At 46.0% G+C, this 288,358-nt stretch overlaps 1 protein-coding gene across 1 annotated transcript; it reads left to right on the top strand.

The window, feature by feature from the left end:
* The first annotated feature begins 59,451 nt into the window (after positions 1 to 59,451).
* WIPI1 (WD repeat domain, phosphoinositide interacting 1) lies at positions 59,452 to 278,825 on the top strand. Its single transcript, XM_085617301.1, has 13 exons — positions 59,452 to 60,381; positions 125,370 to 125,452; positions 138,126 to 138,295; positions 173,504 to 173,600; positions 176,887 to 176,984; positions 180,367 to 180,459; positions 182,099 to 182,169; positions 183,747 to 183,854; positions 218,641 to 218,805; positions 221,550 to 221,657; positions 250,117 to 250,241; positions 266,782 to 266,882; positions 278,387 to 278,825. The coding sequence occupies exons 1-13, from the start codon at positions 60,296 to 60,298 to the stop codon at positions 278,432 to 278,434; spliced, it is 1,353 nt and encodes a 450-aa protein (XP_085473427.1). The 5' UTR covers positions 59,452 to 60,295; the 3' UTR covers positions 278,435 to 278,825.
* The last annotated feature ends 9,533 nt before the right edge of the window (positions 278,826 to 288,358 follow it).

Raw genomic sequence — 288,358 nt, 5'->3', positions numbered from 1 at the left:
GACGGGGCTCTTCCTCTCAACTACCTTGAAGGGCCCGGTCCACTTGTCCTGCAGGGCGTGATGAATACAAGCCCCAGCTAGGCCCGCAAGAGACAAGGGTTCGCTCTTCTGTAACGAAATCTATAAGGAAGTTGGCACGGAAACTGCAAAGTACAAAAACAACGTTTATTAACCCTTAAGGGTGGTCCTACAATCCACACAACACTCTTCAGTATTGCAAGGAGTAGCACACAGAACTTGCGTACATTGTCCCCTTTTATACACAACAGAGGGGCTCATGAGTGGGTGGATACCACAGAGTTGAAGAACATTACCATTTAGGGTCATTCTCGATACCAAATCAATACATGGGCGGAGCTAACACACTCCTTGGGCCCGCGAAAACACATGGTCAAGCAAAGCTAATTATAACAGATGTGGTCAAGTCTGGGCATGCGCCAGACGGACAAGAGAGAGCTATTTATAACTGTTGCTAGGCAGATTACAAGAGCAACTAACACAGAGGTCGGACTCTCCTCGTGGTGAACACGTGGCAGCATGTCAATACAAAATGGAGTCCGGACTTCGGCCAACATAATGAGAAAAACACGATAAAAGGGAAACACTAATGTTTTCAGTAAATGCTTAATCACATTCTGTCCTTAATTTACAACAGACGACCCTTTCAGCATTTACTGAAGACATCTGGCTTCCAAGAATAATCATCGTATATGTCAATTATCATCATTCCTTTAACCTCTTTAGCTAGACCCTTCTGGCGGGCAACATCGGCAATAGCTTTCTTATCTGGAATGCAGAATGAAATGCATACGGAACAGCACAATGGTCCACATTGAATACACATACAGAAAAGAAACAGAATTACTACAATAATACAGAGACCAGTTAGAACCTTCCAACCCCAGGCAGTAACCAACGCCCAAAACCATCCAGAAAAGGACCAAGTGCCGTTTTCTGTGTGGACTTCAGCTGCTATTTTGTGCAGTTTATTAATGGCATTATAAACGGATGGCGTATGATCAGGGATGAACACGCAGCAGCTACTTCCAATAATTTTACAGGCTCCTCCTCGATCAGCTAGCATCACATCCAATACCATACGATTCTGTAATGCAACAATCCTGGTAATCTGTAATTCTTCCGTAAGATTCCCAAGAGCAGCAGCAGTCTGATTAGTCACAGCTTCTACCACTCTTGTTAATCTTCGGATCTTCCTACTATTCAGAGCGGCTCCAACAAAGAAAAACAGTCCTAAATTAAAATCAATATACTGTTGCAAGCTGGTATCTGTTTGATCCACCTCATCAATAGATAGAGTACGTTTATATCTATTTACAGTCACATTATTCAGCAATTTCAAATCCTTATGATATGACGCAGGTGCTAAGAATACAGGAGGTAATAGGAATGATACATAGCATACCCCAGACCACCCAGCCGGCAAACGGTAATAACCTTTATTTCCACATACAAAATAGGTATTATGGGATGCTAGGAAGGTGCTGTTATTTAACCCATCAATGTTTAACACAGTTATACAATCACTGACACCGACAGGGATAAAACCCACACTCTGGACGCACAGGTCCGCTTGGGCTTGTGCTACTTGGATTACAAATTTATCCTTCCCCACAGTGTCTCTGGTGTTCGTGAAGATATAGGGGATGGATTCATTGTCCGGTCGGTACTCTTCCCATTCCCAAATTGTCCCATTCGCTTGTGGATATCCATTCTTGTCCTGATGGCATTCTTTATTAAGTCTGAAAAGCAATCGTCCCACTGTCGGTTTTCGAGTGGCAAACAACAGAGTGTACCATGCTCTACAAGAGCCATTGTGAGAGAAAGGAAGTGGTATGAATGGCGTGCCTCCTTTCTTCTGATGGGCTGGCATCATCCCACATATCCAACAGTTCGTAGCATTTGTAGCAACGTGGGTGTGATGCAGCATCTGAATGAAAGTGTTATTCAAATAGGATTGTCGATGCTTCAACTCTTGATATGGCAATGTATAAAAGTAGTGCTCCGCAGGCACTGGAGTCGTCAACACAAGTGTCTCTCGGGCTGGAGTTGCCTCCTCCACAAACCATGTGGTTATACCAATGATAGCTACCGTTAGCATGAACCCCAACGCACAAAAAAATTTCTTCTTCTCCATGTCAAAGGAAACAATACCCTGATGTCTTCCTGAAACTAAAAAGTCTGTCAGAACTCTTCCCCTTGGGCAGCGGTTGATTTCTTCACCAGCGGGCCAAGACGGGTGTCGCTACACTAATGCAGGGCTGATCCCCCCCCCTTGCCTCATTGGCTCTCCGTTTCACTAACCCAAGGGCCGTTCTGACAGTATGTCCCGGTACTGGAAACCTCACTTCCTTGGTCGCAGATGATATCGCCTTCCTCCAGAAGTCGTATGGTCCGGAAAGAGCTCCTCAGTGTCGTTTGGCTATGCAGCACGGCCTGTCTCTGCTGCTAGGATGTCTCGTTGATCGGTCAGCACGGCAGACCCCACCAATCCGGGCGGTACCTTTCGACAGTGCAAGGAATGGATCCAATTCTTCCTGTTCGAGACTCGCACTGCCGTCCTCGTTGCAAGAAGGACTTGCTCAGGTCCGACCCATCTCGGCTCCAAACTGTTCGATCTGTCGAAAACCTTTATCATTACATGATCTCCAGGCCGGAGACCATGTCCTTCGCCAGTAGACCGATCAGGGAGCGCCTCTCGGACCTGTTGATGAATAGAAACCAAGTTATCCGTTAACTGTGCCAGATAATCACTCATCATCACACAAGGTACATCATACACAGCCTTAGGCCTTGGTGGACCCCAAATGTTCATTGGGCGTCCAAATACAATCTCATAGGGTGTAAGGCCGGTTCGAGAGTGTGGCACCGACCTAATTGACAATAACGCCAGTGGCAAAGCGTCTGGCCAAGTCAAAGACGTTGAAGCTTGAATTTTGGCGATCTTAAGCTTCAGTGTACCATTATATTTCTCGACTAGTCCTGCAGACTGAGGGTGGAACACGGCGTGGAACTTCTGGGTGATGCCTAGGCCCTTCAAGACATACTTTATAACATCTGCTACAAAGTGAGGGCCATTATCACTCCACAGAAGTCTACAGACGCCGTATCGGGGGAAAAACTCTTTCAGCAATAGCTTCGCTGTAGTCATTGCAGTATTGTCTTTCGCAGGGTACGCCTCGACCCATTTACTGAAGGCGCAAACTACTACTAGAACATACTTCAAATTGTTACAGCGCTCAAGCTGGATGTAATCCATCTGCAGAACCTCAAAGGGTGCAGTGGGTGTCGCAAATCCTCCTGCTGGAGTTCGCGTGCCTTTCCCTGGGTTATACTTCAGACAGATCATACAGGTCTGCACCACCCTCTTTGCCGTGCTAGCAATCTCTGGATGCTCCCAGACTTGGGTAAGCAATTTCACAATTGCGGAAGCTCCAACATGTGCTAGCCCATGTGCCATCTGGACCATAGGTTGTACAAAAGCCGTGGGTAATTTCCATCTATCCATCTGCTTATTTCTCCAGCAACCCTCGTCATCCAGTTCTCCTTCGCTAGCCCATTGTTCCCGTTCTTTGTCAGAAGCGGTCTTCTGTATTTCTCGCACTTCCTCCTTCGCATCATGCCATCTCTCCACCTGTGACTTCACTACATACATGGCAGTAGTACCGGGCTGCATCGCAGTCTCCCGTGCTACTCGATCCGCTAACGCATTCCCTTCTCCAACCTTATCAACTACTTTCCTATGGGCACTACACTTAACAATGGCAATTTTCTTTGGGTATGTCAATGCAGTTAAAAGATTGTGGACTAACTCCCCATGCATTATCTGCACCCCATGTGACGTTAGAAACCCTCTCTCCTTCCAGAGTAGGCCGAAATCGTGCGCTACTCCGAAGGCATAGCGGCTGTCTGTGTAAACATTCACACACAATCCTGTACTGAGCTCACACGCTCGTGTTAACGCTATCAGTTCCGCTGCTTGAGCTGATTTCTGTGGTATGCGTGCTGTCTCCACTATCGTCTGTAACGTGGTAATTGCATATGCTGCTGAAGTCGTACCATCTGGTAGCTTCAGGCATGATCCATCCACCCACAACTCTCCATCTACATCTGAAAAGGGCGTATCCTGGAGATCAATACGACCCTTTGTTTGTTCCTCAGTCACAAGAATACAATCATGCGCTTTCTGTGCCTCAGGCTGGGTCTCGGGGTATGGCAACAATGTGGCCGGGTTTAATGTCACGCACCTTTTTAACGTAATGTGAGGAGCTAAAAGCGTCAACTCATATCCCGTTAAACGGGCACTGGTCAAATGCTGCGTCTTTGTTTGATTAAGCAGGGCATCAACAGCGTGGGGAACTAACACCAACAGTTTATGGGACAATACAATTCCTTCACTCTGCCGTATTGACACAGCTGTCGCCGCAACCGAGCGAAAACACCCCGGCAATGCTCGGGCGACAGGATCAAGTACAGCCGAAAAGTATGCACAAGGGCGCTGCTTATCGCCGTGCATCTGCACTAAGACTGATAATGCACATCCATCTTTCTCATGCACATACAACGAAAAGGGTTTTGCATAATCAGGGGTCCCTAACACTGGTGCTGAACAAAGGGCCTGTCTCAATTGCTGAAAAGCAGCGTCACACTCATCTGACCAGGGGATCGGGATGGGCGTGTCTTTTGTCAAGAGCGCTAGTAATGGCTTAGCTATGTGTGAAAACCCCAATATCCATTGTCTACAAAAAGAAACAAGACCCAAAAATGCACGCACATCCTTCTGCGTGGATGGCCTTGATGTGTCCAAAATTACTTGGATACGATCTGGTGTGAGTGCACGCCCCTCCTTAGACAAAAGGTGACCCAAATAAGTCACCTTTGGTCTACAGAATTGCAATTTCTTCCTAGAGACCTTGTGATTGTGGGATGCTAAAAAGGAAAGTAAGGCTATCGTACTTTTCTCGCACAACTCCAGGGTGTCAGCCGCCAACAGGATGTCATCGACATATTGAATGAGGGCGACCCCCTCAAGTAAAACAAAGGAATCCAACTGTCGCTTCAAAGCCTGACTATAAATACTAGGGCTTTCTGTATAGCCTTGGGGAATTCTACAAAAACGATAAGATCTATTGTTTAATGTAAACCCAAAAAGAAATCGGCTATCAGGGTGAATGGGGATAGAAAAGAAGGCATTTTTCAAATCAATCACTGAGAACATGGTCGCCGTAGGCGGGACCAAGGTAAGCAACGTCGTGATATCGGAAACCACCGGGTACTGAGGTATCACGATCTTGTTTACCTCCCTCAAATCAATTATAAACCGATAGACTTTTGCATCCGTGTCCTTTTTCAAAATTGGGAGAATCGGACTGTTACAGATATTATAGGGAACTTCTTCCACTACTCCCACTGCGATCAGGTCTTGCACAATCTGTATGAGAGCCTCCTCGCCCTCCTGGGAAATACGATACTGCGGGAGGCGTGGTAGTACCGCCCCCTCCTGGACACTAATGTGGACCGGAGGAATCACCATTTGTCCGACATCTGTGTCCGAAGTCGCCCATAAAGCTTGGGGGAGGGTAGCCAACAATGCATCCTCTGAGATTGTACACATCCGCCCAGATCGGGGGTAGTTGTCATTTAAAATCACCCTCACACCCTCAGGGGAACAACGAATTGTAGCCCTAAAGTACTTTAACATATCAAGGCCCATAATGTTATCCGGTGTGTACGGAGCAAGCAGAAACGGACAAGGCGCAGAAAAACAATCAACTTTAAATGCAAGGGGCTGTGAAAGAGGGCTTCGGGAGAGTGTACCGTCAAACCCTACCGATGTAACTATTGAGCCGGATGGGGGAGCCCCCGGAACCAAGTACCTAGACAATGCACTACGTGTCGCTCCTGTATCCACTAGGAACTGATCAGTAGAACCTAAAACCTCAGCCGATACATAAGGACCCGTCTGATCGACCGGCACCTCAACTGATTCGGACCCCCATCCTACGCATTCCTATGCATGCTGAGAATCATGATATCCTGAGCGATCGATGTCCGATACATGATACTGGTGCTGGCGATCAAAAACATTTGAGCTATCTCGGTGCTGTCCAGCGGTATCGAAACGGACATTATCGTTGGAATTCCCTCTAAAGTTCGAGAAGCCCCCTCTACCTCTCGGGCCACCCGGAGTGTGCCCCTGACGCGAAGCACGCAACGCTGGGCAATCCCTGGCCCAATGGCCCAACTGCTTGCAATACGCACACTGATTCCTATTCAAATCCGATCGGCCCGAAGGGGGACCATAAGATCCACCCCTTCCCCTACTATTATTACCCCGGCGGGGCGGGCCATATACTTGTGCTAACATCACTTTGGTTTTAAGATCTTTCGATTTCTTCTCCTCCTGGCCCTTCGCCTCGTGCTCCTGACGCTCATAATACTGAGCAATGGTCAGAAGGGCCGTCGGTGTCGCGGAGGACCAAGAACTCTCACTCGCTTTTAACCGGGCCGCAACTGCCGGCAGCAGATTAGCCACATATTTGTCCGCGAAAAGGTGGCGGCCCGTGTCGTCAGTAAGCGACTGGCCACTAAAATCATGAAACGTCTCCTCAAAGCGCGTAAAGAAGTCCGCGACTGACTCGTCAACTTTCTGTTTACATGCAGCTAACATGTTCCAGTCAATCTTTTTAGGGGGGATAATCGTCTTCAACTTAGCCACAATAGCCGCAGAGAGATCTAAAATATTCTGGGGGGGTTTCTGTGCGGGCTTTCGTTCCCTATCCTCATCCTCAAGGTCAGACCACCGGGCCTTGAAGGCAACCGCATCATCTACCTTCCGGACAGAGCGCCACGTATCCGGCGGTAGGATAAGGCCAAAGAATAGGTCTATATCCGCTAAGGTCATAATGCAAGAATTCAAGGCCCCCTCGACTTCTTCATAGAAGGCCGCTGGATTCTTGCGGGGGTCGGGCAGCGCATTCTTTAATGCCATAACATCGGCCCTATGCCATGGAGTATAAACCCAATTATATACAAAATATCCCCTTGCATCGGCGGAGTTAACATCCGAGCTAGTCCCTGCTCCCTTAGGAGGAACATACAAAGGCGCCGCCTCTCGCATTGGTTTAGCATGCACTATGTCATCCTTATCTGACTGGGAGGCGGATGGGTGGCCCCCTGCTGCAGACGAATCCGACTGCTTCTCCTCCTCCGTTTGTTGACGTGCTTTCTCTCTAAGGGCCAGCACTTCGTCCCGCAAAGCGAACAGCCGCCGAGCCGCCTCAGAAGCCTTAGGGGGAGAAAAAACACCATTACGTAATGCTCCGGCATCCGAAGACACGTCGGCAGGCTCAAGGACACTAGAATATTTTCGGAAAGCAGCAATTACTTCTTCTGAAAAATGAGACAGAAAATACACCCTCTCTCTATCTTGCCACGACCCCCAAGCATGGAACAACTCCTCCATAGACATCTTGCCCTTAAGTGCACGAAGGGAAAGTTTCCGAAGCTCAGCCATATACTCGGCCGATAACATGGACCGTGTGTCGACCTTACCCGGAGCCGGGCCAGAATCTTGCGGCCGTGGAGCAGATGCGCCAACATAAGGGGGCGGAGAGCGATCTAGTAAATAAAAATCGTCATCAGGATTATTAAGGACAGGATAAAGCGGCTGACGAACAACATATTGACCCGAAACTTGTAGCCTACGCTCTTTCTCTTGTCTGTCCGTTTGCTCTTTGTCCTCCCGACGCTTCGCTTCCTGCGCTCGCATATGATCATTCTTTCGTTGCTCCTTATCAAACAGCGCTTTCTCACGTTTCTCTCGCTCACGCACTTCCTTCACCCATAATCGCACACACTCAAACATATCCTGACGAGCACGTCGCTTACACATACACTGTTCCACATACTCAATCTTACGTATATCAAACGATCCATACAAAGGCCATCGCAACTCAGGATCCTTCCTAGTATATTTCCTCCATAACGTGCTGTACATTATGGAAGAAAGACCATGCTTCACGTACATATCCCTATTAGGAGTCCCCTCTGGGGGAGCTGGAGCAGATTCCTCGAGGTTCAACCGGTTCCCAAGACAGCAGCACCACTTACGAAGTGCGCTAAAAGCAGGCATGCTAGGAATAATGCAAAATATGCAGTATTATCAAAAAAAAAATGGCACTTAATCGTTGCGCCGTTCAAAGTTTACACAGCTCCGGAGAAATTTCTCCACATTACCTGCCTATATGTGTTGCAACGCATATATTTTCACAAAGACAAATTCAAAATATGACTAGTCACCATCAATCAAACTCAAATAGCCAGACCAGGCTTCAAAACTCGGAGCAAGTACCGTACAACGGTTCTTACCAATCAAGAGTCCAGGTTCCAACTGCCAAGCTCCACAATCGCCCAAACGGCTCTCACGGCAGGACCGACAGAAGAGGTCTCAGTCGATGACCGGCGCCACCCAGATGGTCAGCTCGGAAGGGAAGGAAGAAAAACCTCGGGATGCCAAGGCTAAGACGCCGCTGGCAGTGATCACGTCCCCGGCCAAACTCCTCACCTTCGTCGCGACCAGTCCTTCGGGCATCCGAGTCGCCGATGAGCCCCACGTGACGGGCGCCAATTGATGAATACAAGCCCCAGCTAGGCCCGCAAGAGACAAGGGTTCGCTCTTCTGTAACGAAATCTATAAGGAAGTTGGCACGGAAACTGCAAAGTACAAAAACAACGTTTATTAACCCTTAAGGGTGGTCCTACAATCCACACAACACTCTTCAGTATTGCAAGGAGTAGCACACAGAACTTGCGTACATTGTCCCCTTTTATACACAACAGAGGGGCTCATGAGTGGGTGGATACCACAGAGTTGAAGAACATTACCATTTAGGGTCATTCTCGATACCAAATCAATACATGGGCGGAGCTAACACACTCCTTGGGCCCGCGAAAACACATGGTCAAGCAAAGCTAATTATAACAGATGTGGTCAAGTCTGGGCATGCGCCAGACGGACAAGAGAGAGCTATTTATAACTGTTGCTAGGCAGATTACAAGAGCAACTAACACAGAGGTCGGACTCTCCTCGTGGTGAACACGTGGCAGCATGTCAATACAAAATGGAGTCCGGACTTCGGCCAACATAATGAGAAAAACACGATAAAAGGGAAACACTAATGTTTTCAGTAAATGCTTAATCACATTCTGTCCTTAATTTACAACAGGCGCAGGGGTCCACGGGTGACATGACCCAGACTTGCTGGCCCGGCTTGAACTCGATGGTTGAGGCATTTTCGTCATACCAGCGTTTCATGTCTTCTTGGCTGGCTTCGAGGTTGGCTTCTGCCAGGGCCCGGAACTTCCGAGTCTGGTTCCGCAGGGTCAGGAGTTACCGGTAGACGTCGGGAGGGGCATCTTGGACTTGCGCCTCCCAGCCCTCCTTGACCAGGCTGAGGGGCCCTCGGACGGGGTGCCCATACAATAGTTCGAAGGGGCTGAAGCCCAGGGATTTCTGTGGTACCTCCTGATAGGCGAACAGGAGGCAGGGCAGCAGGACATCCCATCTCCTCCTCAGGGGCTCTTCCAGGCCCTTGATCATCCCCTTCAGGGTTCTGTTGAACCGCTCGACCAGTCCGTTCCCCTGGGGGTGGTAAGGGGTGGTGAATTTATAGGTGACCCCACATTGTTGCCAGAGGGATCTCATGTACTTTGAAATAAAGTTCGTACCCCTGTCGCTCACCACTTCTCGGGGGAACCCCACCCTGGAGAAGATGCCCATCAGGGCCCGACCCACCACTGGAGCTGTCACGGTGCGGAGTGGGATGGCCTCGGGGTATCGGGTGGCGTGGTCGACCAGTACCAGGATGAAGCGGTGTCCCAGGGCGGTTCGGGGGTCGAGGGGCCCCACGATGTCGATCCCCACTCGTTCGAACGGGGTGTTGACGGTTGGAAATGGTTGTAGGGGGGCTTTCACTCGACCCCCAGTCTTCCCGCTAGCTTGGCAGGTCGGGCAGGACCGGCAGTGATGGTCCACGTCTCTTCTCATTCGGGGCCAATAGAAATGGGTCACTAGGCGGCTGTACGTTTTGTCCCGCCCGAGGTGTCCGGCGAGGGGCACGTCATGTGCCAGGTTCAGGAGGAACTCTCGAAATCGGAGGGGGACCACCAACACCCGGCCGGCCCCTAGTTCGGCGACTTTCTGCTCGCTATACAATAAGTCATTGTCCCAATAGACCCAGTGGGTTCCCGTGGGGTCCCCCGCAGCCTGGGCGGCCGCTTGCTGTCGGGCCCCCTCGAGGGACGGGCAGGCCTTCTGCTCTTGCTGGAATTGTTCGCGGGTGGGGCCCCCATCGTGATGCCACTGGGCCAGCTCGGGGATCTCGCTGAGGGAGGCGGCCTCGTCGGTCGAAAGTTCGGATGGCCCGGCCTCCTCGTCAGGTTCCTCCGTGCCGGAGGAGGGTGATAGTTCGGGGCCCGTCGGCCTGTCGGGGGCCGTGGCAGCGGCTGGTTGGGCGGTCATGGACCGGGTGGTGGCGCAGGCCCACTCGGGCAGTCCTAGCATCCCCAGATGCTCTCGGCGTTCCAGCTGGGCCCAGGGGGAGCTCTCTAGGTCATTCCCCAGGAGGCAGTCCACTGGGGCGTCGTCGCGGACAGTCACTTTTAGGGTGCCGGACACTCCTCCCCACTCGAAGGGGATCCTGGCCATCCGGCACATGCTCTCGGTGTTGTCCGCGGTCCGGACAGGGCATAGGACATGCGGCAGGATTTGTTCGGGGGTCACCAGGAGGCAGCGGACAGCGGTCACACTGGCCCCAGTGTCCCGGAGGGCCTCGGCCCGTCGTCCATTGATGGTGACCCACTGTTGGTACTTCTGGGTGTTGCTTGGGATGGCAGCTCGGAGCACCATTTCTCGGGAGCCCAGGCATACAAGCGACATGGCAGCTGGTTCCCACTCGGCGGACCCGCCGTCGTGGTTTTCCTCCTCGTCTTCTCCCTCCCCCAGGGCTGCGGCGGCTATTTGCCGGGGAGGGGGCCCAGCGGTCCCGTTCCGTCGGTTCACGGGGCAGGCCGGGTCGCTCGCATAGTGGCCGGTCTGCTGGCAGCCGAAGCAGGTCACTGTCGGTCGTGGTCCCGGCCGTGCGATAGGAGTCCCCCTTCGGCCCAGGGTCGGGGACGTGTGGTTGGTGGCTTGGCCTCGTGGCGGGCTTCTGGGCGGCCCGGCCGGGAATTCTCGGCTGCGGTGGGACCCCCCTTCTCCGCCTCGCTGGCGGGGAGGTCCCGTGGTACTCCGTTGGTAGTCCCCCACGGGGTTCCGGGGGACCCGGGTGTTGACCCATCGGTCTGCTTCGGCGGCGAGCTTCCGGGGCTCGGTCAGGTGACTGTCCAGGAGGTGTTGCCTTAGTTCAACAAAGCAGTTGTTGGCGAGGTGCTCCCAGACAATGAGGTCGAACAGTTCATTGTATGAGGTGACCTTGCTTCCTTTTATCCATCCTTCCAATGCTCGGCTGAAGAAGTCCACGTATTCGACCCATGTGGTACCGGGGAGCTTCTTGCAGTCCCGGAAGCGCTGCCGGTACATCTCGGCTGATAGTCCGTAGCGTGTGAGTAGGGCTTCTTTCATGTGGTTGTATGATGTCATCACTGCGTCGGGGAGTTGCAGCAGGGTATCCCGGCCCTCGCTGAGGAACCTCCCCCATAGGCCGGCCCCCCTATCCTTCCGGGGTACCCGATGGGAGGTCATGGCGACTTCGTACGCTCGGAACCATTGCTGGATGTCGTCATTTTTATAGTACTCCTTGACGACATCCTTGGGGATGTGAACCTTTGGCTCGGTCAGTGGCAGAGCGTCCTGGGCTCCGGGGGTGCTGGTCTCCCCTGTTTTAGCTTTTAGTTCAAGTTCCTTGAGGCTCCTCTCGTGCTCGAGGGTTAGCCGTCTCTCCTCTAGTTCCCGATGCCGTTTCTTTTCCTCGATTTCCTCTTGCAGCCTTCGTTGCTCCAAGGCTATTTTCTTCTCCGCCAGTAGGAGCTCACCGTCCAGCCGGAGTCGGGCGAGGTCCATTTCGTGTGTCCGGACCCTCTCCCGTTCTCGCATTTCTTCGTGGAAAGGCTGGTTTCTGGGATGGTTCGCCCCCCATCTGTCGGGGTTGGGGTTGGCAGGTTTCCGTCCCGGGCCGAGGTCCCTTCGGCTCGGGGTGGAGTGGTCTCGGGTTCTGCCCAGGCTTTCAGGGCTTTCTGCATTTCTTCCTTGGTGCCCAATCCTGTGGTTGGGATCCCTTTGTCCTTGCAGAATTGTTTCAGTTCTTTGTGGGTGTATTCTTCCAACCTTTCCGGCTGGAAGGTTGCGGCCACGGTTGCCTCTTGGCCGTCCATGGTTCCCTTTTCTTTCCGTCTGGTTAGGTAGTGGGTGCGTTACTTGCCTGTACGATTGCGTCTGGCTCGGATCCCGTCGCTGGCCACCAAATGTTAGAGGGAGGACCACCGGGGAGTCGGTGAGACTACTCCGGGGCACCTTCCTACCGCAAAGTTATAGCCGAGCGCCGCTGAGAAGCCCCCTCGGGGAGGTCTTTCTCCTATGATCGTACTAGGCCCAGTAATACCACCACACAGGACTCAATATCAGTTGCTTGACTTGGTTCTTTATCAGCAGTAGTACGTTCAATATTTACAGTGGGATCGAGGGATCCAGTAAGAGTCTCAATGTCTTTCAGGGGGATAGGGTAGCGGGACAGTCTTAGTACCAACCAGGTATGGGAGGGCTCTGCGCCAGACCTTGAGTGCTGGTCTCAGAGCGGCTCGGACGGGTCGCTCGCATAGTGGCCGGTCTGCTGGCAGCCGAAGCAGGTCACTGTCGGTCGTGGTCCCGGCCGTGCGATAGGAGTCCCCCTTCGGCCCAGGGTCGGGGACGTGTGGTTGGTGGCTTGGGCTCGTGGCGGGCTTCTGGGCGGCCCGGCCGGGAATTCTCGGCTGCGGTGGGACCCCCCTTCTCTGCCTCGCTGGCGGGGAGGTCCCGTGGTACTCCGTTGGTAGTCCCCCACGGGGTTCCGGGGGACCCGGGTGTTGACCCATCGGTCTGCTTCGGCGGCGAGCTTCCGGGGCTCGGTCAGGTGACTGTCCAGGAGGTGTTGCCTTAGTTCAACAAAGCAGTTGTTGGCGAGGTGCTCCCAGACAATGAGGTTGAACAGTTCATTGTATGAGGTGACCTTGCTTCCTTTTATCCATCCTTCCAATGCTCGGCTGAAGAAGTCCACGTATTCGACCCACGTGGTACCGGGGAGCTTCTTGCAGTCCCGGAAGCGCTGCCGGTACATTTCGGCTGATAGTCCGTAGCGTGTGAGTAGGGCTTCTTTCATGTGGTCGTATGATGTCATCACTGCGTCGGGGAGTTGCAGCAGGGTATCCCGGCCCTCGCTGAGGAACCTCCCCCATAGGCCGGCACCCCAATCCTTCCGGGGTACCCGATGGGAGGTCATGGCGACTTCGTACGCTCGGAACCATTGCTGGATGTCGTCATTTTTATAGTACTCCTTGACGACATCCTTGGGGATGTGAACCTTTGGCTCGGTCAGTGGCAGAGCGTCCTGGGCTCCGGGGGTGCTGGTCTCCCCTGTTTTAGCTTTTAGTTCAAGTTCCTTGAGGCTCCTCTCGTGCTCGAGGGTTAGCCGTCTCTCCTCTAGTTCCCGATGCCATTTCTTTTCCTCGATTTCCTCTTGCAGCCGTAGTTGCTCCAAGGCTATTTTCTTCTCCGCCAGTAGGAGCTCACCGTCCAGCCGGAGTCGGGCGAGGTCCATTTCGTGTGTCCGGACCCTCTCCCGTTCTCGCATTTCTTCGTGGGAAAGGCTGGTTTCTGGGATGGTTCGCCCCCCATCTGTCGGGGTTGGGGTTGGCAGGTTTCCGTCCCGGGCCGAGGTCCCTTCGGCTCGGGGTGGAGTGGTCTCGGGTTCTGCCCAGGCTTTCAGGGCTTTCTGCATTTCTTCCTTGGTGCCCAATCCTGTGGTTGGGATCCCTTTGTCCTTGCAGAATTGTTTCAGTTCTTTGTGGGTGTATTCTTCCAACCTTTCCGGCTGGAAGGTTGCGGCCACGGTTGCCTCTTGGCCGTCCATGGTTCCCTTTTCTTTCCGTCTGGTTAGGTAGTGGGTGCGTTACTTGCCTGTACGATTGCGTCTGGCTCGGATCCCGTCGCTGGCCACCAAATGTTAGAGGGAGGACCACCGGGGAGTCGGTGAGACTACTCAGGGGCACCTTCCTACCGCAAAGTTATAGCCGAGCGCCGCTGAGAAGCCCCCTCGGGGAGGTCTTTCTCCTATGATCGTACTAGGCCCAGTAATACCACCACACAGGACTCAATATCAGTTGCTTGACTTGGTTCTTTATCAGCAGTAGTACGTTCAATATTTACAGTGGGATCGAGGGATCCAGTAAGAGTCTCAATGTCTTTCAGGGGGATAGGGTAGCGGGACAGTCTTAGTACCAACCAGGTATGGGAGGGCTCTGCGCCAGACCTTGAGTGCTGGTCTCAGAGCGGCTCGGACGGGTCGCTCGCATAGTGGCCGGTCTGCTGGCAGCCGAAGCAGGTCACTGTCGGTCGTGGTCCCGGCCGTGCGATAGGAGTCCCCCTTCGGCCCAGGGTCGGGGACGTGTGGTTGGTGGCTTGGGCTCGTGGCGGGCTTCTGGGCGGCCCGGCCGGGAATTCTCGGCTGCGGTGGGACCCCCCTTCTCCGCCTCGCTGGCGGGGAGGTCCCGTGGTACTCCGTTGGTAGTCCCCCACGGGGTTCCGGGGGACCCGGGTGTTGACCCATCGGTCTGCTTCGGCGGCGAGCTTCCGGGGCTCGGTCAGGTGACTGTCCAGGAGGTGTTGCCTTAGTTCAACAAAGCAGTTGTTGGCGAGGTGCTCCCAGACAATGAGGTTGAACAGTTCATTGTATGAGGTGACCTTGCTTCCTTTTATCCATCCTTCCAATGCTCGGCTGAAGAAGTCCACGTATTCGACCCACGTGGTACCGGGGAGCTTCTTGCAGTCCCGGAAGCGCTGCTGGTACATTTCGGCTGATAGTCCGTAGCGTGTGAGTAGGGCTTCTTTCATGTGGTCGTATGATGTCATCACTGCGTCGGGGAGTTGCAGCAGGGTATCCCGGCCCTCGCTGAGGAACCTCCCCCATAGGCCGGCACCCCAATCCTTCCGGGGTACCCGATGGGAGGTCATGGCGACTTCGTACGCTCGGAACCATTGCTGGATGTCGTCATTTTTATAGTACTCCTTGACGACATCCTTGGGGATGTGAACCTTTGGCTCGGTCAGTGGCAGAGCGTCCTGGGCTCCGGGGGTGCTGGTCTCCCCTGTTTTAGCTTTTAGTTCAAGTTCCTTGAGGCTCCTCTCGTGCTCGAGGGTTAGCCGTCTCTCCTCTAGTTCCCGATGCCATTTCTTTTCCTCGATTTCCTCTTGCAGCCGTAGTTGCTCCAAGGCTATTTTCTTCTCCGCCAGTAGGAGCTCACCGTCCAGCCGGAGTCGGGCGAGGTCCATTTCGTGTGTCCGGACCCTCTCCCGTTCTCGCATTTCTTCGTGGGAAAGGCTGGTTTCTGGGATGGTTCGCCCCCCATCTGTCGGGGTTGGGGTTGGCAGGTTTCCGTCCCGGGCCGAGGTCCCTTCGGCTCGGGGTGGAGTGGTCTCGGGTTCTGCCCAGGCTTTCAGGGCTTTCTGCATTTCTTCCTTGGTGCCCAATCCTGTGGTTGGGATCCCTTTGTCCTTGCAGAATTGTTTCAGTTCTTTGTGGGTGTATTCTTCCAACCTTTCCGGCTGGAAGGTTGCGGCCACGGTTGCCTCTTGGCCGTCCATGGTTCCCTTTTCTTTCCGTCTGGTTAGGTAGTGGGTGCGTTACTTGCCTGTACGATTGCGTCTGGCTCGGATCCCGTCGCTGGCCACCAAATGTTAGAGGGAGGACCACCGGGGAGTCGGTGAGACTACTCAGGGGCACCTTCCTACCGCAAAGTTATAGCCGAGCGCCGCTGAGAAGCCCCCTCGGGGAGGTCTTTCTCCTATGATCGTACTAGGCCCAGTAATACCACCACACAGGACTCAATATCAGTTGCTTGACTTGGTTCTTTATCAGCAGTAGTACGTTCAATATTTACAGTGGGATCGAGGGATCCAGTAAGAGTCTCAATGTCTTTCAGGGGGATAGGGTAGCGGGACAGTCTTAGTACCAACCAGGTATGGGAGAGCTCTGCGCCAGACCTTGAGTGCTGGTCTCAGAGCGAAGTTGTACCCCGGGTGTGCAACGTAAACTTTAGGGATCAAGGCCAGGGTCGAGAACTCGGGTAGGGGCCAGAAGAAGAGGGGTGAGGGGGGGGGGGGGGGGGAAGTGGAGATCCGCGTGCAGCAATGCGTGAGGAGATAGGGGCTGTCCAGCAGGGCGTATCCGGCCGCCTGGCGACGCGTCGTCAGTGTGCGCGTCCTCTCGGGTAGCAGCGGTGATAAGTCCCGCGCGTGCGCCAGAGCACAGCGCAAGAAGTATCCGACAGTAGTAGCCTGCCGCGCAGTATGTGAGATGTGTCAGGGGAATAAACAGGTCGAGGGGGCCAGGAGCTAATCCCACCAGGGTCTCAGACATGTTGCCAGCGATCTAGTAGTATATCAGTGCCCACCTGGTGTTTAGGTTATCCCGCGGGCTCGGCAGGCCGTCTGAAAGGTGGCGAGGAGGCCATCCCAAAGGTGAGCGATGGGGTACTGCCTGAGTCCCGCAGTTTCCTCACGGAGGAGCACTGCACTTTCCGCCTGCGCCCAGTTGACGAAGGATGCCCTCCAGTGCCTGATGTGCGGAGGGGCCGTCGCCTTCCAGTGCTTGGTGAGCAAGCGTTTGGCTGTAACAAGCCCCATGTCCCAAAAGCGCGCCTGTACTCTATTCGCTTTTGTGCGCCTGTACAGGCCCAAGATACACGCTTCCCACGTGCGTGGCAGCCGTCCGTCCGCGCCGCGCTCGATCAGTGACAGCACGTCACTCCAATACGTCTGCACGTCAGCACAGTGCCAGAGCATATGCAAAAGGTCCGCTCCTGGTGACGAGCACCGTGGGCAGGCGGCATCCGTCCGCAGGAAATATTTATTGATCTTCTCCGGAGTGAGATACGCTCGCTGTAATATGTAATATTGTATGAGCTTGAAGCGGGGGTTGCGTGGAACGTTAGCCGGGCTGGCCAGTATCATCGCCCATTCTTTATCTGTCCAGTCTCTGCCCCTGTCCGTCGCCCAGCGTTCCCTTAATGTCGAGGTGGTCAGTCGTGAGTGTGCGAGGAGTGCCTGCACCAGCCAGTGTATGACATGTGCGCCATTGCCCATAATATGCAGATATTGGATGAAGGCATGCGTCGGTAGCTCCGTCGTCATGTCGCCCCAAGAGGCCGAGAGCGTCTGCATGAGGGAGGCATGCAGGAGGAACTGTCCTGCCGGGAGCGCCGTGCCGTCAGCCAGGGCGGCAAACGTCAGCAAGTCGCCGTCCTCGTACAGGTCACCTAGCGTATCTACACCTGCCTGCTCCCACCCTGCCAAATGGGCCTCCGTGAGGGGTCCCGTCGGGCTAGGCATGCCCAGTAATGGCAACTCCGGAGCGTACGGTGTGGTCGCGCGCGTGAGGCGAAGGCACCTCTGGAAACACCTGCGCGCCACCGCCAGGTAAACCTGGGAGGGGCAGGGCGCACGGGTCAGCGGATGAAACAGCGCGTGGACTTGCGTCCGCGTCCAAGCAGCCGCGTACGAGGCAGTGTCCTCTAGTTGCTTGCCGCCACCCATTGCATCTGCGCTGCTAGATAATATAGCTCCATATTGGGGACCGCTAGTCCCCCAGAGTCAGCAGGCATGTACAGTTTGGCCAGTGCTACCCGAGGCCTCCCCTTGTTCCAGATGAGGGTGCGCAGCAATACCTCCAGGTCGCGGAATATTCTGACGGGCACATACAAGGGCAGGTTTGCAAAGTAGTACAAGAGGCGGGGCAGCACTATCATTTTGGTCAGTGCTACCCTGCTAGGCACGTTGAGGGGCAGGGTGTTCCAGTAGCTAACCTGCGTACGCACGGATGTGATTGCTCTGAGGAGATTCCCATCTAGGACGTCCGCCGGGGACCTGTAGATCCGTATCCCCAGGTAGCGGAAGGTGGTGGGGTACCACCGCAGCCTGTCTCCTCCCAGGCGGACGTCGCACCCAGGTGTCTCCGAGCCAAAGGGATAGGCTCCCGACTTGGCCCAGTTAACCCTCAGGCCCGACAGTGCTTCGAAGGTGCGGAAAACGTCAGCGAGGGAGGCAGGGATGGCGGTCATGTCTCTGACGTATAGCAGCAAGTCATCTGCATATAGGGACACCGTGTGTAGGCCGTCCGGCAATGGGATTCCCCATTCCAGTCCGTGTGCTCGGAGTGTCGCAGCCAGGGGTTCCATTGCCAGTGCAAATAGCAACGGCGACAACGGGCAACCCTGGCGGGTGCCTCTGCGGACTCGATGGCGGCCGAGAGGATGCGGCCCGTGCGGACCCGGACGGTCGGCTCACTGTAAAGCAGGGCGATCATGGCGTTATAGCCCCCCCCCAGCTGGTATTTCTCCGTTACTGCCCTTAGGTATGGCCACTCGACGGAGTCGAAGGCTTTCTCCAAGTCCAGTATCAGGCATCCCGCCCAGGGCCACTGCCGCGGGGCGTATTCCTGTACCCGGAAGAGCCTGCGGATGTTGTGGGAGGTATGGCGTGTTGGGACGAACCCATTTTGGTCCCGGTGTACAAGAGTGGGTACGTGAGGGGCCAGCCTCCTAGCCAGTGCAGAAGCAAGGATCTTATAGTCTGTGTTTAGTAGAGCCAATGGGCGGTAAGAGCCCACCCGCGTGCCGTCCCTGTCTGGCTTAAGTATAGAGACCAGCGTGGCTTCATTCAATGTTGGGGGCAGGGCAGCTCCCTCCGCCGCCGCCGCGTACATGCGCAGGAGCTCCGGGATTAAGATATCCGAGCCAGCCTTGTAGAATTCAGCCGGTAGCCCGTCTGGGCCCGGAGTTTTCCCGTTGGAGAGCTGAAAGATGGCCTCCCTAAGCTCGTCCGCCTCCAGTGGAGCGCCGAGTTCGTCTTGCTGAGCGATAGTCAATTGCGGCATCGGCAGAGGGGAGAGATAGTCTGTAATAACAGCGTAGGGAACCGCGAGTCGGGAGCGGTACAATGTGGTATAGTGGGCAGTAAAAGTGTCATGGATACCAGCTTGCGTGTACTCCAGTTCCCCACCCTCGCCCAGTATAGCCGTCACTGGCTTGGAGCGGGCATCCCGCGAAATCAGCCACGCTAAAAGCTTGCCTGGTCTATCACCAAGGCGGTGAGTCCTCGCCGAGTGTGCCGCATAGTTGACATGGCGAAGCTCCAGGAGGCGCGCATGTTCCGAGCGGGCGTCTTGCAGCGGGCCCTCGTCTCCCTCCGCCGCCTCCTCCTCCCGCGCAAGTAAACTCGTTTCCAGCCTAGTGAGATCTCCCTCTAGTTGGTGTCTGATCTGCCCCTGGGTGCGCAGACAGTGACCTCGTATCACGGCTTTGAAGGCATCCCACTCCACCCTCGAGTCAGTTGCTGTGCCAGTGTTGTCCTCGAAGTACTGCGCGGTACGCTCGAGTAGGGCAGCGCGAAAAGCCGCATCTAGTAGCAGCGCTGGCTGCAGGCGCCATGTGGGGACAGGGGGGTGTGGGCGGGCCCAGGCTACGGACATGAAGTGTGGATTGTGGTCCGAGTGTGTGCGGCCCATGTATTGCGCGTCCGTCACATGAGGTAGGAGGTCTGTGGATACCATGAAGCGGTCTAGGCGGACATATAAGTCGTGAGCGCCAGAGTAATAGGAGTACGACCGCGTCCCCGGATTGCGCTGTCGCCAGACATCGTGTAAGCCCCATTGCGCAGCCCACTCCAGCAACGCCTTCGTGGCTCCCCTGGTAGGGGCGTTCGCGGGGGGCGGGAAGGAGCGATCCAGCGTGGTGTCTAAGGTGCAATTATAGTCGCCTCCTATAATCCACGAAGTGTCATGCCAGGGCGCCATAGTCGTTGATAGCCGCGCCAGGAAGCCTGCTTGTTCGATGTTTGGGGAGTAGAGGGATATCAGTGTGATGGAATGACCATCTAGCCTGCCTCGCGCGGCCGTGTATCTGCCCTCGCTGTCTATCGCAGTGTCTGTGGCCTCCCACGGGGTCCCCGGGCGGATCCATATCAGTGTTCCGCGAGCGAATGAGGAGTATTCCGTAGCGTAGAGTTGTCCCCGCCATCTACGGTGTAGTGCCCTCACCTCAGCTCCGTTCAGATGCGTCTCCTGGAGCAGCGCTACGTTAATCCTGTGCCGCTTTAGGTACGAATAAATATGGTAGCGCCTAGCCGGTGTGTGCATCCCCCTGACGTTCCAGGTGCATATTTGGGTACTAGCCATTACTGTCCTGTGTGTGGGGGTCTCCCTCCGCCCTCAAGAGCGCATCCCCCATCTCAAGGGCCCCCCAGGGCCAGCAGCCCGCTCCCGCCGCGCAGCTAAAGCTAGTGATGTGCATGCAGTGTCGTGATCTCCAACAGGGTGAGGGGAGAGGGAAGAAAGGGTGCATAGAAAGTCGAAACATAGCAGCTAAGTAAAGAAAGATGAGAACTTGTAGAATACCAAAAGGTCGGCTGCACAACAGGTCGCCGTCCAAACACTCAAGCGAGCTTACAAACTATACAGTCTCGAGGGGTGGGTAAAGTATCTTCGGAACAACAACGGAAGCAATGCAGGTTCGGAAGCGCCTCGCATGCCTCCCAGGCGTTGTGTACATGCTGCTGCCGGCCGGCGGGCGTCTGATGGCCACAGTTCAAGGCCGTGGCAGCTGCGCGCCCGGCCATCAGGTCAGCGGGGGGCTGGAATGCCCACGGAGAGGGGGGGGGGAAGGGGGAGGGCGCGGGCACGTTCCCCCCCACGACTCCCCAGTAGCAACAAGCCGAGCATGCGGCACCAAAAGGCATCTCTGCGTGTCTGTAAATCAGGTGTGTAGGCCGTGCGGCCATAAGTAGAGATTGTACTTACAGTGTCCGGCCCCACGGGCGGGCCCCCCCGCAGCGTCGTCAGCATAGGTGCCTGGGCCCTTCCAGCAGGTTCAGTTCCGTAAGGGGGCTATCCCGCAGGGGTTCGGGAGGTTGGCGATGTACGTCAGGTGGCAGCCCATTTCCGGAGCACCTCAGCCAAAGAGGTCCGCCGTTTGCGGTGTGACCTCCGGGGGTCCTCCAGAGTCCTGTGTGTCCGGGATGCCGTAGATTGCCTCGTCGTCCGTTGAGTGGGCCGTCGGGCTGGCGTCCGGCCGAGCCGACGACGCCGGAGAGTTGCTAATCTCTGCCACCCTGCGCAGGGCGTCCCGCTGCTCCTGTTGAACAAGGTCCACTGGCGGGGAGTGACTCGGCATCCCGCCGGTTGGCGGCGGCGTGGGTGACCCGCGGTGGCGTCGTCGTCTTGGTCCCCTCGGTCCTTCCATCGCGCCTGTTCCCGTCGTCCGTCGTGGCGCGGCTGGCATTCCGCCATCAAGCCAGGCCTCCGCATCTTCGGGACTCGTGAAGAAATGGGTTTTGTCGTGCGCCACCACTCGCAGTTTGGCTGGGAAGAGCAGCGAGTACTGGAGGGCCGCTTCACGTAGCCGTCGTTTGATGGGCAGGAAAGAGTGTCTTTGCCTCTGTACTCGCGCCGTGTAGTCCGGGAAAAACATCACCGTCGCATTGTCAATGGTAATGTCCCCTAGGTTTCTGGCCCCTCGCAGGATGGCATCGCGGTCCCTGTAGTTGAGGACTCGGAGGAGAAACGGCCGAGGGTTAGAGCCCGGAGGTGGTGGTTTCGCGGGGACGCGATGGGCCCTTTCCACCACGAAGTGCGGGGAGAGCGTGTTGTCCAGTAATAGGTCTCGTAGCCAGTCCTCGACCTTGCGGACAGGATTCGCCCCTTCCCATCGCTCCGGGATGCCCACCAGGCGGATGTTGTTCCTTCGTGCCCGGCCTTCCGCATCCTCAGCCCTTCCCTCTAGTAGTTCCACCCGATGTAGAAGGTCGCTTACCCCGGCTTCGGCCCGTTTCGTCGCCGGCTCGACCTCTGCCATGGCGTCTTCCAGCGCGGTGGTGCGCGTTTGCAGCTTTTTATGATCGGCTCTGAGGTGTGTCAGGTCAATTGCCACACTGTCTATGCGGGTCTCCAGGGAGGTGCGCGTCTGCTGCAGCGATTCCTCCATCCTCTCCATGGCCGCCAGGACACTGTCTAGTTTCGCCGTCACATGGTCCGTATCCATCGCGGGCCTCGTTGGCTCGTGGCGCCTTCTCTCCGCCGTCGACCCCGGTCCGGAGCGGGTTCGCGCCCCTCTAGGCATGGAGCCAGCGGCGTGCGGAAGACGTCCCCCCCGTCGACGTGGGGTAGGGGGGTGTTGCTCCGTCGATGCCCTGCTCCAGCGGAATGGGAGCGGCCCACCTCGCCGTGTCTCACCGCCTCAGCCAGCCAGGCCGTGTCGCCTTCGCCGCGTGTTCAGGGGCTCAGCCAGTGGGGGGCTCAGTCGCAGCCGGGTCAGCTCTCAGTGTCCCTCTTCCAGTCCGCAGGGCACCCCTGAGCCCTTCTTCCCGCGTCGGCCCGTACCGCAGCGCGTGGCGCAGGGGTCACGCTGTGTGTGTGTGCCAATGAGGCCCAGGTCGGCGCTCCCACAGCGGTTCCAGGGCTCCGCGGGCGATGGCAGCGTGTGCTGGCGCGTCGTGTCGCTGAAGCGCCAGGGTCACCAAGAGGAGAGCCGCCTCAGTGCGTCTCCTGTCCCGGCAGAGTGTGGCGCGGGGAGGCAGGTCCGTGCGTGTGTCCCCAGATCCGGGGGGCTGCCGCTGCTGCTCCCCTATGGCACCCCCAGTCCTCGTAGGACGCTGCAGCTACCTGTGATGTGTAGGTAGTCGTCGTTGGGGTTCAGGCGCAGGCCCACCCGTCGCCAGTGGTGCGGTCACGCGGTCTCGGGGGGGGTGTCGCTGTCCGTCACCGTCTTTTCCATGGCGCCACAGGGGGGTCCCCAGGCGGGTCCAAGCGCGGCCTCCCCGTCGCCAGGCCGCCCTCGCCTCAGTCGTAGGCCGCCGTTCAGTGTCGCGGCAGCTCCTCCTCAGATTGCAGCCTCGGGCCTAAGGAACAGGGCAGCGCCCCGGTCTTGCGTAGCCGCGAGCCGCGGCCGCGCGTCCTGCAGAGCGGTCGCGGCCTCGTCCGTGGGGCCGGTGCGGTGTTCCACCGCCGATTCGCCGCAAACTCGGCCAGGTGGCGGAGAAGGCTCCGTGGAGGGCCCGCCGACCAAATCAGCAACGTTTAGGATCGTTGCAGCGGAGAAGCGGCCCGGGGCAGGAGGGCTCGATCGGGAGCTCTACCCGGGCACGTCCGCTTCCATCGCGTGCTTAGCCACGCCCCCCCTTGATATCTGGCTCTATAAACATTACATTTAAAGACAATGAACCTGGGCTTGAGAGTGTCTGATAGTGTGCAAGTGGCTTGGCCTTCAGTAGCTTACAATGAGTTTCACTGATCATAAGTAGCTTTCACTACGGAAAAGTTGGAGAACTCTAGCTTATGGTATATTACCTGTGCTATGTTTAAAAATGTTATGATAAGAGGTATTAAGCCAGAATTCATATCAATACCTATATTTAGCTAATCATTATAGTACACAGTGGCGATTGCCACTGAGTAGTTATAGTTAGTTCAGTGTTTCTATCGGAACAGGGGTTTTTGTCTTGCTAATAACTTCGGCTTCCCATTGACAAATCTGGATGGAACTTTACAAAACAAAAAGTATATTCACCTCGACTCCTTCATAGAAAGTTTCGTACCGATCCGTTAAGTGGACGCCAAGAAAAATGAGGTTGGGGGGCAGCAAAACGTTGATTTCCCATCTTAATTCTCATATAGAACTGTTTTCTCCGATACAGAAATAACAGCTGAATAAAATTTCCCAAATTTGGCTAAAAGTTAGAACTTTACTCAGAAAGTGAAATTTTTTATTTGGTGTAAATCCATTCAGCCATTTTCAAGAAATTAATTTTTAAAGGTGTGTTCTGGTTGGGCTTGACCTGGTTAAAAGTTTGGCATATCTGAACTGTTGGCCCCCCTGGAGTCACATAGGAGTCCTTGGTATTCAGAACCAGCTCTCATTGGCTGAGGGAACTTCTTCTCCTCTCTGACATTTCGGTACCCTGGGACCGGTCATGTTGTACTAAGCAATCTCTTTGGCGGGCCTCCATCCAGAAAATTAGAAAATGTTGCAACCACTATTACAGGACTGAGTCACTTGATACCATGTCCTAAAAATGATTTGCAAAAATAGTTGAAGGGGCAGCGTAGGTACACACTTATGGCAGGAACTCAGAGTGACCCCATGGTGATAAAAGTTTTAAAGAAAAGCAAATGTGTAGTGGGTAGTCTAGTACTCCCTTGGGACCAAGTGCTGCCCATCCTTGAGGTACTGCAGTACTCCTGGGAGTGCTGTCACTCGAGCTTCACCCCCATGGTACTGTCGTACCCTGAAAAAGTCCTCAGGGAAGCTCGCATGCTTGCACTGTACCACAGTACCATGGGGGTGAAACTTCAGCAGACGGTACCACAGCACCAAAAAAAAAAAAATGTGGGTTGGGCATCTACTGAAGGAAGGGCATCTGTGGAGGGTTGGGCCAGAGGCCGAGCATGGGGGATGGGTTGAATGGATGCAGCATTGTTGGGCTCAGGGCCTGACTGGAGGCCGACCCTTCTGCTAAACCCTGGCTGCACACAACTGATGTCTGTAGGCAGCATAAATAGCTGAAGGCCTTGTGCAGAGGTAAGTTGGCAGCCCATGGCAAGGTTGAGTTGAGGTCCTGGCCTGGCCAGGCCCTGCCACCCTTCACTGCATATGGCCTTCAGAAGTGCAGAGCAAGGGGTCAGCTGTCCATGGCAAAGTTGGGTGCAGAGCCTTATGGTTAGGTATTGTAATAGGAACTTTCCTTATGTTTTAAAAAAAAACTGTAATTTACTTTAAAAAAGCAAAGGTTAACGTAACGTTATGGTTAGGTATTGTGATATCATCTCACCTTAAGACAAAAAAAACCTAGAACTGTATTGAAAAAAAACAATAGCTAAAGTGACTGTTAGACCTGGCATCATTGGCGTGGGTCTCCCTTCCTCTCTACTCTCCCTACTTTTTATATTGACTGGATTTAGATGTTCTGGGAGCCGTGCCACTGCTACTCAGTGCCACAGCGTGAATGCTCCCTGCATATAAATGAATTGTATGAATAAGAATAACCATAATGCCTACATCTGTGTAGCCTGTTTCAATAGCGAGTTACCCTCCATTTCACTGTCGCTCCCGCGAAACGATCTATTCTCATAGGCCAGGATGGGCCGGTTAAAAGATTACTTTCTATTATCCGATCTGTCCCTAGGAACCTAATAGGAACTTCAAGTGTGGTATGTTTGTGCTCAGCATATTGAGGGGCACCTTTTGGTAAGGACCATTTGTATGTTACATGTTTTAAAAAACCTTTCCTGAAAACGCGGTAGTTTGTGGCCTAAGCTTTACTGTAGGCTGTTGCGAGTATGTGTATTGGCCGTCTGGTTTTGGAGCAGCGGGGCCAGCTGGGTCAGACCTGGCTGGAGAGAGAGATTGGTATTCAGAGCATGAGCAGGGGTGACTCTTTGATCCGAGAAGGGCTGCGCCTGGCAAGGTGAATGATGGCTCCACCTCCCCTTGGGTGTCTGATAGCAGACCCCCTCATTCTGAAAGGACAGGATGTCGCCTATAAACCAAGTGCTCCCCGACCCCACCAAACTGGTTCTGACTGGAGTCAGTGATTTGTGACCTTAGAGAACAAAGACTTTTTAGGTATAAAATGCTGCGCTGAAACTTTGTACAAGTGTGTTCTTCTTGGATGTCAAGACGAAATAATGTCCGAGCGGACCGAGGAAAGGACTTTGAAACTTTCACCAAGCTTGCCGAAGAAACTACCCGAGGGCCTAAATCGAGAGCGCCTCCTACAGAAGTCTCAGGGACATTAGACTTCACCCCGTCAGCCGTCGGAATTCCTGTGCGAGGAATCCTACTTGCAGGAGAGGCCTCCATCGAGTAATCTGGAGCCTCTAGTTCTACTGTGAGGACCGCGGACTGAGCATCTTTGAATCTTTTTCTAAACCCAAAGCGGGCCGCTGCAGCTAAGAGAGAGATGCCACCGCTGAGAGCCCTCCTAAACCTGAACCTTTGAAATCTTCTGCTAAAACCGAAGCAGGCTGCTGCAGCTAAGGAAGAGCTACCGCCGCTGAGAGCCCGCCTAGGTCTGAACCTTTTTGCTAAACCTGTGGGGGCCGCTGCAGCTAAGGGAGAGCTGCCGCCACTGAGAGCCCGCCTAATTCTGCACCTGCAACTCTTCCACTGGATCTGTGTGGGCCGCTGCCGCTGAGAGAGAGCTGCCGCCGCTGACAGCCTGTGGAAATATGGATTTTTCTGATCAGTTATGTCCCCTATCTTGGACCCCAACGGTTCCATGTATGAATCACAAGTACATGTATGTTCCCTCCAGTTCCAGTTATGAAGACGCAAACACATGTGCGTCCACCGTCAACATGTCCTCTTTCAGATCCGCCATGAATAGGCCGGATATTCCATTCCTAAGTACGAAAGGCCACCGGCTTTATATGGTTCACTTATGCCATTTTACAGTCCAGGCAAGTAGGCCCTGATTCTGTCATCAAGCTTTTCTTGCCTTCTGCCTCTGAAAGCTCCAGTCTGAGCCTGCATCTGTGACCATGAACTTTGTCTCATTCCCTGCGCGGCTCACGAAGTCTGACATCAGCCTGTTGCCTGCCAAAAACTGTATTTCACCTTCGAAATAATCTGCTCCGTTCCCTGCCCAATGCATTCCTGTCTAGTAGTTTAAGTAAACATTCTTCCAGCTACCGAGCAAAGGCCCGGCTTCTCTGTCTTTATGCAAGTAATTCATAGCCCTATTATTATGGAAGATTTCCGCCCTCGCATCTAGTGTAGACACTTAGACGCTTGTACACGCACTAACAGTCAGTATAGTCAGTATAGAATAAGATTCTACTCTAAGAGACCTCTCTTTTGGATAACATAGTTCTTTAAACATAGGATGTTAGATATGATTTGGGATTAGGTTGACTTGACCCTCCAGACTTCTGTCGCCACATGTAGAGCTAAATGTCAAGTCCCCTTCACCCCCTAGTTGCACGTCAATCACACGTCATGCTGCTGCGCGCGCATTTCTGCCAAGTATTTCTGCTGACATTGCGAAATTCTTTCATGGAACCACCCTATTATGACATCACATCTGATGACGTTCTTTAAATCACACCCAGTTACGCCTATTTTTGCTACGTATGTATCTCTTATCTACACTATCAATTGTTACGCCTCTTGCATTTGCTTCACTGTAATGCCTATTGTATAAAAGTGATTAATTATCAATAAAGTATGTACTTCACTTCCTGAACCCTCGTGGTGATGGAACTTGGAGCAACCGATTCGAATCGTCCATTGGAATAAAGCCCATTCCGAACCTCTAATACCACGGATTCTGCCTCTTATTTACTGAGCTATTTTTATTATGTTTCTGTATCAAATTAAGTCCCGGTAATTAAATTATTTACCACATGAATGGCGCCCGAACAGGGACACTTACTCATCTCACGCGCCGGCGGTGCGTTGCAGGCCCGGTCTCCTGCCACAGCTGGACGGACAATAACGCGTACCAGCAGGATTTCCTGTATCTCCCTCCGGTCAAGCGGGGGCGACTGAGGCTGCGATCAACACCCAGACGAGGCGGTGAGAAGTGCGAAGTATCCCGACCAGAGCCTAGCTGAGAGAGCAAGATCCGAGGTATACAGAGGCCCACCAGGTGTCCAAAGTGTCCGAAGTTTTCGAGTCGAGTCCAGTCCGGTCCAGTTCAGTTCCGTTCCGAGGCCTTCCGTTCCGAGCTACCCGGTGAGTACCATTACTGGGGAGGCGTTCTGACGTGCACATAGGTTGTGCCGGTCAAGACGGGTTTGGGTACACAAATCCGGTCTGCACTGTTTTAGCAGTGTATCTGTACTGTTTAGCAGTATATCTAGTATATCAAGTATATAAATTCAGAATAATTCAGTTAATGTCGAGTATTATGTTTAATGATTACGTTTTCCTTAGATGGTCATCATCATTGTTGCTCAGTTAAATGTTAAATGTTAAATGTTTTAAATACGTTCCGCATATTGTGGTATGAATGACTGTTCATTATTGTGTTTATTTGTATTAAGTTTGTTCAAGATCAAGTATCAGACCAGTTCTCAATATGCCGCTCTTTTCGAAATTAAGACAGATCACAACAAGAAAAGGGGTACTCGAAGAAGCTGTTCCTATTCCTCCTAGGGACACTCCAGGGTACTTCATGTATCATAAACATGGCTTAGACGCTATATTATTTCTTGATTTATGGGTAGACTACACCAAGGAATTACCAGAAAGTCAGAGGTGGCCCGCAGCTGGGACCTGGGATGCAGAGTGCATCATGAAAGTAGAGGAAGAGTTATGGAAAAGGAAAGTCAGACAGTCACAGAAAGACGCCGTTGAGTTATGGCGTAAAGAATCTCATAGACGTACAGAAAAAGCACTCCGACAGGAAGAGAAAAATAAAGAGAATTCAAATAAAGTCCGAGAAAATCTATTAATTGAAGAAGGTACACGAGTGAAATCAGAACAAATAGATAGACAAAGAAATGCCCTTATGAATGGTATGTATCCCCTCCTGGCCGAGGGATTACCTAAGGCTACTCCGGAAATACCAAAAGACTTGCCAACCCCATTATTCCCAATAAAAATACATCCTAAGGGGCATCCTAGAACAGCAGAAGATGTTTTTCTTTCCTCATATTTAGATGACGCAGCTCCCGAGTATGCTAATCCCGCCCCACATAGACCGCCTGCCAGGGAGGTTCAACGCCAAGATCCAGTAGCTGTATCTCTACAGCAACAAATCCTGACACAAGTTCCGGCAAGCACATCTGTTTCTACATCTGTTCCTACAGCTACTTCTATAGCTGTGTCCACACCTATAGTTGCTGTATCGCGTTCAACGAATCCTTTCACGCCCGATACCCCAGATGGGGCTACGGGAGGTGCTACCAACATTTTTTCTACGCCACCCAGAGTAAATAAACTTACCTTTCAAGAATCAGCACATTCACGTACCCCCAAACTCATAAATGCCCGCACGCTTAAGGAACTTCTTATAGATTGTAGATATGACCCTGTGCCCGGCAAAGAGGACGAAATGATCATGGCATCATTACGTATCAGACGAGCCGCGGTGTATCTAGGGAAGATACCAGGAATGACTGTGCATCTAGATAATATATACCATTTTGTCCAAACAGGGCGAGATTCTGAATGTATTAACAGAGCTATGGAATACCAGAAAGTGGAGATACAGGGGGAACTGTTACGTTTCCTCGTAAATTGTGTGATCAGAAATCAAGACCGACCGGGGGTAGACCCGGAAGCAATGCAAATTCTTACCAGATGGAGCCAGAATATATCAGAAGGGAGACATGATAAGCAAAATTGTATAATAGCCATGTGCCGAAAGATCCGTAAAGAAATAGAACGCCTACACGAAGAGAGATTAGCGGTAGACCAGTTCGAACAAAGCGAGGAGGAAGGATCAGGACTGCCCACAGGACAGTCAGACACCATAGCCTATGTAGGTAGAGGAAGATCTTGTAATAGTACTAGATGTTTTATTGACCCGATACGTCCGATATGTCCAGATAATAACAGGAATTTCCAAACACCTATAATAAATATAAGGTCCCCCGAGCATTCGTTCCAAGCCGCTGACAAATTACTCCGAGAACGAAGGGGTTATCATTTTCTCGATTCTATGGATGAACAAGAATTAGCCAGGTCAGCCGTTCATTGGGTTGACAGTCCCGGAAAGTATGGTGATGATACAGTAGCACACACATTTTTGAATCTCACCCCAGATGAACAGCGTTTAGCTGGGATTTATATGATTCAACAACTCCTTATACTATATCAGAGTCAGCATTCAGATCCCGGTCCCTTACCTGATATATTGACTGAATTACTCACGAATAGATGGAGAGGTTCAGGTACTAAGTTAATTAAAGAAATACTAGAATCAAGAAAGCAGTACATTCTTTTTGTATGCCCAGAACATGTCTCATTGCCCATCAAGGAAAGAACTACGTATTACATGGACAGACAGAATCCTTTACGAGAGGTACACCCAATAAAAGGCGAGGACAATGAGTTTAAACGTGTATTTGTATATACGCCCATATCGAAAATAGAATTGTTACAAATGAAGAAAGTGGTACCCAGTCATGACAAAGACCCAGCGGGTTTCCACCGAGAAATTAAAGACATGTTACTCATGGGAGAGTATACCTATCCCGACATTATGACAATATTAAAGGTATTGATGCCTGCTGGCATTTATGAAAAACTCAAGGAAAAAGAGTGGAAGGTGGGAGACCAAAAGATAGAATGGTCAGCATTAGAAGCAGAAGAAAAGGCCCGAACTGCAGGAGCAGGGCTTGGGGATAAAACTAAAGCACTACCAGGTTTACTAGTACAGGTACTGCCACGTTTATTAACTACGAAAAAGGAAGACTGGGGTACAATTTCAGCCTGTAAACAAAAGCAAGATGAAGACACTAGTGATTTCTATGCCCGATTTGAAAAATGTTTTGGTATAAATAGTGGCATAAAAGCAAGTAGCGAATCATACCCACATCTGTTTGTGACAAAATTAGTTGAAAATTCCTTACCCCAAGTGAAGAATAGAGTATTAAAATTCGAGAGTACCTGGCAAGGTAACACCCCATCACAAATGTTGCAAATGTTACAGTACCATCACAATAGAATTAGAGAGGAACAAGAACACGAACAAAGACGCATGAAAGACACGAAAATGAAAATGCTAGTTTCCCAGACAGTTCCAGCTGACGGTCATAAAAAGGGTACGACACAGTCCAGTGTTTCGGCAGGTCCTGTAAAAGGGACATGCAACTATTGTAAACAGCCAGGTCATTACGTACACGATTGTCCAGTTTTAAAACATAATATCGCCATAGGTAATACAAAAGAAAGACCACGGCCACCTAGACAGGATCAGAATGAACAAGGAGCCCCGCAGCATGCACAGTCCATGCCAGCTCCACCACAGTCTATACAGTTTGTGCCAGCTGCACCAGCGCTGCCTGTTGCTGCCACACAAACCACGACACGACAGCTGTACCAGACCGCACAGTACGACTATCCTGATTATCAACGATACGCATGAACCAGCCTAGAGAGGGAAGTTGACTTACCCCTTATTGAGGTCCCTGTAGACCAAGAAGGACCCTATGTACATAGTGAATTATTAGGCCAAGATAGAAAATTTTTACTTGATACAGGGGCAAGTCGAACAACCATAAAACATAGTGAAGTTCCAGGGGCACCCCTCTCAGGCTCACAGAATATTTCCCTTGGTTTTTCAGGAAAACCTATTGTTAATGAAGTGTCACAGCCTCTTCCACTTACGATAGGACCTTTGACCCGAACTACAGATTTATTGCTTACTAAATCATGTCCAGAAAACTTGTTAGGTATAAAAACACTGAAAGCTCTAGGAGCTATAATATGTTGTTCTCCGGAAGGAGTAAGATTGTTTTTACGTGATTTTAAAGGTCACTATGTGTCTAGAGACATGGATCCCCGACTGCAGACTTTACCTACACATCTATGGGCACAAGGCCCTACTGATGTTGGTTGCATGAATATTACACCATATCGAGTTACACTAAAGGCAGGAGTGGTATTACCACGAATGCGACAATACAAGTTACCACCAGATGCTGTAGTGGCTTTACTGCAAATCATTGACGAGCTCATTGCCCAAGGAGTGGTTGTGGAAACAGACTCCAATGTATGTAATTCCCCGATAATTCCGATTCTTAAACGAACAGATCCGAAGGCCCCGCCAGTATATCGATTGGTTATTGATCTGCGCGAATTAAACAAGTGCATTGTGCCACAATTCCCTGTGGTCCCAGATATCTCGTCATTATTGACAGCTATTGATTCCGAAGCAACATTTTTTACTGTAATTGATCTCAAGAATGCCTTTTTCAGCGTCCCAATAGATCCAGAAAGCCAATACTTGTTCGGATTTAGTTTAAATGGACGTAGCTTTAAATTCACACGCGCACCTCAAGGATTTACAGAAAGCCCCAGCATCTATAGCCAAGCACTGAAACGAGAACTCGACAGTATCCACATGCCAGTTAACACTGCCTTGCTTCAATATGTCGATGATCTGCTGATCACCGCGAGAAGCGAACCCGAATGTGAGAAAGCATCACTGACAGTTTTACAATTTCTAGCCGAAAAGGGGCACAAGGTGTCCCCTTCTAAGCTGCAATTCTGTGTCCAGCGAGTTGTTTATCTTGGACACTCGCTGTCCAAGGAGGGAAGGCAGCTTACACCCGATCGCATTCAGTTAATAGCTAACATGCCAATACCCAAGACACAAAAGGAGGTGCGGGCTTTCATAGGCCTCACTTCATATTGTAGACAGTGGATCCCTCAGTATGCATTTCTAGCAAAGCCACTCATTCAATTGACAACACAGGAGGTAGCCACATCGACTGTTCTCCCTTGGACTCAGGAACATACACAAGCTTTTGAAAGCCTAAAGAAAGCTTTATGCCAAGCACCTGTTTTAGCAACGCCATGTTACAGTAAACAGTTTACACTCTTTGTTACAGAACGCGAAGGTACTGCCTTGTCAGTACTCACACAGGAACAAGCAGGATCACACAAACCATGTGCTTATTTTTCTAGTACATTAGATCCCGTAGCTCAGGCTTTGCCTGCATGCCTAAAATCAGTGGCAGCAACAGCTTTAGCAATTAGACAAAGCGATGCCATAGTGTTAGGACATCCACTGACAGTTCAAGTACCACATGCAGTAGAGGTTCTTGTGAATCGAACGCAAACACAACACTTGACTATAGCGCGACTTACAGGGTATGAATTAACATTGTTTCAACCACATATAGAAATCAGACGTTGTAACACATTGAATCCTGCCACACTTTTACCTGTAATCGGAACAGACCCACTAGCTCATGACTGTATTGAAGTTATTACAATAACGACGAAACCCAGACAAGACTTGACAGATGTCCCATTGTCAGACTCAGACCTGACATTGTATGTAGATGGTTCATGTATGAGAACAAATACAGGAGAGTTAGTGGCCGCTTACGCAGTCACAACAGATACTGAAATCATTGAAACAAATTGTATAAATACCTTGTCAGCTCAAGCCGCAGAGCTCATCGCTCTGACACAAGCCTGTATTCAAGCCACAAATAAAAAAGTCAACATATGCACTGATTCACGTTATGCATTCGGAGTTGTACATGACTTCGGCGTGCTGTGGCGAGAGAGAGGTTATTTAACTTCTCACGGTGCCCACATTCAGCACGGACCCCTCATTCATGCCTTATTAGATGCGATACATCTACCCACTGCAATATCAATTATGAAATGTAAAGCTCATACGAAAGTTACTGATATCATTTCTCAAGGCAATGATCTAGCTGACAGAACAGCTAAACAGACTGCTCAAACTCAAACATCCGACATGACAAAGACAATAGTCCCGACGCCAACACTTTGTATGACGATTAAAGATCCTACTCTTGACGTAATTGACATACAGACACATGCTACACCAGACGAAATAAAGAAATGGACTGAATTAGGAGGGATTCAAACGGATCAAGGATGGATGACGAAGGAAAAATTTGTGTGGTTCCTTCCCGACTCAATGGTTCAAGTCATCATTAACACAATACATAGTCCAGCGCATCTAGGAGAAAAAGCTATGCTAGACAGCATTCAACACATTTGGTTCAATAAACATTTACGAGCAGCAGCTAAACAAAAAGTTCGTACCTGTATGATCTGTTGTCAGTTCAACCCAGGAAAAAGCGTACCTGTAGAACAGGGTGGATTTCAGCCTCCTGATCACCCTTTTGAAGTCCTCCAGATGGATTATATCCAGATGGAACGATGTCGAGGATTCAAATATGTTCTCGTAGTTGTCTGTGCTCTTTCCCGTTGGACAGAGGCATACCCGGTTTCAGATTACACTGCCCCGACTACTGCCAAACAGTTGGTTCGAGAATTCTTCCCACGATACGGTTTACCACGTGTTGTCTACTCAGATAACGGCCAGCCGTTCTCATCCGAATTAATGAAACACGTTTCACTTTTGTTAGGCTATCAGTGGAAATTCCACTGCGTCCGACACCCCGAGGCAGCAGGTCTCGTAGAAAGACATAATCAGATCCTGAAAATCAGATTGTCCAAAATATGCAGAGAGAAAGGTGTCGACTGGGTAGTAGCGTTACCAGTTGCACTCTTTTACATGAGAATGGTAGCACACTCTCGAACAGGGCTATCCCCGTATGAGGTGATCTTTGGTAGACCACCAAATATGTGGGGGACGCCTATACCACGCAAAATAACTGATATTGACTGTAATATGCTGACAGATTACTTGGCTTCCTTGATGTCTGCACTACAATCTTGTCGTTCACAGGTAGCTGCAGCCTTTCCCGACAACACTGAGGTGAAACCCCATGACGTAATTCCGGGGGACCTGGTCCTGGTGAGGAACTTTGATCGAAAGACTCAGCTGGATCCTAGGTGGAGGTCGCCGCAACTGGTCTTGCTCACCACAAGGACAGCCGTGAAGATCGAGGGCAGGAAAGGCTGGGTTCATTCAAGTCATATCAAGAAATTTCATGGACTACCATCGGATGTGAATACCACACCTCGTGTGTCTTCACCCATTGACTCAAAACTTCCTTTGGTTGAAACGAGTGATAACGAACTTTATAAACTAAAACTCAGGTCTAATCAGTCAAGCAATTTGATTGTTTAAGTCCTCTCCAAGGTGAAGCGGTTGAATTGTCTCTGACATGTATCCCTTAGACCTGAATAGAGAACACACCCGAAAAATGTTGAAACGACAGGCGTACTGTAAATCACTGCGTAGTCATTGCACAGTGACGTTATTAATTTTGTTTTTCTTAAGTCTTTTAATAATTACTGCAAGTATATTGTTGCACATATATTATCCTATTTCTAGACATGTTTATAATATTACTGCTGAACATTCTTTTAGTGAATTACCTCCGCTTGAGTTGTCTTATAGATTTGCGCTGCGCAATAACACGTTTATTAGTATGTTACATCATTCCCATCAGGTTAGCAATGCTACAAATTGTTGGATATGTGGCCGACTCCCTCCCTATCAGAATTATAAAGGAATTCTACCTCTCTTTCCATACCCGTTCACACACAACGGCTCCTGTGGAGCATGGTTTAGTTTAATTAATTCCCTAGATTCGAATTCTGCAGTTTATCAAGATAACTGGGTATGGGGAAAATTGAACTTAGTTTTACTTAAAGTCTGCTACCCTAACAAGGAGGGACTTCCCAGGAGAACAGGAACTGATCTAGAAAATGAAGTGTATGGATTAGGTAATTTTACGCTTAATCTTATGATCCTAAATGTCGAATCCGAAGCTACTCCAATTTTGCCCGCTATGTCAATATTTCCAGTAAAAGGTGAATTATGTGTAAGAAAGAATGGTTCCATACATATGGGCCATAGTAGATGCACCACTGTAGTAGAATTTAGTGATCAGGGCAAGTCTACATTTAGAGCTTCCCGCCATTCCTATTTTATATGTGGTCAGACGGCATATGTACGTTTGCCTCTAGATTGGGATGGTACCTGCTACATTGGATTTCTTTTGCCACCTGTTTTTCTAGCTCCTCCTGACTATCACAGAAATACTCATTTAGTACACAATAGAGACAGGAGAGATCTCCCAATAGTCGATTACACTGAAACAGCATGGGAAAAATACACAGATTTCAATAAAGGTCTCTTTCCCTATATAGGTACTGTTACTAATAGTAAGCTGATACGTAGATTAACTAGAACCCTTGAAGCAGTAGTGAACGAAACTATTTCCGCCTTAGGCAATTTAACAGAAGAGCAGTCTGCTATGCGGATTGTTGTGCTTCAAAATCGTCTTGTCCTTGACGTCATCCTGGCCGATAGGGGCGGAGCCTGTAGGGTCATCGGATCAAGCTGTTGCATTTTCATACCAGAAAATTCGCCATCTGTATATAAAGCCATAACTCGCCTTCATAAGATTGTAAGCCAGATACACCAGAACCCAGGCACCTGGACTTGGTCCGGTTGGTTTTGGAGTGTATTATCTACCTTTGGATGGAAGGTCCTATCCTTCCTAGGTATTGGCCTTCTCATACTATTCAGTTGCTGTCTATGCCTACAATGTGGACCAGCGATCTGTGGTCTGTGTGCCACATCGTGTATTCCACCACCAAGATTTCATTCATCCCAGAAGAAGAAAGAAGAACAAATGATGCTATATGAACAGATCAATGGATTGATGAAGATTGATATCTCTTAACGGGCAAGTAGGGGACAAGGAGGGAATGTGGAAATATGGATTTTTCTGATCAGTTATGTCCCCTATCTTGGACCCCAACGGTTCCATGTATGAATCACAAGTACATGTATGTTCCCTCCAGTTCCAGTTATGAAGACGCAAACACATGTGCGTCCACCGTCAACATGTCCTCTTTCAGATCCGCCATGAATAGGCCGGATATTCCATTCCTAAGTACGAAAGGCCACCGGCTTTATATGGTTCACTTATGCCATTTTACAGTCCAGGCAAGTAGGCCCTGATTCTGTCATCAAGCTTTTCTTGCCTTCTGCCTCTGAAAGCTCCAGTCTGAGCCTGCATCTGTGAGCATGAACTTTGTCTCATTCCCTGCGCGGCTCACGAAGTCTGACATCAGCCTGTTGCTTGCCAAAAACTGTATTTCACCTTCGAAATAATCTGCTCCGTTCCCTGCCCAATGCATTCCTGTCTAGTAGTTTAAGTAAACATTCTTCCAGCTACCGAGCAAAGGCCCGGCTTCTCTGTCTTTATGCAAGTAATTCATAGCCCTATTATTATGGAAGATTTCCGCCCTCGCATCTAGTGTAGACACTTAGACGCTTGTACACGCACTAACAGTCAGTATAGTCAGTATAGAATAAGATTCTACTCTAAGAGACCTCTCTTTTGGATAACATAGTTCTTTAAACATAGGATGTTAGATATGATTTGGGATTAGTTGTATGGAAATGCTTAACAGTGGATATGCTATAAGGACCTGCACATCGTAAAGTATGCACTGTAATACGATAGATTATTATTCACAATTGTATTGGGTGCTCGCAAATCACCACATACTCATCCACCTAGAGTAATGGTCATCTCAAAGAATAGAAAATTCCCAAGATGTTACAATTTATGAAACAGGCGTGTGCTGCATCGCCTGTTTCAATGATTTGGGATTAGGTTGACTTGACCCTCCAGACTTCTGTCGCCACATGTAGAGCTAAATGTCAAGTCCCCTTCACCCCCTAGTTGCACGTCAATCACACGTCATGCTGCTGCGCGCGCATTTCTGCCAAGTATTTCTGCTGACATTGCGAAATTCTTTCATGGAACCACCCTATTATGACATCACATCTGATGACGTTCTTTAAATCACACCCAGTTACGCCTATTTTTGCTACGTATGTATCTCTTATCTACACTATCAATTGTTACGCCTCTTGCATTTGCTTCACTGTAATGCCTATTGTATAAAAGTGATTAATTATCAATAAAGTATGTACTTCACTTCCTGAACCCTCGTGGTGATGGAACTTGGAGCAACCGATTCGAATCGTCCATTGGAATAAAGCCCATTCCGAACCTCTAATACCACGGATTCTGCCTCTTATTTACTGAGCTATTTTTATTATGTTTCTGTATCAAATTAAGTCCCGGTAATTAAATTATTTACCACAAGCCCACCGGAACCGGCACCTCCGAGCCCTTCGCTGTACCTGTGGGGACTGCTGCAACTGAGAGAGAGTTGTAGCCGCTGAGCGTCCACCGCGGTGCCAGCAGGGCCGAGACCATGCTCTGTCCCGTGGGCCACTGCAGCCAAAAAGAGAGCTGTAGCCGCTGAGAGCCCGCTCCCTTTGCTACTTGGCATCATCGTGATTTGTCCCGTGGGCCGCTACAGCCAAGAAGAGAGCTGTAGCCGCTGAGTGCCCGCACCCTTTGCTACTTGGCATCATCGTGATTTGTCCCGTGGGCCGCTGCAGCCCCCGACAATGCTTCTTTGAGAACCTGCGCGCTGTGTCCCCTTTTCAACTACAGGTATCTGGTGCGCACCAGGTCACGTAGGCCCCGGCCCTGAACTCAGTCTGTGTCACGCTTTGGGTGAATACGTTATTGTCTTTTTGAGTGCCTATGGGGGGACGTGAATTGTATTTGTTGAAACGCTTTAAGAAGTCTTGAGTTAAACTGTTGGATAAAGATATTATTTTAATATACCTACCTGAGTCGTGTCCCTTTTGTGGTGTCATTACTGCCTTGTTGTACGTGGTCATAAATGCTTTACACACCGCCTCTGAGATAGGCCTAACTGCTCGTGCTACGTTACCACAGGGTTGAGCAGGGGTTGTCAAAAGGGGTAGCCCACTTGCCCTGACTTAGAAAGAAGGGTCCCTATTTGGACAGTGGCGCCAGCCCTGGCCAACTAGAGACCCCAATTTCTAACAGTGACGTTATAGTTAGGTGTTAAAATAAGTTTAAAACTAACAGTTAAAAAACAAAACCACACAAAAATTCATCAGTTACATTTCACTGAGCTAACTAACTATATCTTGCAGCCCTGCCATGCACTGCTTATGAACCCACATATCACATCACTCATGATGTGAAATGACATGATTGATGACATCACTGATGACATCTCAAATTACACCATTGATGACATCACTGAAGATATCATACAGTCACTGTGGCACCATCCTATATGTTTGTGGAATTGAGCAAATTTAACATGTTACATCTATGGACAATTTTGTATTCGCTTAATAGGATTATACATGACTATGCAGCAATAGGTCCCCTTCGAAGGTAGCATAGTTCATGTGAGAGCACACTTGAGCACACAAGGCTATACCTGAGCATATGCTGCCTGTACAGATGAAGATGCTCTAGTCCAGAGGTCTCCACCTTTTCTGTAGTGAAAAGTACTTCTGATCAGTGAAACTCATTGCGAGATACTGAAGGCCAAGCCACTTGCACACTGTTACCAGACGCTTCCACACCAGCTTCATTGACTTGAAATGTAATATCCATAGAGCCAGACACAATGGTTTGAACAAAATACTTTGACTAAGGGCACTATGACAGGGCTGACAGGTGTGTCGGTGACATGTGTGGGCATTAGTGGAATTTATGAGTTGAGGGGAAAGAGAGCCTGTGTCATATGTGCTTGTGACACAGGACAAAATCTTTCCACAAATGTGGCATTGTTATATGTATAATTAAAGGTTGCGACCCCCTCACGGGTGAAGGGGTCGCAACCTCTAATTATTCAGACACGCCAGGGATCAGAAGGCAATATCTTCCTGAACGCCAATAATCGATATATCATCCAGAAAACCATCTATCAACGATTCATAGTGCGAGTGTCCAGCTGCATTTATTTGTTATATGTAAAACACAGAGATGCAACCATTTTTTAAAAATAGGAAACATTTAAAGTACAGAAAACTGTTGTGCAAGATTTTTCACAATATCAATAAACAATTTACACTATAAATGTATCCCACTTTTAAAAATGGCTGTATTGTTTAGTTATTAATATGGCACAGTGTCTATCAGCCCCTGGGAGCAAAATTCCTATTGTGTGTACAGGTGACAATTTGAAATGGGAGGAAATTAAACTGAAGAGTTAACTTTACTTTTATATGGATTCCACAAAACTTATTTAATTGTCTCCCATTTCAAAGTGTTGCATTTACAAACAGCAGGCATCTTGCACCCAATGGCCTGCAGACATTTACCATATTTATAACAGAAAAATACAGCCATTTGTTTAAATGGGAGTAATTTAAAGTGATTTAACTTGCTTCATAAAATATTCAGACATAATTGGCTTAATGCAAAATTGGAGAAAAACAGTGACTCAGAGTTTCATTTAAATATTGTTCTTCACTTACTATTTTTCCCCTCCCCTTTAAAATTGACTGTATTTTTCAGTTATAAATATGACACAGTGTCTACTGGCCACTGGAAGCAAGAGGCCCACCATTTGTAAATGTGACACTTTGAAATGAAAATTAAAAGGAAGAGTTAACTTGATCATTAAGGTAACTTCTTATTTTAATTTTCTCCCATTCTAAAGCATACAGAAACATTATTTTGTTCTCGCCTTCCAATATTTAGTTGACAGGGAGATGTATTGAGGATTTACATACCCCAGTGTCTCCGTTTTTTGCCTCTGTGCTCTGGGTTATAAATGTGACTCCAGCACTGCTCATTATCAGGCCCAGCTATCAGAAGGCTGAAGATACCAATGTACAATAAGCACAGCCTTCCCTTAACTTTAAAAGGAAAATGTGACCTTGTGGTTATGTAAAAAGGAACTCAAGGCCGTGAGCTACTCTGAAGGTGTGAAAGTGCTGCTGGTAGCTCGTCATGACCGGTTGGAGGCAGCTGCTCTAGCCATATGAGTTCATAGCTATTCATATTATGCTGAACCAGTCCTTATGCAGTAGTTTCTGGAGCGTGGAGTCAGCACCTGGTACTAATGCAAAAATTTACCATTTTGAAGAATTCTGAAAGTTTGAAACACAGGTCAAAGGCTACCAAGAACAGGGCTGTGCTTGAACATGCAAGCAACCACTGTCAATGCTGAGTAAAAGTGTATTTGACTACAGATACCAGCATGCATTGGGTAGCAACGGAACAATTTCGCCACTGCAACTCCAGCCCTTGTTATATGAGGGATGTGGCACGACATATCTTGGTTGTTCCTGGACACATAGAGTCAGCATGTTGGCATGTTGGCATTTGAGGCCACTCACCAGGGGTGATAGTACAATGGACTGATGCATCAACTGAAGGGGTCCGTGTGCGCAGCCTGCCAGTCGCGTGTTGGAGACTTGGTGAGTCCTTTCAGCCTCTCTTCCTATGGCAGCTGATTAAATGGGTAAGATTGAGTTGGCTGACTGCAACAACCACTTTTCATAGCATTTTAAGAATGTGGCAAAGCTCTTTCAAGCAGTCGTCATTATTAGTGTCATCGCCATCCTATTCTTTACTCTCTAGCGTCATTATAAGTAGCCTTCTTTACACAACCCATGGTTTAATGGCTTTCCTTCTACGCTCCCCGCAAATAACTTGGCAACGTTTTCCTCTACTTTGTGTTTTGTCTGGGATGTTGCACCACACAGGCTAGCTTGCGCACCTGCTGGCACAGAGGCAATCTGACACGGTCACCCTGCAGCCCTGAGTTGGGCTTGTGCCAAACACGTGAATGCCAGTTGCACAATCAGCTGGGCCTCTATTGACACCTGTGCAGGGCAGGGTGCCAGGGCCTGCGGAACAGCTGCTTAGCAATACAGCGGGCACTCCAACTCGGAACACGTGTTGGCATTGTATTTTATTGCCCAGGTGCCTTTCCTGTCGCATTGAGTTACTGTGACCCAACTGAATGAAGCTCAATTGATCAACTTCAGAGCCCCTGACTGCCGTGTCACACCAGATGTCAACAATGTGCTTTCAACGTGCTGAGTCACCGTCCAAACTATGGTAAGACAACAAACCGCTACCAAAAACACAGCTGAGAGTCAGATAAACATCGCAAAGTGCTAGCAAGCACCTTAGCATCCTTTTGCCTGGAAAATACTTGCAAAATGAGGGAGATTTTGAATTCTGCATGATTGGCCTTCTAGTTTTGGGAGTTTTAAAATACTGCCATGCTTTTAGCAGTGTGTACTTGCAACAAGTACTGAGGAACCCAATCGTTTTGGTCTTTGCATAAATAAATATTCTAGTGGTGCACTAGTTGTGCAATTCGTCAATTTGATTCCAGTGGCATGGCCATTGAGGGCACACGCGCAGAGTTGTGAGCATCCACTGGGAAAGAAGTTATCAGAGTTCTAGGCGAAGTAGAATTTTGCCAACTGGAGCCCTTTTCGTAAATTGAATAAAAAGGCACATTTCTGGAATTTTCCTCATAATCTGGCTATAAGTGAAGTCCTTAGGCTGCTGCCTTTGCTGGCCGTGTCAAAGCCTGGCCCTGCCCCAACTCACAGCGTTCAATAAAGTGCACTGGCCTCGCTGGGGGGACAATTAGCGGCCATTGTTCTGAGGGGAAGAGTGGGTGGAACAAGGGCTGGAGCTAAATGAGGAACACTTGAGAGCTACGAATGACTTGCTTCAAGGAGCTCTCTGGTTCCACCCAGAATCCTCTCCTGCAAAGGCGAAAGCACACGGTGCGCAAGACCGTACCATGGCCCTGAGATAATCATCTAACCCCCACCCTGACTGCTCCTCTAACAAGTAACCAGAAGCACTGGCTGCCCTGCAACTGGTGGGAGATGGAGCCAGACACTGCTGGCAGGTGGGAATAGATAAAGAGAGGGGATGGAAGAGCAGGAAAGAAGAATCGGGGGGAGAAAGGAAAAACAACAGGGAGGAAGAGAGCAGTGGCAATAAGGTTGTAGTTGGCGGCTCGGGCACATCTGTCGTTCGTGTGATGGTGCAGTGGTAAACAACAAACAAATGATGGACGGAATGCTGACAATGCAGACATTCTCCCCCAGTCAAGAGATCTGGGTTAAATCCATCGTTCTTTTGCCCACTACGCCACCCCAGTTTAGACATGGCCATATGCAAATCAGTCTTGACCCTGTGCCTCATGGGAACAGTCCAGCCCGAACTGCCAAGCCATGTCTTCCCTGGACCGGAATCAAGCATCCTAGGACCGGTTTCTGGCTATCAGCCGTCATCAGCCAGGATAGCTTGACTCCAGTGGCGTAGTGAGCACGGGTCCCACGTCTGGGAATGCCCATCCCACTTAGGGCGAAAAGCGTTACAACAAACAAATGATGGACGGAATGCTGACAATGCAGACATTCTCCCCCAGTCAAGAGATCTGGGTTAAATCCATCGTTCTTTTGCCCACTACGCCACCCCAGTTTAGACATGGCCATATGCAAATCAGTCTTGACCCTGTGCCTCATGGGAACAGTCCAGCCCGAACTGCCAAGCCATGTCTTCCCTGGACCGGAATCAAGCATCCTAGGACCGGTTTCTGGCTATCAGCCGTCATCAGCCAGGATAGCTTGACTCCAGTGGCGTAGTGAGCACGGGTCCCACGTCTGGGAATGCCCATCCCACTTAGGGCGAAAAGCGTTACAACAAACAAATGATGGACGGAATGCTGACAATGCAGACATTCTCCCCCAGTCAAGAGATCTGGGTTAAATCCATCGTTCTTTTGCCCACTACGCCACCCCAGTTTAGACATGGCCATATGCAAATCAGTCTTGACCCTGTGCCTCATGGGAACAGTCCAGCCCGAACTGCCAAGCCATGTCTTCCCTGGACCGGAATCAAGCATCCTAGGACCGGTTTCTGGCTATCAGCCGTCATCAGCCAGGATAGCTTGACTCCAGTGGCGTAGTGAGCACGGGTCCCACGTCTGGGAATGCCCATCCCACTTAGGGCGAAAAGCGTTACAACAAACAAATGATGGACGGAATGCTGACAATGCAGACATTCTCCCCCAGTCAAGAGATCTGGGTTAAATCCATCGTTCTTTTGCCCACTACGCCACCCCAGTTTAGACATGGCCATATGCAAATCAGTCTTGACCCTGTGCCTCATGGGAACAGTCCAGCCCGAACTGCCAAGCCATGTCTTCCCTGGACCGGAATCAAGCATCCTAGGACCGGTTTCTGGCTATCAGCCGTCATCAGCCAGGATAGCTTGACTCCAGTGGCGTAGTGAGCACGGGTCCCACGTCTGGGAATGCCCATCCCACTTAGGGCGAAAAGCGTTACAACAAACAAATGATGGACGGAATGCTGACAATGCAGACATTCTCCCCCAGTCAAGAGATCTGGGTTAAATCCATCGTTCTTTTGCCCACTACGCCACCCCAGTTTAGACATGGCCATATGCAAATCAGTCTTGACCCTGTGCCTCATGGGAACAGTCCAGCCCGAACTGCCAAGCCATGTCTTCCCTGGACCGGAATCAAGCATCCTAGGACCGGTTTCTGGCTATCAGCCGTCATCAGCCAGGATAGCTTGACTCCAGTGGCGTAGTGAGCACGGGTCCCACGTCTGGGAATGCCCATCCCACTTAGGGCGAAAAGCGTTACAACAAACAAATGATGGACGGAATGCTGACAATGCAGACATTCTCCCCCAGTCAAGAGATCTGGGTTAAATCCATCGTTCTTTTGCCCACTACGCCACCCCAGTTTAGACATGGCCATATGCAAATCAGTCTTGACCCTGTGCCTCATGGGAACAGTCCAGCCCGAACTGCCAAGCCATGTCTTCCCTGGACCGGAATCAAGCATCCTAGGACCGGTTTCTGGTTATCAGCCGTCATCAGCCAGGATAGCTTGACTCCAGTGGCGTAGTGAGCACGGGTCCCACGTCTGGGAATGCCCATCCCACTTAAGGCGAAAAGCGTTACAACAAACAAATGATGGACGGAATGCTGACAATGCAGACATTCTCCCCCAGTCAAGAGATCTGGGTTAAATCCATCGTTCTTTTGCCCACTACGCCACCCCAGTTTAGACATGGCCATATGCAAATCAGTCTTGACCCTGTGCCTCATGGGAACAGTCCAGCCCGAACTGCCAAGCCATGTCTTCCCTGGACCGGAATCAAGCATCCTAGGACCGGTTTCTGGCTATCAGCCGTCATCAGCCAGGATAGCTTGACTCCAGTGGCGTAGTGAGCACGGGTCCCACGTCTGGGAATGCCCATCCCACTTAGGGCGAAAAGCGTTACAACAAACAAATGATGGACGGAATGCTGACAATGCAGACATTCTCCCCCAGTCAAGAGATCTGGGTTAAATCCATCGTTCTTTTTACCCAGATCTCTTGACTGGGGGAGAATGTATGCATTGTCAGCATTCCGTCCATCATTTGTTTGTTGTAACGCTTTTCGCCCTAAGTGGGATGGGTATTCCCAGACGTGGGACCCGTGCTCACTACGCCACTGGAGTCAAGCTATCCTGGCTGATAACGGCTGATAGCCAGAAACCGGTCCTAGGATGCTTGATTCCGGTCCAGGGAAGACATGGCTTGGCAGTTCGGGCTGGACTGTTCCCATGAGGCACAGGGTCAAGACTGATTTGCATATGGCCATGTCTGAACTGGGGTGGTGTAGTGGGCAAAAGAACGATGGATTTAACCCAGATCTCTTGACTGGGGGAGAATGTATGCATTGTCAGCATTCCGTCCATCATTTGTTTGTTGTAACGCTTTTCGCCCTAAGTGGGATGGGTATTCCCAGACGTGGGACCCGTGCTCACTACGCCACTGGAGTCAAGCTATCCTGGCTGATGACGGCTGATAGCCAGAAACCGGTCCTAGGATGCTTGATTCCGGTCCAGGGAAGACATGGCTTGGCAGTTCGGGCTGGACTGTTCCCATGAGGCACAGGGTCAAGACTGATTTGCATATGGCCATGTCTGAACTGGGGTGGTGTAGTGGGCAAAAGAACGATGGATTTAACCCAGATCTCTTGACTGGGGGAGAATGTATGCATTGTCAGCATTCCGTCCATCATTTGTTTGTTGTAACGCTTTTCGCCCTAAGTGGGATGGGTATTCCCAGACGTGGGACCCGTGCTCACTACGCCACTGGAGTCAAGCTATCCTGGCTGATGACGGCTGATAGCCAGAAACCGGTCCTAGGATGCTTGATTCCGGTCCAGGGAAGACATGGCTTGGCAGTTCGGGCTGGACTGTTCCCATGAGGCACAGGGTCAAGACTGATTTGCATATGGCCATGTCTGAACTGGGGTGGTGTAGTGGGCAAAAGAACGATGGATTTAACCCAGATCTCTTGACTGGGGGAGAACGTATGCATTGTCAGCATTCCGTCCATCATTTGTTTGTTGTAACGCAGTGGTAAACAGCCACGGTTGAAAGGGCCCAGGTGCACCAAATTATCACTATCAAGTTCCAGTACCTGGCGATGCCAGGGCATAGCCATGTCTTATTAAAGAAATCTGCGTCTAGATGGGTGCACCGGGATTACTTGGGTCAGGAAACCTACCAGCATGCCACAGGTGTTGTGATGTAAAGTAAGGTATGTATAAGTAACACAGCTAAATTAGCTGTAGCCTTCAGGCTACTGCAATTTCACGGGGGCCATGTGTGCTTCCCTCCAGCCTACATCATCTATGGTTTCCACACATCCCTCCCATTTCTGCTTCAGTAGACTTCAGACTCAGGCTAATTTAGCTGTGTTACTTACACAGGTACTGGAACTTGATAGCCAGAAACCTTACCGGAGTATAGTTCAACCACCGGCCATTTCATAATGAATTTTGCTGTGTCAACTTCTTATACCATCTCATAAGTCTGAGTGCTGCCTGCCAGCTGAGGAACACAACTCTCGTGCACTCTGGGAGATGAGCTGGGATGGGGGTGCTATATAAGAAGTGCTTCACATTATGTAGGCCCTGTAGGGCCAATTGCACTCAGTAGTCTGAAGAGCTACACCCAGCCAGTCATCAATGACCAAGATTTGTGATTTTCCCATTTTTGGCCCCATTCTCGTGTGGTCGATGTCCTCCAGCACTGGGGTGTCTCATCTAGTGCCAACAGCCATAGTGCTGCTCTACCAAGCACAAGTTGTCCATGTAGTGTCTCAACAGAGTGCTATACTTCTTTACAAAATGCAAGATTTGAATCTCATGCTCTGTGAACTGGCTATACTTAGACTTTTCAGCCTGTGGAAGATGTGATCTAGCCACCCCCCTGATAGTGGCCTTGCTAGCAGCCAACAATGTGCCTGTTGAGGCCGCTGAGTCTGTATTAATCTCAAAGTATGTTTGGAGCTCGTTGTGTAAAGGGTTGGTGAAGTGGTCATCCACCAGATACCAGGCATTCAGGTGCCACATAGGGTTTTTTTCCCGCGCAGGTGACCAAAAGTGAAGGACCACCACGGAGTGATCAGAAAACCCTCTAAGGGACAATTCACAACTGGGGTATGGAGCATGTCAGGTGCTGGCAGAAGCAGGACATCAATGCACGAGAGTGTTTTGGCAGACGCTGAAGGTGTGCATACTGCCGGGCATCTGAGTGCCAGGTCTTTCAGATATCGCAGAGGCCAATAGAGTCCATCCAGGCCTTGAGTTCTTTCAACCGCAGGGTTCATTGGTGTGTGGGAGGGACCGAGGAGCTCACTTAAGGGTTGGGGATCGTGTGGAAATCCTCACCTATAATTGCAATGCCTTGAGGGAGTACCATAACTACTGTTGTGAATTTCTTTTAGAGTTAGAGTAGGAGCTTAGTGAGGGATATAGACTATGAGGATATTGATCTGCCTCCCTTCAATCAAGTCCTGAATTCACACATACCAACCCTGAGGATCCAGGACTATGTTCATTACTGCCATTGGGAAGCATTTATGTAGGAGGATTGACACCCCTTCTAGATCGCCTGGCGTAGCATGTATTAAATGCCCTGTCCATACCCAAATCTGCATAGAAAGGCCAATGTGGTCCCCAAAAGGTGCATTTCCTGCAGTAACAACTCAGCTGGATGGGTCCTTTAGGCATAGAAGAGGATCATGACTCACTTAATATGGTCTAAGAGGCTGTTTATGTTGTAGGTCATGACATAGAGGTCCTTCATTGGAGACTGTAATTAATTGTATGGTTCGTACTACACAGACAAACTAGGGTCAAATGGTGGGGATGTGCTAGCGTCATGTGTGTTTGAGTGTGCTGTCAGACCAGTTTGCACAATTGAACAATTCAAGATCATTTGAACATCTGTACCCACCTAAATCCCTGCACCTCACACTTCCATCTAAGAAGTATCTGTCGCCCCAAGTTCCCAATGTAACATAACCGGTTCTAACCTAGTATAGGGTATTAAAGTTGGACCTTTTCCTATTAAGGATATCTGCATGGGGGTCTTGAGGTGTTCCTCCGGGTCCCAATGGTATCTTGTTCACCATCAGCAACCACCCCCACCAACGCCCTACCTCCTGCCCCCTCAAGTGCGAGGTGGCAAACCATGATTCTCACAATATCCTTTCTTTCTGAGGTGGCCCCTTGACTACCCTTTTGTTCACTGTGTGTCTCTTTAGAAAGGTGACACGCTCCCCTCGGCGGCAACCCCTTTCCTACCTTGACGATTCCGGCTCCTTTATGTGGCATCCACTACCCATTTGGACTTTGGTATTTTGAATGAAGGTTTTGGCTGGGCTTGCTTGGGTATTTGCAGTTGCTGAACTTCGAAACGACTGAGGATCCTGGCAGCAGATCATTTTCCTCTCTGCTACCCAGTCCCAGGCTTTTTCTGGGGATTCAAAGAAGTTAGATCAGGAATTGTAAAACACCTTCAGATTTGCTGGGTACATCAACATATATAGAAGGGAGATTCAAATTAACCGCCTTGAAGGATTTCCTCTGTTTCTGGAACACCCTGGTGTGGTTGGGGAAGATCATGATAAGGGTAGAATGAAACTGTAGGTTACCATTCTTGCTCACCTCTCTTATGCTGTTGTTGCAATCTATAAAAATCAATCTAAAGCAATCATGGGTCTAAGCAGGGCAACAGGCAGTGGTTTTGGGGCCAGGGTTCTATGTGCAGGCTCTACCACACACCTCTGGGATAAAGCGGAAAACAGAGTTTACAACGCTGCCATCACATTGCGTTACAACAACCGCGTTGTTAGAACACGATACCTTTACATCGCAAGTCATTAGATTCACTTGCTGTAGGGGGCGCTCTAACATAAGGAATAGTATAATTTACTATTCCAACACCTTCCCTACTGTTGTGTAGGCTGGAGTTGGAATAGTAAATTATACTATTCCTAAATCCAGCGTGCCCCCTACAGCAAGTCGATCTAATAACTTGCGATGTAGAGGTATCGCGCTCTAACTACGCGGTCATAGTAACGACCGCGTTGTAATAGAACGCGATGTGATGGCATGCAGTGTAACATGCTATATTCGGATAAAGCAGCCTCTGGAATCCAGGATTAAAGGCAGATCACTAAAAATGCTTCTAGTGCAGTGTTTTCAGCCTCTTCTAGGGACCCCACAAAGTGCAAATTGTTCCGCCGGAACCTATTATCAGCAACCTCAGCAGTTTTTTTCTAAAGTGTGTACCGTGGTAGCCTCTCAAGAGACCATTGCCTTAAGCGTTGGTACTTCATCCTCAAGGAGTTAAATTCTGCCTTCGGATTCTGTTACCCTGCTGACCACATTCTGAAGGTCCTGCTGTAGGAGGGCAACATCTACCCACACCTCTCCTATATTCGTTTCCATCACCTCCCGCAAAGTCTGAATTGCTTACAGGATGGTTGTCACCACCACAGAGTCTAATTGTCGTGACTTGGAAGGGTCACTGTGAGGCATAGTCTGATCTGAGGCAGAAGTGGTATATGTGTTGATCCGCAACTGGGTGTGCGCATTAGGGTCCTAATCCTGCCATATCATTTATAGTCCCGAGCAGTCCAAAGTCCCAATGCAAGCAAAATGTGGTCTTGTGCACCACCCTGGTCCTTGACTGTCCCCATGGGTAGGCCTCCGGCCGAGTCTGGCAGTGACAGACTCAGCCACAGGAGTAGTAGACTCCCAAGATCCAGAGGTATTTTCCACTTACCACTAGCCAGTCTCACTGGGCTTGGAAGCCCTCCTGGCCCACTTGCCTGGGCTCTCTTACTGGGGGCAGCATGTACAGCCAGTGCTGATAGTTCTTTAGCCTTCACTCCTTGTAGGTCTGCATCAGGTGACCTCCCCACAGCCACAAATGCAGGCTGCAGCAGCACCACTGGTACAGCCCAAGCAGGAGAGAGAAGGGTGGGGGAAGACATTAAGTAGAGGGACCTCCGGCTGTGGCTCACCTTCGCAGGAGGTGTGATGCTTTCGGCTCCCCTGCTGATTAGGGAGGGCAAGGCAGCTCACCCAAAGAAGGGCAGGTTGTCAGTGTGGCTCGCTCACCTGCCAGGGCCCCGTGCAGCAAATAGAGCCTTCAAGGTCTTGGAGGCGCTTCCACTCCTCTCTGTTGCCTGGTCCGACAAGGATCCCTCATCAGGGGCCACTATGCGGGAATTGTCCCACTGAATACTGGGGCCCCCACCATGCTACAGCATCAGCCTGCAGCTCCTCTGGCAGTAGCTCCGGATCCCAGCAGAGAGGAAGGATTCGAAAGCTGTGCCGGGCCCACTAGCCTCCACTCCACTCGGGAAACAGCACAAGCAGCCGGTCTCAAGTGACTGCAGCCACGTGCACCAGAGAGCTTCACCAATCCTTCATTGGGCCTTCAAACTGATGCCCACAGCCTTTCTTCAAGGGTGCGATTGGCCCCTTCGCGGCTCACTTTTTCCCAGAGACGGCAGCCCAGGTGATTTTGGGGATTCCTCCAGCTGCAGCTGCTCCCTTGGTGGGTCCAAACCACCGCCTCCCAGCACACCCACAGCCACCTCCAGCTCCCGATCACGGGGCCCTGATCTCAGTCAGTGGGACATCGCCATCTTGGATTTGGGCAGCCTCTCCGCATTCCTGCTCATACTCCCCTGCACGCCTTCTCGCCGTCTCTTTTCTCTCCCCTGTCACCTCCCCGTGGTCCTGGGGCCACCACCTGGGGGCTGCAGCTCTGCAAGAGCACTCCAAGCAGCTAGATGTATATGGATGGTGGTGGAGGTATGGAAGCGTTACAAGAGTGCATTTGGCATCTTGACAACACCCTCTTAACACACTTGTTTTATCTTGAATACTAAGGGCCTTACATAGAGTTTGGCACACAGGATACTCCATCGCAAATGTGACAGTTGTCCTATTCACCATATTACTGGTGTATTATTACCTAAGACACTTGTAATGTGATAGACAGAATATGTGCAACCCAGCGCAGGTCACATTAAGAATTGTGTGTGTCCTGGCATGCTGCAACAGCCTGGACAATGACACATGACAGAGGCCTGAAGCCCTTTCACCCTAATAGGTGTTGCACGCCTGCGTGCTGCGCTGCTGGCAGTATCTGCTCGGACTGTGTTGTGCTGTTTCTAGTGTTACTTTACTTTTTTTCCTGTTTTATATAGCGCAAACTCAACCTGAAGGTATTGGAGCGCTTTCCATGACCACTAGTTACGTTACACAAGGACACATTCGGTTTTGCAGGAACAGGTAGATTAAATGATTTGCTCAATATCACATGATTTTGAGAGAACAGCAAGACTTGAGTCTACTTCCCAGTGCTTAATTTGTAAAAAAAACATAAGTGTTGACAATTAAGTGCTGGCTTAGGGCACTGGGAACCACCGGCTCAAATGAAGCACTGCTGGTTCCCAAGCTCCAAAGTCGGCAGCTCAGGTTGTTATGCCACATCCTCTAACCCTGCTCAGTCTGAGTGTGGAAGCCTGCTGTTGAGATTCCCAGAGCTGCTCTGCTCACTTTCTGTAGTAGCATTGTACTTTCAGTATATTTGTATTTGTTTTATTTCTTTATTTTTATTTTAGTGATTTATAGAGGGAGGACATGGCCCACAGGTATCAGAATGCTTTACAAGAGCCCACTTACCTAACAATTGCAGCTGAAGTAAATTAGAGATAGAACCTAGGAAGAAATAAGAGCAAATATTCAAGACTAAGTGGGGGATAAGCTGTACACGAATGCAGCTCCCAAACTAAAAAATTATTTTTAGTTTTGTAATTTTATATAGCAAGGGAGTGGCCCAGTAGCATCAGAATGCTTTACAAGAGCACACTTGCCAAACAATTACAGTTGGAGTACATTAGAGATATAACCTAGGAAGAAATAAGAGCAGATAGTTAAAACTAAGAGAGGGATATGCGATATACAAATACAGTTCCCCAACAATCTAGGGATTTAACCAATGCTTTATTTGAGCTGGTGGTATTAGGTGCTAAGCACCGGCACTTAATTGTCAGCACTGGCGCTTATGACAGACTGCCATATGGTGGCGATGTCGGCCTAATTTACAGATGAGCATAACAACAGTTGTTTATTTAATTCAATATACATAAAACATGGCTAATACCTGCCGCCCAAGCCATTCTTATAGCTTTGGGGGCCTGGAGTAGTCTGAATTGCCACACTTTTAGGAGTGTGCTGATTAGTAGTTGGTCAGTGGTTGAAGTGGGCCGGATCGGAGAGCATGACGGGCCCAAACTTCCCCTTACTTTTTGAGATAAGAGAACCATCCTGGGATGGTTAATTATGAGAGTTGAAATGCACATCAGAATTGTAAGGCAGGAAATCTCCTGTGCTGGGAAACCGAGGGAGGGGCAGACAGCTAGACAAGCCTTCTTGGCAGAGACCCTGCTTGCCTGATAGAAATTTAAATGTGCACAACTGGTTAATCTACAAATGTAAAGGGCTCTTGGAAAACGGTATTTGTTTTAATAGACGTAATCACTTGAAGCTTCCTGATTACAGTTTTATTGCAAGGGAATTACCAGCTTAGCTGCAAAGTGTGTGCTTTTAATGGAGGGTTACAAAACAAATTGCACTATGTACAGACTGGGTATTACTAAAATCTATATTTTGGAAGCACTTTATCTTAAACCTTTTTCCACATTTTGTATCAGCCTATTTTAAACTGTGTTTAGTGCAAGTTTAAAATAATGATTTACATATTCACGGTGCTTTCTGTCAGAGACTGGGACCTCGTAGCACTAAACATACACAAGTCACTATTCTCCACTACACCAACCAGGATTCAGCTCTGAGGCCCACTGGTTACACACAGACCTCTGCAGTGCATTAACTCAGAGGCGCAACTAGAGCCAAATTTCGGGGGGGGGGTAAGAAAAAATTTCGGGGGTGGGCTGAATCTTTAAGCAATAGGCAGAGTGGAGCTGCAGGGGCTCTTAGAAGGGGTGAAACAACAGCGAGGCCTCATTAACATGCAAATGGTCTTTTAAAGATCTGTGAAGTGTGTTGTAGCCTATTAAAATAATAGGATTGTCCAAGCACTTGTTGTAAAAAAACAAGTTTTATTGTAGGTTCAACGAGCCACCGCTTCACACATCCAGTGCCATCAGGATTCCCCAACTGACCATCCCAGAACCCTGTGACATCAGAACATAGTGACTTCATATAGAACATTCACCATACCTAACAAGCATTGCTAGGCATAACATATTACCTCTCTTTGAAATAAACAAAAACAAAAGCACACAGAACACGATAAAACAAACAAACCCAAAAACAAAACAAAATAACTCTACCCCACATCATAGTACCCATTACCGCAACTTCCACGGAAGTTGCTTTACACGTGTGGACCTTCTGGGCCCCATACATAACCCACTGCTACCCCCAGTACTACTACCCCCAGTAGAACTAGAATGCAATGAAGGAGAAACACCAACATCGGAATGAACTTTGACTACTTTGCCCAAGTTCCACCAGTGTCCACCTTCAACCATAACAGCACCACCACACACTCTTTCTACACGAACCGGTTCACCAAAATTCTTTGCACCCTTGCAGACGTACCTCGGACTTTTAATTCGAACCAGATCACCAGGATTAATCCCAATCAGCTTGACAGAATTTTTAATATTATATCTGTCTGCCATTTTCTCCTGAGCAACCTTCACACGTACCTCCAAAGCATTCTGATCAAATTTAGAGGACACCTTGCTGGCCACAGTCCTCAATAACCAAGCAGGATACAAAGTAGAAGTGGGAATTCTCCCCTTCAAGGACACAAAAGGAGCAATTTTGGTAAGTGAATGAGGCGTCGTACGATAGAACCACAACATGGACCTCACCGCACCTTCAATATCAAGACAGTTCTGCTTTGCCCATTTGATACAATCTCCTACGACCCTATTCATTCTCTCCACCAATCCATTGGTCTGTGGATGCCCAACTGAGCTCTTTAAGTGTTTTACTCCTGACTCCTTCAGAAAATCCTCCATGTCCTGGCTTACAAATTGCACACCATTGTCAGACACGATGACCTCCGGGAAACCCTCTCTCATGAAAATTTCTTTGAGAAACAAAATGGCATTATTAGCAGTGGGAGTAGCACAAAACTTCACCTCCGGCCACTTGCTATGGAAATCCATTAATACGAAAGCAAAACGAAGATTATGCGGAAGAAAGTTGAAAGGACCAACTAGATCTATCCCCACTTTCGACCACGGTCTCATGGGAAACTCAATAGGTTGAAGAGGAGGAGTAGCAACCCTCAGCTTCTTTTCCGCACCACAACACACTCCACACCACTTCACGCTCTCTTCAATATCCTTATCCATAGAAGGCCACCAGTAATGCAATCTAAGACGCCTTTTCGTCATGGTAGCCCCCAGATGGCCATCATGCGCACAATCAATGAGCTTGGACCGAATGCCTGAAGGAGGAACACACCTGCCATCCCTCATAATCACACCATCTTCAATAGACAGCTCTTCAGAGACCTTCCAAAAGGGTTGAACTTCCTGACTAACATTTTTTTCTCGTGGCCATCCCTTCACAATAAACTCTTTCACACTATCCAAACACAGATCAGCTTTCACTGCCTCATTCCATTCCAACTCACTACAAGCCTTGTTGTCAACTGCATCTACCACTGCAATAAAACAATCCTCCTTATCCTCTTCCAAATCCAACGGATCAACATCACTCAAAGGCAGCCTAGACAACATATCAGCCCTGACATTCTGTTTTCCAGGAATATGCTTTGTAACAAAATTATACTGCAACAACTTAGTGGTCAAACGCGCAATTCTGGGAGTTGCATACTTTACACGCTCACCTCCTAAAATATAAACCAACGGTTTATGATCAGTGTGAATCTGAAATTTCCTGCCCCAAACATACGTTCTAAATTTCTCACACGCCCAAAAGCATGCTAACAGTTCCTTCTCTATAACAGAATAATTGACTTCAGCATCTCTCAAAAGCCTAGACGCATAACTAATAGTAACCTCCTCATTACCCACAACTTGGGTAAGAACTGCCCCCAAACCATAGTTGCTGGCATCCACCGTAATGACACAAGGTATCATTGGATCGTAAGCCCTTAAAGACTTTGCATTTGTCATTTCAGCCTTGACCAACTCAAAGGTTTCTTGACACAACTCATCCCACACAAACGTGACATTAGATCTCAACATATTGGAAAGCGCCTTCATTTTTCCGGCATACCCTGGGATGAAACGCGAATAGAATTCACATAACCCCAAGAAAGAACGCAGCTCGTCTTTATTCTTGGGACAAGGACACTCCACAACAGCCTTAACCAAACCAGGCCTCGGACTCACACCCACACCGGAGACCAAATGTCCCAAAAACTCTATCTCCTTCTTCCAGAATTCACATTTGCTTTTCTTAACTACAATCCCTTTTTCTTCAAAAGTGGTTAAAACAGCTCTAAGGACTTTGTCATGTTCATCTAAATGTTTACTGAAAATTAATACATCATCCTGAAAGATCACCACCCCTTTCACATCCTGTAACACAGATTGCATAACTCTCTGGAAGACAGACGCTGCCGACGCCAACCCGAAAGGCATTCTACAAAATTGGAATGACCCAAAAGGTGAATTGAAAGCTGTGTAATGTCGAGAGTCCACATCCAACAACACCTGATGGTAAGCCGAAGCTAAATCAATTTTAGAAAACCATTCAGCACCTCTCAGTTCCTCCAATAAATCCCCAATTTTTGGTAAAGGATGTGCATCCACCCAAATTTCCTTGTTGAGACTCCTCAAATCAACACATAAACGGATCTCGCCATTGCGTTTACGTGCGACCACCAATGGACTAAGCCATAAACTAGACTCAATTGGCTCTATTATACCAAATTTTTCTAGCCTGTCCAACTCTGCTTTAAGGTCAGCTCTAAGACTAAAAGGCACAGACCTCACCTTGTGCTTAACCGGGATAGCATTATCTTTGATCTTAATTTTGTGTCTGAAACCTTTAATTTTCCCCAACGAATCAGAAAAAACACCTGGAAAATCACTTTCCAATTTGTCAGAACCCAAACAGTCTTGCACAACCAACACCTGTTCACTCGTACCTGGTCTCAATATCATGCCGAACAAACCTTGGTGAAACCACCCTAGAATGTTGAGACCACGCACAGCCACATAGATTTTACCATGGATCTTGCGCCCCTTAAACTCCAGCACATCTTCAATAAATCCCTCCAGATCTATCTTCCGTCCTTCGTAGGAGACAGGTGCTCTATCTGGTGGAAACAAGGGTCTGTTACCCCAGGACTTCTTAAACAAATCATGGGTGATCATCGTGATACGTGCTCCCGAATCCACCAACAAGTTCAAAGTCACATCACCCACCTTTATTTCTTCATATGGATCCACACAATCTGCAGGATTTCCAGAAACTACACTCTCATCAACAACAGTCACAATCATATCCTGAAACTCTTGCACCAACTCATTCTCATCCAAACTCTCGTCTTTGCCAACACTGTTCACTTTCTCATTTTTCAACAAGTTCGACTGACACACCTTGGCGAGATGTCCCAGTCTGCCACATTTATGACATTTAGCATTTCTCCCGGGACAAAACCTATCCTTCCCATGCGGAGCATACCCACAACGGTAACATATATTAGTTTTCTTGAAGGGGCCCTTGAACTGATTTTTATCTTTTCTAATAGTGTTCCCCACAGCACTAGTGGTTGCAACCGCACTAACAGTATCTTTTGTGACCAACCCACTACCCAACTCCTTTATAGAGTTTTGAGCCAACTCCAAACTTTTTGCCACTTTTATAATTTCCTCCAAACTAGGATTCCCCATTGTGAGTAGTTTTTGTTGTATCTGCTTATCTGCGCAGTGCGCAATAAATTGATCTCTTACCAACTGATCTCTGTAATCACCAAAATCACACTCAGCACACAACTTTCTCAACGCACTTAGATAGGTATCTACATTTTCTCCTTGTACTTGTGCTCTCTTAAAGAACTTGTGTCTTAAAACAACCAAACTTGGCTGAACGTCAAACTTAATTATTAGTTTCTTAACAGCCTCTTGGTATTCATCAAGAACTTCACCTTCAGCTAAGACCAACACAGGAAGATGTTTGTAAACTTCTCTTCCCTCAAAACCTAATGAATTTAATAGTAGAAACTTTTTCCTTTCCGCTCTGTAGCGCGAAGCACCAATGGCCCCCACATAAGTTTCAAAGGCATCAAACCATTGCCTCCACTGTATTGGTGGCGCACCCGGACTTTCCAGGAACGGGGGAGGTGGATTTACAGATTGCATCGTACTCTAAGAGAACCACCAACAAAATGTCACAAAGTACACTGTTCCCAATTCAGCCCAACTGTTAATGGCCAGGAGACCTGTAGATAACACAAATGGAGTCCAAAGATTACCACTAAAAAAACACACTGGATGGATGAAACGCTCACGAAGAATGACCAAAACGGGAGTAAAATCACTTGACCTTCAAAGTCCTCGAAAATGTCCACAGCCTCCCAGACGAGTGATTCACTTTTCACGTCTTTTTGAAAAAGACTCAGTCACCAGCCGATGTCCCTAGACCGCTGATTCGGTCATTACGTGGACGAAGAAAAACGAACTCGGCACCTCACGGAAGCTTTGGTTTCTTTGACGAGAAACTGACGCGTCTGAAGCGTCGCAGCGGAAGCGTCTTCGCTCGTGATAGGCTGCTGCCCACAATGCTTCCACCAATCCGTTGCGTACAATGCTAGTACGTCAACATTACCTCTGATAGGCTGCTGTCAACGAAGCTTCCACCAACACGTCGCGTACCATTCTAGTACGTCATCACTCCTCTTCAGAGCTCCTCGGGGAAACAACCACTGGCACACTAACGGCTCTTTGATGGACCGAACAGCGTCGCCTCTTCACAACGGCTCTCAGACTGTCCGACAGCGACGTCTCCACAACCAGGTATTCCTACCGCTTGAAACAGGCACAGGAGTTGCCACGATGTTAGTTGTCCTTTTTTTTTCCGCTCAGCAGTCCCGCTAAGAGTTAAAAATCACAACTCTTGGAACTGTTTCGCTGAAATGACTTTACAAGAGCGCTGGCACAACACTGGTACGTAAGTCCAAAGGTACCACAACTTTGCTACCACGCGGCGCGTCGTAAACTGTCGGATGTAGGAACACCAGATTAAATCCAGACAAATCCAATCCACCATATGATGTTCCTTGCGATGGCTCGCCCGCTCGTCGCCAAAAATATGTTGTAGCCTATTAAAATAATAGGATTGTCCAAGCACTTGTTGTAAAAAAACAAGTTTTATTGTAGGTTCAACGAGCCACCGCTTCACACATCCAGTGCCATCAGGATTCCCCAACTGACCATCCCAGAACCCTGTGACATCAGAACATAGTGACTTCATATAGAACATTCACCATACCTAACAAGCATTGCTAGGCATAACAAAGTGCTCTGGTGCGGCTGTGTGTGTGCCCGGGAAGCTGTCTCATCCTGGGCTGCCACACACGACGGGGGGAGGAGGGGGGCTGAAGCCATTTGAGTTCAATGGGTGTTGCGCGCCTGCATTAACTAATAGAGGTTTCATAATGTACAATAGTGCCTTTCTCACTGATTAACTTAACTTGAATGTAATGTTCATTTAAACTGTGCGTTATTATATATGTAGTTACCTGAAGGTGAAAGACCGAAAAAAGTTACAGAATATTTTTTTAGTCACGCCTTTGACTCGTCCCTATGCTTACTCACCCGGCCCCCTTCCTCGCTCACAGCATCACAGTTCCCAAACTTTCTCTAATGCCCTGCGACCGCTGGTGTTGGTACTGTAATTGGGAGAGGTAGCAGGGGCAAGGGGTAGTGCAAATTACAGAGGGCTCCTTACGAGGGCCCTGGAAAATATTTTTTTTTTATCAATCAAGCACTGGATTTAACCCAATTGTATTTCGAAGAGAAGAGCTTTGAGATCTTTTAAGAAGGTAGCATGGCATACGGTCAGACCGAAGTTTGTAAACATTCAGTTACACTGTTGCACTCGCCCTCCCTATCTCTGAGCTGCAAACACTAGAAAACTAGGGCGCATTCGAAACATCAATCAAGCGCATGCGTGTTCGAGCTCCTGAGAGCAGTGGAAAAGTAAATCTGCCACAGAAGGGGCGGAGTTGAGACGGCACACCACGAATGCGCAAACCAATAGCAGTGACGTTGCAGTCAGGTGATCCAAGACGACACTGTGTTGTTTCCTGGTGATGGGATCTAGCCGCTACCGTGGCAGGATCTAGTGCTGGCGGACTCAGGGAGATTACACGGCGGAGGGATACTCGGGGCATAGAAGATCTTGGTAAAGCGACGGAGTGATATGTGGATTCGGGTCAACAAGTAACCCTGATAGCGAAAAGTAGAACAGGCGTATGTTTTCCAATTTCCGTGGAGGAAGCATTTTCGGAGCCGATACTGTAACGAGGGGTCCTCAACATTAAATACATCGCCTTTTACAGAAGAAATAAAGGACAGATTTTTTTAAACAATCCTCAACAGACTGCCTTAAACAACTGCAAAGAATTTGAGGTCTACTAAGTCTGGCTGTATTTGTGTATGCATTATAGTTTATGTTTTAACCCGTGAAAGTAGCCTGACCACATAACCCATAAATTCTTGAATTTTGAAGACTATTGCAGGAGTTTTGCTACTTTTTGTCCTGGAAACACTAGAACATTTTAAACACAAATCACCTGTTTGAATACTTGTTATGCAGCGAATTGCTCGGAATTTTTTATGACACCGCAATTTTAAGTGATTTTTTTTTGCGATAAGGATTCTGGTTTTATTGAAAATTAAGAAAATGTGTTTATTGTAGGAAAATATTTGGTATCAACACCTACCGTTGTGATTTTTTTTTTTCTGTGAGAAAACCTTATATTTGACTGGAATCCTTGGACAGGATAAACAATTTTGATTTTGGTCGTTTTCTAAAAACCAAAACAAACTGACACATAGCAGTAGGTTGGTTCCTTGCGTCAGAAAGCACGGAGGCCGCGGTTGAATCCAGCCGTGCCGGCCCTGCCCCCCGGGACTGGCGATGGATCCGGGTCGAGGAGAGGAGAGTTCTGAGGTCACCGGGGCCGCGGAGGGGCTCAAATGTTTTTCCTATAACCAGGACTGCACGTAAGTCACTTCTGTGGACATTTTGGGGTTACTCTGCGTTAAGGGTCTGCCGCTTTCCTTTACGGTGGCTTAATAATGCAGATATCTGTGTGTTTACCTGTAGGTCACGGCTTCGAATCCTAGTCATCCACGCAGCCGGTCATCCCTCCAAAGTGGATGAAGCGTGTACCATGGTTCTGGGTTATCGGTGCTTGGATTTAATTCTGTTTGTAAAGTGCACTTCATAGGTTGGATGTTATTATTAACTTCAGTGTTTTGACGACATGTTAGTAATGCATTATCTTGCTGTTGTAAAATGTGACAGGGAATGCCAGAATCTTATAATAACATGCATGGTGTACAGTGGCCATCGTCAAACAATAATCGGGGGAAAATAGATATTTTGTAGCTTAAAAGAAGTCTAGAAAGTTCTTCTCTTTTCCATGTCCTAAAATAATAGGCAAAAGTATAACTTCATCTGTGACAACACACATTTTGCACTTCAGAAAGTTGTAACATTTATTTCATTCTCCTCCCAGCATAATTTTTGGACAGTTGTTTGACAAAAAGTATAATGTCCTGGGTTTCTAGTGGATTTTTATCGCGTGTTGTATTTAATCAAACATTATAAAACAAACGTCTTCACAAAATTATACTTGGTCAGTCATTGACAACCTGGTTCATGCCCTTAGTGTGTTTTTAAGCATCAATATTACTTGGATCTATTTTTTTCTACTTTTGCTTTTTACATACACTGGAAACTTATTTGTTTATTTAGGCGTTTGCACATTCTTTCTTTGTTCTGTCCTATTTTGGTTCCTTTGACAGGCTGCTCTCTGTTTCCCTCTCCCCCGCCCGAGCTCATTGAGCAGGGCTGTCTCTTTCCTTGTGTAGCATCACGTGAGCACGACTAGGGATGAAGCGATGCAACAGGAAGGACATTACTTCATTCACTTTTGAGTGGCAGAAGTGTGCCTGATGGCAAACCAGATATTTCTTTTCATATACATCAATGTTGTAATACACACGGAACATGTTCGAAATGAAAAGCACATTCCATCTTCGACAGAGATCAAGGCAAACTTTACAGTGCACACAATATGTATATAGCCCAGCATAATATAAGCATAAACAAGCATTGGCATAGCCAATAGGTCTCGCCTTTGGGACCTTATAAGTGTTTAGCCATGCAACAGTTGCATAACTAAATACTTAGAAGGTCCCAAAAGCGAGACCTATTGGCTATGCCGAGCGGCCGCGAAAGTTATCGCGATCAAACTTCAAAGCGGCCATGCGGCCGCGAAAGTGAAAGTAATCACGGTACAGCGCGGCGCGCGCCCTCGCACATGCACTGTAGCTCTAGGCGGGCCTGGTAGCACTTTTTGGAGCCCTCTCAATAAGTCTCGCCAGACCAGCGCATGCGCTGGGTCAGACGAGACCTAAAAACAAGAAGGTCCCGCTGCAACAGCAATTGACTCTCTTATAACCCACTTCACTGAATTTACAAGGAACCACTTATGTTGAGGAATGAGTGTTCAGTTTGTTGTCCCAGGTGATATTTTATGCCCCAAAATAAAGTTTCCCCTCGGTGCTTAAAGAGGCAAATTTGCTCATACATGCACAGCCTCTGACGCTAGTTCACCACATTAGTCCGAAAATGCCCCAGCCACAGACCTTTGGGTGGTATAAGGTGACTTTGCTAACCCTTCTTAATGAATACCATCCTACAGAATTTGGAATGCCCTTCCTCCTGAGATCAGATCCAACCCATCCACTGTTTCATTTAAAAAAATGTCAAATGGCTACTCCTGAATGACCTTCATCAGCAATAGCCCCAATGCCATTCCCTATTTACTTCCACCTCCTGTTTGACAGTCTTTTTATCTGTGTTCAAAATGCTTGGTTGTCCTTTTGATATGCAGCTCTGCTGGAACTTTACAGTGCTTAACTAGTTGGGCCAATACCTGTGGACACCTCTTTTTTATGTCGTCTTCTCAGTACTCCACATGACATTTTTATGTTTCAGGTACTTCTTATGTTCTATATTGTACTGTACTCATGCTGTTACCTCATGCCAACATACGTCTGTTGTACAGCGCTCTGATACCCGTTTGGGTCATGTTCGCTCTTTATAAAACGTTTCAAATAAATAAATACATATATGTGGAGTGAGTGTCTTTAAGGAATGGATGGAATGGCTTAGTGAGTTAAGCACCAGCTGTTAAAATCAGCATATAAAGCCTGCTGGTTGCAGTTTTTGACCGTAAGTGGGGTTCACTCTGCGTTTCTTCCTCCAGAGGTCGATATTTAGAGTACCCTTTTTTTGAGTAATAAAAACTATGGTTTACAGTGCTGAGAATCAGCACATCGGGGTAACAAGTGGTGTACAAAACAAGTTACTGTGGCACTTCCAGTTTTGATTTTGCATTACCAATACAGACAGTATATACAACCATTCAAAGTGAAAACAGGACCAGCTAACTCGCACACTTATGACCTAGGATAGCTTGAGAGCACTGCGTCAGTTAGTGAGGTCATTATTAAGATTAGCATTGTTATTTAATTTTTGTTGATGGTCCCAAGGCAACAGCGTGAGCAAGGAAGTCACGGCAGCTGTGCAGCCCGATGCTGTATGGTGGGCACCGGAAGGCTGAAGCAAGCTGATGCTGTCATACGTGCAGCTTGGAACATTGTCCTGACATGCCCTGCCTGACTCTGGAATGAAGCCCGCTCCTGTCATGCTGTGAAGCTGCCTGGCTCGAAGCCTCGCGCAGAGGCCGCATGGTCGAGGTGAGGCGTCGTTGTCAGGAGCTGCACCACATACCAGTGTGAGTGCGACACAACATTCACTGGCATGGACCCAGCAGGGGAGAGTAAGGCCCCGGGGTGGGGATGTCCAACTCTTGAGGGCAGTTGGGGAGAGAGGAAATGACGCTGCATTCACCACCAGGGATCACCTCCTAAATGTGTGTCACAGGGAATGATGGAGAGTGGACATTTCAGACATTACAAGACCGAAAGACCGTTCAGAAGAGGGCAGACAGCCTTGTAAAGAAATAGAGAGGCCCACTCAGAAATGTGCAGAAAAGGCGGTGTGCAAAGTCGGTGACCTCAGTGGCGAACCAGTGAGTGGAGTTCCAACTCCTGTCTGCTGGACAGGGTCGGGCCGGGGCCGGGCAGAAGGCTGGGGATCAGCTGTCTCGGAATAAGGAAATAACTTGAGGCCATGTTGGCCTCTTCTGGCACATCAACTTAGCATTTATTTGAGTGCATTATCTGCACTGCCGCTCCCAACCTGTCCCCATCCAATGGAAAGCAAGAGGTAAAGCTAGGGCAGTACCACTGAAGTGAAGCCCCAGGAAGTATGAACATAGAAACACCAGACTCCCGCAGGAGCTTGGACATGGAACAGAGAGGCAGGTTCAGAGCTGGAAATAAAAAACAGACTGCCGATTTGACACACTCGCATTACATATGGTGGCTATCAGACAGTATATTGAAAGACATTTCTAGGGTTACAGATGGACCCATGTGAGGATTGCACTGCCCACATGTGAATCACACAGACTGCATTTAATTACAAAATTAGTTCCCGAAAATTCTCCAAAACTGCCTTCTTTTCAGCCATGCAGTAAATAAAACATATCCTCTGTGTTCGTCTCTTGTTTCATTGGAATTAATCGGGGAATAATTGTGAAAGTCAAAATCGTGCTCACCAACCGAAATCGAATCTATGCATACATGGAGTTGGGCTTGTCTGATGAGCTGGCATCTGAGGAAAGCACCCTGGTGGTCTCCTTTGATGGGGAATGCGCTTCTGATGCAATACACTACAGAAGGGGCCCTGTCCGACTCGAAGGGACACCACATGGGCTTGGTAGGAAAAATAGACTCTAAGTCATTTCTGCTTGAACCTCTGCCCCGCGCAGGAAGGTATGTGTTCAGTGTAAGTGTAAGGAAAACATGCAGGAAATTGTATAAACCCATTAATCCATGCCTGGCCGCATAATAAACAAAAGTATGCACAGGTCTACTTTAAGCCACACAGACCCAACATCAGTGGAGAGCGAACAGATAACTCTGCGGCCTCCATATCAAAAACAGGCCGACTGAAGTGCTTGCTTCGATGCACTAAAAATATACTGGCCCTACTGACTCAGGGAGTGAAAAGAATGTGGGTGGAGGAAAGCAAGACAAGGAAGCACTCGGAGGAAAGGGAGAAGAATGTGAAAGGTTTAAATGGCAAGTGTGAGCAGTGGGAAGCTGTGCTTTTGAGATGCTGTGAAGACACAGAACAAGAGATTGAGGCAGAGTATTCTGTGCACAGGCAAGAAGGAAAGAGTCTGTGTCTTATTCCCGTCTGTCGTCAGACTGAGCCAACACACAAAGCGAAAAAGGGCATCGCATCTTTCTTATTCTGCATGAAGTTAGAACTCACAAATGAAAACCCTCGAGACATTGCAAAAGAACTGCACTCTCTGTATAGAAAAAGAATATCCCCCAGGCCTCTGGAGACTTGCACGATGCATCTGCTATTCCTTGACAAACCATACAGTGAAGTGGCAGTTTTTTTTACCAGTGATGTATGTGTGGTGTGCACTCCTGTATGCAAAATAACTAAACTGTAACAAACTTCTCATGTGCCTGCTGCACTGGATCGCATGCTGCCTCGCACATGTAATCCGAACAACAATTAACAGCAAGTACCCCGGTACTTTGGACTTTGTGCGCACAAAGTCCAAGTTACCCGGGGTACTTGGCTGTCAATTTGTGTTTTTTTGTCACCATGCAGAGGGAAAAAACATACACATGGCTACTGGAATTCTGCGACTCTGTAGCCACTGCATTTTCAGCATAATTATGGATTTACCTTTCTTGCAAAATAATATTCACACTGGGGATCTAGTTATTGGCCCAACCAGGTGCGTTCTGCTCCCACTCCATCATGCAACTCACACTGAAGTACGCTGGGTATTGGCACAAAAATCGGGCTAACAGCTAGTTTATAGCCAAAAACTGTTTTGTATGTTGATGAACGTTTGTGTGATGGACCTGCTCAAAAGGGAGAAATCCTTCTTTACGACGGGAACCCTCACTCACCCGAGGGTGACATGCTTCATCATTGGGTCTCCTCCTCACACACGGGGCTGTGAAGTCCATGGTGTGGGCTACAACTCCCCTAGTCGGGAGGAGCAGAGGATTTTGATGAGCGATGGAATGAGGGACAGAGTGCAAGTGAATATACACTGTGGTGATAGTTAAAACTACCTCTACAGGGCCAAAATAACTTTGGGGCATATCAACAACAACCGGCGATAATTATCGCTGAGCGCACTTAGCGCTCGGATAATTATCGCCGGCTAGTGCTGATTTTTATCGCTGAGATAGCGTGCTATTAGCAACGCTTATCTCATCGGCGATAAAAATCCTAGCGCTATCTGGCTAACGTGAGATTATCGCTGGAAACCCAGCGATAATCTCACGTTAGCTAGTTGATAGGGACTCACAAACTTAGCCATGATATCCACCTTCCATAGGATATCATGGCTAAGTCAGTCCTGAAGCAGGTGTTAGGAAAGTAGCGATAACAGGTGTTATCGCTACTTTTCCTGACGCTATGCTTCATAGCGTGGGGCTTGATGATAGGAGAAATGTCGCTAAGCGACATTTCTCCTATCATGTCAGGTCAGGAACGCCCACTTTGCATCTCATTAGAGATGCAAAGCTGGACGTTAGAAATCCCCACGCTAAAGCAAGGTTTCACGCGTTAGCGGGACCTTGCTAATATAGCGATAAAATTATCGCCGCTTTTCGGCTGAAAACTGCCGCTAAAGTGGCGATAATTTGTTATCGCCTCGTTGTAAATATGCCCCCAAATTCTTTAGGTCCACTGGGATAGATCTAAAACCATGTATACCCCTCTCAATTGTCAACATGTTTCTGTCCACGAGCAGCACCACACCTTCGGTTGGGTGCTTCTGGATGTACCCAGTGGCTTGAGGGTGGATATCTCGTTCTCTGTAAATAGAACAACGGTGGACCCTCAGCACACACAAGCAATCATCATTGTGGCCACCTTGATCTCTGGCTGGCCAGTCTATTTTTGATTTATAACATTGCAAACAGAATGACTACTATTTTGGGTCCTGATGAATGCCCTGGAACCCCTTCTGAGGACCACTCACATGCAGAAACATGTTGAGCATTGAGAGGGGTATATATGGTTTACAACCCTGGTCCTCTTTTTAGATCTATCCCAGTGGACCTAAGGAATACATTTATTTTGGCCCTCCAGAGGTAGTTTTAACTATCACCACACTGTATATATATTCACTTGCACTCTGTCCCTCACTGACCTCATTCCATCGCTCATCAAAACACCTCTGCTCTTCCCGACAAGGGGAGTTGTAGCCCACACCATGGACTTCACAGTCCGGGTGTGAGGAGGAGACCCAATGATGAAGCATGTCACCCTCGGGTGAGTGAGGGTTCTCGTCCAAAAGATGGATTTCTCCCTTTTGAGCAGGTCCATCACACACACGTTCATCAACATACAAAACAGTTTTTGGCTATAAACTAGTTGTTAGCCCGATTTCTTTGACAATACCCAGCGTACTTCATTGTGAGTTGCATGCTTTACCTTTCTTGCCACATAATCCACCATCTGTTACATTATTAAAGAGTTCAACCAAAAAAAAGTTGTCCTGGAGGAGACTTGTGGTTGACCTGCTGCTGAATAAGGTTGAGTAGGCCTATACCAGAGCTTGAAATGCAAACTATGAAATAGATACAGTCTTTTCGTTGGTTAGGGCATGTGCACTAGTAGCCTGACCAGGTAAAGAGGGCTAACGGCCAGGAGTTCAAGCTTTAAAGATTCTGGATTTGGTGCAGTAAGAAACTTTAAATGCAAGGTTTTTTCAAAGCATTGTAAACTAGGAATGGTCACGGGGCTTTGGGATAGGAGTCTGAGATGTGTTCACAAGGCATCAAATTAATGTTCTGAGTAATCGCGGATCATTGTCTGTCCATACCACCAGTCTCGCTTTAATTGCCATTTGTTTTACAGAGAAAGGGCCAATGAAGCTGACTAGAATAGGTGGCCCTGGATGGGTTGTAAAGCTACCTGGGGGACTTGTGGCTAGAAGCTGACAAAAATCGGACATTAACAAATCACCCCTGATGATGCTGGTTGCAGACACCATTGGGTGACCAATTGTGATAAGTGAAAATGTTTGTAGAGGATAAAAGAGGTAAGGCGTGCTAGAACTGAGGCGAGGTTGTTGCTGCCATTAGAAAGGAAAGATTAGAATGGGAGTTTGAAAACGCTTTCAGAGTGCACGCATTAGTTACCAAGGCAATGTCTACATTCCAAGCTTTGAACAAAAAAAGGACTCATTTGTCAAAATAAAAGAACCACATAGTTACATTTCAGGACATCAGCAAATGTGCAGACAGCAAGACTTAAAGAGGAGGAGACTTGCCACCTACTGCACCTTCTGCACTCTTTTTATTGTATAAAGGAAAGTAATGTGGGTAGCTATTTTAAAAGCAAATTATTTTTAATTTAGGAAAAGCAATCACCTAGCAAGAAAAGTGGATATAGTGTGATAATGGAATGGCAATAGGGCCCAACTCCCTGTCATATTGATGTACTCCCCACATACCAGATGGCTTCTTTAGGTTTAATTTGGTTTTTATTGACATTCTGCAGCAGTAATACAGCAATTATGACAATACTGTGACCACACCCCAACATGTCCACTCAACTGGGTTTAATCATATCAGGACCTACAATTGAAACCTCAATACCTCTGGAGACAGTCCTGACTTCCTCCATAGCAGAAGTCCGTAAAAGCTCTGTGCGTGTCAACAACATGGTCAATCTTCGATAAGCAGTTATGTCGTCAGATGGCTTCTTTAAACATCTCTTTCCCAGAATTCAAGTTTGAAAGCAGGAGATGCCCTCTTGCCTGGTGATTTTAATTAAGTAAAGAGTGTGTGGGTTGGGAATGTTGTGAGAGTCTTATACCACACATTAGAAGGGTTTCCCCTGAGATTAAGGGCAAACTAAACCAAATGGTTATGGTAGCTGCTGGAAGGTGTTCACACTTGGAATAGAATATTTTGTACATACTTCGACACTGACTATATTGTAAATGAACAAATGAGTCTTTTGAGTGAAAGGGTTGCTTTTGGTAATATCACTTTCAGTTACCATACTAAAGTAAAGATTTTTCACCAACCACATCCAGTGGTAGTGGCTGAAATGATAAATACGTCTGTAAACCTTTGATATGGGATGCCAATAAAGCTACAGGCCAGGGCATGTAATTTTAGTCTCGGGTAGGCTAAATAGAATGAATAAACTGTAATGTGAGAGGTTGAAAAGGTAGCTTTCGGGTGGACGTGGCCGGGCAAGGTGGCCACTTGGATATAGCTCGCTGTAGCTATGCAGAGGCCTCCATGGAATCCATATTTTCTGAGGAGAAAATAGTCCCACATAAATGAAACAAAGCGAGAGATGAAAGGCAAACACAGGAGCACAGTATCTCTGGTGCTACTGGTTGATATTTTGACAGTAAGGTAGAGATTCCTGCTCGCCAGTGCGGTTTTGGGCAACATATATGGTGGAAGAAAGGTGGCAGCACCGGGGCCAGAGATTGGGATTTCAGAGCCCTGGCCTTATGGATCTTACTCACTTGATCCAGCAGTCAGCAAGCAGCCCAAAGGTGGGAGGTTAGCCAAGCATGCCTGAAGAGAGGCGGGTCTCCCAAGCATGGGACACATGGCTCTGACCAGTTGGCAGAGGGGCTGAAAGCAACTACAGTGGAGTAGCTACAAGAAAGGTAGGCCATCACCCTAGTACAGTCTACATCGTCCACAAGTATGATTTGGGTTAAAGCGTTACAATTAGCTCCATGAACCAAGTTACATCAAGTGACTGGTAATTAAAGAGCTGTCGCCAAAATCATCAAGGCCATACCTCCCTATTCATAAGTTCACTGGCAGACTATATGCAGTGAAGCGGCTCCCAGCTGAAATGGCACTAACCCTGCCACAAGTGAATAAATACATTTTTATTGATTTGATTAATTAAAATCATTACAGTAAATACTTGCAATACAAAATAACCATTTCTAAAACAATAAAAAGAAGTTTAAGTAAAAGATTTTTTTATTTAAAAACGCAATAATGCTAATGCTTCATTTGGCTATTAGCGGTCATCTTTTATGTGATTTTAAAACAGAGTGAGGCAATGCTGAGTTCAATTTAGTATTTACAGTAGATATACATTTTCCAAACCATGCAAGTTCTGTGGTACCACAAGTGTTAGAACGGTCCGAGGCGACAAGTTACCATATTTCTGCACTGGCCGCAAATGACAAATAGGAACATATAGAGCCCACCATCAAGTCATGCTGGCATAAGACAGCAGCCAAAGCTGTCCAAGGGCAGGCCCTCAACCAACGTATGTGAACCTGGAAGTGGGAAATGGACCTATATATGTGACTGTATGCTGGATAATTCCTGTTAATAACCATCACAAGAGGGGTCAGATGGAATGGAGGGGGACAGAACCGGCAAAGGCCAAAACCTCAGCCGAAAGGAGCTACCTAACTCGTGATTTAGCTCTACTGATCAAAACAATCCAGTCGCCTCTCCCTTATAGTCCCCATGATGAAAGCACAGAGTCGATGATATGAGAAAAACGATTAAAGTCCAAAAGAACTGAAATCCATTTTTCTTGCCATCTCTGTATTCTTCCACTATCCTGAACCTTGACTTCATTCACTCTGTGCCGTGGACAGCTAATATCTTCAAACCCTTCTCACCCCACAGGGGACAGGAGGTAATGTGGTGGGGTTGGATACAATCTTGACTGGGAAAAGAGAGGGTCCAGTTTACTATTAGGTTTACCGATCTTTTGGATGGAATATACATGTGTGTATATATGTATGTATGTATGTGTATATGTATATATATATATTCTACTCTCACCAAGGCTCCCGCACTCGTGGGCGGATGCTGGGTCGTGCGAGGGTTCACTCGCATTAATATCCAGCTCACAAACAAACTTTGACCAGTACTCTCTGTAAAAGAAATCCTTTTAATGGATTATTCGTGCACTTAACTGCTACACAGACGCGTTTCGTCAAAGTGCCTTTTTTTCGATGATGGCGGCTGCCCTTTTTCCAGTTTTTTGTATACCAATTGATTTAGTCATACTGGGAACAGGGAAAACAAACAAAGAAGTTTCGTTCCAATGTCAACGCCATCATACAACGTACATATGTACACAGGTTTCAATGCATTTTCAAATTCATATTACATTTATGTCGAAACCCTTAAGTTGGAGCTCAGTGTTATTTGACCATAATTATTATATAGAGTTAATTTTCTTATAATTTCATATGTCCCCTTCATATCTATTGTTCCATAATCGGAACATTAGGAGGCTACGCATAATTTGTACCATACCATCCTGAATGGGCTACATTACCTTTGTCTGGCCTATCATTTAAGCTCACCCATAACGAGAACATTGAAGGTTCACCTGCTATTTTACTTTCACGTCCAATATGGGCTAACATATCCTTAGTCAGGCTTATCACTGTGCTCAGTATCTCGCCCTGTATGGGCATTTTCTACTAATTGTTTTGGTAAACTTTATGTAAATTACATATATTTCAATGTTATTTCTTCCGATAGGTGAACCCCCAGTTCTTCACTACTGTTCAGACCCATCTGAGTTTTTGTTTGTAAATCTATTACATAGCGAGATTTCAACCTTCTTAGCTTTAACTCTCTGTTTCCACCGCTCACCTCTTGGGGTACATGATCTAAGCAAAATAAGTTCAATACATTTCTGTTGCTTTGGTGGTATGACTTGAAATGCCTTGCTACTGGATAAGTAACATCCTTATTGCTGATCGCCCTCATGTGTTCTAAGTTCTGCTGTTTAGTTGGATGAATTGGGTTCCCTAAGTATTTTAACCCACATGGACATATCAAGCAGTGGATAATGTAAGTGGTGTGGCAGTTCATAAATGTATTTATCAGTTTTTGGTTCTTTCAGGCCCGGTATTCCATAGGTAAAAATCTTAATACTATGTACACAGGCTTTACATTTGCCGCACTGATAGAAGTATTTCAGATATTCAGATACCCCTTTCTGTTGTTCCTTTGGTAGATGACTTTCTACTATCTTTACAACAAACAAATGATGGACGGAATGCTGACAATGCAGACATTCTCCCCCAGTCAAGAGATCTGGGTTAAATCCATCGTTCTTTTGCCCACTACGCCACCCCAGTTTAGACATGGCCATATGCAAATCAGTCTTGACCCTGTGCCTCATGGGAACAGTCCAGCCCGAACTGCCAAGCCATGTCTTCTCTGGACTGGAATCAAGCATCCTAGGACCGGTTTCTGGCTATCAGCCGTCATCAGCCAGGATAGCTTGACTCCAGTGGCGTAGTGAGCACGGGTCCCACGTCTGGGAATACCCATCCCACTTAGGGCGAAAAGCGTTACAACAAACAAATGATGGACGGAATGCTGACAATGCAGACATTCTCCCCCAGTCAAGAGATCTGGGTTAAATCCATCGTTCTTTTGCCCACTACTCCACCCTAGTTTAGACATGGCCATATGCAAATCAGTCTTGACCCTGTGCCTCATGGGAACAGTCCAGCCCGAACTGCCAAGCCATGTCTTCCCTGGACCGGAATCAAGCATCCTAGGACCGGTTTCTGGCTATCAGCCGTCATCAGCCAGGATAGCTTGACTCCAGTGGCGTAGTGAGCACGGGTCCCACGTCTGGGAATACCCATCCCACTTAGGGCAAAAAGCGTTACAACAAACAAATGATGGACGGAATGCTGACAATGCAGACATTCTCCCCCAGTCAAGAGATCTGGGTTAAATCCATCCTTCTTTTGCCCACTACGCCACCCCAGTTTAGACATGGCCATATGTAAATCAGTCTTGACCCTGTGCCTCATGGGAACAGTCCAGCCCGAACTGCCAAGCCATGTCTTCCGTGTGAGTGTTTGATTGGTTCTGATGCTCCGTCCATCACCACCCCCTTTTGTACCGCTTTGTTCGCCATAAGTTGGCAGGGTATGCTCAGACGTGAGTCCCTTGCTCACTTTGCCACTGGATTCAAGCAAGCCTGGCTGAAGACGGCTGAAATGCCAGAAACCGGTCCTAGGAAGCTTGTTTCCGGTCCAGGGAAGGCATGGCTTGGCAGTTCGGGCTGGACTGTTCCCATGAGGCACAGGGTCAGACTGATTTGCATATGGCCATGTCTGAACTGGGGTGGCAGAGTGGGCTAAAGAACGGTGATGGATCAAGCCCAGATCTTTTGACTGGGTGTGAATGTTTGATTGGTTCTGATGCTCCGTCCATCACCACCCCCTTTTGTACCGCTTTCTACTATCTTGGCACTTATAGACCGAGATTTTCTAAATGTTATCAAAGCTTGTGTGGGTAAGTGTTTCCTAATTATAGTATCTGATTTCAGGATCTTTCAATTTCTCTGCATAATTCTCTTTACATTTCTGGCAACATTTCAGAAATTTGTAATCATCCTGAAATTATTTTGTGTTTTTTCCTATTTTTAATCTCATTCTTCAATGAATCATCTCTTTTTTTTCTCTGTTACTTTTTGCATTGCTTTCACAAGTACTGTCTTACAATAACCTCGTCTCACAAATCTTTTATCACTATCATTTTGAAAGTCAGTTTCTCTCGAGCAGTTGCACTTAATGCGCAGAAGCTCTCCATAGGGGATGCTATTGATCCATCTTGCGGGATGACTACTTCTAGCATGTAATATTGAGTTATCCGCAGTCGGTTTCCTATAGAGTGACGTGCAAATCTTATCACTGACAAATACTTTAGGATAGTTCATCTTTTCAGGACTAATCTCGCTGGTAAATCTCAAATTAATATATTAGTTTAGAAATGAAATGTACTGTTTCGCTGATTCCTCCGTGCCTTTCCAGATGATGAATAAATCCTCTATATATCTTCTCCTACTGATGTAGTAAATATCTACCCAGTTGTCTTGTGCCCATGCCACCCGCTTCTCCCACCAGCCTACGAAAAAATTTGCACAGCTGGCGGCGAAGCAGGTGCCCATGACTGTTCCTCATATTCCATTTCAAATTCTTTATTTCGACATTGTCATAAAAGAATCATACAAATTTACATTTTTTTACAAATATTCGCGTTTGATACGAATATAATAAAATCAGTTATTATCAGAGGAAAAAATGTCAGTACCCATGAGACAACCATAAATAAAAATCCGTGGTTTGCACTTCGATATAAACTGAACTTTCTGTAGCCTACTCTTGGCGATTACAAAACTAATAGCGAAATATAGTTCAGAGCATTTTATCAAATGTCCTTCTTTTCCTCCACATATCTCTCAAAAAGGATGACATAGCAAAAACTATTACAGGATTTAAATCAGTTTTAAGAATTCGGAAAGATTGCATACATTGCGTAAACCCCAGGTTTTGCAGAGGGGAACAATCCAATACCTTCTAGAATTTAAGTAGGCAGGACAAAAAACAGTATATGCAATTCATTTTCAAGATCAAAATCACACGCTGGACAATTTTTTGGTAAAGACGAGGACCATTTACAAGTAAAAGCTCTAATAGGTAAAGTGCCGTATCTCCACTGTAGATACAGTTTTCTTGCTACAAGTGGGCAAATATCATTTAAGTCATACTCAAAGCAGTAAGAATCTTTGATCATTGTAAAAGAGCGTGACAAACTACCAGCATGACAATTCTGAATAGAAGCAGTTAGTCTAAATTCATAATACAGGTTAACCAAATGCTTACGTGAAATATTAGAACATGCTTTCGCTGGCTCTGACCACAACAGCGGGAGGCCAATTCTCCCCAATTCCTCTTTCACATACCTTAGCCATGGGTGATTTCCCGCTTTTGGAAGGCCTATAAATTCCAAGAGTTCTTCCCTATAAACCTGGAGTTCGGGGGTAGTCCAAATCCTCCGCCAGAATGTTAGGGGTTTAAGGCCCAATTCCTCTTTTATTGGTCTTAGGCCCATATCTAGTCTTATTGGCAGTAGCGGAGTGCTTGGGGGGAGAGCCAGGAGCTGCCTTGCACAATCTCTGGACGGCAATTAAAGCCCCAGAGTTCACCTCCATAGGTTACACCCCCCCCTTGCCTGAAGTTTGTATATTTCAAGAGGGGGGCCAATTGGTTTGACACAAGAATTATTAAAGAGTTTTAAAATGCCCCCCGATAATTAAGCTAACTTGAGTTGTGTTCTAATTTGATGAGGGACCCAAGACATAGTTTCATTTAAAGTAAGACCCAAGTACTCGAAGGTCTGAACCCTTTCTAAACTAACGGTCCCTATAGTTGGATTAGGGCGTGTTGTTGGTGGTGGGTTAAAGATCATGTATTTTGTTTTGAGCGTGTTTATTTCTAACCCGCGGTCGAGACAAAATGTCTCAAAACCATCCATCAATCGTTGGATGCCCATTGGTGACTTCGAGAGTAGTAGGGTATCATCTGCAAACATAATCGCAGGAACCCGGGATCCGCCGAGCTTGGGGGCATCACTATTTGAAACCTCATTCAGGTGTGAGAATACTCCATTAACATAAAGGCAAAAGAGGGTTGGCGCCAAAACACATCCCTGTCTGACTCCCCTGTCGACGGGAAATCTGGATGATAAAACACCACCTTTCCCGCACCTAACCTGTGCAAAATTTCCGCTATGGAGTCGGATTATCATATTCAAAAGGGAGACAGGTATACCCAATTGTGATAGGACCAGCCAAAGGAACCAAGTCAAAGGCCGCACGTAGGTCCACAAAAACAGAGTACAGTGACCCACCCTCAACTTGTACAGTTTTCCAAAATAATAAAGCCAAACGGAAAATCTGGTCCGTAGTGGATACATTCTTTCTGAACACTGCCTGATAGGGGCTTAGAATGGAACACTCTTCCATCCAGTCCCTAAGGCGATTCAAAATCAGTCCAGCAAAGATTTTTTGGGGGACATCGATAAGGCTGATCGGCCTATAGTTGACTGAGAGGAGAGGTGAACCCTTCTTAAAGATAGGGACTATCTCAGCTCCCAGCCAAGTATCAGGAACCGCCATACCCCGCTGGATTGCATTGAATAAAGCAGTTAAGTACGGGGACCAGACTTTAGGTTCGTGCTTAAATAGATCACCTGGGAGTTTATCCAGACCAGGCGCCTTACCTGATGGAAGTTTGATTAAAGCAACACGAACCTTTTCTTCCAGAAACTCAATCTCAGGTGCGTCAACAATGGTATTAAACATTAGACCTATCTGTTCCCTCTCGAAATTAAGATCATCCCCCCCATAAAGGGTAGAGAAGTGTTCTTCCCACACATTTGCAGCAATATTTGGCAAAATTGCCGGTGAAGTGTCAGACGACCCCGTGTTGACAATTTGCCAAAACTTCCGGTGGTCTCTTGCTCTTAGTGCCGATGTTAAATTAATCCAATTATCATTATCCCACTCCATTTTGGCATGATGTATCAATTGCTTGTATTCTGAAAGTTTTTCTCTTATTAGCGCCTTATTATTATTTAGCTTCACAGCCTTGAGAAGTTCTGTTTTAAGTTTCCTACATGTAATATTATACCATGTAGGTCTGTTACCTCTCCTTCTCACTTTGGGGGCTATAGGATTAAAAACTTCTGCCAGAATTAAATTCAATTCAAGATTTAGATCCCCAAATTTATAATAAACTTCAGGGGTGGGATACTGCAACGATAAAGCAGCTACTGCTTCCAATACCGGGATTACCTGCGCATAAAGATCTGTCACTAACGCTAAATTTGTAACCAGTTTCTCCCATCTAACCCTGCGCCTATTACTGGTTAGAAGGAGCCTGGCATCTGGGGCTTCAGTTAATTTACATGGGCCTTCAGGGTTTCCTGGGGACAGTAGTTCCAGGATCAGCGGATTGTGATCGCTATCAACCCTGGATTCCACCTTAAAATCGACAACCTTATCCCATGTGGAGATTCCAACAAATATATAATCCAATCGTGACTCATGCTCGATTTTGTTGAAAGTACATTTGGAGGGGATATCAGATTTTACACGACCATTGCAGGCCCTAATTGAATGATTTAATGTTAGGGCCATAATCTGCACAGCCAGTGGCGCCCAAGTCCTAGGTCAAGGGCCCGCTACTGGTGGGACTTTCCAGTATTCGTCCTCCTCCGAAATTGCACTGTCAAACAAGCCCATAAGCGGTTCAAAATGGCAATTGAAATCACCCCCTACCAGGAGGGTGATGCCTTGGGGAAGCGTATTTAAAAATGCCGAAAGCTCTTCAATGGTTCCAGACTCAGCTGAAATATTAACAGGTCTTGAATAAACATTGACCAGGGCAAGCCTGGAATCATTCGGCCATTCTAATATCACGCATTGGAGATCCGCTGACAACGTATTCACTACCTTTGCACTGCATCCAATATGGGAGCGCACCCAAATAATTAAGCCCCCTGAGGGTCTACCTTTTCCACCCCACCTAGCCGGGATTGAAAATGAAGCAAAACCACTCCGATGATAATCCTCCCTTGCCCATGTTTCCTGAAAAAGACATATATCATTTTTATCTATGAACTCCCCCCACTCGGGACATGCTATTTTGTTGGCTATCCCTGCTAAATTCCACGACAGAATTGACATATGACCAGCGGTAGGTGTGGGTTCTGTAATTATTACACCACAACCCTCGCTGGTCATTTTGGTTATAAGCAGGGAGCATTCCAGCTGGGCCCAACACCGAGCGTCCGGTAGGCCAGTGCCCAAAGGGAAAACTGATTGGGCATTATCCGCTCTATCTACTCCCCCAGTCCCGCCCCTGTTCTTACACGTGGCTGAGCAACCTAGCGAGGTATAGTTATTCGTAATAGTAGTATTACTCGCCCTCGGATAGCTCCTCAATATGGGGCTACAGAGTAGTCAGTCCACCTGATCGAGGCAGCTGAAATGGTTGAAATCAAAATAATGGGATGTGGGGTTGGGGAAATGCAAAGTATTCATATTCCTTCTAGGGTTACTTCTAGACCATCCCTCTTCTAAACCCGTAACAGGTTGACTAACAGGGGGTGGATAGAAATAAGCCAGAGGAAAGGTCTGAATTGAGGTCTCCTCCCTGGAGGACGGCATCTTCAGAATGTGGGCAACTGTCTCTGGGTCCCTAAAATTTACCACAATACAATCTCCGCTAATGTTTTTCTTAGTTGGACCCAGCCATGAGACCCTTCTGACCATCAGGATTTCACTAAAATTGTGTGGAGGGAGGGGTCTATGCTTGTTCAGCCAACTCACTACTCTATTTTTAAGTGAAGCGAATGATTCAACTCCTGTGTTAGTGGGTTGAGGGACTCCTGTTAAGACCACTACCAGGGGAGCAGCTTCCGGGGGTAAATTTACTGTCAGTTTCTTCCTCAATCCATTGCCCTCCAGATTGTCTTGCTCAATATGTACAAGAGGCTTTTCCACCGTTGGGCCAGGGCAGGAGTGAAGGGGGGGTCGGTATTCCTATATAAAGTGTCCTGAGCTGGAGATGGAAGATTTACCACAGCTGGGAGAGTTGTTAAAAGGGGAGAATTAACTGAATAAGTACCCCTTTGATCTACCACCCTCCTCCCTTCCATAGTTCCTGGCAAAGACCCTATGGCCCTTTCAATATTTGACAATCTAAGATCAATTTGGTCAAATCTGATAATTAGAGGGTCCAGCAAAGATTTCAGAATACTGCCCAGGTCTAAGGTCTGCTGAACAGGGCGGGCCTGAATATTATCACCATCGATCTGGGTGGAAGACTGTGCTATAGAGGGAGATGGGAACGGTGGATTTGTCGAATCACTAACTACTGAAGGCTTCGCCTTTTCTTTTGCCTGGTCTTTAGAATTAATACGATTTGCGAAGTTGGATAATCTTGCCTTCTTACCACCCCCTATCTGCTTCCCTCTCTTTCTTTTTGGGACCGCCCCCTCCCTATTATGTCTTGACTGAAGAAAATTAGCCTCAGACCCACTATCTCGAGCAATGGGCACATTAGGATGGGGTGGCGAACTATGATCGTAATTAGCCGGCATGGGATCTGATGTAGATCCAGAACAACACCCGGAGTTTGGCGGGGTAGTCACTACCAAAGAAACACTGTTGGAAATAGGGTTGGGTAGTGGCAAGCCCGTCAGGTGTTCTAGCTTTAGCTATATTGCCCAGGGACGATCTTTTTGCAGTCTCTATGCCCCGGGAGAGGCGGCGTTCAAGGATAGTGATCTCATTAGATAACAATGAGTTTGCTCTTATCAGAAAACTGTCCAAAGTACCTGACATCGATGTAGTAGAGATAAGTGCTTTGCTTCTTGTCTCTCTGCCCGCCATAGTTCTATGTCTTCAACAATAGGTTCGCTGTTGAATAACAATGTCAATAACACATAGGTCAATAAAACGGAAAATCCAAGAGGGGTGGCCCGGTCCGGTCTCACACGCTCTATAACTGGCTAAAACGGGCCCGCCCTTGGCCCGGGCTTCGCCCGCGCGCGTCGCGTTGGTGTGGTGGAGTTATATCCGTCCAAACAGGGGGCGGAGCGTGAGGGAAGAGGCTGCAGGTGTGGTGGAGTTGGCTGCTGGTCCTCGCAGTCCTTCACAGTGTCAGAGCCCCAAGAACAAACAAAAGGCTTCCACGAGCGGCTCCCGCGAAGCGGGGGCCGCGAGCCGTTTTCAAGTGTCCAAACAGGGGGCGGAGCGTGAGGGAAGAGGCTGCAGATGTGGTGGAGTTGGCTGCTGGTCCTCGCAGTCCTTCACAGTGTCAGAGCCCCAAGAACAAACAAAAGGCTTCCACGAGCGGCTCCCGCGAAGCGGGGGCCGCGAGCCGTTTTCAAGTGTCCAAACAGGGGGTGGAGCGTGAGGGAAGAGGCTGCAGGTGTGGTGGAGTTGGCTGCTGGTCCTCGCAGTCCTTCACAGTGTCAGAGCCCCAGGAACAAACAAAAGGCTTCCACGAGCGGCTCCCGGGAAGCGGGGGCCGCGAGCCGTTTTCAAGTGTCCAAACAGGGGGCGGAGCGTGAGGGAAGAGGCTGCAGGTGTGGTGGAGTTGGCTGCTGGTCCTCGCAGTCCTTCACTGTGTCAGAGCCCCAAGAACAAACAAAAGGCTTCCATGAGCGGCTCCCGCGAAGCGGGGGCCGTGAGCCGTTTTCAAGTGTCCAAACAGGGGGCGGAGCGTGAGGGAAGAGGCTGCAGGTGTGGTGGAGTTGGCTGCTGGTCCTCGCAGTCCTTCACAGTGTCAGAGCCCTAAGAACAAACAAAAGGCTTCCATGAGCGGCTCCCGCGAAGCGGGGGCCGCGAGCCGTTTTCAAGTGTCCAAACAGGGGGCGGAGCGTGAGGGAAGAGACTGCAGGTGTGGTGGAGTTGGCTGCTGGTCCTCGCAGTCCTTCACAGTGTCAGAGCCCCAAGAACAAACAAAAGGCTTCCACGAGCGGCACCCCTCATATCTGCTTGTACTATTGTTCTTGAAAAATAAAGATGTTGTTATTGAGGCAGAAGTCCACAAATTCTAACAGCATCTCATTATGCTCCGTATATTTCAAAGGACGGCCTCTGAGAAAGTATCTTATAGCTTCCAAAACATCTTTGTGCGCTATGCTGGTATACAGATTTGCAACATCCATTGCGATCATCAAAAAGTCTGGTTCCCAAACACTTCCTTCAGTTTGTTTAATGAAATCATTGTTATCTCTTGTATATGACGTTAGCTGGTTTACCCAGGGAGATAAGAAATCGTCCACATTGGTTGATGTATTTTCGGTCAGACTTCCAATTGAGGAAACTATGGGACATCTGGGAGGATGAATTCTATTCTAATGAATCTTTGGTAAGTGGTAAAATGTTGGTAACCTTGGATGTGGAGTTGCTAGGAATTGATATTCTTCTATTGTTAACATCCCTCTCTGATACCACTTTTGAATTAAAGCATGGGCGTATCTTATGCTGTTGAAATATTCATTATTTGTGATCGTTATATAATTACTCTCGGCACTCAATTGTCTTAGAGCTTCTTTGCGATAATTGTCCTTAGTTTGTAAGACAATGCTCCCTCCTTTATCGGAGGGGGTTTGTAAACAATTGTACGTTTGTTCCGTAAATCAGTTAGGGCTTGTCTTTGTTCTTTTGTGATGTTTGTCTTGATTTTGTCTATGTTCTTTCCCATACGAAGGGCTAAGATGTCTTTGTTTACACTGTTTAAGAAAACATCAATTGCACCTGTGGGCATTTGGGTCAAAAATTTCGATGTTGGTTTAAAGGGGATGGATCCCCCTACTTGTATCATCCCTAGATTCTCCACTCTATCAGTGTTGTCCCGGATGTCCTCAACTTGTGACGTAGCATCAGCTTGTAGTTATTCCCATAGTGCCAGTGTATCCAGATCATATCCTGTTAAGGTTTCCAGTGGTGTCCACTCTTGTTTTTGTGTTAAATAAGGGCTCATTGTTTGAATATAACTTTATTTACCACTTGCTGTATATAGGTTTAACCAATGGGGCATAACTCTATAAATTATTGTGAGCCCATTCTCTGCTTGATTGTTTTTGAGTTATTGTTAATTTAATGTTTTGAAACATTGCTTAGTCAGGAATATAAGTTGGAATCAGTGTTTAATCAATACAATGATATATTATACATAGTACCCCCAGGGGCACCCCACTTACCCCCCTCCCCCAAATTAGGTTACCCAAAGAAGACACAAGAAACAGTTGTAGATGGGTAACAAATGCTGCAGGATTTATTACATAATTCCAGGATATGTAATAGGTGGGTTATCTTACGGGCGATCCAAGGGCAGGCGGCCATCTACTTCACCTGCCCCGCCTGATGAGCCGGGCAGCACGGGAACGACCCGCACGTGCTGCCCCCCAAGTGATTCTTTTTTCGATCACGTGCCGTTGACATTCTACTCACGCCCCCCCTCTCGGGGCGGAGCGTCGCATAGCAAGCCCCCGGTTGTTCAGGCCCACAACCGCCCGCAGGCCTAGCGGGGCGCCGACCGGCTTCCGGGACCTCTCTGGAGGCTCCTCGTTTTGGCTCAGGCACCACGTGGTGCCGCGCAGAGGTACCCTTTGTACCGGCCTGCTTCCAGATCGCCCTGTAACTCCGCCTGCAACGAAAAGAAAATATTAAAACGTTCAGCCAAAAACCCCACCCCACCACACCACGCCGGGTAAGCGGTAGGGAGGGAAAAGGCGAGGTGGGCGACAAAGAGGTCGCCAGTGAGGGTGGGGGAAGGCTAAATAGCCTTCCCCTCACACCTGGGCCCGGAAGTGACGCGCCTTTCGCGTCACTTCCGGCCCCTGACACGGAGGGGGGCACAAACAGGATCCCTGCCCCCGCCCCCCCCCGAAGTAGGGAGTGGGGAGGGGTGACCGGGGCCCCGGGGCCACTAAGGCGCCGACCGCCGAGTGGCCCCCTGCGGGGGCCGCGGTCAGCGGCATAGTACCCCCAGGGGCACCCCACTTACCCCGCTCCCCCAAATTAGGTTACCCAAAGAAGACACAAGAAACAGTTGTAGATGGGTAACAAATGCTGCAGGATTTATTACATAATTCCAGGATATGTAATAGGTGGGTTATCTTACGGGCGATCCAAGGGCAGGCGGCCATCTACTTCACCTGCCCCGCCTGATGAGCCGGGCAGCACGGGAACGACCCGCACGTGCTGCCCCCCAAGTGATTCTTTTTTCAATCACGTGCCGTTGACATTCTACTCACGCCCCCCCTCTCGGGGCGGAGCGTCGCATAGCAAGCCCCCGGTTGTTCAGGCCCACAACCGCCCGCAGGCCTAGCGGGGCGCCGACCGGCTTCCGGGACCTCTCTGGAGGCTCCTCGTTTTGGCTCAGGCACCACGTGGTGCCGCGCAGAGGTACCCTTTGTACCGGCCTGCTTCCAGATCGCCCTGTAACTCCGCCACAGCCCTGGAGGCGGCTAACCGTCGCAACCAGGGCCCCCCACCAACCTAGCTCTTTACCTGCACCCGCTATTGACCAATGCTTCGCTTAAATCCAATAAAAACAGGTCCATGCCTATTTGAGAGAGGTGTACTCCATCCAAGTCGAAGTACCCCTTTACATTCCCCCGAATCATTTCATGGCGAATAAAGCCCAAAACCCCTTTGGGCTGTGAACTTACGCATTGCTCCATTAATGCGCCTCCTGGAGTGCTCTACCGCTTCTAAGGATTTAGCTCCCCGCCAGGACCTGCGGGGGATGATCTCTGACCACACGATCTCACACCCGCCCAGACGTTTGCAGATTTCCCCTAAGTCTCTTTTCATGGCTAATAACAGCAATCGTCTCCCCAGGGTAACAAGGTCGTTACCGCCCAGGTGTATCACCAACAGGTGGGGCAAGGTGGACCCGTGTGCTCTTAGTCTCTGCTCGATCTTATTCCTGAGTTCGAACCATCTCATCCCCGGCACCCCCATCCATTCCACTTTGGTCTGAGGGAAGTGTCGCATCCACTTTCGGTGCAATGCCCATTGGGCCGCCCGGGCGACAAATGAATGCCCGATCACCCACACCACTCGTCCTAATAAAAGAGGAGACATGGTGTACACACAAGTTATTTAATCAGAAAGGGTGATTTCAACGATACACACCATAAATCACAAACACTTTACTAAAAGCTGCCTCACGGGCGAACATATACCTTATAGCAATCAGATTCCCAACGCCCCAGTTTCTTCACCTGAGCAGCCTCTAATCCCGCCAGGTGAGCGGCGGTGGCAGCGCCAATGCGGAAGGAGTGGCTGGAATACCTTCTGTCCGGCCGTGCTAGCCCCGCCCTGGCTAAACTAGCCCTGATTACCTGCTCGAACTGGTATCTAGTTACAGGGGTACCATTTGAATGCAACAGGAGATAACCAGGGCCAGGCGGTCTGTGCTCCAAAAATGCCTTTACCCATTGTACTGGGCAGAACCTGGGGTCACCTAGAGGCTGGAGAACCACCCTGATCCCCCGCCCCGCCTGATCAGTCTTGGACTTGCGTAAAAGAATGGTCAGAGACCCGGAGATAGACACATCTGAAATTCCCAGCGCATCCCCTGAACAGTCGACCTTGGACCTAGCCACCAACTCACTGACTCGGAAAGCCCCGAAGAACGCTAAGCAGAATGTGGCTGAAAACAGCGTGGCTTCGTAATGAGAGTAGGTGACTGACTCGAGAGCCCCTAGCATGCCTTTCAGGATTTCAAAATCAATGGGCGCTCGATTATCAGGGGCCCTGGGCTCCTCCCTAGCCCAACCCTTCAAGGCGGCCCGGATGGGATAGGAGTTAGTAGGATCCGCCCCGCCAGACAACCTAGTGTCGTGGCTTACGGCTGCCAAGTGACTGCCCACCCAAGAACGGCTCTTCCCTTGTCCCCTAGCCCACACCAGAAATGCTCGGACCTGGGACACCATCGCAGCCCCTGAAGTACCCAGTGCTACAGAAGTTGCTCTGAATGTTGCCATGTGGGCGCTGTAACGCCTCCTGGTACCTGGGGCCAGAGCTCTTTCTCCCATCGCTTTCAGGCTCAGTCCCACTGCAGGATCCTCCATAGATGGTCCGGGAATGGGGTCATCTGCGCTCTCGCCCGCGGCCAGGCCTCCCTGAATCGGAGCCACTGAAAACGAGAAAGAGCGTCAGCTGCCACATTTTGAATCCCCTCAATGTGCCTGGCTTTAAACTCCACATTGATGCGCAGGCAAGCCCGGACCAACTCCCTTAATAAGCACAGCACCAGCCGGCACCTGGCGGACTGGTTGTTAATTGCCTGAACGACCGCCATGTTGTCAGACCAGAACACCACCTTTCTGTCTGACAGTGCCGCCGGCCAGAGGTGTAATGCAACAACAATCGGGAAAAGCTCCAACACAGTAATATTTTTGGTGATCCTACGCCTGCGCCAAACATTGGGCCATCCCTGCGCGCACCATTCTTCGCCCAGGATAGCCCCAAAACCTTCCCTGCCTGAGGCATCTGTGAACAGACAAAGTTCCTGACTATCAATCCAGGGCTGCTTCCAAATAACTGTCCCGTTAAAGCAGGCGAGGAATTCGCTCCATACCACCAGATCCTGCTTCAGCCCTGTCCCCAGCTTGACCCAGTGATGTTTCTTTTTTACACCAGCAGTCGCCCTAGCTAGCCTGCGTGCAAAGACCCTCCCCATGGGTATGACCTTTAGCGCAAAATTCAGGGTCCCTAGCAGGCATTGGATTTCACCTAGAGTAGCCTTGTCCCTACCCAGTAGATCGCAGATCTCCTGACGCAGGGCCTGTACCTTATCCGCAGGGAGTCGGGACACGCCGTTTACCGTGTCCAACTCGATGCCCAAGAATACCAAAACCTGCGCCGGACCCTCGGTCTTACCAGGAGCTAAAGGTACGCCCAAGTGTCCTGCCAATTCCTTGAAACATTGCAGCGCCCGTGCACAATCTTGCGAGTCAGCTCCCCCGATGAAAAGGAAATCATCCAGGTAGTGGGTCACTCCCTCAATGCCATACCTGTTTGTTAAGGCCCACTGTAGGAAGGAGCTGAACGCCTCAAAGTACGCACAAGACACCGAGCATCCCATGGGCATACACCTATCATAAAAGACCTGGTCCCCCCACTTGAAGCCCAGAAGGTGTTGGCTGTCCGGGTGTACTGGCAGGAGCCTGAAGGCTGATTCGATATCAGACTTAGCCAACCAGGCCCCCTTCCCTGCCCTCCTGATCATGTCGACTGCCAGGTCTAGGGAGCAGTAAGACACTGAGCATTTACTTTCGTCCAACCAGGAATTCACGGAGTCCCCTTCTGGGTGTGATAAGTTGTGGATAAGTCGGAAAGCCCCCGGCTCCTTTTTTGGTACCACCCCCAGGGGAGAAATCACAAAGTGGGGCATAGGGGGTGAGGAAAATGGGCCCGCCACCCTGCCCAGAGACACCTCCTTTGCTATTTTATCCCGCACTACCTCCGGGTGTTCCCTAGCTGATTTCTGATTTTCCGCATCCCTGCTCACTAAGGGGCCTTGATAAGGAATGCGGAAACCGTCTAAGAAACCCTCGGAAATGAGGGACCCTTCCTTGCTAGTGTAACCGCGGAGTGCGCTGAGGAGGTTCTTTACGCAGATGGGAGAGGGCCCTTTCCCATGATCGTGAGGGGCTAGGTCATGCGCGCTAGCAGCTGTGTATGCAGGGGGCCAAAGCGCAGAAGGGGGGGGGGAAACCCCCGGGCTACTTGCTCGATGAAGGCTTGTCGGGGGTGTCGCGCTTGGAGCATGCGGTAGCGGCATGGGGTGCCCCGCACACGCTGCAGTTGTGGGCGAAACGGCATGATTTGTCCCAGGAGCAGAACCCTGTATTGAAGAGCCTGCAAGTTCCAGAAGACCGTGCCCGAAAGCCAGGCCTGCGACCCCCCCCACGCCCGCCCCGAAAGGACTTCCTGCTCTCCCATTTCTTTTCTTTTTTATCCTCTTTCTCCTTGCTCTTTACACCGCTCTCTGTACCTGACTTCGTCGTAGACCCCTCAGTATGCTTGCCCATGTGTTTTACCCATAAACGGACCTCCAACTGGTCCCATTCAAGATCTGGGCAGATTGCTCGCTGTCTGCGGAAGTCACAATCGTAGTGGTACCATCCCATGCCCCCACCCTTAGCAGCCTCTTCAGTAATCACGCTTGCATAGTGGAAAAGGCCAGGCCCTTCATCTGGGAATTTCTCTACTATCACCGCTGCAAAAATGGCAAAGGCCTGACCCCAAGTCACAATATTTTTGGTGGGATATACATGGTACCGCACCCGCTTGTCCTCTTCCTTGTTGCCCATCCTCCTGGTATCTACCCCCTCCGCCCCATGCATCAGAAGGGTGAAGATATCAATAAATTCCCTGCGCCAAATCCCTTCTTTGGCCACTAGGGGGACCATCCAAGCGAGAGAACAGCGGCCCGAAACTAGCGGGGCCGTGGTAACTAGAGGCTTAGGTGCAACCGCTGGCGTTGGTGCCGGCGTCGGTACCACTGGGGGAACCACTACTGTAGTGTCGACCGCACTCGCCGCGCTCTCGGCCACAGCAGCAGCTGGGGGTGTGGGCCGCGGAGGAGGTTCCAACGCAGCCTGCGGCTGACACCACACCTGCGTGAAGCCCCCCGGCGCCGGGAGGACAGTCGGCGGCGGTGGGGCGGGCGGGCCAACCCCTAGGGGTGACCTGGCTAGCAGCAGACCGGATCTGACCTCAGCCAGGAAGTCTTTTAGAGTGTCTGAAAGCTTACCCAAATCCTCTGCCGAGGCAAATGTCGCCTGGGGCGGGCCAGGCAGTCCGTTGTGCGCCCCCGTCCCCAAGCTAACCGTCGCCTGGGGGGGGGCTGAGGCCCTGTGCGGAGGGGCCGCTCTATTCCGAGCCGGTGGTTGTTCGACCGGAAAGTCTTTGCTCGTGGGGCGGCGGATTCTTTTTGACCGTGACGGGCCCGCAACCTCCCCTACATCCTTATCCGTAGCCGGACCGTCCATCGCTATCCCAGAATCTGGGGGGGTACTGGCTTTCAATAGTTCCGTCGCCCAAGCTAAGCCCTTGGACCTCGTCAGTTCCAAGAAAGCGGCAATCCGAGATTCCTCCGAAGTGTCCGGCACGGACTCCTCAACCTGTGTCCCTGGTGTGAAAAGGGGGGGGGATAATCCTTGGCTGTCCATCACTTAGCAGTTGTTCTCTCTTATCTGCAATTGGGAAAGAGAGAAAGTTAACCGCCTATTCACCCCCTTTGTGTTTAGTTCTTCGCTCCTGAGTGGCACATGCTACTCCGAGAGGTACCCCCATCCCCCAACCGCCCGTACTTACTCCCGTCTGAGCCCCGAATGCGGATGATGTTTGTCTCGCGTCTCTCTGTCGCTGATTAACAAGCCTCCGGTCAGTGAAAGCAGACGAATGTACTGCAAGAGAAACCAGCATAAGCGCAAGAGAAGCATACACGAAAAAGGCGCGGCTGTACCGCCAGAAAAAAGGGGGGGGGGGGGAGAGAGGGGAGGGGGGGGGGACACAGGTGCTCATACACATCACGTTTAACCATGTAAAACCTGTTCGCGTCTGCCCTCATCCCCACCTTGAACCTGGCAAGCATCCCACCCCCATACTACCTTCCTTGGGGCCATTTGCCCCAACATCACAGTCTCGCGTGAACGAACCCAACCAACTCTCCGTTCATTTGGCTTTATTGTAGCGTGCCCGCAAGATTACTGACACCCTTTACATTACATATTCAGGCACGGGGCCACCACGCTGTCCTCACACTAACATTGTACAGTACCCGCGCTGTCCAAAAGCGCCGGCCACCTCCCCGGCCCAGGGTGACCATTACAAATTCCGGGGCACTACACGCAACTCCGCGATCCCCCTTCGCTGCTCAAGGGCACTCTCGGACGCCATGCATTGGCCCCCCCGGATCGGGCCCTTGCTACCAACTACCTGCCCACTCGCGGGCCAAGCGGAGGGAGGGCGGCTACCCGCTCCCTGCTGGGACACCCGAAACGGCCTACTGTGGGACCGGACCTTCGCTATGCTTGCTGGTGCCGTCCCCCCACCGCGGCCCCACCAAACAAATCAAACAGGGCAGAGCCAGGCCACAAAAGAAACACATTGCCCATTTTATGTGGCGCGAATTCGCCCCTTGTATATTCGGTGCTTACATGTGGGCACCGTATTTACATAGCACAATCAGGCACGGGGGGGTAGTCGGTGACACCCTGCACAGTCATGTCCGGGGAGATAAATAATCCAGCCCGATACCCCCGGAGCGGGCGCAACACCTTGTTCGTTCCGGCCCCGCTAAATAATCCTCGTTTAGCCCCAAATTCACCGCGGCCGGCGCGACACCTCGCACATTCAAGCCCCGGGAGATAAGCCGTTGGCCCAGAGTCGCCGGTGCACACGCGACCCAGGGGATCAAAGGTAATGATGTCCTGCCCCTAGACGGCAAACCTGCCTGTACAAAAACCCCCACCTCTCCCCTGACTCACCGCGTTACGACGCCCGCTGATCCGCGATCGGAGCGGCGACGGGCCGGGGGTCATTGACGGCTTCTACTCCTGAAAACCATGGACGGATCTCAGGCCCGGCCCCCCTGCCTAAACCCGGGGAGGAGCGCAAGCCCCTGTGACCCGGTAACACGCTGCAAGGCCGCAGTAAAGGCTTACACATATTAACTGCGGATTTGTCTATCGAAGCTATTAGAGCGCTCTAAATTCGTACCGGTGACATGTGTTCCATATTTATAAGGCGCAAGGAGCGCATAGCACCGCATTTACCTACATACATCGGCCCGGGGAGATTAAGTGATTTACCACGGATGCGCACCGCCTTTACATACCGATAGGCACTGGGGGATTAAGTGCTATACCCCGCGACACAAAAGCGACCGCGGCCCCGAGACTCGCTGACGGACCACCCATGAGACACCAAAACCCCTTTGGGGGGGGAGGACCTGAGCCTCGATCCATATACTTTGCTCCTACGCATAATCCTTTCTCTAGCGCGAGGCTCGCCCCGAAGGTATCAGATTGCATCACACCGTATTCATAAACCTATAAGCACGGGGAGATTCAGTGAACAGGACGGGGCCGGACAGGGGCTCTCACTGACCCCTGCGCCGAAGGAGAAACGCTAAGCCCCACACCCAAGATGGCGGCCAGTATGCCGATGGACGCCGGGTAGCCGGCGCGGTTGCGTCCCCCTCCTGCACTAGCAAACAGTGGCAGCGGATAACGCGCCAAATACAGCATTCCTCAACGATCGCACGCGCATTAAATCGAAATCAACACGAGTTGCGTCCCGCAATCGACTCCTCGCGCCCACCCGCGCTAGCCATCGTGGCCGGGAAACAAACAAAACACAGCTTCCCCAATGATCGCACGCCCCGTTAAGCGTAAATAAACACGAGCCTTGCTCCGAGCACGGTCCCCCCCCGCCCGTGGCACTCCGACCACAGGGCCCCGTCTCCTGGTACTGCCCAGGGACAGGGCCGGGGCGAGGGGGCAATCCGGCAACTCACCGCTAATATTCGGAGTTCCCCAGCAAGGCAACGACGACGACCCCCGCGAAACGACGCTGCGTCCGATTCGTCGTCACAAAAGGCGAGGTGGGCGACAAAGAGGTCGCCAGTGAGGGTGGGGGAAGGCTAAATAGCCTTCCCCTCACACCTGGGCCCGGAAGTGACGCGCCTTTCGCGTCACTTCCGGCCCCTGACACGGAGGGGGGCACAAACAGGATCCCTGCCCCCGCCCCCCCCCCCCCGAAGTAGGGAGTGGGGAGGGGTGACCGGGGCCCCGGGGCCACTAAGGCGCCGACCGCCGAGTGGCCCCCTGCGGGGGCCGCGGTCAGCGGCATATACGTTCCAATATGGCTGCCTTTGCCACTTCAGTGGTTTGTCTGCCCTCCGTGTCGGATTGCCGTGTAAATAGGAAGCTCAAACGTGCGCAGGCGTTGTGAAAAAGGCTTTTATAGCTGAAACGCATCTGATGCTGTAAGAAGTGTTTCTGCTGTGCTTAATAAACAACATCAACTTTGCTCGGAGTGCCGCACTGTACCTAACCTGTTACGGAAGCTGCTTTTTATTTTGACACTCAGTGTCCTACGAGCACCCCTGGCGGTCTGGCTGCACTTCTTCTACATGCAGCAGTGTGTGTATGTATGTATGTATGCATCTGTATGTATGTGTGTGTGTATATATATATATATATATATGGAAAACCAACATTCTTAAATTAGCCTAGGGGCTTTGAGAGTCCCCAAGCTAAATGTCACTACAGTGCGCCATACTGGCTGAAACACGTTTGGTCTACGACAGTGGTTCTACGCATGGAGGTTTGTACCCAAAGCACTGGTCCAAACTGAAGTATCATGTTTTACAAAAGAATTGTATTATTCTTACTGTTATGAACACATTTGTATTTCTGAACACTAAGAGGAAAAGAAAATACTTCACACATTGCTACTCAGCTGTCACTAATCACAAATATAAAATTATCTGAAGAGCCTAGACAGCTCACCACAATATCCCCCTGTTACCACCCAAAACGCCCTCCAAACGCAAACATAAACATTAGGTTGGAAAAGACCAAAGCCAACAGAACCTATTCCCTAAGCAAAAGAACTAAAATATGGCTATATTTCTGGGAAGTGCAATATGACATCATAGCCCTGCAAGAACCACACATAATTAAACAGGAGGAATAGTTTATCAAACATAAATCAGCCTTTTGCATTCCGCACCTCAGCAAAAATAAAACGTAGAAATGTTATTTTTTCCACACACACATTTGGTTCAAACCTACAGGTCATAAAGGAGATGACGAGGTCCGATGCATCATGGTCTCAGGCTTCTTACACTGCAAAAAGCTCACTGTAGGTGTAGTATATGCTCCAAACGCCGGCTAGGATACTTTCTCACTTATGTCTTAACACACTAGGGGACTTTGTCTCTGGTGAGCAATTAGTCACTGGAGATTTTAATTCAGTATGGGATTCAATCCAATGCAGATCATGGAATATAACAAGTTACTCGTGCGTTTAAAAAAACTAAAATTATATTAAAAAATATGTGTCTGAATGACCCCTGTCTGGAACAGCATATGAATATGATAGACTATACTTTTCACAAATGCACAGGCCATATTCTAGCATTAATAACACTTTGGTAAGCAATGCCCTCATGCCTTTAATCCTTAAACCAAAATACGCTGGATAATAAATTGGGAGGGGGGCCCCACATAACTTGCTATATCGTGAGGCATAAGATCAACCCCCAGTGGAAGATAGATTTTTCTTCCCGCACGGCACAGATACAAGTTATTGGAGACAGAACTAAAGGAGCATATTTTTCAATATTTTTTCCAAACGCCCCTTCTTCCTCCAAAAATTACGTGGGGCACTTTTAAGATGGTCCTTGGGGATATTACAATGGAGTGCTACCCAACTTAAACAAGCATTTGAAATACAATAGGTCTCGTATTTGTTCGGAAAGCCGGTCCGGCTTGGAACATGCTGCCTTTTGCCCTTCGGGGCACCCAGGATCCTCTGCTTTTTAAGAAAAAACTAAAAACGCTGCTTTTTTAGCCTCTGATTTGTGTGCATTGTTCTTCCTGGATCAAGCGCCGGGACACTCTCGAGTAGCCGTGCGCTGTATAAATTAAATATAACATAACATTAGTTTGAGTTAGAGACATTGGCATTGTAAATGTCCATGTCTTTTACTTATGAGTAAGTTCTTGGTAATAAAACAGCATTGGTGACCTGATCGTCTATGACCCAGTGGAAGCAAAGGAAATGCTTGACGTTCCCTTGGTATTTAAATGGTCTTCCTCGTCATTTGATCACATGAAGGTTTAAGGGTATACAACACGGGGGCTGTTGCCGCAGCAACAAACAGTGGGGGCCAAGACAAGGGAGGAGGAGAAAAAGAGAGTTCAGATTTTACAGTGAAATTATTATAAGTGGCCAAAACGCACAATGCGGTTTTTGTTCCCACGTAGACACTGTAACTTGGAGTGTGATATTTTATTAGGGGATGGCAGTGTTTATGGTTGGTTTATTGTGACATCTGGAGGCCTATGCAGTACCAATAAATATGTTTAGTACTGCTTCGACCCGCCCCCAACAAGTCTGACTATGCTGCTGGAAATCTCTGCCAACACGATTATAATTTATACTATTTGTAGGAAAGGCTGTGTGACCGCATGGCTGTAATGGGAAGCAAACTAAACAAAACACAAACACTTATTAACACGGCGCCCAAAGTAATTAAACAGGGGGAAAGAGCTGCAATGGAGAGCTCATGCTGCTTTTAATAGAGTATGTATTTTAGATTTGGGGGATGTACTTAAACGCCGTAGCACAGGTGTGGCTCATGGCAAGTAATGTTAGGACGTTTAGCCTAATAATGTATTTTTCTTTGCAAAATGTAAAAGGTGCAAAACAGGGACATGCCTGAAGGAAACACAAATTGAATTTTAATTGCACATGAAAATGTGTTCTGTAAAGTCTGTTGCTTTATGAAGTTGGTGAAGTCCATAGCATTCCTGCCAATACAAAACAAGGGAAGAAAACAAACAGACCTTGTTCTTTGAATGCACAGCAAATGTGGAAAGATAAGAGCAAGGTTCTGTTTACAACAGAGTTCCGTAAACCATGATCACTGGTCTCGAGTGCTGCAGCTTAAAGAAAAAAATAGTGCTCACAAACTGTCTGAGTAACAACACGTGTAACGGGGCAGTCCTTGAAAGTTGGTGGAGTGTAAAGCCATATTCAGAATACAAAATGTCTCATGGAGACAGTGCAAGCACTGCCTAGATGAGACATAAAAAGCTAAATGGCACAGAGTGCACACTACTTCAAAAAGATATCACCCAGGCCAAGAAGAAACATAAATAGAATTCAACTAAATGCTAAAGCATAAGGAAACTGAATGCAAATGTTATCATCTAGTTAAAACCCACCCTCCGTAGACATAAAAACAACCTGAATACAACCTTGCAAATGGGTTTGATTTTAGTTTAAAGCTCCCTATAAGTACCACAAAATTAAAAGAATAAAATGTTAGGAACAGCAACATGAACTTCAAAGCATGTCTCTAATTTGAGCACGGTTGTGAATTTGTGAAGCTCATGTTGTAAAAGGCCCTTGAATTGAGCAAAGCCCAGTACTTAACATCATTGTTGTTAGATTGTTCGGGTTTTGTGTTGTGTGGTGCCTTCTTTAGACAGTGTTTACATTTGATTTGGTATCAGTTATGAAGACTAGTTCTTCAGTCAGCTCTGAGCTCCGACTCCTTGTGATGTTGGAGAAGTTGGTGAAGTGCTCCCCTTGTTCCTCTAAGGATATGCTAACGTGGCAGCAGCACTGCAGGAAGAGTGAGCTGTTCCTTGGCAGCATGTATGCGTGCTTTGGCCTGGTCCGCCGCGTGCACTGCCAGGGATATCTCCTGCATGACTTCCAAGAGGCAGATGCACAGCCAGAGGACCCCAAGCCAGGTGCAGTGGAATCAGGACACATTGACAGGGAGATCCAGACTTTTGTTTTTTAGATATTGTGAATTATGTCTGTTGATGGGTTTGGACCTTTGGCTCCAGGGATTCACATGTTGTTATGCAAAGCATCCATTCAAACTGTTAGCATTAGATCAGTTAACCATGGACACATTCACAACTTATTTAGTTCAGTAAATGTTTGTCTGGTATCTTTACTGACTACAAAAAAACTGTTATACATATATAATGTTAATTAAACATACTTTGGGGTCATCTGCAGCACATGTTTCACAAATCTGTGAAATCTGTAAAATATATCACAAGTCCCTGTTAAATATTGGTTTCATCACCATAATGGTAGATCCATGGTCCAAGGTTCATTGTTTAATCAACATTCAACATTCTATTCGTGAAGGGGGGGGCACATCCTGAATTGTATAATTCCAATCGTGCACATTGCTAGATGACCATGCAGAAAACACTGTCAACAGCTTCTTCCTTTTACAAACAGAATATATTTGACCACACCTGATGGTGTTTTTTCCTAATTGTGCACTCGTTTTTTTCATAATAACATTTTGATTGAAGTATTTGTAAGACATAACAACAGATGCAGTGCAATCACAGAATCACAGTTCATCCAGTATACGTGTCATGGTATATTATGTCCACATAGCATAGCCTCAACCCATAAGTCTATAATATTCCCACCATTTCCTCCAAATTCTGTGCTGCTTGTGAGAGTATCCCCTTGCAGCATATACAGGTTCTTCTTGTTTCGAACACCAGTCCATTGCTCCACGACTTGGAGTGAAAGGAGGAGTTGCAGCTTTCCAGTGTCACGCAATATCTCTCTTGACAATCAGAGTACCAATCCCAACCAGGTTGTGCTCCCTGTGCCTCTCACCCATATCATCCATGTACGTAAAAATACAATGCGGGGTGATAACTGCATCTGCCTCCCGATTATGCGTGATAGGGTGTTAAAGATGTTTGTCCATTATGCCGCTATGAGCAGGTAGCCCCAAACCATGTGAAAGAAATTGCCTCCTATCACCAAGCATCAGAAGCATGTAGGCAAGGTGATCTTGTTCGCCCACCAAAGTTCGGGTAGAGGTGAGGTAAGTGATATGCAAATACTTTTACTAAATGAGCCGAAGTCGGGAGGGCATGACAAGCTGATGCGTGCCCATTGATGCATCTCTCCAGTCGCTGTTCTCTAGATGACCCACCCACTTTTCCTTCAATGCTACAAAGTTATCGGGGAGTGCAATATTAGTGATTTTATATACCGGATAGCCCGCTTTTCCACAAAGGACCATCAGGACTTTACCCTCCAGTGGGCTTAATTCACACACCTCAGATCATGAGGCAGAGTGATGCGAAAGGGAGTGGTGGAGTTGTAAATATATGTAAAACTGGGCTTTGTGGAGCTCAAACTTCAATTAATCACCTTGAAAGGATTTCATGAAGTTAGATTTCCATATATCTACTAGCCTTGAGATCCCAACCAAATCCCATTTACCAAATCACTCAAGCTGTGCACAGTGACCAAATCAGGTTCCACACCACACAGTGGGGTTTCCAGAGTAACGCATCAGTCCCAGCCAATCCATTGCAAGTCTGCCCTCCAAGCCAAGGACACCTCCCTGGTAGCCTCCGGGAGTGAACTTGAGAAGGGGGAGCCGTGCATCAACCCTATTATATTATCCTGACCTATTAAGGCAACCTCTGCTTGAAACACAGTGTCTTGCCACCGCCCATTTAGCCAGACTGGGATGCCCAGTAGTACAGATGTAGGTCTTCCATTGCCATCCCACCTTTGTAGATGGATTGCGAGCATTTCCCAAAGGCTATACTTCTGTCCACAAGAGTCATCAAGTTAAGTTTCCTGGTAATGCCGTGTGACATGAATTCCCAACTAACGGAAGATCAGCCTACGACCAGGAAGATGGGATCCCCACTCAGTGCATCCCCTGTTTGCCACCAGTGGGACCAGGAGGAACTTAGACCAGTTAACTGACAAACCTGATGCGTCTTCTTAGAGACTGATTTGCATATGGCTGAGTCCAAACTGGGGTGACGTTTTGAGAAAAAGAATGATGGATTAAACCCAGATCTTTGAGACTGTGGATGAATGTTTGCATTGTTCAGCGTTCCGTCCATCATTTGATCCTTTTGCTTTTGTCGCCCTAATTGGGAAGGGTATGCCTAGACGTGGGTCCAGTGCTCACTGCACCACTGGATTCAACCTAGCCTGGCTGATGAGGGGTGATGCCCCGAAACCGGTCCCAGGATGATTATTTCCGGTCCAGGGAGGACCTGGCTGGGCAGTTTGGGCTGGAGTGTTCCAATGAGGAACAGGGTCAAGACTCATTTGCATATGGCTGGGTCAAACTGGGGTGGCATGGTGAGCAAAAGAACAATGGATTAAACCCAGATCTTTGTGATTGGGAGTGAATGTTTGGATTGTTCAGCATTCTGTCCATCAGTTATTCCTTTTGACCCAGCATCTGGAAGAGGCATGGACCTGTAATGTGGGGACAGGAAAGGAAAACAACTATGTTGACAGTGTAGAATCTGATTAAATCCTCAAAGCCCGATAGCTGTAAGTCATACCTAGCCCAGGCCATGAGTGGCTCAATGACTACAACAAATAGAAGGGGAGAAAGTGGGCAACCCTGTCTGGGACCTCTGCAGATAGGCAAGGGGAGGAGAAGCATACCATTCACCTTTACCTGTGCTTGAGGCTGACTATATAAGGTACAGGCTTGGGCCATGTAATGAGGCCTAAATACCATGCACTGCAAAACCCAATGGAGGAAACCCCACTCCAGAAAATCGGATATTTTCTCGAAATTAAGGGGCATGAGAGCCCTGGGGCCTCCCTTATGGTGAATCCAAGCCAGAGCAGTGTGCACTCTGTGGATGCAGTGTTGGGTACTTCAATGAGATATGAAACCACATTGGTCTGGGTGGACCAGCTGCGTTATCACCCTGAGGAACCTGTTTGTTAGGACTGGTGTATAGTTTAATCACTGTTTTGATGAGGGAAATGGGACAGTATGATGCACATTGTTCTGCATTTGGAGGACCACAGTCATAGCCAGATTAAAGTCTGAAGAGAAGCAACCCCTGCCAATGGCCTCATCTTACATCTCACATGGAGGAGAAGAAGGGACAGGAATTTGCAGTAGTATTCGATAGGACACCCATCAGGTCCCATATTTTCCACAGGCTTAATCTCTTTTAGGACTCCCTGCTAGGATGATAGGTGGGTCCAATTCCGCTCTCCAGCGCACTCAAAGTGAGCAGGGGTTCCAGTCGCATCCACTTCGTATATAGCTCCCATAGTTGTTGGCAAAGGCTGCTGCTATCTCAGTTGCTTTTGAGACTTGGACACTAGTTGGGCTAATGCTGTTGGGAACCACTCTAGAGGCAATATCCCAAGTCACCAACAAGTATAGAAGCTTATAGACTTATCCCTCTATTCTTATACCCTTCTAGTTGATGTGTTCCTGTATTGGTGTTCTTCATCAAAACAGAGCTGCCTCATCTCAACAAAGCTCTTTTCACCGCTAATTTACATTGTACTAGTTCCCCAGATTTGTCCTTCTCTTCTTGCTCCAGTGTCCGAGTGTTCTTTTCTATGGTGGGTATCTTTTGCTGCTTTTCCCTCTCATGTAAAATCTGGTGACCCATCTCATGGTGGCCTGTGCAGCTGCCCAGCACATTCTGGGAGATTCTGTCATACCGCAGTTCGGATCCAGGAAGGCCTTTAGCTCTTTAATTAAGAATTGCTTGCACTGCCTATCTACCGGGCATCATTCGCTATGTTGCAAAACTGTACAGGGACCGCTTGTGGGTCACAGATCCTGACTAAAACTGGGGAATGGTCAGACATCCCTCAGGATAGGTCCTGGCTGACATCATTCCAAGAGATCATTTGTGGGGAGTAACAGTAAATCAATACAGGACAATGTCTCATGACCCACAGATGTACGAATGTATTCTCTAGTCAGCAGGTGCCAAATGTGCCAGGCATCACATAAGCCCAGTGCGTCCACCAGGCGGCTAAATCTGCATCTCTCTCAAGACTGGCCAATCAGGACACATAGAGTCCACATGTGGGTCCAGCATAGTGTTAAAGTCCCCCCATAGTAGTGTAACACTCAGTGGCGTAGCTAGGGGGGGGCGGTCCGCCCCAGGCGGCACTATTTTGGGGGCGGAAAAAGGCATTCAGATAAGGCTCGGCTTGCTTTCGTGGACGTTCGGCGACGGGCAGAGAAGGAATAGGACTCGGGCAATGTCCTCTTCTTATTTGTGCAGGCAGCTGTCTCCCCCTCTCTTCCTATTATTCCTTCTCTTTCTGTCTTGTTCCTCACTTACTGAAAAACATAACTTGAAGAAACGGTTCACAACCTCTTTCCTTCTTTCATTTAGTTGCTTCCCTGTGAAATGGATCCAAAAAAGAAAAACACTCTTGCGGGAAATGCCATTTTTCTGACATTTTTCTATTCCAAAGTGCAGCGGGATGGAGAGGAATAGAAGGTTTTAAATATGAAAAATAAATACATAACTAAATAAAGCAAGACAGAGTGGTTGCAAAGTGGCCTGATTGGTTTTATTCACATCCAAATACATGAGCCTCACTTTACAGAGTTTGCCAGTGAAGCACTACTTTTGTTTTCTAGTCTTTCTATGAACAGCAGGGTTGTCCCCAGGTGGGGAAGTGCACCATTCCTGGAGGTACTGCAATACCTGGTTTATGGATGGATTGGAAAACGAAATGTGTACCATCGCTCTGTTTATGGATGTGGTCTTTTTAAACCATACTGCTTACGTTTATTAAGGATATAAGCAATGGACATTGAAATGGTTCCCTTCAGGGCCCTGTAGGCAGCATATTACTCTTATCAAGTGCATAATTTGAATTGAGCCACATCCAAGTGTTTATAGTGGGCACAATTAGGTTGTAGCTGAAGGCAGTGCGAGTTTCTCTCAGTGGGGCTGTATGGTGTTCAGTGGGGGAGAGGATGTGGCACTATGGCCAGAGCTGTCGAATTTGGAACTGGGGAACTGGGTTCAGCCTTCATGACCTGTCCACCAGACCACTCTACTGAGGGAGCATATTCCCATGCTAGACCTTACAAGGCCCCACTAGATCTTAGAAGGCTTGATGTCTTAGCACAAGCAGGTGTACCCTAGTGGTGTAAATTGTGAGTTAACTTTGAAGGCCTGTCCACCACAATCCATACTGAAGTTCATCTCCAGTCTTGCGGGCAGGCCTACGAAGCAGCACACCCTAGAGCAACAGTGATCCAGTCACTGTGACTCTGTCACTGAGGTCACATGAACCTTGAGCAGGTTAGGGCGGTGCAAACCATGTGACCGCACTGGTTACCTATTTCGGGTGGGTGCGTAGTGTTTGCAAGTATATTATGGTTTTAAAAAAGCTTGCTGCCTCCTTCCTGGCCTCCAGCAATTTTCAGTAACAATAAAAATGTCATGATAACTTGATTAATGTTCTTCCTACAGAGAGATTCGAGTTTTGTCTAGTGGAAGGGTTGACTCCTGGAAAGGTAGCACAGAAGGTTAATATGCCTGCTGCAAAGAACATGTACCATGCAGATCACAAAGTGCACTGCTTTAATGGGGGGACCATGATGAATGGTCATTTAATGTCAGCTGTAGATGATGGATCCCTGAACAGTGTCATGTATGTGCATGTTTGCATTGTGCTGAGGGGATTACCAGGTAATTGTTCACGCAGCTCTCTGATGGATGTTACATGCGGTTTTTCTGAGTCCCCAGATAGATCATGCAGTCTGTGTGGTCTCTTTTGTGCTGCCAGTGACTGCCAGTCACCGGTGTAGCCTTGGACCGTGTCATGTATGTGCATGTAACTTGCATGATCGAGGTAACTATTAGCGGCGATACTACGTGTCTCTTGGTCCTCTTTCAAGTGCTTGCCGTCCTTTTTTCCCAGCAACCCCACCCCCAGGGGCGGCAATCTGAGGGATAGCACCGGGCGCCACAAGCTCTAGTTACGCCTCTGGTAACACTGCAGCTGTCCCTGCAAGTGGACCCTCTGTGTCTCTAGTGAGGATTTGAACAGCTATGGGGGGAAGTAAGCACTAAGGAAATTGTATCTTTTCTGTTCTAACCAGCCTTTCACTGTGACAAACATCCCGAGTAAATTGTGGGAGGTCTGGACCTGTGTAGAAGTATCGCCACCCTCCCAGAGCCCTTTGTGTGTCCCATATGATGGAGCCTGTTGTAGCCGAATCAAACGAGGAAGGGAATTTGTTGTCCTGGAGATGGGTCCCCTGTAGCATCAGTACAGCTCGTGCTTGACGTTTCACTAACCTCAAAACTGTCCCCCTCTTTATGCGGTCATTCAACCCGTTGACAATCCAGGTCCTGACCATGAAATTATTCATGTCGGGCAGGGGTATGAATCAGTGAAACGAACTCTATGGCTACCACGTAAGTTCAGAGCAGGCCATTAAGGAAATGTAGGGATCCCACATTACGGGCTTCCATCCAAGAGGTTTTCGATAACTATTTTAAGGAAAATTACAATGGCGTGATGGATTGGGACACCATCTGCAATGTGGCTAAAACTGTAATCACGGGGGTGCTAACTTTACATACCACCTGTTTCAGACACACATAAAAGGAAATCAGGGACCATGAACATATACAAAACAAGCATTTGCAATGCAAGAGGTCTCGCATTTACGAGAGTTTGAGCTGACATTGTAAATGACAATGCCTTTTATTTATGTGTTGTTTTTAAAACCGATAAATAAAAGGCATTGTTATTTACAATGCCAATAGCTTAAACCCTTGCAAATGCGAGAGTTATTGAATTGCAAATGCATTCATGCTGTACATTTTTATTAAAAAGCGTTAGGAGAGAGCCCGTCCTGCCTGCAACAGCAGGCAGGACAAAGCTATTTGAGAAAATAGTGCTCGAAGGCTGTAATTAAAGCCTACCAAATAACAACACACATAACAGGGGGTGTCACCATGGGACATGGTGGTACTAAGGAGGGACTTCTTAGCTTATTGGCCAATGAACAGCCACAGTTTACAGTGGACTGTGACACAAACCAATGAAAAATATGCACGGAGAGTGGGTGGAGCTTCAAGTCCCTACCTGAATACAGCGTGCCTCGCAGAGCAGCGCAAGCGCTGCCCAGCCTCGACCTTAAAAGAAGGCTCTTTCTGAGAATATTGTAAACTGAAGAAACCGAAAGGTGAATTAGAGCACCTTTTAATGAAAGATGCAGCTAGAATAATGATTTACACAAACCAATGCTACTATGAAAAAGGTAACAAAGCTGACAAGATTCTAATGTATAAATTACTTAGGCTACAGACGAGAAAATGTATTTCCTTGGTCCCAGATGATGATGATGATATCCTGCGCTCTAACATAGCCTCCATTTTGGATGTCTTTCATTCATACTATGCCACCAGGATCTAGCTGAAGCAGCCCAAGATAATTATTTGGAAAACTTGTAATTCCAGAGAAGGTATGAGCTTGACTTTACTCGTCTAGAAAACCCCATCCCCACTGATGAAGTCCGAACTCCGACTTAGACAACTGAAGAATAATTAGACCCCTAGCCCAGATGGTCTGTCAGTATCTTTTTACAAAGCATATATTAACCTTTTGGCTCAGGCATTAACAACGTTGTTCAATTCATTTTTGGATTCCGGTAAAGCTAGAAAAACAATGATGGAACCCATAATCATTCTAATCCCGAAACCTGACAGGGGTCCTACTAGATTTGGGTCCAACAAACCAATAGCGTTACTGGATTTAGATGTAAGATTTTAACATCAATCCTAGTTTTGCAGTGCTTGGGCCCTGCTCATTTCACCGGAACAATCTGGGTTAGTCAAGAACCAAAACACAAGCAGCAACACTAGATTTGCCTACAATCTGATATATACAGCAGAACGTCGGGGCAGTCAAATGGTTCTTCTCTCACTTGAGGCGAAGAAGTCCTTTGATAAAATAGACTGGAGATTCCTCCCAAAAAATTGTCCCTAACCTCACAAAATACCTTATGGACAACTTTGCCTCCCTGTTGACGCAACTAAGAATTAGAGGGGAGCTTTTCCTTAAAATAACCTTAATGAGGGAGATGAGACAAGGATGACCCTTCTCCCCATTATTGTTTGTCCTCTCAATTGAGTCCTTGATATAAAAATAATAAAAACAGCCCCAACATTAAATGTATTACTATAAATGTATCTTAACCGAGTACGATGTATCCCTTTTTCCAGACAACATTTTCTCTTTTGTCACTGAGCTGGATGTTTCTATCCCTGCTCTGCGGCATTAACTGAATGCTTTTGCCAAAGTTTTCAGATTTAAAGTTAATTATACAAAGTCGGCTGCTATGGACGTTTCAGGGCAAAGGGTAACCAAAGCTGTAATTCAGAGGCTGAGCTTCCAATAGAATGAATCCTCTATCCTATTTTTAGGAATCCGGGTGTCTCGTTCTGTACAACATATGTAGTCACACAATCTTCACACGCTACTTGAAGTACTGTACAAAGATCTCTATAGATGGGATAAGCTAGAGATCGCATGGCTAGTCTGATTAGCATGCGTTAAAATGAGCTTCCTTCCCCAGCTGTTGTATCACTTACAAGCTTTGCCTCCCCAAACCCCTAAGAGCACCATCCTCAGAATACAATCCTAGTCTTCATTGAAGGCATCCGTATGCCTCCTCAACTGAGGCCAGCTTTGGACTGGCAATGTGGCTCCCCTAAACCACTGTAGGTAGAAGTTGAACAATCTTACTCACCTTTTATGACTACCCTGTAAACACGGACCTCAGGAAACCATCCTACTTCATTCTCTTAGAATATTGGAATATTCTAACCTGAAGAAGAAATACTCCACATTCCCATCCCCTCTGAACCCCATTAAGAATAAGCCGAATTTCCGTCCAGGGATTTGGAATTCCATATTTCAATGCTGGAACAACAGGGAGCCATTGCGCTTAGGAGACCGCTTTCATGAAGGTAATGCATTAGCTTGGACGCGACATAGGGAAAAACAATCTAAAGACAATATAGAACTTAGCCCAATAGAACCCTTGTTCTGTAACAAAACATAGGGATCTCTTTACTATAGTCGACCTGTAATCACCTATACACAGAAAAGCCCCGTCCTACATCGTCAAAGGAAATGAAGACTTGGGGATCCCCACTGCAAATGAAACTTGGGGAAAATGTGGTTACGAGCAGCAAAGTCTTTTATTTGTGTCCAACACAAAGAAAACGTTTATAAAGTTTTAACACACTGGTACATCACACCAGCCTGCCCAAAGGTTATACATGGAGGTTCAGAGTTATGCTGAAAGACCTGCGGGGAGACATGATGCACATTATGGTCTTGCGCAAAGATCAAAGAATATTGACAAATGATCATAGCACACTTCCAATGAATCACTAGGATTGGCCTTCTTTTAGACCCAATGGTACTGATCCTAGGGGCTCCTGGAGAAAACTCTATATATCCACTCACAAACTCTTTAGGGAAACTCCTCACGCATTTTGTGTTCGCGACTAGGTGATCTTTAGTACAATTTTGTAAACAAGAAACAACTCTCCCTGTCCATATTTGCTGGTCAAAAATGTGGTCGGTTTATGCAAATGAACAGTTGACTGCGCTGATTCATGGTGATATGGCTAGGTTTGGGAAAATATGAACCCCTTTGTAACTTACATGAAAAAGAGACCTGAGAGGATACTCTTCTACGTTTAGGCATTGATGGAATGTCTTTGGAGTCGTCGCTTGCAGACTAGAGCAGTATACGATTGTGAGGCCACTTAAAAAACGTATTTTTTATTTGTCAACTGTGCTGTTCTTTTACATGTATTTATATAATTGCTATTATTTGACTTCTGTGGAATAAAAATAAAATATTAACAAAGAAAAAGCACACAACTAAAATATATGCATCACAGAAAGAAATTAAAATGTAATGTAATGCATTATCCAACCAGACCGCAAAAGAACTCGAAACAAGCAGTTTCTATATTAAATTATTATGCAAGAACATAGGAATTCATAAGCCTTGAAAAAGCCCAAGGATAAACAGTATTTTATTTACGAGACGTTAGTGATGTGTTTGTGATTAGGCTCCATTTCAAAATCTGTATGCACCCTTTGTGCTTCCGGGTCAACACCACGTTATCTATGAGAGCCAACTCTGGGCTGCTTAGCATGCTGACGTATGGAAAACTCAATAAATAACGTATTAAAAAAAAAAACTCTGGGCTGCTACACCTTAGTATGTGTTACTTCTGATTGTGGTGTCATTAGTACCTTTGGGCCAAGAAACTTCCAACTTTAAAAGTACTAAACAACCCTAGCCCTAAATTGCAAGACAAAGGAGTTTTCCAAAAAACGTTTTATTGTGAAGAATTGGACCTTATTTTAATGTGATAGCATCAATGCACCAGAGTTGCATCCATAATATTGTGCATTTATTAACATTCCAAAAGATCACAATGAGCCAATATTTGTGAAAAGTATAACAGGAATTACCTGTTTTTGAGAGCGGATCACATTATGTTTTTGCGCCTAATAACATTACGAACAGCGCTGCATTTATGACAAGGTATTGTTAGTAAACAGTATATATTGTTTATTGACTCGGTGTTCGGTGTTTCTATTAGGATTTCGTTGCAGATATGTTTTTGCTTCAATGTACTGTGTGATTTCTCTTATGGTATTCTAGTTTCTGCTGTACACATAATACAGGTGTTATGAAAGTGATGTAATAACATTGGCTTGATATTCTATTATTGGAACTGTAATTGTACTGTGTAGCATCTGGTCTCCACTTTCACCCCAGCTACTTCATATTAGGCCATCACTTTTCTATCAAGCCACCCGAGAAAGCCAAAGCAAACGACCTACTGTCCTGGTTTGCAGGGCACACTTTGAACTCTTTGACAGTTCTGAGCTCTGTGTCATACAGGATGAAAGGGAAAATGCATGGCATTGAAAATAAAGTGACTATAATATATGGGATTCTGCAATCCCTGAATAAAAAACCGGTCTCTAATTTGTTCATAATCAGCGACTTGTGATGCACCAAGTCACCTATAATAAGGAAAGGCGTTAGCCACTCAACTGTAATAACTTATTACAGTTGAGTTTTAAGGTCACTGTGCCTGCTGCCAAAACCAGCAGTCAAAGGGAAAGGCAGATCAGATCATGGAGCATAATTAAAGCAGCTATTTAAAGAACAAAAACGAAACGCTGCATTTCTTTTTTGTGGTCTGTTTTTATAGCTGTACTGTGACAACCAGAAAGGAGAAACCTATGTCAACATGTTTATGTTTGAAACTCCTCCGGTAATTATAAAAAAGTTAGGTTTCGCCATCGTCTTTAAAAAAAATAAAAAATACTGATGTGTAATAAACTGATTCTAATAGCTTTTTTGCAACAAATATCTAAACGCTCATTTGATGGGTTTAATTTTGCACTAGATTCTACTTTTATTCTTCATGTTTCCAGATGTGCTCTCTCTTTCATATAAAAGAGTTACACACCAAGATTTAAGTGGTTTGTGGGAAAGGTGATGGTGTGACAATGCAATATAAGAAATAAAGTACCCCCTGCTGAACATGATACGGATATTGCAAGTCACCTCAGAGTTCCATGACCTTTTAATGCAACTGGGCCTCTAGCCTCGTTTCTCTATATGGTCATAGGACTCCTTGGTGACTTGCAATTTCCTTATAACATCTGGCAGGGGTTACCTTATCCCACATATAAAAGTTAGCAAAGCCAAGATAGAATTGGCTGATTCTGTAAAATAAATGCTTTTATCACCAATGGCAAGGATTAAGGTTGATATTTTTGTAAGACTAGTAGAACATTATTTCCAGTTAATTTACATTTTTGTGTGGTCCACTGTCCCAAAAGTACTGAGCGAGAAATGCAGCTGCAGGAAACCGGGGTAGGTGAAGTGAAACAGTGCCACCCTCATGGTAAGTTGTGAAATTTTTAATGTCTTCATGAAATTCTTTGACTTCGTCCAACAACAATTTGCCTAACCCTGTTTTTACAAACTAAACCTTACTCGAAGTTTTAATTTAGTCTTATTACGTTTTTAATATCAGCATTAAAATGACAGTCTTGTGTGGCATGTGTTTAGGAACTGCAGAATTACACCCCAAAGGCTTTGTCTCAGTAATGCCATGTTTAGGGGACAATGGATTTATGCTCCCTTTTCCCAAAAACCTCCACCCCGCAGGAAAGGAAAGAAGGACTCGATGCTCATGGCTGCCTCCTATGCATGCTGACCTCCAAAAGCTGTTTATTGTTGGATATTTAAAAATATTTCAGTCCGCCCAACACCTTCAGTCTGAGGCAACAAAAGTGGGTAGGATGTCTCCTTAATGTGAACTTAACATCTTGTGCTCAATCACGCTGGCCTTGTGTTACCTTTGTAGCATTATTATGCCATGCATAAACTTTCACAGCGTGCATTTCAACTCGCCTACCAGGATGAACTTTATCTAAAAAAAAAAACTAAGGCTTAACTGCTGAAAGATGGACTTGCCCACCAGAGGTTAAAGTTTTTTTTTTAGTTAAGTATGGTAATAAGAGCTAACTTCACTGATAAAAAAGGTTAAAGTGATGTTATACTTAGGCTTTGTAATAATACAAAAACTATAGCTTTAAAACAAAAAAAGTTGTCAAGTTATAGTTTACTGAGCTAACTATAGCCTGCTCCCCTATCAAGTGATATGACCTCACATATTACAACGTCCCTTGTGACATGTTAAATGACATCATTACACATAGTTTTAAAGATTTTTTGTACTGAGTCCCCATGTTTTGTAATAGCGGCCGCAATATTTCTGTTGATGTTGCAGCCAGCCAGTCAGATTGCTCGGTACCATGGGATCGGTACCAGTTCCGTGGTACAGAAGCAACCGATTAGGGGAAGGGAGCTTTCTCAGCCAATCGGAATGCTCTATTTTTTTTAATTTGCTGTACCGCTGGAGTACTGTGGTACTCCGTTGGGACCAAGTGTTGCGATATAACTAATTTTTGGCATTTTGTTAAAAAAAATATAAAAATAAAAGGTTGACCAGATTTACACCAACTCACAAAAAACATGCTTTCTGAGTAAAGATATTGCTTTCTGCCAAATTTGATGCAATGTTGTTCAGCTGTTTTTTCTAAAACATTTCTAAAAATTCCTATGAGAGAGTGCATGAAGAAAATTAATTTTGAGACCCTCATCTTTCTTGGGCCCCCCGATGGATCACCGCGAGACTTCAGAGGAAGGCACTGGGGTGGATGAACCTTTCTGTTTTTTAGAAAGTTTTGTGAAGATTCGTCAAACTGCACTAGGGTTATTAGCAAACAAAAACTCTCCTTCTATAGAAACTCTGATCTAACTATAGCTACACCATGTTGCCCACCACTGTGTAATATATATTACTCTTCATTCATTGGTCTGTTATTGTCATTCATATTTTTCTTCCACCCAGGAAAGCAAACATAATGGGGCAATGTGTTAGTCTACCTGTTTGGCTTACTTCGCTGTGAGTGGTGGCATTCTTCTCTCTCATAACGAGTACCTCTGCAATCAAAGTAGTTCCTCCAGTCTCAGGACCTCCTATAGCAATGTGTTCTTTTTGAAATCCCAAAATATTTTTTCCAGTCAATTTTGAGTTTGTACGTTTGTTTTATTTTTTTATAGTGACAAGTTCACAGCAGCTCTCCCAACAATAAAGTTTTACAAAAGCAATGACAAAACAAAACGTACATCGAAGAAGCCAAAAGGCTGGCAGCTAATGCGAGACCTATTTGATTTGCAACTCTTGTTCTGTCTGGCCTATGGCTTCCCGCGTGGTGCCAATAACACATTCCACATTCAATGCGGTCAGTACAATTGATGTCACATGGGGTCAAAGGTTGTGCCTTACTGCTCAGCCGTTATCTACCTGTCACCCTGCTGAGAAATTTGGACGTTGGCTGTGCATTTTCTCAATAGGGAAAAAGCACATTGTAACTTGCACTGCACTAACACATACAAGTAGTGTGTAGAATCCACCTTGGGCCCTGTTATATATAATCCATTTAAAGCACTGCTCGTCTATTCACTTTCTAGCAGTAGGTTGCTTACATTTTTAGGTCAAGCCTAGCGCAGCCCCCATGCGCTGCTCTAGGAGATGACCTTTTGGAATCGGTCTGCACTTTCCTAACACTCGTGCTTGTGGCAGCATCCACCTTGCGGGAGCGAGCAGCGGCACGCAGGGGCCATCTGTTTCTACTTAGCTTGGCATTAGCGTGGCCGCGTGCGCTTGTTTACATTTCTTTACTCTCTCTCCCCTGCCTGTCACACCCTCGCCCTCCCTCTCAGGTGCCCTGTTTCCAGCTCTGGGCCCCCGCCCTTTGACAGGAAAGCAAAACTTGTTCGTTTTTTTTCTTTCCCTTCCTATGTCTTTCTGTCTCTCTGCCAGCTGTTACGCAATATTCTGTAAACAGAAAGACATAGGAAGGAAAAACGAAAGGAAAAGCAAACACATATAAGCATGACATAACTCTTAGTACCCTGTTTAACTCCCAGATGCAAAGTTTGGCCTCTGATACAGCAAAAAACGTTTTGACTGGATGCACACCAAACTTGGCATGAAAGAGGAACTCCCCTCAGAGCAGTCCCATTACTTGTATTTTTTCAAATCCATCTGTTAGTTTTTGGGTCGTGCCTAGCCTACCCCAAAACAAGGAGCCAGCTCCGCACTGCTCTTTATTTATTTCCGTTTATCGCGCATTCACGTAGCACTAGCTGGGGAGAGGTTGTGGCCTATGGGTTAGCGCTGCCTACTTTGGAGCTGCGGAACCAGGTTTGAACCTTGGCGTCTACTTGGCTCAGCTTTCAGAGATTGTGGGCAAATATTTAAATCTCACCGTACCTAACAACTAATGAATGTGTCCGTGTGTAACGTAACTGGTGCTTATGTAAAGCGCTCCAATACCTCCAGGTTGAGTTTACGCTATATTAATCTGCAAAAATAAAATAAAAACTCGGCACGAAGGGACTGAAGTGCTTTGCAAGAGCACCACTTACATTACACAGGGACACGTAGCAACAGTGCATCTGCAGCCGTCTTTATTAACCCCCCACCCTTTCCGTAGTTGCCAGCTCTGTGACCCCGCCCTTTGACAGAAAAGCGAAACTTGTTAGTTTTTCCTTCCTATGTCTTTCTGTCTGCCTGCCTGCCAGCTGTTATGCAATATTCTGTAAACAGAAAGACATAGGAAGTAAAAATGAACGGCAAAGCAAACAAATATAAGCATGATCTAACTCTTAGTACCCTCTTTTACCAAAAACCATTTGCTGTCTCTTCACTTGCAAACCAGCTTCCTATTATTGGGTAATGTATTTTGTTGGAGGGGGGACTGAGGGGTGCCAATGTCAATACTATGGAGCTGGGGAACCAGGTTTGAGCCTCAGCGTTTACTCGGCTCAGCTTTCTGTGATTGTGGGCAAATTTCGAAATCTAACCGTACCTAACAACTAACGAATGTGTCCTTGTGTAACGTAACTGGTGCTCATGTAAAGCGCTCCAATACCTTCTGGTCTGGTCGAGTTCGCGCTATATTAATCTGCAAAAAGGGACTGAAGTGCTTTGCATGAGCACCACTTACATTACACAGGGACACGTAGCAACAAGTGCCTCTGCAGTCGTCTTTATGAACCCCCTACCCCTTCCGTAGTTGCTGTTTTCAACTAACCAATGCTTTTGACACCACTTCCCTGCACGACGTCCCCCGCATGACCCACCACGTCCTGCTCCCTGCCTCCTTTCCCATTGCTTGGCCATAAAAGGCCAGTTTATGGCCTCGTAGCTATGTGGTGACCACTCTACTTCTCTGAAAGTGGTGCGCCTGCAATAATGTCTGTGCCACTGATACCGTTTAAAAAAATAATAAAGTACACAATACATAATTTAAACGTTGAAATCCAAGAGCACGTAAAAAAATAGTAAAACAATTTGCCAACACACTCTGTTTAAAATATAAATAAACTCTCACAACAAAATACATACGGATGAGTAGGTCAAGAACAGCCACAATCCAATAATGTAATGGAGCACTTCAACACACAATATTTTATTTTGCCGTTGCACCACCAATTTGTACACTAATGTACACCAGTGTCTTATAATTTCTATGTCTTTCTTTATCTGTCTTGTGCCGTGTCCCTCCTCAGCGTCTGTTTGTCTTTCACTGTGTCTATGTTTTAATTGGGAACTGGTTGCCAAGGAATACAAGGTGCTCATATGAGCTATTTTACCATAACTGGCTGAGGGACTCTGTTTAAATGTTAGCATGGAGGTTTGAACAGTGGGTCTAAAATGGAAGCAGTGTTGGGTAGAGTATTTTGTTAAACTTTTCACAAATAAAACTGTTACAGCGCAAACGGAATGGAAACTTTCGTACATCATTCTTATCTCAGTAAACAACTTGCCAGCCTGTTGGTTATACAGCACCCATATGTACAAGTTGATCAAAGCCACATTTACATCTCCTACCTATGATAGCGTTCTTTACAAGGAGGCGACATTTCTCTTTATTGTGCCACTGCAGACTCCCATTCAAACACACCTACTAACTATTGGAATGTTCCACACCACTCCAGACTTGTTGGTGGCTAGAGTTGGTCGTCTTTCAGAAGCAGAGTGTTAATGCATTTCAAACACATTCAACTAGAAGGGTAGCCTAAAAGCAACATTGTCCTTTCAGCCAAGGCGGGGTCCGCAGCCTATGTCTGGAAATCAGTAGTTAAAATAAAAATTTATATTTACATAGCACTTTTTATAATCTGTTCATGCAGATGCCAGCAGTTATGCAATTTTTTCCAACAGCATGGTGAAGCACCTTTATTTATTCTTTAGTTTCTGGTCGGCTCACTCAACGTCTCCAGCTGCCTTTCCTTTCCCCCTCCACCAACACCAACAGAAGCACAACACCTCCTCAGCATCACTCAGACCAAGTGCTGCACGACCTCACACATCACCACCAGCGCAAAACACCTCCGCAACAGTACAATACCTCAACACCACCTCTGCACCACTGCAGCACCACCACACTACCTCAGCATCTGTGCAGCACCATCACCTTAGCATCAGAACAGCACAAGCACAGCGTCGCACAGTGCCACCACAGCATAACTCAGCACCACCTAAACACCAGCACAGTAATACCGTAGCATCACTTAACACCGCCCACTCACAACAACATTACCTCCGCATCAGTGCAGCACCAACTCAGCACCAGCCCAGCCCCACCACAGCATCAGCACAGCATCACCTCAATTGCAAATAACAACACATTACCAGTGCAGCATCGCCTAAATATCAACAAAGCATCTCTCAGCACCACCCAGCATCAGTCAGCACACCCCAGCATCACTAAACACCACCTCAGCATCGCTCAAAAACACCTCAACATCACTAAGCACCACCTCAGCATTACACAGCATCACCTTAATATCGCTATGCACCACATCACTATCACTCAGCACCATCAAGCACCACCTTCCACAAAAACACCACCACCTCAGTATCAAACAGTATTATTTTGTAGCAGCACCACGCATAACACAAGGAAGTAAAGCAGGTTACCAAACCTTAAGTTTAGTTGTTGCTTAAAGTGCATCAATTTGTTTTAGTAGTGAAAAAATATGTTTTTACTAAGCAATTTATTTTGAAAACACATTCTGCTCACATAATATATTCACATATTTATAATAATGTATACAGAAAAACGTAGTTCTTAAACATGTTATAAAGCTGCTGTTACCCTATGTTCATACCATCCCAATACTTGAGTTCAATTCACTGCCAGTTTAATTTCATACCCTATTATTAGTATTGTACATATGTACCCTGCAGTTTAGTTGTACAAAATAACACTTTAAATAAGTACCTCCCCATACAGTTCTATAAAATGCCTAATAAATGTGTTAAAGCTTCTACCCACGATAATGTAAAGCATGACTAAAAATGTATAAGGTCCCAAAAGCTATGCTAATGCTTGTTCACTTTGAGGTTCTATGGTATTTACTTAGCAAACCCCGGCTTTTCGGCAACAATTGTGTGTAAAGCGTTTGGGTGAAATAAAGTTGCTCTCCTGCCGGAGTGTCAGATGGTCTCTGTGCGGACTTTAAGGATTAATGCGGACTTCATTCCTGAGGGCAGAAGGAGTGACAATGAAATGAATACGTATACGTACATCCTGTTATGACTTTGCTTGTGTACAAACAGTGCTTAGCTGTCTCCGGCGTCATTCTATAAATCTCCCTACGTGCTGCTCCCCATTCTTTGTCTTTCCTGTTGCTAAAGATGGCCGCTTGCCAGCGTGTGACGCGCTGAAAGGGCTTGTTTGCCATTCCCTTGGCTTGCAGCCTCCACCGTCATCCTCGTGCCTCAGCCCTTGGCGCGTGTCTTCAGGATAAACAATAGGTGGTAGCCGCATTCTTCTGCGCAATTACCGAGCCTGCGTCCTGTGGTCACCAGTAATTAAAATAATTGTTAATATTAACCAATATTAACCCCCACGGTCACGCACCTGAATAGCACTCCACTCGGAGGACAGGCTGAGGGAGTTGCGCCAGAGTCGTCCGAACGCTTGGCCTTGGGATGTGTGGTGGATGCATTCGTGCGCTAAAGTATCTTTTCAGTTAGTCTGCGGGCTGGCAGATCATAATCCAGCCACCCCGTGTACTGAATCACGGGAGCATGACAGCGTTTAATGCGGCTGGATAGAGATGGACCCGCTGTTTCTTTGCTGCATTTCTATTGCGGTCTTACTCATGGTCGTGAACATAGTTGCACGAAACCTATTGAAGGTATGAAAACAGAAATGACTGATGAGACAAAAAAAACTGTTGAATACTTGCAGTATTGAAAATCCAGCATTAGAAAGTAAGTATGTAATTAGCAGCTCTTAGGTTTTAAAGTTAATGAAAAAACAAGAAAGAGAACGAGTTGGGTTGTAGTGAGAATCAAAAGTGTGAGTGTGGAGGAATTGACAGAATGAGAAATAAAGGATCTCATTTTAATAAGCAGAGGCGAAGTCAATAGGTCTGTCTTTGGCTGCCAGCCTTTTGGCTTTGCCAATGCTTGTTTTGTCTTGTCATGGTTTTTGGAAAACTTTATTGTTGGGGAAATTTACAGACGTGTGTGTATGTGTGTGTGTGTATGAAATCAAAGTTTAAAGTGATGTTTCAGTGTCGAAATAAGATAAAAAGTAATATTTAAAATCCCAAAACATATGAAATTCACTGGTTGTGTTACTGAGCTAACTATAATTTCGCCCCTGCCATGCACCATTTGTGATCTCACATATTACATCACTGATGACATCTCAAATGACATAATTGGTGACATTACTGAATACATCAGTCATTGTGGCACCATCCTATAGATTTGGGGACTTCAAGTAATTCAACACTCTTCACATCTGTTTTCAAATTCCCAGTTGGCCCACAATTTGTAATGAATATTTGATTTAAAATGATAATGCGATCCTCAGTTGATATGTTCCTTCAATTCTTGGACTCCATAGATCATTTATTCGAGATTAGTTCTTCAATTAGTCAAGATAGCCAAAATGTGTTTTGTCGCAAATATCGACTTCATTAGGGCTACAAATAACAGAAAATTGTATTTATTTGCATTTTTGCAGTTTATTTTACAGACCGTATCAAGGCACACATTATTGCCCGCACCAGTGACTTAGTGTATGTACCAAGATCTTTGGCATTTTTGTTCACTCATTGTGGGCAGGCACGTGAGGAAGAAAGACATTTCACATTACATTAATGTCCATTGTTCGTATTACCCTAGAGTTTACGGACTCACTGTGTTTGTATAGAAAGATTCCACACATAATAATCATATTAGATAAAGGTCACAGGATCAGGGTAGTCGCACATTGGAACCCAAATGCAGGTGAAAGGCATGCAGGAGCATGTAGGGTAAGACCACATACATATGGATTGAAATTATACAATTTGATTTAGATTGGGATTTAACGGTTTATTGACAGAAACCCTTTATATATAGATGGACCTGTGATATGTCTCCTAGCTAACAGCATGTCTATGCCGTTGATTAGGCTTGTTTGAGATAACAAGGTAAGGGGTTACATGCTCCGGGGAGAAAACTGCACTCCCATACCGGTAGCGTACCAAGCTCCATCACCACACGAATCCTATCCGCCATATTGCTAAACTCGTAAATAATGACAATGAGTGAACAAAAATGCCAAAGATCTTGGTACACTAAGTCACTGGTGGTGGCAATAACGTGTGCCTTGATACTGTTTGTATAATGAACTGCATAAATGCAAAAAAATCCAATTGTTTTCTGTTATTTGTAGCCCTAATGAAGTAGATATTCTCGCCGAAGCACATGTTGGCTACCTTGACTACTTTGAAGACCTAATCTTGAATAAATGACCTATGGAGTCCAAGAATTAAAGGGACAAAACAATTGAATATTGCATTATTGCTTTATATTGAATATTCATTACAAGTTGTGTTCCAATTGTTTTAAAATATGTACTGGAACCCCTTTGAGCTCCAAATTGTGAATGTAGGGTGAACATTCCTCTCTTGTGTGCACCACCCTTCTTTCTCTCAATCTTGATATATTGTGTTAAAATGCCAGTTGAGCGCTGAGTCAACTCCCTTCCTTCACCCTTCTTTTTAACTCTTCACCTTTAGACAATTTTCTATTCACCTTGATTGGATTACCCTGTTTGAGGCTTCACAAGACCCACAATTGTAAGTCAAAAGGTTGACAAGTATACATTTTCCACTGTAAAGGCACATTCTGTCAGGCCCTATGGACAATGCGCCGCAGTTTAGAAAAATACACTAGACACATTCCTAAGACAGACATTATGGCATATAGCCTTACAGGCATGCTTACAACACCAGTATCAGTTAAATTATCTTTAAGTGGACACCCATACATTCTCTATTATTCAATAGTCTGGAATGCCTTAAAATATTAAGTGAAGTTCTGGAAATAAACATGCACAGTTTGTCTATACCACTTTATTACAACTATTTAACACGGGCATGTGCCTAGATATCCACTGGTGGTCAATGTATTGTCAACAACAGCTTTGGCTTTTCTCACAGCTTTTTTAGAACAGGCTTTGGCGCAACCTACTTTGAAGCATACCTGTGCAGCCCATATAAGGTGCACTCAGCCTTCAGCTTGTTTAACCTAGAGCTATTCTTCCACCCCGAACTTTATTAATTTTTTAACGGTGCACAATTTAACTTTTAAACTGCACAATTGCACTTGTCATCAGGGCTTACGCTATGTACATGCTATCTACCCACATGTGTACACTCAGTAACTCTACGCTGTATTTGACTATGATGTTATCAGTGCTGTCACCAGTGATGTAATTTAGGATATAATTTAACATGTCATGAGAGATGTAATAAGTGAAGTCATAAGCAGTGCATAATGGGGGCGCAAGTTATAGTTATCTCAGTAAATTTTAACTGGTGAATGTCAGAGGTGTTAGGTTTTTAAATGTTATTTTTTTACCATATTTCAACAGCTAACAATAATTTCACTTTAACCTTTGTTTTTTTAAGTGAATCTCAAGTTTTTTTTCTATGTAAGCTAAAATCCTCTTCTCTACACTAACTAAAACATCACTTTAACCTTTGTTTTTTTCAGTGACTATCACTGGTGTTTTGAGTTTATAATGTTAGGTTTTAACCAGGGCACAAGTCAGGGGTATACGCAGGTACACAGTGTCCACCCACTCTTTTCACAGGGTGGACGCTGTCCCCCCTGGCAAGAAGTTGAGTCCCACAAAAATATGTTGAACTTGTCGCAGTGTCATTTTCAGACTCCAGGACACGTTCAGCAGCTCCTGCATGTTTTCTGCTTTCTATTCCTGGCAGCAACGTGCAGGCAGCGAGGGAGCTTTTTATCATCTCCAGCTGGGCTGAAGTTAAGGGGCCAATAGGCCACCTTTTGTTTGAATATCCTGACTGGGGGCGTCATGGAACCTCACTTTTAAATGTAAATGCCAGAGAGGGGAAACAATGGCCCTCAGCTTGATATCTCTTCACGGGTGACATCATGTGCTGTGATGGCACGCGTCATGATTTCACTTGCATACTGCCTGGCCTGGTTAGTCCCACCACTTATGTTTTTAGGACTTGTGCCCTGGTTTTAACTGATCTTTTCATTTTCACCTATCTATTATGTCACTTAACCCTTTGTTTTTTCCAGTGAATTTCTGATTTTTTTTTAAATGTAAAGTAAGATCTTATTAGCATACCTAACTATAAGGTAATTTTAACCTTTGTTTTTTTCAGATAGTTTCATTTTTTTTTTTTTTGGTAAGCTAATATTGTATTAGCATACCTAACTGTAAGGCACTTAAACTTTTGAGTTTTCAGTGAATGTGTATGTGTGTGTGTGTGTGTATATATATATATGTATATTCACTTAAAAAACCATAGGTTTCTACAGACGTTATAGTTTGGGATTAGCATTTAAAAAACCTTTGAAATTCAGTAAATAAACCATAGGTTTCAGGGACGTTCTAATTAGTTGAACATTTGACTCATATAAACTAGAGAAATTCGCCTGTTATAGTTAGTTGAGCTAACTATAACTCGTGCACCCGCAATGCACTGCTGATGATGTCACATATTACATCACTCATGACATGGTCAGTGACATCCCTGATGACATCACTGATGACATCTGAAATGACATCACTCATGACATCATCCAGTGAATGTGTGTTTCTATAAAATGTAAATATGTTTTATATATATATGCCAAGGTGTATTGAAGAATGAATGCATTTACAATTGCCTAAAGGAATTATTTTGTATGTATGTGACTGACTGTATAAGTGAGTGATTGAACATGTCTTACTGAATGTATGGGCTACTGACTAAACTGTGTAAAAGTCTGTATTAGTCTCTCCATTGGTGTGTAAGCAACTGCATGGGTTGCTGAATACCTACATGAGTGTCTATATAGGTTATTGATTTGTTGTCTGAGTATCTGTATGGGTCCCTGAGTGTCTGTGTGGGTGGGTGGGTGTATGAGTCTGTGCATAGATGTCTGAGTGGGTGATTCAGTGGTTGTATGGATTAAAAAGTGCATCTGGAAAGGGCTGTATGGGTGAGTTAGTGTGTCTATGGGTGTGTTGGTGAGTGAATAAATGTCTCAGTGGTATATCTGTGACTAACTACATATGTTTTAAGCCACTATATGTGAGTGTTGGAGTATATAAATGAGTATACGTGAGACTAAGTTATTTCAAGAGTGGGTGTATAAATAAGTGTCTGCTTCTATTAGTGATTGTATAAGACAGTAAATATGTGTTAGTATCTGTATAAATAAGTGATGTGGTATGTCTAAAAATAACGAAGTTGGAGTGTATAACTGTATACATGATTAAATGGGTATGTGATTCATTCTTTGTATTACTGACTAGGCGTGTGAGTAACTCTATGGATGAGTGGTAGCGTGTGACTGCATGTATAGATGTATGAGTGCATATTATAGTCCTCTATTGATGAGTAACTACATGTATAAGTGACTGGATGTGTGTGTAGACCTAGGAAATAGTGAGTGCTATGTAGTATATGGCATTCTTCTGTGTATGGTTTCAAAAATAGTAGTCAGCATTTTAGAATGGATGTATCAAAGTTTATATTAGAGCATCAGTATGTGCATCAGATTGTCACGTGGGTGATGTTATCAGTGATGTCATTTGAGATGTCATCAGTGATGTCATCAGTGATGTCACTGACCATGTCATGAGTGATGTAATATGTGACATCATCAGCAGTGCATTGCGGGCGCACGAGTTATAGTTAGCAACAGGTACATTTCTCTGGTTTTATATGAGTCAAATGTTCAACTAACTATAACGTCCCTGAAACCTATGTTTTTTTACTGAATTTCAAAGGCTTTTTTAAATGCTAATTCCTAACTATAATGTCTGTAAAACCTATGGTTTTTTCAGTGAATTTCGAAGGTTTTTTAAAATGTTAAATTCATATTTTAATGTTTATAAAACCTATATTTTTTCTATTATATTTTTAAATATTTTGGAACTCTATTATACTTCTTGTTTTTAACTTTAAAAATCATGTAATGTTTTATATCTTCCCCCAAAAATATGTTGTTTTTTTGGGGGGGGGAGAAAACTGCACTCCCATACCGGTAGCGTACCAAGCTCCATCACCACACGAATCCTATCCGCCATATTGCTAAACTCGTAAATGATGCGCATTTCGTATCCGACGAGTTTGTGGCACCGCGTCTCGCGTAACATCATATACGCATGAAGTCACCCCAGGTACTACTTTGGAATCCGACGGGTACGCAGTAACAAGCCACGCGTTACGTCATGTACGGATGGGGTCGCGCCTGCTGCGCGTTGCGTATTTGACGAGTACACGCTGCCAGGCCCTGTGCTAAGTCACAGACGTATAGTATCGCGCTGGGTAGGCCATGCCCTTCTTTTTTTTTGTCTCAAAAGTATATCTAAATAACTTTAAACAGTATATAAGAGCACGCGAAAATCTAAATTATTTTAAACATTTATATATTTCTAACTGTAATAAACTTATATTATGATAAATATATTTTGTCAAAATCGCGTCGGGTGCGGCCTCCTTGCGCGCTCGGTGCGCGATTGCCATGTGACCTTAAAAAAAAGCATTTAATTGGTTCATAACATTTCCCATTGTAACAGTTGTACGACCCCACCCATTTTACTCATTCTCTCTACAGCGTTTGATGAGAGACACCTCTTCTGCTTAGAAAGCTTTTTTGAAAAGTGTTTTCCTGTATACACATATCTTATACTACACACAACATACAACGATCATCTTGATCAATATTCATGCTCTGTACATTAACCTTCCACGTGTGATTGCCATGCATCTCAAACGTTCCATCAAAAAACAAATATGTGTTACACGATGCCATTATTGTGCTGCCTTTCGGCCTGGGTATTACTGGCTGAATGGAGCATCATCAGCCACGGGCAGACTGCACATCCTAGATCACGTGCCATCTCATTAACAATAGTTTCCGCCCTCCCGACACATGCTACACTAATCTAAATTGCGCACTCTGCGAGGTCAAAACTACAAAAGAAACACACATAAGTACACTTCCTGGCCAGGCAGGAACTGAACAACGCCCAAGTCCCCTGAATAATTGTTCACACCCCTACGCTGGCCTGGCGTACGCAAGCCCAGCCCACTTTGCGTATGTATAAATAGGATAACCACGACGCCACACGTCCCTCTTCTTCCACACTACCTCAAATGATTTGCCGTATCCACGTTGCATATCACAATGCGCAATAAAAAAAAGAAATGGATCCATGAGGTGTACTCCATTCTGGCAATCAACACGGGCTCTAAATTGTGAGCCCTACTGCCCGTCGTCTACGAAAGGGATCCATGAGGCGTACACTCTCCTGCAATCAACACTCCATCTGAATTGTGAGCACTGCTGCCCATAGTGTTGGCTCACACAACAATGACAGCAGTTAAGCAGAGCGGCCTGGGTGCACAGGGCTTCCAATTGAGCGCGCTGCGGCGAGAGGGGTGGGGTGCTTCAGCCTAGCTGCGCAGGTCCGAACAAACAATATTGCCATGTGTTATGATGTGATCTTTGACCTCATTCAGTCACATCTCTGTCTCATTTGAAAGACCTGCTGTACTGTACTGTAGGCCTGAGCCAGCGGGCAGTGCTGCCCTACAGACACCTCTTCAGCGCGGTGCTGCGGGAGGGATGGGATGCATCAGCCAGACTGCACACATGCGAATAAGCGATATTGCCATGTGTTATGATGTGATCTTTGACCTCATTCAGTCACATCTCTGTCTCATTTTAAAGACCTGCTATACCATAAGGTAGGCCTAAACCTACGGGCAGCGCTGCCCTACAGACACCTGTTGAGGGCGTTTCTGCGGGAAGGTTGGGGTGCATCACCCTGAGTGCGCACGTGCGAAAAAGCGATGTTGCCGTGCGTAATGATGTGATCTCTGACCTCATTCAGTCACATCGGTATAATTTTAAGGACCTGCTGGACCGTACTGTAGGCCTGAGCCAGCGGGCAGCGCTGCCTACAGACACGTGGCGTTGTCTTTTAGGACACTGTAGTGAGCTCCTTACTAAGTGTACATGCACACAGGCTCCCGCCACTGCATTAGACGCGCACATTATGCTTCTAGCATGCTCTCTGTTACTTTGTATGTGAACGTTGGCATAACATATGATCATTTAACCTTGTGTATTCTCGTGCACTCCAACTCCTCTTTGAACCACGATTACCACTAACAGTTGGTAGATCGTACTTCAAAAACGAAGGATGCACTCAACTCCTATTTTCTATCAAGCTTGAAATAAACCTTCATTTACCTCCAGGCGTTTCCACCATTAAATTATTTCTCCCTTTTCAGACATTTCATTGATTGCCACAAGAAGGGCGGAGGGGAGCTGACCCCGCAATGATGCCCTGGCATTCTGACACCTTCCATTGTGGTATCAAGACACCGTCCCCGACCGGAGACATGGTCTATCGGACAAACATACCCCAGACTAGGAGCTTGCACCAACACGTCATGGGACACACCAGTGGTGGCAGGTGAGCAGTGAAGCCTCGGTGTGCTAGACCTACAATTGAGCACAGTGCGGGGGAAGGGGTTGTGGTGCTGCACCCTGGGTGCACAGGTGCATGCAAGCGATTTTTCCGTAGCTAATAATGTAGGACTATATTATCAAAAAACAGCGATAACATTATCACCACTTTAGCGACAGGAAACTGCCGCTAAAGTGACTATAAGGGGTTGATAATATGCCCTTGTAAATTCCCATAGAAGCCCAGGTTCACACCAGAACCTGGGCTTCTAAGGGAATTCACAAGGGCATATTATCAACCCCTTATCGCCGCTTTAGCAGCGGTTTCCTGCCGCTAAAGCAGCGATAATGTTATTGCCCTTCCTTCATAATATGGCCCATAATCTCTGGCCTCATGTATTTAATTTTAAGGACTTGCTGAACCACACTCTTTCGCGCAGACCCCAGCGTCCTAGACAAACGGGTGACGGAGGGTAAACACTAAGGGCTGGGTGCAATAGGCCGACGCTCTGTCTCCTCCTCCCTCTCTTCTTTTGACTCTCCCTCCCCTTCTCCCTTCCACCCACTCCCCCCCCTTCCATTCTCACTATGGTCCTTTCATTCGGACTACCTTTCTTTACCTCTGCCACATAGCACACATACTTATGTTTCATTTTTGTCTTGCAGGTTTCCTACGCTGCTTCCACTGGAGTCCAACCCACGTTTTTTTTTATTATACTGTTCTAATAAAGTTACATTTCTATTTATTTATGTTTTAATAAAGGTTACTTATTTTTTCAAATAAATAACTGAGTGTATAGGTCTTCTTTTTCTGACAACACTTGTCTATTGTTTATTGTGAAAATCATCTGTTTATAGAAAATTTTAAGGACAACATTATTGAATATTAGAGTGCACCTACCAAAACATAATCTATCTGACTATTAGACAAATGAAGCCTGGGTAATTGTACAACTGCAAGAGTTCTATGAGTGTATCACTTTATAACACCATAAGTACTGCCTGTGTGATTACAGAACAAATAAGGCACTGCCTAGGACCACTGAGGCTTCAGGGACTGCCGAGCCCCACCCTGCATATTTAAATAAAGACCCGGAGTGTGGCGATCCCCGGACTTCAGTTGGCCTCGAACCCCCCTGAACAATTAAAGAATTTGCTATTACAGGGTCGAAGCCATGCACCACCCTCTAATAGCAAACACAAATGTCCAGCGAATGCACACCCCGGGCCATTGTATGAGCTGCGCCCTCCCTACTACCATGATGCATTTGTTAGTATAAACGCATACTAACACTACTTACACATGTGTAGTACAGCGACCAGAATGTAGTGAAGAAGCAGAGGAAGCACAAAATCTAAAAATATAAATCCTACCAGTAGTCGGATGACATAGTTCAATGAGCCGACGACCCTGGCATGAGTAGAAACAGCTACACGAACAAAACGGGTCTTCAGCACAACGCAAGCAATTTTGAAATATTGCTGAGTGGTGCCTTCTTTTTGCCTTCTCCCACTCGTCACCAAATTTATGTAGTGAAGAGGCAGACAGCAGTGAATCCAATAAGTAGATTTATTACAAGAAAACAAGACACCTGAAACAACCACCAACAGGAGCAGACAGCAAAGCAACCGTCTAATCCAGCACCGTGTATAAACTCCGCAAGGTTCCCCTCATGTCAGCCCTACATTCTAACATTACATACTGAGGGCCATATTATCAAGGAACGGCGTTAAAATTATCGCCGCTTTAGCGGCAGGAAACTGCCGCTAAAACGGCGATAATGGGCTTGATAATATGCCGTAGAGAATTCCAATAGAAGCCCATGTTCTTGTGTTAACATGGGCTTCTATTTGATTTCTCTACGGCATATTATCAAGCCCATTATCGCCGTTTTGGCGGCAGTTTCCTGAAGCTAAAGCGGCGATAATTTTAACACCGTTCCTTGATAATATGCCCCTTAGATTCTAGTAGAATTACATACTAACATTCTACTATGACTTACAGTGGAATACTACACAGAGCACATGACTTTACAGCAATGAGCTCATAGTTTCATCCACGAGTCTTGACACCGGTAGGGGTAAGACTTTCGCTTCCCACTCCCTATATTGTACTAACTAACACTTCTTCCACAACTATGCTACAGCGCCCAGAGCATATCACTTTACAGCAATGAGCTCACAATTTAGGCTCATGGTTTAATCCCCGAGTCTTCACACCAGTAGGGATGAGTAGTTTGCTTCCCACTCCCTATATACTATAAACGCATACTAACACTACTTACACACTTATACTACAGCGGCTAGTATCCTACACCGCCCAGAGCCCATCACTTTAGAGCAATCAGCTCGGTTCCATCCCCAAATCTTCACACCGGTAGGCGCAACTACTTCGCTTCCCGCTTCCGGTATACTATCAACACACAGTAGCGGTCAGTAGTTTGCTTCCCACTCCCTGTATGGTATAAACGCCTACTAACACTACTTGCACACGTATGCTACAAACACCAGACCACATCACTTTACAGCAATGACCTCACGGTTTAGACTCTCGGTTTCATACCCGAGGGTAGCACCATATCATATCACCACCATGCCACTCTGAGCAACACCACACTTTCAGTCCGTTAACAGTGATAACTACCTACTGTCGATCACCAGTAGGTAATCAAGAACAAATTACAATAGGTCCTTGATTCTTTTAGCTTTAAAAAATTCTCTCTATTACTGTCTTTCTACTTTTCCATATAAATAGTTTTTTAAATATTTAAGTACACATCGAAGTCAGAAATGCAACGTATTCTATCAACTAACTTTCTAGAACATGTGGAGGTTAAAAGTTCATCAATTTTTTTAAACCTAACGATATATTTTTGCAACATTTTCTCAAACATTTAACGGCACGTGCAGGTTAAAAGTTCACGATTGTTTTAAGTTCGAACAGTGCCTTCCAAATGCAAGTAGCAGTTGTGGTTGAGTTGAGCAAATTTTATCCTATAATATGTACGTGCAAACTGCTTTTTCTCAACCAATCACAAACATACTTTTCCACAAAACGAATGTGCACCCTACTTTTAAAAAACAATGCTTTTCATCTCTCAATCTGGTACCGTTTTGTATGCGAAAAGAGACTAGTTCCCCATCTTTAAACATATCTCTTATTCTACGAAGGAACTGCATGAGCTTCCATACCTTCCAGCCATACCTTCAAAATGCTAGTGTGGATCGTAGGACATAGCTATGTTTTCTGGTGCAAGAGGTATGCAGAACAGAGACGTATTGACTTAGGCCTAGGTTTACAAAATGTGGACATTAAATGGTTTGGACAGAGAGGATTGAAGTGGCACCAATTGTTGTCTCTGGTTAAAACCTGTTTGCATCTCCAACACCCTGACCTCATTATTGTGCACTGTGGTGGAAACGACTTAGGCACATTGACTGGGGTAGGTTTGGAAATGCTTATGAAGGACACCTTTGGACAATTGATGTTACTTTTGCCTCAAACTGTCTTTGTATATTCCAATATATGCCAGAGACAGAAGTGGAAATGGTCCTAACTATTTTGTCCTCAGATTGAAAAAATCTCGGGAAAAAGTCAACAAAGCTGTCTCTGCATACCTCCGAGACCAAAAAATGGGGTCCATATACAACAACAACAACATACGTTTTGATATGGCGGATATATACAGAAGTGATGGAGTACACTTCACAGATCAGGGAAACCGAGTTTTCCTGAATAACTTGAAGCTGTGCATCCGCACTTATATGTAGCTCCAACTAATGAACACAATGTATTCTCCACACTGCTGTGGTGCAGCGGCCAGACCATCTCACTTTGCAGCACAGACCTCTCGCTTTGATCCCCAGCTCTACTCACCCATAGGGGTGAGTAGTTTGCGCTCTACAAATACCATATTGATTTATCTTCGCACTCCCTATACAACACCACCTAAGCACCATACACAAGCTATGTTCTAAACAAAAGTTCATCCAAGTACCTATAACTACATGCTGACACTACTTGCACAGATGTGGCACAGCGGTCAGTGCACATGACTTCACAGCATATGACACACAGTTTGGACTCACGCTTTAATCCCCGACTCCGGCAGCAGCTCAGCTTAGCAACATGAGACTCTAGACAGTACCTCACATATATTCCGTACCCCAGGACTTTCATACCAGTACGGGTCAGTAGTTCGTCCTAGTAGTTATAAACACATCCGGACACTACTTCCACAACTGTAGTGCAGCGGCCACGGCACATGACTTCACAGCATAAGACACACAATTTGGGCTCACGCTTTAATCCCGGAGTCCCGCACCAGCTCACCTTACCCGCATCAGACTCTACTTAATACCTCACTTAATTTCCGTAGCCCACCACTTACACACCAGTAGGGGTAAATACTTCGCTTCGCACCCCCTCTATAGCACACCCTAGACACCCCACAGTGGTTACAGTGCTCCTACCCTCCTATTTCCCACTTTTTCTCCCCTTTTTTCACCTTACTCGCTTCAACGGAATCACAAAATGGCGGCCAAGACTTCCTAGTTGCAACCGCTCGCAGCCAATCAGCAACAAGCTCGTGCTCGTAACGCCTCAGCCAATCAGATGGCAGAATTCCCAAATATCGATATCTGTAAATTTCAATATTTCTCAAAAACTACTGAACGAATTTACACCAAATAAACAAAAGCGTGCTTTCTAGACCAAGACCCTTCTCCCTGCCAAATTTGGGGTAATTCCGTTCACCCGGTAGCCTTGTCTAAAGTTTCCTATGGAAATTAACATGGAGAAAACACGTTTTGGGACCCCCTTTTTTCTCGGCCCCCCCTTGACGAATCACCCCCAAACTTTCCACATAGGAGCTGATCTCAACAAAGAATTTGTTTTGAAAATTTCACGAAGATTCATCAATCGGTGCCAAAGTTATTGCAAATAAAATGATGCCATTTTCCTAGAGTAACTAGGTCCTAACTATAACTACCTACTGGCGACTGCCAGTAGGTAATATATATATATATATATATATGTGTGTGTGTGTGTGTGTGTGTGTGACACGCCGCTTTGATCACACAAATATTGGTGAACCCTAAAAATGCAAACAGATGCATTTCTTCAATTAGTAAAAATCTTTTGCAGCATAATGATATACCTCGTTTTATAACAAATGTATGTTTTTGTTTAATAGCTCCTTGGCTGTTGGAACCGCAACTGGTTACAAGCTTTTCTCACTGGGCACTGTTGAACAGCTGGAAGTTGTCCATGAAAGTGGTGAGACTTTTCATTTTTTCAATTTGTTGGCATGAAGATCAGAGTTCACATTACATGGCAGAGGTGTATACAGTAAACGCAGATAAATAATTTGCATTCATATTAATTAAATGAGCCGTGTTGCCTCCTCCCCAATACCGTAATAAGGTTTCATGCTGGACGTTGTTGAATAACAGATGATAGACTCAGAAGCGTGGCTAGGTTACCCCTTGTGCAGAACCAATATTTCGTAATAACAAATTCTATCAAAACATGCTCTTGGGAACAAAAAGGAACGGTCACCCACGTCCCAAAAGATACTCTGTGGCCAAAGGACACAGAGGGTAAACAATAAACAAAATATTGTTCCCGAGCAAAACACCAATAGATATTCACAGGTAAGCCATATCAAATCAATACAATAAAATGTCCATATCCAAGCTGTCCTTGGATATGGACATTTTATTGTATTGATTTAATATGGCTTACCTGTGAATATCTATTGGTGTTTTGCTCGGGAACGATATTTTGTTTATTGTTGAATAACAGTGCTTTGTATTAACCCCTTCGATGCTGCGCAGATTCCGCCGCTGTGCTGACGGAATCTTGCGCGGGTGTGCTCATGACGGAATGGTTCCGTCATGAGCACAGCTCAACCGTGGGTCATGACGGAACCATTCCGTCATGAGCACCGAAGGGGTTAAACTAGCGAGGGGAGCAATAATGTGGATAGTTTATTAGGACGACATCCAGCAAATTTCATAATAGGTCTCGAAACTGAACCAGACATCATCAACCATACTTATGCTTATGGTGTATTGTTTAAAAAGAACTTGATTTCTTTCTGTTCATTGAATGCCCTCTTTTAGTTGTTTTGTAAAACCGAGGTCCTTTTCAGTTTCAGAGTTGTTGACGTATAATGATAAAAAAATAAAAGAGTTTGAGATCATTCTAAGTTTTGTATTGTAGTTGGAGGGCAGGGTCTTCATAAAAGCGTTCAAAGCCATTCAGGAAGGAGGTAACTTCTTTATTTCATGGTTTACAACCACAGCGTGATAGTTCCTGTTACTGCAAACACAAAGCAAATGCAAGGAGATGATGGACTCAGCGCTGAAACTTTTCAGACACTCACCCCCAGTCACAGATCTGGGTCGAATCCATCATCATTTTTTAGCTCACTTCGCCACCCCAGTTCAGACCCAGCCATATGAAAATCACTCTTGACACTGTGCCTCATGGGAACGGTCCAGCTTGAACTGCCAAGCCAGGTCTTCCCTGGACCGGAAACAGGCATCCTGGGACCGGTTTCGGGGTAACATCCCTCAACAGCCAAGCTAGCTTCCCATGAGGAACATGGTCAAAACTGATTTGCATATGGCTGTGTCCAAACTGGGGTGGCATAGTGAGCAAAAGAACAATGGATTAAACCCAAATCTCTTGACTGGGGGTGAGTGGTTGAAAAGTTTCAGCACTCCGTCCATCTTGTGTTTGCTAAGTTCCTGTTACTGCTCCATTCTCCCTCCATCTGTAATCAGCTCCCAGGCCTCCCCTCATCACACAGACACCAACATTCCATGCATTATCACAGTTTCCACACTCAAACCTGTAGAGCATGCCCACTCAGTTATGCATACATATACATATACTCATCACATCAATACATAATCCCTTTTTCTTACATTCTGAATAAATCAGGCATACCGGTGCACTGTATCATGCTCTTTCCCTACACACAGGATTAATGTCACTGCAACAGTGACCCAGAAACAACAAAACAAACTCTCAATGCTCCATCTTCTACAAGCAACACATACATGCATGCTCAGAAGGAGAATGCCCTTCATCACATACTGTTGCCCATACACAAAACTGCAGCCCAGCACTCCACCATGCCCAACACCCAGTCACACGAGCTGGTCAAACTAGCATGACCAGGTGCCAAAAGAAAGAAAGAATACCTACATCTGCACCCAGGACCTCATTCTCTGGAAACTGAACAAGCATTGTATTAAATGTCTCTCACACGTAATGATGACAGCCGCTGGTGCGCTCAGACTGAAACTTCTGAAAACAAAACATTCAAACACCAGTGCAGCCCAGTATTACCACCCCAACACCAGTCCATGACAGTAAAACTGTGATAGGACCAGTTAGGGCTCCAACCTCTGGGCTTGCCTCAACACACAGACACAAACAATCCTGTGCTTAATCACATTCTCACAGCATCCAGACTGTATACTCAGCCTATGCACACAGGAACACAGCATGTCATATCATCCATTTCTGTTACAAAGGAAAAACCCAAACAAATCTTTACTAGGATTCCAGCTTCTGAGCAAAAGAGGGTGAGAGTCTACTGTAAAGCTAAAGTCAAGGCTTTAACATTTCACTACATTTTTATTCCAGTTAATTCGAAGTTATATTTGGTGAGCATAACAATGAGTGAAGAAATGAACATCACCCTTTCAAAAAAAGAACTACTATATATTGTAATAAAAATCATTTCTGATTAGACAGAACACTAATGACTGAATAACAATTTGCTGAAGTCAGAAGAGAGGTTTCTCCTTTGTGTACCTGGTTTCGGAATTCCACAACTGAAGTCCAGTGGATACATAGGAAACCCTCTTAAAAGACCTTGGATAAGACTTAACAAAAGAAATTGCTACAAATGTAAATTCATTGGCCGTGCCTTAAGGAGTATGGCAAACATCAGGCATGTGCCACGTGCATAGACGTTCGGGCTCGCCCAGTAAAATTTACTCAAAGAGCCCATCTGACAGTAGATAAACTTATGTCCCAGTTATCTACATTAAGGTGCTCTATGAATGGCATGCTTAGGTTTACTAGAGTAGGGATGTATAGATAATACAGAACGTTTACAAAATGATAGAATTACCATTATAGGACACCTATTTGGACAAACAGTACTAAACAATCATCCATCTCCTTAGAGCCCTACCAATGACTAATATGTATACGCTTTCCATTCTACACATTCACTTTCATTAGAATATTGCAGGATACCAGTTTCATATTGAAAGTGGCATAAAAAGACATGCTTAGATGTTTCATGACATTCAGTTTGGTGCTAGCTCACTAATTATTCGCTTTTCCGGCACCACACTATTTTCCAGAAACAATTAATGTAAACGGAGAGAAGATAGTACAGCTCTTGAAGGTAAGAGATTCTTTCACTGAAAAAGCAAGCAGTCAGGTGTTGACCTTGACTGAGATAGGTGCCTCTTGATGTTGAATGTAGTTGGTAGCCGCATTTAGTGATGATTATCAGCACTTTATTAAAAATTAGCAGGCCAAGATTCTGATCAATTCTCTCCATCTTCTGCACCACTTTCCTGATGGGAACTGACAGCAAAATTAATGGACTCTGGAAACTACCACAAGTGGCTTAGACTTTGCCAGAGAATCAGTGTCACCGGTCCCATGGCTCCAGAACGTTCTCCAAGACAGGGGCCTTCTTCTGTCTGGTTCTTATCAAATGAAGACATTTTTTAACCTTTACCACTGATGTCTACTAGAGGGGCTGGTGTAAAATGGAAATTTGTAAAGATCTCTTTTTTCAAGAAGGGTGTGGAGAAGGGCATAGCACCCTGTAGTAAACTTGGGGAGAGCCAATGTGAAATGCAGCCACTCCACCATATTTGCTACCATATTAATTGTTCTGACACAAGTGCCTTCTTGACTACTACTTTGGTGTATCTAATTTGTCCGCTTGGCTATTGACCAATGCTGTTTCTCTGCGCCTGGTTCTGCTGTGGTTTTGAAATTTGAAAATCTGTGTGCACATACATACTAAGCTTGAATTTGTGAGCCACCTATTCATGTTATCCTCCTGATTAACAGCATCAGCTATATCAAACTGTAGTACACTCACCTTGGTCTGCTCTGCCAAATAACGTATTTTTAAATCCTCAATAAAAAGAAGCCATTCATAATTTAGGCTTTCCTCAGACCAAAAACAAGCTCAGGGCATGGCAAACTGCTGAATTGTAGCCACCAATGGTTACTCTGTTTTTGTGTATGCTTGGCATGTTGTTACAGTTCTGCAGAAGTGACATGAAGTGTGAAGTTTTTATATAGGTTCTGGTAGCATTGCAATCTTGAAAAAAAATCCTTAGATCTTTGTACTGGCTCCTCAGGCTGAAGTTCCCCACTGGTGTTATGGTCTGAGTTGTTACTGGCCTCTGCTATCTTAGGGTTGTCTTAGATCTTGTGGTAGGTCGTTTCTGTGCTTGTCTTTGTTGTTTTCACTAACTGGTTGGGGGGGGAGGGGGAATCTTTCAGATCAGTGATCATTGCAATCCAAGTCCTGATATCATCTTCTAATTTATCATCTCTTCAGATCTGTTTCATCCTAACTTTCTCCGCTGTTGCCCATTCGCACACGTCCTTCAACCATATTTCACATCTCGGGGGTATAGAGCTCATCCATGTGATCACAATTCACTTTTTCGCCAATATTAACCCCAGGAGTACAAATTTCCTACTAAGTTTCCTATTTTTGGGAGTGGGCAGTAGACCTAATAGTACTGTACGTACCTCCCTGGAGACCTGCCAGCATGTGGCCTCTTGTATTTTCTGTAGGATTTCTGAACAGAAACAGTTTAGAGATGGGCACATCCACACCATATGCAGGAATCCAGCCTCCGATTCCTCACATCGGGGCATTCACTGGAGCAGTCCGGGTATATTTTAACCAGCACTTTGGGGGTGAGATAGGCCATGATGAACAAAAATATACTGTATCAATTTAAAGCGAGCAGTCAAGCTCACCGTTTTGACCCCTTCATGTATCCTCCCCCATTCCTGTTCCGTTATGGGATCTCCCACCACCTCATCCCATCTCGACTGCATAGGGAGTATTCTCCTTGGCAAATCCTTGCGTATCTCACAATATAGGTGGGTAATCAAATGTCGATCTTGAGCCACATAGAGCATTACTTGCAATGTTTTAGCTATGGGAGGCTTCTCAGGGAAGGACGGCCAGAGCTCTCTAGCTACCCAGGCTATATTTATGTATTGTAGAAACTGGCCGCTGCCCAAATCAAATGAGGCTTCCGCATTCTCTCTAGACATAAACAGACCATTATTGTATAAACCCCCCTTCTTTTCATTTTCATACTGACATTGATTCGGCTATCTTAGCAAAACGTTGTACCACCCACAAAGGCCTGTCCGGGGCATATGGTGCATGTCTTACCACTTTTCGTATTGTGTTCTCCCACACTTCGGCTACATGACGGATTATGTAAGGGCAATCTCTGGGGATCCCCCTGCCGAGCATCAACGCTCTGGCAATGATTTTCCCGTGTGCGTCCCTGCCAGCGGTCTTTTTTCCCAATTATCCTGAGCATCCAGCCAGCGAATTGCATGTTGTAATTGAGCAGCCATGTAATATAATTCCAGACATGGGACCTCTACCCCTCCTTTTTGCCACAGTCTCTGTACTGTTGGCAGACAGATACGTTTACGTTTGGAGCCCCACAGCAAGTCAGTTTGTCTGCTATTTTGTATTGTATTTTGTATTTTAAATCAACTACCGGGGATTCTGTATAGTGAATGCTGTAACGCATAAAGGCATCTGGGCAAGATGATCATCTTAGTGATAGCGATCCTGCCCATGATGGATAAGGGCAATTCTCTCCAGAAACGTATGGAGTCCTGAAGCCCTTCCACGACCCTCCCTGTGTTAAGTTCTAGATAGATTTCGGGCTTATGTGCCAGCTTAACCCCTAAATATCTGGGAGCCAAGGTCGTCCAGGGAAGCCCCACTCTAGGGAGCTGGGCACTTGGTTGGTTTGCCAATTTCCCAAGTGGGAGTAGTTTAGATTTCTCCTGGTTTGTTCGGAGACCAGACACAGCACTGAATTCCTGCAGTACTTCTAGGAGGATTGGTATTGACTGAGTAGGTTGCCGGATAAACACGAACGGTTCGTTTTGTTTTGTCCAAAGATAGCCCCCATTCTCAAATCCGATCCCTCACTACGGCCGCCAATGGTTCCATTGCGAATATAAGAGGCGACAGGGGGCATCCCTGCCTGTTTCCCCTTGCCAGCGGAAATGCCTCAGAAACCCTATCCCCTGCCCTGATCCTGCCCGGGGAGCCATGTACAACAATTGCGTCCATTTAGGAAATCCCTGACCCACCTCCATTCGTTGTAATACAGTCCATGCATAAGGCCAGGCCACTGAGTCGAAGGCTTGTTCTAATTCTAATAGGGCGAGGGCTTAGTCCTCCTCCACCAGACAAGGAGCGTGTGCCAAACGCTGTAGATTATAAGCGGTGCTTCGTTGTGGAATAAAACCAGCCTGGTCTGTATGGATCAGATGGGTCATATAAGGAAGAAGTCTAATCGCCAGGGTACAACTTATTAGTTTCACATCCAAATTTAAAAGCGAAATTGGTCTATATGAGTTCGACAGCTGAGGATCCCTGTCTTGCTTTGGGATCATTATTACCAATGCCTCACTCATGGATGCCAGTAAAATCTGCACCTATAAGAGCTTCATTATATACCGTCAGTAACCAGTCAAGTAATATGGGTGCAAAGTGTTGATAAAATTCAGCCGGGAAGCCGTTGCTTCCTGGAGTTTTACCAGTTTTCAAAAGTTTGATAGCCTCCATTATCTCTTCTTTTGTTATCAGAGCCCCCAGCGCTCTCCAGCCGCTTGATCCAAGTGGGGTAACTCCGATGAGGCCAGGAACTTGTTTATGGCGTCCTGTGGAGGTACGGGTCGTTTCCTGTAGCTAAGTGTTTAGCGAGTATGTCAAGAATCACTCCTAGGTTTTGTTTCAGTTTCCCATTGCTATCCTGAATATGTATTATAGGTATCATGGTAGATTCCATTTATAATAGCCTGCCCAGCATGGCCCCAGACCTATCCCCCTCCCGGTGCAAGCGTTGCCGATATGCAGTATAGTTGTACTTTTCTAGACATTTCCATGATTCCAGTAATTCTGAGCGAGCTACGCACCATTCTCCCATTTTATGTGGAGATGTGTGGATCTCTATCTAGAGTTAAGCCAATCTGCCATCCTGGGTGCCTATATCCTGCTTCAATTGTTGCGTCTTCCTGTAGGCCGTGTGCACATGGATCTGCCTAAGGACCACCTTCATGACTTCCCAATCATAGTCCCTACTAGAGACCGTTCCCCAATTTTCCTCAAAGTATCTAACCAAAGTGGTCGAAACTACCGCTGCAAAGGGGGGGTCCGACAATACCTCTGCCCTGAGACGCAACATAGGGATTGCTGACAGAGGTCGTTGACCCTCAAAGCTAAGCAAAACAGGTGAATGGTCAGAGAGATATCTTGACTGATAAGTTATCCCTTTTACTTCCAGGGTCATTTCCTGGGAAGTTAAACAGTAGTCTAGACGGCTATACGTGTTAGTCGCCGGTGTATGACATGAAAATGTCCTCTGTCCAGGGTAGTGCAGTCTCCATATATCCGTGAGTTGCATGCATTGCAGGATATCTTTCAATGTCTCAGTCATGCAAGGTTTTGTGTGCAGTCGGGGAGGCTCACGCTCCAGTGTCTCATCTAGGACACAGTTAACATCCCCCACCAGTATTACTGCAGTACCTTAGTATGGTGTAGCTGCCGCCATGACGGAGGGAAATAAGGTGGGGGAGTCGCCATTGGGCATGTATACATTTATGATGCATATTTCCCTCCCTTCCATCGTACCGTGCAGGATCACATATCACCCCTCAGTCCTCAACATGATGTAAATGTTGAAAGGGAAAGCCAGGTGCTACCCAAATAAGTGTCCCCCTTGCAAAGCCTTAATATGAAGTGGCGTACATCTTGCCCTTCCACCTAAGTCTAGTGCATGGTAGCGAGTCCCCCCACATGTGTGTTTCCTGCAGGCATGCGATCAACATTTTATAGCATTTTAAATAGGCAAATACACGTCTAAGTTTCTGGAATGCTGCCAATCCCCAGACATTCCACGTGAGTATTTTCAAGGGATTAGAAGCCACAACCATGACTCTGCAATTTGTGCTCTCCCCCGCCCCCAGTTACCCACCACCTCTCTTGACCTCCCCCCACCGAGTTGAACTTTAATTCCATATATGACACTCAGACCAGTTGTTTTGGTGAAAAATGCCCACCAGACCCCAACTTGTTGAACAATCTGAACTCCCCAATCCCCCCTCCTCCTGGGCAGCATTGCTGGTCCCGCCTCCCCCCGACCGCGGAGAGTTAAGGCCTGCCAATGTCACCCCATCACCCCACACATTAACAAATTACATGAAATAAATAACCATTGCACCGAAGTCCATTTTTCCCTACCTATATGCTTACTCCAAGTCCAGTGCTTCTTAACTCGATACCCCAATAATATTAACATACAAGCAACCGAGAAAGCGGCAAGTCTCTAGCTCCTAGCTCGTGTCTCGCCCCCTGGAGGGTGGGGGCAGTCCCTTCCGCTAGTGGTGGTACATTACAGATATGACATTCTACCGCAGCATATGCATCATTCATGTGTGAGATACTGTTTAAACTTATCTGTATCTCCCAGGCCAGGCCGGATACATCACTCTCAGCTCGTAGAGTCTTTGACATAGTGGAGTCTAGAATTACATCTTGAGTTCCTTCTTCGGAGTCTGAGACTATCTCTGCCAATTGCAGGGTTCCATCTGGGCGCACCCGAATTCTACCCATGCTTCCACTGTCCTCTTTGTGGGACTTCTGAGTGTCACAGATTCTGGCCCTACTCGGGCCTCTTCCCTGCGAAGAACGGGAGCACCCCGACTGGGACGCCAAGCAGGAGTCCGGTTGGCCAGATTCATCCAGCCAGGCTGTCACTTCCGCTGCTGGAAAAAAAAGAAGAAAGCTTTTCCCTTATGTTCCACCCGCAACTTGGCTGGATAGAGGAGACTGCACTTCATCCCTGCATCTCGGAGCCAGCGTTTCACTGCCAGGAAGGTTTTCCTTTGGTCCTGTACCTTTTGTGTCTAATCAGGATAAATTGCATTTGTGAGACCTTGATATGATTGTGGCCCTTTCGAACGAGTGGCCTGAAGGATGACGTTTCTATCCCTGTAATAGAAGAATCGGATTATTATAGCTCTTGGCAGAGCACCAGGATGAGGCTGCGGAGCAAGCGCTTTATGGGCTTTCTCTATATTGAAAAGTTTTGAGAGGCTCCTGGGGGCCAGATCATTGACAATCCAATTCTCCAGGAAAGGTTCAGCTGATGGGCCTTCGACTTTTTCGGCAAATCCTATAAATCTTAAGTTGTTCATTCTTGTGCTGCCTTCCGCATCCTCGGCGCGATCATTCAGTTGTATCACTCTTTTCTGCGGCAGCGTGACCGTGTCTATCCAACACTTTATGGAGATCGCATCCCAGTAAGTTAACATCAATCGCAACTGTGAACCATGTCTTCTTCGGTGGCCTGAATCGCCACCATAATATCTGCAAGAGAATGGGTCTGGATCTGTGGGGTGTTGCATGTCCTCCCCTTGCTTATCCTGGTTCATGTCTGGACAGTCTGGTCCCTGGGGCCATGGCTGCGCATAATTTGAAATTTTGTTGGTTTGCACTCTATTGTCTTTATCTTTCATAATTTTGGGTATCTTTTTGGACTTTTCCGTCCTGCTAGCTGATCGGTTGGATTTAGTTCTAATGTCCGCAGCCCCCAGAGCCGAGGGACTCTAGGTCAATTACCACTTCTCTATGCTGCACATAGCTCAGATCCCACTATTTGATGACCTTGACAGACAACCGGGAACAATGCACGTTTACAAGCTTTGACAGCAAAGACATGGAGAGCGAAGTCTAGATTCAGTCACTCATGGCCCCCAAAGCACCTCCGCTCCCGGCATGAACACTTCTGGATCGCGTTCCAAGTGACAGTCGAGATGCGTTTGTGGTCGCACTCCGTCTAGGCCCTCCATGTGGGTGTGATCTCGCCGCAGACACTGAGCACCCCCTGGGTATAGGATATGTGGCGACGGGCTATTCGTAATGACTTCCAATTAGGGTGCACGAAACTGTGCATAAGCTCAAGGAGACCGATCCTTCTCACCAAGGGATGAATTACTGAATCTCCTGGTCCCAGGAATCCACTGGGATTCTTATAGGCTAACAACAGTTTCTCTCTCATGACTTTCTGCACCCCCAGACTAAGGATGGAGGTTATACAGAGAAACCTAGAGAAATCTCTACTTCTTCCTGACCATTTAAATTATTTTAGCTAGGTACGGCTCCTTTGTCTAAGCACAATATCTGCATCCTGATGCCACAAGAGGAAATTTCTATAGGGCAAGTAGGCTTCTCTGGCAGGACCATTCCTCTCTAGCTCTATGGGTTAGCGTTAGTCTGTACTACTATCCTGAGGTAAAATACTGGAGCAGACATTCATGATAAAGTTAAAGACAACTGTCTCCAGTACTCCATCAGGCAAGATGTAATCACTGGAGGCATAGACTTTTATCTCCTCTTTATATAATAATACTGAAACTTATAAAGTGCAACAGCTACCTCATTCAGAGGTGTCCCGGCGCTCTAACAGCAGGCATTACGCGCATAGAGGTCCAAGCCCTGCTCCCAAGCCTAGTCAGGCCTGAAGAGTCATGTCTTCAGCGCTTTTCTGAAGCAGGTCTCAGAATCAGCCTGGCGAAGGTTACCAGGCAGAGTGTTCCACATCTTGGCCGTCCTCTGTCACCCAGACGGGCTTTTGCAAAGCCGGGGATACAGAGCAGATTTTGTGAGTTTGATCTCAGGGACCGATTTTGCATATAGCAACATAGCCTATGTTTAAGGTATTCGGGGCACTTTCCCTTTAGCGCCCGATAGGCCAGAGTCAAGGCCTTAAATTTGATTCTTTTGGCTACTGGGAGCCAGTGAAGTTCGAGTAAATGCGGAGAGACATGATGCCGAAAAGGTATGCGTCCAATCAGTCCCGCAGCCGCATTCTGCACCATCTGGAGGCGTTTAATCGAATATTTAGGAAGGCCGAGATATAGACCATTTGCGTAGTCCAGCCTAGATGTCAAAGTGGCAAGGACTACGGATTTACGGCAGTAAAAGTATATGTAGGCATTCTATCCTTTGAGTGGATCAAGTATAGCCTTTTAAAGAGTAAATCAATTGTGATGATGCCTAGTCAAGCCTATTAAAATATCCAGGTTTCCCACTTCCACTTTTACCCAAAGGTAATGCAGTTCCTGTCCTAAGCATATGTTTTCTGGAATAAAAAGTGCATGTACACAAAATCTGACATAGTGGTTCCCTCTCTCAAGTGTGTAGAGCTCAATCCTGCCTCTCTGCTCACCACATGTCCCTTCCAGTTACAACTGCTGAACTACAAAGGAAATGCCTCCACTTTGTCCAGGCCTTCTGTATGCAGAGCCCGGCTCTAGTACATCTGGTGGCTTCCCTTCTATAACGAGGGAAGGTGCTACTGAAATCTATTCAAGTACAAATACCCCTTTGACAGCCCATGTCTTCCCACACTTCCTGGGTATAGCGTGGCTAATACTTTGAAGGAGCAGCAGCTGGTAGGCAGAATCCACAAAGGAATGAATTGGGTTGTGCATGTGTTGTGCAATGCATTTTAGCAAAGCTAAGACAATGACATTTTATACTTTATAATTGTTTTAAACGGAATATATAATAGGGGTCCTTCACGACTAATTCCCAAAGTTGGACTAGTCCTGCATATACACACACTTGTCTCGCCAGAGTGACTGTTATGTTATTCTGTGTTATGGTATGTTATTTTATGCTATATTATGTTATGGTACGTCAGGGCTTTAAGTGGACTGAAAAAACTAGGGGGACTCTCAAAGGGGCGTAGAAAATGCAATCAAGGGTGTGGCTTAAAAATATGCAAGTTAAATATCTGTGGTTTGCATAGCGTCCTCCCGACTGGTATTTTGCTGCGTCTCTGATTGCATACAGAGATATAATACAACAAGTAACATTACACCTACAACAAGCCAGGGCTATTGGCTTTACCAATGGTTGTTAGTTGTGCTAGATAAATAAGAAACAACTATGGCTTTGTTGTATAGAATATTGAAAGTGCTTCAGTTTTGAAATAATGAGGCTGAGGTAATTTCAAAGAGACTCCTTATAGTTCTTTCAAAGGTAGTGATGGGTGGCACTGCTGCAGAGTTGAGATTTTTTTTCCACCCTGAGGGAAAAATGAAGAGCCCGATAGAGACCCCTCTCAGCACTGGTTTTTAGAACTGCCGGTGGTGAGCACTGGCAGGACCTGGCCCAGGTAATGCCCTGTGGTACGTTATGTTACCCGTCATTGAATAGCGTGCAACTGCTACTAGTGTGGCATCGCGGTACTCCAATTAGCTGGAGCAATTACTGAAGGGTCTGGAAATAAAATAATCTATTCTCTAAACCAAGCCCAAGTGGCAGCAGGAATTAAGTAGGCAAAAGCCACTGCAGACTTCAAAACAACAGTTGCCAGAGCAAGAAAATAGGGTGATGGAACACCTCAAAACATGAATTTTCTTAAAGGTATGTTACTTGTTAATATATGGTGTGGACATTTTTAATGTGACTTAGTCATGAGCAGCGAGAGCTTGGAAATATCAAAGGGCCACTATGTGCATTATAATAATTTGCAAGCTATATGGACTGATTGGGTGTGCACGCTTGAGCTGCTGATCTGACCTTCCTTTTCCCGGGTCCTTCCAGAAGAGACGCCAGAGGTGTACATCGTGGAGAGGCTCTTCTCCAGCAGCCTGGTAGTGGTGGTCAGTCGCATCAAGCCCCGGCAGATGAACGTCTACCATTTTAAGAAAGGCACCGAGATCTGCAATTACAGCTATTCCAGCAACATCCTCTCCATACGACTCAACCGTCAGGTAAAGGGAAAGGGGAACAGATCTGGGTGGAGGCAAGTCGGTTTCTAGGGCTCACATAATGTAGCAGTGTGTTTTCCTTTGGTCCACATCTCAGTGGAGTATGGTTTGTAGGTTTATAAATGCATAAAGCAATTCGAATCGTACAAACTACTTTGAAAGTTATTTGCAAGCGCTTAATAATATTGATAACGGTAAAGCGAGGCAGGCAATGTGAGTGGGTGTACGTGTTCGCTTTTAAAAAATAAATAAAACTGCTAATATTTTTGGTTATCCAGTTTTTGAACATACTCAATTTTTACCAGATATTATAATGCAATTGTACCACCAGGATATTAAATGAGATTCTTAGGAAGCCAGAGTGTGCCCAAGTGGAAAGTCAGCTGCTACAGCCAACTGGTTAGTCCCTAAACCAAATCACCATCAATGCTTTATTGAGGCCTGTCTTAACAAGCATTGCTTGCGTTACAGGGTCTGCGTTTTCATGGATTTTAGACTATTCCACATCATCATGTGAAGCTACCAGTGATTCTATGGTTTCGGATCCTAAACAACCTCAATGGTATTATAGTGAGTTCAGAAATAGGTCATTACCAACGGTGTCACCAATGTCTTTGCCTGAAATAAAAAGCACATTCCCCAGAAGGACTACACAAGACACAAACCCTTGTTGTGGTGCTTTATCAAAATATTTCACCCAGAATTAAGGCATCAGTAAAGGGGCATAAAGGTGTGTACTGTAGGAGATGTGTGAGAGATATTTGAAAAAAAGGGGTGGACTTGATTCTATTCAAAGTGAAATGGAGGTTGTTTCTGTAAAAGAAAAAAGTTATTACTCTGACATGCTGGGATTTTTTTCCCAGCACACGGGGCTCATTTCTAAGGTTTCTTGCTTGGGACCACCAGACTTTTAAGAAGTAAAGTATCAGTCTGTAGGATTGCTTTAAAGAGGGCAGATCGTCTAATCTACAGTGGCCATCGGCATTTTAACGGATTGTACGTTTTAAGATGGCAGAGCCAGCTGATGGTCCACTGTGGAAGACCTGGCACATGCCCCTCCCCCTCCTAAAATGAGGAGCACGAACCAAAGAGTTTGCAGGACAAGAACTATGCAGATTACAGCGGGACCCTGTTTCCACACTGTAAATGGTGGCCAAACCATGGGGCATAAAACATCTGAGCTGTCCGTAAGCACGTACGTTGGTGAGAGAATTAGTTCGAGTGGAGCGCCACAAGTCGACATTTGAAGCAGATGTGTGACTGTTGTGATGGAGCAGAGGCGGCACAGAAGCCTCCTCACCACGGCTGCAGGCAGTGGGACACCTACTGGTGGTAGGGCGGGCCTCGCTGGGATGTAAGTATCTGCAGCAGTCCCATGCGGAGGTCTCCAAAGGGATTCACAAGAAAGAACTGTTCTGAGAAAGGTGTAGGAACGTCATTGGTGCTTTATTTCTGGTCTTGCGTGTGTACAAGGTGATATCACTACAGGAAAGGGATGGTGTGCACAGGTTCCTATTTACCGAGAGAGGTTGCGTAAGCCATAGTCCCCCTTTTCCTGCACATCCTGTCTTCTAATATCCGGGTCGAGGCTGTGCACTGACCTGCTAACAGCTGTCTTCATGCGGTGATTGCCAAATAACTGTTGAGGGAAATGTTTTTCCAAAAATAAATGTTCTCCAAATTCAAAGAAAATCAGGACAGAGCGGATGTGGGAAAGAGCTCTCTGGACCAACTGTAGGGAGCCAAAGTTGCACAAGATCCAAGCTTCCCTTCCTAGGCAATGACGAAGATGAGCCTTGACACTGCAAAATTATATGGAAAAAAGGTGCGGTGGAAAAAGAAATTCGACTGAGTAGAAGTGGTCGAGCAGGGAAATGGCATCAGAACCAAATTAGGATGGCACTTGCACGGTGGACTGCTCCACGTAATATGCATTGTTAAATACGTCATTATTTGCAGGACATTTATAGCGTGGGAGTGTGAGACACCACACAACAGACAGCTTTTGTTTACAGCAGCTTTGTTTTTGACACTATGTTTTAGTGTAAAATGCTTCATCTCGTCAGAATTTGACACAGCAATGCATTTTGCGCTAAAATATATTGATAAATGACAGATTTGCGCTTCATGTAATTGTGCATAATTGAGTATCATTATACTGAAATGTCACAAAATTACACAAAAGTAAGGAATGCAAATTTCGCACACACCTGATTGGAACAAAATGGATTTTTATACGGAAATGGAAACTTACGGGGAGAGAACTTACCAGTTATTAACCAGTAACAACTAAAAGGAAAGGTGTACCTGGAGAGAAGATCTGACGTGAGTGGCGTACCTAGGTACCTCAAATCTGATTACAACTGAGACGTGAAATTACATAAAACAGAAACCAGCGTTGCAAGTGATTAAATGAGAGAATTTAGCTTCGCCAATGATTAGAGGTAGGGGTGAAAATGTGTTCCTGCAAAAAGCATTTTATATATATATTGTGAAGTCTGATGATCATTTTTGTCAATAAAATTAGAACTCTAGGAAGACCATCCAGAGAATCGCTTACCTAAATTGGAATCCATGTTAAAGCAAGTACCGATGTAAATGTTGCAAAGGATGGCTAGAACAACATGAACAATGGATGGCACATTGAAGACCTATGTTCAGCATTAGGAAAAGAAAATGAAGTCAAAGAGAAGCAAGCAGAAAAATCTAAAAACACACGTCAGAGTACTATCTGTGAGTGAAAGGGTCCCTGAAATACCCTAAGTGGTCTCACCTCAAAGGTCTATTGTGCCCTGGGTGAAAATCAAATATACTTGGTAATTAACGACTCGTGGATAAAGCTCATAGTTGGAATGGAATGGTCATGGAATTAAATGTCAGTGACTGTAAAGTCACAAAGCGCTGCACAAGCTCTGCGCCTCGAGCTTTCTGTAGTCTGTTTATATGCCAGCGGCATTACCAACATCATAAGATGGGCCTAAAAATGTCATACACGCTGAACAAGGCACCTTAAGATTTTTATTAAAAACTGAGACTTTCGACCTCGGATCACCAAAATATGTTTTTAGTAAAAACGTAATTACAGCATTCAAATTATCGAATTGTACACCCGAACTCCTGAAATCTTGGACTCCTGCGCACTTGAGGCTTTTCCTAAAACACTTAATACCAAGGATAAGTTATGATCTTGACATCCAACATTGCTCTAAACTACATCATTATGAACTTTACGAAGAGACTATATACATAGAATATATACATTTGCAACAGAATATTCGTTTTACCTTAAGGCATGGAGTCCGGCGATGCATTATATTACTTCGGCTTTAGATTCACCATTTTAAAGCTTTTACCTCTTAAGTGGAATTTTAACGAAAACGCCAGTGGCTTATGTGACCTCTGTAACAGAGGTGTGCAAGACTTGAAGCATGTTGTCTGTATGCCCTAATTAGATATTGTTAGATGCTAGAAAGCGGTACCTAAAATTAGATCAAACAAGATGTAATACTACAACAGTACAGAGCTTGATTTCGCTTCTTAAGTCACCACCTAGTGAATCTGTGTGTTATTATCTGTTCAAATTTTGTAAAACTTTTTTAAAATTGTACTAAAATGATTACTTTATTCATATTTAATAACACATTTATTTTTAAATTTGTTGTTCTCAGTAGAGAACTAAATCCAATAAATGTAAACTTGAAACTTGTGTCAAACCAGAGTTACCCACTTTGGTACTGTATTCAATGATAGAGAAGATGATATCTCTAATAGCTCACATGATCGAGGGAAACAGTAGCAGTTAAAAAGTATGACTCATCGGCTTAGATTTTCAGTGGGTGAGGTCACTTCTGCCATAGAAAGGTGTAGTAAAGGTAAGGCACCTGGCCAGGGGGTGTCTTTTCAGTCCTGATAAAAACAGACTTTTGGGCACCCATGTTAATGCTCTTGTTTAATGCAGCAGGGCCAGGGACCTTTCCCCAGTCTTGGACGGAGACCATAGTGGTCACTTTTAAAAAAAAAAGAGAAGTAGATCAGATCCCAAGTGTTACCACCCGATCTCCCTCCTGGTCTCGTCTGTGAAGATCTTGGGTAGAGTTCTATTGGGAAGATTAGAAGGCTGGGCTGAGGGAGGCGAGACTCTTACTGAATCACAATATGGCTTCAGGAGAGGCATCGTATGGCTGAACAATGTCTTAATTTGAGCCTAATAATTGGGAAATATAGTAAGGCTTCAAATGAGCACCTACATCTTTGTTTCATAGACCTGACCAGTGCCTTTGATCTTGTTAATCACTTCAAATTGTGCCACACTTTAGCTTCACTAGTTGCACTAGAAGATATTGTCGCTTGTCTTGCCCAGCTGGGTCAGAGCTCAACCGCAAGAATTCGCTGTGGTCCAAATGAGGAGTGTTCACCTTCTATTAGGATGAAGAGAGGGGTCAGACAAGGTTGTTTCTTGGCACCTTTCCTCGTCACCCTATACATCAGTAAAATTGATACAAAGTAAAGTACTAGACCTCCCTAGAATAAGATCTCGCTCCACCTCCATTTTACTTTATGCAGATGATGGGCTATTAATGGCAAGAACAGCTAACGGTCTGTACTTAGTCACTGAATATTTTGTAGCGTTCATGGACAGTAGATCTTTGAAGGTTAATCTAAGTAAAACTTATACTATTTTTTGTGGTCCTGGCAAGAAATAAATTCGTAGACATGAAATAAAAGGAAGGTACTATAGCAATATATTGACTTGGTTATATCTTGGTGCACATTTTGATTCTCTTGCCAGCTGGGATCATCTTCGGAATACTAGTAGTAAGCAGTTTACCAAGTTAATGGAAGAGATCGTTCGATGTACAACAAAGTTGGGCCAGAAACCTTTTAAAGAAATGTGTGTCATTTATAAAACCAAATGTTTGACAGCGGGCTTACACCAGTAATAATGTTTTACAAAGGGTGGAGAATCGGTTTGTAAGAAGGCTCTTAGCGGTCACACCGTCTACCTAGACTTTGATAACGCATAAAGAGTTAGGGCTGACACACTTGGAAGATAATCTGAAGGTACAGCCTGGACTCTTTTGGCAGTCCATCAGTGCCAAAACTGAAACCACCTTTACCAGGGCCATCAAAAAAGTGGTGTTGTTCTTGACCATGCTTTTATATTTTGTGGATCGATCATATAAAAAATATATTGATGTCGGGGGGGAAAAGCGTCACACTTGAAAATCCATGTTGTATTATTCTAAAACGAACCTAAATACTTGTTGATGAAGAACACAGACGACAGAGATCACTAAAATATTAGTAAAATAATGATCTGTGCCTCGATTCAAGGGAAGGGACTCAACTGTACCTTTGTTTGCCTGCAAGAACTCATCATTGTTTTTTTTTTTTGACACAGCTCGTTTTATGGTAGCTTTCCTTACTATGGGTTATTGGAGCAAAGAGCTGCCTTATTGTCCATTTGTTAGTATTGCAAGACAATCAACTGTGCACCTTGTACTCTATTGTAAATTGTGTGCCCTTTATAGACGGATTCAAGCTGGTAAAACCGGTTCTAGTCCTGACGAACTTTAAAGATTATCGGATGGCTGTTAAGTTTTTATGTAATGTGGAAAATGATGATATTTGCCACTCTCTGATTCACTATGTTTTATGTGCAGTAGGAGAAGGGGAACAGCTTAAACACTTTGAGCGATTGAAACTGCGAATTACTGTTTTAATTGTGAGTGACTGTCATTTTAATTTTTGCTGTATTTTATGTGCTTTTATGGTATGTCATTTTTATAAACCGAAAAAAAGATTCATGAAAATATAAATTCACTAAAATACTGTAATTAATGTTGCAGTGGTCCAAGTACTGGCGTGAAATTGCCACCGCACTTCACTTTTTTCCCTATTGTTGGCAGAAGCGAATCACCTGAAAATGTCTGATTTATGCAGACTTCTGCTCATAGGGAACAAACAAATAAAATGCTGCCCTGCCTTGCTCATGAGGAGAGTCAGTAAACGGATGCGAACAGGTGATTTTTCGCATGCAGTACCAGGATTTTCTGTTGCTGAGTCTTGGTGTAGAGGTTTCTCTGTTTGAGGTGACTGGCCCAAATGTGTTTTTTAACTAAATCAGGACATGTCGTGTGGGTTTTAGCCTCCAGACCTTTGGTTTCTAGCCTGATGAGAGTGTGTGAAGACTTTCATGATGTAGCCAGAGATGCGACCAAGCTCGGTGATTTAGATTGTTTTCTTTCATGCACAGTGCACTTTTCTTTTTTTTCCAAAAGTGCACAGAATGCAGGTTAAATGAGTTAATTAAGTAAATCTGTGACACTCGGGTTGTCTTACTGTGAGGGTTCATGTTTGGTTGGTTGTTCGCTCAAAATATGGATGCACTTTCACGAAACTCCTGTGCTAGGTTTTTATTTTTTAGTTTTTTAGAATCTTCACAAACAAGGGGGGGGCACCTTGTCACCCAAAATCTACAATGCACCATGTGTTTCTGAAACTATTGCATGGCCCACAGAGGCGCAACTAGAGGCAATTTTCGGGGGGTAGGGGGGTGGCTACTAAAGATTTCGGGGGGGGCTGACTCTTCCAGCAATAGACAGAGTGGAGATGCAGGGGCTCTAAGAAGGGGTGAAGAACAACAAAGCCTCGTTAACAAGTAAATGGTCTTATAAAGACCTGTGAAGTACTCTGTTGCGGCTGCAAGAAGACGGACCCCAGCCCGGGAAGCTGTCTCAGCCCGGACTGACACAAGCGACGGGGCCGGGGGGCTGAAGCCCTTTGAGCCCAGTGGGCGTTGCGTGCCTGATGGTCTGCATGTTCTGTTCATTTTTTCCTTAATGTGTGTTTTAAGCTTGCATTTTATCTTACTGTCCTCCTACAACGTAATAGTGTTAAGGTTCAACAAAGCTACATTTGATGGAAGCAAATTTGGACCCAATTAAAAATATATTTATGATTAGATTTTTTTATTTTATTTATTTAATTTTCACCCAAAGTACAGAAACAACAGTTAAGTGATCTGCCAGACAAAAGGCTAGATTTTGTCAGACAAGGCATTACCCTTTTGCAAGGCATGCTGTATTCCAGTATGGACTTGAAGCTCCGCCCACTCTCCGCCCATATTTTTCATTGGCTTGTGTCATTGTTTTTTGTAAATGCTGGCTTCTGATTCGTTAATAGGCTTGTTAGTCCCTCCTTAGTACCGCCATGTCCTCATTTGTAACCTCCCATGAGGACTGGCCCTTTTACTTCTGTTGTTATAATGTATGTCTTATTTAGTCTGTAAGCACTATTTTCTTTAATGAGTTTCTCCTACTGCAAGCATGACATGCTTTCGTGCAACATTCAGCGAGCTTTCACTTTCCAAGCAGCCTGGGACAATGGCGGCTGCTTCTTTGAAATGAAATAGGTCTCACATTTGCAAGAGTTTGAGCTATTGGTATTGTAAATGACAATGCCTTTTATTTGTGTTGATTATCAAAACCGATAAATAAAAGGAATTGTCATTTACAATGCCAATAGCTTAAACTCTCGCTTCTGCATTGTAAATGGTTGTTTCCTCAGCTACTTATTCCACAGCAGACATATGTGCTTACCCTTGACCATAGTGATTGCGCAGCAGCGGCACGTGGACATGGTGGATGCTCGGGCTTCTCGCTCTTCTACATATTTTCTTCAAATTTGTATCTAGGGGGTTCTGACAACCATATTGCTTTCATTTTCAGGTCCAAGATCAGCCCAGTTCACTCAACTCCTAGATTAGTTACTTCTTCATTTGTCGTTCCTGTCATGAGGACTCGGCGCAAAGGGGCCGGTATGTCTCTCGGGCGAGTCATTTCCAGGAGCATCCTGTGTATGCTTCTAGTTTGTTCATTACAGTGGATCAAGTCCAACATTCACATTTTGCACATTGGCATACTTCCCTTCTCCAGTGGCACGCAACCAGACATTTATTTAACAATAGAGTTGGGGCTCAATTGTTTTAACCCAACCCAATAGTGCCATCTGAAGCTTGAGAATGCCCGGCATGTCGATCATCTTGACAGGGACTCCAACACCGCTATTCAGAAACCCCTCACCCCAGGGAAATGCCACGCCAACCCTTGCCTCCACGGCCTTGCATCTTGCAATGAGAATCTTGCCTAATGCCCTATTTCTATTTCACAAACGCTGTATAGTAGAGTCTATGACAGTATCTTAAGTGAATCAGGCGAAGTCTGCTATTTGATTAATAAAACATATCTTGAGGGGTGTGTGCGTCTCGTCCCTTAATGTGGCCTGGGGAGATAAATATTTCCTCCTCATAGAGCCACAGCCCATTTCACAGTTGTTATTGTCTGTAGCTAGATATGACATTATCATCACTTGTCAGACTGAAGTGTTGGTGGTGTGGTATTGGAAGCGCATGTGAATGTATCAGTTCGAGTTTTGCTCTGGACTGGAGTATGCACCAGGCCTACAGTGTGCCATGCACCATGCTGATCTCAGTCGACCAGCTGGACATCCTTTTGCATGATACATTTGACAGTGGTGTCAGGTTAGCCATAAACTGTTCCACCGCCAAGTGGGCAATATAGTTTTGGGGATGAAGCCTGTAAAAGGCACATTGGGCCTGTTCACATAGGTAGTATATTTCCGTGCTGGACGCGGCAAAGCAGCCTTGTTGACATGGGAGAAAAATCTGTGGCAGCAGGTGACATTTGAAAGTGGTTGGGCGTAAAAGTTGGGTATGACTTTTATGTAGCAAGCAGGCTTAATGGATAAACATTCCCGAGAAAAAAGTGAAAATAGATTGGCAAATGGTGCATTTGAAAGGAAATGAATTTAAGACTAAAGCACGGCTTATAAAGGAGTGGGAACAAATAGTCTTGAAATATTGGAACACATTAAAAGCTGCCCCATATCTTACTTCATTATATGTTATACAGCTACTGTAGTGTGCAATGCACGTTAAATCACAATCTAAGTACAGGGGGAATAAAACCAACTCACCTCACACTGAAGGGGTATGGAGTAACTGGCCGTACAAAGGCAGAGTGTATTTGATGCTGCTAAATATTAAACCAAATAGCCCTGTGTCACTTCAATCGCAGCAGTGCAATTGTACAAAAGCCTTTCTAGATTATATAAATTGCCCTGGTGTCATGGCGATTTTGCACTGACATTTTCAGATTATGTAAATTGCGCCGGTGCAACTCTGTACTGGCATTATCCTGCCTAGCAAGTTGACCGATGCAAAACCAACATTTGCGCTAGTATGCCTGTCCTAATGTCAGTGGGAATTAGTCCAGGCTTGCACCGGTGAAATATATATATTCTCAGTAAACTAATGTGACCTTGGGTCCACCCTGCATACCTCTTCAAGAAACGGATGAGACGTTGCGGACTATTCCTATAGGTGCCCAGCAACATTCTAGAATAACTCCGTGAGGTGTAAGCTGAACCCTGTGATAACATGTCACTAGTTCAACTCACGAGAAGCCAGGGCCAACTCAGTCGTTCATACTGCTGAGGCGGATAGTAATGCTAACTTGGCTGATAGTTGCACGTGTATGCCGTACAATTACAAAATTGTGAAACTGATGTTGCAGGTGGTATACAGATGGGATCTGTCTCTTCTCCATGAGCATCCTACAATGACGTCATGGAACTATAGATCTGTTAAGATAAGCAGCTGTCTGCCATGCAGTCCCATTCAAAGCGACCCAACTGTTTACTTGCTAATAATAAATACATTCCTGATCTAGGATCGTGTTGGGGAAGCCTGTGACCTGGCGCATGAGCCCTGCCTTCTTTTAGTTTGGGTGTCAGCAAAACCCCGTCCAGGCGGCGAGCACTCCCTCCCCGCTCCCCCCTGTTTGTTGCCATCGCTGCGCGCTTTTCCCTTAATCAGCACTTGACCACTTCTTGGTGCCTGAAAAGGTCGCAGTTTTATTTTTTTTTTTTTTTTTTTTTTACAACAAGCATTTTGTAACAGGAAATCTTCATATTTCGACTTTCAACATTCATGGTCTTATTATAGCCCTTCAACGACCATGTTTCACTTCTATCTATTGTTCATTCTTTTCTCTGTTCACATTCTGGACCCAGCCGCCCCAATTGCCCGGGAGGGGAGGGAGGGGCCCCAATCCCTGTGTTTCGATTCACGGGTCTAGGCTTCAACCTGCTACCGATTTGTAGGGTGTCCCTTTCTGGGCATGCCCGGGCTGCAAGTGCCGTCCCGCTCGTCCTGTATCCTTTCGGGGCCCTCCCTTCTCCCAGGGGTCTCTGCCGTTTGGCATCCCAAGGACCTTACTTGAGCATCTACTCTATTTTCTTGCGGCTGGGTCCTTGTCATCTTCTCCGTCTGTACCCCTGCCGTGAGGCATCCCCGGGGTCCTGCGGGAGTGTCATCTCTGTTCTTTCTCCGGCGGCACGCCGCCCAATGGCTCCCCCAGTGCCCCTGGCGTGAGGCATCCAAGGACACTGTGTGAGCCTTTCATCTATCTCCTAGTACTTTCGTTCTCTACTAGGTTCCTCGTGTCAGCTCCGCTACCCTTCCCCCCCTACGGCTGCGACGCCCGTATCCATAGGTGTGGGTGGGTGGGCTTCTTCTTCTTCTTCTTAGCGAGGGGGAGCCTTGCAATTGAATTTCCTGGGCCGTTGGGGCCCCTTTTAATATCCCCCTTGCCTACCTTTCTCGCCCCCTGATTGGGGGTGGGAGCTTCCTTTGTTTCTGGGCCTATCATGCCCTCCCCGGCTTAGCCGGGTTTTCCTGATTGCGGGGGCGTGGCATGGAGGGGTCCCGCCGCCGGCCGGCGTTTTACCCTAGGCCTCTATTGGGTCCGGCTTTGCCTTCCCCGGCCTGGGTCCTTTCTCCCGGTGCAAATACACACAGGCGTTATAAACAGTTTTGCGTTAAAGCGCATAGAAATATGCACCTGCCCACCATATGCGCTATTTCTTAGTGAACCTCTACCCTAATTAGTAGGCGGATCGGAACATCCATGTGGCAGTTAAGCCTTTGCACAAAAAGATCTGCTCCAAAGAAAACTGTATCTGGTTTATGTTCTTCCTGACAGAAGAGTAGCCTGACTCCGGTGGCCTCCTCAGCTTCCTGCGAATACTTCTGGCTGCCGCATTTGTATGCGTAAGGCCGGGAGCTATTTACAAACACAGTAAAGAATGCATGCCATCCATACATACAATGTCAAGTCTCTACTCGGCTCCCCTTCCCTGTTCGCCCACCCTAAATCAGCGTTAGGTGGGACAGTTAAATGTGGACATGGAACAGGTGACCATGCCCTCCCCCACCCACTGCCTCCCCACCCCCACCCTCCAACCCTGACATTCATATCCGCGGTCGGAAGCAGGTGGCGTCACGCTTGGTTCTCCGCAGCTCATATGTGTCGGTGTTTTCATCCCTGGTGTACACATAGAAAGTGAAACTCACGAGCAACCAACGGGCTCGGGCTGCACAACGTAGGCAGAGCACAGCTTCTTAAAGATGTATGTGAAGGGGTACGGACGGTTTCACAGCTTCAAGTTTACAGACTTTTTTGGTTTACCGTTTTGCACACATTGTTATTTAAAGCTACCAGAATTATGGAACAGAAAATATAATTTGCAAACACTAGTTATTTTCCTGCACGCTCCACTTTGTGCTTGTAGAAAACGGTGGCTTGTAGGGAATTGTCCAGACAGTTTCCTCTACGCATAGAAGAGATTTCCAAAAGGTACCTTGCCGAAAATATTCTTCATTCATTTCTGAGCGTGAAAATGGTCTCACCCACAGAAGCAACACAAACATCGTAAGCCGCCAACGCTTAGAAGCGAACAGACAAACAATGTGCTTAAACAAGCTTCACAGCCACTGCAGCGATGTCATGTTCCCAGTGTGCCCTCCGGTCACAGGGGCCATCCGCGTGGAATGCATGTGAAGAGCAGGCAGGGAGAGAGCGTGGGGCCCTTCAGGCGGCTCACACATCATAAAGAGGCGGCCGCAGCAGCTCCCTGCAGAGAGTTGTCAGACAAGAATTTTTGAATGGACAGGTGGCGACTGTTATGACAAATAAACAACAGAAGTGAATATGAGAGGTAGCTTACCACGTAGAAGCCAAGGACAACTCCATACTAGGTTCCAGTCCCTCTGGGCACCAAATATGCAGCTGGTTCCCAGCACGCCGCTAGAGTCAGCCTCATGTTCCTGCACAAAAATGTCCTTGTGTGAGGGGAATGCATCACGTCACCCTGAAAGAAACATATCCAATCACTGTGTGGCTTGACAATAAAGCTACACCGTGATTGGTTATGTTCTTAAATTACCCTCCCGCCCACAGTGCCTCCAAGCGCCGTACCTCAGGGACTGGTTAACCCAACTACAGCCAATCCTAAATTTGCTCTCATGCAGTTTCAAGTAGAACAAGCATGAGAGCAATTTCAGGATTGGTGTGAGCAGGGCAGTCCAGAGCTCCAACAGAGAATGACGGACTGTGCTGTGTTTCTCAGACACTGTAAAGGAGAGTGGGTTTGAGAAGTAGTAGGTGCGTATGTTGGATTGGACACAGTCATAACTCTGCCCAGCCAAACATGCGCACTGGACCGCAGCTGAATGCCATTTCCATTTGCCAATCCTCAGGATTGGCCCCGCCCGGGCCCCACCCCTGATAAACAAATATCAGCAAGGCGAGCCCATTCATTTGAAGAGTACAGAATTGGGCAATTTTTTTATTATTTGCTCATGGCTGGCCGCACTCAATGGGGGGGTCAAAGCCCCTATACCCGAGGAGAAATTGCTGCTGGTAATTATTATTTCACAAGCCCAACTGGGCTTCTTTCTGGCCCAAACCTGTCAGTCAAGCAACAACTTCAGTCACTGGAAGAACGTTTTGGTGATGGGTATTGGTTTGTTAGAGAAATAATTCAGGAATATTGGGAGTATCACTATTTTGGTGAGATCAACAACGGCCAGTTATCGTGATTGAATGTTTAATCCATCTTTGTATTTGGTGCTCTAGTTTGCTGAGTGCAGACTAATAGTTAGTTATAACCATCTCATCCCTATCCCTACCTTTTCCAATTCCTAAATATTTAATTGGGCCGTCACACGATTCTAACGGGAAGTCCAGCATAAATCTTTTACACCTGGGGGTGAGAGGAAATGTTTCAGACTTTTCCTAGTGTATGGGTATACCAGCCGTTGCCCCATATTTTGTGTATTCTCTGAGAACTGGGCTCAGACGTATGTGGATATCACCGATACATAAATTCATGATATTAGAATATGTCTAGATGTGAATCTATTTGCATATTCTGAATAATATTGTCGTAGTTTAGCGGGAAATAGTTTAAGAGGGATTGCGACTAAGTTCAGGGGCAGCCCTGATGTGTGCTTCTATCTATAGCAGGGGTCTCCAACCTTCACAGTAATAGCAGCTACTTATGTTCAATGAACCTCACCCCAAGCTACTAATATTATCAGTGTTGTACAAATCAGACAAGATTAATTAGTGACCACCCTATGGAAGATTACCTGTAGGGATCATCTCAGTGCAGGACTGCCAGCAGTAATGTAAAAAAGGCTTTATCAATGGAATGCTTCAATGAGGGTTATACAGAACATATCAGCAATGACCCTGGCACCAAGGTGATAATAGCAAGGCAATAATATTAGCAATTAGTCTCCCAATGCTGCATGAGTTATCATTCAAATATCAGCTTTATATATGTTTTGACAGATATGGATTCTGAACATTAACATGTTCGTCTTGAATTAACACTTTTCAACGTTGGTACACATAGATAAATTCAACCAAGTAAAAGTTTCCAATTTAGTACCCTGGGCTGCACACAAAAGATCTTCTCGCAAGTTGCTGGAGAGCTACCAGTAGCTCATGAGCTACTTGTTGGATAAACCTGATCTAGAGGCATCGGAGGTGAAATCTGTCCATTGATGCAGAGTTTGGTCACTGAAGAGGTGTTTAGCAACCTCAAACAATTCAAAAAGGATCCTGGCATGCCAATACAAGCTGGTATCACCATCAAGAACTCCCACTCCAGCAAGTCAAAAACCTCTGTGGCATCTAAAAAGACCATCACTGCGTTTGTCTTCGGTTCCACTTGGTTCAGCATAGTGAACAGGGTGCATTAATTGGGGGATTTGGAACGACCAGAGACAAATCCCTCCTGGTCAGGCAGGACCAGGCATGGTAGTCGGAAGAGCAGTCTGTTGCCTTTTTATTTTGGCCAAGATCTTATCGTCACAGTTTATGAGTGATAGTGGTATGTACTAGTCACATCTGTCTGAAACCTTTACAGGAATTAGAAGGGTGATAAGAAGAGCCGTGTGCATCGAGTTAGGTAAAACACTCTTCATCATAGCCTCTTTAAATACTGCTAGCAGGTGCAGGACTAGGTGCTCATAGAATTCCCTGTTGAATTTGGATGGGAACCCATCCATACCTGGGGGCGTTTCCAGTTGGTGGTTCTTTAATTACCACCTAGATCTCGTCTAGTGTAATGAGGTGGGTGAGGAAAGTTCTTTGAGCTTCTCCTAACCATACTATTGATGTATTCTCCAAGTACACATCTGTGTGTGAGCTCATGTTGGCGCATTAGGGCTAGTATAAAGTTTGATAGTATTTGCTTAAATTTCCCAAGATCTTCGCTGTTATCATACTTGGGGTGATCATCCTCTTCATTTATGCATACAGTGCCATTAACTGCCCTCGGCAGATTGATAATGTTAGCCTGTGTCTTGCCTGGGTGTTCACCTGCCTCATTAACAGGCGTCCTAGTGTGTTTACCCAGATACTGAAGTTCTTTTTCAGCCGCTTCATTGAATTTTGATATTTTGGATCTTAGCAATTTGCTACCTTTACCATCTTCAGGTATGTGGAAGCCACCCCCGTCTGCTTGGTCTCCCCCTCCTGTCTAGGCAAGTGATCAGATACTGTTTGTTTTGTACCACATACTGTTTTTAGCACGCCGTGCAGTTTGGAAATGCAGCACTTGTGTATCACTACTTTAAATGCCTCACATATTGTCATCATCTAATCAACTAAGCCCCTGTTATTCGTAAGTAAGCCTTTACATCATTCCTGAGCTCATCTCTAAACAGTCTATCTAGAAGTACCTCCCAAAACTGTCTCCATATCACCCTACTGTCTAGCGAACCGCAAATCTTTTGCTTGAGGAACACTGAAGAGAGATCTGATAATGCCTTATCAAGGTGTTCAACCATGTGTGTCCAGGCGCTCACATCCTGTTTGATTGCATCTTCTCTCAGCTTGTCTCATCCTGCAGACATTCACCAGTTTGTGGTCTGCTAGGACTGCCTGCATGTCAGCTGCTTCTGAAGTACTGTATCTGTGTACAGTGAGTGATCTGTCCGTCTGTAGATTGAGCACCACGTTAAAATCACCATTTATTGGCTTTCAAGCATAGTGATATTGTTAGGCCTCATACATCATTAAAAAACAAAACAGGGTCATCTCTTTTGGTACACTAGATGTTGCCTATAGTAATGTGCTCACCCTCCAAAGAGTATTTTGCTATATCATATATGTCGTGAGTGTCTTATACACACTGTAGTTGATGAAAGGGTACCCTCTTTTTATTGAGTATAGCTACACCTCTAGTGTATGAGGAATCTGAGGATGTAAAGTAGCGCCCCCCATTCTGCAAACATTTTCCTGTCTGCTCCTTTAGTGAAGTGCATTTCCTCTAGGAGGATAATATCACCTTTGTGCATGTTTCCAAACACCAGAACCTGCCTACTCTTTCGTGGATGTTAAGGCCCTAGATGTTACCACTTTATACTTGTGCAGGGTATTCCTCCAGGTACATCAGAATTTATGTAGAATATGGAATGATTTAAGAATCTGAACAATACTACTGACTGATGTGCTGGATATAACAGCGAACATGACAGGCTGAACCATGTTTAAGAGGTGATTGCACAAAAACACAACTCCACCTGTGCTAGAGCCCCAAACTTGGCAACAAATTCAGTTGCCCTCCCCCTGAACAAAATATACCTTACCTCTAACAGCCAATAAGTGCAGGGTACAGTCATCCCCACATGGTTAAGATCAACTAAATAGGAGTTTACAATTGAAGTTCCCATGCTTGCCTGGTCATATTCCTCCAGTTAAAGTTGATGTTGCGGTGGCCAGAGGCATTTAGCATGAAGCCCCACCTTGGGGCTGGCATACTTCCCGAGCATCTTCCATCAACATTGCATTTCAAAAACTAGAACAAGCCTACTACTGTGTACGAATCAACAACATTAGGCAAAACATGTAATTTAATGGCTAATTTGAAGGAATTTGACCACTGAAGCTGAGTCACTGGCTGGTGAAATTTGGGTGTTGTCATTCCCTCTTGCCTGTGTTCTGTCTTTTGGTTTATCTTCTCTTTTTATGATGAGGCTTGCTGCTTGCTTCTGTGCATTATTCTCAGCATCAGTGGGTAAAGCATACGATATGTCTAGTGTTGTAGTTTTTTCTTCACTGCTCTGTAAGACTGCTCTATAAAACATTTGGATTGCCAGGGTAAACCCTGGTTACACTGATATTGTGCCACCCACATGAGTAGCCCTGAAAAGAGGTCTCAGGCCTGCCACAACAGTGCCTGTGCACAGTTTGTTAACTGCCATGTCGACTTGGCAAGTACAACCACTTGCCAGGCCTTACTCTTCCCTTTTCTTACACATAGGACACCCCTATGGTAGGCCCGGGCAGGGTGCAGTGTATGTGAAAGGTAGGAGATGTACTGGTGTGTATAACATGTCCTGATAGTGAAATACTGCCAATTTTGTTTTTCACTATTGAAAGGCTATCTTGCCCAAAGGACAGAATGGGGAATGCTTTGTAACATTTTACAAGTATATCTTCCCATAGGGATAAGATAGAAAAATTGAGTTTAGTACCCCTGAACTCGGAATTTAATAACACATCTTTTAGTAAGGATGGTTTTTAAATTGTGTTTGAAAATACCACTTTTAGAAAGTGACTATTTTCTTGTTCAAACTTCCTGTGTGCCTCTGCCAGTTTGTGGATTGACTGTCTGGTATTGGAGTGACAGGGGCTGGGGAGGTGCCATGGCTCCAGGAGTCTGGATGAGTCAGCTGTAGGCTGAATATTCTTGATCTGCATTTGGAGTGGTGGGAGCAGTAGCACCTGTACCTGAATAGGGCTGTGCCTGCCCTCCACAATGCTGGCTCCGCCCCCCGGTGGTTGTCTGGGACCAAGGCCCACACTAACAAAGGATGTTGTTGTGCACTGGCAGAGTGCCCCCAGAACTGGTTTGAACTGGGCTCAGAGCCCCTTGCACAAAGAGAACAAAGACATTTTGTGGTATAAGTATTAGACCTAAAACCCCTGAACTATAGATCATTCCGGGAAGAATTCAAGATGAACCTTTGCCAAGGAGAAGAGCTGGAGAAACTGAGGAAAAGTACTGTCCTTGCTGTGTGTCTGGGGTTGGCCATCAGTTGCTGTTTCTGCCAAGGAAAGGAGAAGGACCTTGCTGTGTCCCCTACATGAAGGAGATCTCCAAGGACCTTAAGTGTGCTGGCCTCCTGTTCTGAAGTCTCAGGAACACAAAAGACTTCCTGCAAATCTGCTGGTGCTGCTGGACTCTGCCATCTGTGAGTCCTACCCTTGCCTGAGGTGCCTCCTTCCAGTTACAGGACCTCACAGGTGGATTTTGCAGCTAATCTCTGCAAGAACTGGCGCAAAGCATCGCAAAGCCGTGCACAGTCTCTCGGAACCGGCGCCGGACGACGCGAAGCCTCGCCGAGTCTCGCCAGGCGGCACGAAGTCTCGCCACGCAGCACCGACGCCGGACAGCGCGAAACCTCCCAAAGCGACGCATCGTACCTGTGCACCAAGTTTTTCCACGCATCACCCGCAGACCAGAATCATCTTGGATTTCGATGCCTCACTTCCCCCTACAGTCCGGATTTGGCGCATCACTGCTCCTGTGTGCAGAAGAACTGTTGCCTCGCCTCCCCAAGGACTCAGGAACTGACGCATCACTGTGTTTTCCAATGCTTCCTTTCTCTGCAGCTGTTTGGCCTGGTGAATTTTGACGCATCTTCAGGTACTTTGTGTAAAAGTCAAGCATTCATAGTTTTCTGTGGCACAAGTTCTTGAAACAAGCAAAGTACAGAGGAGGTGCACAAAATAATGTCTCTGGACACCGTATAACCCCCCCCCCAATAGTCTGCTGAACATCAGAACAGAAAAAACAAGTATCCCCCACCCCCCGAGACCCCCAGTTTCTAACACCCTGCAAACGGGTATCAACCATTTTACACATAGTCCTTTGTAGGCTGGACAAAAGAATAACAGATGGAGTGATCCTCCCTCTTAAAGCCACACATTTGGCACTCCTAGTCTATAGTGTACAGTATCCATGACCATTTTGACTTAAAACTGTTGAGGGGAAGATTCCCATGTCTGAATTGCACAGAATTTGTTTTAGCTAAATTCGGCTCTATGTCATTACAGTAATTTTCAAAACAAAGTTATCCTTAAACATTAGATAAGAGGTAGTTATAGTGCCCTGTGCATGCATTAAAAGATTGTTTGTGTTTATAATTTTTGCTTTGAGTTTTCAACTGATTCACAGTGATTGTTGGGCAGCAATCCACTGGATCATGCCAAAGTTTGGGCAAGCCAATGTCCTTAAAGAGTCTTTACCAAATTTGATCCAGGGGAGTTTAATTGCATTCCGATGGTTAAGAATTTCCTCCAGCCCATTTTGGTATAATGAGAGTCATGGGGTAACCCAGATGCATCTCCAGTAAATAAGTGGCCAGAGTTTTGTCTTGTCAGTAATTGGCCTGAATCCCAAGTCAAGCCTCAAAGGTAATAGGGGAGTGCTGGCTGGTAGACACAAAGTCTGCCTAATAAATCTATTTTCAGCCATTATCAAACATTTTAGTTTTTTGTGACCCCCAAATCTCAGCCATGTAAAGGGCTCCCGCAAGGGCCTGGTGCATGTAAATTGAATAACAGGTTAAACAAACTTGCAATGAGACCACTTATATAGGTTCAGCAACCATACACTTTGCTGATCCAGTTTCAATCTTCTTTTAGCAACTTGCGATGACCAGTCTAGGGGAACGCCATTCAAAGTGGTATTAGATTGTGTGGAGGGACAGGGATTAAAAACCATAAATATGGTCTTACTGATATTAATTTCCAGCCCCCTCATCTCACAGAATCTGCTAACCATCAAGCAGTTTCTGGAGCCCCATGGGTGTCTTTGATAATAAAAGTGTATTGTCAGCAAACATGAGGGCCGGAACCCTCATGCCTACTAGGCGTGGTGCATCATTGTCCCATCTATTTAAAAAAAACAAAAACAAAAAACAAGCATTGGCATAGCCAATAGGTCTCGCCGTTGGGACCTTATAAGTGTTTATCCATGCAACAGTTGCATAACTAAACACTTATAAGGTCCCAAAAGCGGCCGCGAAAGTGAAAGTAATCGCGGTAAAAGCAGCGCGCGCGCCCGCGCACATGCACTGTAGCTCTAGGCTGGCCTGGTAGCACTTTTTGGAGCCCTCTCAATAAGTCTCGCCAGACAGGCACATGCGCTGGGTCAGGCGAGACCGAAAAACGAAATCACTGAAAAACAAAGTAAAAAGGGTAGGTGCCAAAACACAACCCTGTCAAACGCTACGCAAAACAGAAATTGGCTCTGTAACTTTGCCAAGCTTGACACATCTGATTTGTATGTAGTTATTCCGGTGTAACCTCTCTATTATTTGCGCAGTTAAACTGGAATGCCAAGTTTAGTGAGGCTTTTCCTCTGCCAAGCTCTTGGGACCAGGTCAAACGCAGCACTAAGATCGACAAAGAATGCATAGATCCTCCCTTTGTCAGAGCTTACGATCTTCCAGTAAATCAACTGCATTCTAAAGACCTGGTCTACAGTGGAAGTATTGGCTTGAAAGCCCGCTCGGAGGGAACAAAATGAATTGCTTTCCTCAAGCCACTGCTGAAGCCTGTCTAATATGACCCTGCTAAAAAGTGTTTACGTGGTGTCTAAAAGGCTAATTGGCCAATAGTTGACAGGATCCATAGGGCAACCTTTCTTGTTTATGGTGAAAATCTCTGCCTCTGCCCACGTTTTGGGAAGTTTGGCCCCATTTAAAATAGCATTAAAAACCACAGAAAAATAGGGTACCCAAATATCTTATTCTGTTAAAAACAAGTCACCGGAGATCTTGTCAATGCCAGGTGCTTTACGAGGTGCTATCATTCTAATGCCTCTTCTATCTCCATACACTTTATCAGGGGAAAGTCGTCTTCAGCCCATGCAAAAGAATGATTGCATGTTCAGGAACTGGGACCTCAACAGGTTTAGCATAAAAATTAATAAAATGGGCTACCCATGCCTCTGCCACCACAGTATTATCAATATTAGATCCTTCCTTCCCTGTTTCCCGTGGCAATCAAGTTCCAAACTAAGGTTTGATTTTTATCCCGTGCAGCTGCTAAGAGGAGTCCCCAGTTTTGACTATCCCATTCCCTCTTTGCCCTCACAAGGGCCATTTTATACACAGCTCTCTTTTCCTGAATGACTTCCCTGCCACAGGACTTAATTGCAATGATCAGAGCGCTCTTGGCCATAGGACAATCTTTGTTGAGCCAAGATGGTACGCTAATCCTTGGCCAATTACTTTTTGAAAAAGTCCACCTTTAAACTAATAAAGAGGGAATTATGTGCGGCTTCAACCTCTGATGTGGTTGATTCCTCAAAAGGCCCAGGCTTCAGAATGCTAATAATCTCCAGAGCTTGGCCCACCTTGTTATATTGATCTCAGGGCCCTCTCAGACCTAGCGACAGGTGACCACTAACGTCTTTGTTTATTATTCATTAGTATGCACCTCTCATCAAGTGGATGTGAGTGAGATAGCTGCGTTTGTGAGAATTGAAGTTCCAGCTCCACCTCAAAGGGCGTTATGGTCACTATCATGCCTCTGCGACACCACCATATCCTCTAAGAACGGCCAGAGTTTGACATCTAAGAGGACATAGTCAATGAGGCTAGTGTTACCAATTCTATTAAAGGTGTGACTGTCTTTTCTGTCAGATTTGGTCCTTCCGTTGCATGCTCGAATCATGCAATTAAAGGTTAGGGCATTTAGTTGTATTGCCTGGGGGGACCACATTTTAATAGGGGGAATGATGAGTGCAGGAATTGACCAAGTTCTGTCCTCTTCCAGCATTGAGTAAAAATTCACCAAATTCAGGGGTCCAAACTGACTATTAAAATCACTATCCCTATTTTTTGCACATCGGGGTGAAGGCCAGTTATGTCTGAGATTAACACTTCTATGGTGGGGGATTCCTGACACTTGGCAGAAGGTATTAAATAAGAGTTGTTGATGTTAACTGAACATCCATTAGGTCATTTGATAGATAGACAAAGAATGTCCTCTGCAACTATTTCTGAACCCAGCACTTTACATCTCGCATGTACCCCAATCCAGGTCGAGAGTCCCCCAGAAGGTCTTCCCTTACCAAACAACCTGGCATTAGCATAGAATATAGCGAAGTTCGAACAGCTAATTTCACGTGTTAGTCAAGTTTCTTGGAAAAGACAAATGTCAAAGGTGTAAATATAGTTAGTCCAGTAGGGGTCGTCCAGATTGGCGCCCAGACCAACAACATTCCAGGAAAGTATCCTTAGTTTTTTTATGCATCCGTGAAGGGTGGCTAGTCTGCTGGGGCCCCGGTGTGTACCATAACACTACTAACAACTGGGTCTGCCCCACCGCTGCAGCCGAGAAAAGAACATATCCATATTGAGCAGCTAGGTCTTCAGATAGTCTTCCAGGTTTTAAATCTTTTGTTCAGCTTCTGTGACACCCCCTTTGTGTTTATCAATCATCTGTGCCACGATGTCTATTTTGTGGTTAAGAGTGTCTTAAGGTTTGTTGCTTGCTTCTTAAGAGTGATTTCATTTCTACTTCGACATCATGGACCTGCTGGCTCATTGTCTCTGTTTCGCCCGGAGTATTGTCTGGATGAGCTGCTCGTTTATTTTCAAATTGTAGCTTGGCCTGTTAAGCATCCAATTTATCCATTGTGACCACGGGAGAAACTTTGAATTGAAGGGGAGAGGAAGTTACTGATGGTTATTCTTCTAGTGTATTTACGGCAGTGGGCGTCCTGAGCCCACATCACGGTCTTCTCAGTACCCGGGGCTTAGCCCGCATGGGACATGCTGCAGTCACCATTGACCCGTGTACAGTATTCACAAATGCAATGTAAGTGCTGTGATTGTTTATATGTGCACACCAAAAGCATATGCTGTGATTCAGGAATGTGTCTGGGATGCACTTCTTGTGTGGCTCTCAATAGGGGCTCCACCAACTCGCAGCTCTGTGGAGTCATGAGCAAACCCTCCCCAATCCCACCGCCGTGTGCCAGGTTCTTTGCTATGGTGAGAGGAGGCCTTGGCTATATCAGGCTTTAGTACTTCAATTTGATCACCACCCACATATGCAGGCCTCCTCCTCGGGGCCTCCGTATGCCTCCTGAGCTTCCAGGGCAGTTATGTTATGTAGACATTTCTGAGCCTTCGTGTCCTCTTTCTCCCCACATAGGTGGTTTGTTGCCTCTGCCTTTAATCAGAACCTGTTGCGTTGCTGAGGTGGCAGCTGGGGCTGAGCTTGCTTCCCCACTCAAGAGTCAGTGATGATTGCGGGCCAAGCTCTACTCACCCAGATCTTCCTTTCCCTTTCAGCAGGGCATCTCAGCGGGTTCCAGTGCTTCCATGATCACAGTTCCGGGGCAGCTTGATGCAGTGACGGTCATCATCTTGAATTCACCACAGCGTTCACAGGGAAACAATTTATTTCCATATAAAGCTGATCTTGGGGCAGTAATAATTGTTCACGTGTACTTTGGGACATGTACTTGTTTGCTTCCAGTGTCTCACGACCCCTCGGCTGTGTACTTCCATGGATGATGCTGGAGCTTGGCCTCTGGCTTGTAGAGCCTCACCCTCGGGCGGCCATCTTGAGACCCAGCACTCAGGTGCCCCCTGATTAAATTTTAGGGATGTACAATTGGCTACAGTTTGAGTTGCCAGTAAAAGTTAGTGCCTGTAACTCAAAGACTAGAACATATGTTTAGGTTGAGCCTACTAGACTGTGCATATTCTCTTTTGAGAGACATATTTTGTGCTTACCAAGAACATGCAGGGGTTTGGAGCCTAGACATTGTTTTCACTGGTTGGCTTTCCAATCACTGTTATTTGCTTGCTTTGTTCACCTTGTGTCTCTCCCACCCCTAGAGCATTGTCAATTTACTTGTGTCCTTCCACTGCTCCGTTTTAGGGACATCGTTTTTTCTTTTGTCTTAAGCACTCTACATATGTTTTCCATCTGTCTACCTAGTGTGCTTCTCTTCCCCCCTCTGCTCTCCGTGTTGCTCTCTCTTGCCCTTGTGCTCTCTCACCTGTTGCTTCTCCCCATCACTGCCTTCCTTGTTGCTTTCCTTCACCTATACAATCCTTCTTTCGCCATTGCTTCTCCTCCTCACTCCTACAACACCCCCTGTTGCTTTCATATGTGCTTTTCCCCACTTGCTTTGCTGCATCATAGTGACTTTCTTTTAGTTTATTTCCTTTAGACATGGAGTTTAGCTTCTTGTATGTTGTACAGCAGGGCCAAAACCATTGCCAAAGCCAGTAATTCCCAATGCAAAACCTATTGGATTTGCCAGTGCTTATTGTTTGTGCAGACATCAAAACAATGTAAAAGAGCACATCATTGAAAGTGCCTTACTTATTAGTTCGCTCTGTTTTCAGTAAAAGTCTGCAGCGAAGTTCACTGCTAAGTGGCAAACACGTCCACTCTGTAATATTCACTTAATAAAGTTCTCTCTCTTTTATTTCCATGCCAACACTGCAACAAACTGGTAGCCAAGTGAGGGGGAAAACATCTGCTCGTCGACCAGTCATGGCGCCGGACGTAGCTCCTTATTTCCATTTGCTGTTGGCAAGTCGTGCATGGGAGCAAAAGAGAGAGGGCACCTCGGGATGTCTGTAGAATATCATTATGGGATGGTCACTCCACACATCTGCTGCCGCGAAGATAAAGTGACGCAGACACTATTAGTAGATCTGAGGGGAATGAGGCTGCTTCCAGTTACGGAGCTATCAGTGGTGCAGCTGGTGCAGGGGCACCGGAACCCAGACGTCTGAGGGGCTCCAGTCGGCTCTGAACTGACTCCAGTATTTTTTACAGGCTATCTGCTTAGATTGTCTCGCTCTTCTCCTTGGGACCGGTCTCTGTGTAGCATTTTCCTCGGGGAGGGGTTGGGGCAGAGTCACTGACACAGAGAGCAAGCAAGGCACGAGGCTGGCACTGGCAAACTAAGGGACTTCTAACGATGCGTTCAGTGGCATTGGGCAAGAAATTTCCTCCTGAAAGAAAGGATAAAAACCGGAGACCACCACAAGGAATGCAGTAGAGGAGACAAAACGAAGTGGAAGGGAATACCGCGATAAAGGTGACAAGAAAGATGTCTGTAGGTGAGAAAGGAGTAAGCCAGCTATGGGAGTAAAATATAAAGGAAGAAATGAAAAGGGTAGCGAGGGTGAGGAAACAGTTGATTGAGATATAATGAGTGAGAACTGAAAGAAAGATCGGAGAGGAGAGAAAATGAGACCGCAGATGAGAAGAACAGAAGTGAAAGAAAGAAAATGTATTGGACAGACAGAAATAATAGAAAGATGGCGGGGGAAGAAAGAGACGAGGGGGAGAGAGTGAATGAGGTGGATAATTGAGTGTAGAGGGGTAGAAATAGGATAAAGAGAGAACAAGCAAAGAGGACAAGCTATGGAAGTGAGAGAGAGGAAGCAAGAGGATGAAAGTAAAAGAGAGAGTGTAGTATGTAGCAAGGAGATGAAAATGTAGACAAAGAGATAAGGATGATAATAATTGACAAAGTGGGATAGATAGGAGATATCGAAGTTCCAGAAACAAGGAAGTCAGATAGAAGGGGAGGATACAGCTGGGAGAGAAGCAAAATCAAGTTATAGATTTGAAAGAGAATTGGTGGAAGGTAAAAGAGAGGACAGGGAGAGAAGGGAGGCTGGGGAGAAAGAAAAGGGAGAAAAACATGGGTAGGTTAAAGAGTCGCAAAGGAAAAAGATAAAACCCAAGAAACGGGTGAAAGAAATACAAATGAGTGAGAGAGTGAAAGTAGATAGAGACGAGAAAAAGTGAGACGAGGGAGGACAGGCTTGAAGATAGCAAAGAGCAGAAATTAGGGTAGAAGGTGGACCCATAATTAACATCATAGCTATCATTATTTTACTATATAGAAAGGCATTGGTGCCCGGGGGTACGCGGTGCACACCTTATGACTGCCCTATAATACCAACCTGGGGGGCAGGCAGATCCATTTTCCTTGCTTGCATTAGGGCTCATTGATCCTTGCTTCGCCTCTGCGTGCTACTCTATAGGCTTTCAGTCATTCTTTTATGCAGCTTGGTGACTGATCATATATTAAGATGGTCTACTTACTGCATGGGCAGGTTGGAGATACAACCTGACTTTGTATAACTATACCTTCTCCCTACAAATAATGACTACTCAATTACAAACCTTCACCCACATTTTGACACGAGTAAAATACTCAACGACTCTGAATGTACTCGGCAGAAGTTCAGGAACGTCTACATTTGTGGGACAGATGTGTCGGTACAGATCAAACTATTGTTACGGGTCTGGTGCTGGTGATCTTCCACCACTCCGTTGGCAGTGCACATATGTGTGCTGAGCATTCATGCACAGTCAGAATTGCAATCTTGGCGAGTAGTGTACTTTCTCTGGAGACATCTGCTTGGTTGAGTTGTCATGCCTGTGTTTACTGCTGCGTGGAAGCCGGTGACTGCTAAGGTTTGCTTCGGAATTTGTTGCCAAAATCAACCCATTGCCATGGTCTTCACAAAACATGCTTGCCAGATGAAGTTGTCTCATCCTGGGAAAATTATACATCATTGGATGAAATCCCCTTAGAGAGACAAATCTGGACTGCAGAGAGTCAAAGTTCCCTATTTGCTGCTGAGCAGTTACCCTAATGTCAAAAACAGGGTACCCTCAACCATCCCTTATGGAAGAAAGGAAATGTGTCTGACATCCACGCGCAGGTGCCGATTAGAATAAATGAGCATCATTTGTTTTCACCCTGGACTGAAAAGCAGAAGTGTGTGCTTTAAAAAAAAAAGTGGAGGGTGACCAGTTATTTATAATTCCGCTCGTGAAAACGTGTGACTCCTCACTGAAGGTACTTCAGCCCGTGATTGAAGGTTGACTGATTATCTGCCTTTTTGAAGCCAAGGGAGGGGTTTTTGGGTTGGCAGCTGTGCACTGAGTAAAGTAAACAGACACTACAAATCAGTTATAACTATAGATCTCTGTAAAGGCCGGTATCCTTCATCGTCCTCACAGTGTAGTTGCCACATCACTACACGCAATCAGAAAACATCTCTACTTTTAAGTTTTAAGTCATTACAGCTGGGGGGAAACGTCACAATAACTATGGCCTGTACCTCAGGGCCGTGTAAAAGGTTCTGAACAGAACTACAATTGTTTTAGACATTTAAATACTACCTCTTCTTCAGCTCTTTATTGCCTGAACTATTTTCCCCTGATACTTCAGCCATCAATGGACAAGGAGGCATGTATTGCAGTAGGCGTATTTGTTGCACTGCTCTGGTTTATTACAAGAATCCATAACTCTGTCTGCATTTATCACACATATGAAATAGAACAGCTGGCGGAGGTCATTTTTAGGTCTCGCCTGACCCAGTGCATGCGCTGGTCTGGCGAGACTTATTGAGAGGGCTCCAAAAAGTGCTACCAGGCCAGCCTAGAGCTACAGTGCATGTACGCGGGCGCGCACGCCGCACTTTACCGCGATTTACCGCGATTACTTTCACTTTCCCGGCCGCACGGCCGCTTTGTTGTGTGATCGCGATCACTTTCACTTTCGCGGCCGCAGGGCAGCTTGGCATAACCAATAGGTCTCGCTTTTGGGACCTTATAAGTATTTAGTTATGCAGCTGTTGCATGGCTAAACACTTATAAGGTCCCAAAGGCGAGACCTATTGGCTATGCCAATGCTTGTTTAAATCTTCTATGTGGTTGATCTGCACTGTCATTTAAGCAAAATAGAAAATCCAGTTATCACACTTCTGTTGCAGAATATTACACATTTTAAATAGAAGCTTAAAATGCTGAACAATCTACCCAAAAGTATATCACTTAGGAGTGATGACCTAAAATCTTTGGCATGAACTGCAAATCTTGGTGCTGGAAGTCTTCAGAACTGGTGGTAATTTTGTAGTATTCCCAAGAAGCGTGGTTTGTTCAGTTCTTATGTTACCTCGGGAATGGTGGCTCTGTTGGAAGGACCACCCCACACTGTCACATGACATGGTCTTGATGCCACCTTTAAATGACTGAGCTATTGCTCCTTATAAGCCTGTACAACCACTAGTTCTTGGTTCTAAATGGAAACCTCTTGATTGCAAGTGGCCCAGTACTGGAGGAGATCATTACCGCACCGTTCAAATGCAACTCCGTGAGGGTTGAAATTTATAGGGTGCATTATTTATCACCTAATACAAGATTTTGAGGAATAAAATGTAGGATTTTGTTCTCGCCACACTAAAAGCACAATTTTACAGTAATTATTAGTCCCTTACCAGGGATAAATTCCACAAGTTTGACCTGACGAAATGTAACTCTCAGGGTCAGACTTTATCACTCCAAGTAATTGACGGACATGGTGACAAATCTGCATTGCGAATAACTCCAAACCATGCGCAAACGGAGGTTTGGACAGGGATCGAAATTTAAAGGGCCACTCGTAATGTGGGTTCATTTATGAATAATTCGGGCCATGTAAGTATACAACAGGGGGGGGGGGGTGAATTATGCTCAGGGTTGAGTAAATTATGCAGTAAGAAAAGGCAAATAATGCGGCATTGTGCAGCACATTTTGTGACGGTATTAAATTCATTGTTTTGTCAATCTTAAACTTGCTAACACTGTCTGGCATTAGTTGCACCTCTTTAGTACCAGTTGAACGCCCAAATATAGCAATAAACTACAGAAAGGTGACCAGTCAACCTTTGCAAAGGGCCTCTCACTGCGCGGCTACACTTGTTGCTGTGTGTTTTGTAACTTTTGAACCGTTTGAGCTACAAACAAAATATTTTTTTGTTAAAATCTGCAGGTTATGCAGTACATAAAGGATTATGCGACAAATGCGACTATGGGAAAATTGCAGCGGCCGCACAATTGCATAATTCCTGAGGCCCTGTTTATGATTCGTTAAGATGAATTGTAGGATTTGAGAACTGACCACTTTAGCTTTGGGCATTTAATCTCAGATCTCCAACTCCCTTTGTGCCTTATTCGCCCTCTAAATCGTCCTCATACACAGGCACTGCTGGGAAGGGGGTCACTTTGTGAGTGGGTGAATCAGTGATGATGTGTATTTTTCTTCGTCTTTAACCAACTGGGCTTGTTACCTCGCTCCCTGAAGTAAGTCACGTCTGTGTTCCTACGTGGCGGGAGGGTGGGGGAGAGCAGTTTTAACTACCATAATCAACATTGCTTGTTGAAACAAACCGCAGGAACACTTCTTCAAACAAAGATGAAATAGCGCCTCTCTTGTGCATTTTTTAAAAACTAGTGTATTTTCAAATCATTCCGGTAGGCCTATTCATCTAGTGTAGCAAGAGGAGCATGCGCAGGAGCTAAAGCATTCAACAAGAAATTGTCAAACTGTTGCCAAAGTTGAAACTATCGCCTTAGTAATTAAAGGTGCTTGTAAGTCTACTTGGTTACTTAACATATTTAGGTGTAAGTGTGTAGTTGTGTTTAAAAGGTATAGGAACATAATTCTTTTCAGGCATGAGAGCGGGCATTCTTATACAGACTAAAAAGAAAAGTTCCCTATGTGCTAGAAGTCACAAATTTGTAGACCTGTGAGCCTTAGGAGGCATCATCCTTGGTAGAAAGAAACAAGCATTGGAAAAGCGCATAGCTCTGGCCTACGATATGAGAGGTATTGGCTTTGTCAATGTTTAGCCATGTTGTACAGAAGAATGACTGCTGTGCAGCACAGCTTAAAAAAGCATTGGCATGGACAACATGCACACGGCAGATAATACGGTAAATGAGTTAACACATCCTATAGTAATTTTCCGCATAATTTGTCAATAAACTAAGGGGCCAAGGAGGAGAAAGGCTTCTGCAAAGATAAAAGGTAAATCCAATAATAGAAAAAACAACAACATATTGTTGCTTGTATTGGGACCAAAGTACTAAGGGCTAGCAGCATAGGGGTATTCTAGACAAATAAGACAGTTAGACTGCATGCCTAAATGCCCTTTGGAACTTGAACAGAGGGTCATGCTACATCTAATTATTAGCCACTCTGACCATAGATAGGCAGACAATAATGTAACGATTGGTGGCTCATCAGTCCTTAAACAAAGTGTTATTGCATCCTCTGCTGTTCGAGTACCCTTAAACTAAATAATGGGAGAAACCAAAGTCTTTGTGCCTGTTTATATTTAATGCAAAATAAAATAAAGTGAATCACAATGTCTTTGCGCCCAAGGAAGCAATCATAATAAATACTCGTCTTTTGGTTCCCTCTATATTTGGCCAAATAGACTTGGCAGGGAAAATCCCCAGTCTGGGCCTTATATATAGGAACATTTTCTACTCCAGATGTAACCCATCAAAAATACTTCTCAAACCCAGGAGTTGACTTGTGAGTGAGGCATTTTGCTGCCAGATCACCATCTCGTGGTTTTTAACTAGTTCCCCTTCTATGTGTAACCAATACCGCCTCTTGGCGAGTTCAAATGAGACTGGACCGATATAAGTTGAATCCTTCCAAAAATGTTCTAGTTGTGAGAAGGTTTTGAACATAATCTTGCCAGTTATTACCATTCATGCCGGAGTGGGTGCCATTTCTTGGATTGCTTTTTGTACATTGACCTGAAAGGGCTTCTATGCACACTCACCCAATTAATACAGGTTTCTATCCAGCCCCAGCTGGTATTGTGGAAATGGCCATTTCGAGTTATAAAGGGACCAATGGAGTTCTGGGACTTGGACCAATTGGGACCTGAAGAAGTTATTAACTTCAACTTGAAGCTTTTTTAAGCTACCACTTCCCCACAATTCAGCCTCATTTAAAACCGCAGTCACAGCTTTCTGCTGGTAGATCTGCAGAATGATACTCCGGGATTGACCACCCGCTTTGTTTCACGGCAAGGAATTCCTGTGAGTTTTGTAATAAACTGGTGTTAGCCCTGTCTATCCATGCTCTCTAACTCAATTTCTTCTCAAAGCGGAACCCCAAGTAGTCATACTTGGTAACCCACTTTAAAACATCGACCTTGAGTTTACTTCTACGACAGACGGTTGGCGTGATCAGCATTACCTTGGTTTTTATAGTGTAGATTGGTTAGACCCTACCAAAAGCAATGGTCCAAAAACACATCAAGTAACTTGTGTGATGTATTTTCGGGTGTCAACAATAGGACAGTGTTACGTTGAAGGAAGACAGGGTCAGTTTTGTCTGGGATATATCTTCTTTATTTAGATACAACAAATCCAGAGACCCCATCCACAGCTTCAGCCACGATCTAGCTAGGACTTCTGTCGCCAAACCATTCTAATCCTAACATTCTAGAGATGATGCACATGCTACAGACCTGTCCATCATCTCTTAGATACAGAACCTCCAAGTAGCACTAAGCTACCATGAACCAGATACAAAATAACACATCACCTCCCTTATTACCAAAGGAATTAAAGTACCAGAACAGATCATATATACAAGTATAACATAAACACCACACAGCATTCTTGATGATCATACAAGTGTGTCAGATATCAAAACCACAGAAAAAAATACATTGTCTTGTTAAACATTAGTACCACAAACATTATAGATAATCATGAAAACGTTCTGGTCTCCTCTTCACCCATTGTGGTTTAACACTCTGATCTGCCAACCCACCTTATCCTGTGAGAATTCACCTTTCTTCCCCACTTAGCGCACATTTAGCTACTCTGTTGAGATTCCAGATCTTTTGATCACTAGTTTTAACAGCTTTTCTAAAAAGCTTAATCACTCTTAAAGGTTAATTAAACTTGCAGACCTTATGCCAATCCTTCTTTGGAGATTTAATTTTTACCCAGTCACCAATAAACAGCACAGTTTCCTTAACTGCTTTTCATATATCATACAGTTCTTTTCCCCAAACCTTTTTTTTCTCTTTTTCCCCATCCTTCCACATCTCCCACCTGATCATCCACTTCCTTACGCTTACTGTTTACCCAACTCGGTACAACTTCACTACCAGCAATTCTTCTCCAACACAACTGAAATGGTGACACACCTGGAGTGGAATGTGATGTCCGGTGATATTCCGTAACTTTTCTTCTCATACTATCCTCCCAACTGACTCCACACACCAAACATTGTTGCAAATTCTCCTGTAACGCCTTGATGAAGCATTCAACAACTCCATTAGTTTCTGGGTGATAAAGTGCTGCTTTCTTGTGCTTGATTCCTCTTACTTTCAAATACTCTTCAACCACCAAAGAAGTAAGTTGTACCTCGCCGTCAGTAAGAATGGAGGAGGGAAAGCTTTCCCTCTCAAATAATTCCTCCAAAAAGCAAATGATATATTTGGATTCTATTGAACTCAGCACCTTTATCTCGGGTCATCGCGAGTACCTATCAATGCATACCAGAACATATTTATCACACGTTTTCACTTTTACTGGTCCTAGTATGTCCAACGCAATGCCCTCCCATGGGCCTGAAGTTTGCCCTCTTATCACCATATGCTGCATCCTACACTTGCAAGCCTTGCCACTTTTCACACACTCAAGACACTCCCTCATCTCTTTCAACCATCCAATCCATTGCAGCCCACCAGTACACTTCCCTTAGCCTTTCATTAGTTTTGGAAATTCCCATATGGCTTGCATGGACACTAATAACCAGCTTCTTCCTTAACTGTTGTGGTAGGACCAATTTACTTCCGCCTCAAAAACAATCCGTCTACTATGGCTAATTCATTCCTTACTTGCCTGAATCCAGAAAAGTCCTAATTACATTTGTCCTAGCTACACACCCACCAGTCACCAACTTTATCACCTTCTGCATACACTCATCTCCTTGGAGTTCTTTTTTCCTCTCATCTTCTTGTACAGCACCTTCTATAATCATAAAAACATTCACCTCTTTCTCAAATTCTTCACCTCCAAAACATTCATCTACCACCTCTTTGTCTCCTTCTTGCACCAAACACATCTACGAGACACAATCTGCTTGCAGGTTATCAGCCCCTGGTATATAGTTACAATGAAGTCAAACTCTTGAAGTGCAGCCACCCATTTGCGAGTGGGACTTGAAATTTGGTCTATACCTTTCTTTGAAAATACCTCCTTAAGAGGCATGTGATCTGCTGTCATGACCTTGAACTTGCGCCCCCCACTGAAACTTCCTTAATTTTCTTATCGCCAAGAAAACACCAAGAACCTCCTTTTCTATAACAGACTAATTGGCTTCAGCTCCCCTCAGCCCACATGAAACAAATAAAATGGTTCTTAACTTCCCATCTGATTTTTGCATAAGGACAGCTCCAAGTTTTTTAGAGCTGGCATCAGTCATTACTATTGTCCCATCGTTTGTATCAAAGGTTCCAAGATCTACAGCAACCCCCAAACTTGCCTTTACATCCTCAAATTCCTTTTGGCATCCCTTACATCATACAAATTCCTTGCCTTTTTTCAATAATGACCTCATGTACTTTCTGCAAAATTGGGAACAAACTTTTTATACAATCAGTCATTCCGAAAAACGTTACTGATTCCTCCTTACACCCAGGTGATGGTAAGTTTTTGATCACCCCTACTAGACTTATCTTGGGCTGAATCCCTGTACCTGTTATTAAATGCCCCAAATACTGTATTTAAATTTGCATTTCTTTTGTTTGAGTGTGAGACCACTTTTCTGCAATCTCGCCAATACATTTTGCAATCTCCTGTTATGCTCCTCCAAGTTGGCACCAACCACCAGCACATCATCTTGATACACTCTCACTCCTTCAATTCCTTTTCACACCCTTTCCATAGCCCTCTGAAATACAGAAGCCACGGATATCAACCCAAATGGCATCCTCAAGAATTTATATATGCCAAATGGTGTGACAAAGTCAGTCAGCTCTTGTGAAGTGGGTACAGTTGTATCTGGTGGTAAGCAGAGCTTAAATCCTGAGTGAAAAATGCCTGGTCCCATTAAGAGAACTTACTATTTTGTTGATCTTTGGTAGAGAGTAATGGTACACCAACACCGACTTATTCAGCTCTCTTAAGTCCATCCATAGTCTAGCCTCCCCAATGGCCTTGCAAGCCATCACCACAGGCGCAACCCATTCAGACGCTTCATCCTCTTGTGTGATTCCACTGTCCATCAGTTTGCACAGTTCTGTTTTCATACTTTCTTTGTCAGACAAGGGTACATTCCTAACTTCAGCAATCTTTGGTTTCGCCATATATTTGAGCTTGATCAAATGCACATAGTTTTTTAAATACCTCAACTCTTTATTTAAAAACTTCAGGAAATGCCTTCAGTAACTCATCACAGCCATCGGAGATGCTTCTAATCACTGGCATATCCCTTGGGTGACAGTAGGATTTTCATTGGGGTCAAGATATACATGATCACGTTGATGAAACCCACCTAAAAGTGAGTCCTCCTTAACAGACACATAAACCTTTCCTGGTACAATATAATCCTTGAATTCAATTGTTCCACAAATATTGCCTAACAATTTGATAGGTGCACCCCCATACCCTCTGGGTTTAGTTTCTGGTTTTGATAACTTCACTTTGTCTTTCAACTTATGTTCATAAAATACTTTTGATATTGGAGTAATTTTTGCTCCAGAGTCAAATACATTTTTGACTGGCTCTCCATTAACCAACACAGTTTCTAACTGTCCTTCAGGATTGCCTCCTTTAGTTTACAGGACCACAATCTCATCTACCTCATCCCTATAACCTCCTCGTCATCACAGTCTACTTCCCTAACATTCTTCATACTGTGTGAGGACTTATAACATTTAGAAAAAATATCTTTCCTGCCACAGTTCCTGCATATAGATTTCAATTCGGTACATTCTTTGTAATTTGCCATGTGGCCTAAGTTGCCACTCCGATAACACCTTCCCGAAAATGTTTCAACAGACTTCCCATGTTTTTCTCCTCCTTCTTGCTTGATTTATCTTCCACCCGTCATCTGATTGCTCCACCCAATGCTAACATTCTAAAGCAGTCAACAGATATTAACTTGTGTTTAATGTTGCAAGGCGGAGTTTGAGGGCAATACTAACGCAATAGAAAGCAACAACCAATTCCATCAACACAAGGGTGCTGCACATCTGAAGTCTCTGTGGTGGGCCTTCCAAATGAACATGACGAGCCCATTTTATTTCAGGGCGGTTTAAAATGCTAAGCAACTGTGGGGTTGGCCTACTAATACTCCAGGTCGTATGGGAGTATTGTGCTTGGAATAAGGTTTCTGGAAGCGGGTGAAATGGGTAGAAACTGGCAGAAGACAATACCTTGATGCTTTATTTTACTCAGGATGGGTAGTCGGTGGGACCTAAAGTCACACATCTGTATCACTCTGTATTAACTTGAAGTTAAATCAAACCTCTGTTTAATAAACTTGTAACAGGTGTTCATCCTCCAGGCAAAGTGCATGCTTTCTCAATTACTAATATAGAAATATTAAGTAGGGCACTAATGGCACTAAGTAGAATCATAAAAGAACAACTCAAGCAATTATGCTTACTTTTGCACATTATACAGCCTACAGTCACACTGCTTGTTGCCTGACCAGAAAGCAGCTAAAGTGCTTGTCCCTTGATGGGCATTCTTAGAAAGCATGAGTGGGGTTGGGGCATTCTGAGAGGGTAGGTGTATGATCATTTGTTGTATTTCTTTAGCTTTGTCATCATGGACGCCAGTGATCCACCGCAAATCAGATATATGTATCTTTATTTTGTATATTTTAAGAGTATTGACAAGTTTTAATAGCATATTGTTCCTTTTCTCTCCTTGGTTTTACTGTTAGAGGCTGATCGTGTGCCTGGAGGAATCCGTCTACGTCCATAACATCAAGGACATGAAACTCCTTAAAACGCTGCTTGAGACACCTCGAAACCCAACCGGTGGGTGTAAATCTGTGGCGAGCTGTACTGAATTGGTTTGTTGGATTGTTTTAATTCTAGGCTGGGGTTCCTGCAAGATAGGCACAGCAAGACTTTTCTAAGTATATTTTATGGAATTGGACATGTGTTTAATCGAGTTGTTGAAAATGAAGGGGTGCATCATTTTCGAGGAGAAGGACTTATGTGTTTTTGTAATTATTAAAATAAGTTCAATAGGATTAAAGGTTTCACTGAAGTAGAATTGTGTTCCCAGCTTGTGAGATCAAGCTGGTTTCTTACACCATGAAGATATCTTCATTGTTAACTGCTCATCATTCTGACATTTTATGCTCAACTCTTCAGGCTGGAGACTGTTTTCCTACCTACAAAGTTTCCTACAGCACAATAAATCACATCAAAGATTGTGTGTCTAAAAGTCTAAAAAGCAAAGCCAGATTACCACTTGTCAGTTAAAGCTCAATCTTGATCTAATAGAGTTGCGAAAGCCCCGTCCCGTAAGCAGTAATGGGCAAAATCACAAGACGCTGACCTCTCCTGACAAGCGATTCAAAATGCCAAATCACTTGGCGTCCAATCTATACCACAACAAATACAATTCAAGAAATCCAATAGCAACAGTTGTCCACTATCAGCAAACACGTTTGAAGACTAATAAAGAAATTCACCCTCTGTAAGGACGGTGTATTGATATTGGCCTCCCATGCACTGAGGTTCATATGGATCCTCAGTGCAGGAGGTAGAATGTGATATACAATGATATATATATAAGCACATTTACACCTGCACTAATCGAACTCCGCTCTCTTTCAAAGTCTGCTGCACTCTGAGATCAGCACGTATCGCTTTTAAGAGCTCAAAGGTTAACGCACCCCACTACTGAAAGAAATTTAGAATCTGCCGGAGACAAAGATGTCTTCACAACAAAAACAAGCTTCATGTGGAAACTCGTAGGTACGACAAGACCTCTGCATTTATCAGTTCGTTATCAAGATTCATTAAAAAAATATACCTATCAAGGTAAGCAGGCCAGGACCCATGCTTCACACATTTCAAATCCTGCCTGAAAAATCTTCTGAATTCAGTTTAATTCTTCATGATGCTTCATTACCTACGGATAACTCCCTGCTGTTGTCCACTTGTTGGAGACAGTTAGGGTATCTGAATATCCCTCCCTTAAAAAGAATGAATATATGTTCGAATCTTTGCTACCTCATTGAGACTCCCCCCTCCTCTACTCTGTCTAGTCACCTTGATAACTCCGATTGCTGCCATTTAACGACCCCCCTCTTTCGTTTCATAAACTTGTTCTTTCTACACATCTACCAATTATCGTTGGTTGCATTGGCCCATCTCTCTTCTTCTTCACATACTCTTCTAAATCTGCTTAGTAGAGTATTTACGAACCAAATTTTTTTACTTAAGTTCACCACTTAACAATGAAAATGTTTCTGTACACACTCATGTCACCTGTTGATTGTAGGTCCCTCCACCTACAATCGTTGTAAAGTGATTTATTATCCCCTGGATAGTGACCTTACTTTGTACACAACATAAAATAAAATGAATAGCACACAACTTGTAGGCATAAAGAAGGAGGCTCAACAGGATGCAGGAAACTAGGTCATTTCCGGAAAACAACGTATGCAGGAAATGTTAGTGGTTTCGACTAGAAAAGCCTGACATATCTATTTATTCCTGTCCATGTACATAAAAGAAAAGCATTCGTTTACTGCTTTTGCTGTACACTTACTGGTGCAGCAACCTAAACAATAACCCACATCTTGAGTGCCCTCTAGATTGTGAATGTGATGAATCTGTGACCCTGGATACCTATAATTCAGACATTCATTTCTGTAAATCAGTTTAATGCTTAGCCATGAATTGGCATCAGTACTTAAAGGAGCAAACAGTCACCAGATCTCATTTTGGCACTTCTCATTTGGAATACTAGGGCTACTGCTTGTCAATGAAGAGTGCCATCCAATGAACAAGACGAGGGACCCTCCACTCATCACTGATGTCTACCCAAACCCTGCAGGCTAGCTCATTTTGGATGCCAAACTGTTGCATTGTTATAAATGTCCTTGTCATGGACACTGTTGTGATTCAACTCCCATGAATGACACGTGAAATTGTCTTTTGAGGTTGCGGTGGCTCAGCAGATCTCGATATTGGCGCGTGTACCCCTGTACCCTTTATATGTACCTCTAGACAGACGCCTGCGAGGTGTCTGCCACTCAGTCTTTCATGAGCTTTGACCATCTTTAGCTTGGCAACCCTTATGTGTGAAACTATTAGACCGCATGCAAGAAGTCACATATACACCATTTTAAGCCTGGACTCTCTTACTCTGTGAGGTTTTGATCAAGGCAGATTGCGTTACTCTAAACCCACTCAAGTACACATCAGCAATAAGAGAGATGCCATTATTTATATACAACACAGAATACTTCTATTTCTTGGATAAAACATGATGTACTTTTAGATAGACAGGTTCCACCAACTGGATTACCGGTCATTACCCACTAGTGTAAATCCACAGTTCAAGTGCATAAAGTCACACATTATAAACATTTTCCACAAATGCAAGCATTCCTGAAATTGACGAATCTGTGTTTTCCTCTGTCTCCTTTAAGGCTCTGATTAATGTCCTTGTGCATCCTCTCTGACAGGTACCCTCCTAATGGCGCAGCACTAATTCATACCATGTCAACCCTGCTGTTGAATATTTGGGGAGTGTGTTCCTTCTCCTAAAATAAAGACAGGAAACTCAGGATAGCCTAAACTGCAAATGGGCAGATTTCACGTGAGGAGGCCTCTGCCGCTGACGTACACAAGCCTGGGAATCTCTTAAAGAACTCATACCCAGTGGGTAAACCTTGGTTCAGACTGAAATTGGTGCCCCACTGACCCGCAACCGCTGGTTTCAGTATATTGTCTACCCTGGAATTCTGTAATGCCAATCCAAGAAGAGCAGAGGGGATGAAATACTTGGTAAAGTGTCATGGGGTCTACAAGCGAACTCGCTTTGTAGCCTTTGTAGGGGCAAGAGGAGAGGGTGGCTAGACCCAACTGTAGTCAGTTAGGCGAAGGGGAGAAAGTTGCCACCGGTTGGCTCACTGCTGCTGCTTCCTTTGGATGCTTGCAAGGTGATGCAGGTGCACCCTCTTAATTCTGAGTTATCCTCAAAATCGTTCAAACCTCTCTACCAATTTTTGTTTGTGTTAGGCTTTTTGTTTTGCCTGTTCTAAATGTTTACCCTCATCTATCTACTGTTGAATCCTAGGACTCTGTGCACTGTCCATTAACCATTCCAACTCCTACTTGGCCTACCCTGCCAGCTCGACCACGGGGGAGATCACACTCTACGATGCCAACAATTTGGTGAGTTGGTCATAGTTGGTGCTTTTGTGATCCTCCAGGGCTGGGGATGATCACGAGGAGACATAGAATGGGGGAAACCACTTTCGGGAAATACAAATACCCCATATTTAGCGAACTTATGTGCGGGATGGACTTTTGTGGCACATGATTGAGGGATTCCATTTCAGTTTTAAGATATTAGTCAAAGCTGTGCCTAAGAAATCACCACTGGGGAACACTCACTTTTAACTCACAATGGGCATAGCCCATGCCTCCATGAGTATTTATTGTGGTTTCGTTTCTGATTCCCAGTTAAGTGAGTGATGGGCTTTGAAGTATAAAGACAGCAAATATATTATTCTATAACAAGAAAAAAAATTGAAGGAATTTAAGAAAGCTCTTTGTGGTGCATTAAAAGTAAATCAGAGCTAAAAAACCTTAGCCTGATAGAAAATACAGAGCTCAAATTGCTAGAGTGATTCAGTTGTGTAAAATCCCCATAAAAAGGTCGACTTGCCCTAAGTAATTATTGGGATGTGTAAAAAATGCTTATATTTATTTTGAAAAAACATGAAAAGGAAGTGACATCTTGAAAAATTCGGTAAACAAAAAAGGTTACACTGCTGCTACGAACAGCCTAAAATGCTAAGAAAAAGAGGGACTTCTGCTCCCTCTCATGATACAATACACTTGTGCTGAGCTTCAGATGTGACATCCCATACGTTAAGTGCTCATTGTTAGGGTCTTGTGAATGGAAAAAGATGAGGAGTGGACGTTGCACAAAATAAAACAGTGCCAGAGATTAAAAGATGTTTCACCGTGTGGTGATCTTAATCTTCATTTTGAAGAGGCAACGTGTCGTTTGGCTTCTACTCTTATTGAGGATTTGGAAGCACTACTGCTTATTCAACCGGTACGTGCCCCTACGCATAGTTTTGGGCCCCACGTTAGATCCAATCTTTTCAAATTCATCAGAGGTTTGGATGGATTCCTCCATCTCTGTGGTATGGTCTTACCACTATATTATCCCCTTTCAGATCTCCTCGACTACCCCTTTACCCATTCTGAAAGAAGGGAAGCATCGTACATCGCGGGAAATTGACTGAGATTACCCCTGCTGCCTTTATGGAAGCCCTGACTGCTAATCGTCCAGTCCTGAGTAAGTGTGTTGACATGACACATTCACAACTGAAGAACTGGATAACTGGTGCGCTTGACCAGATTGCGCCTAGAATAAATTGGTTAGTTACTTGATCAAAACCTTCGGCTGAGTGGTTTAACGAGGAACTACTGTTGCAAAATAAGACTTGTAGTGCTTAGAGCATCTTTGAGGCACAAACTACAGTTCCATGAGTAAAGCCAACTACGTTAAGGCACTGAAGGACTATCATAACCGGATTAGAATTAAGCGCAGCCAGTCCTTTCTCAAAAGATTGAGCTAGCTCACAATTCTTCACAAGAGCTTTTCTTCATCGTGAAATCCTTGTCTTCTTTGCAACGTGTCTCCATGCAGATTGCCCCATCTGTGGAGAGCTGCAATTTGATTGCCCAATTCTTCTTGATAAAGTTTCCAAAATCTAGGAATCTTTCCCAGAGGCAGCAAGGCTCACTCCATGCCTTGAAACTTGGTTTAAACCATCTGGCTATAGGGAGATAGGCTTTCCATCTTTAACACCCTATCCTTAGAAGAATTGCGTGCCATTGTTTAAGGTGAAATCTGGGTCACCAGCTGAACCTGCCCCGCTCATGATCTTGGCTCGTGGTATGGTGGAGATTCTTGCTGGACTATGTGACCTGCTGAACAACACACTTGTGCTTGGCCAAATACTCTCGAGGTGAAACATGCCACTATTGTGCCACTCCTTAAAAAAAAAAAACTTTGGATCTGGCTAAACTGAAAAATTTCAGACCCATCTCCTTGCTTCCATTTTTTGCCAAAATAGCAGAAAAACATATAAACAAACAACTTACGAGTATTATTGAGGCTAAGGACCTTCTTCATGACATCTAATTGGGGTTCGGTGCACAATAAAGTACGTAATCTGCACTGCTGTGTGCCTCTGAGTCTCTTAGACTCATTGTTGTTGTGGACAAAACTGCAGTGCTGATAATGCTGGACTTAAGTGCAGCGTTAGTCACGTTATCCCACGGCCTTCTGTTAGAATGCCTTTGCGATGTCGGGGCGTGGCCCTGAGGAGGGCGGCCTCTTTCCTTCAGAACCACACCTTTCAGGTGATTCAACAACCTTTTTCTTTTGAGGTCTTGATGTTGAAGCAGGGGGTGCCACAGAGCTCTGCATCATCGAGTGTCACGGCTTCAACATTATGCCACACACCGATGGCACGCAGCTCATTATTACGCTATCTCATGATGAGGGAGCCTCTGCGGCTCAGCTTAGATGCTGCTTGATTGAACTAGTGCAGTGAATGGACCATAGCTGTCTCAAGCTGAATGCCTGTAAAATTGAGGTTCTCTTCCTAGGCAAACAACCATCTATCTGGTCAACTGCTTGGTGGGCAGATGTTCTTGGTCCTTTACCAGTTCCTAAGCCAAAAGAGAAGAACCTCGGCATTTGGTTTGATGTTAAACTCTCATTTCACAGCCAGAGTGCCAGCCTTGCCGAGAAATGTTTGGGTATCCTCAAAACATTTATTAAGATCATGGGTTTGCTCCCTGAATCTGCCAAGAAAACAGTAGTCCAGTCACTGGTCGTGTCCAGGCTAGACTATTGCAATGTGTTATATCTCGGTGTCACACAAGGTAGGCTGAAAAGGTTTTAGAGGTTGCAAAGCGCAGCAGCACGTCTATTGCTGAACCTCCGGAGGCGCTCCTGAATGGGTCCAGCCCTTGCTAAGGTATAATCGATCCCACTAAGCAAGAGGGTGTCCTTTAAATCCACGTGTTTCTGTCATAAAATTCTGAATGGCAAAGGATTTCGCTACCTATTACCTCTGGTGAAACCTCACCTGCCCAGCAGAAGTCTTAGGTCCGCAGAAGCTGCGCTCCCCAAGAGTCCCATCATAAAAAGAGCATGTATTGGAGGGTGTTCCTTTAGCTCTTTTGCTTCCAAAAAGTGGAATACCTTGCCGCTGAATCTGAGACAGGAATTCTCCGAATCTGTGTTTCGGAAGAAAATTAAGACCTGGTTTTCCCGTCAAATCTAGGGCTATCAGAACAGCATATCTAGGGCTTCTTTAGGCTTCTCACTAGAGAATGAATTCCTAGCGTGGGGACGCTCCGAATGGAGTAACCAAGTGCTCTAGAAATAATCTATTATTAGTGTGTTATTGGGGTCTGGTAGCAGTGGAGAGGATGGGTGGGCGCTTTGTGTGTACAGTCAATGTGGCCTAGGCAGCACATGAGCAGGACATTAATTCAATCACTTTCATTTCCCTCTGAACAGAACACAGTGTGCACAATTCCTGCTCACGATAGCCCACTTGCTGCAATCGCTTTCAACTCCACGGGATCAAAATTAGCCAGCGCCTCTGAGAAGGTGAGTGAAGATTCAGCCAGCTACATCAGTGTCAGGTCAGAACTGCTATTACTCATCAGGGGAGCCCTGGCCCATCCAGTTTTAATGAAAGGACATCTCTAAATCACTATATGCTCAAAGATTTCTTCAGAGTCTGTTAAAGCTGAAACTTGGCCAAGCATAATTCTTAAACTTGTTGCTTGGACACCTGAGTACAGTATCAACCAAAGTTAGAAAAACATCCTTATTAAATAAAAGCAAATATTATTCTAAAAAAGCAAGGAATCAATTATTTCATGGTCTGCAAATTGTATCAACCTGAAGCTTGTTTAACTGAGGGTCATGGTTATATATTTGTTAACGTTTAAAGAAGATACTGTTTCGTTTTTGTGCCTTTTGGTTGCCAGCTTCTTGACATTGTAACTTCAATGAGTTGAATCTGCTTCTTGCTGAGATATGGCTTTTTTTTGGCTAGGCGTAGTAGTGTGATGGTGGCTACTTTCTTGACTATGACACAGCTGATCTTGAAGGCAATGCATGTTTGAGGGAGAGCCAGTGAAGCTCTGTTGGGATGGGGAAATGTGACAGTACTTTATCGTTTGTACCTTGCCTTTAACCGTGCACAGCACTCCACGCCTTTGAGGCTAGGTTTACACCATATAAATGTTAATTGCATGCATACATACAGTAGGGGCTACAGCACAAAACATACAAGAACCGAAGAATTGTCATCCAATGGCATGTATGGACCTTGTTACAATATATGATAATGCTTCATGACCCTAAAAAAAAAGATCATGTCTTCAAAGTCAAATTCTTTTACAAAATACCAAACCTACCCATACTACATTACCCAAAGTATTCTCATAGACAGGCTTATTAGAAGTGTATTATAACTAGTAGCAGCTGGCACGGATCGGGGTATAAAACAAAGAACATTTCACTTACCTCCTCGCCGCGTCTCTCCTGTGCAGTGCAGCATTGTGATTGGTCTGAGCACTGTAGTTCGGCGCTCAGATGGGCTGTAATACAGCCTGGGCGGAGAACATGCAAAGTGCGCAAGACTGTTTGGCCGGCCCAAGACTAATGACCAAATACTCATGCGCACTTCCAGAGTGCCCAGCACTCCTCCCCTGCTCCTGTGTCAGCAGAGCTACACCGCCCACAAAGCTGCTGCAGCCGCCATTGATTATAACATGAGATAACAACTTGGAACCATAACAGAAAATCGACCAATCATGTTCTCTACATCAGACACTTTCTTCTAACACCCAGTAGCTTCACACACAAAGAAACTAATATACAATTACTGCTTCAATTCCCTTTCCACGCTCAAAAACACAGTCACTCTACCTCTGATTCACATCACAGTTCCATTTTTCACAAGTGATTGTAGGGGTGTAAGTGAAGCGAAATTAAGTACAGTGTGCTGGGCAACACACTCCTGCTTTATTGGGACCCTAAGGTAGGTTACAACTGTTAGACCCTCATTACGACTGGACCACAATTCCTGATTGTAAGCCTATGGAATCATGACAGAAAAAGAAATATTGATTTATTTTAATAGGAAGCTGACGTTAATATTGGATGGGTTCTTGTGTGAAGGTGAAAAGGGACTTTTCTCTTCCTAGCCAATGTGCTTGTGTTGTCTTTTCTGCAGGGAACAGTCATCCGTGTCTTCTCCACACCGGAAGGGGAAAGGTTGTACGAGTTCCGGAGGGGAATGAAGAGGTGGGCTGTATTTCAGACCTATGGTTAACAAGAAACCCGACGATTAAAGACCAGCCATAAACAACTGGTCGTCGTGCAATACCACAATGCATTGTGATAATTATTTGTGTAGCGTAGAGGAGATAAGTCACTCAGTATGTTAAATGTAAGAAGGTAAAAATACAATTTCCTCATTCCAATAGCATTGCGAACCCCGTGCAACTTATTGCAGTTCTCTGACACGTATGTGAATTGTTGAAGTTTAGTTGTTCAGCTGAATACAGGATACAAAAACTATCCATATAAGAAAATGTGCACTGTCTATTTCAAGTTGAATTATACAGAACACCTTAACGTGCCAAAAGTGATAAGCTGTCATGCCACACATTAAATGCTCAGCTAACAACAGAGCGAAAGTGCGAAATGTAGTGTCACAATCTATACCTTTGGGAAAAGTACTCTGCACCTGTTTCTCCGTTCAACACTCTCCAACTAACAACAGTGATAGTCTGCATTCTTTCAAGAAACGATACGTAAGCCACAGGGCCATAACAAAAACCCTGCAGCCCCTGCGGTCAGAGCCGAGCTGGTGGTAGCGGGCACCGGGCATTTCCCCAGTGGGCCAGAGGGATGGGAGGCGGTTTTGTCACTGGCTGCAATATCGGCCCATTGTAACAAAAGCGGGAGCAGTGCTGTTTACTACCACCCCCCAGGGGCGGTCGAGCAGCAATCTGCCAGGGTTGATTGCTGCTCCTAGGCTGGGGGGGGGGGGGCGAACCCCCCGGGGGCCCCCCTCTGGCAATGGGATGTCCCTGGCCTGAGAGCTCCGAATTGGGTCCAAAGTGTGGGGGACCCCCCTCAAGTTCTGTTATGCCACTGGTATACAGGTTCCTTTGCATGCCAAACTAGGTCAATGCTTCCCACTTACAGGCCCAAATTAGGACACTCTTCTGGCCAAACATAGAGAGCATCACAGCATCAGTAGGGAAGGCTCCCAGGTTGTAACTAGGAGTTGTGTGAAATTGAAAAGACATACCGCCACACCCATTATTTATTTTCAAAACTTTGCATCCTTCGATAAGGTCCTCAGTTTTAAAAAAAAGATTGTGGTAAAAATATTGCATAAAATACGTTTTGTAGGATGCCAATTAAAAAGAAAACGACTCACTTTTAGTAGGCAAATTCTCCCTTCCAAAATATATTACAGGCAAAGTTTTACAGCAAAACGGCTTTTCTGTGTTTTCAGTTGTGGACAAGGTTTTGTGAAGTTTACAAACGTATTTTTTTGCAGCGCTCTTCAGCTTTGTCAACCTTTATGTGTACATTTAAAATTACATACAGCGCTATTTTTAAAATAGATCTAGCATAGAAAGTTAGGTTTTAAGACGACTTTAAAAAGCTCTTCTCCAGATTTAAAAAAACTTCCATTCACCCGCTTTAGCCTTTCAGTGGCCTCGGCTTTAAAATCTGTAACCAACTTATTTTCTTACTGGTTAGTCCACCCCCTTCCAGTGCAACTGTTTAACTGTATTTACAGACTACAACAACCCCGAAGCATTCTAATAACTTCTAACAAAGATTCTGTTTCCATGGCTCAGGTATGTGAACATCAGCTCGCTGGTCTTCAGCATGGACTCTCAGTTCCTCTGTTCATCCAGTAACACAGAGACTGTGCACATCTTCAAGCTAGAACATGTTGCTGAGAGGTAACGTTTGGAGTCACATTCCACAGCTTCTTGGATTTAACTTTGTTTCTCCTTTTTAGGTCGAGCCTAGGCAGCGCATGAGCTGTCTCTCCGAGACATTCAGTAATTAGTTTATCTAGTGAAACTCCACCTATTGTGCTCGTATTGGTTTGTTCACTTGTCTGTTAAATTTCTTGTGTGTTGATAGGTTAAGATGCATGTTAGTTCCTCCTTTTTTGGGGGAAGAACTATACAGCACCGCCTAACTATTGTAAACATGCTATTAGTGAGAAGAAGTATTTGTGTTGGAACTCTTTCGTTGGTTGCGTGCTTAATTTGTGCATGGTTGTGTGTTTAGTTTCCCGACTTTAGTTAGGAATAGGTATTTGTGTTTGATCTGTTTCATTTGGTTACGTGCTTAATTTGTTCGTGTATGGTTGTCCGTTTAGTTTTTCGATTTAAGTAGAGCTGTGAATGTTAAAAATGTTCTTTGTATTTTAACGTGAATGATGTTTATTTGTCCATTTTTAGTAGTGTGTTTATTTCAATGTACTTTCCGTGTATCTGAAAGTTCCGAGAAAGTGATAGTTAATATTATTTTGTAAACGCTTTTTTTTTCTGTGTGCGCAGCGAGTGTTTTTAAAACATGCTAATGTTGTATATTTTATTTGACTTTGAAGTGGAGTTTTAATTTGTTTGTGCAATGTGAATAATAACAATGTTGTTTGTATTCAAACGTGAATCCTGTTTTTGTCAGGCTTTAGTAGTAATTGCATATGGTTTTTGCATTGTTACAGCCGTTCCTCTAATGCATCCTAGCTGAGCATATGCAGAGGCCATTTACGTCTGTCCCTTGTTCTGGCTGCTTTACCGGTGCAGATCAGTAAAAAACACATTTTGGGGATTGCTGCAGTTCTATCGCTGTATGTTTCTTTCCCCGCAACGCCCTCAAGTCAAGACCATCACCCACCGGGAGGGCAGCGAGGCGGGTGTTGCGGGTTAATTCTGAGAGTATTTCACACAATGTGTTTGTGGCCGCCTCGCTTCATCTTTGAGCATGGCAGCCTTGATATTTTGCAATTTTTGTCATTCTTTTGACTGAAAGCATTTCAGTCTTGCCCGCAGTCTTCGTTAAGCTCGTTATGGTATCATTCAAGCTGTCTGCTTCACTGTTTCGCTTGTTGCCTTAGCCAGCCTCTTCTACACTCTCACAATCCTAATGTGGGGATGGGCGGAACAGGCAGTGTCATGGATGCTGCACAGCCGAAGTCACTGTATACATCGTTCAGGTTCCCCTTAATTGATGTTGATCAACCCCACATCTACTCTGGAAGATATGGAAGGGCTTTCCCCCCCCCGAAGCTCCATTCGCTAGGCTTTAATTGCAGTTCCCGGGACTGACCGAGTGTGCGGGGGTGGGGCAGAAGGGTGTAAGGCGCATGAAAGAAGATCGTGGCCGATACTCAGTCTGAGCTAGAAGCAGATGAGAAGGCTTCATCGGGGCCTATGCTCTCTGGTCGCCCACTATTCTAAGCAACAGAACTACCAACACCACAGAGACAAAATTCACTTTACTTATGGTCTGCCACACAGCATCCTATGAGCTTTTATCGACCTAAGAGTGCCCGTTTTTATGTAAGAGAGACTCAAGCAGTTAAAAGAAGGCCCGTCATTACATTGTACTTTTTTTTTAACATAATTTCCCTGGGCTTTATCTATTTACTTCTGTAATTGTACAATTGTGTTTTCCATAAAATATCTTTTTATACTTTTTGACACATTCCTTTATGAAATAAAACTTTAACATATTTCAGAAGCTTTTTGTGTTTTTACACTAACTTCACATCGGTGGGAAAGGGTCCTGCCGCATGCACACACCCTACAGTTTGCTTTCACGTCTCCTTTTCTCTCAGCCTGAAACCTTCTCTACTACAGAAGTCGAGGGGGCAGGGCAGCAACACCCAAATGTTTCTCTTGTCGCTTTTGTGGTAGTCATGCTTTGCTTGCCACACGTGGAGTTGTTATTTCCAGATGTTCTTTCTCTGCCTGTGTGACTAAATTGAGGACTGACTGGGATTAAGTATGTTATGAAATAGGGAAAATAGTTTGTATTTTTTTTGTACAGTTGCAAAAACATGAAAATTAACTCTGTTCACGTTCTTGCAGCCCCGTAAAGTGCGCACTCCTAACCTGTCTCTAGTTTCACCTCATGTGTGACCGGCCTGAAAGTATTTGTACGCTTTATAACTACATTTCACAACTTTGTAAAGAAAACCGTGCCTACAGTTTCTTGGTCTTTTGAGTGTGTCTATGCCATCTCCTTCACCCACATGCACCATCGTACCTGCCCTCCCTCTGTGGTAGATTGATTTTGGGATTCCAGTGAGTAGTGGCTAACCAATGTTCCCTGGGCCTTGGTGCAAGAATGGAACAGGCCCCCCCTAGCCATTGTTTGAACTATGAAATACAGCAATAATTAGGGGGCCTCACTCTTTGGTGCCCCAGGGCCACTGCACCTGATGCACCAATGGAAGATACAACACTGCTGGGGATAGTAAAGCCCATATGTAGCCATGTTGGAATACCTGGGTGTATTGAGATACTTTATGAAGGAGCACATTCCATATTTTTTTATGGTAAAGTTAATTACATACGACCTTCAGCTTGCAGTTTTTTCTTTTATTTATCTTACTTTCATGGAGAACAGTCCGGTGGAGACGTCAGCCTGAAAATTAAACCTATCTGTGGTATTAGGTCAAGGGTCTAAACAGACACCATTTTGTGTAAATGTAAGCATTTGAATTGCATAGTAATAAAGGTTTCTACAACATGGCTGGCAAAAGAGGAACATAGTTTGTATTTGCCATAAATCTCCATTACAGGTCTGTTGAATTTTTTTTCGGGTGCCATGCGAGCTCGACTGTACTACAGTTAACCGTTAGGAAAGGTACACCTACCCACCAAGCTATCTCAGTAGTGCATTCATCTGCTCTGTCGGGCATGCCAACGGGGCAGCAGCACCCTTTGTGCGCACAATTTCTTTCATTGAAAAAACGCACAATAGGTTTGCCAACTGCATTACCAACTTGCTGCCTGCTCGAAAGCAAACCATCCACCATGACACTATGCCAAAAATCCACACAAAAGAATAGAGAAACGTGTATATTAAAGCACACAAATGCTGACTTGCAATTAATTACCTTTGGTAGGTCAGGTTAAGGAATTGCTTATGTGGGAGAAGAATGTGCGCACCAGAGAGCAATGTTGAATACACCATATAACAGAAGTCATTTATTTTACCTAATTATGTCTCCTTTCCAAAAGCTTAAACTATTCTTTGGAGCTCCCCTCCACCTGCTCCCAAATGATATATTTTACAATTTTACATTGTTTTAATATTTTTTTTAATGTTTAAGCTGTATTATTTAATAGTGCACGCGCTAACAAAATGCACACCATGCCTTTTATAATAAAGAGAGCATTTATTTAACATCTCTTCATGGCACTGAAGCCTTTTGATAACTTATTTCTTTAACTCCTATTTCTAGTTTGTTTCATTTCAGCCACCTGTCAGCAAATCTCCAGACGCAGTTACTAAATTAACTTGATAGTGAAAGTGAAGTGTTTCTTTTCACCAGTGTTTAGCGTGGCTTTCAACCTTGACATCTAGCTACTTTGTGAATTTGTGCTCAATGAAAGGCCTCCTTTCATTGTAACTGTTTCAACATTTTTTAAACTTGGTAACACAATCCACACAAATACAATCCACATCATGCCACATAATTCCAATTAGCATAATTTCCCTCAATGCCACATACTTGCACACCACACAATTCAACTCTACACATTACATTCCACACCACATAATTTGATAACAAACCAAATAATTTAACTCCACAACACAATTACATACCACACACATCCAATCCACACCACAGAATTTCACATCATTCCACAAATTTCAACAGCATACCACATAATTAAACTCCATTACTTACTACTACCCAACACAAAATACCATTCCACATAATTACACTTCATGACACAATCCCACTCCACATGATTCCAATTCACTCAATACCACATAATTACTATCCACATAATTCCACTGCACACCATGCCTTATAATTCCACTACACAATTCCATAACTAACAATTCCAATCCAACCACTTAATTCCACTCCACACCACACACACCCACTCCAAACCAAAAACATGGGTAAAAGACATTTTCATTTACAACGCCAATAGCTCTAACTCTTTCAAATGCGAGACCTATTGCATTGCAAATGCTTGTTTAACTTAAGCTTACCTTATCATATCCTTTTCCTGATCTTTTAATCTCTTGGTTTCTCATTGTTCCATCTTGAGCCAAGTTTTCCAATTTCTCTATTTTTATTTCACACTCTCCAAAGCAGAACTAGGTTTACTGCATTTTCTCTGGTCAATACGAGCCAGAGAAAATGCCCTGACGGTGGCAGGGACTTGTTGTAACGTAATCAAAACACTTTAAAAATTCTTTGACTTTATCCCTCTTCCCGCGAGAAAGACGGTTGCAGTGGCACATATCCTGTCACGACTAGACTATTGCAACAGTCTACTAGCAGGAGCAAATAAACAAGTACTTAAGAGACTACAAGTGGTACAGCACATGGCTGCTCTTCTAGTTCTAAAATTACCATGTAGATCTTTCGCCTCGGCAGCCCTTAAAACCCTCCACTGGCTACCTTTGCATAAGAGAATCTTATTCAAGGTACTTTTAATCACCTTTAGAGCATCCTTGAATCTAGGACCAACATATCTGTCTGCCAAATTCACCCCATACACTACTGCCAGAACGCTCAGATCCTCATCTGCAAACTTTCTCAAGCCTCCCTGCTTCAGGTGCAAAACCAATGGAGGAAAACCGTAGCTGCAATAGGAGCCAAAGCAAGGAATCTTATGCCGACGCACCTAAGGCTGATCAAAACAGAAACCCATTTAAGAAAGGCCCTGAAGACCTGGATCTTTGGATCCTCAGATGAATTTTGCTAATCACTTATATATTGCCCTCTCTTGTCCACCTTGACTTTCTCCTGCATAGCGCCAGGATGCTCCTTTCGGAGTGACAGCTGTGCTCTATGAATGCCTATTCAAATTTAAATGGCAAAGTTCTGAATAGTGACAGATGTTGCCAACTTGGTGATCCTTTGTGTTTCTCGCACATAGTCTTGAGTCAAATGCCTTAGCACTTCTCCTAGCATTGCATTATGACAATCCGAAAACAACTTTTTAGTTGGGTTGCCTAACCATTACATCTCTTGATCAGAGTGATAGAGGCACCACACACCTGTCAGGAGCTGTGTGACAGAAGTTGTTGACAAATTCAAGGTGACTGATCCCTTACATAGCACCAGTGTCACTGCAGAGGAGCCCAATCAGGGAATTGCAAACATACTCACCAAGATCAGTCATGTATGTCCAAAGAGTGCTGGTGCATGTATCATACATTGAATATTCAGAGTGTCACAAACAGTATTGGACACGTCATCATGTTTGGTTTGAGGTTAAAAATAATGGAAGACTGTATCAGGAGTCATTTGATAATATGGATGTTAAGATGAAAAGGGCTCAGTATAAATCAAAGCCAACGTAAAATAAACTCATTTCATAATATAAACAGAGCACAACAGGGAAGCGATGTTGCAAGGATGAAAGAACGGGAAACTTTATGTGCACTTATGGCTGTATGAAATGTGTCCATATTTCTGATGCTGCATTCTGGGAAGCCCGTCCCATCAAGTGCTGATGGAAATAGTACAGGTTTGAGTAGATTCTTCCACCCTAAAAGCTTAACACTGTTGGTGAGAGTACAGTGAGGTGCCAATCATGTCTGTTACAGCCATCTTGAACCAGACTTGGAGGTGATAAGCTCCTTACAAAAGGTTCACCTCAGCACTCAGGCTAGGCGTTGTGCACTAGCTTCTCTGTCAGGGAGAAAGGTACACTTGCATGTACTGTATTCACACTTAAGGTAGCATTGGCACACAGGCACAGACCTTTGACTTCAGCATGTATCCTCCCACACAGATCTCACCCCGCTAAGAGCCCTTGCATAAACTTACCCTGCTGTGGTGGCAACAAGCACTTGAATGCACTTACTCCGGCTGTGCTCAAGGAGCACACGGAGAGGCTGGGTCACAACAATGTACTGTGAACAAGTGAAGCTGCTTTGCTGTCCAGCATGTTGTTTCTTCTGTCATCCTGTGTCAAACAAGCACGTTTTGCCACTTTCCTCGTGTCTTGACCCCTGTTCTTTCTTCGCAGCCACAATGAGTATTCACTTATGCTACACAACATACAATTGTCTTGAATATATTTAATGTGTATTTGACACACTTATCTCAAAATATTTAAGCAATCTCCATAGCGATGTGATGGGCGGCATATAATTGTATGCATCACTTGTTACTTTTCTGGCCTGTTCAATCTTTTACTGTTACTACAAATGCCGAGATTAAGGTCGAAATAAATGCCTGTTAATGGAATTTATAATTTCCCCGGCACAATCTGGGTTTGTTCCTCACCGCTCCACTTCGCTCAATCTCCGGACTCTTTTTGCAGTGATTCACAGGATAGATCCCATTTGATTCTTTGGAATGGCCCTTTTTTCTTTCAGTGATGCGCCGCATGGGGATGCCTGAGGGTTTTGTTTCCACTACAGCTCTTTTGTACACTTGCCCCACAGCTAGACTGCGTATCAATGGCACGCTATCTCAACCCTTTTGCTTGACGCATGGTACAAGACAGGGATGCCCACTGTCCCCGTTATTGTTTATTTTAGCTATGGATCCTTTAGTCAGACACTTCCAGGAGCATCACTTGCACCGGGGTCTGCAGTTTAACACGGAACCATTACTAGTATCACTTTACGCAGATGACACTATACTATATGTGCGACACCCACAGACTAATCTTGAGCCAATCATTCGGGAAATATTGCGATTTGGCCGTTTTTCGGGACTTGGCATCAATTGGCACAAGTCTGTAGTTTTTCCGTTGACACGCAGCACTACCCCATGGGATTGTGGGTATCCCCTTGAATGGTGCCATTACACAGTCAAATATCTCGACATCCACATACATCTGGACACGTCCAATATAATTAGTATAAATTATGGATGGGCAGTGAGCTCCTTAGAGACGCAGGTAGAAAGATGGCTGCGTCTTCCACTGTCCATGGTGGGTAGAATTGCCATTCTTAAAATGATAATACTTCCTAAATTTTTATATCTTTTTAATAATATTCCCATTCCCCTCACTCAGTCCTTTTTCTTGCAGTTACGGCAACATCTTCTAAGATTGTTCTGAGGGGGGTGGGTGACCTCGGGTTAACTGGCAGATTTTGACTCTTCCGTATGAAAGGGGAGGTTTGGATGTTCCTGATTTGTATTTATACTATTTAACTGCACAGTGCAGATATGCATATGCTTGGTACCATCTGGACGCACAGGTTCCTTTCCTGAGACCGGAGGCAGACTTAGGGTGCAATCAATCAATCAATCAAAGACATTTATAGAGCGCACTACTTACCCGTAGGGTCTCAAGGCGCTTGGGGGGGGGGGGGTGCCATTACTGCTCGAACAGCCAGGTCTTGAGCTTCTTCCTGAAGGAGAGGTGGTCTTGGGTCAGGCGCAGGTCAGTCGGGAGGGAGTTCCAGGTCTTGGCGGCCAGGTAGGAGAAGGACCTTCCTCCTGTTGTCGCTCTTCGGATGCGGGGGACGGCGGCGAGGGCGTGGTTGGCTGATCGGAGGTGGCGTTTGGGAGCGTAGAAGTTGATTCGGTTGTTGAGGTAGCTCGGGCCTTGATCGTGTAGGGCTTTGTGTGCGTGGGTGAGGAGACGGAAGGTGATTCTTTTGTTGACGGGGAGCCAGTGCAGGTCTCTCAGATGTCCGGAGATGTGGCTGGTTCGAGGGATGTCGAGGATGAGTCTGGCTGAGGCGTTCTGGATCCGCTGGAGTCTCTTCTGGAGCTTGGCGGTGGTACCGGCGTAGAGGGCGTTGCCGTAGTCCAGTCGGCTGGTGACGAGGGCCTGGGTGACGGTCTTCCTGGTCTCGGTGGGGATCCACCAGAAGATCTTCCGTAGCATGCATAGGATGTTGAAGCACGACGAGGAGACGGCGTTGACTTGTCTGGTCATGGAGAGGGAGGAGTCCAGGATGAAGCCCAGGTTGCGTGCGTGGTTCGTCGGTTTGGGTGCGGAGCCCAGGGCGGGGGGCCACCAGGAGTCGTCCCAGGCGGAGGGCGAGGAGCCCAGGATGAGGACCTCCGTCTTGTCTGAGTTCAGTTTCAGGCGGCTGGTCGTCATCCACTCGGCTACATCTTTCATCCCTTCGTGCAGATTGGCTCTGGCGGCGGCGGGGTCATTGGTCAGGGAGAGGATCAGCTGGGTGTCGTCGGCGTAGGAGATTATGTTGAGGTTGTGTTGGCGTGCGATGGCCGCGAGGGGGCTCATGTAGACGTTGAAGAGGGTGGGGCTCAGCGAGGATCCTTGAGGGACGCCGCAGATGACTTCGGTGGCCTCTGACTTGAGCGGTGGTAGGCGGACTCTCTGTGTTCTTCCGTCGAGGAAGGAGATGATCCATTCCAGTGCCTTCTCCTGGATTCCGACGTTGCTGAGGCGCTGCACTAGGGTGCGGTGGCAGACAGTGTCGAATGCCGCGGAGAGGTCTAGGAGGATGAGGGCCGCTGTATCTCCGTTGTCCATCAGGGCTCGGATGTCGTCGGTGGCGGCGATGAGGGCGGTCTCGGTGCTATGGTTGGCTCGGAAACCAGACTGTGAGGGGTCGAGGGATCCATTCGTCTCGAGGAAGGCGGCCAGCTGTTTGTTGACGGTCTTCTCGATGACTTTGGCTGGAAACGGGAGGAGCGAGATGGGGCGGTAATTCTTGAGTTTGGTGGGGTCCGCTGTGGGTTTCTTGAGTAGAGCGCTGAGTTCGGCGTGCTTCCAGCTCTCAGGGAAGGTGGCGGTGTCGAAGGAGGTGTTGATAATGTCCCGCAGGTGGGGTGCGATGACAGCGTCCGCCTTGTTGAAGACGTGGTGAGGGCAGGGGTCGGTCGGAGATCCTGAGTGGACGGAGTTCATCATGCGGACGGTGTCTTCGGTGTTGACCGGAGTCCAGGCGCGGAGGGTGGTGGAGGGCGGCGTTGCTGCGGTCGTGGCGTGCGTCGGTTGAATGCTGAAGCTGTTGTGTATGTCCGCGATCTTGTTGTGGAAGTAGGAGGCGAGGGAGTTGCAGAGGTCTTGCGAAGGGGTGATGTCGTTGTTTCCTGCGTTGGGGTTGGAGAGCTCTTTCACGATGTTGAAGAGTTCCTTGCAGTTGTGTGCGTTGTTGTCCAGCCGGTCCTTGAATGCAGTTTTCTTGGCGGTGCGGATCAGTTGGTGGTGCTTCCGGGTGGCGAGCTTGAGGGTGGTCATGTTGTCCGGTGTTGGTTCCCTTCTCCAGGCTTTCTGGAGGGCTCGGCAGTTCTTCTTGGAGCTCTTGAGTTCGTCGGTGAACCAAGGGGCTTTCTTGCTGCCGGGTCTGTTGGGGGGGGTCCTCAGTGGGGCGAGTTCGTCCGCGCAGTTGCTGCTACATTAGGTGAAATGACTTCACTGTCGCTGATCCCCACACCGGAAATTGCTCTCCTGGGATACACGGTCAACTTTCCCAAGAAGGTCAGGGGGTTTGCTGCACTTGGTTCCTGTTAGCTAAGCGGAGATAGCGCTAGTATGGGGTAAGGGAAATGCTCCCACCTTACAAGCCTGGCTGCGTAGCCTGTCATATTGTAATGTAAATTGCGAAACTTACGCTTCCATAATGCCCAGCTCCTCGCGCCCCAAAGATATATGGGGTCCGTATAGGGCATATATTGCTGAGAGGTGTCGGGATTCCGCCACACAGATTGAGAGCGGCATAGTACCTGAGGGGGTGGGGTGATGGGCTATAGCATTGGCATGTGATTCCTGTTATTCAATTCGCACTCAACTCACCTTTCTATTGTGTGCACGCATCATTGGTTGGAACGGACGATGTGATGGGTAAATACTGCATAACATGACTAATTGACGTGCTGGTAGATCGCAGATAGGAGGAACCAGGGCCTTGGAGTATGCTAAATTATTTTACTATTTGGATCAGTCTACCAATTTTGTTGCCTAATATTGTGATTTGCATATTATTGAGTATTATTGCTATGTGATGAAACGCCTGACAATGTACCACACTGACATTGTTTACCTCTTATTTTACGATAAAACTGGAAAATAAAGTTTACAAAAAAAAAAAGGTAGAAATAAATGCTTTAAAAGTTCAAAAGGATGAAGAGGGTTAGGAACCTGTGCACAGTGTCATTTTAAGAATATTAAGGGCCCTGGACAAGACTGTAATGAACAACTTCACATTTTATTATCACTTTTCTGCTAATTGAGGGACACATGATGCCAAACAATACTTAATTACATGTCAAACTTTCAGTAACAGGTTACTCAAAAAGAGTTGAATAATGTCTTGCTTCGGGCTCACAAATCCTTATGATAACAATAGGAAGAGAGAACTAGAGGGAGAGATAGGCCAAGAGGAAAAAGAGAAGTTGCGATAAGGAAATAGGTGGATTAGAGAGAAAGTTCAGCTTTGTGGGGGGGGGGCTCCTTACAGGCTGGGCCCAGGGCAATTGCCCACTTGGCCCATGCCTTAAAATGTCTCTGCCTGCGCACCTGTGGTACTGGAGGAGATCCAGCAGAGCTGGACCCACTCGGTGGTGCTGAACCATGGACGCTTTGGGGAGTTCCTTTTAACAGCAAACAAGACACTGTGAGTTCCAGTGTTATGACACAGACAGGAACAGCCCTTCTCCCGGACCTGTAAGCCAACCGTGTTATCCCTGGTCTTGGAATTTTTTTCCTTACTACCAAAGCAAATAAAATAATTCAGGGTAATAATGAATACACTGTGGAGACCTCTGTTTACCACGCAGGTCGCATATTAAAATTCAAAAAGTCTCATTGGATTGAGTGCATTAGAGTTAGCACTGATGCGTGGAGTTGTACAAGTGTAATCCGCGCCTAGAGGTGCTTGTTTGTAGTATGTTCGTCACAAGCGCACCCACCAGGGCATAAGCGAAGGGAGTGTGGCTGTGAGCGACTGGAGTCCCATTGCAATTGATAGGCTGGTTGGTACCATTCCTCTTGCCCTTAAGGAGTTAGGGGCATGTCCCTTTTAATGTGAGCTGACCAGTGGAGTCACTGTGCCCCAGCATGGCCTCAAGGTGCTTTTTCATCCCCCTGATTCCAAGGCCCTCTTAAGGATGCAGAAAGTGCATCCCTGATTCTATCGCTCTGTGCCCTCTTAAGGATGCAGACAGTGCATCTTTGAAGCTGTCCACTGAAGCGAGTCGCCCACCTTTTAACCTTCAATTGGTTTATGGACCTTTTGGCATAAGAAGATAACTGTTCGAGGCATATGAGCTGTAGATCATATACTTGTGCATAGATCGCCATCTGGTGTTGGGCTCGGATGTTTGCACTTTTTTTTTGTCTTCGAAGAAGTTTTTGTAGTCACGAGATAGGTGACTCCTCCTTAGGGTGATAGTGCGCATGGGCATCGACTCCATCTCCAGATTGTTTTTTTCCGCCATCGGGTTCGGATGTGATTTGCTGCGCTCCAGCTCGGTGTCATTCTCGAACCCCCTTCGACACGCAATCCCTCACCACTCGACAGTATTGTCTCGATCACGTTTCCCTTTCGACGCGCATCTTCGAAAAATATAAAATCATCAACCTAGATCTTCGACGCGGGCCTTTGGGCCTATCCGCGCCGATCACGCCAGCAGTCAATGGAAAGAACTCCTTTTAAATGCCCAAGGTGTGGTGCTAAGTTCCCACACACAGACTCACACCAGGTTTGTAATCTCTGCCTCCCCCCCGGAGCACGAGGACAAGAACTGCGAGGCCTGTGCATCTTTCAGATTGAAGAAAACCACCCATGACCGTCTGGCTCGATATCACGAAATGTCCCGCGGAAGCAGCTCGATTCCGGACATCTTTGAAGCAGATCCCAAAGTCCAGCCAGGACAACAAGCTGATGAAGGAGAGATCTCTGTCTCCAAAGCCGACGACTCCGACATCGAAGATAAGGCAGTCACACCAGCTCAGCGGTCCGTGAGTACTTAGACCCTCTCCTAACCAACCCCAAACAAAAGGCTCCGGTAACACCTTCGCCTTCGGGCTCAGGTCGACACCGGCAACACATTTCAGACGCCCCGCCCTCGGGCCCTGCTATGAAACCGAAAGAAAAGCCTTCCGGCTCGGGCTCGAGCCAACCCCATCCTGGTGCCAACAAGTCACCTTCGGCACTGAAGCCCAAAACTAAAAAGGTGCCACACCCTTCTCCGTCTGCACCAAAATTAGCCTCGACGCCGAAGCACTCGGCGTTGAAACAAAGGACAAGCATTCGGAGCCGAAACAGAGTAAATCAAAATCTTCGGAGTCGAAAAAGGTCTCGGAACCACAAACTCCTATACCGAAAACTAAAGAGTCCGATACCCCGCAGAAAGCTTCAGAAACAAAGGCAAAAGAACATTCTGACCCTAAGCCTTTGGCTCCAAAAAAGGACATTGTACCCAGACAACAGTCTGTGCCAGATTTTTCGGATCCAAAGCAAAAAACACTACACGTTGACCCAGAAATCGGTCACGTTGTCGCCAAGCCTCCTAAAAAGAGGAAGCTGGACACTCCAGAAGACTCTGGAATACCCATTAAACAAAAGGAAATGGGCACTAATACTTCTCCACCTCTCTCTCCTTCTCCGGCTGATCCTAATTTGTTAATTCCTCCAGCATATTCCCCACAACATACATTTTCACCTCATCCACAGGATGATGAAGATGATTATACTGATGGAGATGGGAATAGAGATCCAGATAAGGATGATGACGCACATGCCATCCCACATGATGCAGATCCTTGGGATGATTACAATACAGATCCTGATCCACACAATGACCCGGACCGCTATCCCTCTAGACCACCACCACCAGATGATAATATTGGGTTTGTGCAACTAATTAATATGGCTGCTCAATACCACGGTGTACAATTACACTCTGATCCCTTAGGGGAAGACTTTTTATTGGAAACATTTGCACCCTCACAAAAGTCCACACACACCCTGCCAATGCTCAAAGGCATGCTAAAACATGCACCAGAAGTGTTTAAAGACCCTATCAGAGCCAGGATCCTTAACACCAGAGTGGCCAAAAAATATAAGGCAGCTCCCGATGACCCAGTCTACATCAGAGGTCAGGTCCCTTTAGGTTCTCGTGTGGTGTCTAATGCACGCAAGAGGGCTAATTCACAGAGCACAGGCGACGCTCCTCCTGCTGATAAGGAATCAAAACTCAGACGCATCTGGCAAACGAACTGTGTCACAGGCTGCAAATCATTGGAGGATTGCCAATGCCCAAGTTTTATTAGCCAGATATGGCAGAGCTCACTATGAGGAGCTTGAAAAGCTTATGCGACATCTTCCTGAGCAATATAAAAACAAAGCTAATGACCTTATACAGGAGGGTAAACTAATAACCAACACATCTATAAAATGTGCCCTCGATGCGGCTGATACAGCATCTCGTGCTATTAATACCAGCGTTTTACTACGCAGGCACGCTTGTCTCTGGATATCCGGCTTCAAGCAAGAGGTTCAATCCACTATTCTTAATCAGCCTTTTGAGCAAGAACATCTTTTTGGGCCCACAGTCGATAGATCTTTAGAAAAGATGAAAAAAGATACTGAGACTGCCAAGTCCATGGGGGCCTTGCAATTGTCTTCCCCTAGAGGCTCTTTTACTCGCTCCTTTTGCAGGTCTGGCTCCAAAACCACTAGCTCAGAACATCCCTCTCCATCATATAAAAGTCCCAATCAAACTACCTCCTCCAGAGGATATTTTCAAGGAGGAAACGGGTAACAACAATAAGGGAAGAGGCTGCGGTAACAGTACTCGCGGCTCCACCACCAAACAGTGACTTTCCTTCACTTCCCCCAGTCGTTCCACTCCTGTCAGAGTACGTCTCTCACAGTTCCTACCTGCCTGGAATTCCATCACAACAGACAGGTGGGTAAGACAAATTATCCAGTATGGTTATTGCCTGGAACTCACCTCCACTCCCCCAGACATTCCTCCCAGACAACGTCCAATGTCCTTGGAACATCTGACTCTTCTAAAACAAGAGGTTCTCTCTCTATTAAAAAACATGCAATAGAACCAATCCCCTCACCTCATCAAGGCACAGGGGTTTACTCCCTATATTTTCGAATTCCAAAAAAGGACGGCTCTCTCAGGCCAATATTAGACCTCCGAGTGACCAAACCTTTACATTTAGTCAGACAACTTCCACATGGTCACTCTCCAACAGGTGCTACCACTGCTTCAACAAGGTGTCTTTCTCTCCCCTCTGGATTTAAAGGATGCCTACTTTATTATTCCCATTCACCCCGCTCACAGGAAATATCTCAGGTTCATGGTAGACGGTCAACACTATCAGTTCAAAGTCCTCCCGTTCGGGGTGACCACAGTACCCAGAGTCTTCACAAAGTGCCTCGCATTAGTAGCAGCTCACTTACGAAGACAACATATTCACGTGTTCCCTTATCTGGACGACTGACTCATAAAAGCCAAGTCACACAACAGCTGTGTGCAACACTGTTAGACCTGTCAGCCCTTTGGGTGGTTCTTCCTCATCATTATTTATTTTGTCCCACTTTTGCCTCAAACCCTGTTATAATTTTTCCTTTTTGGGAACCACCAGACTTTTTAGTGTTGATGCAGGGTCAGGGAGCCATTTTCCCTACCCCTGGAACTTCTGTCTGAGGGCCTGAGACACAAAATGGTGGCCACCCATTGTCACCTGTGACATCATCAGAACCCACTGGAGATTTCTAGAACCTTCCGTAACATTCTGGAACCCTGTGACAGTGAGAGGCAGTTTAGAATGTTGGGAGGCCATCTCAGAGTGGCAGTTGGCAACTGACTAGAGAGGAGAGAGGACCAGTTCAGAAGGAGGTCGGAGTAAGGCAGCAGGGGTGGAAACCAGTGCTTGGAGTGGGGTCCAGAAACCCACCCTTGATGCTAGTCCCTACTGACCAAGCCCAGCCTAGAGCCCTGTGTGGGACCAAGACCAGAAAAACCATCTTAAGGACCTACATATTGTGAAGAGGCCTTAAAGAAGAAGACCAGCAAGCTCCTGACCTGTTTAGCGGTGTCCTCCTGGAGTCTTGACGTCGAGAAGCCTGGAGACCTGAGGCCTGAGGTGGAGAAGCGGCGCTGACAGAAAGCAGACGTCGTACCCGGAGCCGTCAGAGGTCGAGAGAGGGCGCCGACGGAGGTCGTGGAGAGGCACCGGAGGTCGAGTAAGGAGTCACCTGAGGTCGAGGTGAAGCGCGCCCGAGGTCGGGAGTGGAGATCGCACTCCGGAGTCGCCGGAGATCGAGGTGAAGCGCGCCGGAGGTCGGGAGTGGAGATCGCACTCCGGAGACGCCGGAATCTGAGGTGAAGCGCGCTGGAGGTCGGGAGTGGAGGTCGCACTCCGGAGACACCCGGAAGCGGGGAGGCCGTGACCCTGCGACGCCGGAAGGCGACATCGAGCCGGAGCAGCCCAGCGACACCGAGCCAAGGCCGCCCAGCGAGATCGATCCAGAACAGCCCAGCGACATCGAGCCGAGGCCGCCCAGCGACATCGATCCGGAACAGCCCAGCGACATCGATCTGAAGCCGCCAAGCGACATCGATCCGAAGCCGCCCAGCGACATCGATCCGAAGCCGCCTAGCGACATCGAACCGGCGCCGAGCGGAGCCGATCATCGTGAAAAGGGCAGTAAGTGGTAGAGGGGGCGTCTGAGGCCCCATGGAGCCCTAAAAGACCATTCTAGGGGCTAGAGGGGTGTTAGAACCAGCCTGGGAGTGCCAGGGGTGAACTGAGACTGGTGCAGCGACCTCTGTGAGGGGTTGTGTATCTTGGGAGAGCCAGATCCTTGGGTTACCCTTATTCTACCTCAGTGCAGGCCCAGCCTTGACCAATCTAGGTGGGACACCCCCCATGTCATCCAAATGACCACAAGCTGTACTTGGGCAAAGTGAAACCAAACTACCTCGTGAAAGGGTTGTGAACTGTAATTGTCATTGATTGTGTTATTTAAGTTATTGAGGGTGCTTAATTTATTGACTTCCACTGTATTTATTCCTGACTGTATTTATTTGCCATCTGTATTTCCTGCACCTATATTTATTCCGTGTTTATTTATGACCTGATCCTATTTATTGAAACCCCACTGTGGTATTATTTATTTGACCTGCTATTTTCAAGAAAAGTCTTATGGTATTGTATGTATGTTTTGAAACCTGCAACTTAGAGAAAATAAGATAAAGACAAACTTCTTTCTTTCATAATTTTTACGGTGTAGTGTCGTTTTTGGAACGGATGAACGCATGGTTATTGTGAGGGTGTGACGTACGCTTCACACGGTGCCTGACCCCAGCCGCTCGAGCCAAGCTACCATTGTGCTGGGAACCTGGTGACTGCTAACCCGGTTGCCCGGTTTCCAACATAAAATTGGTGTTCAGTGGTGGGATTGAGCTGTGCTTGCGTCTACTCGACAATAACTGTGGGTAGTCCATAGGCCTACACCGGGAGTTTTCTCCAAGCGGACTTCCTAATTTTGAGTTTAGTTTTTTCTAAATTTACTTCTGGTGGTGGGAGGAGGTATTACAAAAGTTACCCCCCTGCATAGATTCTGTAAGCAACTGTCTTCTATCCTGAGTGGGCAAAATGGAGTTTGTATTAGAGGATGTGGAAACTTATACTGTGGCCCAACTCAAGAGAGTTTTGTGAGCGAGAGGGGGTGTTTTGTCCCCAAGGTGCAAAGAAGGGTGAGCTCCAGACCAGCTTAAGGGCTTGGGGGGAGGCACAACGAGAAAGTAAGGTGGAGAAGGAAGATAGGGATGGAGAGCCTGACAGCGAGGGGGCTGGTTTGTACCAACCTGAGGTGGGGAACCTAGTAGCGGGGCCCAGAACACTTTCAAGGAAGGGCAGCAGTGTCTCTAGCCACGGCTTATTAGAAGCAGAATTCACTGACCGGAGGGAGAAAAGACAGCTCACATGGGATTTGGCGAAGCTGGAGAATGAAAAAGAGGAACGGAGGATGGCTCACGAGTTGAGGCTCAGGGAGATAGATCTCCAGATCCTACGGGTCGGGGCACACCCTGTTCCTAGTGGTGGCAGCGAAGAAAGAGAAATCACCAGGGAATCCAAACCCTATTTGCCAAAAGACATAGTAGCTAGTTATAGTGCGGGTGATGATATCGCCAAGTGGCTAGCGGCCTATGAGATCTCATTAAGAGTCCATGGGGTTCCAGAGAAGTATTGGGGAGGAGGATTGTATAAATACATGCCTCCAGCTGGTAGGGATACATTATTGGCCCTGGAGCAGGATGAGCAGACCCACTACCCCACCATGAAAGTGGCGCTCGTAAGGAAGTTTGGACTAACACCCGAGAAGTATAGGCAGAAGTTCCGGGGTAGCCACAAACTGGGCAGACAGAATTGGGTGGATTTCCTGGACTATGCAAAGAAGGCATTAGAGGGTTGGATACAAGGCAGTGAGGTGAGGGACTACGAGGGGTTGTTTGATTTGATGTTGAAGGAACACCTGCTCGAAAAATGTTTCCCTGAACTGCGTCAACACCTGGTGGATAGCAAGCTGACCAATCCCCGGAAGCTTGCTGAGGAGGCGGACATTTGGGCTAGTACCCGGGTGTCCACAAGGGGGACTGGAGGGGACTCTCAAAAGACCGGACAGGGCGCCCCCCAGAAGAAAGTGGGAGGGGAAAAGAAAACGGAGTTCTCTAAAGGCCCCCAAAATAGTTCCCAAGGGAAGGGAACAGGATTCACCCCTAGGGCTAACCCACCCAGAAACCCTAATCCTGGCCAGAGTCAGCAGCCAAGGGTTGTCCATTGCTACGAGTGCGGTGGTGTCGGACACTAAAAGGGAGATGTGAAGTGCCCGAAAAGACCACCCCCTCCCATCGGAGGAAAGGCCCCCGGAGTAGCTAGTGTAGTGCTCGGGGAGGAGATGCCCTTAGGTAAGGGAAGGGAGTGGGCGGGTGTCACTTTAGTGTCCATGGGAGAACGGGAGATGGTTCCTAAGATCCAGGTGCCCGCAAATACCACCAAGTATGGGCAGTGGGTCACCATCAACGGCCAAAGAGGGGAGGCTCTGAGAGACACAGGAGCCAGTATGACTATGGTACGTAGCCAACTGGTGTCTCCAGAGCAGGTGATTCCCCATGTACTCCACCCCGCCGCGATGGCTGACGGCAGAATGGGCCACTATCCGGTGGCCGAGGTTTCATTTGAATGGGAAGGGGTTGCAGGGTTACTTCGAGTTGCCGTAAGCCCTGCCGTGCCAGTCGATTGTCTGCTGGGGAATGACATGGAGCATAATGCTTGGAAGGAGGTGGAATACCGGACTCATGCTGAGATGCTGGGTACACCTGACTGGGCCTGTGTCAGCACAAGGTCTGCGACTACCCGGAGGGGGAGTTCGTTTAGGCGGGAGCCTGGAACAAAGGCACCGCCGGCTGCCAATCAAGGGAAGAACCGAGGACAGGAGGAGCCTGCCTCGGCATCCGCGCCCCGTGTGACGGATAGGCCACTGGAGGTGGTGGACCAGGAGTCCGCGGAGGGGGATGTTACTGAACTGGAGGACCTCCCCATCCCGGCCGAGTGGCACGTGGAGGGAGGGCCGACCAGGGAGGAATTCTGCAAGGGCCAGAAGGAGTGTCCTACCCTTGAGGGACTGAGGCGACAGGCCGAAGCCCAGGCAGCAGGGAACGTTGAGGGGAACTACAATATTTACTGGGAGGATGGCCTCCTCTACAGTGAACCCAAGGCACCCATGCACGGATCGTCACGGGCCTTGGTTGTCCCTCAACGTTACCGAGCCTTCCTTCTGGAGTTGGCTCATGAGATCCCCTTGGCAGGACACCTGGGGCAAGACAAGACCTTTGCCTGTCTTGTCCCACACTTTTATTGGCCTCAGATGAAAGTGTCGTCCGACACCTACTGCCGGACGTGTGTGTCTTGTCAAGCCAGTGGGAAAACAGGGGTGAAGCTGAAATCTCCCCTGGAACCACTTCCTGTCGTTAGCACCCCCTTTGAAAGGGTGGGCATCGACATTGTGGGTCCGTTAGATCCGCCTACTACAGCTGGTCACAGGTTTATCCTGGTTCTGGTGGATCATGCCACACGGTACCCAGAGGCCATACCTCTGAGGACCATTACTGCACCTGTTGTGGCTAGGGCCCTGATGGGAATCTTTACCCGAGTGGGTTTTCCCAAGGAAGTTGTGTCCGACAGGGGGACCAACTTCATGTCAGCATATATGCGGGCGATGTGGAAGGAGTGTGGAGTGACCTACCGGTTCACCACTCCTTATCACCCCCAGACCAATGGTCTGGTGGAGAGGTTCAACAAAACCTTGAAAGGCATGATCAGAAGTCTGCCTGAAAGCCTGCGGAGGAAATGGGACGTCCTCCTACCCTGTCTATTGTTCTCTTACAGGGAAGTGCCACAAAAGGGAGTGGGCTTCAGCCCCTTCAAACTTTTGTATGGGCACCCTGTGCGTGGACCTCTCAGCCTGGTGAGAGACGGATGGGAAAGAACTCCCAGAAAGCTTCCCCAGGACGTGGTGAGCTACATGCTGGCCTTCCGGAGCCAAATGGCTAAGTTGTGGAAGCAAGCTTCTGACAACTTGGAAGCCAGCCAAGCAGTGATGAAGGCGTGGTATGACCACAATGCTCACCCGGTGGAATTGGAGCCTGGCCAGAAGGTGTGGGTGATCGAACCAGGAGAGCTTAGCGCCCTCCAGGATCGCTGGTCAGGACCCTTTGAGGTGTTGGAGAAGAAGGGTAAGGCTACTTACTTGGTGGACCTGAAGACCCCTCGTCAGCCCCTACGGGTGCTGCATGCCAACCGCCTCAAACCCCACCATGAGAGGCCCGAAGTCCTATTGTTAATGGTGACTGACGGAGCAGAGGACGTGGAAAGCGAGCCTCTCCCCGACTTATTTGCGTCTCAAGAAAAGGATGGGTTGGTGGAGGGAGTGATTCTCTCCCCGTCCCTAACTCCTGAACAGCAGGAGGACTGCCGCCAGGTCCTGGGGCAGTACTCTTCGTTGTTCTCCCTTGTTCCGGGTAGGACTCACCTGTGCGTCCATGACGTGGACACAGGAGACAGCCCACCTGTGAAGTCAAAGATCTACCGGATGACAGACAAGGTGAAGGCCAGCATTCACAGTGAAGTCACTAAGATGCTGGAGCTAGGAGTAATTGAACCTTCCAGCAGCCCCTGGTCCAGTCCGGTGGTACTAGTACCAAAAGCTGTACCACCGGGTGCCCAACCGGAACTGAGGTTCTGTGTGGACTACCGGGGACTGAACTCAGTAACCAAGACTGATGCTCACCCGATCCCAAGGGCGGATGAATTGATTGACCGGCTGGGAGCTGCCCAATATCTGAGTACCTTTGACCTTACTTCTGGGTACTGGCAGATCTCTCTGACTGATGGAGCTAAGGAAAGGTCAGCCTTCTCCACGCCCAAGGGCCACTACCAGTTCTGCGTGATGCCCTTTGGGCTCAAGAACGCACCTGCCACGTTTCAGCGTCTGGTGAACCAGATCCTCGCCGGAATGGAGAGTTTCTCTGCTGCTTATCTGGACGACATTGCCGTCTTCAGTAACAGCTGGGAGGATCACTTGCGTCACCTGCAAGCTGTTCTCCAGGCCCTGAAACACGCTGGGTTAACGATCAAGGCCAGTAAATGCCAGATCGGGCAGGGGTCGGTAGTGTACCTTGGACACTTGGTGGGTAGGGGAGCGGTGCAACCCCTCCAGGCAAAAATCGAGGCAATCATGGCCTGGGAACCCCCCAAGACTCAGACTGAGGTCCGAGCTTTTCTGGGCCTCACAGGATATTACCACCGCTTCGTGAAGGGGTACGGTACCATTGTGGCCCCCCTCACGGAGCTTACGTCCAAGAAACAACCTCGACGGGTAGTCTGGACGGAGGCTTGCCAGCAGGCCTTTGTGAAACTGAAGCAAGCCATGTGCGAGGCCCCGGTCTTAAGGGCCCCAGATTTTTCCAAGGAGTTCATTGTCCAGACGGATGCATCGGAACATGGCATTGGGGCAGTGTTATCGCAACTCAATGAAGAGGGTCTGGATCAACCCGTGGTCTTCCTATCCCGGAGACTGCTTCCCAGGGAACAGAAGTGGAGTGCAATAGAGCGTGAAGCCTTTGCAGTGGTATGGGCTCTGAAGAAGTTGCGGCCATACCTGTTTGGCTCGCACTTCCTAGTTCAGACCGACCACAGACCCCTTCGTTGGCTGATGCAGATGAAGGGGGAGAATCCCAAGTTGCTAAGGTGGTCTATCTCCCTACAGGGAATGGACTTTCAGGTGGAACATCGGCCTGGAGTGGACCACGCCAATGCAGACGGTCTCTCAAGGTATTTCCGCCTTAGTGATGAGAACTCCCAAGGGGTTGGGTAGCTCTCCCCACTTTCAGCTGGGGGGGACGCGTGTTAGACCTGTCAGCCCTTTGGGTGGTCCCTCCTCATCATTATTTATTTTGTCCCACTTTTACCTCAAACCCTGTTATAATTTTTCCTTTTTGGGAACCACCAAACTTTTTAGTGTTGATGCAGGGTCAGGGAGCCATTTTCCCTACCCCTGGAACTTCTGTCTGAGGGCCTGAGACACAAAATGGTGGCCACCCATTGTCACCTGTGACATCATCAGAACCCACTGGAGATTTCTAGAACCTTCCGTAACATTCTGGAACCCTGTGACAGTGAGAGGCAGTTTAGAATGTTGGGAGGCCATGAGTGGCAGTTGGCAACTGACTAGAGAGGAGAGAGGACCAGTTCAGAAGGAGGTCGGAGTAAGGCAGCAGGGGTGGAAACCAGTGCTTGGAGTGGGGTCCAGAAACCCACCCTTGATGCTAGTCCCTACTGACCAAGCCCAGCCTAGAGCCCTGTGTGGGACCAAGACCAGAAAAACAATCTTAAGGACCTACATATTGTGAAGAGGCCTTAAAGAAGAAGACCAGCAAGCTCCTGACCTGTTTAGCGGTGTCCTCCTGGAGTCCTGACGTCGAGAAGCCTGGAGACCTGAGGCCTGAGGTGGAGAAGCGGCGCTGACAGAAAGCAGACGTCGTACCCGGAGCCGTCAGAGGTCGAGAGAGGGCGCCGGCGGAGGTCGTGGAGAGGCACCGGAGGTCGAGTAAGGAGTCGCCTGAGGTCGAGGTGAAGGGCGCCGGAGGTCGGGAGTGGAGATCGCACTCCGGAGTCGCCGGAGATCGAGGTGAAGCGCGCCGGAGGGCCGGAGTGGAGATCGCACTCCGGAGACGCCGGAATCTGAGGTGAAGCGCGCTGGAGGTCGGGAGTGGAGGTCGCACTCCGGAGACACCCGGAAGCGGGGAGGCCGTGACCCTGCGACGCCGGAAGGCGACATCGAGCCGGAGCAGCCCAGCGACATCGAGCCGAGGCCGCCCAGCGACATCGATCCGGAACAGCCCAGCGACATCGAGCCGAGGCCGCCCAGCGACATCGATCCGGAACAGCCCAGCGACATCGATCCAAAGCCGCCCAGCGACATCGATCCGAAGCCGCCCAGCGACATCGATCCGAAGCCGCCTAGCGACATCGAACCGGAGCCGTCCAGCGACGTCGACCCGGCGCCGAGCGGAGCCGAGCGGAGCCGATCATCGTGAAAAGGGCAGTAAGTGGTAGAGGGGGCGTCTGAGGCCCCGTGGAGCCCTAAAAGACCATTCTAGGGGCTAGAGGGGTGTTAGAACCAGCCTGGGAGTGCCAGGGGTGAACTGAGACTGGTGCAGTGACCTCTGTGAGGGGTTGTGTATCTTGGGAGAGCCAGATCCTTGGGTTACCCTTATTCTACCTCAGTGCAGGCCCAGCCTTGACCAATCTAGGTGGGACACCCCCCATGTCATCCAAATGACCACAAGCTGTACTTGGGCAAAGTGAAACCAAACTACCTCGTGAAAGAGTTGTGAACTGTAATTGTCATTGATTGTGTTATTTAAGTTATTGAGGGTGCTTAATTTATTGACTTCCACTGTATTTAGTCCTGACTGTATTTATTTGCCATCTGTATTTACTGCACCTATATTTATTCCGTGTTTATTTATGACCTGATCCTATTTATTGAAACCCCACTGTGGTATTATTTATTTGACCTGCTATTTTCAAGAAAAGTCTTATGGTATTGTATGTATGTTTTAAAACCTGCAACTAAGAGAAAATAAGATAAAGACAAACTTCTTTCATAATTTTTACGGTGTAGTGTCGTTTTTGGAACGGATGAACGCATGGTTATTGTGAGGGTGTGACGTACGCTTCACACGGTGCCTGACCCCAGCCGCTCGAGCCAAGCTACCATTGTGCTGGGAACCTGGTGACTGCTAACCCGGTTGCCCGGTTTCCAACAAACACACACACAAAACAATCCAGTTGCTTCACCAATTGGTCTTCACGGTGAACCTCACCAAGTCCCACCTCCAACCATCCAACACACAACAATATCTAGGAGCTACAATAAACACTTCAAAAGCTCTAGCATACCCCAACCCAGTCAGGATAAGCAACATACAAGTTATAATATCGCAATTTCAGCCTCAAGACTCCTTACCAGCTCGAGTGTTCATGCAGTCAATCGGGATGAGGGCCTCTTGCATTCTCATCGTCCCTTATGCAAGATTCCAAATGCTTCCCTTACAGGAGTGTTTGGCACGTCAATGGAACCAGGCTCAAGGTCAGCTAACAGATCTGGTGTTGGTGGACAGCTGCACACATTACCCTCTGCACTGGTGGAACACACAAAACCTTTCCAAAGGGCGACCGTTCCTCGACCCGGTTCCACAGATAGTGCTAACAGCAGACGCATCGCTCAGCGGCTGGGGAGCTCATCTTCAAAACCATACCATTCAGGGCATCTGAACCCCTCAGCAAAAACAACTCCACATAAATTACCTGGAATTACTGGCAAATTTTCTGGCATTAAAATCCTTTCAACTCCATCTAGTAGGCAAAGCTGTCCTGGTCCGTACAGACAACATGACAGCAATGTACTACATGCAGAAACAGGGAGGGGACACACTCTCTACAGCTTTCACACCTAGCTCAAAGCATATGGAGATGGGCCATTCCGCGAAACATATATCTCCTTGCAGAACACCTGCCAGGAGTACACAGTCAGATTGCAGATCTGCTCAGCCGTCAAACACAGCAGATCCACTAATGGGAACTTCATCCTCAAGTTCTTCTTCCATTCTTTCACATGTGGGGCCATCCAGAAATAGATCTATTCGCCACACACCAAAACGCGAAATGCCCAAGCTTCGCATCCAGGTAGCCACACGCATTGTCCAAAGGCAATGCGCTATGGACGAACTGGTCAGGCAAATTTGCTTATGCTTTTTAACCTCTCCCGGTAATTCCGTTAGTGGTTCGGAAGCTCAAACAGCATTCCCTCACAATGATCCTGGTTGCTCCAACATGGGCCAAACTACCATGGTTCACAACCCTCTTGGAACTATCAGTAGTTCCTCATCAAAAGCTACACCTCTCACCCAAGCTTCTCACTCAGAACCATGGAGAGATAAGACATCCAGATTCCAGTCAACTCAACCTTGCAATCTGGCACCTGAACTCTTAGAGTTTGGCTACCTCGATCTCCTGCCAGATTGCATGAACATCATTTAAAAGGCTAGACGTCCTCCCACCAGAGCATGCTACGCCTCAAAGTGGAAACGATTTGTAATTTACTGTACAAATAACAAAATCAATCCACTAGAGGCTTCTGTTTAAAACATTATCTGTTATCTCTTGCACCTACAACAATGTAACCTAGCATATACATCCATAAGACTACATCTCGCTGCAATAGCAGCTTATCTCCAAAACAGACAACACTTGTATTTGTGTAGAGTACCCACTGTCAAATAATTTGTGGAAGCACTTAAAAGAATAACTCCACCCAGAGCTCTACCCTCTCTAGTATGGAATTTAAATAGTATTCTTACCAGACTCAAGGGTCCCCCATTTGAAACTCTGCACAAATGCGAATTACAGTTCCTCACTTGGAAAGTAGCTTTCCTGGTTGCTATCACATCTCTTAGAAGAGTTAGTGAACTCCAGGCATTAACCATACAAGAACCATTTTTGCAAATCTATCATAACAAAGTGGTTCTTAGGACTAACCCAAACTTTTTACCTAAAGTAGTTTCTGCCTTCCACCATAACCAGTCTGTTGAACTCCCAGTTTTTTTCCCTCTACCAGACTCCGTGGCAGAACGGGCTGTTCATATGCTAGACGTTAAAAGAGCAATACTCTACTACATTGAAAGAACAAAATCCTTTAGAAAGACTAAACAACTCTTTGTGGCTTTCTCCCCACCTCATAAGGACAATCCCATTTCAAAAGCGGGGATTGCAAGGTGGATTGTTAAATGCATCCAAATATGCTATCTTAAAGCCAGACACACATTAACCAATCCCCCTAGACCTCATTCCACACGTAAACTAGGGGCTTCTATGGCATTCTTAGGGAACATTCCCCTAGATGACATCTGCAAAGCAGCAACTTGGTCTACACCGCACACTTTCACAAAACACTATTGTGTAAATGTGCAAGCAAAACAACAAGCTTGTGTGGGCCAGGCTGTATTAAGAACACTTTTTCAGACCACTGCAACAGATACAGGTAGCCATCACTAAGGAGATAACTGCTGCATAGTCTATGCACAAGTATAGGATCTACAGCTCATATGCCTCGAACAGAAAATGCTTTTAACCAGTATGCATCTGTTCTTGGCATGTAGAGCTGTAGATTCATATACGCCCACCCGCCTCCCCGGATACCTCTATCTGTTGCAGTACTATCTTACTTAGATACATCACACATGGACATCTCTTTATATTTCTTACTAACTCCATCTTAACCCTTTATGGCGAAAACAATCTGGAGATGGAGTCGATGCCCATGCGCACTATCACCCTAAGGAGGAGTCACCTATCTTGTGACTACAAAGACTTCTTCGAAGACACAAACAAAGTACAAACATTCGAGCCCAACACCAGATGGCGATCTATGCAAAAGTATATGAATCTACAGCTCTACATGCCAAGAACAGATGCATACTGGTAAGTAGCATTTTCCTTAGGTTTGCACATCAAGATTTCTGGCAATTGTATAGTTGTTAGTGGGTTTGAAGTAGGTTTTTCAGTTGTATGTTTAATATAGTACAAAAAAATATGAGCAGCAAATAAACAAACTGGACTTTCACAGTGGGGGTAATGCCTTATGTTATTTTAACAAATCCTGTTCTTAGCAATTTTTATCAAAGCATTTTATGCATAATGTTTTAGTACTCCATTACTTCGTAATCAGCCCCAGTGCTCATTCAATTCTTTTTGGGAGAATGAGAGGCGGAATTGGTAATTCCAGGATCTGAACCTGTGACCCGGTGATCACGCACAAATCTCAGTAGTGAGTGCTTAACACACAACTTATTTGAAACATATGCTTATGTTTTTTTCTTTGAATATATCATATATTAGACTCTTATATGCTGTAACATAGTCCCATTCCCATTAAAGTCAAGGGTACAGTGAGGCTAGGTTGTTATTTGCTGTCATATTGTTATTCATTCCTCATCTCATGTGAATAATCAAACTCTTCAAAAGCTATGCAGAGGAATGAGGCCAATTGTACCACACTCAGACTTACCTAAAAATGAGAGCAGCAACTGGAGTGTGCGTTGGTATGGGCCAGTTGTATGAATAGGTAGTTGCAATAACTGGTTGCAAATTGTGACTAGTATTCATGCAACCAGTAAAGAATTTTACGAACTGACTTATGTACTAATGGATCAGTTAAAAGCATTCCAGTTCATATTGGGTCACAATCTGAGCCACCTTATGAATAATAATGAGATAGGTTGTAAATTGCAACTCACTACAACTGGAGGCCATCACAGGGACGGTAACCAGCTGGGGTCATCAGACCGCCATGTCTGTGATCACAATTAAATAAAGATATTTTTCTTTTAATTGTAGCTTATTTTCCTTAAAGGAGAGGGACTGGGTTTAAAACCTCTTCCGTGCGTCAGACATTCCCCGGCCGCCTGACGTAACGGTGGGCATGTGCGTCAGACGGCTGGGGGCCGTCCGATTTGCCCATGCGTAAAATTCACCCGCACAGTGGTGAAATGTGAGCAGCAGCAAAGCGGTTATAAAGAAAAGCTTTCTGTTATTTTGTTTTTTGTTTGTTTGTTTTCTTGAGAATTGGCAGTGGCCGCGTGAACCACTGCCTGTATCTCAGCAAATGTTTTATTTTTTTAATCCACAAAGGGGAAGGGGCTTTAGGTGGATTCCTTTCCTTTTGTGTCCGGGTTACCGCCTTCTTTGAGGTCTAGGTAACTTTTTCTATGTTTTGCAGCTGGATATCAGTCGCAAAAATATTGATTCATAGCATACTTAAATGTGCAGCAGTCTCCTACAACGTGCCACTTTAGATAACAAAACAAATCAGTATCCATTTGTAATCCCATTTTGTTGTCGGAAAACGTTTTCTTGCTCCTAAAATGGAATTAGTACATGTGCGAAAAGCATTTTACGGCCGCAAGTGCCTAATCGGTGTTAATCACTCTATAAATGCTCAGTGCACGACCCTAAGTGTTTTATTCGATGCAGAGATATCAATGCTTCAAAACACTGATGTTTTGCAAGAACAAGTAGTGGGTTGGGGACTCGCTTAATGTAGTAGTAATAAATCCTCACCCCCTTTTTAGGTCTCGCCTGACCCAGCGCATGCGCTGGTCTGGCGAGACTTATTGAGAGGGCTCCAAAAAGTGCTACCAGGCCAGCCTAGAGCTACAGTGCATGTGCGCGGGCGCGTGCGCCGTACCACGATTACTTTCACTTTCGCGGCCGCATAGCCGCTTTGATGTTTGATTGCGATCACTTTCACGGCCGCTTGGCAGAGCCAATAGGTCTCGCTTTTGGGACCTTATAAGAATTTAGTTATGCAACTGTTGCATGGCTAAACACTTATAATGTCCCAAAGGCGAGACCTATTGGCTATGCCAATGCTTGTTTTAATCACTTTTAGGGCAAGCATTACTGTGTATTATTCCCACTACCTCTCGAACATCCTCAGTTCTTTTAGTTTTTAGTGCAGAACAACTTTGTTTGCCAACAAAACAAACATTTTACAACAAAATTGTAGTAATATCTTCAGTCGTTTTACCAGCGTTAAAAAAAATCCCTGCGTTCTGAGTTTACAAGTGATGATTTTGCGGTATATCTGTTTAATCGATTTACAAGTTATATCTAAAGATGACCACAGGGTGGCACTCACGTCAACAAATTAAAATCGGAAGGAACATGAAATGCTAGCGAAATCGAGTTCCTTCGGTTATTTAAGTAATCTCGCCAGCAACCAGCAGAACTTAGAGTTTGACATTACTGATCATTTATAATTATGTCGATTTTATTTTTACCAAAAGGGACGCACGGAAAGGTGCAGTGTTTGCTTCTAGAATAAAATCTGAGAGATTAACGCTGGTCCGGATTCATGACGCTATTCGTGCACGTTTAGTTTAAACCAAAATACCTTTTTCATGAGTGTAGAACCACTTCTGGAAATCTCAGAAGCTGGTTGTGCATTCGTGAAGGCGTTTACTGTCGCAGACATTTTAGTGTGGGTAAATGTGCGCAGAGCAGCGTGGAGTGGACATTTGAGGGCTGGAATCCTGGGTGAGCGTAAGCACACCTGAATCTGTGTATTCACTCCATCCTAATCACCTTTCACTCTGGAAAATGTTTCTCATGACAAGGGCAGGCCAGGCGTAAGTCCCTTTCCAGGGTGGGCAGGAGAAAGGAACTCAGCAAAACTGTTGGGGGGTGTGGTGTCTTCCGACACCGCTTGGGAGCTCGGTCTGGGGGTACCGGTCGAGGGACTGGGAGGCCTCGTGGGCAATGAAAATCGGAGCCAGTGGTATACGTTTTACTGGGTTCGCCGCCGCCGGCGCCTAACTGGCGTACGTGCGTGCATCCCGTTCCTTTATTCACCTCACGTGATCGGACGCGTACGCCCAAGCGTATCGCGTCACGATTCACGATATTACATTCCTCCCCAACAACACAAAAACCAAAACATTTTATATCCATTCTACTTTAGCACTATAGATCTCCGCATTCCCCATTTTCTTTTCCGGCCCAGGATACGTAATTAAACTAAAACAGTCTTACGTGAAATAGTCCTTAAGGCGGCAGGATGGCTCGGGATTACTTCGGAGATGGTACCTTGGCGCCTCCACATGCGGAGCGCTCTCTGGATCTCTTCTCAGGTCACCACTAGGCTCGCCATCGCTTTGACTATAGAGTTCGGAATGTCCGCCCAGGCTGGGCCTTTCCGATGGCTGTTGAACTTGGGGAACTTCTGTAGCCTCCGGCTGTGGTGGGGCCGGCCCCTGCGCTGCATCGGTGAGGGCATTTCCGTCCCTAGATCTCTCCACACCGTCCGGATCGCTACTGGGACCAGCCCGCTCCCGACAGTCGACAGGGGATGGTGAAATATACTTTTTGAAATAGGAAACATTCCTGGTGATCCTTTCCCCTCTCCGGGCGGCAGTGACGCAGGTTCCCCTGACGGTCTCCACTGTCCACGGCTCATTTTGGAACCTCAGTCGAAACTTGCTTCCGAGGGTCCGGTCCTTTATAAGCACCATGTCTCCTGGACTGATGTTCGGGGTTGCCGCTCTTCGCCGGGTGTCAGTACGTCTCTGGGCGTCAATGGCGCTGTCCTCGGGGGTTTCAGGTTGCCACTCCGGGTGGTGAGGTATGGTATCCATGACTACTCTTCCCATTAGCAGGTGCGCTGGGGCGACCCCCGTGGTGGTGTGGGGTGTCTGGCGATAGCTCCGGAGACACGTGAAAATTGCCAGTTCCACGGACTGAGACTTGTCGTGCGCTATGCGTATGACCTTGTTAAGGGTTCTCATGAACCTTTCGGCTTCCCCGTTGGCCTGCGGCCATCGGGGCGTTACTCGCCTATGACGGATCCCCAGACTCTGTAGATATGCGGCAAAGTCCTGACTCTGGAAGGGTGACCCGTTGTCTGGCCGAATCTCCTTCACTAGCCCATGAGTGGCCATGATTTTCTCAAACTTGGGGATGACCTCGCTTGCACTCAGGGCCGACAGGATTTCCACTTCCGGGTACTTCGAGTGGTCGTCGATCGCCACGAGGGTGTGGCGCCCATCAGGCAGGCTGCCAAAGTCCACACTAATTTGAGACCACGGAACTCTCGGCCGCGGCTCCATGATGATGGGTGCGGGGCGCGGCGCTTCCCCCGTGACCTGACACGAGTGGCACGCTCGAACAGTGGTCTCCACGAGATCATCCATCAGGGGAAACCAGACTTTTGAGCGAAGTCTGGACTTGGTTTTGACAATACCTTGATGTCCCACATGGGCTAGATCTACCATCTGCTGGGTCAGTGATGTCGGGATAACTAGCCTATGCCCCCTCAGGAGACATCCGGTTGTATCCTCGGTGAGTTCATCCCGGACATGGTAGAGGCTGTCCATGATTTGCTGCGCCGTCGCTGTCAAACCTTTCCACTCCTCCCGGGCTCGGTGCCAGTTGTTCTGCTGGACGGCCCTCTTGGCCCGCTGCAGGCACTCATCTTGGCTGGTGGCTTGCTGAATGCTGACCATGGAGAGAGGTATGGGACACGAGCGAGCGGTGACACACCGTACATACTCCTCGGTGTCGGTGGCCTCTTCCATTTCTTGGGGAGTGGCTTTCCGAGGATGGCGCGAGAGGTAATCTGCAGGATTCCGGGATCCTGGTTGGTACTCTATCTTGCAGTTGTAGTTTTGCAACTGCAGCATCCACTTTTCAATTCGTGGTGGAGGTTTCGTTGAAGTTCCGGAGAACAGTGATACTAGTGGCTTGTGGTCGGTGGCAACCACGAACGGCTTTCCGTACACGTACAGGTGGAAATGCCGACAGCCCCAGTGAATGGCGATGGCTTCCTTTTCTATTTGTGAGTACCTTTGCTCGGTCTCAGTTAACGATCTGCTCGCGAAGGCTACGGGGCTCCACTCATCTTGGGGTGTGTTTCTTTGCAAGAGAACGGCACCCAGTCCAACTGAACCAGCATCCACAGCAATGAGCGTTAGTTTTGCGGGGTCAAAGAATGCGAGTGTCGTGGCCTCTGACAATGACTTCTTGACCGTTTCGAAGGCTTGAGCCTGCTCGCTTCCCCATGTCCACGGTGTGGAGTCTTTGGTCAGTTCTCTCAAGGGGGCTGTCAGGTTGGCCAAGTCCTGGATGAATCTTCCACAGTAGTTGACCATCCCTAGAAAGCTTCGAACCTCCGTGACATTGGTGGGAGCGGTTGCGTCCTTGATATCCCTCACCTTCTCGGGATCTGGGTTCACCCCTTCTGCGGAAAATGTGTACCCGAAGAATTGCAGCTTCTCACACAGGAACTCGCACTTCTCTCGATGCAGTGTTAGGCCAGCTTCCTGGATCCGGCGCAATACTTGGAGCAGACGCTCATTGTGTTCTTGGACCGTCTTCGCATGAACCATAATGTCGTCACTGACATTGATCGCCCCTGGAATTCCGGCTATGAGCTCTTGTATCACGTTCTGGAACACCTCGGCGGCGCTTGACACTCCGAAGCTCAGTCGAGTGTACCGCCTGAGCCCCACATGGGTGGAGAACGTCGTGATGTTTCGGGAGGCTTCGTCCAAGACTAATTGATGGTACCCTGACCGGAGGTCCAGTTTCGAAAACCACCGAGCACCAGCCATCTCCCCGATCAGGTCGTCAATAGTGGGTGTGATGTGTCGCTCCCTCTTGATTGCGACGTTGGGGAGTCGCATGTCGACGCATATCCGGGCTGCGCCGGGCTGCTTAGGTTTCCTGGCAACCACGATGGGGGACACCCACGGCGTGGGTCCTGACACCTTCTCGATTATTCCAGCCGCTTCGAGTTTCTTGAGCTCTTCCTCCACCAGCGGCCGTAGGTGGAACACTATTCGCCGGTGTCGGAGGGCAACCGGTTGGACTGTCAGGTCTATGTGGAGGTGAATTTCCTTTCCTCGAAACCTGCCAATCCCGTGGAACACCTCTTCGAACTCACTCAGCAGAGTTTGCATGGACTTGTAATGCACCCCGAATGCAAAGGTTACTACTCCCAACTCTTCTGCCGCTCGGCATCCCAGAAGCATGCCCTGGCTGTCCTCAGTGATGTAGATGTTGGTGGTGACAGACTGAGTTCCATGTAATATGACTGTCCGGAACCGTCCCCGCACTCTCAGCGGTGTTTCTTGGCCATATGCAAACACGGTTATTGTGGACGGGCGCAGGGCCGGTTTTGGGCTCATCGTGCTGTACAACGCAGAGGCCATGATGTTGATGCTGGCTCCTGTATCCACCACTGCCGTCATGTCTTGCGCCCCTACTCGGATGTTGCATTGTGGCAGCCGCCTTGTCTTGCGCGTAGTGGTGCCTATCATGTGGATTCGGTGAACCACCCTCTCCTCTTCGTCATCATCATCCATGTCGCTAGCTGCCGACTCTCCATCTTTGACCGCGTTCACCACAAGGCGGGGCTTGCGGTACCACTTCTTCGGCCGACACACCTTTTTGAAGTGATTGAAACGCCCGCACCCGGAGCATTTCTTCCCTCTCGCCGGACACTCTGCTGCGGCAGTATGTGGCGGTCCCCCGCAGTAGCCGCACGACTTTGGCTGCTCTGTGGCGGGGGATCTTGCCCCTTTCTTGTCCCATTTCTGCTTAGGCCTGGCCGATACCGCATTGACTGGTTCCACTTTCACTGGCGCTTGAAGCGCAGCCTCCATGTGCGCTGCCCGCGCCTTCGACAGCTCTTTGGTGCGACCCATCGTCAATATTTCCGCCAGCGGCTTGCCTGATTCCTCCAGTATCCGCTCTCTCAGTTTGGCTGACGCGCATCCCTGGATAATTTGACCTCTGATTTCTTCGGCCGCTAGATTCTTGAGGCGGGCATGGAATCTATCCAGCGACTCTTCCGGCAGCTGGCGCGCTTGTCAAAATATGAACCGCTCGTAGTCGCGGTTAGCCATGGGTTCGAAGTGTTCATTCAGGGCAGCTATTAGGGTCACGTGCGTTTTGGGCGTGGGATCCGCAAGCGTCTTGACGATGTTGTGAATGTCTTTCCCTCCTAGGTGAATGATCATGGCACGCTTTTGGTCTCGGTGGACTTTGGTAGCCTCAAAGAATATTCGTAGCCTGTCTTCCCAGTCTTTCCATCTGGCCGCCACTGCGGATGGTGACCCCTCCACTGTGAATGGTTCAATTGGGGGTATATTTGTCATGGCTGGCGCGTGTTTGCTCCTGCCAGGCGAGACCTGTGAAGAACCAGGGTGTCTTGTCATTCTGCGCGGGCGAGACCTGCCACTCACTGGGGTAGCTCTTCCTTCTTTCTCCACCCCCTTGTCCACCAGTGTGCTCCACCTGGCTGCCTACAGCAAAGGACCTCAGGGTGTGTACCCCTCGCGTGAGCAGATGAACCTCCTCTTCCTTGGGGTCTCTAGCAATCCCCCTCAGGTACTCACAGTTGGCTGGGCAGGGCTGCTGCTGTGTGTGGCTTCCCACGTGCTCTCTCCGGTGCTCTGCAGAGCCTGTGCGAGGCACTGGTGTCAGATTTCCCCCTGGGGCCTCAGAATGCAGGTTTCAGTCACCTCCAGTGACCTGGGCCACGCGATGCACACCACAGCACCCAGCAGTGCCAGCGCGCGCCCCCCTCCGGAGCTCCAAACTGCCACCGGATGCCGAGAGAGGTCACGGCCAGATCGCGCAGGGGTACGAGCGCTGCAGAGGACGAACCTCACGCAGCCGCCACACCTGCGCGGAAGATACAAACAAGGGCACGCCCACCCTCGTCGCCAGCTTTGTGGTGTCTTCCGACACCGCTTGGGAGCTCGGTTAGGGGGTACCGGTCGAGGGACTGGGAGGCCTCGTGGGCAATGAAACTCGGAGCCAGTGGTATACGTTTTACTGGGTTCGCCGTCGGCGCCTAACTGGCGTACGTGCGTGCGTCCCGTTCCTTTATTCATTCACCTCACGTGATCGGACGCGTACGCCCAAGCGTATCGCGTCACGATTCACGATATTACAGGGGGGTACGAGAAGGATTTTCTCCAATGGTAAAATGTTTTCTATGTGGACAAAGAAGCAAACGTTTCAGCATTTCCATTTTCTCTCTCCCAGCAGTTTTTTCGCATGAATAAATAAAATATACACCTGCATATTTGGGCAGGCAGGTATTGAATTTATAAATTTTACCCAGAGTTGTTCCTGGAAACCTGTGACTTCTGCAGGTTTCCATGCACACCTCTGGAAACTCCTGGGATTTAATATCGTAAATCTTCACCTCTCAAACGTTGCAGAACTGCTCGTTGCGATTTACGACTTTTTAAAGAATCGAATGCCCAATGTTTAACAGACGGTAAGTGAGCAAAAAGAAAGTTACAAATTCCTTTAAATTCTTAAGAGCATCTCCCTAATTTCAGTTTTAAGTGCCTTTGCGGCATAGAGATTTAAAGTGCTGTTTGCGATCTGGATGTATGAATCATTAATTTCATGTCTCTGTTTTCAGCAACTTAGACGAGCCTCCCTCATGGACAGGATACATGGGTAAGATGTTCATGGCGGCCAGCAACTACCTCCCGACCCAAGTTTCTGACATGATGAATCAGGATCGCGCCTTCGCCACAGTTCGATTAAACTTCTCCGATCAAAAGAACGTCTGCACTTTAGCCACGTATGTTAACTACGTTTCTGCTCTTTGTTAGTGTGATTTCAGTGGGGGAGAAGGGCAGTGACATCTCCTCGAGCAAACTGATTCAGTGCAACACAAACTGCAGAAGAATATGTGTATGTACCTAGGTGTGGGGTTGTGCAAAGCAGTGAAGAACAAACTTAGCGAAGGACTACGAAGAACTTTACATGGACAACAGCAAATATTACGATCCACACTCATTTACCGGGCTGTGTGCATTGACGTCAATTCACCAAAATACCTGGGGTAGCGGAAGTGACTTCACATGCCCCTTGACCTTCACTTTCACTCGCATACATATGCTTATACATACACACGCATTCACACACACTCTGCCCACACATGCACACACATTCACTCATACACACTCTCTTACATAAAAACATTCAAAACTGCATGGACACAACAAACATACATTTAAAATCATTTTTTGACTTACCTCAGTTGCTAGGGAACGTCATATTCCATCTATTTGTACTCCATTTTTTATTAAACTAATAGTGAATAATGTAATATTATTCACTATTAGGATAATAAAAATTGAGACAGAACAAGGTGAGTGAAGCCCCCACCGACGTCCATAAGGACGAGCCGCTTCTGTTCCTGCCACTGATTTTGCCACTGCTGATGCTTGAGTTGGCGGTCACAAGGCGCATGCCTGGGGTCGCCTCAGCGACCCCTAAATGACGTCCATGGTTGTGTGGGAGGAGTGTTTCTTGAAGAGATGAGGCTTCAGCCCTTTCCTGATATCCAGAAGCCCATGATTAACCCACACTACCTCACCCCGCACAGGTGCTGCCTGGTATCCGTGCCAGTGAGTGTAAGGAGTTCAGTCTTTCTTGCAGTCCTGGGCTTGGGGCTCAGGAGGGAATTCAAGCTATATTATCCTATGGGAGAGGGGGTTGTCTGTGAATAAGGGGTCAATTAGCGCAGGTTAACCAAGGAATTTTCCACCCGCCACATCACAGGCACATCGTAACTTAGGATGGACTACCTTTACGCAAACCTGCATGAGCCCATTGGCCGTGAAGAGCCACATTACACGCGGAGTGGTCAAACCCGTACCAAGGCACAGATCTTCTCCCCATGATCACTTTATGGACTTCCATGCCCGTCCCTAAAGCCAGGAGCAGACTAAAATATCTTGAGATGTTCCAGGCGGACGAGCGCTGCACAGAAGAACCTGTGAATGGGTAACATTTATTTACAGGGACAGAGGAGCAGCAGCAAAGAAGGTGCCCTGCACAACACACCCTTAAAACACATTTATATTTACAGCTACAAATTAAGAGAAACATGAGCACCTGCAGTGAAACTGCCCTGAAGTGAACAAGCGTTCTTAGGGGATTTAACACAGCCAAGCATCTGCCATTGGCCTGCTTAGGCTGTGTTTGCGATTGGAGAAGTTCAGATTCTTCCTGAAACAGTGCTTTCCTTGTAACTGTAAATCCTAATATACAATTTATTGCAATCCATGCACTGCTGATCTTTTCCTTATTTTTCATGCAGACATGCCTCTAGTACGCAGCTTAGGTTTCTTCATAAGATTGTTTCTGGATTTCATTTAAATCAACTATTTCCCTCCAAGCTTTCTTTTTCCAATGTATCTGCTCCACTGGAACAATCATTCCAGCTACTGATTCCAAAAGACCTCAGGTTTAACATTGAGAGAACTAAATATGCCCGATCACCTAAAAGGTGTAAGCAGCAGGCTTTTCCTCTGCACTTCTAAACATGTGTTGCAAAGTGGTTTCTGGCCTTTGCTACCAAACACCTTGTCAGCCATCCCAGGGGACATTCTCGAGCAGAGAGGCTGCCCTGCAGCGCGTCTGGTAAAACGCCCCCTTTTCTATGCAGATAAACTGAGTAAATGTTCAACAAATGTCCTCTCATGTTCACTGCTTCTGACCCCACATATTGCATCACTCATCCTCAGCTCACTTTACGCCCTCTAGTTCAAGAAGTCAGTCTTATGAAACATTAGACAATGTTTTGACAAATAAGGCATAAAGTCTGCGTGTCTCTTCAGGACAGGTGCTACTCAGACTGAATCATATCACAAGGACCGCAACATGTAAGTATTCAATGTCTGTATCTGGAACGGGGCACAAACAGCACTTGATAACATTCAGTCTCAGTCCTCAACACACCTTCTTCTCTTTAGCTCTCTTTTACTTGTTTCACCTTTTCCCTAGGCGTTGCACTGTCAGCACTATATGCCCCAGAACAAAGCACCACATACATTCCCACTGATTTTCACTATACTGAATATGGTCATCTATAGTAGAGCCAACACTAGTGCACGTTGTTCATACATGTAGCCACTAATTTCAACATGGTAGTCTTCTCTTTGTTCAGATGTAGCCTTCCCTTAGTCCAAAACCTAAAATAATGGGTGCTGAGTCAGCCCCAATAATAGTGATGGCCCATCCAATATTTATTCTAAAGTGTTCCAAAGTTCTGCCTCTCGCACCTTGGTGCATTATACCCTGCATGTGAACCTGGAGAACATGGCAACGCTGGAGAACGTTGTTGCAGTGAAATAACAACTCAATGTTAATTCACAAATACATGTGATTGAGTGACGAATGAGGAGTCAACCCACAAGCATTCAGATGTGTACATCGCAGGTTCCAGTCTGCAGCAGGAGTGTGTACAAGAAGTATACCTTAATTACCACTCAACACGCTTTAAAGTCACCACTTTGCATCTCCACTTCCCTTTAGGATTCAGAAGTTGCCACGTGTTTTGGTTGCATCATCTGATGGACATCTCTACATTTATAACCTAGACCCTCAGGATGGAGGTGAATGCGTCTTGATCAAGAAACACAGGTAATGGTGCATTTGTTAAAAATAATATTCCCACTACAACTCGTTATTTGCTCCATATGTTTAGCTAGCAGTGGCTTTACTGCGTTCAAAGTCCCCACCAGCTGAACAATGTACAACTATGTGTTTTGCATCAAGGGAATGAGGGCTATGGGTGCAGTAGATGGGCCTGAGGGTGCCTGGGCATTGTTTTGAGCCGAGCCTTCCCAGTCTCTCTTAAAAGGCTGCTGCAGAAGGTTTCGCCAATGCATATCAAGCCACCTATTTTAGAACGTTTATTTAAATGTATTCATTTCTAAAATGCGACATTCAGTTATAGGAATATTGATGCTAGGAAAAAGACACAAACAAACTAGCAGAGACCGAAGACTAGGTGGGACACCAGGAAATCATTGACAAATCAGCTATTTACGAAACAGAAGGTGAAGTTGGTCCGACACTGGTAGGCGTGAAGGTCATTCCAGGGTTTAGGCCCAAGGATCCTGAAAGACCTCTTCCCACAACGGATCCTGCAGTGGCGGAGGACTACGAGTGGCGAGCGGAACCCTGTTCTGAGAGACCTGGAGGAGTTTAAGGTTAAAGCAAGGAAGAAAGCGACTCATAGTCCATGTTGTGGAAAAAAACTGTGTATCAAACAAACGACTTTAAGATGAATCTATATCTAAAAGGCAAGCCTCTGAAGAGAGCAAAGCAACCCAGAGACATTATCGGATTGCCGTAGGCCAGATGCACTGCCATATTCTGAAGTCTCTGAAATCTGCCAATCGAATGTTCTGGACACCTACAAAAATTGCATCGCCATAATCTAGACGTAACAGAATCATTGATCTTATCAGTTTAACCCAGTTCTCATGAGGTAGAAAAGGAACAGTTTTCTTCAGGGTTCTGAGCACTAGACAACGTGCAGCTCAACCTTTTTTAATCTATGCATTAAGAGACAGGCCTTGGTCTCGCCATTCCCAAAGTTCTTTACTGCTTAAGTAAGTGTCAGAAGAATTATCTCAGAGGAGGGACAAAGTGATAAGAATTTCATTCCTGTTGCCATTAAGTTTAAGAAAATAGGAAGCCATCCTGTCTTGTAGAGCTGTCAGATATGTTGTGAGGTGTAAAGTCACATTTGAGGTGCATTTATTGAACTCGATGAGAATCTGCGAGTCAACACCATATAACAGCACTTGGAAACCATCGCTCTTAATCAACTCCCCAGGAGGCATTATATAGGTGTAGGAAAGGATGGTGGAAGGAGTGGTTCCTGTGGGACTCCGCATCTAACTGGCTCTTCTTTGGAATGAAACAGAGGCAAGGAAATGGTTTGTGTGTATTCTTGGAAGAAGAAAATGAAACAGTCCAGAGCCGTGTCTGCCAAGGTGACCATTCGAAGATAATTGATACAGATACACTGTCACCTGTGTCAAAGACTGTTGACAGGTCAAGCAGCAGGTAGCCAGCAGAGCGGAAAAAAACTCAGGTGTCAAATAGGAAGCAAGAGCCACTGCCATGGTGGCTTAAGTCCTATGTCCAATCGGAAAGTCGAACTGGATTCAGTCAAGAAGCTCGTTGGGCTCCAGAGCACCTGCAAGTCACTTGACCACAAAGGGTTTCATAATTTGAGTAAAGGTGAGAATAATAAAAGTATCCGGGTGATCCATCAAATGGGGCCCGAGAAAAAAGTGGAGTCCCAAAACACAAAATGCCCATGCATTCTCCATGGGCTTCTTTAGCAAGCTCTACAGCAAAAACTGCTTAACAGAATGACACCAAATTTGGCAGGAAGCTAGATCTTGGTCCACAGATCGTTCTTTTTATGATTTGGTGTATATCCATGGTGTAGGTTTCGAGAAATTAAGTTTAAAATAATTGTATGTCTGGTCAGCTAGGTCCCCAAGAGGCTAAAGAGAGTCTTCCAGGAGCGCCAGTTTAAAATTAGAGTGCTCTGATTTGCTCAGGGAGATATTTTTCCCATGGGTCATCTCACTCTTGCGGGAGTCAGACTCCAGCAGGAGCGAACGCTCTGATTGGCTGCCAGCTACATGAGAAAAATGTTGCTGGCAGCCATTACAGGACTCAAGGACTTAGCCCCTGTCCTGAAGTAAAAAAAATATATATATAAAGGGGCAGGGTAGGGACACCCAGCCCCCCTAAGCCCCATGGGGAGGGACCCCCGGGGACCAAAATGCAAAATAAATCAGCATTTTTTGCCGCAATCCAATGAGACTCCTGTAGGATTGCAGAAAAAAATCGAAAATGGCGGCCATTTATACACCTTGAGGAGCCCACCCCCGGGACGTGTTTCATTAGGGTAGCAGTGTGCGGCCCCCTCCCCAAGCCATTATAGGCCCCAGGGTCGCATTTCATAAGGGGAGTGGGGAATGAGTTAGCGCATGCGTCTCACTTGCGAGACACTGTTGTTAACAAAAAGGGATTGGAGCTCGCCCATAGCTTACCATTTTTTTGCTTGTGTGGCACTCTTGTTTAGAGTCTTGTAATTCGTCAAGGCAGGCCCAACATAATTTCCGTTCCTCTTGATGGAGCAGGGACCAAGTACAGATTGATTCAACTTAATCAATGCCCGTCCCATGCTCCCGACGTGATTGTGATACTATTTTGTTCTTTTTAACTTTTAGTAGCCTGCAAATAGAAGGCGTATGCCTGGCAAAAACGTGCCCAGCAGGACAAACAAAATTGTAAAGATTTATTTTCTATAATTTTTTTAATTTTATTTTAATTTTTTTTATTTTCAAATATTGCATAACATAACATACAAACAAATGCCATGTATACATTGACAATATCTTATCACAAGCACATAGACTGATACATCCTGCAGGTGTGCATGATAAGAGGGGATGATTGCATTCCTTGGGGTGAGTCACATAACTTTCAATTTCTAGCCAGGCTGTTGACGTTGTAGATATGTGGAGAGGGGCTCCCAAATGTCCTTTGGTCTCGATGCCATAGGAAGTACATCCGCATATCATAACAACTGATCTCGGCAATATACCAGGTCAAGTAGCCAGTTTTCATGTTTAGAGCTTCCTTTTCCACCCCAGTGGATTGACACCCTCCTTTTCGCCAGCAAGAGAGCTAGTGCTGTCAGCTTGCAGTTGGCAGGTGTAGTGCCCTTGGTCAGACTCAGAACACATGTTGCTGGCAATAATTCTATTACTTCTCCCGTTATTTCGGCGACTGTATGGGTAACTTGTATTCAGTATTGGTTCACTTTCATGCAGCCTCATGCTAAGTGAATGAAATCTGCGGCTATCGCCTTGCATCTATTACAGTTTGCATTCTCCCTTAGGACATATCTGTGTAGTTGGAGTGGGGTGTAATACACATGGTGCAAAAACTTGAAGTTTATAATCCTTAGGTTACAGTTTGTCGTTAAGTTGCCCTGTGAGTACGCAGCATGTACTCAAGTCCTCCAGTGTAAGCGGTGTGGAAAGTATTTTGTTCCACTTTGCGAGCGAGGTATCTTGAATAATGGGAGTGTCTGTCTGGGATACAATATATAGTCGTGTGACTAAGTGTTTTCGCGTGTCAGTCGCGAACAGCAGCTGCAGCGCTCCGAGCTTTTGTGGTTCCATTGGAAATTGCAGGTACAAGGTGGAGAGTGCAGCCCTAAGTCTGTAATATATGAAGGCGAGAATGGACGGTCGGTCACCCTCATCATGTATAGCAGTTAACATTATGAACTTTCCGTCCCTGTACATATCTCCAAGTGTGTGAATCTCTACTGCATCTAAGACAGCCATTGATCCCACCTCCGATGATACTGAAATCTTCGGATGATGTGTGAGTGGCAGCGCAGGTGCATATCATGGTGATATCTGTGCTCTGCGTCCCAAAGCTTGCCAAGCCATTGTGGAGCAGTGTACAGTGTTAATTTCATCTTTTGACACTTCCATATGGTCATGTGGGATCAGCGCCTTTAGTGGCACAGGTTGTGGTGCGTCTGCTTCGATTGCTATGTGTGGTAGGTATCTAGGGGCTTTTAGCCAATAAAGTGCAAATTGCACCTGCACACATAGGTAATATAGTTTAAGGTCCGGTACAGTAAAGCTGCCCTTTGTAAATGGTAGTGGTAACTTGTCCCGTTTTAATCGAGGTTGTTTACCTGCATGTTAGTCTAATCAGATGTGTGTGCACTGTTGGGAAAATGGTTCTGGGTAGCATATTGGAATGTTCGCAAACAGGTAGAGGAATTTCAGACATATTATCATTTTTATTATCGCTATTCTTTCTGCCAGTGACACCGGTAGCCGTATACAGCGCAATATTTGCTCTTCAAGTCTGGTTATCACCCTGCCATAGTTGTAATGAATGATCAGACTTGGGTCCTTGTGGATCCATATACCTAGATACTTTATTGGCTCCTCACTCCAATCTAGAGGAAACTCCAGTGGCGTTGGTGGCGTGCACTCAGTTAAGGGGAGTATAATTGACTTGGACCAGTTTATCTCCAGCCCTGAGTGTCTTTCATATTGGATATATTCGCTGATTAGTCTTTTCAGATTAAGCCCAGGGTCCCTTACATATAAAACCATATCATCCACATACAGCCAGATGGCCAAGGGGCGTTGGCAAAATCACAGAGCGGTGTCCGCATGTTGCTGTCTCAGTATACACGCCAGAGGTTCCAGTGCAATGGTAAACAGGAGAGGGGACAGCGGGCATCCCTGCCTTGTTGCCCTGCAGATTGCGAAGGCTTCTGATGTGTGCCCATTAATTCGTACTCTGGCCGCTGGCTTGGTGTCTAATAATTTTATCCAGCACATAAATACCCCAGGGGCACCCATTCTATAGAGTATTGTGAATAAGAAGCACCATCGAATGGAATCAAACGCCTTGGCGGCATCCAGTAGAACCGCCGCCGCGGGCATCTTCTGATCTAAGTTGTGAAGAAGCGCAAATAGGGTTCGCAAGTTATGTGCAGTGGAGCGATCTGCCAGAAAGCCCGTTTGGTCTAGAAGAATCATGACCGGCAGGAGGAGTTTAAGTCTTGACACCAAAGCGATTGAGAGGATTTTAGCGTCTGTATGTATAAGAGATAACGGCCGATAAGAGTCACAAGGCTGAGTTGGCTTGTCAGGCTTCCATAACGTGACCATAGAGCTTCACGTAGTGACTGCAGTAAGACCTGCTTTTGATACGCTTCTTCATATAGTGCAATAAGATACAGAGCTAATTCCTGAGCGTATTCTTGATAGAATTCTCCTGGTAAGCCATAATTTCCAGCGGCCTTGCCATTTGGGAGTTTAGTTGTTGCTTCCTTGATCTCATCTATGGTAAGTGGTTGTGACAGAAATTCCCTCTGCCCCTGAGAGAGCCACACCGGTGCAATGACCTCTTGATAGCTTTGCGTTTCCTCGTCCATGGCGGAGGGTCGATCTGCATACATATCCTCATAGTACTTAAAAGTGTTCAGTATGTTCTGCGTGTCATAATGGTTAACCCCTTTGTCTGTTACTACCTCCATCATGTGGTTCCTCGCCCAGGGTTTGGCTATTTTTCTTGCTAATGTGCGACCCGGCCTACCTCCCTCTCCATAACTTCTCTCTGTCCACCTTCGTGAAATATGCCTCAGTTCCTGTTCTGCCGTCTCTTTGTATTCAGTCACTCCGGCGCGTATTTGAGCCGGTATACTAGGAACAGGGGAACTGTCATACAGTCTCTCCAAGCTTGAGAGTTTTGATCCTAGGGATTTCATGCGTTTATGAAGGGATTTGAGTACCTCAGACTGAGTCCCATACACTACCTGCGGATTGTTAATTTAAATGTCTCACATAGCACTGTCCACTAAACCCACATTAATATCAAAGTACTGCGCTATAGCTTCACATATCTCCTCACAGAACACCTGATCCAGTAAGGCAGACGCCTGCAGCCTGCATTGTAATTGTGGTCACTCCACAGCCCTGGGATATCCATCACCAGTTGGACCGGTGCGTGATCAGAGAGTGACTTTGGGAGATGTTTGACACTTCTGACACATGCATTTACATCCTTAGTGCACAACCAAAAGTCCAGTCTGGACCAAGAGTCGTTGATGTATGAGTGATACATTCCTTCCCTGCCATCTGGATTCCTTACCCTCCATACATCTAGAAGACCATATTCCCACATTCCCTCATGTTGCAGTGTGGTCGGGCGACCACCTGATGCTACTAACGTTGATTGAGCGGTCTTCCTGCGGAGTTAAGGTCATTTTAAAGTCTCCTCTCCATATAACTGTTGATGGCTACAGTGTATGTATATGATGCCAGATATTCATGAAAAATTCTAAGTCATCTACATTCAGGCCAAATACATTGACTATTGTTATTTGCTTTTTATATAGTGTCCCCTGTAGTATTATATACCCTCCCTGCTCATCTGTTATTACTCGCTTGACCAGGAATGGTATCTGCTGTTTGATAAGGATCATCACACCTCTAGAGTATGAAGAGTATGAGGCTGCAATTTTAACCCCTGCCCATCGTGATGCTACTCGAGCTTCGGATGGCGTGTTAAATGTGTGTCTCTTGGAGTAGTGTGATCTGTATATTGTGGCGATCCAGATATGCTAACACTTGCCTAGTTTTCTTCGGGTTGTATAGCTCCCGAACGTTCTAGGTCACCCAAGAGATGGTCCCTGCTACCACTCTGGCTGTGCTACCCATTCCCTGATGTGTATTTGTGCATCAACAATCCTCTTCTGGTGAAATAGCACAGTCCAATTGCATTTGCAAGCACTGGCATTGCCCATAGTATAACAGAAACATCCCTTGCCCTAACACCCACCCACCTCGGCAACCCAAACTCACCAGAGACTTTCCCTGACAGACATTACATGGGTCCGTATTGTTTACATAATTTAAAGAAAGTATAAAGCTGTGGGGCATTCCCTCTAGGTGGTCACTAGGTACCCACAACCCCCACTAGGTTGAGGGGGGGGTTATATATGCCAGCTTGTAATCACAGTATCTATACTACTTATCTCAGTCCTGCTCTTCTGCTTGTATTCCTCTTCCGCACATAGTAGTTAGTTACAGTTCATGCATGCCCCTCTGTGGTACAGTTCAAGAGAGGCATGGCAGATTCAAATGCAGCGTGTCCGTGTATTGTATTGCATACTTTCCGAGGTGCAGGGCTCTCTTCACTTGAACTCTTTTACAACGGGCTCATATCAGCTCGCCTAGAATGGTATTCTGGACTCCAGCATCCAGTCGCGTGCCAACACTAATCAGTATCTCGATCATTGTCCTTGCACGTTTGGGCTCTTTCCACCCGTTCTATCTATTTAATGTACGCCATTTGGTCTTTTGGGGTTGCAAAGATTTGTGATTGTCCGTCTTGCTGTATCCTCAGTCGGGCCGGGTAAAGCATAGCATACGACAGCTTCATGTCCTGTAGTTTCTGTTTCACTTGTTGGAATTCGCGGCGTGCTGCCTGGACCGCTGCGGTGAAATTTTGGTACAGTGCTATCTGGTTACCTTGATATGTCATGTTCCCACTCTCTCGTGCTAGTCGCAGAGCCTTGTCACGGTCCCTATAGTTTAAAATCCTAGCGATGATTGGTCACGGTGACGCCCCGGTATAGGGTGAGGGGAAAGAGTTCTATGTGCGTGTTTCACTATCGGCATTGGAGAGAAGAGTTCAGCACCCGCATTTCCCTGAGCATGGTTTCCACATAATGTTCCAACTTGCCCGTATTCGTTAATTCCGGTACCCCAGTAATACGTAGATTCTTTCTTTGGGAACGGGCCTCCAAGTCCTCATTGTTAGCTTGGATAGGTGATAAGATCTTTTCCATGCCTGCGCACTTGTCGGTTACCGTTGTCAGCCCATCTTCCGCCATTGAAATGCGCAGTTCCACTTCTTGGATACGGGCGCCATGTTTGTCCAGTTTACTTTATGTAGTCCATTCTTAAATTGAGGTCCTCAATTTTGCCGTCTATGGTCAGTAAACTCTGCTGCATGGCCTGCAGTGTTTTTTCCAGTGTGTAGCCATTCCCCTCCGCTATCTCGAGTGGGGGATCCTGCTGCTCCTGTGATGGGGCCTTGGTGGTGCGACGCGATTCGAATGAGAGGGTTGGTTGCTGCTTGTCAGCTTCACCCATATCGTCCCTCTGCTGTTGCTGTCTGTGCGTGTCTGTGAGTTTTCATTCTATCTGCCACAAACCCACACACCTGCCCTTCTTACGAACACCTAGATAGTGAGTGTGGCGAGCAGATCCAGCCACACACGTGTTATCCTGCAGCTCACATAGATTTCTTTTTGGTGCGCACGCCGAGTCCGCTGATCTGGCTAAAGTCAAAGGTTTTGCTCTTGGCTGCTATTCAGCGTTCACCCTATTGACAGCTGGTGTCTTTCCAGGCTTTCTGGGCTTTTCAGGCCCGCGTGGACCACTCAGACTCTCCGCTCAGTCTCACCTCTATCTCTGTAGGTATGGTGCATGACAATGATGTCAGTCTTATCCCCGGGCTCACTATCACCAGGGAAGGTCATGCAGCAACTTTTATTTGTAGGGCAGTATATGTGGGTGCTTACGGTCTCTGCATGCCTCTGTTGCTGTTGCGATCTGGTCTACGGCCTTACTGCCTTGCTGCCTATGCTGCTCTGGTTTCTACACTGTCGCCACAAGTTTGGCTTTTTATGCGGCGTCTCTTGGGTCGCACTCTCCTCACTTTCCCTGCCTGCCTTCGGGCCCCGGGTGTGTCGTGGCTATGGTAGCAGTGGCTTGGTGGCATGCATCAGAGGCCCAGCTGCCTGGCACTCACTAGAGCGCATCAGGTTCACGGGGGCAGCAAAACTCGTCTACGGCTCCGGGAATCGGATGTGCTCCGGCCCCCGCTGCTCAGTGTCTGTCCCGGCTCATTGCTGGCATACTGCGACTTATCAGTGCCTCTCCTCACCTCAGGCTTCACACCGGCTTGTTGTTACGCCGTTGGATCTCAAAGCACTGTCCCGGGGTTCTCGATCACACCTGCAGTGCCGCTCATCACTGAGTCGCAGACACCATTTTGTTTGCGGACAGGCCGCGATCGCGCTGATATTGCAGCTTACAGATGTCGATGCCTTTTCCGAGTTAAAGCTCTCCGTCCTTGTGCTTCTGTGTATCGATTTGTGCTTTATTTCAGGACTGAATGCAGCCAATTAGCTGGAAAATATATGGATTACTTGCCCTGGCTAGCGGAGCCACACTAAGGCGCAGCCATCTTGCTTCGGTCTCGCTAGTGCCCCCCTGTATTTTCTATAGTTAACTCTCTTTTATATTGCCAGATCTTTTCTCACTTTGCACTCCTGTTTTCTTTTATTTATGACCGTGGGCGCTGTTCTAAAAAGATGAGAATTATCTTATTGTAAAGCGACATTGTTTCTTGCTTATGTGTAATTTCTGAAATGATGCTTTAACAAATAATTGTACAGTATACCCCAATCCACCCCGCTCCAATGGGCCCCACTCCAATCCCCACCAGTCTGCCCCATTCAGTCCAACAGACCCCAGAACAATCCAGTCCACCACACTCCATTCCAAACCACTCACTCCATTCCAAACCACTCACTCCAGTCCAATCCACCACACTCCAATCCTCCCAGCCCAGCTCACACCAATCTGCCCCCAATTTACACAACTCCAATCCAAAACAGTCTGCCCCTCTCCAATCCAAAACAATCTGTCCCACCCCAAGCCAAATCAGCCTGCCCCACTCCAATCGGCCCCTCTCCAATCCAGACCAATCTCCCCCACTCAATCCAAAACAATCTGTCTCACTGCAATCTGCCCAGCTCCAATCATCCCATTCCAATCTACCCCACTCTGATCCAAAACAATCTCCCCCACTCCAATCTGTCCACTCCTGTCTGCACCACTCCAATCAAAAACAGTCTGCCCCATTCCAATCAGAAACAGTCTGCCCTGCTCTAATCTGCCCTGCTCTAATCTGCCCTGCTCTAATCTGCCCTGCTCTAATCTGCCCTGCTCTAATCTGCCCCGCTCTAATCTGCCCCGCTCTAATCTGCCCCACTCCAGCCTGCCCCACTCCAGTCTGCCCCACTCCAGTCTGCCCCACTGCAATCTGCCCTACTCCAATCTGCCTCATTCCAATCCAAAACAATCTCCCCACTCCAATCTGCCCCAATCCAATCCAAAACAATCTGCCCCAATCCAATCATCCCACTGCAATCTACCCCACTCCGATCCAAAACAATCTCCCCACTCCCGTCTGCCTCACTTCAATCCAAAACTGACTGCCCCACTCTAACCCACCCCACTCCAATCTACCCACTCCAATCCAAACAATCTGCCCACTCCAATCTGCCCCACTTCAATTCAAAACAGTCAGCCTTAATCCAATCCATCCCACTCTAATCCAAAACAATGTGCCCCACTCCATTCTAAAACAATCTGCCCACTCCTCTCAATCCAACCCACCCAGTCTACTCCAATCCAATTCACCCTACTATCTTAACCCCCTCCTACTCACTCCACCCTATTCCACCCCACTCCACTCTACGCTACTCCACTCTGACACCGCACTCTACATTACTCTCTGCCACTAAACCCGACTCCCTTCTACTGAGCTCTACGACACTCTACTCCCCCCTACTCCACTCTACTCCAACAAATCCAGTCTGCAACACTCTTCTCCCCCCACTCCACTCTAGAACACTCCGCTCCACTAACTTTCAGCCATGCTGAACAGCAGGCACACTTGTGTACTGTTAAATGGTAGCGGCACCTTCAGTCGATAACCTTTCAAGTATTGCCCGGCGGTAATTGCCTCTTATACCATTCGATGATTAACCAAAAAAAGGATAGGCGCTGGAGACTGGAAGGCAAGAAAGAAGGGTTTATTCTCTCCGGAGGAGAACACATCAGATCAGACAGCAAGGTATCGTCACGAGGTGCTCTGCCCACATCTCTGAGGCCTGGCCTCTTATACACAGGTTTATTGCTTTATTACACGTGACACATTCTTGTTAAGACTTTGATGTACGGAAAGGCATCCTTGGAATACCCACTTCAAGCTTGTTCCTACACATATCTACAGTGGAAATCTCCACCCCACCCACAGTAAGAGATGGCTATCACACAGGTGGACATTCCGCCAATTCCCGGGGGTGTGTGCGACTGGTCGGGTCTCAGGGGGTGGGGGCCTTGATCTACTGTAATCCCTTTGATGTGAGGTGTTTCCCTTACAGTGGGCGCAATAAACTGCATCCGCAGGGCTAGGTGATGGCCTGGGATCCGTTCGGACAATCGTGCGCAGAGGAAGGGGGTTATCAAAAGGACGTATGACCATGTATGGGATGAAAGGAGGTGTTGGTCAGGCGCGGGATGTGGTTTCATGGCAGGGTCGCGCAGAAGGAGAGGGTTTATGGCCCATGTATGAGAGAGCGGGGGTGGCCGGCGCGCGGGGGGGGATGTTTGCAGCGCCAAGGGAACGCGCTGGTGATCGGCGAGGGGCAGAGGGGCCATGGTGCTTTCAAAATGGCTACTGCTTAAGTGAGCGTACGGGCCTGAGAGGGGACAAGGTGGCGCAGATTATGTTGACATCGCAAACCAGATTTTAACAGTACAACATGGCAAAAACGTATTGCCAAAGTCAAAAGCTCTTGTATAGGCGAGTAAAGCTGTGCAGCCTGGTAGGCATCGACCTAACAATTGTGTGTGGAGATGTGACCTAAGGGCCAAAGCTATGACTTTGGAACTGGGAATCCAGTATGTCCTGGAATCATCTTAACATCCAGTGATTCTGGGCAAATCACGTAATCTCCCTGTGCCTTTAAAAATGAATCTGACCTCTGGAATATAATCTTTTGTTCATGTAAAACGCTTTCATGACTCAAGCTCACACTTTATTAAAAAACATAATCTGGCAAAACAAATATAAGAGTTATAAAAATGGTCAGTACTTTGAATTGAATTCAAAATAGATCTGAAAAATCTTGCACCTCTTTGTGCAAGAGCGGTGTGGCCAAAAGTGTATCTAATCCTCAACAAGGGCGATGAGTTGCTGCCCCTCTGGTCCTTGCTTCATTGGTCGTAGTCAGTGACCCAAGGGCCTAGCTGAACTCCTCTATAAACGTCGTCAAAGCAGTGTGGTCAGAGCAATGATTGCATCACAGCACAATTTCACATGTGGGATTCTTTATCTCCTTTGGGGTGGGCAGATGGGACAAAACTCAAATGATGTGAAGCTGGATTCAGAGTTAGGCCTCAGAAGGGTCCCCGGGTGATCAGAGAGGTATCAGCCATCGTGCCTTTCAGCTTAGTCCACTGCTGGACTCCAACCACCTTACCCCCCCTGTCTGACCCACCACACCTTTTAACCTACCTTTTGCTGGGCGTGCTGAGCTCTCACCACCATGACCTGGTTCCTGCTGGTCTCCTGTTGGACATTCTAGTCACCATAGCTAGGCATTCCAGAAGATTCCAGAGGCACAGGTAAACTTATCCAAATGTTTCTATAGTTATAGATGCTCTCCCATATATAACACGCCTATACCATCTGTCTGTTCAAGTAGTTAATCACATAAAAAGAAGAATGATTGATACCGATCCACACTGAGACATAAAGTGATACAAAAATTATTCAAAACATTAAACTGTACTTTTGGGTGCATATTTACGAGGGCCTTGTGTCATGCTTGCACCACGCAACATGGTCCATGCACGAAACAAAGCTCAAAGTCATATTTATGAAGCCACGCAAAGCCACATTACGTGGCTTTGAATGGCTTCATAAATATGGAGTAATGCAACACAGCGCAAATCGCTGCATTGCATTACTCTGCGCAAGGGAGGCATTCCATGGGGCGTTGCCGTGGGTGTTCCCACGCAAAGCCCATGGTTTTAGATGCATTCCCCGATTTACCAAACCTGGTAAACCTGGGAGTTCACCAAAAAGATACACCCCTCCCGGTGAGGAGTAACGAGGAAAAATATCTTTATTTCTCCTCATTTTTTCATCTTTCTATGTATACTGCATTCTGCAGCACACATAGAAAGAGGAAAACGCCTTTATGGATTGTTTTTGTGCAGGAAGGTACCCCCTTGTGCACAAAAACAATCATGCCTACAACACAGACACCCTTGCACAATGGTTCAAGGGTGTCTGTGTTGGCGCTAGGCTGCCGAAATGGCACTAACGCTGGGGGAAAGGACAGAAATGTACCTAATTGGATAAATACTCTGCATTCCTGCCTTTTTCATGTGACGCTGGGCAGTGCAGCTAGGTAACTTACTGCACTGCCCTTTGCCACAATGTCTATAAACATGCCCCATGGTATCTTCCATTTTAGACAGGGATCTTAGTAATGAAACAAATGTCAAAGGAACTGTTGCAATCTCAAATAACATGATTTCATCAAACAGGCCTGGAAAAATCTACTCCCCACTCACATTTGTGAGTAAAATTTTAGCTATTTTCAACACCTACTAGTTCCATCTGGCAAGTAAACCTAGGCTGAAAAGGAACAGGTGTTCTGTTCATTCAGAAAGTGAATGAGCAATAAAGAAGCCATTAAATCTTGTTTTTATCTTGACACATTTGCTGTCTGTTCAAGGGAATAGGTCAAATGTCAATTTGTCTTTTAACTAATTGCTGCTTGGAAAATGAGGTTTATTTTTCTCTCTCTTACTAGAGTTAGAGGTTTTCGAGCTCTTCTGAAGATATCACTTATTTTTCTCTACCACATAACATTTAAATAAATATCCTATAAATTAATATTACAAATATCTCAAAATATATCCGGAATTACTAAAGCACATTTTTATGTAATTAAGAAGTGTGATGCAAACAAAGAGGAAAATAGGAGCAACACAAATCAGAACACTTTACTTGGCGATGTCCAAATGACACATATTTGCAGAAACTTTATTTCTAAACATTATTGTTTTTTCACTATATAGTTTTTTTTGCAGTAAAGCCACATGTCAGTGAGAAAGTATGTGGCCATTTCAATGTAAAATCTTCTGATTACAAATGGCAGTGTTCTATCACTTCATGCTTTAGTTATGTATTTATTAAAAGTGATAGTTTTTAAACATGATTTGAGAAATATTCCTTCCCCCGCCCTGATGAAAATGCTGTTAATGAATTAAGAGGCAAGTCAGGGGTCTTGTGTATCCTATATGTGGCTAGATTTGAATTATCTATGGAAAAAAAGTTTAGTCTATTAAATCCATCAAAAGAGGTTTTTTGCACAGCACACATGCTGAACTTGCACATTTGAAAGTGAAGAAAATGGCAGCTCAATGAATTAAATTATTTGCCCACGATCACATAATTTGAAACCAGTTTATGGGTCAAGAGCATTACAAATAGTTTGAGTAAATTATTTAAGTCACTAGACCTGCGGGTCTAGTAACACTTATGATTTTTTGAGGCCTGATCAAAGTCTGCAGACATTGAATTAGCAGTGCACCATGAAAAAGGACGATTCAGGAATCAATTCTCACCTCAGTACCACCAACGTTTGAGGTTGCACGCAGATGCTGTCTCCTTAAATAGTTATGTACACGTATAAATATATGTACAAATACATATATGTATACATATATCTTCAAAGCGCTTAGCGAATGCATGGTAAATTTGAGGGTTATCCGAAAAACGTTTGACAACTTATCGGTCTTGTATTGTGCTATGTCTGTTCCTTGATTTAGATCTCTCATGAGAGCTAGCAACTGGCTGTTATGTTCTCGACAGGCCTGACAGTTCTTCTAAGGCACAAATTCACCTGTTAAAATGTAAAATTATGCATGGGCAGTTTTATAATTTCTGTGTACAAGAAATGAGGAATGCAGTAGCTTTCTGGGGCCATGAACTTGTGTGTTTGCCAGGCGGAAGTGAAGCGACGGGGAGGCTTGAAGAAAGGAGGGGGCGGGGTCGGAGGGGAGCAGACCAAAGGACCCCCTTGATGGAAGTAAAAGCTGGTGGATGAGAGGGCAGACTTGAATCATGTGATGAAAGGGGAGGATTGGAGAGAAGGAGCACGTGATGAAAGAGGAGATACAGGGAGTCTCAAATGAAAGAAGAAATGGGAGGAGATGAGAGGAAGACTTGTGATGGAAATAAAAGCATAGGGAGAAAAAGAGCAAAAATAGAGAGAACTGGATCTTGTGATGAAAGAAGGAGCAGGTGGAGAACAGACAAGAGCATGTTGAGATTGAGAAAAGAAAAACAGAATGGTGGTCGAAAAGGAGGGCAAAGGATGAAAATTGGGGAGGAGCGACTGGTCCCACAACGAAATGTGAGTGTCTAAGGGGGGGGGGAGAGGAGGTGAGAAGGAGGGAGAATATGATGAAAGTGGGGACAGAAGGGAGAAGATGAGGCATTTGTTGAGTGCGCTGGTTTGCTCAGGGAGAATACACAAAATCAATTACATGTCGGGGACATCTTCAGCAAGTCAGTATCTGGCAAACTGCACGCCGCTCTCGCAGTATGATTCATGTTTTATTGTATGTTGGATGTGAAGTGGTGTTTCTTCTATGCGACTCCATGTTATGTTCTGCTGGGTTGCCTTAGTTTGTTTTGCACATATCTGCCTCCGCATCCTCAGGGCACGACATCTCTACCCTATAACATCTCTGCCTCTGCGCCCTCAGTGCGCTGCATCTCTACCAGTAACTTCAGGGCATTGGATCTCTACCATCTGGTATCCCTGCACATTATGTGCTCTGCATTCCTTCCCTCTGACATCTCTGCATCTGCGCCCTCAGTGCACTGCATTTCTTCCCTCTGACATCTCTCCTCTGAACCCTCAGTGCACTGCATCTCTGCCCTCTGCGCCCACAATGCACTGGATCTCTACCCTCTGACATATCTGCCTCCGCATCCTCAGGGCTCGACATCTCTACCCTATAGCATCTCTACCTCTGCACCCAATGCGCTGCATCTCTACCCTGTAACTTCAGGGCATGGGATCTCTACCGTCTGGTAACCCTGCACCCTCTGTGCTCTGCATTTCTTCCCTCTGACATCTCTGCTTCTGCACCCTCTGTGCTCTGCATTTCTTCCCTCTGACATCTCTCCTTCTGTGCCCTCAGTGCACTGCATTTCTTCCCTCTGACATCTCTGCTTCTGCGCCCTCAGTGCACTGCATTTCTTCTCTCTGGCATCTCTGCTTCTGCGCCCTCTGTGCTCTGCATTTCTTCCCTCTGACATCTCTGCTTCTGCGCCCTCAGTGCACTGCATTTCTTCCCTCTGACATCTCTGCTTCTGTGCCCTCAGTGCACTGCATTTCTTCCCTCTGACATCTCTGCTTCTGCACTCGCAGTGCATTGCATTTCTTCCCTCTGACATCTCTGCTTCTGCGCCCTCTGTGCTCTGCATTTCTTCCCTCTGACATCTCTGCTTCTGCGCCCTCAGTGAACTGCATTTCTTCCCTCTGACATCTCTGCTTCTGCGCCCTCAGTGCACTGCATTTCTTTCCTCTGACATCTCTGCTTCTGCGCCCTCTGTGCATTGCATTTCTTCCCCCTGACATCTCTGCTTCTGCACCCTGTGTGCTCTGTATTTCTTCCCTCTGTCATCTCTGCATCTGCGCCCTCAGTGCACTGCATTTCTTCCCTCTGACATCTCTGCTTCTGCGCCCTCAGTGCACTGCATTTCTTCCCTCTGACATCTCTGCTTCTGCGCCCTCAGTGCACTGCATTTCTTCCCTCTGACATCTCTGCTTCTGCGCCCTCAGTGCACTGCATTTCTTCCCTCTGACATCTCTGCCTCTGCACCCTCAGTGCGCTGCATTTCTATCCTGTAACTTCAGGGCATTGGATCTCTGCCGTCTGGTATCCCTGCACCCTCTGTGCTCTGCATTTCTTCCCTCTGACATCTCTGCTTCTGCACCCTCTGTGCTCTGCATTTCTTCCCTCTGACATCTCTCCTTCTGTGTCCTCAGTGCACTGCATTTCTTCCCTCTGACATCTCTGCTTCTGCGCCCCCAGTGCACTGCATTTCTTCCCTCTGACATCTCTGCTTCTGCGCCCTCTGTGCTCTGCATTTCTTCCCTCTGACATCTCTGCTTCTGCGCCCTCATTGCACTGCATTTCTTCCCTCTGACATCTCTGCTTCTGCGCCCTCAGTGCACTGCATTTCTTCCCTCTGACATCTCTGCTTCTGCGCTCGCAGTGCATTGCATTTCTTCCCTCTGACATCTCTGCTTCTGCGCTCTCAGTGTATTGCATTTCTTCCCTCTGACATCTCTGCTTCTGCACCCTCAGTGCTCTGCATTTCTTCCCTCTGACATCTCTGCTTCGGTGCCCTCTGTGCTCTGCATTTCTTCCCTCTGACATCTCTGCTTCTGTGCCCTCAGTGTACTGCATTTCTTCCCTCTGACATCTCTGCTTCTGCGCCCTCAGTGCACTGCATTTCTTCCCTCTAACATCTATGCTTCTGTGCCCTCTGTGCTCTGCATTTCTTCCCTCTGACATCTCTGCTTCTGTGCCCTCAGTGCATTGCATTTCTTCCCTCTGACATCTCTGCATCTGCGCCCTCAGTGCACTGCATTTCTTTCCTCTGACATCTCTGCTTCTGTACCCTCTGTGCTCTGCATTTCTTCCCTCTGACATCTCTGCTTTTGTGCCCTCAGTGTACTGCATTTCTTCCCTCTGACATCTCTGCTTCTGTGCCCTCAGTGCATTGCATTTCTTCCCTCTGGCATCTCTGCATCTGCGCCCTCAGTGCACTGCATTTCTTCCCTCTGACATCTCTGCGCCCTCAGTGCACTGCATTTCTTCCCTCTGACATCTCTGCTTCTGCGCCCTCAGTGCACTGCATTCCTTCCCTCTGACATCTCTGCTTCTGTGCCCTCAGTGCATTGCATTTCTTCCCTCTGACATCTCTGCTTCTGCGCCCTCTGTGCTCTGCATGTCTTCCCTCTGTCATCTCTGCATCTGCGCCCTCAGTGCACTGCATTTCTTCCCTCTGACATCTCTGCTTCTGCGCCCTCAGTGCACTGCATTTCTTCCCTCTGACATCTCTGCATCTGCGCCCTCAGTGCACTGCATTTCTTCCCTCTGACATCTCTGCGCCCTCAGTGCACTGCATTTCTTCCCTCTGACATCTCTGCATCTGCGCCCTCAGTGCACTGCATTTCTTCCTTCTGACATCTCTGCTTCTGCGCCCTCAGTGCATTGCATTTCTTCCCTCTGACATCTCTGCTTCTGCGCCCTCAGCGCACTGCATTTCTTCCCTCTGACATCTCTGCTTCTGCACCCTCAGTGCACAGCATCTCTACCCTCTGGTACATATGCCTATGTACTCTCACTGTACTGCCTCTCTACCCCTGGTACCTCTGCACCCTCTAGTGCCTCTGCCGGTCTACTTCTGCACCCTCCCTGAATAACTCAGCACAGTGCAGCGACACCACCCACGTGGCTCTAGGGAGACGTGACATTCATTACTCCAGTTCAAAAGTGAGCCGCTTTACTAACTGAGGCCAGAAGACTGCTTGCGTTGCACATGCTGCGTATTCGAAACCCTGGAATGCACACTGGTCAAATGCTCCTATAACGTATTTATCAGCACTGGATGTTGCAGCTGCACAGAACTAAAGAGTCCGTCATCAGCCTTGGCTGGGCTCTTGTATGACGATTTGGCATTCGACTGCTTGTTACAGTTTGGTACGACTATTTCCCAACCCACAATAGATACAGCAACTTAGACTCGGTATATTGACTGAGCAAAATGGATAGTGGAGAGGATAGTGGAGACCGGGTCCCAATGTCCTTCCAAACTTGCATGACACCTCCCACAGAGGAGCTCATTATTGAAGAGAACTCTACTTTTGGTGAGAGAGAAATTCTGTGTGCTCCCCCCCAAACCTGTACTAGGGAGACAGAGAAGGCTCACGCTGGTAATACATCCATTAATACTCCACAAGTTAGTTGTGGTTCACTCTCAAATTTATTATTAAACAATGTTTGCCCCCCCTCACTGAAGCTACTCTCCTGGAATGTGGCGGGACTGTCTAACAAATTGTACTGCCCAGACTGGAAGTCATATATTGAGTCTAAAGATATATGTTTGTTCCAGGAGACTTGGGCACGTGAGGAGGTGTCATACAGTGGCTTCGCCACATTCTCCATTAATGCTAAATGGGGAGGCAAAGGACGCCCCTCGGGAGGACTTGCAACCTGGGTGGCTACTGATTTGGGATGCACGGCCACTCTACTCCCCTTTAGCAAGGAGGATATCTTAGTCGTCTTGCTGGTATGGCCAAACTCAAAGCTCTTGCTGGTAAATGTCTATTCCAGGCCAGTTATCGATATGCAAGAATCACGCACTATTACAGAGCTTGCGGACGTTCTAAGCGCAATTCCTGACGCCACTCCCTTCCTAATCGGTGGTGATTTAAATTGTCACTATGAGCCACTCCTTGGCCCATTGGATGGACTAGCCCAAGAGGAGGATGCGCTCTGGTCTATACCCCCATTGAATGCACCGGGCCCAAGAGTTTGGACACCTTTAGTTGTCCAAATTACTTCTTTAACACTAAAATATGGTATACGGGCCTGCAATGGTCGGATAAAACCGGATATTCCACCGAAACACACATATAATAGAGTGGGTAGGGAATCAAGGCTCGATTATATTCTCGTCCCTATGGCCTCGTGGTCACACATCAGCGACTTTTGTGTATTCCCCAGGGGGGATAGTGACCACGACGCCTTGGAACTGGAATATAATCTTCCTGGTCTTGAGGCTAGGAGTGCACATTCGCCATTACTGGAGACGGGATTATGCCTCACTAGCAACCGACAACGCGTCAAGTGGGAGAGACTAGTATCTGATCCAGTGAACTTATCCAGGCTTTATGCCCGGGTAGTCCCCTCTCTTGCCAAAGCATGCGAATTACTGGAACAAGACAATACCCATGATACCTTTAAACTGTGGGGTTCGCTTCATGAGGATCTCATCCAGGCAGTATCAGGAAGTCTCTTCATTACCCCAAAAGGGACAAACCGATGCTCCTTGTGCCCCTCTTGGTATAATACCACTTGTCGTCAGGCGGAAAGGGATCTATTGGCCTCACTAAAGGAGGGGAAGGCGCGTGAAGAGATTAGGGCCAGGAGATTGGCCTATAAGCGCCTGATTAGTCATGCAAAAAGCGAATGGGAGCATGATAAATGGGAGAACCTTAAGAACGCCCTGGCATGTCGCGACTCCCGTGCATTTTGGCGCTTTGTGAATACAGGTTCAGATGCATTGCCAACTGCAATTGAGCCCGATATCTCGCCAATGGTGTGGAAAAATCACTTCCAGTCTCTCTACAGTGCACCTTCTGGTGTGCGATCACACTTCGTCTACTCTGGAAGTGACGAATCGAAGGCGGCCCCATTTACACTAGCAGAGGTTCACGAGGCTATTGGTCGTTTGGCACCAGCAAAGGCACCCGGGCTAGATGGCCTCCCAGGTGACTTATTCAAACATAATCCCGACGTGTGGGCGCCCTATTTATTGATATTATTCAATTGCATCTTAGGTGGCATGGAAGTGCCTAATACCTGGTTGGGTGCGGAGATCGTACCAATATTTAAAAAGGGTTCGCCCCTGCTTCCATCCAATTATAAACCTATCAGTCTTATCGACGTTCCGCAAAAGCTCTTCGGAAGACTGATACTAAACCGTCTTCAAAATTGGATTGAGGAACGGGACATAATGAGCCCTTATCAAGCTGGGTTCAGAGAGGGTGTCTCAACCATAGATCAGATCTTTCGCCTCAATCTTTTATATTGGAAGACCGTGGTAATTGAGGGTGGCACCCTATACACGGTCTTTGTTGATTTACGTGCAGCGTTTGACCTGGTATGCAGAGATAAACTATGGGCTGTTTTAAATGACTTAGGACTACCGGATGACATCTTATTAATGCTGATTAGACTACATCACGGCAACTTTGCTAGGGTGAGGTGTGGTAGAGGGGGAGCTTTATCGGAGGGCTTCCCGGTACACACGGGGGTTAGACAGGGTTGCGTGCTCGCACCGACCCTGTTCTGCCTCTTTGTGGACGGGATTATTAAACATCTATCTGGGATAAAAAAACATCGATGCCCCCAAGCTCAATGGCAGCAGGGTGCCTGCAATTATGTTTGCAGACGACACCCTGCTGCTTTCTAAATCACCCATGGGCCTACAAAGGGTGTTGGACGGGTTTTCGAATTTCTGTAGTGAGCGCGGTTTGGAAATCAATGCGTCCAAAACAAAGTACATGATTTTCAACCCGCACCCACTTACACATCCAAACCCCATGATAGGGTCTGTCAGACTAGAGCGGGTCTTTACGTTTGACTATTTGGGGATAACGCTCAATCAAACCATGACCTGGGATTCACACAGAACTAAGGCTCAGTTAAAACTGGTACAGTCAACGGGTGGTATATCTAGGACACTAGCCAGGTCAACTTATAAACCATTAGGCCCACCCCTCCAAATTTATAAAACACTGACTAGAGGGGCAGTTTTATATGGGGGCGAGATATAGGGGCACACAGCTGACCAGAAATTACTGATAATTGAGAACAACTTCATAAGACAACTGGTAGCACTACCACCCAGCACCCCACTTATCCCGTTAAGACTCGACTTGGGCCTAAGACCAATCACGGAGGAGCTGGGTCTTAAACCCTTGACTTTTTGGCGTAGGCTATGGAGCTCGCCGGAACTATCAGCATACAGGGCCGAACTTACCGAGGTTCTGCACCTTTCAAAAGCGACAGAAATACCGTGGTTAAAATATGTCAAGAATACTTTTGAAATCCTGGGAAGATCGGAGCTGTGGCTTAATCCGGAGAATGCTTGTTGCAGGACTCCACGTAAACTTTTAGTAAACGCCTATTTTGAGTATAAGCTACGTGCTCTAGTGAAGACTACACGCGAGGGATCCCTATCTAACCACTTTTTTGCCATAAAGGACCTGTATAGTCTAGAGCCCGTTTTAGATGATGTTGGCCCCCCTTTAACAAGGAAACTATACATGCAGTGGCGATATGGTACCCTTCCTCTGAGGGCACATACCGAACACTGGGCTAAAATTAACACCATGGCTCACTGCCCAGCATGTGCAAATTTGCGGGAGAATGACCTGCACATTATATTCTTCTGCCCAGCATATAATAGATCTCGGAAGCACTGGCTTATCCCACTCCTGAGAAATCTAGGCATCAGGAGTTATCTTCCTGCATACAGAATTTTAAAGACAGACCTATCGGCTCCCACCGTATTTGCAGTTGCCAAATTTTTAACAGCAATGTGGTTTGTCAGAAATCGTTATATTAAGTCCAACATGAGCACGTGAGCAACTGAAAGATTTTTAATTCATCATCGCTCTTATGTATTTTATTTCTTACAATGTTCTTAATGTGTAAAAATGTTTTTATGCAATTTTCTTGTATTCTTTTATGGTCCATTGTGATCGAAATAAAGATTATGATGATGATGAGTTTGGTACAGCACCAATACAAATTAAATAGAGGTGTCAGGGTGGGTGCTGTGCAGTGCGGTACTTTTTTTGCAGTTTTATATAAACAAGAAAACGACCCGAAGTTATTGGAATGCTTTACATGACCACCAGCAACATTACACCAGATCCGCAGCTTATCTATTTACACCACATGCTCTCCTCTTCAGTGGTGCTGGGGCGGGGGCGGGGGCGGCGTGCAGGGCACTCACTCACCTATGTCGGAGTTGCAGAAGGTTCCTCTCTGGGGCCTTGATCTGACTGGTGCTTATGGCAAACCTGCTTCTTGCAGGCGCTCTTCTCTGCCTCCTCATCTGAATTGTATGGCTCTTTGTTTTCTGTCCATCTGCCTGCGCTGGTAAAGAAGAAAGTGATAACTAAAGCATATTGCGCGTTTTAAAGGGCTTCCCTTCCTTCCTGCCGCATAGCTACCTAGCAGGTGACGTCACGCGTTGCTCTGCCGTGACGCGTCACTACTGGTGTGAAATTGCCATTGTGAACATGCACCGCAGTGTACAAAGGTTATGCATGCTCACATGATGACTATTTGTGTCCTGAAATCCCAACCCGATGCAGTGAGTACCGGTACTACGGAGAAGTTCTGGTTATAGTGCATAGTGCTGCTAGCATTTTGTTGATCTACACATTGTTATGCCTTGTTCATGAGTGCTGTGTTAATGGGGATTGATTCATCCAATGGGAGCCCAAACCAAGCGCATTCCACGAACATAAAAGCAGGACTACACTCTTGAATTGACTGAGCTCTGTATAACAAAGAAAACACATACAACCTGGAACGTACTGGAATTAAATGCAACTATTGCAGACAATCTTCTGTGTTTATTATATTTTCTGCCTGTAACTTTTGACTAATACTGCGATGGAAAAAATAAAATTTTGCCTCCAGCTGTGTTCAGTATTCCCTGTCAAAACAAGCATTGATAAAGCCAATAGGTCTCAGCTACGCGAGAGGTACTAGCGTTCTCAATGCCTTTTAAACATGTTGTGCAGATGGTTAAAATTAAAAATATCAAAAAAGTGCAAAGCGCTGGTGCCACATTATAGCTCTTTTTATTTTCGAGTGGAAGAGCGGAACAGGCAAGCAAGGACGGAGATAGGGGAGGTATGTGGAAGCAAGAACGAAAGGGTGAGGCCACAGGGGGCAGCAACATGGGGAAGTGATGGGTGGGAGGGGAAAGCAGCAACAGATAACAAAAACAGCACTACCTTCAAGGCACGATCAGCGAATAGACAACCATTAAATGTAATCAATCTGTGCTTGGTCCATGCCCCAGAGGAAAGAACTGAAGTGACGCAGGCCTCTGGTGGCCATTTAGGGTGTGGCAAAGCAGAGTGACTCGGACTCCAACAAATTCTGAGCAATGGGTGGGTTGCACGCCCTATATAGTGTACAATAGAGCATAGTGCTTAAATCTGTGGGGCGCGCCCCTCTGGGGAGGTGCAACATCATCTCAAGGGGGGCGCGCACTCCACCTTAAAATCCCACTGTGCCTTTCATTGATTCCCACGTGCACGACGTGCCCATACTTTAAAGAAAACGTTTTGCCTACTGTCTTCAGCTCTCTCAGCGACTCTGACAATGTAATGGGGTCTGGTCCAAACCTGCCTCTCAGACAATGACGTGCAGGCACACTGTTGTTAAGACATGACAGCAATGCCGAACGGTAAGAAAATGAGCCCTCTTCCAAACAAAAACAGCACCCATGCATACACAGTGAGCCTGCCTGTTTTCTATTTAAGTAAAAGGAAAAAAGAAAATGGGTCATTGTGTGCCTTACCTCCCCTGATCAAATGGCACAGAAATCTAAAAATACAGATCAGAGCCCAGTGGATGAAAACACTCAGGTGCTCACTAAATTTCGAACCGCCGCCTTTGAACGAGTTGGTGTATTCATTTGCTAAAGGTCCGTGTTTTTCAGAACGGTGACTGAAAAGGTGCAGCTGTCCTAGCGCAGTCACATGATGAAAATTTGATTCTGTGTATTTTTCTGTGCCAGACCCCTTTTTTTAATCTCAGAAATGTCTTCGATCCCATGGTCACACGTTTGATTCCCTGTAGGTCCACTCAGCAGTACATGTTTCAGAGGTCGATAAAATGATAGCCATTTAGTTGGGGAGCAAAGACATGATGTCACTTTGTCAAAGGTCATGTGATGTCTCTTCCTGTGTTGTCGCTGGGATCAAAATTCTGGTGGCCTGGCTTTTGCCCTCCAAGCAGATCTTAAGGTTGAGATGTATGCCCAACAGCTGTGCAACACGCACACCCAAGTCATTTTAGCAGGGGGACAATGGTGACTGGCAACCCATCTTTTCAATTAGGTATTTAAAATTGTGTACAACCTTTCAATCCACCAAAGCACCGATGCCTGCTGGATTTTTGTATTCCACATGCAGGTAGCACAGCTGAAGGCTCGACAGAGCAAAAATTGATTGCAGCCCTGGTAGTCACTGTCCTGCATGGCCCCTTTGGAAGCAGCAGAAGCCACTATATGAAAGTAGCAGAGGAAGGCCTGGAAAAGGAGTAGCCAGGCCTTCTGGGGAAGAGTGGGTCCACTACCGGTTGGTCACAGGTGTTGAGCACTTGGATGTATGTAGAATCAGTAAGGAGTGGAGTGCAACCTTTACTTCAAGGTGCATTCTCCGTGGTAGTAATTAAAATTGGCTGGTCAGTAAAGAGCTCCACAAGTGATACATTTAAGACATTCAAGTATTGGCCTCTTGCTTTATGCCACGAGATAAGAAATCTCCTTTTTTGTGATAAGCTAGTTTGAGGTTAATTCACAAAGTTAGTCTTCTTGCAATGGGAAGGGTGCTAATCCCTGTGTATTCAACAGCTCCTCTGTTTTTAGGTAAAGGTAAAGATAGCACAAAAATGCCTGGTAGCACTGCTGTATTATTTGTTCTTCCAGAGGAATGTGCATTTGGAGGTTTAGCTTTTCAATAATGTTAGGGGCATGTGAGTCTGAGATTTCCTAACAAGCATCAAGGTATACCCAACAAAAAAGGATAGGGCAGGCTGGAGCTCCTGGACAGCAGTAACAGACAGGGTTAGGAGCATGCATTTTCAGTTATTTAGAAAAGTAAGCCCATTTAGCATTGGGGCTCAGTAAGATAGTCTTGACTATGTTGTCCACTGTAGTCCAGTACCTCTTCACAGCAATGTAGGGCAGAAAGGCCACGGAGAACACGCTAGCTTAACCCAAACTTAATATCAATAGACCAGGCTTAAGGTGAGCAGCGGCAGCAGAGTTTTTAGTAGCCCAGGCCCAGCGGCAGAACACATATGTAAAAATTGAGGAATCAGAGAAAGCAGGCTAGATAGAAACATCATTTTGTAGAAAATGCTGCAGAATACCAAACAGCATGCAATAAGGCACCTAAAACTCCAGGAAGGGAAACATTTGGAACTTAATGAACCATAAAACCTGTGTACACCATGGTGATCTACATAGCAAGGAAACAGTGATCCCTCTTTCTTTCTCCTTTTTAATATAATGTATAGAAATGGTTTCACAAATCTAACAATATGAACATTATGTGCAAGGATTAATGTGCTGAAGGACATTTTAATTTGTTTTGTTCTACTGAGATGTACACTGCCCATTGTTGAACTTCAAGCAGTAAAGTTTTGAGCTAATGTTTGTAAGTGGCTGTGGATGTAGTAGGTTCAATCCGTTATTTGCCAGATTTGGCGTGGGATATGCGGATGGCGGTCGATTATGTAGTGTAACAGATTCCAGAAATTTCTGTCCGGTGGTGGGAGTGTGGGGGCCCGACATCTAAAACAATTCATCTGTGGGGGGGTCTCAATCTAAAAAAGTTTGAAGACCTCTGCAATAGATGTGTGTTGCAGGCTCAACCCTAAAAAGTAGGGGAATGGTTTTTCATAATTATAAAAGTATGGGCACATCATGACCCTCCGATTCCGTCCACTTCAAACTTTCATACACCAGTGCTCATCAGAAGGACAAAATATTCCGTGGTGAACATGGCTTGTTTCTACTTAATTTTTGATCTAGAGACAAAAAGATTCCAGGAGTACTTTTAAGTCCATATTAGAAAGTACTTCTTTTATGAAGCCCCTGGCCTTTTTTTTCCTTGGATGGAAGATACCTTCTGGTTCAGAGATGTAGAATAGATGTGATTTTGACCTTGCTAAATAACCTTCATGTAAGTACTGCTGTTGCCCATGTATCATAACCTAATAAAGGAGAAGCACCGCCAGAAGTATTTTGACAGTAGGCAGACCCTCCAGCATTTCGCGATTTCGCGATTCACAAAAAAATCGCGAAATCAGCTGGGTAGGGCGATGGCCGCGATATTTGCTATTTCGGCCGCAAAAATGGCCTCCCGGCAGGTATGAAGAGAAATGGTGGCGTCTTATTGGCTGTACGCAAACACGTCACTACGTGTCTCCGTACAGCCTTAAAATAGAATAGCAGCCGAGACTCATTTCCTTCCATGCATTTAGGGACCCTGATGCACACTGGCTAGGCTAGGCCCCCCTCAGAAGAGCGCATGCTGTGTGGAACCGAGTCAGCAAAGAGAAAGATTGGTACCGCACTCAGCATCCCCCCCGCCCCCTGGCTGAGTTGGAGTGCCAAGACTTGCACTGTGCTTCCTCCAGGACACAAAGAACAGTTTTCAATTGTAAACAATTAGACCGACAGAAACCACATCTACAGACGCACTAAAGACGACTTGACGGACTTTCATTAGGGTTACCCTTAAAGTAAACTAACAGGCAAAGTAGTATTGCGAAACCAAGAAGCAGATTATGCATAAAACCTTCACTCTTGAAATCACTGGTACAACATGCGACAGAATAACTGTATGGTGCTCCTGAAGGGTTCCCTAGAGACGGAAAAATGGTGGAAGAGTCGTTGAAAGGTTTCATCGTGACAGTGGCTCCTAATGCAGGCTATAGTGCCAACATGTCAGCTGCTGGTAGCTTCCACTCAAGTGGGCAGAGAAAGCACTCGTTTGTCATCAGTGGCTGTACACAAATAGCCACAGAACGTAGGACAGTGCAGTGCAGCACACTTCGCAATGTGTGAGCAGTGCCGACATGCCACCACTCAAACTTCATCATACAAGGTTTGGTTAAAAGGAGGAGCCTTCTACTTCGGTGACTTCATCAACCGTTTATACTGTTTTGAGATATAAAGGTAAAACCTTATTTTATTTCTTCAGTAACTGTTACCACAGATTGAGCCAACGCCTACTTGTGACACTTATTAAATAGGATTGTACTATTTGAGTAATTTCCAATTTAATAACATGGTCATCGAAATCTCACATTTAGATGCCATTTCATTGGTGTGATTTTCATTTTAAGCTTCTTAAAAATGTTTTATTACCTGTTTGTTCGCCTGGTTTTTGGTTTGCAATGGCATGCTATATTTGGCTGAAGAATGCCATAAAGGACAGCTGTGGCATCATATTGTACAGACCCCCCAGGATATTGCAGCATGGATTCGCAAATTTAGTGGCACAAATATGGAAATTTAGATCTGTAATCAGAGCCCACGCTGTGTTGTGTAGGCACGAAGCAGGAACTTAAAAGGACAGGTGTTCTCTGTCCTCAATACAGTAGAGACAGCCTCTCATCGGTTGCACTGGCATGGGGTGCCTGCCGTCCCATATAGGTATGACTGTCACCTGGCCAGTACCAGTACTTTACTAGCCTGCCCATCATTTCTTTTTCAAGACTTGTAAAACAAAATAGAGAAAATCTGCTAAAACAGTTTCCATTGATTTAAGACTGAAAATGAATGATTATGAGTAAAATAAAGTGCCGCAAAAATGCCGCTATATTTCCATAATTGTGCTGCTAAATTTCCATATTTGTGCCGCTAAATTTGCAAATCCATGCCGCAATATCCTGGTTGCTCTGAGTAGGGATGCATAGGTCTGTTTGATTAGTATTTTGTTTATTTAGTGGATAACACCAACAGATAATATATAAAATGTTTGATTATTCTCTAATTTAACCAGTCTGTGCGGCTCAGGAAAGCTTGAAGAAAACCCAGATAATGATGCTGTGCGGTCTCCCGTACCTCAGTCCTATGCTGCAACCGTTGCCAGGCCGAGCCTGCTGCCTTCATCTTCTTCAATGCCAGGTGAGCACGGGCAAGGCTCATGACCTGCCCTCCAGGGGCTAGAGTTGCCATTATTTCGTGCAGGTGTATCCACAGACAGCAGTGGCAGCAAGCTTTCGGCAGAAAGTGTATTTTGTGATGACTTCTTGCTCTCTGAAGCCACAGCTCACTGGGCAGGCTCCCTGGGGAGCTTTTTTGTGATGTTATGGGAAAGGGGCAAGGACCAGACTAGACTGTCCTAGTAGGGACATGTGCCAGCTGATGTGCTTATTATGGTAACGTGATATTATCAATATGTGCATATGTATGCCGGCGGTCCAAAAAAATTGCCATTAATTGCAGTGAGAATAAAATGTCGAGTGCTGTCAGCTGGAAAGGCCAGGTAGTTTCAGAACCCTGGTAGTGCGGAATCTGACTGTTGCTCGAGTGATTCCTGGAGGCCCAGCCCTGTATGGTTCCCTTGTATGAAGTAATGCTGTTTGGAGGAATTTACATTTTTAGGTCGAGCCTAGAGTCAGCACACATGCGCTGCTCTAGGGGAGACTTGTAGTAGTGGAGTATGTAATGGAAGCTCCGTCACTCTCTGGCCATATTTGCCATTGGCTTGTGTCAGTGTCCTTCATAAATGCTGGCGTCTGACTTGTAAACAGGCTTGTTAGTCCCTCCTTCGTATCGCCCTGTCTCCATTTGTACCCTCCCATGGCGACTGGACCTTTTACCTGTGTCCTTTCGATATTGCCTGCATTAGCCCTTTTGGCAAACTCTTTGCCTAATTAAATTTAAAGAGCACTGGTGAGATGCCAGCTTTAGCAATGGCGGCCGTATTTGCAGTGCGCTGTGTGCGCTTTTACTTTTGCTTACTGGCATTGGCTTAACTTTTAAATATCGGACCCTTGCTCCCCCCCAACCTATCCCCACCGGCAGGGACGCCACGCGATGGGCACCCTGTGTTGATTACAGAATTCTCCGGATGCTTCCTCCATTGTTCCCTCCTCCTTCTCTCTCCCATCCATGCCCTTCGTGTAGCTTATGTTTTTTTATTTGTATTTATGGCAGCCCCACGCATTCCACAGCACACACATGGTGCTGCCTCTCCTCCATTCAGACAGTGCTTCTGCAGCTGCAAAACACCGCCTTCATTTTAGTCTGTGAGCACTATTTACTTTATTGACTTTCTCTTACTGCAGGCACGACGTTTTTGAATATAAGCAATGCACGTCGTGCCTGCAGAAAGCAGCTGGTACAATGGTGGCCGGCATTCCAGTGCCATAGGTCTCGCATTTTTCTCATTTTGTTTGTAATACACTTTGACCATTGCTCCGACCTTGGTCGTGGCTGTCCTGGCCTGCCAGAGAACCTCGAGGTTGGACAAACACACACTGGCACAATCTTCCAGTATGATGAGAGCAGAACTGGCTCGCTGATTAAACTTTTCCTCCAACCTCCCTGTCACCTTGCCCAGAAAGTGAAACAGTAAGCAGGAATACAGAGTGATGGACAAACCACGCACTGCCAGTAGCATAACAAAGTAGTGAAATAGAGCCATATTTGCGCTGAAGATTCCTGTTCTTAGCCATGGGCCTGGTAGCACTGCACCTCTTGCACTACTATTGATAGCACTGCTTTAATGGAACAGAAATATCATGAGCAATCCCAGGATAACTAAGGAAGCAGAATAGAAAGTGTGACATATGGGCCCCAGCTACCCTTCCCCCACCCACCCACCTCACCCCTCAACGCACAGAAACACACGCATAATAGGAGGACGGAACATACCAACCCAACAATAAATTCCATACTCACCAAAGTGGTTCCAACTGTCTGTGATGAACATTAATACCTTGTGCACCAACAATTAATAAGTGATTCCCAAACAGTCAGAAGTCCACAATAGACCAATGAAACGAAAATGAGCAGCGAAGAAACGAAATCTAGAATTGCTCGAGCGCGGTAGATAAATGAAGGAATCCTTTGTGTGCTGCCGGCCTCTACAGTGGCTGGGGAGAGTGGCGAGTAGTCTCCTCAACAAAACATCCACTCTCTCGCAACATCCACAGCTTTGCCGGCCCGCTCTGACCAGATCTACTCCCTCTACCGAGGTAAGTCGTGCCTCCTGCCACAATACACCGGATTCAGCACTCTTGCCTGTCTACGACTTCCTCTGGCTGTCCTGCCTCGAGTCAGTCTGCATATCACAGCGGGAACTGCACACTTTATATATATATATAGTCTGCTAAGCGACCCCTGTCTCAGCTTCGCGAGTCTCCAAGGAGAGTGAAAGTGAGTGGTTTTGGGGCAGGGGCGGATTGGTACTGCGGGCACTCGGGCATTGGCTGAAGGGCCGGTGTCTCAGTGCCCTCTGTGGCCCGTTTTTTTTCCTTTCCCAGTCCACAGAGAGCACTCGACAGGGAGAGTAAAGCAGCCTCGCTGGGTGGCTATGTGATATGGCCACGCTGCAATTATCAGCTGTGGCCTCTCCTGACCCCCTGCCAAACAATCACGCTGATGGTGGGCTGGGGAGCGGGTGATTGTGTGCCAGAATCGGCCTCCCTGAGGGACAGGTGTTGCTCAGGCAATTGAGCCATTTTCACCTTGGCCCACCTGGGGCCCAAGCAGCCCAGAAATAGTGTTTGCACTTGACACCTCGCCCACAGCCCTTCTCATGCAGGGCATTGTGGGCGAGGAACAATTGGTCTCGCTGTGGGGGCCAGGTGATGTTGTGAACTCGCACCATCTTCACCTCGAATGTGGGCCACTTTTTTCGGCAGTGTCTGGGCCAAATTGTGATCCCAATCTGACCCTGTTTTGGGGGCGAGCTATTGAAATAATTGCAGATGAAATTAGCATTTGTAATGCAATAGGTCTCACATTTACGTGAGTTTTGAGCTGTTGGCATTGTAAATGACAATGCCTTTTTATTTATGTTTTGGTTTTTGAAACATAAATCAAAGGCATTGTCATTTACAATGCCAATAGCTTAAACTTGCGTAAATGCGAGACCTATTGCATTGCAAAGGCTTGTTAAAAAAGTGAATACAAAAATAGTCGCAACAGCACTTGCCTGTCACCTGCTGGTGAGATGGGGTGAAAACGGTCTCCTCATTGACATGTTATGTAAAGAGATGCATGTGCAAAGACAGCCAGACGACACCTACGTTTGAATTGCGAGACTTATATTACCGACTGGATTTTGGAAATGCTGCAGAGTAAAACATTTCTGCAAGAAGCAATATATGATTAACTCGTATATTCTGCTTATGCATCATAGCAGGCAATAATAGCAGTTATAACATGAGGATGTTCGTGTGATAAAAACCGATTTGACGCTTCGTCAGGGGTATTAAGCACTATATAAATGCAATTACAATACAATACAATAATGGGTGGCTGGAGGAGTAGTAGTAATCCACAAGCATTAGCAAAGTCAACAGGTCTGATTTGAACGCACTGATACATGTGAACGAACACAGGCAAGCACAAATATGTGCGTGCCTCCCTGTAACCTGCATCTTTCTGTGCCTAAGAAACAGGGTGCACAGAGACACGTCACTCGTAATCTGTTGTGCAATTGAGCATGTCCGTGTTCGTATACAGTAGAATAATAATGACAGTCATATATATTATTAATAATGCACACCAAAATATTCTGGGCCTCTGTTTAAACATCTTCCAGTTATTAAACCAGGATTCACTAGCAAATTTACCAGCAGCAAAACACACAAGGTGAAGTGCGCTTCTTATGCATAATGTGATGCATTATACGTTGGAATACTGCAGCGGCTGATGTCAGGCCGAACGGCATTCTGCTAAATAGGTAGGCTCCAAAGGGTGTTATGAAGGATGTGAGGGCTTTGGAATCATGGTGGAGAGCTACCTGATGGTACGCTGCAAAAAGGTCTAGGACGCTGAAATATTTGGCACCTTGTATTACACTGAGAATCTCATTAATGTTGGGGAGAGGGTGTCTATCCACCCAAATGTTGGAGTTAAGATCCCTAAGATCCACACATAGGTGGATACCTTTCCCACTTTCCTTAGACGCGACCACTATGGGAGCTAACCACTCCGAGCTTTCAATTCTTTCAATCACACCACAAGTTTCTAGTCTCTCTAATTCTCTTCTGAGAGGATCTCTTATAAGTAAAGGGACCGATCTAGGTTTGTGAACAGTTGGTTTGTGTTGTTTCTTCAACTTAATTTTATGTAAGAAACCCTTCAGCAGACCCAACTTGTCTGAAAATACTTCTGGAAATTCTTCACAAACTTCTTTCCTACGCAAGATCTCTCAACCAAATACACTGATTCTGAAGCATTGGGGTCCAATTTTATCCCAAGATCTTTTTGGTGTTTCCACCCTAATAAATTCGACCCATCCCTTGTAATGTAAACTTTCCCCACAGTAACCCTGTCTTTGAAGTTGATCTGCATAACGAGCATGCCCACCAAGGGTACAGGATTGTGGTTGTAAGCACCTGGATTGATATCAGGGGGTAACATTTCATATTCCTTGCTTGCTGAGTTGGATTTGAATGTAGCTTCATTTATAACGGTATAGGGGGAACAAGAGTCTGCACATACCATATACGGAATATCATCAAGGAGAATTTCACCTTTGGGGTAGTTACCATTAGATAATTCCTTAGAGTCTGCTACTTGGAATACAATGTCATCATTCAAAACGGTGTCATTGTGAAACATGTGAGTGGCATTTTTTCTTATAACATTGCAAACTTTAGAGAAATAACCACGATTGTTGCATTTCCTACACGTAACATTCCTAGCTGGACAATTTACATTGTTAGCTAAATGATTGGATTACCACAACGGAAGCATTTAAATTTTGAAACATCAGTTCTTTGTTTTACCTATTCAGTGGGAGGCACTTTGTTCATAACATCTTTAGTTGACACCTTAAGTACACCATTATCATTGACTTGTTTGACCTCAACAGCATCTTTCATTTCACTCATACAAAATGCAGTGTGCTCTATGCTTTTTGCAATATCAATCGCTTGTTTTAATTCAGGAGCATCAGCTAATAATTTCTCTTGAATTTTCTTGTCACAAGTACACCTAACCAACTGATCCCTGATTAAAGATTATGTTAATGTACCATACTCACAAGTAGAAGCTAATCCTCTTACCACTGCAATGTAATTTACCACTTTTTAATTCTTCCCTTGTGATCTAGAGAAAAATTTGTTGCATTCTGTTATGTTATGTTATGTTAGTGCTATTTGTATTGCGCACGGCTGCTCCAGCGAAGGAGCGTCCCGGCGCACCGACAAGGTGGCGAACACAACACAACTGGGGAACAGAAATAATTATTAAGAAATTGGGGAGTGAAGGATTTAACAAAGCTCAGAAAATAAATGAGTTTTAGCGGCCTTGCGGAAGGAGAGCAGGTCACCAAAGGTCCGGAGTTTCAAAGGGAGAGCGTTCCAGAGTGCGGCTGCCCGCACCTTAAAAGAGCGACCCCCCACCCGACTGAGTTTGAACCGAGGGGCTACCGCTAATTCTTGGTCTAGCGAGCGCAGAGTGCGGCCCGGGATGTAAGGGCACAAGAGTTGGTGCAGTAAGGGAGGTGATAGGCCCTTCAGAATTTTGAAGGAGAGGCACAAAACTTTAAAGTGGATCCGCTGCCTAACGGGTAACCACCACATTGATTTTTTCTCCAAATTGGATTTCAAATTTTTCAAGGGTATTTTGATAGACATCATGTTGAGGATCTTCGTGCGCATCCTCACTTCCACTTTCACCTTCAATTACAGTGTCAGGGAGATCATCAAAAATTTCTCTTGCATGTTTTCCCAAATTATGTAACAGAACATGCTGTTTGCGTACAGAAGAAAATCTGACCCCCCAACAGCAATTAGATAAAATTCAAAAAGATTCACCCATCTTTTCCAAGGAATAAGCGGTTCACCCTCATCATTCAGGAACAAAGGAGGTTGAGACATCGCAAATTATACCATAATGGGAGAGAAGAGATAGGAGTATAACCAAGGAAAAGACACAAGAAGAAAGGAGAAGAAGATGGGAAAGGAGAAAAGTGACAAGTGGAGGAAGGAAATAGAGGAGCTGGCTGGGCACAACTGTATAAATAAATAACAACGATACACGAAGAGAAGACAATCTACTGTATCAGAGAAAGCTAAAAACATGCAAAAAATATAACACTTTTATAAGTATAGCCCAAAATTGGAATGTCAGTGTCAAGGAGAGATACAAAGCTGTGCCTGTCAGCGATAGATGGACTGGCTAAAAGGTAAAACAACAGCAGAACCTGAATAAAACCACAGGGTAAAGGATTTCCACTCAGCGAGTAAGCTGTGCCTGTCAGCGGTGTAAGACTGGCAGGCAAACACGTGTACTTGGTAAGGTGGTGATAGGCTGAAGAAATTGACGTAGATTTCTGTCGCTGAGATCAATGATACTGCCACGCTTGAGTGACACTGAAGAATCCAGGAAGAACGATCCTCACCGCTGTGCAGGGTGAAGATGCTCCTGCTGCGAGCAGAGTGAAGGTAATACCCGCAGCCTCGCCTGATTGACAGATTCCTTGCAGGCTGGTGAGGAAACTTGAAGCGATAACCTCCCACAGCATATGTAAATACGTTCCCGCTGCGAGCTGAGGCGGTGTGTTGAATTTGACACCGTCGCTGAGGGAGGTACAGCTGATATGAACACTTGCTGAAGGGCTGACAGCTGTGCGCTCCCCGAGAGGGGGGGCTGGTTAACAGTTGCGCATGACGAAACAATTACCTCGGGGAAGTTGACAGATTTTTCTTCCGGCCGAGAAGGCTTCACAACGTTGCGCAGGGTCACTGCAAGTTCCAGTACTAAGCCCCTCACAAAACTACAAGCTTACGTGGGGTGAGAGGAGAAGTAGCATCGCCCTAGAATGGCGCTACACTCCAGCACAATAAACGAACCCCAACGTAAAAGAGCTTCATGATACTCAGACAGGGAACGCTGAGGTGATCAGATGCTGACGAAAACGACACACATGTGAATAGAATTAGAATATAACAACGCTCTGCACAAGCATAGCTACGCTGCCACAGACAGGACACAGTCATCGAAAGTGCCCAGAATGAAGGCTTGGGGCAATTAACAGAAAGCTAATCCGGGTGGATTATCGTAAAGCAGGCGAAAATGTCCAAAGCGTTTCCTCAACTTTGAGTAGTTAAAAGTCACGAGGCATCCACTCACCAGAAAGAAAAAGTTGGAGAAAACGTTGCAGTCCAACGAAGTTCAGGAATTTACAGAATCTTCAGCTGGTGTGGAAGAAGCATGGGGAAGATCTGGAGCTGCCCCCAGTGTAGCAAATTGTCGCCAAATTGTTGGAATAAACTGCTGACACAGGGAGTTGAAGAGAAGCTGTTTATTCTGTCCAGATCCTCAGGCACCAGCTGGCAACTGAGGTACACCAATGTTCTAAGGTGAGCTTCACCTCAACATTCTATGGTAGGGAAATACCAGTGGGAAAGGAGGGGAGGAGCAGGGAGGGAAGATGGGTTACAAGGAGGCAAGGGAGATACCAACTAAACATTATATAGTAAACATGTGTAATGACGTTCAAAGGTTACAACACAAACCTCATTTAAAAGGAAAAACAAACGTTGCGTCCTGTCAGTGAAGATATTAGATATTCTGAACTCAAATTGAAATTTCCAGAAGGGTTACTTACATTTCTTCAAATTTGAAGAGACCGTCTAAAGGACTTCATTTTTTCAAAGACTGTGAAATTTATTTTTGTAAAACTATCTTGCCTAAGCACTGTTTTTATACAAATATCTACCATTTTCATAACCACTCTCAGGTGATATATAATTAATTTAAATATTAAAATAAATCAGACAAAACTCGTTGTTTGACAATTGAAATATATATATTACAGCGGAATCGTGACTGCACCACAGGGTGCGGTTTAAACGGGACGACGCAAAGCTAACACCAGTGCAGGTTGGTGCACGCTTCAGCTCCTATTGACTGCCACAAAGCGGGGCAGGTCCCCTTCAGAACGTTGTACATCTAAACTTGGTTTTATTTCAATGACGAGAGCGCATCCACTTGGAAAATATTTGCGCACTACAACACCCAGAAGGCCATTGGACCACGCCCACTGTGGCAGGTGTTCAAATAGACTGCGCGACAGCGCTTTCATCTTTACCACGCCACTGATGAAAGGTTATTCCTGAAACGCGTCTGGCGGATTATGCAAAGATGTTTTATTTCCTGAAAGGGTGCCTGCTGGCAAGCACTCAATAAAGAAAAGTGAGCTTTACTTAAGTCGTGTGGCATCACCTCAAATGGGCTCCTGTGTGTTTTGGAATATATATATATATATATATATATTCACTGAAAAAACCATAGGTTTCACACATGTTATAGTTAGCGGAAATTTTACTGATAAAAAACCAATGAAATTGCCCCGTTATAGTTAGTGCTGGCAACTATAACTCACGCGACCGCAATCCTCTGCTGATGCTAATACTGTATTTAGACACTTATTTGCCCATGTCTTCTTCCATACATTTTTAGCTATACATATATTACAAATATTTTTTTTTATAAAGACACATATGTCATCAGCAGAAGATTGCGGTCGCGTGAGTTATAGTTGCCAGCACTAACTATAACGGGGCAATTTCATTGGTTTTTTATCAGTAAAATTTCCGCTAACTATAACATGTGTGAAACCTATGGTTTTTTCAGTGAATTTGCAAGGTTTTTTAAATGCTAATTCCTAACTATAACGTGTGTGAAACCTATGGTTTTTTCAGTGAATTTGTACGGTTTTTTAAATGCTAAGTTACTTTACGCCATTCGAGGCGTGCGCGCCCACTTAACGCAGTGCGTTCCGTGCACGGTTTTTATCAACTTTAATAAGCCCTGTACATTTGGTGGCCTTCGGCCACCAAAAGCACAGGGGGTGGGGTCAATGTGGATAGTGTTTTTTTTATTTCGATTTTATAATTTCATGTTGCCAAAATATAGTTTTTTTACTGATGTAATAAGCCCTGTACATTTGGTGGCCTACGGCCACCCAAAAGCACAGGGGGTGGGGTAAGTGTGGATAGTGTTTTTTTTATTTCTATTTTTTACCGTACGCTTACGGTAAGCGTACGGTAAGCGTACTCGGCGAAATTGCCGAAAAAAAAATAAAACCGTTTTTGCTCTTGGGGGATGTTTGGGGACTCCCTCAACATGACTATGTGGGAGGGAGTTGTCAAAACAGCCCCGTAACATGTTTTTGGGCATCATGTTTGATAAATAACACTCAGTGCGAGAGACAAAATGGCGGACGCCGCTTCCTGGTTTCGGCCGATTCGAATGTTTACTAAGATCTAAGAGCCAATCAGAATCGCGCTCGCGCACGCCACCGTACGCGTACGGTAAGCGTACGGTAAGCGTACCGTAAGCGGGCTCAGATATATATATTGATTTAAAGGCTATTTTCTCAGAATCTACTGAACAGATTTACACCAAACCTACAAAAGGCACTTCCTTGACATAGGGACTACCTCTCTGCCAAATTTCTAGTAATTCTGTTCAGCCGTTCGGGCTGTAGCTCGTTCTAAAGGTCCTATGGAAAAATGCATGGGAAAAACGCGTTTTGGGACCCCCCTTTTATCTCAGCCCCCGCTTGACGAATCCCCCCGAGACTTTCAGGGTAGGAGCGGAGCGTAGCGCCCCACCTATTTTGAGAAATTCGCGAGGATTCATCGACCGGCGCCAAAGTTATTCAAAATAGAATGTTGCGGATTTCCTATGGAAAAGGGGTCCTAACTATAACTACCTACTGGCGACCGCCAGTAGGTAAAATATATATATATACACACACACAGTTCTATGCGTTTCAAACTAGTAAAACAACATTGCTTTAGACCTGAAACAATTCCTTAGCAAGGTCCGTTTTTGCTGCTCTTAATTGGGGTAACCTGCATGCCACATGTATAATTCCTGAGAGTTCCTTCTCGTTTCTGCAAGGTCTATATACTGTGTACAATTAATTAGGTTTATAGTAGCCCACGCTCTCTGCTTAGGTTGAAATGTCACACAGTTGCGTTACGTGCGATCTAAAACTATTTATTGTTAAATAAGGGGGGGGGGGTATCCCTGCGCCCCCTCTTGTGCAACCCCCAATGATACTACATTCTCTACGTTCGCGTCCATCAAATTACATACCTACTAAATGGAAGGTCAACGAACTATTTCACAATTGTTTTTAAGTAATTTTTAAAAAGAGGGAAGTAAGGGATCGTAGCGAAAAGGTAACGCTAAGCAATGTGTATTTTTTAAATGAAGTTGAAATACTCGAATAATGTTGAAGAGCAAAAGGACTGCGTTGTTCACAGCATTCCAGGGCTCCCATGTACAGTGTGACGATCCTTATTGGGGCGGGGCCTGTGAGGAGACTCATCCACTATGGGAGCAGATGTGGTACAACAAGAGCTGCCTACTTTGGGACTGGCAAACCGGCTTCGAATCGCGGCGTCAGCTGAACATCCTGTGATTCCAGGCAAATCACTTAATCTCCCCTTGCCTACAAAAAATGAATGTGTCCTTGTGTTAAGTAACTGGTGCTCATGTAAAGCGCTGCAATGCCTTCGGGTTGAGTTTCCGCTGTATAAAACTGCAAAAAAAAGTAATAATCCATCAGTATTCCTGGGTTGATCATAAAAGCAGCCCCAGGAACGAAACAACTGATACCACTACAAAAAGCAAAGTAAAATTAAGCAGGGAAAGAGAATGAAGGCGTCTTTGCATTCGCGTAATTATGAAGTACAAATAGATTATTCAAGCAATTGAGGGTTTTTTAGGCAAATTATCAAAGGAAATTATTAATAAATCCTGGTGTGAAAGCTTGGAATACGCGAAATGGTTCGATGGTACTTTGGCGCCCTACAGTGGCGTATGAGTGAACTGAGAACTGCCAGTTAGTGCAGAAACAACACGTAGTTGGCCAATATACACTGGTCGTCCTCATTATGATTGGCAGAACAGATTATAACCACCCCCCATGTACCGGTACTCCAGGGCTCTGAAAAATCTGGCACATTACGAGTTGGACACTGACAGTCCACTTGCAAATGAAGAATAACTGGAGGAATCAGTATTTCAGTGTCAGGTTTCCCCATTTTAGCCATATTTTTACCCAGCGAAAGCTAAGAGATCTGCAGTGTACCCTCACATCTCATGGGGCCGCTAAGGACTGTTACCGGCCCTATCGGAATTATGAGACCACTTGTAATGAAGGCAAGTGATGGCATATTTTTACAGGTGGTAAGTTCAACAAGGTGTAAGAGCAACGCAAACCTTAAGTCTTAGTTTGAAGCCTCGCTAAGCCACTTTGCGTGGCTTTGAAGGGCTTCAAAAAATATCGAGAAATGCAATGCAGCGCATATCACTGCTTTGCAATCCTCTGAGCCAGGCAGACATTGCGGGGTGTTCACACGCAACTCCTGTGATTTTGCGCCAGGGAGGCATTGCAGGTGTGTTCCAACACAACTCCCATGGTTTTGCGCCAGGGAGGCATTGCAGGGCTTTTCCAACACAACTCCCATGGTTCTGCACCAGGGAGGCATTGCAGGTGTGTTCCAACACAACTCCCATGGTTTTGCGCCAGGGAGGCATTGCAGGGCTTTTCCAACACAACTCCCATGGTTCTGCACCAGGGAGGCATTGCAGGGGTGTTCCAACACAACTCCCATGGTTTTGCGCCAGGGAGGCATTGCAGGGCTTTTCCAACACAACTCCCATGGTTCTGCACCAGGGAGGCATTGCAGGGGTGTTCCAACACAACTCCCATGGTTTTGCACCAGGGAAGCATTGCAGGGGTGTTCCAACACAATTCTCATGGTTCTGCGCCAGAGAGGCATTGCAGGGGTGTTGCAATACAACTCCCATCGTTTTACGCCAGGGAGGCATTGCAGGGGTGTTCCAACACAACTCCCATGGTTTTGCACCAGGGAGGCATTGCAGGGGTGTTCCAACACAACTCCCATGGTTTTTGCTACATTCCCAGATTTACCAAACCTGGTAAACCGGGGAATGTGCCAAAAAGATACGCTTCCTCAGGAGAGGCAAAACGAGAAGAAACTTCTTTATTTCTCCTTGTGTTTTTTCATTTCATGATTGTTTCTGTGCAGGAAGGTGCTCCTTTTTTTCTATTTATTGACTTTTGTTACAATAGTGGCACCCTCACTTTAGATTTGAACATTTTAAGCTAAAGCAAGGGTGCCACGATTGCTTCAAAAGTAAACAGGAATTTGCTTACTTTTGAAACACTTGCAGCACCCATCATAATAAGATTGCAGAAAGCTGTAAATGCTGCATGTGAGCTTAAAAGAGGAGCTAGGAATACAAAATCTGGTCGGCCTGAAACTTTAGGGGTGGCGGGGCATTCATTTCCCCTCAACTCTCCCGTATACTGGTGGAGGTGACGATGACGGTCTGAAAATCAGTCAGGACAAATTTGTGATTATTTTGGGCATGGTCATTCTCGTTAGTGCTGCAAGGTCGAGGTGGTTCAGCTCAAAATACTCAGGTGGCTTTAGGAGGACTAAAATAAAAATACATATACCAAATGCACTGGTGGTTTACACTCAGATAATTTTATTATCTTCTTTAACAGTGATTTGGGATTTCAAATAATTCAGAAACACCTGAATCCAAATTCCATTTAGAGATGGTAAGAGGTGATATAAACCCACATAAAATGTGAATAAAGTAGAGGTATTTTTTTATTTCAAATGGAACAGATTTTATTGTGGTCCGCCAAGCAGAAATGAACGCGATATGCAAATACTGTGATTGCAATCCCCCTGCGCCAGCTACCTAAGTATGCCGACTTTTCAAATAGATTCAACCATCTGTATTGACTGAGAGCCTTGCTTCAGTGTATAATAACACATCTGCATGTGCATGGGTAACAAAATTAAGAACGGCAACATGTTCAGCGATAGACTATCTACATACTCCTGTTTGCTTATGAAAAAAGCTGCTTTCAGGCATATCAACTTTTTGTCCTAATAATGCATTATTTTGTTAATATTGTAGCTTGAAGCAGGATGGGGAGGACTCACGTTTACTTGAATTCGTGTTTGCTATACCGCCTCTGCCACAAAAGTAAAAGATCTCTTGCAATACACTCGTACCAGCAAGTAAAATGCAGCTCACATGGGTCCGCTTTCAAGTCTACTTTTGTGTCTGCTTTAACTGACTGTTGTCTATCTCAAAAGCTGCTCAATGAAGAGATTTCGCATGTCAATCCTCAGTGTTGATGCTTACATGGAGCAGCCCTATCGACAGAGGCGCAGTATGCCACGCTTCTGGAGGAAGGCAGACAGACTGTCCAATGCCAACATTACCTCCATCAACAGCGCCTTGTGACGTTAAGAGTAAAGCTCTTAAGTGAACCACAGGAATCTGTTCCTGATGCGTGCCAAAGTCTTACAAGTAGGATAGCAAACTCACAAAAGATTCAGCACTGAAATAAGTCAGCAATGTATTTCGCAAAAACCAAAGAAACTTCTTTTTTACACATAGCAGGTGTCCACTTCCATTTCACTACAAAGTTCACCTTTGAGTGTGTACTCAAGGGCAATACGGTCTATATCACTCCATTATTAGCAAGATCCTCCTCACCTGAAACAGAGAAGAATAATGGGGTACATAGACTTGCTACACCCTTTACCCTACACTATCGACTCCTAGTATACATCAGGTTACAGGTGAGCTAATCCTCTGTGTCTCCTTTCATGATTGTAAGAAAGTGAACTGAACTCACTGTGCACAACAACTTTCCCAAGTTATCACCAGATAGCAAACATATCAATCAGTCAATACACCTGACTTATAAAGCGCGGCTGATCACCCGTGAGGGTTCCCAGGCGCTGGGAACGTTCAGTGGAACAGCCAGGTCTTGAGTCCTTTCCTGATTTCCAGCAGAGAGGATGAGGTCCGGAGGTGAAGGGGGGAGGTCGATGCAGGACTTAGCAGTGACGTAGAAGAAGAGAATTGCATAGGGTTTTGTATAGTAGCCTGGTCTAAAGTTCCATAGCCTCCTGGTTTTTGGGGGGATTTTTTGGGGAGTAGTGGGTTCTGACCATGAGGACTTCATTGGGAGAAGATGAACGTGTCTGACTTTGCTCTGGCCCCTGAAAGTGAGAATGATATAGATAAGGATTCTTTCTGTTTGGGTGCTTAATACTATTTCTGTGATCACTAGTCACACTCTAGCCTTGGCAGGTTTCTGATCTTTCTTGTTTTGAAACAACTTTTTAACTGCCAATTACATACTTTTCAGATTGCAGATCTTCCCTGTAGTAAATTAAATTGGATTGAGGGGCCAGTTGAGTTTAAGTTTCTCTTGGGCAGAGTTAGAAAACTTTTCCGGACTTCTCCAATGCCAAGTAACTGGTGCTGTCATAAGAGTAACACGCATTGGTAAATGCATTAGGTTTCGCCTCTGTGATTAATAATAAGCTGTTTTTGTTGTATGTTGTAGCTTGCTGAGTAGTTGTACAATATAAGTTACAGAAAGTCTGTTAAAGTATAACTTGTTTAGTAGAAAAATGCAATATATTACTAGTGGTATAGTGCAGGTAAGTAACAACAAAATTTAGAAAAATTAAATGAAAGATGGAAATAATATAATTATTTGATGTAATAGCAATATTATGTGTTAAGAGGAGTTCTGACAAATGTTAGGCCCAGTGCCACTGCACCTGCTGCACCATTCAAATCATGCTCTAGTGCCTGAAAGATAACTGCATTTGTGACTGCCTGCCTAGTAGTAAAATATAGCAATATTTGGTGTTTAGAGGAGTTATGATGACTTTTGGCCCCAGTGTCACTGTACTTGCTGACCATTTAAATCATGACCCTATACCTGCAAGGTAACTGCACTTGTCTGCTTATTTAGTAGTTAAAAATAGCAATATTTAGTGATAAGAGGAGTTCTGATGACTTTTGGCACCAGTGCCACTGCACCTGCTGCACCATTGAAATCATGACTCTAGTGCCTGCAAGGTAGCTGCACTTGTGTCTCCTTATTTAGTGGTTAAATATAGCAATATTTGGTGTTTACTGGAGTTATGACAACTTTTGGCCCCAGTGCCACTGCACCATTTAAATCAAGCCCCTTTCAATTACAAGGTAACTGTAATTGTGACTGCCCGTTCAGTAGTAAACTATAGCAATATTAGGTGTTTAGAGGAGTTCTGACAACGTTTTGCACCGGTTGTCACTGCCACCTGCTACACCATACAAATCACGACCCTAGTGCCTGAAAGATAACTGCACTTTTAAGTGCCTGTTTAGTTATAAAATATAGCAGTAATCGGTGTTTAGTGGGGTGCCTGGAGCTCTTTTGTACTATTGAAATCAAAACACTTTCGCTTGCTAGATGACTGCACTTGTGACTGCCTCTTTAGTTGTAAAATATACCATATTAGGTGTTTAGAGGGGTTCTGATAACTTTGGAACCTGGTGCCACTGCACCTGCTACACCATTCAAATAATGGCCCTGTTGCCTGCAAGATAACTGCACTTGTGACTGCCTCTTTAGTTGTAAAATATAGCAATAATATGTGTTTAGAGGAGTTCTGACAACTTTTGAGCCCGGTGCCCCTGCAACTGCTGCACCATTCAAATCATTACCTTGCTGTCTGCAAAGGTAACTGCACTTGTGATAGCATTTTTAGTAGTAAAATATAGCAATTTTAGGTATTAGTGGATTGCCTCGAGGTTTTGGTCATAGTTCCACTGCACCTGCTGCACCCTTCAAATCAAGTCCTTTTTAACTGCAAGGTAACTGCAATTGCGACTGCCTGTTTAGTAGTGAAATATAGCAATATTATGTGTTTAGAGGAGTTCTGACAACTTTTGCGTCTGATGCTACAGCACCTGCTTCACCATTCAAATCATGACCCTGTTGTCTGCAATGTAACTGCACGTATGGGTGCCTGTTTTTAGTCAAATATAGCATAGCTCTTGAATATTAACTTTATTTATAATGTGCAATAGTTGTTACATTTAGAATTTGATCATAATGACCAAACAGATTAAGTTGAAAAAATTAATCCGATAATGCCTTCAAAGTGGAAATAAAGGTACTGAGGCATGAATTGGAAATGTCACAAATGTTCTAAGGTTAAAGCATCTACTTTACACAACTAAGTAATAAAAAGCAAGCATTTCAGCATACTGTCTGCCTTTTCCATGGGAAGAGAACTTATTTTGACAGTGAATGGGGCTTAAGCAGTGTGAACAGCTTTAGTGGAGGTATCGTAAATGCTTGCAGCCAGAGGAAGTTAACAAAAGAAAGAAGTTCCACACAAAAGTGAGTGAACACAGTAATTCGACTCCAGTAACTGATAAGAGCCTCCTTTTAAGATACATTAAATAGAAGAAATTTCACAAGCACAGCGCAAGCGCTGTGCAGGCGAACCGTAAAAACAGATCGTGTTTTTTTGTTTGTTTCAGTATTAATTCTGCATTGGCCATCGTTTCATCCTGAATCTCATGCTGTCCGCTTGTACATTTCCAGGCTACTCCGAAGATGGAGGGACGTTGCGCGGAGAGGTGATCCCTGAGCACGAGTTTGCAGTTGGACCTGTGCGTCTGGATGACGAGAATGAGTTCCCACCTGTGAGCATTCAGAGTCGTTAAAACCACAGAGCAGCCCTTTTACCAACAAGGAGATTTAAACTCTTACAGAAGAGATGGAGGTTCAGACAACCACTCCAGCTCACGACAAACGCCACATCTGCAGAATCCAGGCAGTATTTGCTATCAGTGTTATGTGCCAAGGGTTGAGTCCTCAAGCCGATGGTTGCCAAGCTAACGAATACCCTAGTGGTAACATAATGATATTACAACCAAGCACAGTGCTCTCAGAGGACGTGCCACGTAAATCCCGGCATGCTGCTTGTTTTGTTCCCTGTGATAGTTTAAATTTCAGTGTACTTTAAGCTTTGGTTATTTATAGTGGTTAATTTTCTTCATGACCATTCCCTGAAAAGATCACACGACCCTTCTGGGTCAAAGAAGCTAGGAAGGGAGTGTATAGCATAGGTTTTTGTTCTGGGAACAACTTTCTGTCCCAGAACTGTTATTTTTTGGAATCCTAATTTAGACTGTATCTAACTTGTATAGATTTCCGCTTTAGGTTTCATTTAACCTTTACTTTCGTAATTTGTTTTATTCAACTAAAAGGACATTCTACCTTTTGATGTGTATTCTTTCTCTTTGTCAAGACACATCATTTCTGTTGCATATTTTACCTACTTGAAGGGGGCAAAATATCTCAGTGACTTAAACACTTACTGCTGACATCTTCTGTGATCTGTAGGTCCTTGGTTCGAATCTCTGCCATGCAACTTGGCCTTCCTACTTTCCAAGGTCAGAACATTTGAGTTGCATTAAATCGGATAACATTAGCACTTGTTATTTACACATCTTGGAAAAGGTAAGTTTGCAGTATAAAAACCTATTTTCTCCATTTCAATCGGGGTTTAGCAAAGCGGATGGTAAATGAAAGTCTGCAGGGATTTGTCAGCCATTGGAACATTCATTAGAGGTAGAGGGCACATGATCAGGGGTATAGTGAAGACTCCCCCTAGGTGGACTGTTCCAAGAGAAATCTGGAGTTCCCAAGCAAGGCTGTATCTTTGAAAGGCTAGTTTGGTTGATGCCTTGACTGCTTATCCAATTGACTACTAAAAACTTAGTGAGGGATCGCCATCTTTTTTTGTCTTTAATTATTGACTCAATGAATCTCTCTCTCAGAGATTTTGCAAGGTCGCAACTTTTGTGCGAGGATTTTTGAAGACCTAGGAAAAATTATGTTTTGTAGCTTGCACATGCCCTTTGCTCAAGTTATAAGGCCATTTTACACAATAGATTGCAATCTGGAATCCACTTCTGGCCCATTGTGGTGGTGGTGCAAGGCAATAGCACACACTTGTCTTAATGTGACACTGGCCCTGCGTGGCTGATTTGTAGAAGCAAAAAAGAAAAAGAAAATGAAACACAGGATTTCCATGTATCTAAAACATCAATAGATGTGTTGTGAATGGTTAGACTGCAGTGCCTTTTTAATGGGTTTGCTACAGCTACTGCAGTCAATCATCAAGGCTGACATCCACCCTCTTGTAGATTCGGTTTTCAAACATTTGTGTTGCTTTGCTAAAACTGTGGCCCATTACTGCCACCGGTCAACAAGATTAAATAAATCCATTTCCATAAACTCCAATATGTTTTGATATTGGAATACAAAAATAACTGCCCATGTCTTTAAATAACTAAAGTAAAATAGGTAATGCCTTCTCTCATAAGTGGCCTAACTCCTTCTCAGCTGAAAACAGTAAAGAGCAGCCATTCTTTCATGTCATGGAGATTGGTTGCAGGGGCAGCTGAAAGAAGCGGTTGGTTGTGAGGCACAAATAAACTGGAAAATGGTAGGGCTGCGAGGGCTGCAGCGACTGAGCTGCCTCAGCTCAAGGGGCTCTGAGACCTGCCCGATGCACAGCAGGGGCACTGGATTCCGTTGGTTGGTGGCCAAACTCCGAGCCACTGCAGGGGCTCTGTGCTGCATTACCCACTACCTCTACCAACCTGTTACAGCCCCGCAAAGTAGCCATGCACTCTCACCACATTCCCAGGGCCCCACCAGTGTCTGCGGTGCAGCACAGGCCCTTGGGAGCAGGAGCAAATGGCTCGTCTTTCCTGTGACTCTACCTCCTTCCAGTAGCAGTGGCTGGGCAAGTGAAAATGAAAGGAGTTGGCAACTCATAACTCCATTAACATTTTGGTTAAGCCTACTAGACAGCACATGTGCTGTCTGTTGCGAGGCATATAGTGGCTTACCAAGAACATAGATTGGGTTGTAGCCCACCCATTGCTCATCATTGGTTGACTTTCCTTGTCACTCACATTTGCCTGCTTCGTATTTGTGTCCCATCTTGACAATCTTGTGTTTCTCCCTCCCATGGTGAATTGTCTCTTTACAGTTTCTTTGGCTGGCTGGTATTGCTGCTTCCACTGCACTACTTTTTTATATTGAGTAAAGGACTCCATTAGAGTGCATGTGTATTCAAGCCTTCTCCCTTGTGTATGTCTCTGCCCCTGCACTGTGTTGCTCTCTGTTGACCGACTTCTCGTTCCCTCCCTCTTGCTTCCCCCACCTGCGCCCTGTGTTGCTTTCTCCCAACCCACTGCTGCTTTCACTCATGCCCTCACCCATTGCCTTTGCATCCCCTCCAGTTTGATTCAATGTACCCTAGCACCTTCCCCTTTTTTGCTCACAGTTGACCACGCCCTGTTTTTTCAGTGTTCTCCCAACACTGCAACATGTTGCTTATGCTCCTCCCACCTGTTTTAAAGAAAAAAAACTTTTGTTTTTTGCTTTTCTTATTAGTTACCAATTCAACTCTGATTGGTTACTCAAAAGAAAAAATAACACCCATGTAATTTCCTACGAAATGACACAGTGCTGCGGCTTAGTAAGCAAAAGAACAATGGATTTAACTCAGATCTCTTGAATGGGGGAGGATGTTTGATTCATTCAGTATTTCGTCCATCATTTGTTGCTGCAGTACAAAATGACACCGGTGGCCACATCATTAGTTTTTTTTACTTTAGCCACTGCACTGCATCATGAATGCTGTGCAACATGGTTAAAAACCATTGTCAAAGACAAAAGCCCGCAAAGGCAAGACCTGTTGGCTTTGCCAGTGCTTTTTATTTTAACTTTGTGTGATTTATGAAGTTTTAAAAAGAAAGGCATGGTGATTACCATCCCTTTTCAGCATAGGGACAACATTCTAACTGCAGTGAATGACAACTCAGGGCTGATGGCGGCCTGGGTCCTCTAAATGGTGGTCCTCCATCCCTTGCTCCAACCTTAAACGCCGCATCACCTCCCAGCCAAAGTATCTCTATTTAATCTCTATGTCCAACCCCTGGCACAAGTCGCGTGGGACCATGGTTTAACCATGGTCTCCTATGCTGATGACACCCAGCTGGTGTTGGCCCTTTCTGATGACCAGTCTCGGGACGCCATGCAGTTCCGGAATGGTTTAGAGGCGGTCGCTTGCTGGATTACTACAAACTGCCTTCAGCTTAACGCTAACAAAACTGAAGTGTTGTTGGTGGGAAAGGACAAGGGGCTCTGGAATACGTAGTGGTGGCCAGTATCCTTGGGTTGTGCTCCTACCCCTAAGATGGTGGTGAAGAATCTAGGGATCTGACTTGACTCCACTCTTGGATTCCAAGACCATACTAAAAAGATTGCTGTCACGTGCTTTGGACTCCTACGGGGTCCAGCCACACGTCAGCTGATAGTCCAGGCAACTATCTTGTCGAGACTTGACTATGCCAACTCCTTATTGCTGGGTGCCAATAAGGCCGAAGTCAACCGCCTTCAACGAGTTCAGAACGCAGCCGCCCAAGTTCTGCTCAGACTCCCCAGAACATGTTCTGCATCGGGCACCCTACGTCGCCTTCATTGGCTCCCCATTTCCCAAAGGATTGAATTTAGGACCCTGTGTCTAGCTTTAAAAATTTTAAAACTTTACACCCCTGAGATCTTATCCAATTTGCTGGTCCCATGTGTTCCCACCCGCCAGTTCCGCACTGCTGGGCAAACTCTGGCCACTGTTCCTCGTGTGAAACGCACTAGGGCGGGGGGCAGGTCCTTCCGCTATCTGGCCGCAAAGCTATGGAACTCCCTCCCTGTGCAGATTCGTCAGTTAGACTGCCTGTCATCCTTCCGCAAAATCATTAAAACTCACTTGTTTCCTACAGTCTAGTTCTCGCTCTCTTCGGACTCTGCCTTCAGCGCCGGGACGCCCCTTCGCTGGGGCAACTGCACGTTATACAAGAGGTTTTAACATAACATAACCTAACATAAGCAAAGTGCCCTGTAGGAGTATCATCAACCCACCAGTCCATACTTGAGCTGCCCCTGCCATAGGGTTTCACTCTTGAGTTGGCCACTTTCAGACTCCTAGCCCTGAGCCGTTCCTTGGTGTAGCCCCCTAGCCGAGAGCTGTTCACCGTTACTGACACTGTCGGCTCTCCACGCCACTACCAGGTCTCCTCTCCTTTTACCTGTGTGAGGAGAGGTTGGAGCAATTGCCTTAGAATTTGCTGAAGGGTCAGGTGAGTTTCAGTTCAACTGGGAAACTTCTTGGAAACATTGCCCAACTTGTCTCGATCAAAGTCGCCGGCATTTGCATAACAGAAAAAAATTGTGGTTTATTCTTGTTTCTGTTGATAGGAGATTATGGTTATGTGACATAGATTTGATGGAAATTGACAACATCTCGAGACCCTCGCGGGTGATTTGCAGTGCTCTATAAATGTATGATTGATTGATTAAAAAGTAAAGGGCTATTTTTGTCGTTGTATCCGTCCTCCTCTTTCTGAGCAGCTTACACACATTTTATCTTATACTAGAGAGTTGTTTCAGGTGTGCCCCTGCAGCACAACGTCTGTTCTCTGTTTGAACAAGCAAAGTCCACCGTCTGTGGAAATGTGGTAATGTATATGGTTCTTCATTGAGACAAGATGACGAGATCATTTTGGCAGACCAGCAGCATTTTAATGTTCCTCTTTTGAATTTCCCTCTGTTACAGGGGCATTAAGTGAAACAAAAATGCATACTCTCAAAAACATTACCAAGAAAAACATAATAAGTTTGTGCAGACAGGTTGGATCATACGTGGCCTATACAGGTCTGTGGTGACGGGGTAAGAGGGGATTCGAGGGGAGCTAAAAGAAGTTATTGTGATCAACATAATTAAAAAAAAAAAAAAAAAAGGATTTTTTTTGGTAGTAGGTTCTAGTTATCCAAAATGTGGATATGAGGCATGGCAACAGTGTACAATGGATGAGGTCTTCATAGCATGGATGACAATTCCTAAGGAAGTCTCTTAGCCTTACGCACATTTTTTTTAAGAGTTCTGCACTCTGCCACGAGGTGAAAGAGAATACGATAACAAGAGCCTTACTGACTCGGAGCACTAAAGTTACTGATATGCAGGGCCACTAGATTTATGCAATTCTGCAGCCGCAACTTTTTTCGCATAATTATGGATTTGCCACATGATACATCCTCTGCTGCATAATCTGCAGATTATAACAAAAAAAAATTGCAGCTCAAACCGATCAAAAGTTTACAAATATGTTGCGAAATGTGTTTGGGCAGAGGGGAAGTCCTTTCTCGAAGATTAACTACTCCTCTTTCAGTTGCTTATTTCTGTATTTGGTTGCTAAACTGGTAGTAAAGAGGTGAAAGCTTTGCCCAGACAGTATTCTCTTGTGTAAAAATGACAAAATAATGAAGTAATACTATCAAAAAATGTGCCGCATTATGCTGTATAATTTGCCTTTTCTTGCTGCATAATTGGGTGCTCCCTGCTGTATAATCCTAGTGGCCCAGCTGATAAGTAACCCTTCCTATCTGAGATAACAGTCCAGCATGGTAGTTATTTTACTCCCTTTAGATCTTTGAATGTTTGGGCAAAGGCTATACTGATTCATACCTAGTCTGTGGTTCTTTACAAAACTGTAATGTGGCACTTAATTTTAGTTATAATATTTCAACAATCAAGTGTTCTGTTATCAAAAATTACCAGTGAGACTAGTGTAGTCTAAATATAGAACAGAATACAGCACTGAGCTTTCTTTTTAACTGACATTGGTTACTGTGACTTAGAAATATATGTAGTTTCAGCCAAGGCCTCAATTATGAGTGCTCCAGACAATTCTGATAAGTATCTTACTTCTTGTTACTGTACATATCAGAATTATGATTTCTGCAGCAAACCGCACACCCCTGCAATATTCCCCAAGGGAAGTTTCGGCAATTCGAACCAGTACTATTTAAGGGTAGGGAAAGCCGGCTAAGTATAGAGGCATGCAGATTTTGGGTAACATGAATAATTGCCATTATTTATCAATTCCAATAATTAAGGACCACCAAGGGATTGTTACTTATTGGGTACGATAAATAATGATGCTGTTATGCAAGACTCATCGTAATCGAGGCCTCTGGGTAAAGTGCACATCTGTCTCTATCATTAGATCCCCACAATCTGTTGAGTTAATATGCCTAGTTTCTGATTAGCAGTGTTTTTGATGACCTAGGTCAAACTATTGTCTTGCACAATCTAGGTCCAACAATTGTCTTACACAACCTAGGTCAAACTCAGTGGCGGCTGGTAGGGGACAGGGGCGGGGTAAAGTGGGGGGTAGGAAATTAAAAAAAAAACTTACCTGACTAGCTGCCGTCTCTCCAATAGGAACCAGGAACAGGAAGCACCCAGGCTTCCAGGCGCCCCAAGCCAATCACAGCGCTGCTGATAGCAGCGTAGTGATTGGTCTGAGCGCTGTGGTTCGGTGCTCAGACATGGTCTGGGGATTTGCATGTTCTCCACCCAGGCTGCATTACAGCCTGGGTGGAGAACATGTCCAAAGTGCGCATGACTGACTGGCTGGCCGGAGACGGCCGGGCAAACAGTCATGTGCACCTAAGGTGCAGCAAAAGCCACTCCTCCTCCCTATGGGTCAAGGTGCCCAGCCCCGCCCAGCCCAGCCCTACCCTGGCAGCAATGGGAATGCAAAAAATAATATGATAATAACTCCAGTTATCATATTATTTTTTCCATTGCACTGCTTCAAAGCACAGTGGGGCGACGCTCCTCCACCTAAGCAGAGGAGCCGCCGCTGGTCAAACTGTTGTCTTGCACAACCCAAGTCAAACTATTGTCTCATCTAAATGATCCTGTTGCATGGGCAACAAAATGAAACGTTCTTATCCTAAGTCCTAAAGATACAAGAGACATAGTAAACCAAACCACAGATTTCTGCCTGAAACTACTGTTGATCATGATTTAATTTGTTGCATTTACAACATTTACATGGCTGTCTCTCATGAAACGTTATTGACTATCCATATCGATCACTGCAGATGTAGGAACACATTTACAGCAGGTGGCAACAGGACATCTGCTGAAAATCAGCAGATGTCCCATTCGCCCAATCCTCACTTCCCCTGGCACGTCAGAGGTGAGGGAGCTAAACGTTTCTGGTGGTGAACCCTCAGTTAGCTCGGCCATTGGAAGCACCCTCCCTCCCAAGCAACAGCGTCAATTGCGTCAGAGTGGCTGCCATATAATGGTTGCACCCTTTTATTCCATTCTTATCAGCCTTTTACATGAAGGAGATGTGCATGCATACCACAGCAGCTTCAGACACAAAGAATATTGAAATGTCCCTCACAGGGCTTTAAGTGGGATGAAAAAAGTGGAGGGTCTCTAAAAGGAGCATGGCATAAGTAATTAAGAGAGTGGCTTAAACACAAACTAAAAATCAGTGCTTCCCATAGTGTTCTGCCACGCTTGTATTTAGCTGCTTTACTGTGCTCACAGTTATTGCGTCCAGATATATAACACGAAAAATGACATACACCTAAAACAAGCCAGGACTACTGGCTTTGTTAACCACTTTTAGCTGTATAAGATATATGAGCAACAACTATGATTTTGTTGGATACAATATTGAAAATGTTTCTATTCTGAAATTCTGAGGCTGTGAATTAAACATTACTGGGGTCTGTAGAGGGGTAGTGGTCCTCAGAGCGCCTCAGTCACTCCTGTTCTTTCCTTCAATCCACATTCCTTTGCAGTCTACATTACACACTTACACCCTTTTTCTCCACGTCTTTCTGAAATCGTCCATCCACTTCTCTCATACTTCATCTCTTTCCTCTTCAGCACCGTCTGTTCACTTTATCTTGTATGTACTTCCTTCTACCTCTTTCACCCAACACCCCAAACATACACACACCCACTCATTAGCATTTTCTTTTCCTCTGTCAATATTTTGATCACTGTTTATCTACATTTGCACAAAATCACAGTTGCAGCTGGCATACATGACCATTGCTCTGTGTGTTCTACAGAGAGGTCAAGGTTTGGATGACCATATATTCTGAACACCTTTTTAGCCTAGTGACAGCTACTGTGTGAAACTCACACTGCATTCAGCCTAACTCCAAGCATCAATTGTGGCTATGTATCTCATTTCAACATATACACTATACAAAAGAATTCTGCTGCAGATAAAACTACAGAACCATAACATCCAAGAAATAACATACACTCTTAAGAGCATGGAAGACAAAATAAAACATGTTAAATTAGAAATAGGAACTAAATCGCTGACTTGGATTACCTTAACGGAGAGGTCTTCAAACCTTTTAGCATTTATTTCCTCCCCCCACCCCCTAGTAAAATGTTATGAAGCCCACCCCCACAAATGTTATGAAGTGGGGCCCACCCCCCTCCAAAAGGTTATGGCAAAAATTGGGGGAGTGGGAGAACAATGGCTGATCGTAGGGAGCTGGGATTAGGATATCACTTCAGGGGCTCCTGCCTGTAGCTCATAATCCACACTAAATTTAAGACATAAAAGAGCAAATGGAGCAAACAAAAACAGAGTTGAGCAAAAACTCTCCTACCCATAATTGGGGCTCTAAGAGCCTTACACTCTTGGGCCACACTGCAACTGCAACACTAATGATAGCTGTGGTCCTGCGATGCAGGCTATCATCTCGTCTGTTTTTTCACCCCTTCCACTCAAATGCAGACCATCACTTCAGTCTTGAAATAGACTGACTGTTCCTTTCCAAAAATAAATGAGGTCCTGCATTTTGCCCCCTACTTTTGAAAAATCAGCCCCCATACCCCATTTTTAAATTAAGCCATTCATTATTGCGATGCAGCAGGCCTCTCAGACACCAGAGCCCCGGTGCAACTGCACTTGCTTCACTAGTGATACAATGATGATACAGGAAGTATGCACTGGTCCCCTAATGAAACAAAGGAAAGGTAGTAAAACAGATGGTATTCTGCATAACCAAGGATACCTACAGCTCTGCAAAGTAGTCTTGTCTACTCTGCTCATTCCTTGAGGCCTTCATTCCTAGGCTTGGTGTCCAAATCAGGCTTTCTGCTGCTCTGTGCTATTAAAAAACCAAAAAGAAAAATCTAGCAACCACACTACCACCCTGATGTTTGTGCCTTGTTCCACATGAAGCAAGGGTGACGTACTTGAGCTCTAACTCTAGCAAGGGATTGGGCCCTACACCCTTTTTTGTAGTTTTCGTAGTAGGGCTGGTTGGAAGGGCTCCTGTGATGAGAAGCCAAGATTCGGATAGAGAGTTCTAGAAGAAACATGCCATCTCACCAGAGAAAGAAATGTGAATGTATGCCATTGGTTAATCTCCTATTGGAACATTGGAATGTTGGGAGCTCCATTGAAGACAATGGAGTTCTCTTTGCTTCTATGGACCGGTAAAGGCCCGCAGAGCAACATTCCAATGTCTTACAAAGGCTTCTCGGAGCTCGAGGGGATTTAAATTCCTTTGAGAAGCCTTTGTTTTATTTGTTAGAACATTTTGCCCTCTAGTGGCAGAATGTTCTAGTAGGCTTATAGCCCTTCGTAGCAGGGCTATACCGGCTATTAAAGTCCCGCTACCTTGTTAACGTTCCCGGCCTTCGGCTCGGGCCTGTGACGCAGTAGCGGGCCTTTAATAGCCGGTATAGCCCGCTACGGCGGGCTATAAGGCTAGAATATAATGGTTGCTTTGGAGCCAGTATTGACTTCAATAGATGGAGTCACATTAAGGTTTATGGTGAAAAATATTCCTTTTGAGAACTACTATTAAGGTTGTATCAACAAAGTTCTCTAGCATGTTCTTTTTTGGACGTTTAAAAAGATTTGCACTAGATACAATCTGATTACTTATTACAAAGCTGTATATTTTTAAAGCCCTTGTTATATCTTAAACACTACATTTTCCGGCAGCCTATTTTATACTGTATAATACAATAACTACAATTTTAAAGTAATGACATTCACAGTACTTTCTGCCCCAGGCTCAGAGTTCATAGCACTATAGATATACAAGTCACTCCTCTCTGAACCAATCAGGATTTAATTGTGTGACTATCTGGTCCCACACACAAATGATGACATTAACCAACTGAGCTTTAATAACTGAAAAGAGTATGTTCACCATCTATTTGTTAAACTTGCATTCAGTTTTCATTTAAGGTGTGTGCCTGCTGTTTCACATGCAGTTAACTGAAGGTGAATACAACAAAATGTAGAATATTGTGTTCATTTTACTCACATACTTGACATTGTCTCCACGCTCACTCACACGGCCACCACAGCACTAAGCATTACAGCACCACACGTTTTTACTCTTCAACTACAAGTAAATCAAGACAGCCTGAAAACGTGCTTCCAGGCTAACTTCATTTACAAGTAATTGCACAGGCATTTTTGCCCCTCTGGGAATAGACCCCCAAAGGGGGAGGGGGATGGGGCACGCCCCTCAGTTTGAAGGCCTCTGCATTAACGTGTTCTACTTTATTTGTTCAGAAATCGAGCAGTGTTTTTGTTTGTTAAGTTAAGGACATATTTATAGGGCCGGTACCGACCAGTTTCAATGTTAGCTTATAATTACTACAGGGTCTGAAACCCAGAGGGACCTGGCAGACTTATGGTCCCCCACGTTTGGAAAAAATATTAAAGCCATAAGGGTCATTGTTCTCCGCTTTGCGGGTTTGTCATTGAAAACCAAAATAATTGTTGACTACTCAGTGATGCTAACGTGCACTGAAGGCTTGTTACCAATTTTTTTGTTTTTTTTGGTCAAAAGTACTTCGCCGATGTCTGAAGATGCACTTCTGGCAATTATACATGGGACCTGTGGAGGTCTAAAGGGCACACTTAGTCTAGAGAAACTGTACATAAACATTGTAAGTTGACACTTATGCTCTGATAGTAGAGAGCAAACAGGCTGCCAGTGTAAGGAACCTTTTATTTCTCTGTGCATTGTTACAGCAAAAGCCTAGTTGTAGCAACTATGTTCTGGATTACTGGATGCAAACGGCTAATCAGCTACTTGGATCAGTGTTTCTATGACTTCAAGCATGAAGGACCCACTATTATTCTCACAAGGTATCGCTTGATGCTGGCTGGCATTTGACATATGCATTAAACCTGTTAAAACTCATCCTACCCATTGTTTCTGGCTGGGAAGAATAAGGTGGTTTTGTTTCTGATTTTGGTAGATAAATTTGTGCCGCGGAAATCAGAAGTCCAAAGTGGAGCCATCGTGACGAGAAGGAAACTTTCGGATCCTGGATGTTGCTTTAACAAGGAATTGGGACTGACAGTTTTTGTGAGCCAAAAGGCAAATGCTCTCAAAGTGCACCATTCCTTTTAAACTTCGAACCGTAAATGGGTTGTGCATTAATACATTATATAGTATATGGACTTATACTTACCATTCAGAACCAATTCTAACCCATTCACATCTTTATTTGTATTTAACTTAATATTTTATATGCTTGTATTTTTATTTATGCTGTCATACTTGTACAAATGTACTTATAGGAAAGTCTAAAAATATATTGAAGTGCATTATAAATGTGTATTGTTTACTATTGCAAACCTAACGTCCATCGGTTGTTATACTGGAAAAAAATAAAAATGCCTCTGGATAATGGAGCTCTTTTCTTTATGCTTCGTTCATTTTTGTAGAGGATATGAAAGAGTTTGCTGCGGACTGAAAATGTGTGAAGTTCTGTGGTTTGCGAGTTGCCTCCATGGACAAACAGTGATCTATATGGCCTCCAGTTGTTCAATCTTCTTAAATGACCAACCCCACGCATGACAATCTCCTTTAGCTTAATACACATTTCTATGAGAAGATGGCCGTCAGCTAAGTAATGCTCTCTTGAAGTTCTGTTCCTTGGAATTATACAGATCTCTCCTCTTCCAATATCTTCTAGACTAGGCTATTATTAACAGTGCTTTATTTGTAAAAGAGACGTGCCTTCCAATGACACTCCTGGGGCATACCAGCTTTTGTGGGTGGATTGGGGGATCATCAGCTTTCTAGCCTGGCAAACAGCCCAGAGAAATACAATAAAATGTTCTTGTAATTTTGAGGTATAAGGTTTTATTTCATTTCTGTTTCATTTTGATAGAATAGATGTCGATATCATGGATGTATTACTGAATCGTACTGTTTCTACTAAGCAAACTGGTCGATCCAGACTATGTATGGCTGTTGACACAAAATTAAAAAAATGTTCTTCTAAACTTATATATGTATTTCCCTCCAAAACCCTGCTCGCGATGGCCAGACCCACTACACTCCTTGCTATGCTAGGGTGCTGGTATCAACACAATTTCTAGGGCTGCTTTTAGTTCCTGTCCACCACTAGGGTACAGTGTTGAAAGATCTGAAAGAGGCGCTGAATAAAGTGCTGGACATAGGCACAAAATGTTAAGTTACATACTCATAACCTTTAGCAGAAGTCATGCTAACTTCACTGAATAATACCAATCATCATACATCGAAAAACACTAACAAATCAAGGGAGACCAGAGTGGAAAATGAAACACATTGACAGGGAAGAAAAAAAGAGGTTTAGAATATTTTTTCTGGTCCAAACGTGTATTTATTAAATTTATACATGGTCTAGCTATGATGTGCCTTATCTTGGTTGAGAAAACTGAACAAATATTCTCTAAAAACTATTTGAGGCCGATACACTTCACTAAGAGAGTTTTGAATGGAAACATGGTCGAGCATCTAAGTACTTTCCACTCATTGAATTAGAAAACCGAAGTGTAGCTGAGTAGAAGGATGTCAACTGCATAAGATCTATGCCCATCTGTGTTGACCCGAAGGCCGCTATCATGACAAGCTTAACCACCGTCTGTGATCTCCCACCTCGATGCTGAAGCTCAGGAGTGTGACGACGATGATTGCATGGGCCCACACCTCAGACTCACTAGTCTGACCCTCCAGGATATTGCGGCATAGATTCGCAAATTTAGCGGCACAAAAATGGAAATTTAGCGGCATTATTGCGGCACTTCATTTTACTTGAAATCATTCCTGTTCAGCCTTAAATCAATGTAAACTGATTTTGCAGAGTTTTCCACTGTGAAATAGGCATGTTTAAAGTGTGTGTTACTCTACAGAAGCACAGCTCCAATCTGCACCTCGTGAGAGGGGTCCCTATTTCTCCCTGGGGTGTTCTTGCACCCATGTGTTCACCCCTACCTCCTGGACCCGTCCAGAATGGGCTACACCAGTAGGCCAAGAGGAGTGTTTGCCTCAGGGCCAGAGTGAGTGTTCTTCCATACCAATCTGTACGTCTCCATCTGCACATGACTTGGTTTGGAATGAAGTCAGCAATTAAGTAACAGCAGAGGGGTGTGTGCAGGGCTTTAAGTAGGATGAAAAACTGGGGCGGTCTCTCATTGGGGCGTGGCCGATGTAATTAAGGGCCTGGCTTAAAACACTTAAGCAAAAAAACTGAACTCAATATAGTGTGCCGCAGCCGCCCGAGTTGTATTTTGCTGCTTCTGTCCATTCATCCAGATATACAACACAACGTGACCATGCAATTGATGACCTGCACATATCTACACTCCAGCGCTCCCTCTGATCGATCATCTGCCGCAGAAGGCTCCCATGGCTGGAAACTGACTTCCTCTCTCATTAATCGAAATGGGAATTTGTAATACGAACGTCGCCTCTCACAGCTTGGCCAGAAGGAAGCAGATATTGGAGGACGGCAGGTAGTGACGTGTGCACGCTCAGCAAATTAAAGGGCATTTTTTGTTTTGTCGTTTACCGGTAGACACTTTTTTGTAAATATCGCGTCCAAAATTGTATATATTGCAGCCATTGTGCTTATCAGATTTTGTGACTTTTGGTTGAATCGTGAAATGCTGGAGGGTGTGATAAATATATGGGAGAAAGAGGCAACCGGACCATGTGAGCTTTGGTGTGCAACCCTGACACCCAGCACTACTCATGCAGCTGAAAAAGTATTCAAGTCGCTCATCCCCACTATATGGGAGAGGGAGAACCCCTCACCTGTTCACCTTACAGTGCCAACATCTTCCCCAAAGCAAGGGTTTACGTCTCCGCACCCTGTGTCAATGTTACATTGTGTCTCTATGTGACCAAGCATTCAGTGCAAGATTATACTTCACTCAATGGCCTTGGGAGGAATGGGGCCCATCTGTAGGGTTTGGGACCCCTGAAGAGTTGCCCCCTCCCATGTTACGCCCTTGCCCAGTCCCTTGGGCCTCTCAGAGGTGCTGAACTGTGTCAAACTCCAATAGTCACTGAACAGAGCAGCCCACCTTCTGACAGCAGCAGAAGTCAGACTAATACCCCCTAAACCGAGGGGGTGGGGGAGAGGTATTTCTCTCAGTGCCTAAAATGAATGTGTCTTTCTGTAATGCAGCAAGTGCTCATGTAAAGGGCTCGGATACCTTCGTGTTGAGTTGGCGCTATATAAAACTGCAACAACAACAAAAAGACCTTCAAACGAAGCAGGCAAAAGTGTTCTGTTGTTATTGATATGCTAGTAATCTAGCCTGCAAGAAGCCAAATTTGAAATGCAAGGATAATATCCAACGTTTGTTACATAGCCTTTGGTAGGGGCATGAATATACAAGGGCCTTTATGAGCAGGTTTGAGAAGTCAACATGAAACGAACTTGAACTGCCAAACAAGGAACCTGCAAGCTGCCACAGACCAGTATGGCAGACTGCACCGAGCCTTGTGAATGGGAACGTTGTTTTTGCCCTTGAGCCTTTTTAATTTTGCTATAAAATGATTTAAGTGGTTGCCTGTGGTGTACAAAGGAAAATGTATGTGCATACAGTAAGTATGTCGAGGTAATGCGGACGGCCGCAGCTAATGCTGCAAACTGCAGGAAGCTTGAGCGCAACTGAAATATGCCGATCCGGCCAGACACAAAAGGCTCCTATATACGAATATAAATATAAAACTACAACTCATAAAGGTTGGTTTGTGTTCTTGACACTACCGCAATTAGGCATAATTACGTAGATTTTCTGATGGTTTTCTGATAAATGGTCATCCTAATGAGCTATGGAAGCAAAATTCGGTAATGGCAAAAGATGGCGAATTGCACCACATAGCAGTTTGCGTTTGAAGATTCACTGTTTAGCATTCATCTTTTTTGGCCCTACTAATTTATTTGATTCCACTTGAAACATAAGTGTTTGTGCACCTGAAAAAGTGCAGCTGCCAAAAGATTAACCAGTTGAGGACCAGTGTCCGCGTTAATTTCGCTCTAATAAACGACACACCGGCGCTCTGTAGAAGTCTAATCTAGAAGGGGAGCTGGTGACCTATGATGGATAGAACAGGATTGTGTTTGCAAGCATTGACTTCAACCGTCGAATTAATTTGCTGCAGGTCAGATGACAGGATTAGCTAAAGGTCACGCTGTGGTTTGAATAAAAATAGCTTCAGAAGGGCCCACTGACAAGACTGTACTTTTCGCTTATTCCCTAATGCAGGTAACACCGGCGGCAGTAAGAAGCAGGCAGGTATTACAGCTGTACGGCGCCACCTAGTGACGTATACGCGTACAGCTAATAAAATGTTATCTTTTGTTTTTTTGCTGCCCGCTGGAGACCTTTTTCGCAGCCAAAAAGTAAATCTCCCGGTAATTGCGCGCTTCTGCTGAAATCAAAGGTTCTGACTAGTGTTACTGAGCAGAAACCGTGGCACTTTGCACAAACTGAGAGACTATGCCTGAACAAGGGTTGGATTGGGATTCAAAATCTGCCGGGGGCACACTAAAAAAAAAGTGCATATTCCATTTCCTCAAAACACTGCTTCGGTGAAATTTTATTTAAAAAGACAGGGGGTGATACAAAAAAATGTACGGATTAGTTTACACTGGTGACTGAAAACCAGTGAGGCCACTTCTGCTCAGGCCCCCTACCCCACTAGGTATGCATACATTGATGGCCCGGCCCTGCCAGAGAAAGGAAGTGACACCTCTGCCTGTTGCTAAACGTGAGGTAATGAGCTCCCATCTGCCTCCAGAAAGGCCACTCAGACACCCACTGGGCCGTTGGCTGTATCCGAACAACAGCGACACCGCCCAAATCTGCACCCAGACTGCTCCAAAAAGCAGCCCACAGTTGGGACTAGGCACCGGCCCTTCGGGCAAGCTGAGGGAATCTGCTAATGCTAACCTTTGCCGGTACATACGCATTGGAAATAAGACAACTAAAATGGCCTTTACGCTAATTATTGGGATAATCGCTAATGATCTGCACATGTGCCTGCCCCCATATCTTTGCCTGAGTCACACAAGTGAGAAGGGGTGAGTAAGCGGGCAGCACATGGATATCTGCATTTCATTAAATCTCATAGGGGTATACAATGTAGACTGATCCACTTTTGGAATGTGAAGTATTTAATAATGTTATGTGATTAAAGTACTTTCCTTTATATAAAAAAAATAGCACTTGGGTGAACAATAGTTTACTGTGGCTGTTGAGTTCCGAGCTCTTGCACCCGCTCCCTTCACTACCACCCAAGAGTTCTCAAGGCAACTGTAGCCTGACCTGCTGGCTACACTGGCCATCTTTGTACATTTTTCAGAGCAGTAAGATATATTTGCCAACTTTATCTGAAGATCTTCATCCTAAACATCGGGGTCCATCATCCATTCTAGTAGATGACACTTCTTGCTCACCTAAATTCAAACCAGGTGTGCAAAATCTTTCGGCATGTTTCACAGGTCAAGTTACAAAGGCCCAGATTTTCTAAAAGTTTGCGGCATGTTTGCATGACAAAAGTGAAGGAAATCTGACATAGTATAGGAAATCTGCCTAATCAACGTCTTTTGATTACATTCCCAATTGTTATTTAAGTGTTGTACCACCATGTCACCTCATAATTTGAAACGTTACCATATGTATAAAAATAAGGAAGCACATTTTTTTTTTGTATCTAGTTTGAACCGATCAGTATATAAACATAACTATTGGATGATATAGCCCCCTGCAAGGAATCAGCATTACAGCTACAATAACGTTTGGTGCTAAACTGCGAAACAATTAGTCAAGTTATCCAACTGGTTTATTAATCATAAATTAAAATAACAATAAGGTTATTGATGACATAATATCAGTTGACTTGACTCCATCAGCCACCTGAAATACTAAATGAAAAAAATCAGGATAATTTAAAATATGGGATAAATGAACCCAAGTATAAAAATCCAAGGGCCAGATGTAGGTAAAATCAAATTAGCAAATCCTTAATAGCGAATTTTATCGTTTCGCTATTAATGACTCGCAAAATTGAATGTAGGTAGGAATCGCTAAAATATTAGCAATTCCTTAACATTCCTTAATAACGAATTGCAAATTTCGATTAGCTAATAAGGAATACCTACCCATTCATTCCTATGGGCTAGGAGGCCCATAGGAATGAATGGGAAGATATTCACTATTTGCGATTCGGTATTAAAGAATGGCAAATAGCGGGCGCTATTTCAAGGGTGCCAGGGTGTCAAAAGGACACCCTGTTGCACCCCTGAAATGTGCACATGTGGCACACATACATACCATAAGGGCATGAATGTGTGCCACATGGCACTTTAAAAAAAAGTTAAAAAGTGCTTTTTTTAAAGAAAATCGCTAATTACCACCAACTTGAAGTTGGTGGTAATTAGCGATACCTTAAGGCTAAAGTGAACTTTCTTTTGTGCTACTTACATTGCTTTTAAGGAATCGCAATTTCCGATTCCTTAAATGCAAGAGCAAAATAAGGAATCACAATTTTGCGATTCCTTATTTTGCTAGTAGGTTTGAACTCACCTACATTGCTCGCAGCCAAATAGCGTTCGCAAACGCTGAAATTCTGCAAATTTCAGCGTTACCGCTCGCAATTTGGCCACCTACATCTGACACCAAGTCTGTTCCAATGGGTATGCCCCATTAAATGCGGTGCAGCACAGTTATCAATACATAAATTAAAGAATTGACTAATAACATTTTTATTCTCCAAAATTATTTTTATTGGTAGCAATGCCTTACTAAACACAAAAAGCAATTTTTTTCTGTTTCTCATAAATTGGTTAGCGCCTCTAAAAAGTGGCACTAATGTACTTTATAAGGATATTGCAATTCACAGAGTAGTTCCTTGATCAAATGTCTCTACAAGTTCATTGAACTCCAAGGTGACTTGCAATAACCTTATTAAAGTGAAGTTAGGAGGTTTTTATCCTTTATAGTAAGTAGGACTTTCCACTTTTCAAATGGCCCTTTAAACTTTTTATGTTGGGCGAAAGCATAAATCTCAAGTCTTCCAGGTACATGTGCGAATACCTCACCAAGTCCAAGTTTTTCATTTGTATTCTGGTACTTATGGTCTTGGATACCCCATTACAAATAAAGAACTACAAGTCACAGATTGCATACTAAGAACCTGGAATTAAGGTGCGATTCATGAATGGAACTGGAAAAATGGAACTTCCCAACACACCTACACTTCTTCCCCATTTAGATACATTTTTAGCTCTGGCGTTGCAAGCCTCATAATCAAATCATAAATAAAATTCAAATATGCATTTTTTATGTATACAGAGAGCAGCTCTGAAACTTGGCAGCTGCTCTATGCAGGCTTCCTAACAGTGAGAGAAGGCAGCCTTTGCGTGGGAAGGCTGTCTGGTGATTTCACTCATCTCATTTTGCAATAATTTTGTTTGATTTTTTTCTACAAGCGACTATGTGCATCATTTTTTTTTCTCATTGCAGGTACGTTCTGATGTCAGAATATGCCTCTAATATGAAAATGAAACACAAAGCATTACAAGAAGATTGTCTCCTACATAGATTAATATTCTTTCTTCCTTATATCTTTGGATGCATTATCAGCCCTTTCTTTTATGAGTGCTTGCACATGCTGCGATCCCAAGCCAGTGACAGTCTCTCCTTTAGGACTCCACCCCCTCTGAATGTGCAGCCACCACAAACATATTTTGGTAAGACACAATGAAAGTCACATGTTAAATATGAAATATAATGCAGAATGTCTAGGTGCGTTCATAGTGGGAGTCGAGCAACCAGGCACTTTTTGATGGTCCAGTGTGCAGGTGTTAAACAGCAATGACGTAATAATGCCGGGCTTACCTTTATGCTGCCTTCCTTTTTACTAAAGTGTAGGGCATTGGGCAGCAGAGCAGCCGGCAGATGTAGGATCGGGCGGAGTAGGCAGAAGCTGACGTGAGGCTATAATTCACATCTGACACACCACACCCTTGTCCCATGTCAGAAAGTGGGATGGAATCCGTGTGCTTCATGACGCCAACCCCACTCCATGATAAAATCGACAGACTGGGTTTAAGACGCCCTTGCCTCTGACTGGTACAGGCTCTAACTACTTGGAGTCTCATTTACGAGGTTTTGGTGCCGGGCAGTGCCGCAAGGAATCTTTCTGTGCTGCCCTGCGTCAAAAGAAAAGGAAAGGAATGCGCCATATCTATGGGATAGGGCGTATTCCCGTCCCATTCCCCTGCGCTGGTGCACCATGAGCTGCCATGCACCAACGCAGGGACCCTTGCGTCATGATGCAAGGGTGTCTGCGATGTAAGGTGATTGTTCTTGTGCAGGAAGAGACGTTCCTGCACAAAAAAATCACGAAAGGTGTTTTCCTCTTTCTGTGTGTGCTGTAAAGAGGAAAAAAAAGAGGAGAAATAAGGGTATTTCTCCTCGTTGCGCTCCCGAACGTGCTGGCGAATTCCCAGGTTTAAGATTCCACGTAAATCTGGGAATGCTTCAGATTCGATAAGTGTTGCGTGGGAACACCGAGGGAACGCCCCTTTCACTCAGTGTTCTGCGTGAAAGAGGCACATATTTACAAGGACATGAAAATCCACGAAAAGTGGCTGTACCTGGCCTTGTAAATATGAAAGTGCTGCTCCCACGGTGCAAGGGAGCCGCGAGGCGCCTCATAAATAAGACCCTTGGCGAGTCATGAAAATTAGGCCAGAGAGTAGGTGTGACTATTGAACACATTGCAAATGCACGTGCCACTGTTCCGAGAACGAGGCATCTGCCGCCAGCCAGAAATGAAGCGGCACGGATGCATCCACGTGATGATTGTCTTCACTACGGACTCAGCACCGAACTCGAGCTGTCTGTAAACTGAGAGGAGTCATCTGTGGCTGCCAGCATCGCATGCGATACGAGAGCCTGCCAAACATGGGAAAGACAACATTGCACAGACTGCTTGTACCTTAGAGGAAGGTAACAGGTGTTGCAGCTGCAGCAGGTATCGGCACTGCAGAGTTATCCCCCATTACAGCGTGGTGTGGTGAATTGTGGGTGTAAATGCTCCATTAGATCTCCCAGCCGTACTTGTGCCGCTCTCTGCCCTCCCCGCCCCGTCTTGCCTTCTCCACATTTGCAAATAACCTCATTTGTAAAATCGGTGCTTCCTTTATTGTTTGGGCCTGTGTAGCTGCATCCTTCAAATGCCGAGAACTGATCATGTAAGAGCGGCCTGGTGTACATGGTCCGTGACTGGCTACCCTCCCCTCCCAGCTTCCCACACCACCTTGAAGGATTGACATAGGCAAGTTGTCTTTGGAAGGCGGGGGGTCAGGGACCCCCCAGCCGTATTTATTATACAAAACAATAAAGGATGAATATCAACATTACATCAATTATGTTAAGAAACGCAAAATTAATGACATTAGATTTACAGTATTGAAGACAAATATCAAAGGCTAACCTTAACAAAAGTCTAATACAGCGTGTTTCCTATCCGAATCTAACATCCTGCCTGAATTTTGCATTCTAACATTTCTGGCCCGACGGCAAGGTCGCTAACCGGTGTCAAGTCCTACTAACTACGCCCTTACTCACAGGTGTGCATGCGCGACAGGGGAGCGCCTACCCCGTCGGCATCGTGAACTCCATTTAACCAACAAGGAGGGCCCTTACACTCTGCCTCATTTGCTGACGTCATGATGTATGTGCGGGGTGGCTACCAGCCTAAGGAAAGCGTGACTCCCTCCCCCGCATCTTTAGCAGCTAGCGGATATTCCTGCCCCTGAAGTTCTAGGAGGGACCAGTGGCCCCTCCCCCTGGGCCGCCCCCTCCGTGGATGGTGACGCCCCCTCTAGGACCTTAAATTGCTGCTCACCGATCATGATCTTACCGCTTGACCA

This window comes from Triturus cristatus, chromosome 7 (genome assembly GCF_964204655.1).
Source record: "Triturus cristatus chromosome 7, aTriCri1.1, whole genome shotgun sequence".
Taxonomy (NCBI): Eukaryota; Metazoa; Chordata; class Amphibia; order Caudata; family Salamandridae; genus Triturus; species Triturus cristatus.
This window is presented reverse-complemented; position numbering and strand designations above follow the sequence as displayed.

What these genes read in the sequence shown, in the direction of transcription:
- WIPI1 (XM_085617301.1), top strand. Translation starts at nt 60,296, where the DNA reads ATGGATCCGGGTCGAGGAGAGGAGAGTTCTGAGGTCACCGGGGCCGCG. An exon ending in CTAGAACATGTTGCTGAGAG is followed by an intron (nt 183,855 to 218,640) that starts GTAACGTTTGGA and finishes CTCTGTTTTCAG; the next exon opens with CAACTTAGACGAGCCTCCCT. An exon ending in GTCTTGATCAAGAAACACAG is followed by an intron (nt 221,658 to 250,116) that starts GTAATGGTGCAT and finishes TAATTTAACCAG; the next exon opens with TCTGTGCGGCTCAGGAAAGC.